Source organism: Schistocerca gregaria, chromosome 2 (assembly GCF_023897955.1).
Source record: "Schistocerca gregaria isolate iqSchGreg1 chromosome 2, iqSchGreg1.2, whole genome shotgun sequence".
NCBI lineage: Eukaryota > Metazoa > Arthropoda > Insecta > Orthoptera > Acrididae > Schistocerca > Schistocerca gregaria.
In genome coordinates this window covers 382,473,547-382,724,113 of record NC_064921.1, presented here as the reverse complement: position 1 = coordinate 382,724,113, position 250,567 = coordinate 382,473,547, and the positions used below count along the sequence as shown (strand labels likewise).

General features: G+C 41.5%; 1 protein-coding gene across 1 annotated transcript; it reads right to left on the bottom strand.

Moving 5' to 3' along the window:
* Positions 1-56,257: 56,257 nt before the first annotated feature.
* On the bottom strand, positions 56,258-232,224 carry LOC126335786 (cholinesterase 1-like). Its single transcript, XM_049999249.1, has 11 exons — positions 231,913-232,224; positions 119,488-119,631; positions 117,377-117,511; positions 114,555-114,717; positions 101,787-101,972; positions 97,821-98,023; positions 92,114-92,279; positions 82,364-82,551; positions 81,378-81,510; positions 72,091-72,223; positions 56,258-56,964 (listed from the first exon to the last, which is right to left on the bottom strand). The coding sequence occupies exons 1-11, from the start codon at positions 232,222-232,224 to the stop codon at positions 56,808-56,810; spliced, it is 1,920 nt and encodes a 639-aa protein (XP_049855206.1). The 3' UTR covers positions 56,258-56,807.
* Between the last annotated feature and the right edge of the window lie 18,343 nt (positions 232,225-250,567).

Here is a 250,567-nt window from a genome sequence, read left to right as displayed (position 1 = left end):
GGAAGAAAGGTACAAGATTCCTTTGAAAACACAAGCGACCGGCATTTATCAACTCCGAGACAAATGGTAACTGTTCCGAATGCCATTGGTTTTCCTACACCGTGTTATACCGTGTCCTACGTGACCGTCACAAGCGACCGACAGCGCGCGACAGCTTCAGGGGCCAAAACAGAACCGCAGGTGCAGTTACAGAAGTGTCCTACGTGAGCGACATCTGTGACGCTGCCTGTATCCCGCAGCAACTGGCGACTTTTCAATTCAAACGCGTTTGAATCTTGTCGCTGCAGCACGCGCGACAGAGAGCGACAGCCACGTGTCTTCTCGGCAAAGCAGTGGAGCGGACGCACCAGCAGCTATGAAATACTTATCATCCGATTTTAAGAAAAGTATTCGGTGAAAAAATTTGATTCTTCCGCATCTTATAGCTTGATATCTTCGCTGAAAAAAGGTCTGAATTTGTTTTCGTTATTGGTCATACTTACTGTGCTACACGAAATTGAAGGCATGGCTGCGGAAAATTTTTAAGAATTTGTAGAGGTAAAATCACATCAAAGACTTTCCATGTTGTTGTTGTGGTTTTCAGTCCTGAGATTGGTTTGATGCAGCTCTCCATGCTACCCTATCCTGTGCAAGCTTCTTCATCTCCCAGTACCTACTGCAACCTACGTCCATCTGAATCTGCTTAGTGTATTCATCTCTTGGTCTCCCTCTACGATTTTTACCCTCCACGGTGCCCTCCAATACTAAATTGGTGGTCCCTTGATGCCTCAGAACATGTCCTACCAACCGATCCCTTCTTCTGGTCAAGTTGTGCCACAAACTTCTATCCCCATAATTCTATTCAATACTTCCTCATTAGTTATGTGATCTACCCATCTAATCTTCAGCATTCTTCTGTAGCACCACATTTCGAAAGCTTCTATTCTCTTCTTGTCCAAACTATTTATCGTCCATGTTTCACTTCCATACATGGCTACACTCCATACAAATACTTTCAGAAATGACTTCCTGACACTTAAATCTATACTCAATGTTAACAAATTTCTCTTTTTCAGAAACGCTTTCCTTGCCATTGCCAGTCTACATTTTATATCCTCTCTACTTCGACCATCATCAGTTATTTTGCTCCCCAAATAGCAAAACTCCTTAACTACTTTAAGTGTCTCATTTCCTAATCTAATTCCTTCAGCATCACCCGACTTAATTCGACTACATTCCATTATCCTCGTTTTGCTTTTGTTGATGTTCATTTTATATCCTCCTTTCAAGACACTATCCATTCCGTGCAACTGCTCTTCCAAGTCCTTTGCTGTCTCTGACAGAATTACGATGTCATCGGCGAACCTCAAAGTTTTTATTTCTTCTCCATGGATTTTAATATCTACTCCAAATTTTCCTTTTGTTTCCTTTACTGCTTGCTCAATATACAGATTGAATAACATAGGGGAGAGGCTACAACCCTGTCTCACTCCCTTCCCAACCACTGCTTCCCTTTCATGTCCCTCGACTCTTATAACTGCCATCTGGTTTTTGTACAAATTGTAAATAGCCTTTCGCTCCCTGTATTTTACCCCTGCCACCTTCAAAATTTGAAGGAGAGTATTCCAGTCAACATTGTCAAAAGGTTTCTCTAAGTCTACAAATGCTAGAAATGTAGGTTTGCCTTTCCTTAGTCTTTCTTCTAAGATAAGTCGTAGGGTCAGTATTGCCTCACGTGTTCCAACATTTCGACGGAAGCCAAACTGATGTTCCCCGAGGTCGGCTTCTACTAGTTTTTCCATTCGTCTGTAAAGAATTCGTGTTAGTATTTTGCAGCTGTGACTTATTAAACTGATAGTTCCGTAATTTTCACATCTGTCAACACCTGCTTTCTTTGGGATTGGAATTATTATATTCTTCTTGAAGTCTGAGGGTATTTCGCCTGTCTCATACATCTTGCTCACCAGCTGGTAGAGTTTTGTCATGACTGGCTCTCCCAAGGCCGTCAGTAGTTCTAATTGAATGTTGTCTACTCCGGGGGCCTTGTTTCGACTCAGGTCTTTCAGTGCTCTGTCAAACTCTTCACGCAGTATCGTATCTCCCATTTCGTCTTCATCTACATCCTCTTCTATTTCCATAATATTGTCCTCAAGTACATCGCCCTTGTATAAACCTTCTATATACTCCTTCCACCTTTCTGCCTTCCCTTCTTTGCTTAGAACTGGGCTGCCATCTGAGCTCTTGATATTCATACACGTGGTTCTCTTCTCTCCAAAGGTATCTTTAATTTTCCTGTAGGCAGTATCTATCTTACTTAGTGAGATAAGCCTCTACATCCTTACATTTGTCCTCTAGCCATCCCTGCTTAGCCATTTTGCACTTCCTGTCGATCTCATTTTTGAGACGTCTGTATTCCTTTTTGCCTGCTTCATTTACTGCATTTTTATATTTTCTCCTTTCATCAACTAAATTCAATATTTCTTCTGTCACCCAAGGATTTCTATTAGGCCTCGTCTTTTTACCTACTTGATCCTCTGCTGCCTTCACTACTTCATCCCTCAAAGCTACCCATTCTTCTTCTACTGTATTTCTTTCCCCCATTCCTGTCAATTGCTCCCTTACACTCTCCCTGAAACTCTGTACTACCTCTGGTTCTTTCAGTTTATCCAGGTCCCATCTCCTTAAATTCCCACCTTTTTGCAGGTTCTTCAGTTTTAATCTACAGGTCAGAACCAATAGATTGTGGTCAGAGTCCACATCTGCCCCTGGAAATGTCTTACAATTTAAAACCTGGTTCCTAAATCTCTGTCTTATCATTATATAATCTATCTGATACCTTTTAGTATCTCCAGGGTTCTTCCATGTATACAGCCTTCTTTTATGATTCTTGAGCCAAGTGTTACCTATGATTCTACCAGGCGGCTTCCTCTTTCATTTCTTTGCCCCAGTCCATATTCACCTACTACGTTTCCTTCTCTCCCTTTCCCTGCTACCGAATTCCAGTCACCCATGACTATTAAATTTTCATCTCCCTTCACTATCTGAATAACTTCTTTTATTTTATCATACATTTCTGCAATTTCTTCGTCATCTGAAGAGCTAGTTGGCATATAAACTTCTACTACTGTAGTAGGTGTGGGCTTCGTATCTATCTTTGCCACAATAATGCGTTCACTATGCTGTTTGTAGTAGCTTACTCGCATTCCTATTTTCCTATTCATGATTAAAGCTACTCCTGCATTACTCCTATTTGATTTTGTGTTTATAACCCTGTAGTCACCTGACCAGAAGTCTTCTTCCTCCTGCCACCGAACTTCAGTAATTTCCACTATATCTAACTTTAACCTATCCATTTCCCTTTTTAAATTTTCTAACCTACCTGCCCCATTAAGGGATCTGACATTCCACGCTCCGATCCGTAGAACGCCAGTTTTCTTTCTCCTGATAACGACATCTTCTTGAGTAGTCCCCGCCCGGAGATCCGAATGGGGGGCTATTTTACCTCCTGAATATTTTACCCATGAGGACGCCATCATCATTTAATCATACAGTAAAGCTGCATGCCCTCGGGAAAGATTACGGTCGTAGTTTCCCCTTGCTATCAGCCGTTCGCAGTACCAGCACAGCAAGGCCGTTTTGGTTAGTGTTACAAGGCCAGATCAGTCTATCATCCAGACTGTTGCCCCTGCAACTACTGAAAAGGCTGCTGCCCCTCTTCAGGAACCACATGTTTGGTTGGCCTCTCAACAGATACCCCCCCCCCCCCCCCCCCCGTTGTGGTTGCACCTACGGTACGGCTATCTGTATCGCTGAGGCACGCAAGCCTCCCCACCAACGGACCAACGGCAAGGTCCATGGTTCATGGGGGGAAGACACTTTCCATATAGTTCATTTAAGGCCATACATCACTGCGTATGAAACATAACCAATATATGTAAATTGTATATATCTTTTAATTCCTGAGATTTTGGTTGTTATATCCAAGGAAGGGTCGTTCGTCTGTACCTTTCTTGCGCTTCAAGAATCAAGTGATCGTAAAAATCGTCGTATCTCATAAGCGGTTCAAGATATCTAAACGACGATTATTGGAAATGACAGCACGCAGAACGGACTATTTCATCGTATGATTAACACTCGATACGTTTCTGTAAATGCGCGAGCAGAGCGAAAACAAGACTCCCTATAAATTACACCGTGAGGTTTTGTCCGAATTTTCATAGCCAAACAAAGAGAGAGAACAGGTAAATGAGGTATCAAAATGACCAGCGTGAGGCCTAATTTTGCATGAAAATATTTAACTGCTTGAAAGTAATATGTGTAGTTAACGAAAAATTAATTAATGGGTTGAGGAAAAATTTAAATACTTTACGAAAAACTGCTACCAAGCTACGTAAATGCAGTGTCATAAATTTCATCTGTTCAAGGCCTAGCTATTTTGCACATAAAATGATACATTGATGTGCTATTTAAATGTCAAAAATACTTCCTTCGAATCAAGTACCAAAGTTAGGAGTTTCGATAACAGAAAACGTTAGGAAGGCAAACGAGAGTCAGTAACACAATGCTTTCTGAATAAAACTTGAAAATAAAAAATGAAAGAAATCGGTCAAATATTTTATGAAATGATTTGTGTAAAAGAAATAAGTATATCACAGAAACTTTCTACATGCCTTTGAATGATGCTTGAAATCATGATTAGAAAATAAGGTGCATCAAATGTTTCCCTAATATTTTTCATTTCATACTTTCAGACAAACACGAAACATTTTGACTATCTTTTAAAAAATTTTGTATGCTTTACTTTTACAGACTATTTAGATTAGTTGAAACGCTTGGCCTTAACACATACTACTGATGAATTGTGTTTGCAACATCAAATTCTTTAAAATGTGTGTGATATACCGGGGTAGGTGCGTATACACTTAAAGATCATGTTCTTTCTCAAGACCTTAAAAATATACTTAGCGATGCAGTGTAAACAGTATACATAAAACTTAGTAAGCAGAATTGCAACTGAGTTAGTTAAAATTTTAAAAAATGTGGGATCGAACCCAGTGAACATTTCGTTGCCGTTTCCCTAACCTGCAACGCTACTGCTGCAACACACCCATCTGTTGTCACAGTTTCTACTTACGTCTATATTAATGTATCCAGTCACGTAATCAGTCATTCTTTTGCATTTGTTGGATGTTAAAGGTTTTTTATCATGTAAAAAAAATTCATATTTAGATAGTCGAATGCTCCTCTGATCATTCACGTGTATTCGAAGAATTTGCCTGGTGATCTTCCTAGTTGATGATGTATATGAAATTCTCCATGGAGATTCATCCCTTTTTAAAATTCATGCATAACATTCCTTTTCGCTTTATTTTCCTAAGTAAACCTATTTTTGTAGCCTTACACTCCAGCTACAGTACCCTACAGTTTAGGGGCGCCGTTTTATAGACACAGCTGGTTGGCTCTAAGCAGCCACCTTACAACGCGACATGGTCGCCCGCACGCAGGACACCCTGGCTTTTCGCACAATGCTGCTGTTTGTCGCTGGAGTGTCGTGTATCCAGAAGTCGCTCGCTTTCAGTCGATTCACGGCCCAGAGCGTGGTAATGTGTTGCGTTTTTGGTGTTTCCATATTTTTGGCCATACCTCTACATATTATCCTCCTCTACATCGCAGTTCCTTTCGCAGTATGTGTATCGTATACGATAATAATCATCATTATTGATTAATTTTCCAGTTTCTGAAACCATTTATTTGCGATAATACAGTATTTTCCTTTCCACTTGATAAAGAAAGAGCATTCAATCCTGCAGCATAGCTCTGATGCTCCAGCGATAGGGCTAACCATAATTAGATAAGTACACGTCATTTGACATTGAATGGAAAGCACGGGTGGTTTCTCTGTTAGAACATTGGTATTTCGTGTTTTAGAGACGAAGTTTCTGAACTTAGTGTTGCGTATACGGATGCATTACAAATAATTATTTGCGCATCAGTATATACGAGGGTTGGAAGTTAAATAGTGGCAAGTGTTTATTTACAACCGAAACAAAAGAGTTACATGTTTGCATTTGTTATTGTCCTCCAAAGTAGTCACCAGCGTTGTGTAGAACCCGTGGCCAGCTATGTGGAAGGCATCGTATACCGTTAGTAGAGTCTGTTCTGTTGATGGTGCGAATGGAGCGGTCTAAAGTTGTGGTGATTCTCGGGTACTACTGTCATGGTGTTATCCTAACGCATTACGTTCTCCCACGACAGACCGTCAGTGCACAGTATTACTGTTCGTGTTTGGAGTATCACCTGCGACCAGCTTTGCGAAAGAAGCTGCGACACTTTCTGCGCAACCCACCCATCATTTTGCACGACAATGGGCGGGCGCATACAGCGCAAGCTATGGCTGCTATGTTCAGTCGATGGGACTGGGAAATTACCACCCACAATACTCGCTGGACTTATGTCGATGTGACTTTGATTTGATTCCGAAGATGAAGGAACCACTTCGAGGAATTCGCTTCAGAACTGTTCCAGAGATTCGACAGGCAGTAGACCGCTCCATTTGCACCATCAACAGAACAGGCTATGCTAACAGTGTACTACGCCTTCTACATGCTAGGCACTGTCATTATATAGTGCTGCCTGAAACTCCCTCTACATGTATAATTATTTCACTGTAACTTCAATAACATTTATCAACTATTCTAATACATCCGTATGTGAACCACCATCATCCCTGCAGAGCGTGATGCGTAAGTCATCGTCCGTCAGTTCACTGACGGCCATTGGCCGGAATTCCTGTAGGCCCAAGTCCAGTTTGTTTTGGATTTGCATTGTGCTCCTTTTAATTCCAAGTTTTGCAACAAGCTTCTCGTCGACATGTAGAGTGAACACATTACTGACGCACTGTCTTCAGCACATAATTCCCTTCCAATTGATGGAAGGTAAGAGTGTGGGACATCGAACAAGCTCCCAGGCGAAAAGCTTTCTTCTCTCTCGCGATCAAAGTCAGATGACCTGGTGGCTTCTTGTCCATCACCTGTATGATATTTCCGTTCATTAACTCACACACGTCAATAAGTGCTTGTCCAAAGTGAAGTTGCTGGTATCTGCCACTGTTCATCATCAAACACAGAAAACCAAACAATGCGCAAAGTTTATTCTTCTCCCCCGGCAGTCATGTAGCATTTACGCGGCAATCACACTGCAGTTTACGCGAGAAGCAGCTGCCATATCAGTAGCCATATCCTACCATGCTAATTGTTACATACACTTTGTTTAGGTATATAGGGATTTCGTGGTCACACTGTGTTTTGTTTGAAATAATTTATACATGATTCACGCAGGCTGTGTCCTGAAATGCACCTGGTAGCTTTCTTCTTAAAACACTAATTTTGACCCTACAGAATTACCCTATAATAATACACCGTAACCTAGATGGAAGTGGAAGAATGTAAAATACTCACATGCGTATAGTAGAAGACAAACAGCACCGAGGAAGCAACTGAAGAAGAGTGGCCTCAAATTTTACTATAATGATAATTATGATATATTAATTTGAACGCATGACGGTTAAGTCTGTAGCAACTGTACCAAAACATTTATAAGATGAGAAACGTATAAAAGTTTTAAAACTATAAAGTCTTACAGCTATAAAAAAGTCAGCAAAACTTAAAGAAAAATAATTTCCATAAACTATGTGTACACGCAATACACATACACACACACACACACACACGCACGCACGCACGCACGCACGCACATTAAATGAAGGCAAACTACAGTTTTATCTACAGCGATAAAATTCTCTATCTTATCTTCTCCATCCATACATGTACTCATTAACCGTTAACATCAGGTGAAATACTTCTTCAAATGGTTCAAATCGCTCTGAGGACTATGGGACTTAACATCTATGGTCATCAGTCCCCTAGAACTACTTAAACCTAACTAACCTAAGGACAATACACAACACCCAGCCATCACGAGGCAGAAAAAATACCTGATCACGCCGGGAATCGAACCCGGGAACCCGTGCGTGGGAAGCGAGAACGCTACCGCACGACCACGAGATGCGGGCTGCAATACTTATTCAACTACAATAATTTTCTTTCAGACATCGGCCTATCGGTGCACAGTTTCTCTTACTGTATAATATTTGCGTGTCCTACAATTAAGATCACGAAGAAGCAAACAGGTGCCTTACCTACCACCTCTAAAATTCTCTTTTTCAAGAAGTCATTTTGAACATACGCATTAACTTTTACAACGTGTGTTGTACGCGCGATGGAAATTAAACCGGCCGATCCAGAGTTACTATGTGTAATATATTGTTTGTTTCTGGTAGAATGTTACTTACTTCCACAATTCCAGAAGCCAACTCCTACGAACATCTCATTATTAACATTCTTTGTAGACAGCAGTGCACATTTCTTGTATCTTTTTCCTATAAATAATGGAGACTGCAGCTGCATGAAGTCGTAAAATAATGTAAACAGTCTAAGAGAAAAATATGCAGCAGCGAAAAGAAGTTGTATTATACAAGTATCCATAGTGACACATGAACAAGGAGAGACTGTCATACTACCTAATTGTGGATCATCCGCTCGAGGCGGATGGGTAATATATGCAGGGATAGTGTGTTATTTATGACTTATTTGTGCAAATTTTTGTATTATTTGAAACGTCACCATTAGTAAAAAGTGAGTGGAAATTTACCACCCGTTTTCCTGCGTAGTGCCATTTGAACTTAATGTTTAACCTTTGGACCAGCTTTTGGTGTCACAAAGAACACTAAGAGATTTTTTTTATCCCTATTTTTATTTTCCTCTAACAACAATTTGTTTAGTTTATCATTACAATGTTCACCTCAACAATTATTTTTCTATTTCAAAAGGAAGGAAAGCTGTTCTTCGTGTATATTTTCACAGCCCATGACCACGTGACTATCACCGTCGACTCATGGGGACTAAACGCAGTTCCACGGTGCACAAAACTAGCCCGTTTGTAATGTCAACGTTCTGGGTGTTTTATAATTACATATTAAGTGAGGAACTGGAGATAAATTAAATTTGTGTACAATAACGGTTTTCCAAAAATATCGATTTAGTATTTATACAAACAAATAGTTCTATCCTTCAAATTTCGGATAATCAACTTTGATAATAAGTACACTGGAACCTTAATTCCCCGGGAAAGTCATTGTTTTCCATACCTGGATACGAATAAAAACACTATTCGAATGTTACTGGGTTACATGTTGTGACGGGGGTACTATGAAATGTAAAATTTCACCTCCTTATTAATTAAAACATGCACAAAATTGTGGTTGTCATTTTGTATTACCTCACTAATGAACACCTAGTACGCTAGCTTCACTTACGCAACACTTGGGCTAAGGAAAGCTTCTGGAAAGGGAGCGCACTAGCAGAATGCACGAGAATGGTGCGCGGTAGTGTACAAAGATTGTTATGATAAACTTGCTTAAAACGTTAAAATTAAAAATTATTACGTTAAAAACCAGCTCATATTTAGTTTATAAACCTTTCGATTAAAAAAATGGCAACAGGTGATAAGTTATCTTCTAGAAAATGTTCGTTGGTTGGTTGATTTGGGGGCGGGGTGGGGGGGTGGGGAGGGGGAGACCAAACCGCGAGATCATCGGTCCCAGGAAAATCACGGAATTCAAAATGGGTCTGAGCATTATGGGACTTAACATCAGTCCCCTATAACTTAGAACTACTTAAACCTAACTAACCTAAGGACATCACACACATCCATGCCCGAGGCAGGATTCGAACCTGCGACCGTAGCAGTCGCGCGGTTCCTGACTCAGTGCCTAGAACCGCTCGGCCACCAAGGCCGGCAATCACGGAATTAAATCAGGATGGGCGGACGAGGGTTTGAACAGTCGTCCTCGCGAATGCGAGTTCAGTGTGCTAACCGCTGCAACACCTCCTTCGGTCTGTAATGAGGGTCATTATAGTAAAAACAAATTACTTAAACTGAGAGCTAATGTGAAGAACAAACTACAGCAAAACGACTGTGGAGCGAGAAGGGGAGAAAGGGGGTTAGAGGAGGAAAAGGGGGAAGAGTAATCGGGGAGGGGGGGGAGGAGGAAGGAGATGGTATAAACGTTCACACTTCACAAATACAACATGTCAAAAAATATTAACATGAAAGCCACTAGAAATACGTTTACATTATATCAAGGAAGAAACACATGTACCACCAACATTAAACCTTCCATTCTGCAACTGACTCGCCGTTTATTACTTCTTCAGGAAGAATATCGAGGATGTTTAAGCACATCTGTTACAAATTTTCAGGAGCCATAGACTACATGTAGATGATGGGAAATCACATATCAATGCGCAATCAGAAATGCTTTCCTTGCGCGGTAGAGGCAAAACAAAATAAAAGAAGGGAAGAGACAACGATCGTCATGAAACAAGTATTTGAAACTACGACCGTGGACCGTGATGCCAGCCTCAAATATTTGACACATTGGAGATCCGATGTTCTGGAAAATATCGGTCGCGTGCCGGACTTCTACAGCAGCTGCCACGTTGCATGCATCAAGTTCCTCAACACTTTCAACGGCGGTTTCGTACACCAGTGTCTTGACGTAGGTTACAGTCAAGGCAAGTGAGGTCTGATGATCCCGCTGGCCAGTGCACTGGCCCAACCCGGCCGATCCATTACTGCCGATATACTGCTTTCAGGTTGCGATGCACATTATGGCTGTAATGTGAGGATATCCTATGATCTGAAACCATGTGGCAAAACGCATCGCAGCAGGTATGTGTGCGTCGTCCAATAGCTGCAGCAACACCTGCTGAAGAAAAATGAGGTAGGCTGCAACTGTCAAACGTCGAAACAACAAGTGCGGCCCGACGAGGTGCTTGCCGACGTTTCCGGCCCACACATCAATTAAAACGAGTCCCTGAGCTGCACAGGTTCTTGCTGCGTGTGGATTCTCCTCCGACCACACAAAGGGTGTTACGTGACCGCACAAAGGATGTTACGTGGATTGAACATTCCCTCCACCGTGAAGGTCACCTCATTAATGAATAAGATGCTGAGTAGGAAACGGGGATCTACTGTGCCCATCTGCAAATACCATCGTGCAAAAGCCACTCGTGGAGCCAAATCGCACTGGGTGTGATACGGGTACGTGGAGTTTTCATGGAGGATTTGCCGGTCGCTACTGTGGCAAACGCTGACATGACTGGCGATAGCCTGTGTACTGGCGTCGAGTTTTTCTGTACCAACCCCAGCACAGTCTCCTCGTTGGCTACTGTTCGCTCACGTTGTTGCGTCTTCTCGCAGAAAGGACTCTCTTTCGGACAACCTCCCGTGCAAGCATGCAATGAAGGTGTGACAGCGAGTGTGTCCCGTTGAGCGTACAACCGCTGTGCGCCTCGCCAATGACAGTCAGAGGCCCCATACGGCAGATACGTATCAGTGATCTCCGCGTTCTTGCAACTCTGTCGGCAGGCAAAATGAAGCTTCACAGTGAGCTCGATCGCACACTTGACGCTGCGCTCAGTGTTGCTATTTGGATGGTAATTACCCGATTTTCCGTTAAAATCTTGGTTGGAAGGCATTTTAGAGGATAATATGAAGTGGCGAATTTTTTCCGAGTAATTTGGTAATTTTGACACCAAACATTTTTGTTTAAATTCAAATCGGTATTTAACTTTTTAAAATGTAAGTAAAGATGCGATATGGAAAAATCAGAATTGTGGCACGTGTTATATTGTTCCCCAGTTTCCCTGCTGTTGCATACGCTGTTTGTTTGAACTGGTATGTGTCGTAACTCGTAAGCCTACTAATCAGCTTGTTCTTGCCATAGCACTATCTCACTGTTTTATCGGACTGCTAGATTGAATGTTCTGATGCGTGTTATGCTTCTGGTCAGTAATACTACAGTTATTAAACTATAGTGATTTTATTTCACTAAAATGGATAAATGGTTGCGTAATGCAAGTGCCAGTGCGAAATCTGTAGGCAATTTGCATATTCCTGAATTTTTACATTGTGAGTCTGTTGAAAAGGACCAGAATGCTGCTTCTGCAACAACTTTGTTTCTTCGAATGGGAAATCAAAGAAACCCAAAATAAATAGAATTTGAGTCCTGGTTAAGCTTGCCCGACTGCATTGGTTGGTTACAGAAAAGCAAGAGACGGAGAAGTGGACATGATTTGGCGTACTGCAAGGAACGTGATACTGTCTTAAAAGCACATAAATTCGAAATCTTGAGGCACACAGTCCTCCAAACTTAATTTATCTTGTAAACGTTGCATCTACTTTTAATATTTTTGAATGGTAAATAACAATACGGACGACGTAAAAAGAGCAGAAATTAAATTAACAGCACTCGTTGCTGCCAATAATTTACCATTCAGAACTTTGGATACATTAATTCCTCTTTGAAGAATGTCTTTCCTGATTCAACAGTCGCTCAGAAGTGTTTTATAGCGTACAAAGTACTTAAATGTTATTAAGAATACGTTAGGGAAGTTATTTTCAGTGTACATGTATATAAACTGAGACCTCCAGGTAGGCTTTTTTCAATGATCATGAATGAAACTACTGATCTGTTACTAAACAATGGACATTAACAGTCGTATATTCTGATACCGATTCCACCCAGATTAAACTAGTTTCTACGATAAGATAATTTTTTTTTTAACTGAAGACCATTAACCTTGATAATCTCTTTGGTTTTAGCTCTAAAACAGCAAATGTTATGATTGGAGAGCTTCATTCAGTTTTTTCGAGCCTAAAAATAAACTTCCCATAAGTAGCATGTGTTAAATTCTCACGTCAAATGATTCACCTCTGTCCTTCAAAGCACGCTTAAAACTTCCAAGAAACGTCGAGGATTAGCTGAAAAACTTAGGTTCTTATTTCAATAGTAGCTTTGGCAGTACAGTGACGTTTAAAGAATTTAAAGTGTTTTTTTCCTGCTGAAATAGACAGTATTCTATGTCCTTGTGCAAATCGATGGTTTCCTGTCAAATCATGTGTGGACTGGGTACTGGAACAGTGTAATGCACTTAATGCCTACCTGAGAAATATTGTCATGCAAGCTCCATCTTCAGCTATAGAAAACATGCTTTCAACTATGGATGATGCGTTTCCTTTGGCAAATTTCGAATTCATATCGTATGCTTTAGGCGTACTTATAGATTTTAATGCCTTTTTTTATATAACGTTCCTCTTCTTCATAAACAGATATCAGAAGTAGAAAAAATGATGAAGGATCTGTATCCTAATTTTATTAATTTTTGTAGTTAAGACAACTCCAATTTTGGTATTGGACCATACAAATCCAAGGCACTTCTTTGGATTAGATCAGATATGCTTGAACATGGGTGCACAGGTAACATTTCATGGACCAAAGCAACCCTGAAGTAGAGCAACAGAACATAAATTGTTTTTGCAAAGGTTACTTGAATTTCTAATCAGTGCTCGTATCACATCTCAGAAGATGATTTGACTTCTCACCTTTCGTTTTTTAAATAATTTCCTTAGTGGAACCTAACGTAGCCCAATCCTGCAGTGTCAAATCCTTCCTCCCTGTCATAAAAAAAATTTACCGTTCTTCAAAAATTAACGAACTGTCAGCACCTGGATTCAAAATGAAAAAGTCATGGTATACTAAAGCATGAGAGACTTGGATTAGATCTATCTGAACCAGCCACTGTATACTGGAAGAACGTTTTTGATTTGAAATTTGCGACCACAATACCAAATTTCCCAAATTTACAAAAGTAATCTTCTTCCTCTCTGGTCTTCCCTTTTCCCATGCCTCGGTGGAACAAGTGCTTAGTACCACTAAAAGCTTGACAATGGTTCATAGGAACCGACTGAAAACTAAAATAATAGTAGAATCCATGGCTGAAAAAGAACGGATAGAAGGCGAAGGATGATGTGTTTCTTTCGAACGACGAGAGAAATGATAAGAAGCCGTGTATGGTAGCACTCAGGGCCAGCAAACTGGAATTAAGTAAGTAAAATGTTTGTTTTTTAATTTTTCATTTTGGTTGTCTACAATTCTTTTTGAAACGGAGGGTATTTTGAGGTAAAATCGGGTAATCTGACCGCCCAGTGCGAGTAATTGATGGTTTCGGAGTTCGTAGCACCATCTACCGCGCACACCAACCAAAGCCGTCCCAGAACTTTAGCTGTACTAAGCATGGAAAAAAAACTGGGAGCGGTTAGATGACAATCAGTTTGGCTTTAGGAAAGGCTTAGACACGAGAGAGGCATTTCTGATGTTATGTTTGATAATGGCAGCAAGACTACAGTATAACCAAGAAACTTTCATAGGATTTGTCGACCTGGAATAAGTGTTCCATGATGTCAGAGGTATAGGTTGTTCGAAACTCTCAGAAAAAAAGCGTAAGATACAGGGAAAGACGGGTTATATACAATATGTGCAAGAGCCAAGAGGGAAAACTAAAAGTGGAACACCGAGAATGAAATTCTCAGATTAAAATGGGTGTAAGACAGGGATGCTGCCTACTGTTCAATCTACACATCGCTGAATCAATGACGGAAATAAAAGAAGCATTCAAGAGTGGAATTAAAATCCAAAACGAAAGTTAATCAGTGATATGATTCGTTGTTGACATTGCTATCCTCTGTGAAAGTGAAGAAGAATTATAGCATCCGCCGAATGGGATGAACAGCCTAATGAGCGAAATGAAGTGATCGTATGGCCTAGATGGCCGGGAGTCTCCACCTGGGGAAGTTCGGCGACCGAGGTGCAAGTCTTTTCAGTTGACGCCACAATGAGCGACTTACTTGTCAGTGATGATGAAGAAAACGCAATACCCTGTTCCCCAGCAGAGAAAATCTCCGACCCGGCCGGGAATCGAACTTGGCCCCTCTGTATGGCACTCACACACCCTGACCTTTTTTTTTTTTTTTTTTTTTTGTTTCTAATAAGACGCTACCCCTTTTTTTTTTATCTGGACAGGAAAGGAAAAACTACAAAAAAAAATGTCTATTTGCCACCGCCACTTGTATTCTAACAAAAAAATAAAATTAAATGCACCTCTTCAGGCGTTGGCACCTATCTACACCTATTCCAAAACAACTAACCTATTACTGCAAAGGTGTAGGAAAGGAAGAAAGTAGGGGGGAAGAAACATAGAGAGTAGCGATAAAAAAATGAAATTTGTTGTGAACAGGAACTTTTTTGTTTTTTTTTAGTTTATTGTATTGCATTTTTGTTTTCTTTATTTTTCTTTGTTTTTTTTGTATGTATGTTTTTATTTATTCATTTTTTTGTATTATGGCAGTCGTTGCACCAGAATTCTAGGAGTCGCTTGCGCCGTCTGATTGGCGGAACATCCAAACGTGTCTTCTCGAAATTTTAGTGGGGATTCCGTGTGTAGTACGTTCAGAACATCATATCGGCAAAAAAAAGCATCAGCATCTCATGGCTTGGACGTTCCAGCTGGAAGGCGGGTCATGAAAGGCGCTCCGTAGAAAATTGGAAAAGAACTGCTTGTATCTGGGGTTGCGAACAAGTGCACAATGTCGATCGTTAAGGTACGTCCAATAACCTAGTTCTGATTTCTCATCGGGCCCAAAAAGGTAGCGGACTGTATGACCGCGTATCCAATTCACGGCATTAGTTTTTGTTGTGGGGTAATGAATCACATCCGGGAATAGAAGCGTCAGGAAAATAATCTGAGCAGGCGGCTGTCGGGTGAGGAAAGCCAGGATACGCTGCGCGAGCCTCCAGACGTCAGCAGACGGACCACATGAGAACCGATGAGCGTCCGTGTCCTCTACACCACAGTGAACACAGAGTGGTGTGTCAGCAAGGCGGATGCGGTGCAAACGAGACTGGTTGACCTGTTTGCCATTGACGGTGACATACCAGGTGGACTGAACGCTGGTGTCGAGGTAACCAGCATGCACTGCTTTCCACACACGGCGCCATATGATCTGGGGAAACTTGTGTTCAATGGGGTTGGGGGTTTGACACATTTGTAAGGTGTCGTATACAGTCTTTGTCTGGAGTATACGGAGAAGGGGTAAGGAGTGCAGAATGTAACTGATTTCAAAGAAGAAGTACCGAAAGTGATAAAAGGGGGGTGGAATGTCGGATAACATGACCGGGGCTGACATGGAGACTGGTGCGTATTCACGCAAAAGCAGTCCGGTCAGGCTCGTCGGGCAGCGACGCCAGACTTTCAGTTGGGAGCTAACAAAAAGTGCGGTAACTCTGTCTGGCACATGGAATAAGCCCACTCCACCACGCTCTCGCGGGAGGGCAAGGGAGGAATATTGAACTTTAAATAACATCCCGGCACAGACAAAGGATCCCATCGCCATCAACATACGACGTGCGAGGGTAATCGGAACCGGGAACACTTGTGCCACATGGGGGATGCGTGAGGCGTGATAAACATTCACGTATTGCGCGCGCTGTATAATGTCGAGGGATCGAAGCCGGTGGTCCACAAGGCCAGCCCTGATCGTTTGTAGGAGACGTCGACCGTTGGTTGCCGCTGAGCGACGGAGGTCATTCATAAAATCAATGCCCAAACAGCGGACACTGGTGGCCACACTTAGAGGAGCGACAGATCTTTCTGGTAGACCCTCACCAATGAGCAGAACCTTCGATTTGGAAATGTTAAGAGAACTGCCCGATGCCTCCCCATAAGTCGTCACCCAAGTCAGAGCAGCGCGAACATCGTCTTCATTGCGGAGGTAGAGGACTAGATCGTCAGCATAGGCTGTACAACAGAAGCGGTGCCCATGCAATGTCAGGCCCACCAGGCGTTGGCGAAGCCCCTGTAGGAGGGGCTCTAATGCCAAAGCATACAGTATCGTGGAAAGTGGGCATCCCTGTCGGACAGAGCGCTCGATCGCTAGAGGCGCGGTGAGGCGACCATTACAGAGTATTCTTGAAGTTGCGCCGCTCAAGAGCCGCATTACCACGGTGATTGTACGAACCGGAAAACCCATGTGTTGGAGGACCGATTTCAGAAAAGTATGGTCGACACGGTCGAAAGCTTGACGGAAGTCAAGCGATGCCAATGCGCCAGGTAAATGTCGCGAGCGCGCGAGCGCAATCATGTCCCTATAACGGCAAAGGGCCGTATGGATGTTGTTGTCACCGCCCAACGAAGTCTGATCAAGGGAGGTGACGGATCTTGCTGCCTTCTTGAGGCGTGAGGCCAACAAACGGGTGAAAATTTTCATGTCACTGTTGAGTAGAGTGATGGGCCGGTAATCACAGATCCGTGATCGCCCATGTGGCTTAGGGACCAGGATGATGACCCCATCAAGGAAGGTGGCTGGGATCATCGTTGTGGGTGACATCAATTCACGACAGATGGACGTCCAAGCAGGTAACAAAAGGTAGCTAAAATACTTGTAAAAGTCGAGGGGGAGGCCGTCAGGTCCAGGGGACTTGTTGGCAGCCCCCACCTTGATTGCATCTAGGACTTCATCAGAGGTCACTTGTTCCTGAAGTTCTTGAGCCACATCCTCTGGCATGGTGTTGACAGTCATTGCTGCCACCTCCTCAATTAAGGTCGGGGGATGAGGGACGGCAGCGAACAGTTGACGGAAATGAGAATAGAAAGCGTGACCAATGTCGCATTGCATAGTGTGTCGTCGTCCTTCCGCATCTGTGAGATCGTGGATGAGGGTTCGACGACGACGTCGGCGTTCCCTGAGAAGGTGGTACATCGATGGCGTTTCATGAGGGATATGGTCACGGGTGCAGGATCTGACAAGAGTCCCTTCTAAGCGCCGTCGCGTGAGGGAAGTGATCTGCGCTTTAGCACGATGCACCATCATCTGACGATCAGGAGAGAAGGCCATCGAAGTGCAGTCACGAAGGACTGCATAATAAAAGTCCATGGTGCTCGCTTGCCAGGCTTTGAAGTCTTTGCCATATCCTATCAGCGCCCTGCGCAGAGCTGGTTTCGCGCATGATACCCACCACGATAAGGTGGATGCGTAGGCGGGGCGACGACGATGACAGAGGGCCCACGCATCCTCAACGATTCGTCGGCAGTCAGGGACAGTCAGGTGGGAAACGTTGAATTTCCACAAGCCGCGGCTGTGCCACACTTGTTGGCGGGCGAGGACGACATCGCAGATATAGGCGTCATGGTCAGAGAAAGCCAGAGGCCATACTTCGGCATGTCGAGTGTCGGCAGCAAGGGAACGTGTGAGGTATATACGATCGAGACGACTAGATGAATGCGCCGTATAATATGTGAAACCTGCACGGGTGCCATGCACCTTTGTCCATGTGTCAACAAGCTGGAGTCTGTCGATGATGACGGAGAGGGCCGCACAAGGGGAATGATGCGGTAATTGATCTTCAGGCCTTTGCGTGGAGTTGAAATCGCCACCGAGGACCATATCATCTAGGGGACCCTCAAACAGCGGCGTTACCTCGTCAGCAAAGAAAGTGTGTCGATCACGACGTCGACTGGAGCCGGACGGCGCATATACATTGAGGATACGGACGCCGAACAGCGTGAGAGCCATACCCCTAGCATTAGCAAGGTACACTACATCTTCAGCAGGGAGTCCAGAACGGAGGAGGATGGCAACTCCACTACCGTTGTCAGAAGCATGGGAGATGTGTGCCACGTAGCCAGTGGGGGCATGGAAATCGGCGACAAACACTTCTTGGAGGAGGGCAATGTCGACATCAGCAGCATAAATGGTCTCACGGAACATTGCCAGTTTATGGGGGGCCCGAATGGTGGCCAGATTCATCGTCGCTATGCGGTAATGTTGGGGGCGTGCTCCCACCATTGGCACAGATGTTCCGGCAGAGATGTCTGGCTGGCGTGTAACATCTGACGTAGTCACCGTTGTCGTAATCACTGGCTGGAAGGTGGGTCAGGCACCTCCATGGGGCACTGCCTGATGGGAGGACCACCATCTCGAACTGCTCCTTCGTCGATATCATCAGCCCAGGAGACTGGAACAGACGGTGAGCGACTGTCACACTCCTCGGGGGCGAGTTGTAGCGACGCTGCTGTAGTGGGGTCCAGGGAGGCACCCTCCTTGGAATCCGTCATATTCGTGTGAGATCGTTCTTCAGATGGGACATCAGGAGCAGCCTCTCCTGTCGTCAGAACGCTCGAAGGGAGATCACTGTCGTGTATCAGCTCCACTGCCTGTGATGCCACATGAAGAAGTGTGTCGTCAGATGGCGTTTGACTCCTCTTCTTCCGTTTTCTGGGCGACCGTTGCTTTCGGAGGTGCTGTTCTGAATCAGAATGTGGATGTTCGATGTCCGAGGTCGCGCCAGTCTGAAGAAAGGCAGAGGTAGGCACCGCATTCGCGTCGATGTCCATCGAGCTCTGGAGAGTTGGTGGTGTCGTAGCCGTCAGAGGAGATGGTGCCGGTGAGGCCATGGCAGCACCGTCATTTCCAGTGGGGAGTGCCGGGCGGAGAAGAGGTGCTTCCTGAAGTGACGCATCGGGGCTGCGTACGGCTGTGGCGTAGCTATCTGGTAAAGAAGCGGCCGTCACTTTGGGAGCTGAGTCACTGGTCGGGACCTGGAGCAAACGTCGGCGGAGACATTCTGACCGAACATGGCCCTCCTGTCCGCAACCGGCACACGTCCGCGGCTGGCCATCATACATAACGATGGCTCGCACGCCACCTATCAGCAGATAGGATGGTACATGTTTGTAGAGTTCGATTTTGATTTGGCGGACACCATTCAACACGTTGTATGTCGTGAATGTCTGCCATTTCTCCGCGATGTGCCCCACAACATTGCCATAGGGTCGGAAAGCTTCGACGACCACATCTTGCGGCACTTCGAAAGGGAGCTCAAAAACCCGGATTGTTCGAAGTCCGAAACCAGCGTGATCGACCGTCACCTCTCCAATATGCCCGTCAGAATGTTTGAACTTGAGTCCGCGTGCGTGTTGTCGAACTACGTTAGCACACACTTCCTCCGTCGTCATCTTAATATAGACGATGCTGCTAGTGATAGAGAAATGAATACCTATCACTTCCTGAGGGTCCAGACGTAGCTCTTCGCGAATGAATTGCTCAATTTCAAAAGCGCGTGGTCTAGCATGTTCGGCTTGGAATGTTACTTTAACTGTCGCTCGGCGGTAACAGTGCGCCATGAGGTGCAATAGAAATGGACGCTACACAACACGAAATACCGCGACGCGGAAGTAAACAAACTACGGTGCGCTGTCCGGCGCGCGGAGCCGGTCCGCACGCGACCACGGCCGAAAGCCGACTGGCCATTCAGCTAAGGAGGCAGATCAGTCAAATGAGCACAGAATATGAATTGAGAGCAAAGCGAGTAAAGACGAAATAAACGAGAAGTAGCGGAAACTTAAGTAGCAGAAACTTAACATCATAATTGGTGATCACAGCGTCGATGAAGTTAAGGAATTCTGCTGCCTAGGCAGCAAAAAACCCTTGACGGACGGAGCAAGGACATCAAAAGCAGACTAGCACTGGCAAAAAGGGCATTCCTGTTCGAGAGAAGTCTACTAGTATCAAACATAGTCTTTAATCTGAGGAAGAAATTTCTGAGAACAAACGTTAGGAGCATAGCTTTGTACGATAGTGAAACATGGGCTGTGGGAAAGCGAGAAAAGAAGATAATCGAAACATTTGAAATATGATGCTACAAAATAATGTTAAAAATTAAATGGACTGATAAGCTATGGAAAGAAGAGGTCCTCCAGAGAATCGGCGACGAAAGCAATGTATGGAAAACACGACAAGGAGCAGGGACAAGATGATAGGACATCTGCTAAGACATCAAGGAATGACTTTTGTGGTACGAAGAGGATCTGTAAAGGGCGAAACGTAGCTGAAGACAGAGATAGTAATACATCCATCAAATAACTAAGGACTTAGGTTGAAAGTGCCACTCTCAGATGACGAGGTTGGCGCTGGAGAGGAATTCGTGGCGGGCCATATCAAACCAGTCAGAAGACTGAGGGTTTATAAAAAAAGAAAAAAAAGAAACCATAATAAACATGTTTTCTCACCTTCTCTTGTCCTTCATTTCTTTTGTTTTGTGTCGTCACTACCTCGACAGGAGAGCGTTCCCGCCCATGCGTTGCTGTGTGATTTTCCAGCGGCTAGATGTACTCTAACTCACTTGAAAGTTCGTAACTGTTCTGCTGAAACATCTTGTAAACTGGGTGATTATTAAGATGCACAGAACGGAACTTTTGTTGCAATGTTATATTGACATCGAAAGTCATGTGACTAAAGTGTAGCATAGATCTTGCGCGTTAACGCTCTTAAGATTTGAAATGTCGTTACGTCGCTATTGCAAATATATCACGTTCAGAAGTACCGTGGATTTCGTACAAGCGTTTCATATGCATCTTAATCATTCGTATTCGATATCTGGGATGAACTTGGGCTGAATCTTTGAAGGGTATTTCGCTTATTTACTACAAGTTTCAGAGCTCTTACGGTCACTGATACTAATTGTTATGGAAAAATAAGTTACATTCTGTACTGCAGCTAATACCACTGGTAATACTTCGTTTTAACAGATTACGTTACGATGCCATCCCGAAATACCTTTCATAGTACAAAAACAAAGCACAACGAATTTTGCTTCGCTTCGAAATATTTTTAGGGACGAAGTTCTTCCATTCTTGCGTGTTGGTAACATATCATTAATCTTCGTTCATTATTATGGAAACTAGATCACTATTCTAAGAAACACAGCAACTAGCAACAGCTTTATGTGTTTTTGTTCAAGCTAATAAGTGTTTCGGGCTTTCATCTATCTTCAGTTAGCGTAATACAAATTTTAATGTTCAGTCAAGTACGTCGTTACAGCATTGACAGAAGACTGGATGCTAGAATTGACTTTCTACGTTGCTTGCTGTTATTCCGATTTTCGCGTTTTTTGGAACTTTTGGCCACGTCTATAAACGCGAAAATATAAATAACAACAAGCAGAATAGATAGGCTGCTACAGTATTTAGTTTGCTGTATATGTTGCAACGATGTACTGAACTGAACATTCAAATGCGTATTATGCCAACTGAAGATGGGTGAAAGCCCGAAACGCGTGTTAGCTTAAATAAAAATGCACAAAAAATTGTTCGGTTGCTGTATTTCTTAAAGTAGATATTATAGTCGACAGCCATGGAGCTCAACAAGCAATAAAATAGATAAATTATTGTTAACTAGGTCATTAATCGCATATAAGCATTATCCACGTCATTGTACTAGCGGTATAGCTTCCTTTTGTGCCTGTACTATAATGAGCATAATAGTTTGTAGATATGTGTAACAAAGAGGAAATAAATCTGAGAGGCATACAAAAATCTTATTTGGTGGCGAACTTTACGTGAAATGCGTATGTATTCAACGGAGTGACTCTCAGCCCTGCCAAATTTATGTAGCTCTTGCTTTATAAATATGTGGACATTACGTCGAAAAATTTTTCTAACAATTAACGCCTTCTTTACACTGAACTATGATTTAATCAACGTACAAAGAGCGCCTTGCTAATATGATAACTATAACCAGGCCTTTGTGGTGCAATTACAGCAAGCACCAACTAATCCCTAATCTCCTCCTCCCGCTTTTGTGGTACTTCCCTATGAAAATTAACTTTTCGTGCCATGATGAATTTGGATTTGCATCCATAGCAGCAACAATTCGGTACCATTGCTGTCGCTATTAAATAAATGTCTGTAAGCATATGAAATACTTGTATTAAATAAAGGCGTTACGCACACATCGACTTGGCGATAATAGGGGACAACAGCTTTACCGGCGCGTTAACTTGGACAGCACTGGCCGGTCAGCTGGTACAGCTAGCCTACAGTGACATGCCCAGCTGCAGTTCACACGTAAAAAGAGACGAGCAGAGGAGCAACACAGCTTCGAATGTCATTTATTTTTTAAGCAGAATGAAATAATACACTTTAAATCACCCACAATACGCTCTTTAGACGACTAGACGAAAACCGCAACACGTTATCGTTTTTAACTAACGTACTATTGTAATTAAAAACAAGATTGATGAAAATTCCTGACTTAACAACAGGGTAACTTTTCTGCATAAGCTGTGTGTAAAGTAAGAGAGTATTAAAGGACTTCACTGTATAGTTAAATATTCAAGCTACAGAAGGTTTTATTTACAGTCAGTCGTCTGGTAATCTCTTAGTTCCTTCCTTATCCAAATCCGAGAAATACATTTCAGTTCGGAAAGTGCCACCTGCTACGTTGATAACGAACCTATCAACAACAGAACCCACGAAGCCAACCAGGCGTAGCATTTACTCTTCTTTTATGACGAGCCGTCCTATATCCCGCCAGCGTTCGGCAGTGACATGTGAGAAAGCTGCGTGCGTTTTACTTCCAGTAGGTCTCGTAGCTCGTCTTGTTACTCTTTGGGCCAAATCCCACAGCATGGCTCCAAATCAGTTCTGTTGGGTTCATACTGTAATGGTACAGTAAATGAAAAAATGCAGCATTTGTATGATGTGCTCGATGTTGTGAAAAGGATTATATTTCATGTTTCTACGATACTTATCCACCTCTGTGGTATAAAACGATGGACATAGTCCAAATATAGAGGATTTGGTTTTCTATTTTTGCCTTCAAAAAATAAATTGTTATGATTTCTTAATTTAAACAACTTTTATGAACATTCTTTCATAAAACATCGATGATTAAGAATTTGTATTTGAAATGGAAACAGGAATGTCGCGTATAATATGTAATTAGAAACAAGAAGACGTGCATTAGTAATAAAAATGATGGTGAGTTTTATAATTACGATATGCAGGTATTTCATACTTAACGAGAAAAAAAATAAAACCTTATTGCGGAGACTTGAACCTACGCACGTATAAACACATGTGGTTTGCTTTACCTTTACACTACCGACTACGCTACACGCTTATGCAAAGCGTTAACAGCAGCCTATTGGTCTGCGGTTTGTAAGTGTATTCCACACGCGTGTTTCACTCCGGTACAGAAAGCAGTCTCAGCAATTTTCATACAACGCATTAACAACTCTGCAGCTACAACGATGGATTCGACTTCTTGCAGAATGCCTACTGTGTCAATTACTCCCACTTCGTTTGTACCATCTTCTGGATTTAAATCGTCCACAAAATCACTTATTTTCTTCGAAACACTCAGATACGTCAAAAAACATCCTACTGATCAGCTGAACTGAACTTATCGCGTATATTTCGACAACGCATCGGCAGAGAGAGAGTCATTGTTGCGTACTCGTACGCTACAGCGCAGAGAACCTAACTCTGAATAAGACAAATATCCCTGCGAATCGTAAGAAACTGAAAGGTAGCTTTGAATGTCTGGATTGGTGATTCTGATGTCAGTTGGCGTTCCTTGCATCCGGACAAGGCACATCGACCGCCATGCCTGTTGAACATCGCCGGTTTTGCAAACGTTGCATTTAGCGGGCTTCGCGCCCGAAGGCAACGTGTAGTTAGCGGCGTTTTTCTACAGTTATTTTTAATGGTTCATATCGTGTTTTGCACCCTGAACCCTATTCCATCGTGTCGGAGATGAAAAAATGTATACGATAATGTTCTCAACTCAAAATCGACGAAAAATGCATTTTGTGGCATTTGCATCTGGGCTATGCATAAGAAATTCTTATTATAGCGCATAAAACTATATTCAAAGACTCTTCTGGAAAACTGTATATTTCAAAAGCAACCACTGTTGAAAGTTGATTATCTAAACAGGAATCTATGACAAAGTTAGCAGCAAGAGTCGGAATGTAATTAGTATTTAAATTAGAATATTACTAGTTTCAGTTAGGTATTTGGTAAAATTTCGTATAAAAAATTGTGTTTCCCGAGATTTTGTTCACACAGTTCGCATCAATACCTTTAAAGGGCAAAACTACATATCTGCCCTCTTACAGAATTGTAACTGTTAAATGTAAATCTATTTTCATAATCGTACTTAACAATGACATAAAAAAACTGAATTGTTGTAATGCTTAAAATAATTGAGCACCTGGGTCCACATAACAGTAGAGTAGGTTAGTACCAGTATGTCAGAATCTTCCAGTACAAGTTTTATGTTTGTTGGTTGTGACTTCGTCAAAACTGATGTACTGGTAAAAAGTTGCATTTTAACACAGTGTGAAAAGCTCAAAAATAAGTCTGCTTTTTCATTAGAGTGCCTGTATGAAATCCTACAACAACAAAAAAGGAATCAAAGTCAACTAACCATCTGCTACAATTTATGCTGTATAAGTATTTGTAAAATGCTTCACAAACTGGTTCAGAACTAAGTATGAGTTACTTTTCATTGTCAATTTACCACATCATTTTGTAGTAGATTTTTATAGAAAGTGTTGGATTACAAGAAGGCTTAGGAATAAAGAATTATTTTAGCAAATGTCTTGGAATGTGGGCAAATATTCCTACAACAAGTTTTCTTGTGGATTATAAACTGCATCCTGTACAATTCATAAAACATTGCTGTGATAACTTTTTTCCTGGAATAGTTGCTGTGTTTAAGATCAAGTACACAAAGAACTTTTTGGATTGTGAGGCATAATCATGACCATTGAAATGCAAGTTCAGATTTGACTTATGGTGAATTTGATATGAGATTTTTAAGTAGTCCTAAATTTTGATCTGAATCTGCAGAGGCAAGAACAAAAATTGAATTTTTAAATGGTTTAAATTTTATTGTAGAGAGGGAAGTAGTAATATGAAGGAATTATCTGAGGGCCAGCTGAGAATAATATTTTATTTAGATAAATATTTTGACAGACTGGGTTAAACTGATGCATTAAGGAGTAGATTAGATTTGGTTTCAATCATATAGGTTATCAGTGTAGCAAGAGGAACTGCAATGAGGAAAAAAATGAGAAAAGAGGTCCTGGTCATAACATAAATGAATGGTGGGGGTGCAAATGGAAAATGTTTTAATCCTAAGACATAGGTAAAAATGGAAACAGTTAATTTGAGAACAGAAAGGGAGTAATAGATCAGAAGATAATAGGAGATCGGATTCCACAGGAAATGTGGAGGTTGATAGTCTCCCCATTGAAAGTTAGTCATTTTGGGGTGACAGATATAAATTGAAATTGGAATAACAAAACTGAAAAAAGATGTAATGAAAGAAGGAACCATAGAGTTTATTGCCAGTGTAACAGGGAGTGAACAGACTGTTTTTTTTTTATGAACAATTTTGGAAACTAATAAGTTACAGTGTAAAAGATAATAATAATTCTAGTCATGGGAATAATTATGATGAATCTGACTTGAATTCTGCTATGTTCACAGATTTTTATAGCCAAGCAGCAAGTGAAACTTTAAGGGAATGACTAATATCAAGTAGTTAAGTATTATGATGTTGAAATTAAAAAATTGATGAATAATGAGAAAATAAAGGTAGGGCATAGAGTACTGCACCCACGTGAGAACAGCAGTCATTCTCTATCACTCACTATCAATGTCTTCGATTACACTCATTTTTAAGCAAGCAAGCACTTAACGAGTGCAACCCAACATGCTCATGGCATCTTCTGCATAGCTAAGGAAATGTAATAGTTATGTCAGAAAAAGACAAGATGTCTATGGTAAAGCATCAAGCCTGTCCACAACTCATATTTGCAGCCTTTGCACATCATTTGTTTTCTGAGTGGCTACACCAGCTGCATAAATGGCTGTGTTGTTAGGAGAGACAATGTTGGACTCCTTCAGCTACTTCTGTCAAGCTGTGTTAAGTTTATTTGCCATTTCTCCTGCACACTGCAGCCATGTGAATCCATACACTTGCAGTGCTCTAGCTGCATGTGACATAGCTGATTCTGATTTAGTGAGAGTTTTAGTCTTGTAACAATAATATTATTATTGATAATGATGCTGATGAGAATAATGTTGTCGCTGGTGGGGTTGGTTATAATGTGAAGATGATGGTATGTTTTATGCAGAAATAAAGAAATAAATAATAGATTGTAGTAATTTGTTGAAGAGGTTGGGGAAAGTAAAATTACTGATAAGGATGTATAAGAAGGGTAGATCTTGCCAGTAGACACAAGTAAATCGTTAGTTAACTGGTGGTATATGAAGATAATATTACTTGTGTTCATGAGGAATGTGAGAAAAGAAAAGATTATAATTTTTTGGAGCTATTTCAGTGAAGATAACAAGTACATTAAATTTCAGTCTTAAGTTAAGATAGTGAAAAAATATCCTTATTGGTGAAAAAAGCAAGGAATAGGTTGGATGATGGAAAGGAGTCTGAGAGTGGCAATCAAGATGCTATGGTATGTGAAAGTGAAGTAGAACCTGGTATTGCTATGAGTATTTTACAAACATTAAGGAAGAGGTTTGTAGAAAAAGATAATGCTAAAAATATCCATTTTAAAAGAATGAAAATTATCTTTTATATGAATGGGGTGTTGAAAGAGTATGCAAAGTGCTGGAAAGTTTACATATTTAGGTTCATATTAATGACTGACAGTTAAGGAGGTAACTGCTTGGTAGACTCTGGTAGTCCAGACTCAAGTATATCTGAAAAGTTCAGAAATAAAGTTAAACTGAGTACAGATTTTGTTCAATTGTCAGTAGTGGGAATCAAAATGAGAGGAGCCACTGAACATAAAGTAAAATTGTGGGAACACAGGTACTATTACTATTTACTACTGGCAACATAAAATTTTCACAAGATTATTTAGTAAGAACATACTCAAATTAATAACATATTTTGTGAATTGATTGGATTGTGGAGACAGAGGTAGGTTTTGATAATCTTAGTAATACCATACTCAAATGAATACTACATTATGTGAATTTATTCGATTGTGGAGGTAGAAGTAGGTTTTGATAATCCTAGTAAAGACCAATTATTTACAGAGCCCATAAACAAAGTTTGTTAAAAATTTTTTCAAATAATAATAATCAGGCCAGTTGGGTGACTTATACTACTGAAAGGAGATATCTTGATGATATTGAACCTACTGATGAGAAGCTATTTAATAAGCAATACAGTGGTATACTAGATGTCAAATTAGACGAGGCAGGAAGTTCAAGCACAGAATGACAATAAAATTACAAGAGGTTGTTTTGCAAATATTGTGAAGGATTTGATGAAAAACCAGAAAAGTAAGTGTAGGATAAAGTTGAAATCTCATCAGAATTTCTTTATAAAACCATGTGGTATTCCTTTTTCCAAAGCCAAAAGAATAGAGGGAAAGATAAAAGAATGGAAAGCTGAGTCATAACAGAGAGGAATGATAATGTGTACAAATGCTCTTTGCAGTTGTCTCAAAATAAAAGATAGGGTTGTAAGACTTGTTCTCGCTTGTACGTAAGCAAATAAATTTTTACAGTGGGAAAATAATCATCTTGATACCACTGATGTTTGAACACATTAAATAATTCATGATTACCTTGTATTTTACTTCTGGGTTTCACCAAATTCTTCTTGAGCATCAGTTTAGAAAAACTACTATTTCTTGTGTGGGGATACATGTTACCTGAATGTGATAGTATCATTTGGACTTAATGCATCTGGTGTTGAATTTATTTGTGCTTTAGACTTCGTTTTGGAAACAAAAATGCTTGCTAAATTATCTGCTGTATTTACACTGATGATAATTTAATTACAAGGAAAAAATTTTATGAACATTTTGAATTGTTAAGGGAAGTATGTGAAAAATTAAGGGAAGGACATGTCTTTAAAGCATGAGAAATGTAAATTTTCTGTGAAAAAGCTTAAGTTTCTGTGTCACATCATTTCAGAGTATTGAATTTAATCTAACAAAGATCATGCTTAGACCACTGGAATATTTCCTGTACCAAAAATAAAACCAATTAAAATCATTCTTTTGAATCTGTGGATTCTGTAGTAAATTTACCAGTACTTTAAATGTACCATGTCTGAATAACTTAGGAAAAATGTTCTCCACATTTAGGAGAATAATTGCCAGATTGCCTCTGAGGAGATTGGGAAACAACTTTGTGAAGATAGAATTTTATACAGACCAAATTTGTCAATGCATTTTTGCCTTATGACAGGTAGTGTAACAAATGTGGAAGTGCATTTATTTCTGAAAAAAGTAGTTGGTAGAGAGGCCAAACAGAGATCCATAGCATTTGCCAGTAGAAAGTTTGGATGACATCAAAAATATACATCGTTACAGGAAATGAACTTCTAGCAATACTCAACTTATAACAAATTTAAGAATTATTTATTGGATCACAAAGTCATAGTTTACTCACATCACAAAGGAAGAGTGTAAATTGTACCATACTAGACTGATGAGTTGGTGTTATTCGTCCAGTAATATGACTATACTGTTAAATACATGAAGGGGAAGGGAAACTTGATTCCAGATGTTTTAATTAGTTTTCCAGAGACTGGGGGGGGGGGGGGGAAGTTATAAAATAGTGGTGGGGTTGTGAAAAGGAAGTCCAATAATTTAGTAAAAAGTTAATAGGAGAGAGGGGACAAGAACAACTTGATCAGTACCATGAACAGCACAGTGATTTTTTTTGAAAAGAACTAGTGATGACAGTGATAACTGAAAATTGTGTTATCCTATTTAGATTATAAATTTAAATTAAGTATGTATTTAAGAGTTTTTGTCATTATTGGGCTCTAAAGTATCTTCAAAAGATTGAAGAAAATGTGTATTTCTGTAATACAGCCAGAGAAGTAAGGAAAAATTTTGCAACTTGTGACAGCTTGTTAAACAACCAACCTGATTTCTGCCATCTCTTAATCTTTACCCATTTGATAGTGCACCATCATTAGTTCTGAAACTGAAAGCCTTAATGTACAGCAGATGGTGTTTGCTTAGTTATGTGCACAACACCATATTCTCAATTAAATTTTTCACACATTTGTTGGCATTCATCTCCTACTGTTTGGATGATGACCATTCTCTTAACTTTGAAATATAAACAACCAGGTTACCTCTAACATCCAACAACAGTTCAGTGACAGATAAATTATAACTTTATTGAGGCACAGTTTTTAGAACTACTACCAAGGGTTCTTTTTGTTGCTGCAAAAGTCTTAAAAACTATTTGTCATGTGTGGCATAGCACACAGTTCACATTTGCATCACATGTCACAGAAAACACAGTATCTTGTAATAATCCACCAAAGTTAGTGAAGCTCACAATGTATGACAATCAATCATTCCAATGAAGTTGATAGTTCAATCCCCCTGCCATCCACAAAACAATTTAGTACAAATATTCACAAACTCTAATTAGGGAATTCTCTGCTGGGGTTTTAGGCAGCAATGCTACTAAGTTCTTGTAAATATTGGTATTGCAGATGTATTAACATAATGAAAGGCTTCTGCTATTGTTGTTGTTGTTGTCTTCAGTCCTGAGACTGGTTTGCTGCAGCTCTCCATGCTACTCTATCCTGTGCAAGCTTCTTCATCTCCCAGTACCTACTGCAACCTACATCCTTCTGAATCTGCTTAGTGTACTCATCTCTCGGTCTCCCTCTACGATTTTTACCCTCCACGCTGCCCTCCAATGCTAAATTTGTGATCCCTTGATGCCTCAAAACATGTCCTACCAACCGATCCCTTCTTCTAGTCAAGTTGTGCCACAAACTTCTCTTCTCCCCAATCCTATTCAATACCTCCTCATTAGTTACATAATCTATCCACCTTATCTTCAGTATTCTTCTGTAGCACCACATTTCGAAAGCTTCTATTCTCTTCTTGTCCACACTAGTTATTGTCCATGTTTCACTTCCATACATGGCTACACTCCAAACAAATACTTTCAGAAACGACTTCCTGATACATAAATCTATATTCGATGTTAACAAATTTCTCTTCTTCAGAAACGCTTTCCTTGCCATTGCCAGTCTACATTTTACAGGTATATCCTCTCTACTTCGACCATAGTCAGTTATTTTACTTCCTAAATAGCAAAATTCCTTTACTACTTTAAGTGTCTCATTTCGTAATCTAATTCCCTCAGCATCACCCGACTTAATTCGACTACATTCCATTATCCTCGTTTTGCTTTTATTGCTGTTCATCTTATATCCTCCTTTCAAGACACTGTCCATTTCGTTCAACTGCTCTTCCAAGTCCTTTGCCGTCTCTGACAGAATTACAATGTCATCGGCGAACCTCAAAGTTTTTACTTCGTCTCCATGAATTTTAATACCTACTCCAAATTTTTCTTTTGTTTCCTTTACTGCTTGCTCAATATACAGATTGAATAACATCGGGGAGAGGCTACAACCCTGTCTCACTCCTTTCCCAACCACTGCTTCCCTTTCATGCCCCTCGACTCTTATGACTGCCATCTGGTTTCTGTATAAATTGTAAATAGCCTTTCACTCGATGTATTTTACCCCTGCCACCTTCAGAATTGGAAAGAGAGTATTCCAGTCAACATTGTCAAAAGCTTTCTCTAAGTCTACAAATGCTAGAAACGTAGGTTTGCCTTTTCTTAATCTTTCTTCTAAGATAAGTCGTAAGGTCAGTATTGCCTCACGTGTTCCAACATTTCGACGGAATCCAAACTGATCCTCCCCGAGGTCCGCATCTACCAGTTTTTCCATTCGTCTGTAAAGAATTCGCGTTAGTATTTTGCAGCTGTTACTTATTGAACTGATAGTTCGGTAATTTTCACATCTGTCAGCACCTGCTTTCTTTGGGATTGGAATTATTATATTCTTCTTGAAGTCTGAGGGTATTTCGCCTGTCTTATACATCTTGCTCACCAGCTGGTAGAGTTTTGTCATGACTGGCTCTCCCAAGGCCGTCAGTAGTTCTAATGGAATGTTGTCTACTCCAGGGGCCTTGTTTCGACTCAGGTCTTTCAGTGCTCTGTCAAACTCTTCACGCAGTATCGTATCTCCTATTTCGTCTTTATCTACATCCTCTTCCATTTCCATAATATTGTCCTCAAGTAAATCGCCCTTGTATAAACGTTCTATATACTCCTTCCACCTTTCTGCCTTCCCTTCTTTGCTTAGAACTGGGATTCCATCTGAGCTCTTGATATTCATACACGTGGTTCTCTTCTCTCCAAAGCTCTCTTTAATTTTCCTGTAGGCAGTATCTATCTTACCCCTAGTGAGATAAGCTTCTACATCCTTACATTTGTCCTCTAGCCATCCCTGTTTAGCCACTTTGCACTTCCTGTCGATCTCATTTTTGAGACGTTTGTATTCCTTTTTGCCTGCTTCATTTACTGCATTTTTATATTTTCTCCTTTCATCAATTAAATTCAATATTTCTTCTGTTACCCAAGGATTTCTAGCAGCCCTCGTCTTTTTACCTACTTCATCCTCTGCTGCCTTTACTACTTCATCCCTCAGAGCTACCCATTCTTCTTCTACTGTATTTCTTCCCCTATTCCTGTCAATTGTTCCCTTATGCTCTCTCTGAAACTCTGTACAACCTCTGGTTCTTTCAGTTTATCCAGGTCCCATCTCCTTAATTTCCCACATTTTTGCAGTTTCTTCAGTTTTAATCTACAGGTCATAACCAATAGATTGTGGTCAGAGTCCACATCTGCCCCTGGAAATGTCTTACAACTTAAAACCTGGTTCCTAAATCTCTGTCTTATCATTATATAATCTATCTGATACCTTTTAGTACCTCCAGGGTTCTTCCACGTATACAACCTTCTTTCATGATTCTTAAACCAAGTGTTAGCTATGATTAAGTTGTGCTCTGTGCAAAATTCTACCAGGCGGCTTCCTCTTCATTTCTTAGCCCAAATCCATCTTCACATACTATGTTTCTTTCTCTCCCTTTTCCTACACTCGAATTCCAGTCACACATTACTATTAAATTTTCGTCTCCCTTCACTATCTGAATAATTTCTTTTATTTCATCGTACATTTCTTCAATTTCTTCGTCATCTGCAGAGCTAGTTGGCATATAAACTTGTACTACAGTAGTAGGTGTGGGCTTCTTATCTATCTTGGCCACAATAATGCGTTCACTATGCTGTTTGTAGTAGCTTACCCGCATTCCTATTTTCCTATTCATTATTAAACCTACTCCTGCATTACCCCTATTTGATTTTGTGTTTATAACCCTGTAGTCACCTGACCAGAAGTCTTGTTCCTCCTGCCACCAAACTTCACTAATTCCCACTATATCTAACTTTAACCTATCCATTTCCCTTTTTAAATTTTCTAACCTACCTGCCCAATTAAGGGATCTGACATTCCACGCTCCGATCCGTAGAACGCCAGTTTTCTTTCTCCTGATAACGACGTCCTCCTGAGTAGTCCCCGCCCGGAGATCCGAATGGTGGACTATTTTACCTCCGGAATATTTTACCCAAGAGGATGCCATCATCATTTAATCATACAGTAAAGCTGCACGTCCTCGGGAAACATTACGGCCGTAGTTTCCCCTTGCTTTCAGCCGTTCGCAGTACCAGCACAGCAAGGCCATTTTGGTTAATGTTGCAAGGCCAGATCAGTCAATCATCCAGACTGTTGCCCCTGCAACTACTGAAAAGGCTGCTGCCCCTCTTCAGGAACCACACGTTTGTCTGGCCTCTCAACAGATACCCCTCCATTGTGGTTGCACCTACGGTACGGCCATCTGTATCGCTGAGGCACGCAAGCCTCCCCACCAACGGACCAACGGCAAGGTCCATGGTTTATGGGGGGGCTTCTGCTATTACATGTTACATTAGTGGTCAGCAGGAGAGAATTCACAACAGGCTGAGGAGCAGACTGGGGATTTTGGATGGTATTTGGTTATTTAAAGACTGGTGTATGAACAAATTGTTATTATGGAAACTACAAAATCATTTGTAAAGCTGTTAGGTTATTTCATGACACTCAGAATAGGCTGAGAGTATTAACAATAATTTTGTTTATGAATTATGTGGCAGGCTAAGAAATCAGAAAAATTTATTAAACAATTTGATGTGTCCAATGTTGGGAATAACCTGCATACAGGTGCAACATCCATACTGAAAATTATGATCAATTATGCAAAAATTTGAATTAACATTTGAATCAGTTAGTAAAACATGTCACATTGTACACTAAAACCAGGTCAATATGGGTATAATGACAAAAGTCAGAATCTAACAAGCACAGACATAAGATTCAGAAAGAAAAATGTAACTGTACTTTAATGTTAATTATCTCACAAGTTAATTAGTTTTACAGAATCTGAACTACATTACTGGAAATTCAGAATGCCAGCCATTGTAATGAGTGGTACCACTAAATCTGTGAATGCATATTGCCTCATGTGATTTTTGCTAAGTTTTTCCACAGTAAAAAATTCAATTACTAATATCTTTTGATTAATAGATTTTCCAGTAGATCTAAATTCAAAAGTAGAATCAGTATATTGCAAACAATACAGCAAACAATGAATGTAAGTGAAATTCAGCCTAGATAACATTTTTAATTATTTAGGTATGCAGCACATAAAAATTACTTAGGTATCTGCACCAAGGTAGGATAAAGATCAGAAAAACATTGTTACTGTCAGGAATTTAAAGCATAACACATAAGGTAATTCTGGTTTCCTATGTCTCAACGTGGTAGAGAGTTAAGACTAGCACACAAACTTGTAGATGTTCATGCAAAACATAAAACTAAAGCAACAAATGAAATGAGAAGTAGTAGATATTTGTTAGCCTTTACCAAAATCTGGAGATGGTTTCTGTTGGATGTTTGTAACAGTAAATCTGTAAAACTATACCCAGGTAACAAAGGTTCTAGTTTGATCATCATTTAAAACATCATGAGAGATTATTTTCCAAATGCTGCAATATGTAAAGCCATCTTGTCAGATTTCTGAGACTGCAAAATTTTAATGAGAGAGAGGAAATCAGCCACATACCAATTTCTGTCTGTCTACTAACTTTCAAGTAATCCAGCTGATAGGTATATGAGAAAACATGCATTATGTACAACTTATAATAATGAAGGTTATTCAAACTGGTGTGAATATGTTAACAGTTTTGAATATATCTTGAATTGCATACACTTCCACTGCATTTTCTTCATGTGATTTTCATTTCACAATAAACCAACCAACTTTGTATCTGAACTCACTCACTATCCTACACAATAAAATATTACACCACAGGAGAAATTGTTAGATAAGTCATGGAGGAGGAAGGAGAGTTTTGGGTATAAAGATATGATAACAAAAATGACACAGTTCACAGCAGGTAATCTAGCTGTGGTTGAAACTTGTGAAAAATTGTAATCAATTGGTGGAGAAATAGAGAAATACTTTGACATTTGTAATGGGCCTTTGTAAATGCTAAGAAATCCATACCCAAGTGCTTACACATTCGTCTAGAAGACTCTTCATTTTGCAGAATGTCTCTGAATTAAAATCTCACAGATACAAAACATGACTACTATGTTAGGGATTTTGATTTTTAGTTATTCTCCCTCAAGGGGACACAAGCACTTGGCATGTCATGTGCTTGGTGAGCAAAAGGACTCAGAGGCACGTGGCACTTTCTTCCATTTTCATTTCTAGTGATGTGTATTTTGTCTATTTCTTCACTTACCTTCCTGTCAATCATATTCTTCACTTCAACATTTCTTTAGTTTGCAGCCAACACTGTTTTCCTCTTTTCTGTATTTCAGGATTTCTGCAGTTTTTAGTAATCAGTGACCTTTATTTAATGTTTAAATCATGCTATAACATTGGAAAATTGTATTTATGATTGAGTGTTATTAATGTACAAGCTTACAAATGATGGACTGCTTATATTTTGTCAGGTTTTTTAATTATCTTGATCGCACATTCTATATGTTATATTTTGACCATATTATCTACTCTGAAACTTCAGTCCATATTCATTAGGTAGAAGATGAGTTTAAAAGAGTACAAAGTCATGTTTGACACATTCCTGGAGTTTGTTACTTATGAATATTCACTCATAAAACAAAACACATGTTCATATAATGCATTATTATGACTAAATTTATTAATGAAACATCTTTTTGATTTGTCAACGAGCACTTATTTTACAACCAATTTCTTTTACAAAAGTATCATTATTTCTAACATTCACCATGAAACTGGTGAATGGAACTCACACAGCCCCACAGTTAACCTAGTGTACCTATACTATACAATCTTTTATCAATGTTGTTAAACAAGTTGCATGATCATGTCTTCTAGCTGTATATGTTACATGCCACAAAATTGTCAATTGTATTGTTATACAGTGATGAACATTTATTTAACTACTAATTTAGTATAGCCATCATTATACATATTTCTCACTCAAATCAAATCTCATTTGCTCTGTTCCATATCTCATTTAATAGTCAGACTAAATTTTCATCTCAGCTTCTACTTTGTGACAATACTATATTACTTACTATCATGAAAGGTGGTATTAACCCTAATATGAACATTATGAAACACAAAATGTAATATATCTGTGTAACATAAAATAGGTACTTGTTATGCTATCCTGATGGAGACAATTGTGCCATTTGTATGACAACTTTACCCCATAGTAGCTACCTAGAACATACAGTTCAGAGTCTGGCTCATAACAGAAATATATTGGATCTAATGGAAACAAATAGACTTGACATCTTTGAGGACGTCCAAGTCGAAATTGGTATCAGTGACCGCATTGCAGTCGTTGCAACAATGATTACCAAAGAACAGAGGACAAGTAAAACAAGTGCAAAAAAATATATGTTCAGTACACTAGATAAAAAAGCAGTAGTATCATATCTCAATGTGAAACTTGAAACTTTCAGCACAGGCCCAGAGCATGTAAAGAAACTGTGGCTCAAGTTTAAAAGCATAATTGACTATGCACTGGGTAGCTGTGTACCCACTAGAACAGTTCACAATGGGAGGCACCCTTCATGTTATACAGTCATTGTAAATGAACTTCTACAGGAACAGAGATTACTGCATAATAGATGTAAAGTGTAGCATAGGGCTATAAACAGAGAGCTGCTGAATGAAGTGCACTTGTTTGTCAAGAGAGGAATGAATGGTGTCTTCAATGACTGCTATAGTATAGTATTGTCAAATGATTATCACAGAACTCAAAGAAATTCTGGCTGTGTGTAAAGGCTGTTAGTGGAACCAAAGATAATGTCCAGTCGCTTTTGAATGCAACAGGACCTGGAATGGAGAGTAGCAAAACAAAAGCTGAAATCCTTAACTATGTTTTCAAATGTTCTTTAAGAAGTAAAACCCAGGAGAACCACCCCCATTTACTTGTCATACCGCTGAAAAGACGAGTGAAATAAGTGTTAGTGTAAGTTGTGTTGTGAATCACCTGAAATCATTAAACTGAGCAGAGCTCCAGGATCTGATGAAGTCCCTATCAGAGTCTGTACTGAATTTACAGCCTTGTAACCCCCCTCTTTTAACTGTAATAAGTCATATATCCCTCAAACAGAAAAAAGTGTGTCCAGTAATTGGAAGAAAGCACAGGTCACACACATTTACAAGAAGGGAAGTAGAATTGGTCCACAAAACTACATTCCAATAACCTTAATACCGATTTGTTGTAGAATCTTTGAACACATTCTTAGCTCAACATACTGAGGTGTCGTGAACAGAAGGACCTTCTCCATGCAAACCAGCCTGTATTCCAAAAACACTGATCATGCAAAACCCAACTCACCCTTATCTCCCATGACATACCACTATTATATTGTCAGGGTTAGTAACTGGGAAGATTTTCCTGTGGCCTTTCAATAGTTTTATGGGGACTGGTATTTCATGCTACTGTTACTTGATGTGATTGTTTGATTGGCCATAGTTACCTATCATGTTATAATGAACTGACAACACAGTTAATTTCGTAGGGGCATCTTTTATTTTATCGTACTAGCCACTTCCGTACTCTGTCCCACATTTCCTTCTTTGGCCTGTAAGGCATTCCAGTTGTGTCTATATTTCCACTTATCAATCTTCTCTTTTTATTGTCTTTATGACCAGCCCATTTTCTTCATCAAAAATTTACTGCCACAATGAAAACATCAATTAATAGATTTCAGATTTCATGAGTTACCATTATTTTTATGAAAATCTCACTGTAGGAGTGTTACAGTGTGTTGATACAATGTTGGTACATAAATTTTAAGGAATGGCTAATTAATGGAAACTAACCCAGCACCTTTAAAATTAATTCCACATAGACATTTTCTCAGCAACTGTGTTATGCATTGAAGGCGATACATATATTTTGCAGTGTAGTGATGCCTTATATAGTTAACTGGTGACTTCTGGTTGTTATTGTGACTTACTTTTGAATAAATGTTATCTTACATCTTATGAAATTGCAGTGAAGTCAATGTAAATCTAATAGTTGGTAGAGTAAATAGGTCATCAATCTTAATGGAAGCATTTATAGGTACAACAATTTTGACTACTTATCTCATTCATACTTCATGGTTTTTAATGAGGTATTCAAGATTTATTATGAGATGATATGATTCTGTTGATATACCAGGGTTATTCATGAGTAATGATGAAGAAGATGATGGTTGTGTAGTAGTATGGAAGAATATGAGGTATTATGAGTATTGTTGAAGTGTTGTAAGGTATATGATGATGATGTTAGGGTTAGGGATTAATTATTGTCATGAAAATGTAGTGGGCTGTAGTCATTATGTAATGTGAAATATTTCAAATGGAGAGAGTAATTTATGAGAATGATTACAAGTTTGACCATTAACAAGATTCAACATAATGTGATATTTGTATCTGCTGATTTAGTGATTATGATGAATAGTAATTATTGGTTTAAAATGTTAACTTAATAATGATTACAAGTAAGAGGGGTAATGAATTAATGATGATTAAATGAGTTCTTAAAGATGATGAGATGTTGTGGGGCTATCCATAATTGGGTAAAATCTCAAAGTGAAGAAGAGACAAGTGTTGACAGAAGGAAGTTGCAACTGATGTAGAATTTAAGAAAGAGACTGGGAAGGGGGTAAATATAACTGGACTGATGTAGAAAATTTTGTTACAGAATGATTTAGATGAAGCAATTAAATTTTTTTTTACTCATCAACATTCTTTCTCAGTGTATATTATTAGATCATACACCAGATTTTGTTGCCTTTGGGTTTGATATTTTATGCATATTAGCATAAGGTGAATAGATACCCCATATTTTATGAGGTCATCCCTTATTTAGCTTAAGGGTCCCATTGTCCGAACAAAATAAATTCAGGACATATACATCCTTCAGATCAATCGACAGCACAGCTGTGATTACCAGGAAGCTGCCTGAGAAGTCATTTATTGTTCCAGAACAAAGTGTGGAATTATAATAGTAAATGTGTTGGCTCCATAAACCACATTTGTGAGGAACTGAAATACGCAAAATACATTTCATTTGTGGTGGACGCTTCCAATTAGAAAAGTATAAAATTTTGTTCCAAGCATTCAAGTAAATATGACTGGCTTCGGGAACATATTTGGTGAAATGGTTGATATTATAATAGATCTTATCTTGGAAGTTCCACCCCAGCTGGTACTCAAGCTTATTTCAAGGTGGATATTGAGTTTAGGTTCGGTTAAAAATTGAAGATTGAAAAATCAACCTGTTACACAGCTTATTTCAAGGTGGATATTGAGTTTAGGTTGAATTAAAATAATTTTCCCCAGCTTGAAATAAATTGTAATTTCCCTGGAAGGCTGTACAGCAGATGCGCACACATCATAGCTTCCATAGACATCCACGGGAAGCGCCACAAGCGTTTATAAGCCTTGCACTGACTCTGCTAGGTTTATGGCCATTTCACCTTTGTGATGTGCGTTAATGATAGTTGACTGTTGTGAAGTTTGTTTTATACTGGAAAATAGTTCGATAAGTGTGTGGCGTCTCCTGCCTTACTGCTCCACTGGATCTGAAGTGGATATATAGTGTATTACAGGTACGTTGGTGCACTTTTCTCTAGTGGTACATTAATATTACAAAGTAAACATACTCAAGAAATTCAAGCCAAAGAAGTCTTAAAGTTGGGGCAACAGTAAAATCAGAGTTGCAGTCTGTTATTACACCATCAATCTTGAGAGATTTTGTTGAAGCTGTTAATTCTTTCTGTGATGATAGACACAAAATTTCTTGTGACTCATGCTTGGCAAAAGATAAGCATATTCATAATAAGTGTAACATTACTTTTCATATTTAGGTTGATCAGTTTCAACTTTTTACATTTGTTATGTTTAGGTATGGCTAACATTTTCTTTTACCTGTTACAGGATCATTATACCGGCAGAAGTCAGCAAAATTTGATCCTGCTATGGTCTGTATGCTGGGGCCGGAGGGGCTTCAGAATAATTTTATTTTAAAATAAAATAATTTTAAACACTTTGAAAATAAAAAAATTTAAACATACATGTCTTGATAATTTTTTTCATGCCATTTCCATTCTGATATTTATTTAATTAATAAGGTTCAATAAATTCAGATTAATAATTATATAGCTTAAAACAAGCTGTAAATACCAGGCTAAATTCTAAGTGTGTAGATACAGCTGGAACCAAATTTGATAAGTCAAGCTTGAAATATAGCTTGAACTCTGCCACCTTTGATGTTTGTTTTAAGCTTGAATCCAACTAACAGGCCTGAATATTCCAGCTTTGATCAAGCTTAAATACTTGAACTTTACATCTGGAAACAAGTTCAAAACAGGCTTACTATGCTATCTGGGACCTTATAGTTAAAAATGTTGCATTCTATGGTGACAACTTAAACATGAACTTTGGAGGTGCCAGAAGAATAATACAAAACACTGTTTTAGAAAATACTTTTGCTGAAAAACAACATTCAGGTTTGTGGGTTGTGCAGTGCACATACTTCATAATGCAGTAAAAATCAGTGCAGACATTCTGCCAGAAGACATAGAAACCATTGTAAACAGTTTGTTTGGTAATTCCACATTGACACCACTTGTGTTGAATAACTGAAAGAGGTTCGTGAATTTTCTGAAGTGAAATAAAGTGAAATATGAACAAGTGCTTGATAGAGTTAAAAGAAAATGGTTTTCCTTAGAACAGGCTGCTAATAGAACCAATGATATTTATGAGGGACTAAATTATTTTTTTTTGTCTCAGGTAAAATATTTTATTATCTTAAAATCATTTTTAGAATTCCTTAGTCATTGCTTTGGATCTATTTTATTCAGACCCAACTGAAAATGCTTTGATCAACAATAAAAACTACTGAGGCAGCAGATATCTCAGCAAATGAAGTTTTTAAGGAGTTATAAATATTGATAAGAAAACTGAAATCAAGGGAAGAGGAAAATTTTCATACTATGAAATTCTTTTTGATAAATTCATTGCAAGAAGATGACTTGCTGCGAGATTCAGACTTCTTGGTCATTTCAAAATACACTCCTGGAAATGGAAAAAAGAACACATTGACACCGGTGTGTTGGACCCACCATACTTGCTCCGGACACTGCGAGAGGGCTGTACAAGCAATGATCACACGCATGGCACAGCTGACACACCAGGAACCGCGGTGTTGGCCGTCAAATGGCGCTAGCTGTGCAGCATTTGTGCACCGCCGCCGTCAGTGTCAGCCAGTTTGCCGTGGCATACGGAGCTCCATCGCAGTCTTTAACACTGGTAGCATGCCGCGACAGTGTGGACGTGAACCGTACGTGCAGTTGACGGACTTTGAGCGAGGGCGTATAGTGAGCATGTGGGAGGCTGGGTGGACGTACCGCCAAATTGCTCAACACGTGGGGCGTGAGGTCTCCACAGTACATCGATGTTGTCGCCAGTGGTCGGCAGAAGGTGCACGTGCCCGTCGACCTGGGACCGGACCGCAGCGTCGCACGGATGCACGCCAAGACCGTAGGATCCTACGCAGTGCCGTAGGGGACCGCACCGCCACTTCCCAGCAAATTAGGGACACTGTTGCTTCTGGGGTATCGGCGAGGACCATTCGCAACCATCTCCATGAAGCTGGGCTATGGTCCCACACACCGTTAGGCTGTCTTCCGCTCACGCCCCAACATCGTGCAGCCCGTCTTCAGTGGTGTCGCGACAGGCGTGAATGGAGGGACGAATGGAGACGTGTCGTCTTCAGCGATGAGAGTCGCTTCTGCCTTGGTGCCAATTATGGTCGTATGCGTGTTTGGCCAGCAAGATCTCCGGATCTGTCCCCTTTGAGCATGTTTGGGACTGGATGAAGCGTCGTCTCACGCGGTCTGCACGTCCAGCACGAACGCTGGTCCAACCGAGGTGCCAGGTGGAAATGGCATGGCAAGCCGTTCCACAGGACTACATCCAGCATCTCTACGATCGTCTCCATGGGAGAATAGCAGCCTGCATTGCTGCGAAAGGTGGATATACACTGTACTAGTGCCGACATTGTGCATGCTCTGTTGCCTGTGTCTATGTGCCTGTGGTTCTGTCAGTGTGATCATGTGATGTATCTGACCCCAGGAATGTGTCAATAAAGTTTCCCCTTCCTGGGACAATGAATTCACGGTGTTCTTATTTCAGTTTCCAGGAGTGTAATTTTTTGAGACATTAATTGACTGCATTAAAAATGGGCCAATGCGTATGCTGAAACCATTTAACTGGGTTCAGCTCAAATATCCTCTTCTTTGCAAGCTCGTTCAGAAAAGTTGTAAAACATTAGCAGAGTTTCATAAAAATATTCTGAAATAAATATGTGAAGCTGAACTTTCTGAAGAAGTGAAGCATGTTAAAAATACACACAGTGTGAAAAGCTAGGGATTAAGAACTGTTAAATATATTTGAGTTAAATGGTCTATCTTTTGCAACTTCCGTGCATCTCAAGATATCTGCTACAGAAATGTTCAGCTCAATACTACCTGCTTCAGAGTGTTCTCTATCACAGATGCGCTATAGACTGATGAAACGAATAGTTTTTGTATAGAAACTATTAAGGAGATGATCATAACTAAGACTCCTTTTAAGGATACTTCATGTGTTGATTTTTATAAAATGCTCTTTGAAATTATATCAAACTCTGGAATCACATACATTCTTCTGCACAATATAGTTGAGAGTGAGAAATAAGTAACCTCTGAACATAATAATCATTGTCTACTCTAGGTTAAAACATTTTTCTGTTAACTCAATACATTATTTCTGTATGTGACAATAACAAAACTGAAAATATTTACTTGATTAGTAATGCAATGCATTTTGATGTTTGTGTGTGTGTGTGTGTGTGAGAGAGAGAGAGAGAGAGAGAGAGAGAGAGAGAGAGAGAGGGAGAGAGAGAGAGAGAGAGAGAGAGAGTTTTAACAAAAAAAGTGTAATGGTGTAATGATTTACATAGTTCCTACATAAATGAAGCATTTTAACACAAATCTACTTTATAGAAGCAGTATTAATGAAAGGTTTTACAAAGTGTTGATTCATTTCAGCTTCTAATTTGTGTTCTATATTTTTTATATTTGAAATCCCATCAGTTTGTTGGTACAATATGTTCATAATAAATGCATGGAGATGGTGAGACTCTGTTTCAATAATTAGTGGACACTACTGGTACAGTTGTCGGTTGATTTAAGTTCACAAGCACAGTGGCACTACTCTTGATGCCCTCTCATTCACACACACTAATAGAAGCACACAGCATGCCACTCCTTTGTGCATAGAGGGTTCACAGGTTGCAGAGGAAATGCCAGTGGCCCAATCACGGACACATCTGTCAGAGCCAGAGAAGTGTCAGCTAGTGCCAATGGGGGGGAGAGGACGATGCGCCGGGTGAGCACCAGAGTATATGGCCAAAAACTGCTGAAACGCAGGCATGCTGGAGGTTGGTGGGCCCATTTGGCGCCCAACAACAGCACAGGATGCCATCACCATCTGTGCTTCATCATCAACAGACAGATCCCAGTGCAGAGTAGACAGGTCTGGACCCTCTGATGACACTGGCTGAGGCGATGATGGTGAGGGGGTCAGTGGATATGGCCCAACTGGAACAGCAACCTGCAGGAACATGCAGAAGGCCAGAGGCAGACTAGCAATCAGCGCCAGGAAGCTGGAATCCCAGGGTGCTGCATGTGGAAGAGGCAGCCAATAGTATTGCGGAGCTGCTGTAACAGGTGACGACAGGCTCAATGTAGAGGGTGCTGAGACAGACTACTCTGTGGTGGAGGCCACGAACCAATAGCTTGCAGTGGTGAGGTGGTGAGGGAGGATGCAGCTGATCAAAGTGGCATGCCACAAGCCAGTCAGCCATACAGATGTCACAGGGATGGTGTTCCTGGTGGTCGACAATAGTAGCTGGTATCTACTTGGGCCGGCAACGAAGCCCTTGCAGCTGGACCGGTGATCCCAGTACAAAGTGGCTGTATGAATCTGACTGCAGCAGGTGTGGCACAGGCTGTAGAAGGTGGAGGAGCAGGTATGACTGCCACTCGTGAAGCAAATGTCTGCCCCCGGTAGCTGAGTAGTCAGTGTGACAGAATGTCAATCCTAAGGGCGCGAGTTCGATTCCCGGCTGGGTCAGAGATTTTCTCCACTCAGGGACTAGGTGTTGTGTTGTCCTAATTATCATCATTTCATCCTCATTGATGCGCAAGTCGCCGAAGTGGCGTCAAAATCGAAAGACTTGCACCAGGTGAATAGTCTACCTGGCGGGAGGAGCTAGTCACACGCCATTTAATTTCTGAAGCAGTTCAGCTAGCTAGACTCCACTCCCCCACTAGTGTGAATCAACAGATACTTAGGAAATGGAGAAGGGTGTCATCCGGCAAAGAGCCCACAACATACTTTTTCATTTGAGTCTTGAAAATGTGCATTACTCATTCTGCCTTGCCATTTGACTGAGGGTGGAATGGTGGAGCCATAACATGATGAATGATGTGACTGAAACAAAAACATTGAAAGGTGTGAGAAACAAATTGGGGCCCATTATCAGAAACTAAGGTTCAAGGTACCCCGAAGACAAAGAAAAAAACCCTCAAAAGCTGTGATGAAGCAAGCTGTGATATTTTTGCTTCCCTCTTGTTTTGCCAGTTGCTTCCTTAAAGTTCATTTTTTCACTTCTGACTAATTACCATTAACATACTTGGGTATAATCTGCATTTTCATAAAAGAGAAAGGTTGGTCCGTAGTCTTAGAGAATATAACCCCGGATCTAATTTTGTGCATAGTTTTGTGTATATAATTGATTTTATAATTTATTCCGATTATGCCTAGTTAGTATCTTTTGTTATAGGATGAAATCAGTAATTGTTTTGCAACTTAAATTCTATTGTTGACAAATATAAATTCTATACAAATTATAAACATTTGGAGAAACAACTAATAGTAGTCTTAAAGGATCTATTTGGCTCTATTTGAAAACATGTTAGCAAAGCCAGGCCTTAATTAATTCCAAAGTAATTAACTGTATTGTCAAAAGTATTGTTTGCATAACAATATCTGTTAATTTCATGATTTAAACAAATAATTCGGCTTAAACCATGTAACTATAAAAAGGAACTAATCTTTCAATGTGTTCATTTAATTTAATGAGTTAAGTTTTAATTGTAATTTCTGTAAATTTAACTTCGAACAATGTGCACTTTCAGTACCTGTTATTGTGAGAATATATAAAGGCCCGATTTTTGGTCCCAAGACAAGTCAGTCCACAGCTGAGTTTCAGTGGAGTAACTCTTTATTGGTTAGATCAACAACAATGCATCCATGAAATAAGCATAACACAATTAGGCTCCATGCGTACCTTTCTGTTCTTCAGGAACTGTGAAATTTGTGGTTAGGTTTTTACTGCTTGTAGATGTTCAATAGTAAACTGTTATAGAAGTATGTGGAGGTTTGTCTGCAAGATGTTAATGAGGCTTATGAAAAGTTAAAACAATAGTGCACTGGCCATATATGACTATGTGTTATTGGGGGATTGTGAACAGTGAAAGTATAGTACTGTGAAATGCAAATGTGCACCTATCAGTTACATCGATTAAAGTAGTCAGTGTTGTACTTCCGCACCCCATTTTTCAGTCAGTATCACAATGCAAACACCGAGGATGACAAACAAAGAAATAAAGAAGACGAACGTCATCACATATGAATTGTGACCTCAGCCGATGTCATCACACACCAGAGAATGTAAACAAACCAGGAAAATGCATCCAAAATCAACAGCCAACAGAAATTCAAGAATGGAGCCCCCTCTGTGGCTGCCTGTTGTCAAGCACGTTGCTCACAATCTGTGACAAAATGGACGATTTTGCCAACACTCCCTGCCCAGCTAACAGTTTTGCATGTGTAATTCCCCAAACGCCCAGTTGGAAGAGGTGTAGAACTGTAGAATGTCATGCCATAGCACAGTGTGAATGAGTACTCTGGGAGAGAGATCTTTTGTGGACAACTTGGAGCCATACAAGAAAACGTGAAATACCCAGAGAACATAGACTATGGCAAGAGCCTTTTTTTTCACCTATAATGCCACCTGAGAATAGCACTGCAGGGCCACAGTGGGAGATTTAGAAGCAAAAGCAACAGGTCATTCAAGCCTTCAGCATATCAGTGGGCTAGTACCACACCAAGGACATACTGTGCTGCATCAGTCACCAAAACTATGTGCTGGGGCAGAGAGAATGTAGCTGAACAGGGGGCCAAAGTAGTTTGAATTTCAACATTCAAAAAGCATGTTTGCAATCCAGGTTCCAGAAAAATTGTACATTCTTGTGGAATAATGCATGCAATGGGTAGGCTAATGAGGCCACCCCCACCAGGAATTTATTGTAGTAGGCTGTTTTTCTTGGAAAGGCCAGAAGCTTGTCCATGGATGAGGGGTGAGCATAGCTGTAACAGCAGAGATATGGTCTGACAGAGGGGAAACCCTACCCTGCAAGACCTGGAACCCAAATAAACAATAGAAGGTTGAAAACACTGAGATGTTGAGAGGTTACACCATAAGACAGAAAACAAAGTGCACACATTTTTCAAATGATTGACCTTGGGAGAGCTGGTATCATCCAGATAATTAATGCAACCCAGGACAGACATAGTCAATTGCTCTAAAAATCATTGGAAAATAGCAGGAGCACTAGCCACATCAAAAGGAAGGTGCAAATATTGGTAGGAACCAAAAGGAGTATTCAGAACCAGAACTCGCTGATACTCATCATCCACAGGAACCTGCAGATATGCTTCAGACAAATCATTTCTAGAAAAGTTCTGGGTGCTCAATATTTTTACAAATAGTTCCTTCTGGCATGGGAGAGAATACATACCTACAATTGACTGCTCAGTAACACTAGACAGCATAAATTTTCCCAACAGCACAATGTTCTGTTTGTTATAACTCACTAGCTTCTGCATGACCGGTGTCAATGGCAGCGAGCCTAAATTCACATAAATTTGAGAATTCAATAACAGTACTGCAGCACTGGTATTGACATGTAGGCAGAGCATTTGGCAAAAAACATTTAACTTGCCAAACAACTTGGTTGAAGCCACAGCTATCGGTGTCACACAGTGTGTGTACATTCCATATCCTGAGCAATCTTCAGCGAACGTTGCAAGTAGCCCATTGCCTAGGGCACGCTGAACATTCATGATGGACAAAACAGAAAGGACAAGACAGGAACAGAGAATGCTAATGCTGGTGCTATGGCAGTTGTGGACGATTGGGCTGGCCTTGGTCTGTTCAGTGCTGGGCTTGCATATTTACTGCCACTTCCTTGTGCACGCACATCTTGTCACACTACTGCCACATCACTCCATGCTTCAATTTAGTCACCTGCTGCCCAAGAAACTTCAGAAGATTGTGTTGTTAACTTGTGCCAACAGTGGGTTTTCACAGAGTAAAGCCTTCTCTTGAATTTCCTTGTCCGGGAATGTGTTGCGTACCACAGAGTCTCCATAATAGTCATTCTGGGCATCAGTAATGAATTGAGACTTGTGGCTAAGGCATGAAGTTTGGCTGCCCAGGCCCTGTATGACTGGTTTGGTTTCTTCCAGCATCAGTACAATTCAACTCATGCTGCTATAACACACATTCACTTGCGATGGTAGGTGGACCATAAACTGCACATGTGCTCAAGAGTAAGGGCTCCTGCATCTTGTAAATGGAGAAGCTGACACAGTAACTGATGCACCTAAGGTGGAATCCATGAAAGCAATAAGGCTTTGCACAAACTCGAGTCTGTCACACTGAAAACCAAAAAATGCTGTCTGAGTCTTTTCTTGTAAATTTCCTAATCCTTGGCTGAATCATTAAACCGAAGAAAAGTAGGCAGATAGACCTGTGGAACAGTATCCTGTCTGTTAGTGGAAGCTGACAAGGTGGTCACTGTCAAAGTAAGCTGTTCAATCAGGGCTGGTAGCATGGCATCCATAATGGCTAAACCTTATGAGACTGAACATACAGACTGCACACATGTAAAATGTTCCAAACTCATTGACAATCATGTAGTAACCAAGCAATACATGAAACTGATCCAAGTAACACAAATATGGCTTTATTCATACCTCTGAACGATACCAGAAATAAGGTTCTTGTGACTCCACATGTAAGAAGACAAAAAAGGTGAGACAGAAGCAATACATAGAACAACTAATGTTAGTGATACAAACTAAAAGAACACAGAGAGAGTGAGCCAGCACTGCTCGGCACCTATATAGCTGTGAGTCATTTCTAGGCGGTGCAGCGGAGATCATACCATGTGCATGCTTCCTATGAGCTGCCTGTAGTGGCTGGCACATACTGATACACCTGGCCTTTAAGTACACGTGCACGGCAACACTACACTTGGCTCACTCACACTCATACTCATGTGCACTAATATCAGGATACAGCAGTTTGTACGGTGATAAACATGTCAATGTTTCTTAAAGTAAATATATGTTGTAGGAAGGGGTATTAACCAGCTTAATGTCTAATGAGCAAAGTAATCACCATACCAGTCAGTTATTTTATTCCTGTAAGATATGTGAAGTACCTCTGTAATTTTTCTATAATTATGAATTTCTTTCAGTGCATCTTTCTTCAAAAGTGTAATTTCTTTGCTCACATTGTCAACTTTGACACACATGCTACCTGCAGCTGATGTTGGATATGTAATTTGTGCAGTATATAGTCAAGAAATTATTTTAGAGCAGTACCAACAAACAGAATTTCAGACTCTGTTTACTTGAGACATTGAGCTCTGTCTGCTTATAGTGTATTTAAATTTGTATATTGACTGATGTAAACCTTTTTATTTGTGAATACATTTTCAGTTATCAATTATCATACATCTCAACTTGAACAAATAATAATACACATTTCTGATTATCTGTTTATCTTACTTATATTCACAGCATTTACTTCTTCCATGCTTATTATATAGGTTTGATTTGACACTAATGGCACTGTATGATTCTAGGAGAAAAAAAGATTTTTGATGAGGAATTTTAAATTTATATTCAACCAAAGGAGATGAATAAAGAAGATGATCCTGAGAGAAAAGAGACATGAAATAAGAGAAAAGCAAGAATATGAATTTTTCGTTTCATATGGTGCATTACCAACACTTATACAGTTAGATCGTTTGAAAAACAATACATACAGAAACTCTTTGTGGGGGCCCCTATAAGAAATAAAGCCACATGCTGATTCAGTTCAGCCAGTGTCCACACAATTCTGACATGTTACAGATTTTCATTTTTCTGTTTCATTAATATTTTGACAGACTCTCATGCAAAGGTTTTTTGTATGAAATTCTGGAAAATGGTGAGTGGATGTTAAATGTAATGTGACAGGCAGATTTTACAACTGAACTGTATGATACAAGTGACTAATATACATGATAAGAGATAATACTTTCATTAGATAAATATACAGAGAGGCGACAAAAGTCTTGGGGTACCTTCTAATATTGTGTTACACTTCCTTTTGGATGGCATAGTACAGCAACTCAATGTGCCATGGCCTCAACAAGTCATTGGAAGGCCCCCTGAAAAAATATTGAGAGATGCTATCTCTGTAGCTGTACATAATTGTGGAAATGTTTCCAGTGCAGGATTTTGTGCACAAACTGACCTCTCAGTTATGTACCATTAATGTTTGATGGGATTCATATTGGGCAATCTGGTCAGCCAAAACATTCACTCACATTGTCCAGAACACTACGCAAACCAGTCAGGAACAGTTGTGGCCCTGTGACACAGCTCATAGTCATACATAAAAATTAAATCATTACTTGGGGACATGAAGTTCATCAAGGGCTGCAAATGGTCTCTAAGTACCCAAAAATAATCTTTTCCAGTCAATGATCGGTTCAGTTGGACCAGAGGACCCAGTCCACTTCACTATTGAGGCACCATCTGCTTGCACAGTGCCTTGTTGACAACTTGAGGCCACACTCTGACCCTACCATCAACACTTATGAGCTGAAATCAGGACTCATCTGACCTGGCTGTGGTTTTCCAGTTGTGCACAGTCAAAATGATATGGTCACAAGCCCAGGAGAGGCACTGCAGGCAATTTTGCCCTGTTAGCAAAGGCATTCATGTCAGTTGACTGCTGCCGTAGCCCATTAATGCCAAATTTCACCACACTGTCCTAACAGGTACATTTTTTGTACAACCCACATTGATTTCTGTGATTATTTAACACAGTATTGCTTGTCTGTTAGCACCGACAATCCTACACAAAAGTTGTTGCTCTCGGTCATTAAGTAAAGGCCGTTGGTCATTGCATTGTCCATAGCGAGAGGTAACGTCTGAAATTTGGTATTGTCAGAATATTGAATTCTCTAATGATTTACAAAGTGAAATGTCCCATGCATCTAGCTCCAACTACCATTATGCACTCAAAGTATGTTAATGCCTGTTGTGTGGTCACAATCACATTGGAAACCATTTGACATGAATCACGTGAGTACAGATGACATGTCCACCAATGAATTATCGTAATGCACCTTGTGTCCAGGATACTACTGCCAACTGTAAAGGTGCATATTGCTATCCCATGACTTTTGCCACATCATACGTAGGCTTATGCTCTAATTTTTCAACTAACACAAATATTTTATGATAATGGAATAACTAGTTCATAAAAGAAAGTCATTAAATGAAATTATAATTATTAATGAAACTGATTGTGTATAATGCAAATGACTTTTGCTTTATTAACCTTCAGTACAAGTTGGAATGGTGTATTTCGTACAAAATGAAAAAGCTTTGGCATTAGAGTGATCACTGTTGTAGGTAAGTAAAGTATTAATTTATTTTCAATGTAAACGTAAATATTGTAGTATTAATTGTTAAAATTATTTATCTTACAGCTTTGCATTTGAAAACTCTGCATCTTAGGAAACTATTTTGCAAAATATGTCTTTATTCTCTGCTGACCATATTTTCACATGTAAATTAATTGGTAACAGTTCCTATTCATTGCAAAATAAAAATATATTGATTTTGATAATACTGAAAATAGGCTCATCTTAGGTAAGTCATGGGAACCATGGAGTAGTAGTTGTGAGTAATGTGTGTAAGAAGTCAGACCAGTTCTCTACATTATAAGTTTCTTCCCAAATGAATGGCAGAACTCCACTAGTCATTTCTTTACGTCCTCATTTAGAGTGCAGGTTTTTTTAGTAGACTCAAAAAAACAATAACAGGACCATTCATAGTGAGAAAGAAAGTCATGTAATCTTTGGCACAGCTTACTATAGCCATGAATCAGTCACTGGAGAAACTGTGAACGAATGTTGCAGTAGAAAACGTGTACATTACTAAGGGTTGCGAGTCATTCAAATGATCAATGATAACAGCAGCTCCATCATAACTCTTGGAATGTTCAAGAAGCTTGATTAACAGCTGTGAAATGTAGTGAAGTACTGAGTAGGATGCAAGTAATTACACACATCAGTTTGTTCATCCAAAATAACTAACACAAAATTCAGTCCACTTACCTCTTTCTTATTTTATTTATGAGCATGTTTGAAACATAACTAACCGTGTTATTTATTATCAGGTTTGACACTTCTGTAAACACATGAGAATGTTCTACACAATACTTCAGTTTTTAATCATGTTCGCTGAGAAGATTGTAATGAAGCAACTACTTTACATAGGATTGTTTAAATATCTACTCCTCTATATTTCATTTACTTATATTTAAAGTCACAAGTAATATTTTGGTAATAATAATAATAATAGCAATAATTATGATGATGATGATGATGATGATGATGATGATGATGATGATGTAAAAGGCTTCAACCAAACTCAAAACGTAGAATTCATGTCACCCATAAAGTAACATGAATAAACCATTTTATAATTAAATTTAAGTGAAAGAGCATTGCTTGGATGTTACATACAAACAGCACCAAGTCAACTGTGGCAGCAAAGCTTCTGTATGTAAGGCATCCGCAAGCCTGACATCATCACTGTCAAAGACAACCAGGCCCGCATCGTCGACACTCACATAGTCGGAGACCACCTTCGGCTTGACTGGTGTCACTAGCAGAAGGCAGCGAAATACATCAGGAGTGCTGTCCTCGACCTTCATCCCAGTGTCCAGTGTGTTGTCCACTCCTCGGCCACCTTGAACTGGAGGGGAACCTGGTCCCCACAATCTGTGCATGATCTCTTGAAGCTGGGCTTCAAGGTGTGGGAATTTTCCATCATTTCATCAAGGGTGCTGATGTTGTGCTACGCATCGTACAAGATCTTTCAGCGTATGATGGCTCATCACCTGATGCCCAGGGCTGGCGATGGATAGAGCACTGGTTCTCTTCTACCCTGACTACTGGGGTCTTTCACACGAGCAATAACTAGTGTTTTGTTTTGTTATTTAAGTTATGTTTATTTTCTATCTGTATACATTGAGGTGTTACGCCCTGTAAGCCTTCACTTCGGTGGAGGTACAGTGTGGTATAGTACACCTATTTACCTGTATCTCATGTATGTGTTATTCTTCCGAATAAAGATGGCTTTGAATAGCTAGAAGTTAGACAGGTATGTCATTTGTGCAGGAAATCAGAGGTTAATTACATTGTCCTAAAACAATCTTCACATAGGTAGTTTTCCCATGAACAGAAACACAAACAGAAGGGCTATGCCAAAGGGGAATCTCTGTACTTGTCTGCCATTTGATATCTCGATACATCAAAAATGTCATAAAATAGTCCTTGCAGTTTCTTAATACTTCAGTTTAAGAACTATTTATTTGAATAACATGTGAAAGCAGATAATTAAGAACAGACTAATGAGTTAGTTTCCTCTTGTTAGATTTGGTATGCATTTATTCTTCTTTAAAACTGAATATGCCTAATGTGATTTGTGATGTAGAAGCATATGTCTAGTGGGGAGAAGTGTCTAGTCAGGTGCCAGTGTGGTGCACTTTTTAATTACAGCTCACTTTCAGATAGCCTTGGAGACAGTCTATGTGTATGAAAACCCTGATGAAAATGTTATAGTACCCATTTTTTCAAAGTACTAACATTTCTCAAACACTCCTCGTAATGTCAGAAATAGCATGTGAATAGTAACAGGTTATTATTTCACATTAGTTATATAAAATGTGTCATGTAGGAAGTGGCTATTAACTGTGTGCACAAGTACAATTTCTGTTTGTGTTGGTTTTAAATGTGATGGCAGGCCAGCATTCTTGAGTCAAAATTTTGTTTCAGCATAATGAGTAAGTGATTCCAGTGTAGGGTTTTATGTTTCGGTAAATTGCTGATGTTTTGTCTTTACTGTACAATCACACAGATGGTTGAGACAATTGTTTGTTCAAAGTACTTGGACCTGGTTTTTTGTAAAGCTTTATAATGCTCAGGCAAGCAAATGTTTATTTTAAAATCTTTGTTTAAAGTCCCAAGTGGCAGTTAAATTTTTGTTATATAATATTTTACAGTTCTATACATTTTCTAAATTTAAAGTTCTTGTGGTAGATTTCTTATGTTCTATAAATGGTTAACAAATGGATAGTTTCTTTCTGTAGTGAATACCTGTTTTAAGCAAAATATAGCAATTAACTGACATATCTTTAATAGTGCCCAAGGAAAGAAGTTCATTAGATAGACATCTTTTTTGTGCTCTCACCAAAAATAATAGGTGTCAAACACAACTGTAATCACTAGCAAGGTACTGATGATTACAGTTGTGTTTGAGGCAGATTTAGAGAGGACAATGCACCTCTTAAAAATTAATGGCTCATTTCAGTTTCAGACTTTTGATTTTGATTTTAATCAGATTACTTCTAGATAATCACTGTGGACAGTAACAAGGGCAGAAAAGCAGTTGAGTGCAAAATCATAAAGTCAGTAGTATGTCTGTGTTTGAAGTGGTTGTGGTATCATACAAACAGCCTGCATGATCTAATTAGTAATATGGCATCTGTGTACCCAAATAACTGGACATTAACAGGCTACAGAAACAAATTACATTCACATCCAATTTAGGTTTTATTTAAACAACAGCATTCTTCAAGTTACTGCAATATTAAGTAGGAATTATTTAATATTTTGAGCATTCCACCAAGAAAAGTCTTCTAAGATGCATGGGTTTACTGTACTGAAGTTGTGTACGAAAACACAGTATGTAGTCTTTCTCATTGTGATATGTGGATCAGTTGTAGATTTACCCAGTTATATTTTTCACCTCTTGCAAACTGTGGATAGCAAAAGTTGTGCAGCAGAGCTCTACATTCACAGTGGCACCACTCTGCTTCAATTTACATGGTTTTGCTTCTCAGCAGTACAATACACTGCTAGCTTGGTTGCTTATGTTCCCACCAACAGCAGCTTACCTATGCAATGGTCAGTATAATCTGTTGAGGCTCTTTATCGTGTTGAGATATGAGGATTGCCCAGAAAGTAATGTACCACATTTTTTTCTTCAACAGTTCTCTATTGAACATAATGAGAATTACACACATGAAAGAATGGTGTTTTATCTACACATCCTATTTTTTCACATAATGTCCATCCCATTCTATGGCCTTCCTCCAGTGCGAAACAAGGGCACGTATGCCCTGTTGATACCAATCCTTGTCCTGGTGGCAGAGCCAGTGCTTCACTGTGTGAATCACCTCCTTATCACCCTCAAAATGTCTTCCATGGAAGGCATCCTGTAATGGCTCAAACAGGTGAGTGACAACATCAGATCACTGCAACATGTTAGGTGGGACAGCTGTGGATGGTCTCCCCAACCACATCAAATTGTGGAGCTCCACCTACCTGCCTTCTTATAACCTCATCCTCTGTGCCCAGCGACTAATTGTACTTCTGTCAACAGCTTATGCTCCATAGACTTTGCACAAGCATTGTGAGTATTCCCCACAGTTTCTTTCTCTGCAATGAGAAATTCAATGATGGTACGTTGCTTGTAACGTACAGCACCTACATTCATCATTTTGAAACTTTCCTGCAGCTACACTGTGTTGCAAGTGATGGAAACTTGGCGCACTCACTCAGGAGACTTCAATAATACATACGTAACATTTTGCATTAATAGCATTGTTTTTGAATGAGAAAAAAATGTGTTACATTACTTTCTGAGCAACCATTGTAATATTCAGCTGCATGTCCATGAATAATTAGTCATTTGCATTAGCCACAAGTATGTTATCCACTTCACAAGATAAGAAATTACAACTTTCAGTTCTTCAAACTCCACACCAAGGTTCACAGTCACCATACTGTGGGACCCGGTGTTGGAGGCTGGGGGAAGCAGTCAGCCATACTTCCCAAAAGTCCAGCTGCCACCTGCACAACCTGTTCAGAGGACATCTGACCTTGCCTGAATTATACCACTTAGTGAGTACAAACTTATGAATTTTGCTGAGAATCGGAAAAATTGCCAGCACTAATCCCAAAATATTGTATTTAACAACAACTACAATCAGTTTTTGACAACACAATTTAATTGGATGGATAAAAAAACTACTTGCCAAGCAGTGGCAGAACACACATATAAAAGAGGGTTGTAGTTAGGCCAGTCTCTTGTTCTCATCCTGTGCAGAAAGTTTCTTCTCACTGACAGTTCTGGGTGACTTTCTCAAAATATACCCCTTTTCCTAGACCTCTCCAGTCCTTTTCATTCATCTCTCTTTCTTTCCCATCAACCCTTCTGTCTGAAGAGGGAGCCACTGGTTCTGATAGCTTGCCTAACTGCAACCCACAAAATATTGTATAGTATCAAATGTAAGGGACAGTATTAAGCTTTAACGCTTCCATTAGTTTAGCCACTGTTTCCAGTTTATGCTGCCTAAGCAGTGCTTACCTTGCATCCATTGAATACATGCCATTGAGGTGGTTGACAGTCTGCCACAATATATCCAGTGTATTGTTGGTTGGGAGTATAAAGTGAAATAAGTTGCAGTAGTTTTCTGTTTGAAATTAACTTTTACTTCTCTGAAGAATACCTCCATAGGAGTTTTAACAGTATTTAAGCTCTAATGTAATTCACAATGACATTGCAACACTCAAAAATATTATACATTTAAATACTGGTGGTCCTCTTACATTGGAATCAAGTGAAACATACTCTTTGAACTCTCTCTCTCTCTCTCTCTCTCTCTCATGCACACACGCGCATATACACTATTTGTGAATAAGGTATCCCAAAATAAAACTATATCTTTTACACATCAAATCACATTCCATTCTACAATAAATATTACTAAAAGCACCAAAAATGTAAATCTGGTATAAAATAATGACATAGGAAACACAGCACAGCACAGTATAAGACCACACCCTGAATTCTCGTAAGGATATGCTTCTCTGGCAAATTACTTGGAACATTGGAGATTCTGTGAGCTTATAACTTATTCCAGAATGTGGCAGGAATCACACACAAGACAAATATTGGACAGGTACAGGAATTTAAGAATACTGTATGAATTCCTCCTTAATCTTTTGAAAATAGTCTGTTATGGAGGAAGAATACCATGCCAAAAGGCCATCCGTTCCTTGTCTAAACTACTGTCCATATTTAGTTCAACGTTAATGTCCAGAAATGCTGAATTCTGTTTAGTGAATGCTTCCCATTTTGGCACAAGTTGTGATGTTTCATTTGGTGTTGGATCACTGAAAAATAAATATACAGGTTTAGTGCTACATTTTAATAATATATAATGAAAACTTATTCTCATGAAAATTAAACATTGTGATAAGCATAGCTCTGATTTATATGAAACTTCCAGTTCTGACTGAATTCACTGTGAATACTATAAAGAACTGAAACAATTAAGCAAAACAATTTTGAATATAGCGAAACAAGGAACTGATCAAGACCAAAACAGATAAACACATAAATCACAAATAAGGATTGTTAAGTAAATAACCATAAGGATGTGACTAACGTTGCTATATTACTAAAGTAATTGTTTGCAATCAAGCAGCAAGAAATCTTCCCATTCAGTTACAATTAACAATGAACCTTACACAAAGCAAATGCTACCCCAACTGCAGAGAAAAATCAGTGGGCTCATGCATAAATTTAGGAGTAAAATTTTCACACATCTAGACTAGGTCCTGACATGTCTGCTAAAATACTGCATTAGGAGCATAAAAGCACCCCTAATAGATGTTATAAGTGAGTCATTTACAATTTATTGCCTTCCTGATTATCTAGAGCAAGTAAAAGTTCTTCCCATACTCAAAGTATGTGACACAGAAACTGTAAAGAATTACAGATCAGTTCTTTTTAAAAAATAACAGAAATGTTTATGAGAAACAGATTTATATGTTATATAAATACACACTTCTGTGTAAAGAAAAACTTGGTTTCATATTTGTAAAGGTAAAGGAAGGTGCTGCGGAAAAATTTACAAAAGTGCATTCAGAAGTCTTGGAGAACATGTAACAGGTCTTTCTCTAGATCTCAATAAAGCATTTGACACAGCTGGCATACAAATCTTCTATTTAAACTTGAAGCTCTGGAAATGAAGGGACTTAAGCTCCTATGTGGCAGGCAGAGTGCTACAGGTGGAGATTTCCCAAATTTCCACTGACTTGCAAAATAAAGGATGTCTTTGGAGGAATGACCAGTATTCAGAGATATGACAGGAAAGATCATTTGAAGCAAAAAGTCCAATAAACACAGGCTCTGAAACGCATACCTTAAGAGCTATGAGCAATTCTCCGAAACAAGTCTCTTCTACCGCTAGCTCTTTGCTTTCCATATTTTGAGAGGTGGTAGCAATGGATCAAAAAAATAAAAAATGTCCAGTAAATATGGGCTTTAAAGTGCATACCTTAAAAACTATAAGCACTTATTCATCTTTGCTAATGGAACATATCTCTTCTACTGAACAAGTGTTCATAGTTCTTAAGGTGTGTACTTTAGAGCCCAAGTTTACTAACTTTTTCACTTTTAATGACCATTCTTATCATTTACCTAAATACTGACCACTCCTGGCACACCCTGTACAGGGAAACATCTTTCAGATGCAGAATATTTGAATACTGGAGCCTGTCAAGTGAGTGTTAGGCCCTATAATGTTCCTTATTTACATTAATGACTTTCCACTGTGAATCACACAGTGTGAAACAATGTTATTCGTTGATGACAGCAATATACAATAATTACAGATGGTCATCAGAAATATTAGGAGAAAAGCTGACAAGGTGCTTATGGTCATCTGCAATTGGTCAACAACCCATAAGGTAACAGTTAATATAAAAAGACTTGTAACATGAACTTTTATGTAAATAAAAAACCTAAAGAAAACAAGGCTTAAAAGTACAAAATGAGACTATAGAATGTGTGGATAACACAAAATTTTTATGTATGTATGTATGTATGTAGGTCAGCAATTAAAATGGGATGAACACATCTGAGTAATTGGGTGAAAAAGTAGCAAAGCATGGTACATTGTAAAAAATCGTAAGTATAGTGTAGTAGCACAGGCCTACATATTTTGTACACAGATATTCTATCATTAGTTATGGTGTAATGCTCTCATGTTGAAATGTTGAACATATTTAAAATGTGTTCAAGCTGCAAAAACTGGTCTTCAAAATAATAACTGAGGGTCGCAAATGGGGCCACTGCATTGAGCTATTTAAAAAAATGAAATATTTGATGGTTCCAAGTGAATATGTCTTTCCAATTACAGTTTTTGTACACAGAAACATTGAGCAGTATGTGGTAATCAGCTTCGGACATGATCACCAAACCAGATTCAGTGGTTACATACATCTGGGTATCAAGATAAACTCAAGACTTAAACCAGTATTGTTTGTAATGAATAAAATCCACCATGGCTATAATTTCAAAGTTAATTTATCTATCATGATGAATCCAAGTAACAGGTGTGGAGGTCCCTCTAGGAATACATTAAACCACTACATATTACCAAGGAGCAAAGCTATATTATAAACTGCCAAAACAAATCAGAGACAGTAAGGTAATAAGTGAATCTACAATGTGTTTTACATTATATTTACTAAAAACTAGTATTTATTCAGTCAAAGAGTTCATTCAATATAACTTATTATGATTAAACTATCAGGCTGACCAATAACAACATAATCTGTAAGGTTGGAGTATACTTGTATCACAACACCTGTCTAGTTTGTAAATTGTACAGTGTAATCTAAAAATGAAGGTGCAATATCAGAGGAGGCTTGTGATTCACTTCTCTTGTGTCAATCTGTTCCTTTAAGTTAACCTTATGTAACTAAGAGGTAAATAGAACATATTTGTCTATATCAAGAATACCTCATGTATATCCTGTTTTCTCATGTTTCTTATCTTACATATCTCATCTATAAATAATCTATAAATAAATCTATAAATCTATAAATCTATAAATCTATAAATCTATAAATCTATAAATAATGATGCCATCCAAACTGTCTATGGATGAATGAATAAATAAAAATAAAAAGTAAATTTTGTATCATTCATTGTCATTTTTAAATTACCGATCAAGGGTGCAGTCACCAATGACAACTAATATATATGCAAGGTTCCATTATGTAATTCATTATCACAATACACTGGTGTGCAAAACGGACAAAAGTAACTTTGCCATGTTATGTCACTGCCAAGTACTATAGCTTGATGAAATGTGGACCATAGATAAAATGAACTGCTCCAATATAGTACAGGAAGTAACTGAAAGAATTACACAGTGAGACTAACAGAAATAACACTTCTGCTCAAAGACAGTAATTACTTGATGTCATTGCAGTTCATGATGGGCATCCTGTATACCACTAAAGGTGGAACGTGGTTTTAAAAAAGGGTATGTGTGATCACTATGGATGGCAATTTATGCTCTGCAGTGCCAAAATGTTGAAAGGAGATCTACATCCACATCCATACTCCACAAGTCACCTGTCGTGGAGGTACCTTGAGTACCTCTATCAGTTCTCCCTTCTATTCCAGTCTCATATTGTTTGTGGAAAGAAAGATTGTCAGTATGCCTCTGTGTGGGCTCTAATCTCTCTGGTTTAAGGTATGTAGGAGGGAGCAATATACTGTTTGACTCCTTGGTGAAGGTACGTTCTCAAAACTTCAACAAAAGCCCATACCGAACTACTGACAATCTCTCTTGCAGAGTCTTCCAGTGGAGTTTATCTCTCATCTCCATAATGCTTTCATGAGTACTAAATGATCCTGTAATGAAGCATGCTGCTCTCCGTTGGATCTTCTCTATCTCTTCTATCAGCAATATCTGGTACAGAACCCATACCGGCGAGCAGTATTCAAGCAATGGGTGAACATGTGTACTGTAACCTACATACTTTGCTTTTGGACTGCATTTCCTTAGCATTCTTCCAATGAATCTCAGTCTGGCATCTTCTTTACCAACGATTAATTTTATACGGTCTTTCCATTTTAAATCATTCCTAATGCCCACACCAACATAATTTATGGAATTAACTGCTTCCAGTTTCTGACCTGCTATATTGTAGCTAAATGATAAAGGATCTTTCTTTCTATGTATTTGCAGCACATTGCATTTGTCTACATTGAGATTCAATTGCCATCCCCTGCACCATGTGTCAATTCATTGCAGATTCTCCTGCATTTCAGTACAATTTTCCATTGTTACAACCTCTCGATATACTGCAGCATCTTCCACAAAAGCCTCAGTGAACTTCCGATGTTATCCACAAGGTCATTTACAGATATTGCAAGTAGCAGTGGTCCTATGACACTCCCCTGTGGCACACCTGAAAGCACTTTATAAGACTTCTTCCCATTGACAATGACATGCAGCATTCTGTTACCTAGGAACTCTTCAATCCAATCAAACAATTGGTCTGATAGTCTATATGCTCTTACTTTGTTCATTAAACGACTGAGGGGAACTGTATCAAATGCCTTGCGGAAGTCAAGAAACATGGCATCTACTTGAGAACCCATGTCTATGGCGCTCTGAGGCTAGTGGATGAATAGCGCGAGCTGGGTTTCACATGATCATCTTTTTCAAAACCCATGCTGATTCCTACAGAGTAGATTTGTAGTCTCCAGAAAAGTCATTATACTTGAACATAATACATGTTACAAAATTCTGTAACTGATCAACGTTAGAAATATTGGTCTGGTGATCCAGTCCTCAATGAGTGTGGTTGACAACTGCCAGACAGTAGGTGGTGCATGTGGACATGTTGTGGTACATCTCCCCAATGAATTGCATATGTGTTTGATGGGATTTAACTTGGTGGGGGGGGGGGGGGGGGGGGTCAGACAGAGCAGTCCTTTTTCTGAACATCCTTTCATGGCAAGAGCTCCTCCACCTGTGCTGTTTGATGCAGTTGCACACTATTATCCAGAAAAATTAAGTCAGGGCTGAATGCACCCCTAAATACATGCACAAGGGAAGGAGTACAGTGTCAGAATAATGTTTGACAAATGGGTGTACTGTGTTCATAGATTAGGTCATACACCAATTAAACTTGGTGTGGACCATCACCCTCCGACCACCATAACAATCATGTTTAACAATGCTAGATGTATCCTCATATGGTGAGAGATGGGAACAAGTAATCCTCCTAAGAATATCGTCAAACATGATTGATGAGGCATAATGTTGCATGGGTGTACTGACCAGATCTAATCTTTGGACCATTACATTGACCAGTCAATGTTATTGTGACCTGTACTCACAATGTGCATCTTTTCAGATGTACGTTCAGCCTTGACTTCATTTTCATGGGTGACAATGCACAACTGCATCAAATAGCATTGGTGGAGGAGCTCTTGGGACAATAGAATCCTCATCAAATGGTCTATCCTCTCCGTTCCCTACAACTTAAATCACATCAAGCACATGTGGGATGCATTGGGGAGATGTACTGCAGTGTACGCACATGAACCAATGACCATCCAGCAGTTGGTAACCACTCTGGTTCAAAAATGGAACACCAAACAACAAGAACTCCTAACCAACCAGCATGGGAGCATATTGCAGAGCATGCATTGCCATCCATTCCTATTAAGAACCATGACTCATCTTTTGTAATATCCAGAGTACATCATAAAGTGCAGTGACTTCAGTGTAATTAATATCTCTGAACAAAAGTGTCATTTCTGTTAGTCTCAATAATTCTTTCAGTCACCTTCTATATTATACTGCAGCAGTTCTTTCTATACATGGTCCAAGATCCATTAAATTACATTACTTGGCAGTGACATAAATGCCAATGTTACTTTCATCCTCAAGTTTTGCACACCAATACAATATGTACTCCATTAAATAAATATATTGCAGTATTTACACGTAGCTGTATGTACAAAATAATATTTGTGATAACTTGATTTTTATCCCCTTTTCCACTTGAAACAAAAAAATCATTTACATTTGTATCTGTATAAACTGCAACTCATTTGTGCACACTTAGTCACTAGATTCTGGAAATAATGTGTGTATCTGAATTTGGAGCAAGTGAAATATACTGACATATGATAATATTGCCATCAAGATTTCAAATAGTATTCAGAGCTGGATAAAAGCCCTCTCTATACTTTGCCATGCATTATAGTCTACGTTGAAACAAATCCATGTTCCTCCAGCATTTTTTTTTTTTTTTCAATGTCATGTACCTTTATCCCTTTAGGCCACTGCCAGAACCTTTCTTTTCTCTTAGGAACTTCATTTGTCCATAAACTATTTGCTCATCAACATGCCCTGACCATCTGTATCTCTTTTTTGTTATATTCATAATTACAGCCCTTACATTTCAGTGTTTTCTCTGATCATTTAGTTCATTTTTTTCTGAATGTGTTATTCACAACATGGAACTTTCCATTGTTATCTGAGCAGCCCAGAGTTTCAAACAATTTACACATTATTAGTCTGTGTTTCCCTGTCATAATTGAAAACTAGTAATACACACAGGCAATGAAGTAATATTAAAGCTTTGTTCCTAAAACTCTAATTTGCCATAATCAATCCAAGCCATGATTTAGTGTTTTGTTTATTTCTTTACCTGTCCATTCCATTACTGTCTTCAACTACCCTAATTAGGAAAACTGATAAACTAGATTTATGCCCGCATTGTTGATTTTATTTCTACTGCTTTTCAAAATCAAAATGCTATTTAATAGTTGCCTTCTTGTACCTGAAATTTTTTGATTTTTGCTTCCTTCATTTCTGCACTGTCTTTTTCTGTTTAATGAAGGATATTACTTTTGTTAAATAACTGCTTCTTTCATCTGTTTCTGTACAATCTTTATTTTCTAGATGATGAACATGTTACTTAATTAAAAATGGTATATCTCCATAATCTGAAAGAAGTTGTCATAATCTATATTTTTTTAATTTAGTGCTTGATGAGTATGTTTCTCTCTAGATCTCTGTGTATTTTACATGTATAAGTGTAGATCATTCACAATTTCAAAGTGGCTTAGAACCATTACATCCTTTCCAATTTATTGTTTGATAAAGTATAATCAGTTTAATTTTTACTTACATTGGTGCCTGTCAGGTCCATAATCTGTTTGATATCTTATAGAAGAATGTGTTAAGGAAAAACATAGGGCTATTTGTGGCAACTTCTGCCTGTATAAGACCTCTGATAATTTAAAGTTATGAGAGAGGTATGCACCTAAAGATAAAATCTCATATAATATGAATAAAAGTTCAATGGAGGAACAAATCCATTGTCTTTTATACAAATTCTGAACATTTTCATTTTCACCAAAGACTGTCAACAAATTTTATTAGTTGAAAGTGCAATTTTGAGTACTTATTATGAAGCAGCAGAAGCCACAGCACTTTTAATGGATATACATGTATTGAGACTCGAAGCAAATTATGCTGCAACAATGTTTAGCTCCTTGTTGGAACTAATAATTCTTTCATCTGTACAATTAATATCAATGTATAATTTTTAAAAGTATCATTCTGCTGATAGTGCCACAAATATTTTTTTTAAAAAAATCTTCCTTCCTATAGCACTATGCTAAAAGCAATAATGCAGTTCTCATTTTCTGCTTTGTACAGTTTTCCATTAAACATGAAATCCAGTGAATGCACAATTTTCAGAAACTTGTCCAACAAAAATTTATACACAGGTGACATATAAATCAGTAGAAAATGGATATGATGAACCACTAATTTTCCCTCATCTTCTGTTCTACAACTTGTACCAATTTGTCATTCATTAGAGATAGTGGCCCTTTGTTGTCCTCTATTACACACATTCTCCTTTCCTTTGCTGGACTTTTGTGGACACACTCACAATAATTTCATCAAGTTCTTCACAAACATGACAGTTCATGTCAACAACCAATGTACTCCTCATATTCAGGAACATATGACAGATTAAACTGACAGATGCATCAATTTTCTTAAGCTGTATTGCAAACTGATAGTAGACATCAGCATTTGAGATGTCAGCAATAACATCTTAAGTTCACCATTTGCTTCCTCTAGCTTGGACACATGGGCAATCTTGCAGATGGAACTCAACTGTGTAAATTTAACTATCTTCCTTCATTCTGATTGCAAGTACTTTTAAGATGTTTCATACTAATATGAAAAAAGAACAAACACATGTCCAGAAAGACAACAAGCAAAGTTGTGTACTGTTAAGATGCAGAATATGCATTTAGGGGGCTGGCGTTGATATCTGATGTAGCCAGCCAGGTCCAAATTATTCATTGGTTTCCTAAATTACTTAAGATAAATGCTGTGATAATTCCTTTGAAAAGGGCATTGCTCATTTCTTTCCCTATCTCTCCACAATCCATCATTGCTTCCATTTTTTGATCACTGTAATGCCTTACTGGCAATGGAGACATAATGTGAAGTAACAAATTTAGCAATATCTGTCAGAGTAATAGGTCTGAAAAATTGCATTTTGTCATGCTGCTTGGCAGCTGAAACAATATTCATATGAATGAGATTTACAAGACACTTTGTTAAAGGGCATCCTCTAAACATCATGAGCTACACTTTAAATGTTTTTAGCCAGACTGATACTCAGGTGTATAACCAATATTAGTGGCATATGATACAGATGAACAAACAATTGTACATACATGACAACTGTATGCATAACAGCAGAAACATAAGTCCACTTACATTATATACCTCTATATCATTGATGTTTGTCAGTTATAAATTTTTTATGATGTTCAACTTGATGCGCACCTAGAAAGCAAGCAACCATGTGGATATTTAGAACCTAATTACAACAATGTCTATGTCAATACAGTACTATAACAAATCTGACATACCTCACAACACAGAGTTTTTCATATATGTTACCATTGTCAGATCTTAGGCAGTGAGATTTGTACTGCAAACAAGCAAATTACAGGAATATGTACTCACTTTAACCCTTCTAATACCATGGGGTCTGTAATGACCCCAGGCCATTTTTTTTCTGTAAAATATACCTTATTTCCTATTCCTAAAAATTATGAAAAATTCGGACTTTTCCAGACTTAAGGAATGGGTTCATAATATATTACTATAACTTTTCGAAAATATTTAGTATTGCAGAAAATCAAGAAAGAACCACTGAATACCATTGGGGTCAAATGTGACCCCAATGCTCTCTTGCCATCTTATTACCCAATAATGATGCATTGAACCCGTAACTGTTGCTGTATTTCCTTTGTTTTATTCTTGTAAATATTGTTGTAACGTGTCATTGTTGCCAATACTTTATAAGCCAACAGTTATTTGTTCCATACACGTGGAGACTACTATTGTGTGTGTTACATTTAGTGGAAAATGTTTTGTCACCTTTCCGAAGACAAAGTGCTTGAAATATTACTGCAGGATAATCCTCTATCTGGAGAATCAAGTAGTGAAATCAGCAATATAGTTTCTGATGTCTCGTGCAGCGGTGGAGAAGTTGTCGTCTTAGAAGAGAATATTCCTCAATCAGAAGGAAGTTCAGAAGAAGATTTGGTCAGTGCAAGAAAATATGGATTGAAATTATGGGCTGTATGTGATAGTGCAACGTCTTACGTTCTCAATCTCCAAGTTCACACTTGTCAACAAGAAAATGAATCTCGTGAAGTTGGTCAAGGCAAGAGAGTTGCTTTAGATGTAGTGAAAGGCTTAGAAAACAGTAGCAGAAATGTAGCAACTGACAATTTTTTCACTGGCCTTAGTTTGGCGAGAGAACTTCTGAAAATCAATCTCACACTCTTAGGAACAATTAGAAAAAATAAAGGAGAACTACCACAAGCTTCCACTCAGACCAAAGGTCGAGTCAAATATTCATCTATTTTTGGATTCCAAGAGCATGCTTCAAATGTTTCATATTGTCCGAAAAAGGGAAAAGTTGTAACTTTGCTCAGTACAATGCATTCAAGGAAGGAAATGGAAGATTGTGAAGAATGCAAGCCAGTAATGATTCTGGATTATAATAAAACAAAATCAGGAGTAGATACCATGGACAAGCTGATTAGAACATACACTACAAAGAGGATGAGCAGAAGGTGGCCAATGATATTATTTTACAACATGATTGATATCGGTGCACTGAATGCATTTACCATATGGCTACATCTTACACTAGACTGGGCAGAAAGGACCAACTACAAGAGACAGGAATTTCTCATAGCATTAGGAAAGCAGCTCGTCGGAAGAAAGCCAGACAAAATTATTTCTGCAGTTCTTCAACAGTACAACCAAAAACAAGGTCTGAGGATAAAAAATTCACCCATAAATGTTCAAAATGTGGATGTTCAAAACCACTCTACAATTTATTGCTGTAAGGGTAATGCATCATCAATGTCAATTCGGAATTTAATCAAAAAAGTTTGAAGTTTCATGAGAATAGTTTGTAAATTTTATGGAAACAATTAATTTAAAAATTATGCATTTTAATTTAATTTAATGTCACTGACATCATGTTTTAGATTGTGTAAAAAATAAGGAATGTGATTTTAACCTACCATTATTAAAACTATCCTTAATAAAAAATAAATTCCGTTGGGGTCACTAAAGACCCCAATTGTAATCAGTGTAACAAAAAATACTCGGTGTTAGAAGGGCTAAGAATGTTGAACTTATTGATGTAAGCAACCCATTGTGAAGATGCCATACTGCTTATGAACTCTGCTTATATGCTTTAGGAATGCAACTACTGGTTGAACTTCATTTATGGATGTGTCAGGGAAACAAGTTGTAGACAGCAAAATCAACAAGTCAATGTGTATTATTAATCAGATAAAAAAAAAAGAAAAAAGGTTGCTGAAGCAATGGGAGTACCTGAAATCACTGCTTAGGAGCTGACAGCAGTAACATACATGACACCCTGTGTACTGTGAGGTAAGATGGATTTCACATTCTGCTGTATTAAACAATGGAAACTCCAGGTTGGAATATCAGCAAGGAAAAGATAGATTGCTACTTACTGTAAAGATGAGTAAGTGCCAGACATGCACAATTAAAAGACACTTACACATTAGCTTCCAGCCACAGCCTTCATCAGAAAAAGAAACACACACATTCACTCAAAGAAGCAAGCACACCTCATGCACACATGTCTGCTATCTCCTACAGTGTGTATCAGATGTAGACATGCATGTAATTGGGTTCTAGGTGTTCATATGGTTGTATGCTTTCTAGGTGCACATCAGGCAGAACATCAAAAAGGATTTATATCTGAAATGCATGTTATTGATATATAGGTACATTATGTAAGTACACTTGTGCTTCTGCTATTATACACACAGGTGTCATATTGTAGGGTATGATGTACATACAATTGTTTTGTTCCTCTGCATTAGATGCCACAGCTGATAGGTTATACACCTCAATACCTGTGTGGCTAATAAACATTTATAGCGCAGCTCATGGTGCTTAGAAGATGTTCTACAATGAATATCTAAAAGCTGTGGAGCACCAAGCATTCAAGATTGTTACAACTTCACAAATGAAAACTCTCTGCTTAAATGCTTTAGGCAAGCAGGTACTAGCTGAAGACACATTTAGAGATACATTAAGGCAACAAGTTGTAGACAATAAGACTGACACACCAGGGTAAATCACCAAGTAGTTTAAACCAAAATGAATGGTGATTAAGGAAGGAAAGTAACTGAAATCTCTTTAAATCAACTTGGACACCTGAGGAACACAAATTACAAATTGGTTTAAACTGTACAGAACAGATCAATGGAAAACAACAATTGAAAAATAAAAATATCAACTTAGGCACCAGGCAATCACACGCTATGTACTGGTTTCTCCTGACACGAGCAATGGCGAAGGAAACAGTACAAATAAAACATCCAAAAACAAAGTGAGCAGTGACCGGTGATCTACAAGTGGAAACCACACTGGAGAACAACAATGAAGATTTCTTATGGTAACTGCATGATTAGATATGTATTCAGAACAGCGTCAACTAAGGCACTGAAGGTCTCTTTCCTATATTACATCATAATGTTCAGACCTTTAAAGAAAAGATTATAATGTTAGAAATTCTACTCCAGCACAAACTATGTGTTAATAAAGTGATGAGAAATGTAATTAACTTCAATAGTAGCATTTGCACTAATGAGTCACCACAGTAAGGAATCCTTCACACTTGGTGGTAGTACTATTTTTGCGTTCAAGCAGATAAATTTCAGTAGGGTCAATAATTTTTTTTTTTTTTTTAATATTATCCCCATAGAAAGGTATTTTGAGTTATCTATAACCATACTCCCAGAACTTAACTTCATAATAATTAATCTATATGAAGCATCAAGCAATTATTTATCTCTTTTTATGACCAAATAAATGTTCTGCTGAATAGCTTCAGCTCCTTAAATATTAAGACAGTGCTTTGAGGTGACTTTCTGATTTTTTGAAACAAAGATAAAACAACAATACTGGAGATGCTTTTTTAACAATCATTACAAAAACATTGAATTAGCCCCACAATATGCTCACCAACAAGAACCTCAGCAGACACAATGAAAAATTAATTTCAGATAAAAGCTCTGACTTCACTATCAGTGTACTGAGTATGGGATATAATGTCAATGAGGCCCAGTCACTATGCATAGTTGCAGTTGCAAAACAGTAACAAACAAACAAAAGCAGCATACTCTGAAGATATCAGAATATTGGACTTTTCACTAATCTAAGAAAAACTGGTAAAGGGTGTATTGTGTGTTTCCATAGTATCTTATAGCATCTTCCTTATTACTTTAATATATATTTCCTTCTTAAAACCAAAATTACAGATGTCAAGAACAAAAAAGAACTGATAACTGTCCAGTGATGGACACAGATTTTTGCAGAACTGCTGTGAAGGGCATACTATTTCCCAAAAAAATGATGACTGTTCTAAAAAACAAAGATAAATCTATGGTGGAGTGATGATAATGCAGGAAAAGTTATGTACTGTGATAACCTGATAAGAAACTCAATCAAATAAAATAAGAGCCCTGTTGGAGATTATCAAAGGAGAAACTTGTAGTGTATTGCCTAAATAAACCTTTATATTTGATAGGTGTGGCAGACCTAAAATTAGTTGTGAATAAATTCAATGAACACTCCACATCACTAGCTGGAGAAATCATCCATGTACACTGCAGAAGTCCAACCACATATTTTTTTTTCAGAAAAGCTAACTGGTAAAGTTATCAGAAGTTTCAAGAAAATCAAACTCGTAAAATTATCAGAAGAAAGTAGTAAATAATAAAACATCAGGTGGCGATAATGAAGTACCAGACTTCATATTAAAAGCAAGTGCTCTCACACAGTAATATCCTTCTCAAACATTTTTAGAATCTCATTTGAAACAGATATTTCTCAGGATGTTCTCAAAATAGCAATAGTATCACAGCTGCTGGATAAAGGTTCTGCTGATTTGGTATCCCAACAACTGGCCTTCATTTCCATTAAGTTTCTTTCCAAAAATGCTAGAAAATCTTTTATATGACAGACTCATAAATTTTAACTCTCACTTTCCAAGGCCAAGGTTCAGAGAGTCTAAGCAATTCTTGAGTTTCTAGATCACACCATAAAATTTCACAATGAATATAAACTCTTTGTAGGAATTTTTCTATACATTTCAAAAGCCTTTGATACACAGGATCACTAATCGTGATTTCTAGCTTAGAAAGTTTGCAGCAACAGCAGAACACTGTATGTCAGGGCTTTCTAGGTAGTTCAGCACAAACTAACTGATGATAACTTCTGAAAAAAAGTGTGTGTCAAAACTTATCTCCTCAATCTGATCAAAACAGTATCCAAGAAAGATTACAAAAGAAACTTGTTCAAAATCTTAGTCCTTAAATGGAATATTCATGTAAGTAACTTGTCAGAGAACCTCTCAACAGTGTGGTATAGTCATATGATGATATTAAAAGGTACAAGTAAACAAACAGTGGATTGGCATTCTATGAACAGTTGCTTTTGCTGTAGAATCATTTTTGAGGAAATGCTGCTGAAAATAAATGTTTTCAGAATGCAAAGAAAGGGCACAGAGGATAATTTGTGGCTTTAAAAGGATGGAGTCTTGTAAACTTCATTTTACTGAACACCAAATTCAGTTCCAATTTTTATTTCTTTTATCCTTGGAACAATCTCACCAGCTAGAGACTGTCTCATGAAAGTTAGTAAACTAATGCAGAACACGGATGTGTACCATTATGGGACCAGGCACAGTCAAATGTCCACCAAACATTCTCCAGGTCATCATCCCACAAGAAAGTGTAAGCCATTGTGGTGTAACATTATATAGTAACACAGCATAAGAAATAGAAATGGCTCAGATGTACCGGTAGTATTCAAGAACAAACTAAAAGTGTTCCTAACCATGTGCTGTTTTATTCTGTACAAGAATTACAAAATACGTAAAAAAAGTTATTTTTGGCCTGTCCAATAGCATTTGAATGATCTGTACTGCATGCTAAAGCAGGACACAATAAACACAAAATCAAACCTTGTTCTTCCTCCTCTTTGCATTCGTTAAAGCCAGACAACAAAATGTTGTCACAACTGAATATTTTTGAGAATAGCCTTTGAGCATGGAAATCATGCCTATTGGTGACACATGAAAATTTATGCCAGGCAGGGATTGAAGCCAGATTGCCCATTTACCATGATTGATTGTGATAAACAGAAAATCCCCACTCGGGTTCTGGTACCGCACAAATTTTCATGTGTCATCAGATGGTATCATTTCCATTTCTAATGCAATTGATGTCAGAAATCTTCCATGATATTACTACAGCTGCAGACACATCACCACCATCTGTTCCTTCAGAGAGGCTTGTGTGCATGCATGTCTGAAGGAACAGACATTTACAATACAATTAAAACAAGTTGTCAATGTCCATCACATTGTGTTGCTCCATTATCACTGATAGTGTTTAAGATAGGAACTACCTGAAGTTGGATATCAGCATGTTCACGCACCAAACTGTACCAACTGCCAAGACAAAAATCAACACTGAACTCATGTGTTGTAAGTCACATAACACTGTAGACCCCATACATTACTCTGTCATTTTAGTAGAGCAAAACATGAATTTGCTGTCAGATCAGACCCCTGGTGAGACAGTTTTTCACCATTAGTCCGTCAATATTTATTTACTGAGTAACCAGGAGTTGAATATATTACACAGAGTATGATGAAAGTGATTAAATTAGAATAATTAAATATGTATGTAGTAGATCGTTAGTGAACTCACTGAATAATTATTTCATTATAAAGCACAAAATTTAAATACCGTCTTTAAAAATTAAGGAGCCTATGAATATCTATCATCATTAAATATTTTCCTCATACCCATATTTAGCAAAATTTGTCCACATAGTAATGATTCTGTCACGTATTTGGCCTTCATCTGAAGATTGGTCCAGATTTTGTCCACCTCTGTTATCAAGGAAGACATATTTCAGATCATCAGCATGGGGAACACCTGTTTCAATGAAGGAAAAATGTGATAGTACTCAAGATGCACAAAAACAGGTATAACAAAATAATACAAGCCAAGTGTTTTCAAATCTTCATAACCAGTTTTCAACAAGGTTTCATTCAAATTCCACTTAGACATCAGAAGTGTTTGAAGTTCATTAAGTTTATAATATTGGTAGGCCTATTTATTTCTTCTTTATCCTAAGTCTGGAACAGGGGTAGAATTTCTTACAATGATGCAGATGCAGCAGCAAGAAATTAAATATTAACATAAGCAGGACAGATGTACTTTTTCCCAGCAGGAGTGCAAGAGTTAATGATCCATCTACACATATGCCTAAGTACAGCTGCAATTTGTGAACACTAAGTATTTACTAAGAAATAAAATTCTTTCTGTAGTTAGATAAACTGAATATGTAAAATCAACAATTTTTGGTAAGGTAATTGCTATTTGGTAGAAAACTGAATCTCTTTCTTAAGAATAAGCAAGATTGTTACGGAAATGACATTTTCTACTTAACATTAATCAAACAGTAGGGCAGAAAACCTAGCGTTCTTTCCCATCTGGTCTCACTTCGTTTCCCCCTTGTACAACACCATCCTCTGGATCAATTTTCTGGCTTTGATCCAAATGTTACTGCATTCATTCAGTTATTCAATTACATAAAACCCATTACGAAGGAGAGCATTCAGTGGTTTGGAATAAGTCAAGTCACACATTACCACACATAAGCAACCACTGTTGTACATGTTCTGAATGTCTAACTGTCCTTCCTTTCAGTACAACTCTCTGTTACCATTGTCAATGTTTAAGTTAGCTTTATATAGTATGTTTCCACTTTACACTAGAACATAAAATCTACCTGACACTGAGTTACCCCATTTCTCCCCCTTCAAAGTTACAGGACATTATGTAGATTACTTTACTGTAGAGTAACTAGTAAACTGAAAAACTAGCAAGACTAGAATTCCATGGGAAAAAGGATAAGATGGTGATAAAGTTGGGGAATTGGTTTGGAAAAATATTGTTTCAATGTAAAAGCTGATGTTGTTGTCGTCTTCAGTTCAAAAACTGGTCTCATTCAGCTCTTGATGCTAGTCTGCCCTGTACAATGCCCCGTTATTGAATTCAAAGAAACTGTGTGTGAAGCCGACCAACAGGCATTACATGCATTGATCAAAAATGATAGTGCATTGAGAATGGCTAGTTTCTAGTTGACATGTAGATCTGCTGATAAAATTTAAAAAGGATGACTGATAGCTGAAATCTATTATTTACAAGTCAATACAACAGTTGCTGAGTGCAACAGCCTTCTGAGTGGAAGGTAACCTGATTGTCAAAAGCATTCTCTAAATCTACAAATATCATAAACATAGGATTACCCATCTCCCATCTAGCTTATAAGATAAGTGATTGTTCAGTATTGCCTATGTGCTCCTACATTTCTCAAGAATCCATATTGATCTTCCTCAAGGCCAGTTTGTACCAATTTTCCCACTCTTCTATAAATGATATTTCAATATTTTGCAGTCATGTATTATTAAACTGGTGGTTCAGTAGCATTCACACATGTCACCACAGGCCTTCTTTGGTACTGGAATTGTTGTATTTTTTCTCAAGTCTGAGGGTCTTTCAGCTGTCTCTTCTGTCTTTCACACTAAGTGGAATAATTTCATCATGTCTGGCTCTCTCAAAGATCTCGATCAAACTAAGTGGAATAATTTCATCATGTCTGGTTCTCCCAAAGATCTCAATAATTTTGAGGAAATGTTGTCTACTCAAAGGGTCTTGTTTCCACATAGGCCTTTCAATGGCCTATCAAATTATTCTTGCAGTATCATACCTTCCACCTCATCTTCACCTACCTTCTCTTCTCTTTCTGTAATATTGGTCTCAAGTGCGTTTTCTTTATATAGTTCCACTCTATAGTCCTTCAAACTCTCAGGCTTCCCTTCTTTGCTTATTACTGGCTTGTCATTTGAGCTCTTTATATTCACACAGAAGCTTCACTTTTATCCAAAGATCTCATTAATTTTCCTATTGATGGCATCTATTTTTATCCTAGTCATGTACATCTCTACGGTCTTGAATCTGTCTTCTAGCCATTCCTGTTTAACCATCTGGCACTTTTTGTTAGTAAAGGTATAGTTACTGCACAACAGGAACCCCTCTAATGTCATTCACAAATATTTTATGTTTGCTCCAGTATAATTTGCTTTGATAGACTCTCAGTTTGGTGGAATGAGCTGGTCAATCAATTCATAATTGTGAAAACTTGAAAGCAATTAGCTTGCACTTTTAAAATCAGTACCAGTTACTAAAATTTTTGTGAAATGAAAATTATTCTGTCATAGTTTATGGTGCCCACAGAAATTTATCCAAGAGGAGGCAAGATTCTGAACTGACTGATTTTGTGAGATAGAAGATGTGTTATGCCCCAGGAACTACATTTTGCATATGAGTCAGAAAATTCAGTGCACCTCAAAGGAATGACAGTTCTCTGTAGAGGGCTGCGAAGTCTGTCTTCTACTCTACAGTCCCATTTTGATTAGAATTGTTGCAGGAAGAATTTTCTGGAAAATTATTGTACTTATTAATGTTTCTTGAATCTTATAGGGAAAATATACAAGCTTAAGGTGAGTAGTTAAATTTGTGACAGGGAAGGGTTTGTTTAACGTGGTTTCGAGCACTGAAGTAGGGAGAGGGGAGAGGCTTATGTTTCTGTTACTGTGGTTGTGAATTATGTTTGTATGCTTTATTTGTATGTTTATGCAAGTACTGTGTTGGAGACAGGTATCAGTGGATGGGTGGGTGGGTGGGTGGTTTTCAGGGAGTATGGTTACAAAGGTGTGGGTTTTAGTAATAGCTACAAGGTATCAGTCACAAATTTTAAATCTGTTTATTGCAGATTGATTTCAAGTACTGTGTAGCTATTTTCAGTGCAGTTATATCCAAGTCATGACAATTGTAAACAAGATAACATGTGATACCACATTACCATTTCAGATAAAAAACAGTTTAAACTGTTTATCTGGAATGGCAGTGTGGTACCACGTTTGATTTTATTTGCAATAAAGAGATTAAAACCTCAAGGCAGATGCTTCTCTTCCTCCTCTCTTGGATCTCACTAGTAAGATAATGAACATGTTTTTCCAGATGGAAACAAACCATAGTAATGGTTATTTTAGGGTTTTAGTTTATGTATATGAGAGAGGTGGGGGGGGGGGGGGGGGGGGAGTCAGGGGGCACATGTGTTGGTCAGTCTAGGCTGCATTGGCAGCTAACTGTGGTAGAAAGTATATTTTTATGTTGTTCTGGTTGTAATTATAAAAGTGTAATGGGCTGTTTATGTTACAATTTTCTTTGAGATGTGAGTATCGTAACTAATGTTTGAGTATATTTTTATGATTTGAGGTTTGGATTCACAGCCAAGTTTCATATACACTAGTGTATATTAGTGGGTGTTATGGAGTGTGGTCTGGTGTTGGGGCTGTGTGAGGGTTGGTGGTATTGTGGATTTTGGCTGAGCTATACAGGGTAAATAAATTCTCTGATGGGGTATTTTTGTAGTTTCTTTTTTTGTGTTATTGTGGACTTCATTTGAGCTATATCAATCAAGTGAAATTCATTATACATCTTTTTTCCAGGTTTTCATAGCTGCGGTTTTCAGTTGGTTGTATTTTGCATTGGTATTTGTTTCGGTATGCCTTTATTAATAGGACTGATGTATGTTAAGTTTGCCCCTGCCAAAAACTCAATATGTCCACATTAGTGTCGGTTTTTGTGTTTTCTTGCAAATAAATATTTTTAGTGTTGTTGGTGTGTTCATCCAAGGGAAACTTGAGCATACCATCTGCCTGCTGATACAGGCCACTTTTGTGGCAGGGCACATAGCAGTAACTGTTTTCATTAATACAATCTGCAATCAAGGGCAGTGCCTGGCAGGAGGACACTGAATGTGGGATCCACACATCCAATTTTTCACCCCCTGCTGCTCATCTATATTAGCCATATGAAGATAATGTAACTCCTATACAGTACTGTTGAAGACAAGGTGCTGATTGCATCTGGTCAAATACTTGACCACCATGAATGGATGACCAATGAAACCAACTTCTTGTTGGGATATGTCTAAACCATCCATCTAAAAAAAATACTGAGACTGGTTTTATTCCTGGTGTACACATGACATCAGCAGAGTAGCTACGGTGGCAGATTCAACTAACAACTGTAAACAATAGATGTGAATTTGGCCAGTCAGTTGTAAGCAGGTAGTATTATGTAGTGGAAATAAGGCCATAGTCTGTCAGTGTTGTGTCACAAATCACAATGGAGCAACACCTCTAAATCGATTATTCAAGACAGCTAAGTAGGGGCAAAGTTTTTCCTGTATACATCCAAACAAAAACAATGGTGCAAGTACACCTGCTGTGAATTGATTGAAGTAAATTGAGGACAGTTATTTTCTGGAAAAGTCATCACAGTTGTGGAGACTAGGTGCTATCAAAATGAATGTACCACAAAATGACATTGTGCAAAAGCTCACATGAAGGTTCAATGCTTTGTCAACACAACTGACATTGAAGCAAATGTGACACACAAGTTGAACATCATCACAATGAAAGACTTCTCTGGCAGTGTAACATGGTTGTAGGTATATTTTGTGCATTGTACTCAAGTGGATGAATACTAGTAAAACACCTGAAGATTTACAACCATCATCTTCCAATTTTTCTATTTTTTATTGAACCAACCTTGAAATTTGGACTGATGGTATACAGCCACCATGACCACATGCAAATGTTGTTCCTGAGGTCAAAGATCCTTCATGGATCCGAAGTTGGCACTAGGTTTTTGGGGTTACAGTAACATAATACAGAACTTGAAACACATTCCCCAATTGTGCTTCTGGATTGAAAGAGGGGAGGGGGGAGGGAGGGAGGTTAAACTTTATAGTGGATGGTCAACTATCTCAAAATTGGTCTCTCACATCAAAGCTTTGTCTTCATGATTCAACCTTTTGTCTGCACATATTAGGGACTGCAGACACTATATGTCATGGCAATGTGACTTATAACTTCCAGTGCCATTTTTTGTTGTGTCGTTGGAATCATTTTGAAATTTTTTTGTCGTGCTATCGATGCCCCATTAGAGTTCAGTGTACTGGTGCGTAAATACCTGCACAACAATTAGGAGTATGGAATAACAGCAATATTATGAAAAAGATAGATTGATACTCAACATGTACAAGAGACGCTGAGTTAAGATAGGCACAATGAAAACATTTGAGATTTCAGCCAAATGGCCTTCTTTGTTGTTATTATGGTCAACAGTCCTGAGACTGGTTTGATGCAGCTCTCCATGCTACTCTATCCTGTGCAACCTTCTTCATCTCCCATTACCTACTGCTTAGTGTATTCATCTCTTGGTCTCCCTTTACGATTTTTACCCTCCATGCTGCCCTCCAGTACCAAATTGGCGATCCCTTGATACCTCAGAACATGTCCTACCAACTGATCCCTTCTTCTAGTCAAGTTGTGCCACAAACTCCTCTTCTCCCCAATCCTATTCAATACCTCCTCATTAGTTATGTGATCTACCCATCTAATCTTCAGCATTCTCCTGTAGCACCACATTTCGAAAGCTTCTATTCTCTTCTTGTCTAAAACATTTATCATCCACGTTGCACTTCCACACATGGCTACACTCCATACAAATACTTTCAGAAACGACTTCCTGACACTTAAATCAATACTCGATATTAACAAATTTCTCTTCTTCAGAAACGCTTTCCTCGCCATTGTCAGTCTACATTTTATAGCCTCTCTACTTCGACCATCATCAGTTATTTTGCGCCTCAAATAGCAAAACTCCTTTACTACTTTAAGTGTCTCATTTCCTAATCTAATTCCCTCAGCATCACTCAATTTAATTCAACTACATTCCATTATCCTCGTTTTGCTTTTGTTGATGTTCATCTTATACCCTCCTTTCAAGACACTGTCCATTCCGTTCAACTGCTCTTCCAAGTCCTTTGCTGTCTCTGACAGAATTACAATGTCAGTGGCAAACCTCAAAGTTTTAATTTCTTCTCCATGGATTTTAATACCTACGCCAAACCTTTCTTTTGTTTCCTTTACTGCTTGCACAATATACAGATTGAATAGCATGGGGGTGAGGCTACAACAATGTCTCACTCCCTTCCCAACCACCGTTTCCCTTTCATGTCCCTCGACTCTTATAACTGCCATCTGGTTTCTGTACAAATTGTAACTAGCCTTTCGCTCCCTGTATTTTACCCCTGCCACATTCATAATTTGAAAGAGAGTATTCGAGTCAACATTGTCAAAAGCTTTCTCTAAGTCTACAAATGCTGAAAATGTAGGTTTGCCTTTCGTTAATCTTTCTTCTAAGATAAGGCATAGGGCCAGTATTGCCTCACATGTTCCAACATTTCTACGGAATCCAAACTGATCTTCCCCGAGGTCGGCTTCTACTAGTTTTTCCATTCGTCTGTAAAGAAAATGCGTTAGTATTTTGCTGCCGTGACTTATTAAACTGATAGTTCAGTAATTTTCTCATCTGTCAATACCTGCTTTCTTTGGGATTGGAATTATTATGTTCTTCTTGAAGTCTGAGGGTATTTCGCCTGTTTCATACATCTTGCTCATCAGATGGTAGAGTTTTGTCAGGACTGGCTCTCACAAGCCTGTCAGTAGTTCTAGTGGAATGTTGTCTACTCTCGGGGCCTTGTTTCGACTTAGTTCTTTCAGTGCTCTGTCAAACTCTTCACACAGTATCATATCTCCCATTTCATCTTCATCTACCTCCTCTTCCATTTCCATAATATTGTCCTCAAGAACATCACCCCTGTATAGACCCTCTATATACTCCTTCCACCGTTCTGCTTTCCCTTCTTTGCTTAGAACTGGGTTGCCATCTGAGCTCTTGATTTTCATGCAAGTGGTTCTCTTTTCTCCAAAGGTCTCTAATTTTCCTGTAGGCAGTATCTATCTTACCCCTTTTGAGATAAGCCTCTACATCCTTATATTTGCCCTCTAGCCATCCCTGCTTTTACATTTTGCACTTCCTGTCAATCTCATTTTTGAGACGTTTGTATTCCTTTTTGCCTGCTTCACTTACTCCATTTTTCTATTTTCTCCTTTCATCAATTAAATTCAGTATCTATTCTGTTACCCAAGAATTTCTATTAGCCCTCGTCCTTTTACCTGTTTCATCCTCTGCTGCCTTCACTATTTTTCATTTCTCAAAGCTACCCATTCTTCTTCTACTGTATTTCTTTCCCCCATTCCTGTCAATTGTTCCCTTATGCTCTCCCTGAAACTCAGTACAACCTCTGGTTTAGTCAGTTTATTCACGTCCTATCTCCTTAAATTCCCACCTTTTTCCAGTTTCTTCAGTTTTAATCTACAGTCCATAACCAATAGATTGTGGTCAGAGTCAACATCTGCCCCTGGAAATGTCTTACAATTTAAAATGTGGTTCCTAAATCTCTGTCTTACCATTATATAATCTATCTGAAACCTTTTAATATCTCCAGGGTTCTTCCATGTATACAACCTTCTTTCATGATTCTTGAACCAAGTGTTAGCTATAATTAAGTTATGCTCTGTGCAAAATTCTACCAGGCAGCTTCCTCTTTCATTTCTTAGCCCCAATTCATATTCACCTACTACATTTCCTTCTCTTACTTTTGCTACTGTCGAATTCCAGTCACCCATGACTATGCTGTTTGTAGTAGCTTACCCGCGCTCCTATTTTTTTATTCATTATTAAACCTACTCCTGCATAACCCCTATTTGATTTTGTATTTACAACCCTATATTCACCTGACCAAAAGTCTTGTACCTCCTGCCACCGAACTTCACTAATTCCCACTATATCCAACTTTAACATATCCATTTCCCTTTTTAAATTTTTTAACCTACCTGCCCGATTAAGGGATCTGACATTCCACGCTCCGATCCGTAGAAAGCCAGTTTTCTTTCTCTTGATAACGACGTCCTCTCCCTGCCCAGAGATCTGAATGGGGGACTATTTTACCTCCAGAATATTTTACCCAAGAGGACGCCATCATCATTTAATAACACAGTAAAGCTGCATGCTTTATGGCTGTAGTTTCCCCTTGCTTTCAGTCGTTCGCAGTACCACAACAGCAAGGCCATTTTGGTTGGTGTTACAGGGCCAGATCAGTCAATCATCCAGACTGTTGCCCCTATAACTACTGAAAAGGCTGCTGCTCCTCTCCAGGAACCACATGTTTGCCTAGCCTCTCAACAGATACCCCTCCGTTGTGGTTGTGCCTACGATATGGCTATCTGTATTGTTGAGGCAAGGCAAGGTTCATGGTTCATGGGGGCGGATGGCCTTCTTGTGAATTCAAAAACTAACACACATTCACACAAGCACAACTCACAAACACATACATAACCAGTTGTCTCTACATACTCTGGCCTCAGTGGCCATAGACAGCGGTCATGTATGCATGAGTTGTGCTGGTCTAAAGCTTAATGTATAGCTGCCTTTTTGTTATGCCTGTCAGCAACTCAATGTCTCCTCTACTTGGTGACTAGCAGTCTATCCTTTTCATAATAATACCTGTACACAATCTACTTTCGCTGACTTGGGTCACCATCATTATGCCACACTCTGCTGAAACAAGTTGTGATATTTATGCATCAGATTTTGCAGTAGGGCAAAGTACATATTCCTGTTCTGTGGGTACTGCAAGAATATTTGACCACATGAAATTATTTACATGGTTTCTGGAGAAAACTGGACTTTGATAATGAGCTAGACTGTGTAATCTCATCATCCATTTACCTGAGATGTTCATAGCAGAGGCTATAGTTGTGATCAGCTCAATATGATGCGTCTAGCCTCTTGGATTTTGTGCACTTTTGTGTACTATAGCATCATACTGGTATCAGTTTTCCTTTTGATTGTTCTGCCACATTACATGGAAGTAGGATGATAATGAGATTAATTAATGACTGACTCACATGACTTAATGATTAAAATCTGTGCTGATATATAGTTATAATTGTTGAATATATTGATTAGATGTGGTATATTTTGCTACAAATATTAATTTTTTTTACAGATAAATACAGTTTTAATTTTTACTTTCGTTTACCTTGTTGATCAGGAACAGCAGAGTTAGGCCCTTTGTATGAGAATCGATAGTAATAGAGAGGCTCCGACCCATTTTCTACCATATTACGCACTACTGCATCTACACCTTCTTCGAAGTACAAATCTGTCAGCATCTGTAAATAAAAAGGAGTTGAATAGTTAGATAGCATTTTCTCACATAACAGATAAAACTAAAGAACTCACTGTGAAACAACCATCAGTAATTTTCAGTGTTTTTCAAATACACCATAAAATGGGTGATATCTATCTATATATTCTTAAATTTGGTGTATGTAAGTGATACAGCTCAATAACTGTAGACACAAAAATATTTTAATGTAGTATAGTTGTTCTTAGGAAAGGAACAGGTTATTCAGCCTATAAGGTATTAGCCATGAAAAATTGAGAGCCCTATACCCTATAGCATATCTATCAAATACTTCACAGGACACGTATGTATAAGAAGTTTAAAATGCAACAAAAATCTCCATATTCCTCCACAACATTAGTAGTAAAGGGAAAAGCCATTCAAGGGTCTTGTAAGTAATAACGCTAATCAAAGATTAACCTGTGTCAAATGATTGAAGTTTCATGCAAAATTTGCCTGGACTGCCATTCCTTATAAAAGTTGGCAGAAATGTTTAGAAAATGATGTTATAGAAATGCAATGTGTTCAAATATGCCTAAGAGTGTTTTAAGCAGGTTTGTATCCAGAGCATACATACATCTAATCATGGTACCCAATAGTGTCATTTATTACACCTCAACAGATTAACCGATAGATGTTTCAAACTATAAGCCATAACATTTACATATTGCCCCTGTAGTACTTAACCAATGCATGATTGCAAAATACTTTCAACAGAAATCTGGGTAAGATAAGCCACGCAGTACAGCCAAAACAAACAGCTGAAGAAGAGCTAGACTGTATTCACTCATTTCCTTTAAAATGAGGCTTCATCTAGCCAAGTATGTAGTGATGCTTACCTTTCCAGTAGTCACGTCATGGAGCCTAGTTATCTCTTCTTCTCCATAGTAGAACTTCCTGATGAGTGCAGCTGCTGCTTTCTGATCACTGACTTCCTTCAGTCGCAGATCAGGCCCAACAATTGCTTCGAAGTTCTCGTTGAAATTCCTCAGGCTCTCATTTGTTGACAGTGGGCCAGAAACAGCGACTGTGAAATAAATTTGTGGCCCACACATGTTACAAATGTATTCAAACAGGATAAAACAGATTTAACAGGGTATCTTCTCCTTGTGGTTTGCAAGGTAGCTATCACAAAAATTTGCAACCAGCAAGAAGTAGTCCCTTAAATTTTAGTCTACAAAACAAAAGGATTACATATTTCACAACGTTTTCAGAAATACTACTGTCCATGTAAGTTTTCTTCCATACCATCAGCAAGAAAATAATGAATTGCTCTGAAGAAATGACAATAGATATGACTGTCTGCATGACAGCAAACACTATGCGAGTGATTCAGCTTTCAATGGAATGAACTGTGCACTTATAGGCTGTAATGTAATAATGTATAACTACATGGGAACTGATGTTATCAGTGGATCGCAGTAACTCTGTCAAAAACTGACTCACCCAAAGCCATATTTAATCCCTGTAATTGCACCTGGCCTAAAAGCTTGCTTCTAAAGGCACAGAACCAGGTTTAATCCATCTCAAGAAACTATACTGCCATTTATCTTAAGTGATCTGCATGATTTCTTTGGAGATCTATATAAGGGTTGTCTACAGAGATCTGATTCCTTCATACACAAATAATATCTACAACATTTTATCAGTTAAATCTGTTGAAGAAATATATTACTTTGCCCCATACACCGTGATTACATCCATGTATTTCTTGAACTGTTATTATGTGTTATATAAATAAGATATAAAGACTTAAAAACAATTCATATATGGAAATGACAGTCCATTTTCACATGAGCAAGCTTTTTCATGACTATTGCAAACAATATTTCTTACACGTAACATTAATTCCACTATGTCAGACAAAAATGGGTTGACAAATGTACTCTACAATACAAATGCTGACAATCTACATCTACAACCATACTCCGCAAGCCACCTGACGGTGTGTGGCTGAACCTACCCTTTGAGATTTCCCAGCCAATGATGCCGTATGACTTTACCTTAATAATCCAGTTAAAGACAGGTATGCAGCCACACATCTAATCTCATTTCTATTAATTTTAACTCAATCCCTGTAGGGGCACATAATGAGCATATTGAAAACCAACAGTTATTTTCAATTCAGTACTTGTAATCACCCCCCCCCCCCCTTTCAGATTATTGTTTAAAGTCCTGTCAATATGAACGTCATTATGGGCCCAGAACAAGCCTGGGTGGATACAATGAGGTGTGGGGCAGCCTGTGAATCAACATGCAGAAATTAAGTGCTATAGACGACTCTGCATTTTAAATAATTGTGCCTTAATACAGGGCTCTTTACTCAGATGATAGGACACTTTCTGACGACTGTAGGAGATACATTCAATTACAGCAATTTTAATGGAACACGTTTCATATCCTGACAAAAATGCAGCTGTAAATTTAAATGTCTACCTTGTCTCTCATTTGGCTGATAAAAAGACAACTGCGGTTTCTGTCATCAAATTCCATATGTAGTCTGGAGTTCAACCTAAGTTAGTAATTTTAGTGCGTTGCAGAGAGTATTACTTGGCTGCTTTTAATTTAGTGATTAGCTAAACGTATGGCTAAGCTATTTCAGTTGAGTTTTGTTTATGTAATATTTTACACGGTTAATTCTAATATTATCACTGTGTGTGTGCACTCACGCTCGTATTGAGTTTTTGAAAGAAGTGTGTTATTTATTTACGACCACTCTTATAACCACTATTCAACTAGTGAAAGCATTAAAAGGACGAAGTGCGTAAAATCCACGCATCAGCATCATTATTACAATTACAGAACGTTGTAGTCAACAGTAAGTTTTAATGACCGGAAAGCCAAAGCAGAATTCATACACATTTTCTTGTTATGTGCAGCGTCTTACGTAGGAATATCGCTGCTTCGACGGTCAAGACTACAGAGTGTAATTTTGGAACTTCTTGGCACATATCAACTGTGCGCGTGAGTGGGACTCGGTTTGCCTTCTGCAGGTGGCTACTGGGCTATCTGTACATGATTCATGCCTCGCCCTCACAGCTCTTTTCTGCCATGACCTCATGGAGGAAAATACATTGGCAAGAAATGACTAGCCACAACGAAACATTCACTCTGGATCGTTATTCTGAAATGTTCCGGCTAATTAAAAATGAGTGCAGGGCAGGGACTTCAAACTGAAACCCTGCATTTCGTGGATGCAGTTACTACCGACTGAGCAATCCAGGTATGATTCACAACCTGTTCTCACAGTTTTAGCCTGGCCTGTACCTTTACTCTACTTTCAAAATTTCGCAGAAGCCCTTCTGCATACTTTGCTGCACTAAACTGCCATTCCCGACCAGTGCTGTAAAAATAGCGACTGAATTTTGTATTCGGTATTGTCGAGATACACACTTATTACAAAGTATTCGTTATTTGTTGTTTTTATTGGTGAACGTCATTATGTATAAAACTTCAATAACAAGCCGTAACCTGAGAGTAATGTGTGTGTTATGTTTGTTGAGAAATGATATGGGCTAAACGCTTATTTTACAACATTACACACCAAGTTATTTTCCGATGTCAGGTTTTATTTCATAGATCTGAAGGCAAAGTGCTGTATAGGGTGGTTTCCGTAGTATAGCTTGGATGCGGAAAAAAAGGCCAGTAGTAGTAGTAGTGGTGGTGGCGGTGGTAATGTGAAATTCTATGGTAGCTGTTGCAGCTGTAGTGGAAGAAAACTATTATAAGTAGATCAATGTTTTGTTAGCAAACGTTTTTCAAAATTGTAGTAAATAGCAAACTCTCCTTCGGCCGTATGTGATTGTCAAAATAATCATACAATTCGCTTTGTCTGCTGGCTCTTCACTCACTCTACACACACAAAGAAAAGGTCCCCAATGTACTACTTTTCTGCTCTTCTGCTATACCATCTACTCGAAATGAACACATATTGCATGCAGGAAAGAAAACAGGGCGAGCGACAAAATGATGTATCCGTTACTCCGTGTCACCAACGACTTGCTCCGCTGGTAATAAGATACAGAAAGAGTGTGAAATCTACATATTCGGTACGAAACGCGCGTGGAAGAAGACTGGCGAGAAACGAAACCTTTGAGGCAGTAACGAAATGATACTTCCGAGTCTTCTGGAATGTTCACTACTCAGTAACGAATACATGCGATATGGAACAGTCCTAGACCGGACGGTGAAAGAAGTCCTCTGACTGCTGGCAGTGCCGTTGCCACATTTCGAGCACAAGGCTGCCGCCGATACTACCTGGAAGACATTATTGTTTGTAAGTACGGCATCACGGCGTTGCCATAGAAATGTAAACAAAACCGCGATACATGATTGGGCGTGTTAGGCGCATGAAACTGACGCGCCGAGTCCGTCCGAAGTTCTAACTTCATACGGACTACAGCAGAGCAATGCGCGCATTGGGAACATCTTCGTAGCTCATATTGACGCGACACTTCTGACACGGCAGTGGCGCGTCAAGCGGTGGGTAAGCTACGCTTTTCAATACAATATCGGGCGAGTACGAATGGTACCGATTACATCGATTTGTAACAGTTTTTACGAAAGGGACCGTATGTATTGATTAAAATAACAGAAATAACTAAAGGATAACACAGTACTGCATACTACGGAATAATGTATTTTCGATTATCTTGAAACCAGGTAATTTACGGACATTTAGCAAAGAATTAAGTTTTCTTTTAAGAACAGAAAGTGGCTAATAAGCTACAGAATACATGACGTCGTATACCTATTTAAAAACGTAATGCCTTATTCGCTTTGCCGGCCGGAGTGGCCGAGCGGTTCTAGGCGCTACAGTCTGCAACCGCGCGACTGCTACGGTCGCAGGTTCGAATCCTGCCTCGGGCATGGATGTGTGCGATGTCCTTAGGTTAGTTAGGTCTAAGTAGTTCTAAGTTCTAGGGGACTGATGACCTCAGAAGTTAAGTCCCATAGTGCTCAGAGCCATTTGAACCATTTGAACCTTATTCGCTTTACTTCCAGCCAAATTGATAATTTTGGAATGTAGGAAACGTGTATGAAACGCAGTACCTACATTATTTAACATACCAAATAAGCCACGACAATTTCAGCTGAAGAGAAAACAGCATAGAGATAATAATAAAATGCCAAAGGCAATAAAACTGTTTCTCATCACAGAAGAAACTAGTTCCTCATTTGTTACTACGTGTGAACCACGAACGGCAGAATCTTAAATGTAGTCGAATTTCAAGAGAAAGTAATTACATTTACAAAAACATTGATGTTGTGGATGGTGGAGGTAAAGTGTAAGAATGTGCAAATCATTAGGCGCCATCCAAAACTGTTACGTGTCGAGGAAAGTGCCTATCATAATACGAACAGGTAGCCACAGAAACATATGCTTCTCATGTGTGAAGTACTGTGTTTATATTCTCATAGTTTACTACTGTTTGGGACACAAAAGTACACTGTCCGGTCTCATTAATGTGATCATCTGTCAGAACTCTAAGCAACCAACTTTTTCAGCGCGGGCCTCTCGAGGCGAGTAGGAAGAGTAAGTAAGGTTCTGGAATGTACCGATAGAGAGATGGAGCGATGCCGATTCCGGTGCCGGAGTATGCTGCACTAGGTTTCTAGGCTGAGGAGCCATGGCGCTAACGGCCCGATCGATGTGGTCTCCCAGACTCTCGACTGGGTTTCAATCTGGGGATTTCGGTAGTCGTGGGTGTACGGTAAATTCATCCTGGTGCTCTTTGAACCACGCACGCGTACTGTGAGCTGTGTGACAGCCACATTGTCCTGCTGGCAGATGCCATCGTGCTGAGGAAAAACAAACTTCATTTAGTGGTGGCCATGGTCCCCAAGGATAGACGTACCCTTGTGTTAATCCATTGTACCTTCCGGAACGAACAGATCACCTAGGGAATGCCACGAAAAGATTCCCCAGATCGTAACGCTCCCTCCTCCGACCTGGACCCTTACGACCATTTTTGCAGGACGTTTTCCATTTATCTGATGGAACATAGGACATGAGTCATCTGAAAAGGCCATCTATGGTCACTCGCTACTCAGTGGACGTCTATTTTCGGTAGTGGCGAGCAAATTCTAGCCTTCGTTACCGATGAACGGCAGTCAGCATGGGTGCATGAACCAGGCGTCTGTTGCAGAGGTCCACATGCATCAACGTTCGCTGAAAGGCCGTTCAGTATACACTACTGGTAGTGTCTTGATTCACTGGGCGGTCAATTGCTCAACAGTTGCAAGTCTGTTCGCCGTACACAGCTCCACAGCCGTCGTTCACCCCTGTCATCTACGACCCGCGGTCCGCCAGAGTTACCTGTGGGCAGCGCCATTTTGCCATGCGCGGTATACTTTAACCACGGCGGCATGCGAACCTTTCACAAAAGTAGCCGTTTCGGAAATACTTTCATCCTTGGTTCGAAAGCCAAGGATCATGCCCTTTCGGAAGTCAGATAAATCGCTCCGTTTCCGCACTACGATAACGATTGTACTGTTTACCGCATCCCTCCCCCCCCCCCCCCCCTTTAAACGCCTTGTACACGCTCCTCTCCTACAGTTGCCACCTGCCATCTGTGAGTGATTATAGTACGTCGACGTCGAACATAGGCACATTAACCTGAGTGGACAGTGTATCATAAAAATTTCGTTATTTAAGAAGAAAAGTAATTAAGAAGAAACGATAATCTTGGGTCTGGCTTGCTCTACATTTGCGGCGCTAGTCTTTTGCATCTACATCTACATTTATACTCCGCAAGCCACCCAATGGTGTGTGGCGGAGGGCACTTTGTGCCACTGTCATTACCTCCCTTTTCTGTTCCAGTCGCGTGTGGTTCGCGGGAAGAACGACTGTCTGAAAGCCTCCGTGCGCGCTCGAATCTCTCTAATTTTACATTCGTGATCTCCTCGGGAGGTATAAGTAGGGGCAAGCAATATATTCGGTACCTCATCCAGAAAACCCCCCTCTCGAAACCTGGCGAGGAAGCTACACCGCGATGCAGAGCGCCTCTCTTGCAGAGTCTGCCACTTGAGTTTACTAAACATCTCCGTAACGCTATCACGGTTACCAAATAACCCTGTGACGAAACGTGCCGCTCTTCTTTGGATCTTCTCTATCTCCTCCGTCAACCCTCCCACACTGATGAGCAATACTCAAGTATAGGTCGAACGAGTGTTTTGTAAGCCACCTCCTTTGTTGATGGACTACATTTTCTGAGGACTCTTTTAATGAATCTCAACCTGGTACCCACCTTACCAACAATTAATTTTATACGATCATTCCACTTCAAATCGTTCCGCTCGCATACTCCCAGATATTTTACAGAAGTAACTGCTACCAGTGTTTGTTACGCTATCATATAATCATACAATAAAGGATCTTTCTTTCTATGTATTCGCAATACATTACATTTGTCCATGTTAAGGGTCAGTTGCCACTCCCTGCACCAAGTGCCTATCTGCTGCAGATCTTCCTGCATTTCGCTACAATTTTCTAATACTGCAAGTTCTCTGTATACTACAGCATCATCCGCGGAAAGCCGCATGGAACCTCCGACATTATCTACGAGGTCATTTATATACATTGTGAAAAGCAATGGTCCCATAACACTCCCCTGTGGCACGCCAGAGGTTACCTTAACGTCTGTAGACGTCTCTCCATTGATAACAACATGCTGTGTTCTGTTTGCTAAAAACTCTTCAATCCAGCCATACAGCTGGTCTGATATTCCGTAGGCTCTTACTTTGTTTATCAGGCGAAAGTGCGGCACTGTATCGAACGCCTTCCGGAAATCAAGGAAAATAGCATCTACCTGAGAGCCTGTATCTAATATTTTCTAGGTCTCATGAACAAATAAAGCGAGTTGGGCCTCACACCATCGCTGTTTCCGGAATCCATGTTGATATCACTACAGAGTAGATTCTGGGTTTCCAAAAACGACCTGACACTCGAGCGAAAAACATGTTCTAAAATTCTACAACAGATCGACGTCAGAGATATAGGTCTATAGTTTTGCGCATCTGCTCGACGACCCTTCTTGAAGACTGGGACTACCTGTGCTCTTTTCCAATCATTTGGAACCTTACGTTCCTCTAGAGACTTGCGGTACATGGCTGTTAGAAGGGGGGGCAAGTTCTTTCGCGTACTCTGTGTAGATAAGAATTGGTATCCCGTCAGGTCCAGTGGACTTTCCTCTGTTGAGTGATTCCAGTTGCTTTTCTATTCCTTGGACACTTATTTCGATGTCAGCCATTTTTTCGTTTGTGCGAGGATTTAGGGAAGGAACTGCAGTGCAGTCTTCCTCTGTGAAACAGCTTTGGAAAAAGGAGTTTAGTATTTCGGTTTTCCGCGTGTCATCCTCTGTTTCAATGCCATCATCATCCCGGAGTGTCTGGATATGCTGTTTCGAGCCACTTACTGATTTAACGTAAGACCAGAACTTCCTAGGATTTTCTGTCAAGTCAGTACATAGAATTTTACTTTCGAATTCACTGAACGCTTCACGCATAGCCCTCCTTACGCTAACTTTGGCATCGTTTAAGTCTTGTTTGTCTGAGAGGTTTTGGCTGCGTTTAAACTTGTAGTGAAGCTCTCTTTGCTTTCGCAGTAGTTTTCTAACTTTGTTGTTGAACCACGGTGGGTTTTTCCCGTCCCTCACAGTTTTACTCGGCACGTGCCTGTCTAAAACGCATTTTACAATTGCCTTAAACTTTTTCCATAAACACTCAACATTGTCTGTGTCTTTCCAGCTGTCAGATGATAACAAATTTCGCACCAGTCCGCCTTGGTAGCTGTGGTGTCAGCGGGGAGACTGCTAACTGAAGGGGCCTGCTTTCGATCCCCGGCCGGGTCGGAGATTTTCTCCACTCGGGAACTGGATGCTGTGTCGTCCTTATCTTCATACCATCCCTTTTTCTTTTTGTCATCAGTCTTCTGACTGGTTTGATGCGGACCGCCACGAATTCCTCTCCTGCGCTAATCTCTTCTACTCAGAGTAGCACTTGCAACCTACGTCCTCAATTTTTTGCTGGATGTATTCCTATATGTCTTCCTCTACAGTTTTTGCCCTCTACAGCTCCCTCTAGTACCATGGAAGTCATTCCCTCATGTCTTAACAGATGTCCTATCATTCTGTCCGTCTCCTTATCAGTGTTTTCCACATATACCTTTCCTCTCCGATTCTGGGCAGAACCTCCTCATTCCTTACCTTACCAGACCACCTAATTTTCAACATTCGTCTGTAGTACCACATCCCAAATGCTTCGATTCTTTTATGTTCCAGTTTTCACACAGTTCACGTTCCACTACCATACAACACTGTGCTCTAGTGGTACATTCTCAGAAATTTCTTCCTCGAATTAAGGCCAATATTTGATACTAGTAGACTTCTCTTGGCCAGCTATGCCCATTTCGTCAGTGCTAATAGGCTTTTGATGTCCTGTTTGCTCCATCCGTCACTGATTATTTTAATGCCTAGGTTGTAGAATTCCTTAACGTCATCTATTTCGTGACCATTAATCCTTATGTTATGTTTCTCGTTGTTCTCATTTGTGCTTTTTCTCATTACTTTCGTCTTTTTTCGATTTGCTCTCAATCCATATTCTTTACTTTTTACACTGTTCATTGCATTCAGTAATTCTTCAGTTTCATTCAGGATAGCAGCGTCATCAACGAATCGCATCATTGATACCCTTTCACCTTAAATTTTAATTTCACTCCTGTAACTTTCCTTTATTTCTATCGTTGCTTCTTCGATGTACACATTGAACAGTAGGGGCGAAAAACTGCTTCTCTGTCTTACACCCTTTTTAACCCAAGCACTTCATTCTTGGTCGCCCACTGTTATTATTGTCTCTTGGCGCTTGTGGATGCTGTATATTATCCGTCTCTCCCTTCAGAATTTGGAACATCTTGCACCATTTTACAATGTCGAATGCTTTTTCAAGGTTGACAAATCGTTTGAACGCGCCTTGATTTTTCTTTAGTCTTGCTTCCATTACGAACCGCATGTCGGACTTGCCTCTCTCGTGCCTTTACCTTTTCTAAAGCCAAACTCATCGTCATCTAGGGCATCCTCAATTTTCTTTTCCATTTTTCTGTACCGTAACTGGCACGAATATCACCTCCATGACGTCGCACGAGAAGTATGAGCAAGTAACTTCGTACCAGGGTACGGCTTGGCCCTATGAATGTTGTGAATTGTCGAAGCACACTGTCGTACCTTCCACTGTTGAGATGATTGTACGGGTATGTTCCGATAGCTAATTTAAAAACGTTCACAGCGGTGAATGTCGCGACTATATGTGTTAGTCTGTGGCAGAAGTTTTATGAGAATGGAAGGTAAGAGAAAGAGAGGTACCGACAGAAGTGAAAATGTGAAGGCGAGTCGTAAGTCTTGTCTCTGCCACACAGTTTTAATCTGCCAAGAATATGAAGTTTCACAAGACGCCACACTTCTTTGTAGAGTGATAGGTTCATATTTGACACCTTACCTATATTCAGTGAACTGATCTTCCGCGTGAGATTTATAGCTGTAGAATACGTTCAGTCTTGTATGGGCGGAGAAAGCGGGTGCAGCAGGGGCACTCACCGGATGTGAAGAAGTTGCACTCGGCGGAGAGGACGCCTGTGAGGTAGGGCAGGCTGCGGGAGAGGCCCTGCGCCATCAGCGCCGCCGGCTCCTGCGTGAGGAAGGCACCGGCCATGGCCGGTTCCACGCTCGGCACGAACACGAAGTTGAACAGCCGCCTCCTGTCCTGCGGAGGCACACGTCTCATGTGGTCATTCTAACAACAGGCACTGGATTCTGACATCTTCAATTAGAGACGTTGGTGGTAAAATGACAGAGTTGAAACGGAACGAGTGACACAACATTGTTTGGCAAGTCTGGGGAAAAAGCAAGAAAAAATGTTTGCTTCGAAAACAACTCACCTTGCATCTCGACGTGATATCCTTTGAGAAATATACACTTGTTCTAGCGATCCTCCAGCTTTTTCATTCCACCATAAAAATAGGTTCTGTCAAACTATGCAAAATACTCGTTGACTACAACCATAACTTCCCCATTTGATGAAAATTTCTTCGCAGCAAGCCAAAGTTTCAAGTTAGGGAACAGGAAGAAGTCACTTTGGGATCAGTATGATGAATAGGGTGGATGAGGGACGAATTCAGAGCCCAATTTATGCACTTTCGACATTTTCTTCGCTGATGTTTGGGAAGATGCATTATCCTGGTGAAAGAGCATTTTTTTGCATGCCACCCTTGGTCTTTTTTCAGCTAACGCATGTTTCAAACGATCCAACAATGAAGAATAATAGGGTTCAGTTATGGTTCTACCTTTTCCAACTAATGTATGAGGATTATTCCTTGGGAATCCCAAAAAACAGGGGCCATCACCTTGTATTGTATTGTATTGTATGTTAACCGGGGATCTAGAAACAACGGAGAGGCTCCGTCCCCGCTGCAGCCGCAGTGGTCCACAACCCCACGACGACTACCGCAGTCCACTGCACCCCTCCGCCGCCCCACACCGTACCCAGGGTTATTATGTGGTTCGGCCCCCAGTGGACCCCCCAGGGAACGTCTCACACCAGACGAGTGTAACTCCTATGTTTGCGTGGCAGAGCAGTGGTGGTGTACGCGTGCGTGGAGAACTTGTTTATGCAGCAATCGCCGATATAGTGTAACTGAGGCGGAATAGGGGGAACCAGCCCGCATTCGCCGAGGTAGATGGAAAACCGCCAAAAAACCATCCACAGACTGGCCGGTTCACTGGGGACAGGCGCTCCTTCCCGTCCGGAAAGCCGTGCGTTAGACCGCACGGCCAACCAGGCGGACGGACATCACCTTACAAGCTGACAAAATGGTCTTTGCCTTGTTCGGTGCACTTTCAACAGCCCTTGTCAAATTGTTTTGACTGCCGTTTTGATTGTGATGTGTAATTATGGATTCATTTTTCATCATCAGTCACAAATCGGCGCAAAAATTCATGCGGATTGCGATTAAATGTCGCTAGACATTGTGTTGAAATCTTGTACAGGACGCGCTTTTAGCCGGCCGACTGTGAGCAATCGCGGCACCCATCTCGCACACAACTTCTTCATACCCAATTATCTGTGCAGGATATTACGCACTTGTTGAGTTGAGATGCCTACAGCCTCAGAAATTTCTTGAATTTTTATGCGGCTGTCTTTCATTACCACATAATAGATTTTGTCGATTTTTCCTTTGTGGTGACCTCAACTGGACGGTCAGAGCGCGCTTCGGCTTCGATGCTTGTCCGACCGAGTTTAGTTTCATTTATCCAACAGTAAATGGTCTGCAACGGTGGTACAGAGTCCGCATGAACTAGATTTGTGCGGCAGTCCAACCCTTCAAATGAAAATGTGCAATAACAGCACTAAATTCCATTTTCAACAGCAGTCATCATACTAACCAATTCAGACGACGGTCAACAATGAACAGTACGTTATGCATTGTTGAAATTCTTTATACAATCTTTGGAATAATCAAGCTTACCAATCACAATGGCACAAAAGAATTGTTCCATTATTTCATGGAAATTTATCAGACTCATCAACACCATGATTTAAAATTCTCGGACAGACACAAATCTGGCGTTTACACAATTTGGTTTTTTTATGACGTCGCGTGTTGGTCAAAAACATGTGACAAGTGACAACATCAGCGGCAGCACAGTTTCAACTATACTTTTAACAATGTCATACTGTGCGTGTGTTTTATTCAAATGGACAAAGTAGAATACCAATCTGTTACAAAATTCTCTGTTGTGCTTTGTTTACAGCCAACATGTATTAATCAAAAATTAAGGTTTATGAAAGGTCTGTGTATTTTTTTCATCTACGAAATCTGGCTAAATTTTAACACAGCTCTACTTCTACTTGGACTGATCCATGTGGAGGACGTCCAAACAGGCTACCAATGGCGAAAACATTGACAAAGGCGCGGTGTAATATCGTACGATTCGTCATTAAAGGTATAACATGTATAGGTAACCGTGTTAAAGTTAATTTTGTTATTACATCATGATCCGTTACCTAGAGCTTATCCACAGTTTGTAGTCGTTTCTCACTTCCCTTACTCCTGTATACATTTAATATCTAGACATATGGAACTACTGAAACTGAAAACACTACTACAGTTAATATAATAGTGCCCATCAGAATGGCTAGTATCTTCTGCTAATTACCAATATTTCTAGTAATACAACGAACTGCAATGCCTGACAAAATATTGGAGCATCCAGTATGGGACGAGGAAACAAAATGAAATTCCGTGGGTCAATTTTACAAAGAGCTTGGCAGTAGGAGCCCACTTATCATTGTAACATTACACTCCCACTGTCCTAGACACATGCGCTGATTCGAAAAGGAAGGTTGTCACATAAAGCACTTTACACTCCTCAGAGGTAAGCTGGTTCATAACTGTTGTAACTGGTCCTTGATATCCAGGATATTGGCACTGAGACTCATTTGATGTCTGAGCTGGTCCTACCCATGTTCTACTGGAGAGAGATCGGAGGACCTTGATGGCCATGAGGGGGGGATCCTACAAATTCCGTCCTACTAGGTTTTGTCACCTCACACCCATGAGTGTTTTTGACCATCTTCCCATCGATATCACGAGCTCCAAACCGTTGCATGAAAACTGTTTCAACGTTCAGCCCTTTCGACCAATCAGAACCAGTATCATTAACATTATTATGAATAAAGAAATTTAAAAAATCAGAATCAGTAACTGCCTATTTCATTAGAGAATTCGCGGTAGCGCTGATAACATTCCACCGTAAAACTCCCCATCTTGCCAGGTCTTTTCATAATTTTACCTCCAACAGGTACTGGGAGACACCTGCGATCAAGGTGTCTCCCTCTCACTTGAGCCGACAGCATAGACCTCCTTCCCAAACCGTTCTGGAGGATTATCTCTGGGCTGGAAAAGCCTCGTTGTTTTCCTAACCACCGAAAACCAACTCTGGCTTACACAATACCCACAGTTCGAGTACACAGATGCGGACAGGAAATGATATTTCACTATCTGTTTATCTATGTGGCAAAGGTTGGCACCATCGTGCAGTAGTATTGGAGAGGCAGAGGGGTGCAGTGGGTCATGCTACTGGAGCAGAAAGTTGCGTGGAGTGAAGAGAAAGGTTGTCTCTCTCTACTGCGCCGAATGAGTAGTGGTGTATGTGTCGCCTACTTCGGAAGTGTCTGGATGAGGTAGAGTGATAATTCTTCATGATGAAAGGAGCTACCGCTGGTCAGTTTGACGGTCTGGTGGCTGAGCAGTTGTTTACGTGAATAGCCTACAGTTCAGAAATGACTATGGCTACGGAGTGCAAGTTCTTCTGGGTGGAAGCAATAGTATTACAGGCACACGTAACGGCTTGAGTACTAAGCATGTTTGCCAGTGAGCGGAGCCTTGGAAACCTCCGTTGAGCATAATGGATTTCTTTAGGGTCGTGGGACGGATGTGGCTCGCTTCAGACAGACTCTGTTATAAGTGAACTCAACGAGACTCCGTATTTTCATGGTACGTTCCATATGTTAAGCAGTGATGGCATTTCATGGATGTATGAAGGGCAAATAGAATTGTGGGTTCTTCCTACATGGATGCTGTCTTGTTAGACTAGATTTGTCAAACTTTTTTAAAAAAATGTAATTATATCATGAGCTTTTAGGCTTTGTCCTCGCTATGGCGAGCAGTTAGTCGGTATTTACTGTGAAAGCTGTGTTGTGGTTGTGTATAAACCAATCATTTGATTTGTTCCTGAGTTACTCGTCTTTCACAGAACATTCTGCACTTAAGTAAGAGAATGATCTGCCCGCCCGGCTAGCCACGTGGTCTAACGCGCTGCTTCCCGAGCGGGAAAGCGTGGCGGTCACTGGCACGAATCCGCCCGGCGGATTAGTGTTAAGGTCCGGTGTTCCGGCCAGCCTGTGGATGGTTTTTAAGGCGGTTTTCCATCTGCCTCGGCGAATGCGAGCTGGTTTCTCTTATTCCACCTCAGTTACACTATGTCGGCGATTACTGCGCAAACACTGTCTCCATGTATGTGTACACCATAATTACTCTGCCACGAAAAACATTTGGGGTTACACTAGTCTGGCATGAGACATGCCCAGGGGGGGGGGGGGGGGGTGTCACTGGGAGCCGAACCGCAGAATAACGCTGGGTTCGGCGTGGGGCGACGGTGTGGTGGGTGGACTTCTGTGGCCTGTTCTGTGGTTGTGAACCACTGAGGGCTACGGCGTGACCAAGTCTTCCCGTCGCTTCTAGGTCCCTGGTTTAATACGCAATACACACAAGAGAATGATCTTGGTGCCTATATAAGGGGTATGTCCATGGACGCGATTGCTTGTTGTTGTGGATAACTAAAAGTAGTACATTTCTATTAGTCCAGCTCCCAAATTAAAATTCAGGTACTACGGTCTGGATACTGGTTGGTTTAATTTTTTTGTCTATTGTGTTTTAAATATTGTGATCTTAAATTTCTTTTGAAGTGTTGATTTTAATCAAAAGGTTTCAATTAAAAGTCGTTGGTCAGCATAAAATCGTAAATGTAAATTATATATGCCTGACTTAACTAGTTTTTCTTAAAAAAGGAAATTTCATCGGTAGATTATAAAACTACCCTTGTTCAACGTAGGAGGTCAGATTTCAGCAGAGTTACTTGTAGCCGCGCGGAATTAGCCAAGCAGTTTAATGCGCTGCAGTCATGGGCTGGTCCCGGCGGAGGTTCGAGTCCTAACCTCGGGCATGGGTGTGTGTGTTTGTCCTTAGGATAATTTAGGTTAAGTAGTGTGTAAGCTTAGGGACTGATGACGTTAGCAGTCAAGTCCCATAAGATTTCACACACATCTGAACATATTGAAGTTACTTGTACTTTAAAAACTTAATTCTAGTGAATTTGTGGCACTAAAAAGTACTGCAAATGGAAAATGGTAAATTTTGTAAGTGTTGTTGCATTCCAAGGAAAGCGCAAACATTTAATGGTTTTTATTTTTATTTTTTGACTGTTGTAATCTTGGTTGTGTGTGTATCCTTTTCCCTATCAGCTGCTCCCAATAGAGTTTGTCCCATTATCGCTACATTTGAAACATTTGATCTCAAACTCACATACTGTAGTTATTTCTTCAAACAAAACATGTAGTAGGCTGGGCAGTTCTACAAAAGGCTGCGAAGGTAGTTATCAAAACAAATGAGAGTACCATCACTGTTTTCATTTTCCTATGTCTCCACTGTAGAGAAAATACGTGGGTAAATACATGTGAACTCACTCGGTCGGATAGAGCGGCCTTGGTGTCACTGAGGAGTCGCTCGGCCGGCAGCTGTGAGAGGAACTCCAGCAGCTGACGGTCGCTGGAGCCGCCGGGCAGCCCCAGAGACGCTGCGAGGGACAGCGCCCGCTGGCGGGGCGCGGCGCAGAAGGCCCAGGGGCTGAGCGCGGATCCGCTCTGGGCGATGGCGCGCGAGAACAGCCCTGGGACAGGAGACGGGCGGTCAGTGCCGCCGTGCTGGCCAGGTTGAGGCCGACGGCTGACAAGAAACAGAGTTTACCAGCAAGGACAGGAACACAGCAGTCAGTAGCAAACCCACTGGATTTTTATTATTCTTGCATATCCGGATTTCAGCTACAAGTAGCCATTTTTAGTCCTACAATGCAGGGACATTACAGAATCAGAATTGATCTACATAAAACGAAGGGTTAAAACGTTCGCGTTATACAATAGAACTGATCCATTTTAGCCATCATGTCATTTGAGTAAGTTCTACTCGAACAAACTCCCATCAGTACATGTCACCATAGGAGCTTGTTACTGTACAGGTAGAAGGAAACTGAGGTTGTTGTTTATAACAAGTATAGCAGCTTTCCGACGTAGCAGTTTTGAAATTATTTTTTATTAAGTAAAATCAGCAAGTACCCCCTTTAAAATACATCAAGAAACGTCAATTTACCATGTGTTTCTTCATGTGTCAGTGGTGAAGCGATCCAACAAATCTTATGTAGAAGATCAGTAATTCACCTTTGTGCAACCAAAAAGAGAAAGAACTGAGAAGGGCAGATTCATGGATCTCCTGGAAGAGATGGAGGTATATTGTCTCCTGAGGTGACCTCGGATTCACCCGCTCAATGAGCACATGCTGGTGAAGGGCAGCCAATTTTAGGAACACATCGACGGTGTACTGCTTCACGGCAGAAGTCACGACCCAACAGTGAACTAATATTGAATTTCTTTCCTTTATTGAGATTCGTTTCCCCCCGAAGTGGGCGGGCTGGCAGCAGCTTAGTACGCCGCTCTTCAGCTTACAGATTTTTTTAAAATGAAGATAATAAATAATAAACTCGATTTTCCTTCATCCGAAAAAATACATACCTGGGTAAAAGTTTGTGACTTAAATGGTAAAATGGCGGAAAATTGTGTAACTTAGAACATAAAACAAAGGGTTGACGATGCTAATAAAATACACAGGAAGCAGACAGGTAAAATAATAGACAGACAATTAAAAAGCACGGCGACAATCTGGTTTCTGTTTGCAAGAGATATAAAAATCACACCCAGCAACAGCATGATTTCTGTTCGCAACACTATGGAAAAGACGCACAACTCTGAAGACTCACCTAAAACACTACACTAAAAAGTTGGCACCAATATGACACACCACAGCTGAGGGCTGATGGGGAGAACCTGGACGGATGTAATATTGTACGATCGGCGATTAATGTTGTATGATAAAAATGACTGTATAGGCAAATCAGTAGAAATTTCACGGTACATTTTACATGAAGCTCTAACTTTCTGAAAATCTGTGTAATATGGCTGACGAATTGGTTGTAAGTCGACCACAAGTAAGTGCCTGAACAGTGATTTCTATTTCTAGGTGAAAACACACTCCTGGAAATTGAAATAAGAACACCGTGAATTCATTGTCCCAGGAAGGGGAAACTTTATTGACTCATTCCTGGGGTCAGATACATCACATGATCACACTGACAGAACCACAGGCACATAGACACAGGCAACAGAGCATGCACAATGTCGGCACTAGTACAGTGTATATCCACCTTTCGCAGCAATGCAGTTCTCCCATGGAGACGATCGTAGAGATGCTGGATGTAGTCCTGTGGAACGGCTTGCCATGCCATTTCGACCTGGCGCCTCAGTTGGACCAGCGTTCGTGCTGGACGTGCAGACCGCGTGAGACGATGCTTCATCCAGTCCCAAACATGGGGGACAGATCCGGAGATCTTTCTGGCCAGGGTAGTTGACTTACACCTTCCTAGAGTACGTTGGGTGGCACGGGATACATGCGGACGTGCATTGTCGTGTTGGAACAGCAAGTTCCCTTGCCGGTCTAGGAATGGTAGAACGATGGGTTCGATGACGGTTTGGATGTACCGTGCACTATTCAGTGTCCCCTCGACGATCACCAGAGGTGTACGGCCAGTGTAGGACATCGCTCCCCACACCATGATGCCGGGTGTTAGCCCTGTGTGCCTAGGTCGTATGCAGTCCTGATTGTGGCGCTCACCTGCACGGCGCCAAACACGCATACGACCATCATTGGCACCAAGGCAGAAGGGAATCTCATCGCTGAAGACGACACGTCTCCATTCGTCCCTCCATTCACGCCTGTCGCGACACCACTGGAGGCGGGCTGCACGATGTTGGGGCGTGAGCGGAAGACGGCCTAACGGTGTGCGGGACCGTAGCACAGCTTCATGGAGACGGTTGCGAATGGTCCTCCTCGATACCCCAGGAGCAACAGTGTCCCTAATTTGCTTGGAAGTGGCGGTGTGGTCCCCTACGGCACTGCGTAGGATCCTACGGTCTTGGCGTGCATCCGTGCGTCACTGCGGTCCGGTCCCAGGTCGACGGGCACGTGCACCTTCCGCCGACCACTGGCGACAACATCGATGTACTGTGGAGACCTGACGCCCCACGTGTTGAGCAATTCGGCGGTACGTCCACCCGGCCTCCCGCATGCCCACTATACGCCCTCGCTCAAAGTCCGTCAACTGCACATACGGTTCACCTCAACGCTGTCGGGGCATGCTACCAGTGTTAAAGACTGCGATGGAGCTCCGTAAGCCACGGCAAACTGCCTGACACTGAGGGCGGCGGTCCACAAATGCTGCGCAGCTAGCGCCATTCGACGGCCAACACCGCGGTTCCTGGTGTGTCCGCTGTGCCGTGCGTGTGATCATTGCTTGTACAGCCCTCTCGCAGTGTCCGGAGCAAGTATGGTGGGTCTGACACACCGGTGTCAATGTGTTCTTTTTTCCATTTCCAGGAGTGTATAATAACCCTTTCACGAAATGCAAAAGGCTTACCTCACAGGTACCTTTCAGATATACTGGTGAATAGTAATCAAGTCTTTTTGGTCAATTTCTCGAGAACAGGCATGGATATAAAAGCAAACAAGAAAAGTCTTCTCTCATTTAAAGATAAAATATGTTTGTCCACAAAAGTGTATGGGTATTGAGAAACCAGGAATCTAGTGCATAGACTGTTGAAACATCCTCCCAATTCTCCAGATTTGACACCGTCTAACACGATTTCCCTTCATCCGAAGAAATACATATCTGGGTAAAAGTTTGTGATTAAAAGAATCAGCAGTAGTTTGATATTTTTCAGACCTTCCACTGTCGCACTTCATGGACGTGATCAGCTCACTAAGGACGTACATTGACCCAGAAGCGAACTATGTGAAAATGTGAGGGTTGCCCAGAAAGTAATGCACCGCGTTTTTTTTTTCTCAGCTGAAAACAACGCTACGAACGCGAAACGTTACGTATGTATTATTTCAAGTCTCCTGAGTGAGCGTACCAAGTTTCCGTCACTTCCGACAGATAGAGTAGCTGCAATACAGTTTCAAAATGGCGTCTGTAGGTGATGTACGTTACAAGCAACGTGCCGTCACTTAATTTTTCACTGCAAAGGAAGAAACTGTGCGGAATATTCACGAACGCTTGTGTAAAGTCTATATCATTTTCAATAAAGAATTGTTGAAGAAAAAATGCAGTGCATTACTTTCTGGGCAACCCTAGGATAAGTGAATTTTATCTGAACAGAACATTGTTGTCCACTGTCACTCCGGGCACATGCCAAGTTGTACGCTGCACCTTTTGAAATCGCATTGGCCTTTCATCTCCCTTTGCATTTCAGTTACCCTCATCTATTTACTCCCTGGACATGCAGTTTTTAGATCCCTCTGCAGGAAAGGAGTGGAATTGTACTCACCTTCTGACATCCCTGACAGTAAGTGGTAATGCACGGAAGCAGCTCCAGCACTCTCTCCAAAGAGCGTGACGTCATCTGGATCTCCTCCGAAGGCACGGATGTTGCGACGCACCCAGCGCAGGGCCAGGTGCTGGTCTTTCAGTCCGAGATTGCCCGGCGCTAGCTCGTTCTCGAGGCTCAGGAAACCTGTAGCACCGCCAGTACAACCGATTCAGAAACGAACAGGATACTGATATAGCGTTCTTCAAAATATATTCTATGAAGAATGTAAAATAATTTTTGATGAGGTGTGGATACATGACAGCTGATTGATTATAAGGGACGACTGAATGGTATTGGAAACAATTTATGGGAGACTGAAGAACGAATGCGTAGTTTCCATGCTAGGAGCAATTTCATTGATATTGTGCAGCATCTTGTAGAACACATTTAGTGGACCACTCGCTGTGACGCTGGTTAGGAAAGTGTGTGGGTGCGGACCTCAAGGCATCTACTCCCACGCCGCTACATGGACTTTCACATTCGAACAAAAGTCAACAGACAGCTAAATTTTTTTCACATAACCCGAATTTCACAACAGTTAGGATGTTGATATGCAGAAGAATGAACGTGCGAAGAGAAGGAACTATCCACATGAACATCCATATGAAATTTCGTATTTCACTTGGAGCGAAACTGTTTGAGCACCTGTTTCGCATATTAACTGACTTGCTCATCTTTGCTGCTTCTTTTCGGCGCATTAAAATTTTGCAAGAAGAAGAGTCGTGTATAGACATATGAGTACATGCGGAAGCGAAAAATTAGTCGAAACTTTTTCTTGAAAACATTTAAAGTGTAATAAATAAACGTGTTTGGCATTCTTATTTTCCTGCTTTTACGGCCTCAATGGACCACTTGAGTCAGCCGCTTTCTGGTCATCTTCTTCACCATGTTTTCTTTCTGAACTATCCAGTATCTTTCCAGTCCTTCTGGCCTTTTTTCTCGTTCCTCGTGCGGCGGCCCGTGTTCACCTTGGACTTCATTCGCTTCCTAAGGAAACTACTCCGGATTCGATCATAGTGACAGTATCTTCGTGTACACCGATGGCGCTAAGACTGACCGCGGTGTCGGGTATGTCGTCGTCATCGGCACCGATCATTTGCGGTGTCGGCTTCCCGAGCACTGCTCAATATTTATAGCAGTGCTGTTCGCCGCCTGTCAGGTTACCTAGTACACCCGGCGACATAGGCTTTTTAATTGTGTCATATGTTCCGACTCTCTCAGTGCCCTTCAGAGCCTCTGTGTACTGTACACAGTCCATCCCTTAGCACAGCGGGTCCAAGAGCTTCCACTCGCCCGCTGTTGAGGGAGCCATCGTGATGTTCAGGCGGCTTTCTGGTCACGTCGATCTGACGGAAATGAGACTGCAGTCCTCCTACCTCGGTCCACTAGCTCTCCCATCCCCTCGGATGCTCTCCGAGTTGTTGTCTGTCTGCAGGTGGTGTCACTTTGGCATCACCACTAGTCTTCTGTTCACGGGAACAGGCTACATGGAATCAAACTTTTCGGTCCTCTCACGAGAGATAATTTTAGCTAGGTTTTAGGCATCACCGTTTGTTGAGTGGTGATACCCCGCCACTTTGTGTCCATTGTCGTCAACCTTTGAGGATTCGCCATTTCCTGACCGAATGCCCTGTTTTTAACCACTTACGTTCTGATGTACATTTGCCGTCTGAGTTATCGGCTATTTTAGTGAACGATGCGCGGGATGTCGGTCACGTTTTTACTTTTAAAGCATCGTGGCAATGTCGCGAAGGACATTTAATCTTTGTTTCGGGACCTCTTCTGTCTCTACGGCGTATCTTGTTGACTTTTCTCCACGAAGAAGTCCTTGTTAGCTCGCTTTCCTTCTGTCGACTGGGCTTCACGTATAGTCGGTTTTAAGATCTTTTACTGCTTGATGATCTGAGGTTATGACATAAGTGCTTATGACCTTAGTTGTCTTTGCGCCCTAAAACAATCCAACAACCCAACAACCTTTTTATTATTTGTCTTTTGTCTACTTTTGGTTTAAATCTTATTTTTTATGTTCTTTTCTTAATTTTCTGTTTCGTTTTGCAGATCACCCAATGTTAATTCTATCTCTTTCTTATCCTCCCTGCTTTCCTTTATCTATCCTATTTGTTGCTTCATGTTCGGAAGTTTCTCTATATCTTTTCATGGTAATCTAGGTTCTGATGTCCTCATACTGTGACCAAAAAAGAGGCCCTTTTCAGTATGGTATTTGTAATGGAATCCAGTTCACTGTACTCTGCTTCATATGGCACTATCCACCAGAGTGCATCTTTTTCATATTTCATATTTATGCATTTTCTAGCTATTCTTCTCTCTGCTTTTAAGAGTTTCACGATTCTATTTTTCTGGATGACTTGGAAAAGGGCTTCACTTAGCGTATGTCAGCTCTGGTTGAACGACCGCCTTACAATGTTTTATTTTTAACAGATTGACTTCTTTATCGAACGCTGGCGATGTTAATTTTTGAGCTTTTACCGTTTTGTTAGTTCTTTCTTGCCATGCAGGTTTCTCGTCCAAGTTGTAAATTTTAGTGTCTCCTATGTAATTAAAGTGTTTCAGTGTTTTTACTTTCCCGTTATTTACTGTTATGTGGTTGATTATTAGTGGATCCGCTACTATCATCTTAGTCTTCTGGAGTGCTGTTTCTTGAGCTACATTTTGTAGGCTTGTTATTTGATTTATGGCTTCCTGAATATTATTAGCTAGTAAGGTTAAGTCACCTGCGAATCCCAATCAATTTAAGTTCATTCGATATTTTTTGGGTGCAATTCTCACGTATTTGGAGTTTTCCTTGTACCATTTCATCATCACGTACTCCAGAGCTCAGTTGAAAAGTAATGGCGATAAACCTTCTCCCTGTCTTAACCCTATTTTAATCGTAAATGGATCAGATACTTCTCCTCTGAACTTTATATTTGGTGTTTGTTAGAATTAAGTTTATCATATTTATTAGTGATAATGTCTTTAGCATTTAATACTTAATAATTGTGTAAAGGTGTGGCAACTGTCATTTACGGAATCATTCCGGAAGTTACCAACTCAAGAATAATTTTCTTTATCCTTTTTATTTTTTTTTTTGTCCTACTACTGCACCGAAATCCTGCATTACCACAAAGCAATAGCATTTATGAGTTTCATTAACCCTTTCTAGGGGTCTTTCGCCATCTCGTCAGAATATGAGCATGTTGGTATATATACCTGAATCATTTTCACAACATATCTTTTGTTTATTTTTGAAGTAAGTTTTCATTGTGTCAGACCCCTTCAGTATTGTTTTCATTTTTCTTGTGTACAACAAAGCCTACACTTAAAGTTCCTCGTGCTCTGTTCCTCTACAACAAGACACATGTTCTGATTTTAATTACATCTAGTCTGATTTTTTTCGCCGCGCTTCCGACAACCCTACAATAATCATATGATCTTATTTAATTCCTCATCCAGCGTTAAAATCGACCTTCGAATCTTAAGGTTCAGCAATATATTGTCCCTACATAAAAGGCAGCATTAGTGATTCATATGACTGCTATTTAACAAAGCTTTTCGAGTAGGAATGTACGCGGACAGTAGCAGCTGTAGCCGGCCGGGGTGACCGAGCGGTTCTAGGCGCTTCAGTCCGGAACCGCGCGACCGCTACGGTCGCAGGTTCGAATCGTACCTCGGGCATGGATGTGTGTGATGTCCTTAGGTTAGTTAGGTTTAAGTAGTTCTAAGTTCTAGAGGACTGATGACCTCAGATGTTAAGTCCCATAGTGCTCAGAGCCATTTAGTAGTAGCTGTGCTCCACAGCCTGAAGCGAGACCTATACCCTGTAAGCTACGCCTGTAGCCGGCCCCTGAATTCCCTCGGTTCACTATTCCTAATATTCTTCCACCTAGACCGGAAAAAAGGAAGTCACGGCAACTCTCACTGGCAGCAGGGCGTCCGACACGAGCATCCTTGCGCACTAACCTGCCAGGACCCGAAGAGTTTCGCGAAACACGCGAACAATGATAAGCCCAGACAAAGGTGCGAAATAAAACTGGCTGGGTGACCCCCATCTGGGATGTTCGGCCACCTTTTACCATTCTTCATTTCCCCAACTTGCGAGTCTATGATGACGAAATGATAGTGAGCGCAACACACTGACCTAACCCTGAGCGGAGAAAATCCCCGACCGTAGCGGCAATCGAACCCGGAACCCCGTGTTTTTAGAGTCAACAACGTTAACCACAAAACCATGAGCCACTGACGGGCAAAGCTATGGCTACAGCATCGCAGTCTGCCTGAGTGCTTTAAATCCCAGAGGCTGCAATCGTGACGTCCAGTTTGCATGTAGGGAGACATGCAAGTAGGAGCGTACGTATAAATTAATGATGTGGAATGTTGTTACGTGGGCTTCTTCAGATCACGTCTTTATAACAACGAGACGTCACCATCACAGCACTGTAGATGTGTTAGCCACTTCAAAATGTCGTGTCGGGCCTGACACAGGCGTAGGTATAACACTGTATTTACCCGCAGACTATCGTGGGCGCACCACAAAAAGATGCGCACCACAAAACGATCAGCAACACAAATATTTTTAAAAGATGTTCCTTAATACTATGGTGCAGGCGCCCTTATTATAGTAAAGACGTAATTACTTTGCGTGACTTACTCGCCTGAGTTTTTCGTTGGAGTAGTGGCATGAATTAAGTCAACCACTGACTACGCAAACGACGCGCAAAATACCCAGTGGTACCCCTTCAAACTCGTGGCACTTCAGTCGAAAAACTCGCAAAGACTAAACAAGATTGTTAACATAATTTTGGCAGTTTGAAATGAGTCAGATTTTTCGGAAAACAGTTTATTCGATAGGTCATATCATTCAAACCAGGAACCATAAAATCTCAAAAAGGTCGCCTTTATTACAAGGGCACTCTAAGATGTACTTGCCACTTATGATCACAATCAGCGGTGGAAAAAGGTCACCATCAGAACTGAAGTTGATCAAAAGAAGACTCTGAATCTCCATATTAGAAGACAGGCAGAAGATTTTCGGTTCGGTCGGTACTGAAAGGGATGTTTTAAGACAATTAAGTTATGAAGATGTTATAGTAGTGTAGGCGCAATTCAATAAGGCGAGCCGGCCGCTGTGACCGAGCTGTTCTACGCGCTTCAGTCTGGAACAGTGCGGCCGCTACGATCGCAGGTTCGAATCCTGCCTCGGGCATGGATGTGTGTAATGTCCTTAGGTTAGTTAGGTTTAGGTAGTTCTAATTTCTGAGGGACTGATGACCTCAGATGTTAAGTTCCATAGTGTTCAGAGCCATTTGAACCATTATGAACCAATAAGGCGATAACATTATTTAAAACTTTCATTTTAAGACTGTTTCTTTGGTAATGTACTGTATTTGAATTAAATACGTGTAAAATTTGCTGGGTTGATGCACTTCTTTTGTTATCTAACATTTGGCTAAGTAACGTGTTTGCCCATAGTTACATTATATTATTTTTAAAACTGAAATACTGATTTTTGTACTGACATGATTCTGAACGTGTATTTTTTAAAATATTTTTGTTCGTAGTGATATCAATAAATCGTGTTGAGTATCTTGATTTAAACTCCTCACGTTTTCTTAATCTCATCAATTGATTAAATTAAAACTTTTAAAATAAAATTTTATACAATTAAATGATAAGATGTTACAGACACTGTGCACAGAAGGAAGAACCTGTGCCTCCATTACGTAAGGGGCGATCAAAAAGTTTCAGTTCGAAGGCTGTACTGTTCAAAATCGGTATATCAATCAGGCAAAATCGCCGTGAGCACTGAGGCAATCATCCCACCGACAAACCGGGTTGAAGATACCGGTTTGGTAAAACACCGTGTCCTGCTGCGTGAAGAAGTCCGTAACTGTCTGCTGCACATCCTCGTCCGACAGGAATTGCCGACCTTTCAAGGCCTTTCAAAAAAGGCGTGACAACCGCATGGTGAGAGATCAGACTATACAGCGGGTGCTCGAGTGTGTCTCGCTTGAGTTGGCTCAACTTCTGCGTTAAGACATTTGCAAGATGATGATGATGATGATGATGATGATGATGATGATGATTGGTTTGTGGGGCGCCCAACTACGCGGTTATCAGCTCCCGTACAAATTCCCAACCTTTGCTCAGTCCAATCTCGCCACTTTCATGAATGGTGATGAAATAAAGAAAACAACACAAACACTCAGTCACCTCGAGGCAGTTGAAAATCCCTGACCCCGCCGGGAATCGAACCCGAGGCTCTGTGGTCGGAAGCGAGAAGGCGATCGCGAGACCACGAGCTGCGTACCATTTGCAATATGGTGACGTGCTTTGTCATGGAGCAGCAGCATCCACTGTCCCATTTGGTTTTCGATAGACATGCTATCCATACACATCCATTCATTCTCCGGTAGACATCTACCGGTGTTTGTTCTTCGGCACCCAGTAAAGAAAAACTGAACGTTGGTCCTGTTTGGACCAGACTAATCCCTTGCCTAAATCTCGCAGCTAATAAGAGTATCCCCGCATAGGAGTCGCGCTACTTTACATATAGGCTGCAGCAATGCCCTTGAACGGAAAGTTTTTGACCGCTCCTCATAGAACAACTTAGTATCACAAGAGGTTTTATCTTCCAGTGCCAGCCGAAGATACTTCCTTCGGCACATTTTAAGAGAGAAGAATAATTTAGAAAAGACCACCTTGCAAGGCAAAATCGTCGGCAGAAAAACAAGGCAGATAAGCAAGTAGTTGGTTGGATGAAGCGAAGAAGATTAGCGGCCTACATCTTCACATCATGTTGACTTGACTTTGGCGAGTTAGTTACCAATAAATTTCCGATAGAGGTCTGCAGGTTCTAAATACGGCCCTTGTAGACACTGGACACGTTCCTGAGAATGATTTGAATGTGATACAGCCGATTCCCTTTCGCAAAGTGGTCCCATCGGAAACTATTCTCTGTAATGACTGCGCCGTGGGCAGGACGTTGGTCCCTTTAGTCTTCCTTCGTTGCCTCGCTTTATGAGAGAGTCATCAGCCTTTGCCGTCTCGGTGCAGCGTTTGTCCTTGACGTGACGCAAGCGACCAAGCTCCGAACAGCTGACTGAACACAAGCCACCAATGTCAGCGCGGCTATGGCACAGTTCAACCGGGACGAGGCCAAGCTCGTGGACACGGAGGGACTCCTGAGTGTGCAGTCGAAAGGCGCTACAACGTAACGACATCAAAACAGCATGCTAAACAGTTTCGAATTGTCTAGATCTGCGAATACGAGGTGTGGCTACAAAATAACGTAAGATATGTATGTTTCAAAAACAAATATTTAGTTTCCAGAATGAGATTTTCTCTCTGCAGCGGAGTGTGCGCTGATATGAAACTTACTGACAGATTAAATCTGTGTGCCCGACCGAGACTCGAACTCGAGACCTTTGCCTTTCGCGGGCAAGTTGTCGACCAAATATTTAGTTGTTATCACTCTCAATGTACTACGTCCTCTCTCCCTAGACAGTTCCAAGCGAATTTTGCATTGATGGAAACAGTGCTGGAAGTTTTCCTCTATGGGCTCCTTGACCACGAGTGCCGCTACTTCTTTCACTACTTCAGCGGACTGAAATCTTGTTACTTTTAACGCAGATTTGACCTTAGGGAATAGATATAAGGCACACAGTGCTAGGTCAGGCGAATATGGTGGATAGTCTAACACTGGAATGCTGTATTTGACTAAAAACCTCTTAACAGATAATGCGGTATGTGCCGGTTCATTGTCTTGATCCAGAACCCGCGACTTATGTGGTTTTTTTTTTCTTATTTTCTCGTGGAGTTGAGCAAGAAGCTCAAGGTAGTAATGTTGAGCAATACTATTACCTTCAGGAACCCAGTGAAGATACACAATTCCATGAATATAAAATAAAAACAGGCAGCCGTTGTGGCCGAGTGGTTCTAGGCGCTTCAGTCTGGAACCGCGAGACTTCTACGGTCGCAGGTTCGAATCCTGCCTCGGGCATGGGTCTGTATGAGGTCCTTAGGTTAGTTAGGTTTAGGTAGTTCTAAGCTGTAGGGGACTGATCACCTCAGATGTTTAGTTCCAAAGGGCTCAGAGCCAATGGAACTTTTTTTTTTTTTTTTTTTTTTTTTAAGAAAGGCATACATCAATTGATTTGCATTTTAATTTGCTCATTCGAAATATTTCGCTCGCGTGAACTCAGCCCCTTTCAGTCCATGGATTGGCGGTTAGTTTCTGGATCGTAAGCGAAAAACCAAGATTCGTCACATGTTACCACTCTTTCCGAGAATTTAGAAGAGTTTTCAGTGGTACTGAGAGAGTCAGTACAAACATTTTCACGAGCTTCTTTGTGCAGAATTTTCGGAACTAATTTCGCACACACTTTTCTCCTGTTAGCTTGGTTATGTAAAATTTGCCTTTCGCATTATTTGTCAGTTCTCACAGTTACAGCAATCGATCGAACGCTCAAACGACAGTCACATCCAATTACATTACCAATTTTTTGAGCTTTTCACCCGTTTCTCATGTCAAATGGCGTCCCGGGTGTGAGTCATCTTCAGTGCCTTTCGGCCACCTTGGAAACGCTTGAATCATTCAAAATTAAGCTTAAGAGATAATCAGTCTTCGCCATACACTACTTTTAGCAAAAGATAGGTTTCAGTAGCAGTTTCTCCAAGTTTCAAGTGACTCTTCACGGCAGTTCTTTGCTCTGTTATTACAGTTATCATTTTTCCACCAAAACAAAATAACAGCTCTACACAGATGAAGGCCACGGCCACACTGATTTGCCTACAGACAACAGAGATGCCGCATTGGACAGGGAAGGCTTCAACGCTTTACAGCTGTTGGTCGTTCAGCCTTGGCACATGCGTACTTTGTGACAGCATCAGTCACGTTATTTTGTAGTCACACCTCCTACTCGTATTTGTCTTTCTTCGTGTAAAAACAGGACTGCTGACTGAATCTGCGTGTCGAAAACTTGTGATAAAAAAAAAAGGTATCTGGTTCTACAAGGCAGAGCATGCAACTCCATAGGCAGATTCGCTAACTCTGTAAATTGGAGCAAAAAATTTCGTTTTAATTTTCTTTTAGTTACACATAATACCAAAATTGTGCATATTATCCACACTGTTACTATGTGCCGTGCATATTAATGGAAAGGAGCTAACATGAATGTGCTAAATGTCTATAATGATGCATTAAAGACATGATTCACACTATGTAAGCTTCACACGTCCTGTAACTGACGATCCCTATGAGGTTTACGAAGTGGGCTGGAGTCTAAATAATTTGCGTATGACTGTACTCTCGATTTATTGTTTCGCACGTTTCATTTGTCAGATCATTAATACATATTCTCATAATCCACTGCTATCATCTACCACACTGACCCCGTACACAAATAAAGACATTCATGGTTTTTGTAGCTTCTCCCAATATTCAGATTTGTGAGATCAAATTTAATAAGGCAAGAAAGCGTTTACATTACACCGAATCAGTAGACGTCGTTACAGAATTTTTCCCTGAATACTGAGGACAGCAGTATCAAATTTTCTCATAATGCTGTTGAACTGTATTTCAAAATAGGTTACACATCGCTCAAACACCACTTTATTTCAATACTTTTACATACCGACCACACAAAACAGACTTTCCGATGTATGAACAGTCCCACTTACAACTACACTACTTACTAGCCATTAAAATTGCTACACCAAGAAGAAATGCAGATGATAAAAGGGTATTCATTGGACAAATATATTATACTAGAACTGACATGTGATTACATTTTCACGCAATTTGGGTGCATAGATCCTGAGAAATCAGTACCCAGAACAACCACCTCTGGCCGTAATAACGCCTGGGCATTTAGTCAAACAGAGCTTGGATGGCGTGTACAGGTACAGCTGCCCGTGCTGCTTCAACACGATACCACAGGTCATCAAGAGTAGTGACTGGCGTATTGTGGCGAGCCATTTGCTCGGCCACCATTGACCAGACGTTTTCGCGGAGATACTGGACATCGTGTTACGACTCAAACTGTGCACAATAGGCTGCATGATGTTGAACTTCTTTCCCGACGTCCATGGCGAGGTCCATCTTTGCAACGACGACTCCATGCAGCGCGGTACAGATGGGCCCAACAACATGCCGAATGGACCGCTCAGGATTGGCATAACGTTCTCTTCACCGATGAGTGTCGCATAGGCCTTCAGCCAGACAATCGTCGGAGACGTGTTTGGAGGCAACCCGGTCAGGCTGAACGTGTTAGACACATTGTCCAGCGACTGCAGCAATGTGGAGGTTCCCTGCTGTTTTGGGATGGCATTATGTGGAGTCGATGTACGCCGCTCGTGGGACGTGGAAGGCGCCGTAACGGCTGTACGATACGTGAATGTCATCCTCCGAGCGATAGTGCAACCATATCGGCAGCATATTGGAGAGGCATTCGTCTTCATGGACGACAATTCGCGCCTCCGTCGTGCACATCCTGTGAATGACTTCCTTCAGGACAGGGACATCGCTCGACTAGAGTGGCCCGCATGTTCTCCAGAGATGAACCCTATCGAACATGCCTGGGATCGATTGAAAGGGCTTTTTATGGACGACGTGGCCCACCAACCACTCTGAGGGGTCTACGCAGAATTGCCGTTGAGGAGTACGACAGTCTGGACAACAGTGCCTTGAAGAACTGGTCGATTGTATGCCATGACGAATACAGGCATGCATCAATGCAAAAGGTCGTGCTACTGGTTATTAGAGGTACCGGTGTGTACAACAGTCTGGAGCACCACCTCTGAAGGTCTCGCTGTATAGTGGTGCATCATGCAATGTGCGGTTTTCATGAGGAATGAAAAGGGCGGAAATGATGTTTATGTTGATCTCTATTCCAATTTTCTACACAGGTTCCGGAACTCTCGGAACCTATGTGACGCAAAACTTTTTTTGTGTGTGTAGAACACCATTGGGGCCAGTATAATTCTTGAGCAGACCGTTCTTCTGTGACCTCTGTCGGCAATGCTGTCCTTGAAAGTAATAGTTATGAAGCAACAACATCAGTCTCTCTAGAACAGCTAAGGAAAACCACAAATTGTTCTACAGGCGTGTACAATGTCTCAGCACGTAATGGACGTGAATCTCATGAACTTCATAAAGGAACTCTGTAGCTGTTCACGTATGCTCCTCGCGGCTCTGAACTTATACCATGTAATTTTTTTCTGTTGTCTCTGAGTGAGAGCGTACTAGATTGATGGACATTTATGGATTCATGTTACCGTGATCAAGTGTATGAAGAGGAGCTGCATAGTTTGGACAAGCAGCACTGATACCACTGTTTCCGAAGGTTGGCGGGAAAACGTTGGGAAGCACCAGTTTTAGTATTGCCTTGCATGGAATGTCTGGCGAAAATACAGAAATATATCAAGGATCATTGTACGATATGACGCGCTCTTCATCAGTAAATCTCTTGTGAAAATACGAGAGCAGTCGTAACGGGGTACAAATGGTCGATGACAGCGCGAACACTGACGTAATATTGTGTTGTGCTGTACTACGACATTTGAGGTGTACGTCAGTTAGCAAAATGGTCCAAATAGCTCTGAGCACTATGGGACTTAACTGCTGCGGTCATCAGTTCCCTAGAACTTAGAGCTATTTAAACCTAACTAACCTAAGGACATCACACACATCCATGCCATTATATTAGTTTTCTCTTTAAGTCCGGGAGTTGCTTGATTGGTACAGTGGCTTGCCAGAACTTTGGGACCACACGATATCGGATTTTACAAGCGATTTAGCCTTCTAAGATTAGGCCTTCGTCTAGTATTGTGTACTTCATGTTTGTTGATACGATCGAAATTGATTGATAATAATCGGAAACTTCATAAGTGGCTACATGTGGTGATACGCAGGAACCCTGTGCGCACCGAGTCCTCGCAGGTAGGCACCAACTAAATTCACGTCTTGTAGCAGTGGTATAAACAGAAAAAAAATGTTTTGCCACAATTGCAGTGTACTACAGAAAAACTCGGGCATGGAAAAATTTAGAGAGTTGCAAGCACGATTTGTTATAACATGAACCTTCTTTTCCACCTTCACTTATTCTCGCTTTTGTGGCTGGAAAACGTCAGTGTCCGATGACGAGGACTTACATTTGAGCGAGATGTAGTCCGCCCGCACACGGCGAGAGTTTCTACTGCTTGTCTTCGTTCTTGCCAAACCACACTTTGGCCAGCAACGTCGCCGGATATCTCCCCAACTGAGAATGTATGGAGCATTTTGCGCAAGGTCCTGCAACCAGCTCGAGATTTTGATGATCAAACGCGTCTGTTGGACAGAATTTGACACGATACCCCTCAAGAGGACGTCCAAGAACTCTGTTAATCGGTCCTAAGCCTAATAGCTGCTTGCGAAAGGGCCGGTTTGTTACTGACTAGCTCAATTTGGGGATATTTTTCTCTTGAATAAATCATCCAATTTTTCTGAAATCGTTGTCGTTTGTTTGTCTGTACATGTATAATTCCATCGTGGTGTGTCGTTTTTGTTTTTGTCTGAGAGTGTATATTGCCCTGAGAAAGCACTACGAGTAAAAATATTTTCATTTCGATCGACAAAAATCCTGTCTCTCACTGGCAGGTCGAGGGTAACTCCCCGTGACCTCGTAAATTATGCCGCTGCAGATGAGTGGGGACCGGTGATGCGTGCTGCCTGCCCGCTAGCCTACTCACCGAGCACGCCGAGGCGGTAGTTGAGGGTGATTACGATGACGCCTCGCTCGACCAGGAAGTCCGGCCCGAACTGCGTGCGGCCGCCCTCGCCCTGCACGAAGCCGCCGCCGTGGATCCACACCATCACCTTCAGGGGGTCGACGGAGTCCGTGTCATTCGGCAGCTGCAGGCGACATAGGACATTACATAGCACTTGTCAACTCGACAGCTTCTCCAAAACAAAAATAAAAGTGGCTATGTACATCGTCGGCGTATAAATGTGCCAGTGAAACGTAGCAGGAAGTTGCTTTTTTAGGTGTACACGGAAATACATATCATGCCGATGCTGAACCGTGAGGTCATCTGCCCAACAAGTCTTCGTATTTTATGAATACATTACACACAGTAACAAAATTTAAACAAGTTGATGTTTATCTTCATGTGCGAGGGTGAATTTCTGAGGGGCCAAACTGCTGAGGTCATCGGTCCCTAGACTTACACACCACTTAAACTAACTTATGCTAAGAACAACACACACACCTCAAGCCCGAGGGAGGACTCGATCCTCCGGCGGGAGGAGATGCGCAATGCGGGACATGGCGCCTCAAACCGCGCGGCCACTCCACGCGGCTTATCTGCATGTTTTTATTTTCTATATATATCTCTGCTGTGCTGATGAAGAATATAAACTCATTTTTTCTGAAATCAATATTTTAGGTATTATTTCAAAATATTCTCTTTTACTGACAATAGACTAATTAGCACATTTGACTAGGGGAAGACCGATACCGCATATACGAAAAATCAAAGAGATATTTGGAGAAAAGAGAATCAGCTGTATATCAGTAGCTAAGGAGGAAAACCTAACACTAAGCAAAGAAGGCAAAGGTGTAAGGAATACATAGTGGGGATATACACGAGAAATGAACTTGCCACGTATTATTATACGAGTGAAAAGGGAAGAGGAAGTAAATGAAGACATGATACTGCGAGATGAACTTGACAGACGTCAATCGAAACAAAGCGTCTAGTTAAGGCACCATTCTGTCAGAGCTACTGATATCCAGGGGAGAGCCACTTACGACGAAACTACTCCATCCGGCATGCAGGATGTTTGAGACAGGCGGAAAACACAACTTTCGTTGCTGTTTCTTTTCTAGCCCTTAGTGGTGAACTCAGATGACATTTACAACAACAATTTGAAGCATGAATTCAGCAAGACTCTTTTTAAAGCAGTCCAAATGGTTCTCAGAAATTCGTTTTCCTTTAGCCTTTGGCATTTTTCAATAATACGACAATCATAAAACACAAAGGTCGCTCATACTTAATTATACACGGAAATTGTTTCTTACAGTTACATCTGATGAGTTGAGGAAGTCGGCTATTCCGTATATTGTGGACCATTTTTGACTTGCTTGATTCTTTCATCTGTTGTTTCAGTCTCTATTCGTCCTTCGCGCAGGTTACTTTCAAGAAAAGCTTGCCTGCTTTTAATTCTTACTTAGCACCTGCTATAAATGAAGCTGCGGACTCCTTACACGATGTGTACCCCTTCTATATCTGTTTAGCGATTAAGTGTAGAAAAGAAACAAAGTTAATGCATGTTGGCTTCTTTGTTTCACGGCCTCTTCTTTCCGCAGTGACAGTATTACAAGTTACATAGATTATATACGTTTACAGTCGCAAAAGACTGTATAACCTATCAAACAACTATAAGCTGTGACTTTAAGCCGTGTGTGCTTTCTTTTTGAAATAACTCCTTACAACACAACCACTTTAAATAGTGGGGTATACAAAAGTATTGCACAGTTCAGGTTGACAATGCACAATTCTATGTAACATTTACCAACAAAATAAAAATAAAAGTACATTATTTTTATATCAGCATCATATCTTCCCCAGGCTGAAAGCGTCCTGCTGACCTGCCCTCTCCCCTAGTAACGCTGTAAATCGAGGAGGAGAAAGAGAAACAGACATTAATGAAACATGGATCCACGACATCGCCATCAGAACGTCAGGAAGAACATGAACCCACTCGCACCAGGCCGATGGAATGGTCATGCATTGGTCGCAAACATCAGCTTTCGCAGGTGGCCGCCGGAAAAAAAAAAAAAAAAAAAGGTTCAAATGGCTCTGAGCACTATGGGACTTAACTTCTGAGCTCATCAGTCCCCTAGAACTTAGAACTACTTAAACCTAACTAACCTAAGGTCATCACAAACATCCATGCCCGAGGCAGGATTCGAACCTGCGACCGTTGCGGTCACGCGGTTCCGGACTATAGCGCCTAGAACCGCTCGGCCACCCCGGCTGGAGCCGCCCTGGTCTCCGGCAGCATAGATAATTAGTGATTTCTTCCGATAACTAGTGATTTCCTCCTGTGGTACTCGTCAGAGAAACTCCTGATCAGCCATGTCCACGTATCTGAGAGGCACGCTAACGAGCTAAGAAACAAGACTGTAACCTGATGATGGACCTGTGTCTCACAAACGCATCTTGATTACCAAATGTAAGTTTAGTCAACCAGTGTTTCACTCGTTTAATAAACGGGACTATATTGCGTGCGTTTGTCGTATTACACATGAACCTTCCGTAGAATGGATCTAATTTGCGTGTGGAACTTAAATTCACCTTTTTGAGATGCCTATACGGTCATGGAGAAATGTTTTAATGTTGGCGAACACCTGCCCTTAAGAAATCACTCAGTAATTCGTAATATATCTGCATGGTCATTTGAGAGTGTGCTAGTTGATGTAAGTGATAAACCATTATACTGATATATCTGGGAGGTATGTAAACAGATGGGAGACAGTACATTAAGTGTGGGTGGATTCCTGCCTCACCTGCGGTGTGTACACGTTGAGGTAAAGGCAGTCCTCGCTGCCCAGGAAGACCCCCGCATCGTTCACTTGGGCGCAGGGTGAACCTTCCTCCAACGCGTCCAGCACGCCGTCCCATGGTCTCTTAGGTTCCGCCTCCTGTTACCAAAAGATACAAACTGTATTCAGATTACCACCTACACAAAGAAACCAAAACTAAATCTTTCGCCATTCGTTTGGTCTTGTAAATTTTAGAGATCACACTCATCAGTCTTGCACTGATTTTTAGACGTCTTCTGTATTGATCTATGAAGTATTCTACTCTGAACGTGACGAGTACTCATATTCCACTTTCACAGTACAACAAGTGTACAAGTTCGTAATCAAACCGTATTGAGTTGACGTCTCCAAGAGCCCCAAACAGAACAATATAGTTTAACCTGAAGTCAGGGGGTCAAAGTCAAGTCATCGTACGCTATATCGAAGACATTATACACGAGAATCCAATGCGTGTCTGAATCCACACGCAACGACAGGCTTTGAACAATCATTTCACGGTATCTCACAAGCAGGTTGCAGATCCGAAGTGCTGTTGCGTTGCCGATCCAGGTTTTTATACAGGGTAGTCAGAAATCGTCTCAAAAGCTTGTAAGTCTGTTGCAGGGTAGGTTGTGCTGGAAAAATAATTGTTACGAAAAAATTAGATGCGTTGCGCCGTTTCCGAGTTAATGAGCATTGAAGGTAGCCAGCGAGGCTGTTGCGTGCGCAAATTCAAGTGGCCTACCAGATACAATATAGTGTCAGTTGTTCTCATAGCATAGATGATAGCTCAGCCTTGGGCTGTGGTTCGATTCTTATTACCGTCCCACGTCCAATTTTTGTATCGTTCTGTTGTTGGTTTCTAGGAAACCAAACAAAGAACAGGTTTGGCGACGTCTTTGACGGATCTCTTGAATTTGCGAGCGCAGCCGCCTGATTGGCTAACTTCAGTGCTAATTAATTAGGAAACAGATCAACGGAAATTTTCCTTAACAATTATTTCTGAGCACAACCAACGCTGTAACACCACTGCAAGCTTTTGAGACTGTTTCTGACACCCTTCATACTGGCCTTGAGCCGTAGTTGAGGGCAGGACTTCACCTGTTGGGAAAGCCGCCTAGGGCATGCTGCTGCATCTGTCAGTGATTATACTGTGTCGATATTGATGACTTAGTCGGAGTCTGAAACGCCGTTAGGCCGGGATATAAGATTCCAAACAACTGATGGTCTCCACACAGACGTGCCAATATTACAAACTGCTTCTCTACAGTGTAATCATGGTGTAACAATGAATGATGTAGGTCCTAAATATGTCTCATTTGGTCTATATAATTAAAAGAAAGCTATGCTCAGTCCCATTTCCTTATTAATGTTTCATAGAAGGTGTTTGGCATGTTGTAAGTAGGCTGTTTAGGCTTTTAATGGTAACACCACATAGCGCTCTGATGAAAATCACTGGTTGTGCTGTGTGCAGTCTGTGGCTAGTTTGCATTGTTGTCTGCCATTGTAGTGTTGGGCCGTTGGCTGTTAACAGCGCGTAGCGTTGCGCAGTTGGAGGTGAGCCGCCAGCAGTGGTGGATGTGGGGAGAGAGATGGCGGAGTTTTGAAATTTGTAAGACTGGATGTCATGAACTGATATATACATTATGACTTTTTAACACTATTGAGGTAAATACATGGTTTGTTCTCTATTAAAATCTTTCATTTGCTAACTATCACTAGTTAGTGCCTTCAGTAGTTTGAATCTTTTACTTAGCTGGCAGTAGTGGCGCTCGCTGTATTGCAGTAGTTCGAGTAACCAAGACTTTTGTGAGGTAAGCGATTTGTGAAACATATAGGTTAATGTTAGTCAGGGCCATTTTTTGTAGAGATTTTTGAAAGTCAGATTGCGTTGCGCTAAAAATATTGTGTGCCAGTTTAAGCACAGTCTTGTACAATTGTTCTAAGGGGACGTTTCATAATGTTATCATGATCTATAGCTTTACCACAGCAGCGTGTCAGTAAGTGAGAGCGTTGGCTCACTTCCGACTAAGTAAGGCTACCATTTAATGTACTAAGTTACATTAATTTTTTGGAATGATATGGCATTATCTTACCTTAAATCTGCGTGGTCCGACTGGAGGCTCTGCGTAAGGAATACCAGAGAAACTGACGTACGGGAAGCCATAGACGGTGAGGCCAGCGTAGCCCCTGACGAGGCCTTCTTCTAGGCGCACCACAGGCTGCTCTTGAGGAAGAGGCTGCAAAATGAAAGTGGAAACGGAAGTTACTCTCTGTGGCAGCTATAAGGAAGTGCTGGGTATTCAGGATGTGGTTGTCAGTGCGCTTCGTTTTTGCAAACCTCATTCTCGAATGCAAGGCTTGGTGATTACGATACCTAGGTCGGTATATGTTTCGAGGGGTGATAGTAGCAATGAATCTGAGCAAAAAACTTCATACAGAACACATTTAATATGAGTTAAAAATTAAACTACATTAAATATCCTACAGAAAGAGTCCTATGCATTTCTTCTCTGGGGCTGATAGCTTTCGCGAAGAGAGCGTGGAATCCTGAAAATATCCCGCGAGGCGCACGCGGTGTAGCTTAGGTAGTTTTCGAGGGCCAGTTTGAGGTAGTTTTCCGACTTGATAGACCACAAGCGTCCGTATCAAATTGTTCGTCTCGGCTTCCTCTACACTACTGTAAACAATAATAACGGTTGAGTCATACAGAAAATAAAATACAACGTACATTAAATCTGGCCTATCTCGGAAATCATTCGGAATAGGTTGGTTGGTTGGTTGATTTGGTGGAAGAGACAAAACAGCGAGGTCTTCGGTCTCTTCGGGTTAGGGAAGGATGGGGAAGAAAGTCAGCCGTGCCCTTTCAAAGAAACCATCCCGGCATTTGTCTAAAGAGATGCATGGAAATCACGGAAAACGTAAATCAGAATGCCCGGCCGCGGGACTGAACCGTCGTCCTCTCGAATGGGAGTCCGATGTGCTAACCACTGCGCCACCTCGCGCGGTCATTCGGAATAGGGAACATGTCCACACAACGTTTTCTTGCTCAGAACCACTAATCCTATCACCACTCAAAGCATGTACCGTTTTTCCAGGCTCACCCTGTATATAATGCAAAATCAGGCGAGAAAGCAGAATTAACGTTTCAGAGTGAAACTGTAGAGAGAGTGGCGCAATATGTATAAGAATATTAAATTGATGTTGAATAAAAATGGAGATGGACGATGTAACTATCGAACTAAGAAGTGACTGGCATTTACGACGATTTTCAGGGATTCACTGCTTTTTATATCTCCTATGTGATAAAGTTGACTTGAGTATCGTAAGGAGAAACTTCATTGAGTGCTTTGCGAAATTTCAACTTCATACATGGCTTTCAAAAGCAGATTCGCTATTCACAGCAGCAACACTAAGAGAGGGTAACATTAACTCCCTTACTGTTTTCGTGTATACATTTTTAATATCTCAGGAAACTCCTGTCTCGTTGGCAATTAGGATTTTGAACTTAACAGAACTATAACACAGGCGTAAGTGTTAACAGAAAACATTAGTACAAGAATCTACAGAGTAATCAATAACCGATTCTTGTTCTGTCATGTGTGATAACCGACAGCAAATGTGTTTCTTATATAAAGCAATCAAAATACACAACGGAAAACCATAAGAACTATTTTTTGAGAGATTAAGTAGCTTCAATCACATGTTCCAACTAGTGTAATTTTTGTACATCAACAAATGCTGCGATGGAATTTATAAATCCGAATTTCACATATATCAGCACACGTAATTTCATTGACAGTAGCATCTATTAATAGCATAATATCTATTAAACTGTAGTGTCTTCTTCAGTACTGTGTATTGTGGAAGCTATATGGTTATCGTAAGAATTATACAGAAATTTAACATATAATCGAACATCAGTATTGATATCCTCTTTTTACTTGCATATTTTAATTGCTTTAGATAAGAACCACATTTTCTCTGCGTTATCACACAGGACAGTGCAAGTATCGATTATTGATACTCTGTAGATTCTTGCACTAATGCTTTCTGTTTACACTTATGCTTCATGTAACGTTCAAAATCGAAATGCCAACAAGACAGGAATCTCCTGAGAGATTAAAACTCTACTTCGGGCCGAGATACCAACCTCATCCTTGCCTTTTCTCGGTACTGCTCTTACCACTACTGAGCTACTCAGACGGGGTTTATGATCCACCCGCACAGTTGCATTTCTGTCTGTATTACTCCCCTTCCCCCCTACAAATAGAGCGTAAACTACATTACAGAGCAAAATATTCGTTCTAAATTCATTCCGGTATGCAACAGTATGCTGCCTGCATGGAATGTGTAATCCAAAAGTCGATAAACATCGTCAACACTTGAGACACGGAAAGGGTACAGTAATAGATGAGGTAGCTGAGGCGATGTTTGTTCTGACCAGCGTAAGTAATGCCCAAAGCAACCCAAAAGTCTTAAGCCGATACCCTTCGGCACAAATTAAATTGACGTGGCGTATAAACCCTGCTACGAAGGTTTTCTCTGATACACAATCAATTGGCTAATACATTGAAAATACTGTGAATGGGTTAACTCTGTTAAAACGCCAAAAATCTGTCAGTTTCTTTCAGGACACTCCGCGAAGTCTATAAAATTCTTTCGATTTCAAGAACGAAAGATCAGCTTTTGCCTCATTCTTTGTTCTGTCTTCATAATGTCAGATAAAATTTTAGGACTCTACAGAATAACTGCAGTTTACTTCGTTTCCGATTCACAAGAGTGAGACAACATTGTCTTTAAATTAGTGTTACAAATAATCTGCAAGTGCGCTTAGGTATGGTGTGCATGGAATGTCATGATTTTTAGACACCGACTGCAGATGATTAAAGAGGCTTTCTAAGCTGCAGCTTTAGGTACCAGCACCAGCGAGCGTGGACAAAAATGTGCAAGTACGGACCGTTGTATTTATCCTTGAACGGCGTCCAGAGTAAGCACGATTATTGAAAACATTCACAAATTCACGTCAGAGGCGTTAGATCCCTTGTATCAACACGAGAGACAGAGGGCGCTGATAATTTCTTGTACGTAACTTCAGAGAGCCGAATGGAAAATTTTTATGGACGTTTGTCTGCGTGCGAAATTGCAGACACTGGCGATTCTGGAAATTTTTCACACAGTTATCGATACAGAACTACTTCTCTCATAAAGTTTTAAGCGTGCCACATTTACTGACGAAGATTATTTCAATAATCGTTGCTGGATTACATACGAGGCTGGAAAATCTATTTGTTTATTTCCACGTAAGCCGGACGCTGTGACCGAGTGGTTCTAGGTGCTTCAGTCCGGAACCGCGCTGCTGCTACGGCCGCAGGTTCGAATCCTGCCTCTGGCATGGACGTGTGTGATGTCCTTAGGTTAGTTAGGTTTAAGCAGTTCTATGTCTAGAAGACTGATAACCTCAGGTGTTATGTCCCGTAGTACTTAGAGCCATTTGAGCCATTTCCACATATGCCAAAAAATAATACTCGCTGTGTTGTACAAGTTGACCAGAAGCGCGAGGTCCAATTATCTTAATAACTTTAAACACATAATCACTTTTAGGCCCAAAGCGATGTTAGAGCCTACATTAAGTCAGCTATCAAAACTCAGTCTATTTGGAGGGGAGGAGGGGGGGGGGGGCATCTGCAGACTTCTGTCCAGAACTCTGTGAGAAATGCTCTGTGGTTATTAACAGCACAGTGTTGGGGATGCTACTCGGCAGAAGCAGAACAAAACTTTTATATACGAAGTTCTTGTCAAAAAATTCCGGAACATTCGTAATTGGAGCGAAATGTGGTTGGCATCCCTGCACACGCCTGTGTTTCATGTGTAACTGACGGAAGTTTAACTGTCGAACGTTGTACCGCACAGTTTGCGAATTTTGAGATGGCAGAATTAAAGGAGCAAGGCATCTGTATTTAATTTTGCGTGAAACTCAAGGAAACTTTTAAATGGATCAAATGGCTCTGAGCACTATGAGACTTAACTTCTGAGGTCACCAGTCCCCTAGAACTTAGAACTACTTAAACCTATCTAACCTAAGACCATCACAAACATCCATTCTAGAGGCAGGATTCGAACCTGCGACCGTAACGGTCGCTTGATTCCATACTGTAGCGCCTAGGGCCTCTCAGCCACTTCGGCCGGCAAGTAAACTTTTATAGACGCTTACCAATGGCTCAGGAAGCCTACGGTGATGAGTGATTACGTCGTGCTCGATGTTACGAATGGTTCACACGGTTTAAAAATGGCTGGACGGAAGTCATAGATGACTCTTGTTCAGGACGCCCTTCAATGTTTACCGACGACGCTCGCGTCAGGAACGTCAACGTTATTGTGCGTGCCAATCGAAGACTGCAGACGAATATAACACTTCAGTTGGATCATGCCATGAAATCCTGACACAGCATCTTGGAATGAATCGTGTTGCCGCCAAGTTCGTGCCACGGCTCATGAGTCAAGACTAGGAAGACCTTCACCCAGCAGTCCGTGAAGAGCTTTTGGATCGCGCAAGTGAGAACGAGGTGTTCCTTAAAAGAATCATAACCGGTGATGAGACGTGGATCTACGATAACGGTTTTGAGAGCAATGATCAGTCTTCAAAATTGGTCGGGAAAAGTTCTCCAAGACCAAAAAGAGCTCGTCAGGTAAGAACAGATGTCAAGCCCATGCTGAGAGTTTTCTTTGACTTTGAAGGATTAGTTCATCATGAATTCATGTCACGGGGACAAACTGGTAATCGATGGGACTATCGACACGTGTTGCGACCCATGTGAGAAAATGTGAGAAGGAAACGGCCTGAAATTTGTCGAGACAATTCATGGCTCTTGCATCACGATAAAGCACCCGCACATTCATCCTTGTTGGTGCGTGACTATTGAACAAAAAAGGAAATCACTGTGGTGGCTCATCCTCCGCACTCTCCAGACGTCGCCCCTGCGGACGTTTTTAATTTCCAAAGTTGAAAACCTCTTTGAAAGGATGAAGATTTGCAGCGACAAACGAGATAAAAGAAAATTTGCAGACGGCGCTTTGCGCATTGTAGCAAGAGGCGTACCAAGACTTTCCGGAAGTGGTAACGGCGTTGGGAGCGGAGGAGGGTATTTCAAAGGAGACCATGCTCAATATGTAAAAGCTATGCGTACAAAAATTTTGTTGACAAAGTTGCGGAATTTTTTGAACAGACCTCGTGTGTGACTGGAAATATACTTTTTGAAATACGGCTCATTCGACTCTGTGGCAGCCGTCTGTCTGTAGCTGCTACAGGGGATGTTGAGTGTGGTTATCACACGCTTACACATCAGAAGTTAAGTCCCATAGTGCTCAGAGCCATTTGAACCATTTTGAAAAATTCTACGATCCGCGTGGGATTAATGCCACAGTTCCGGCTAAGGTATGTCGGAGGCTTGCCTTAGTTGTAAAGAAAATGCCGGAACTGGTAACGCGTCCTAAGTTATTCACAGTTTGGAACTGCACTGACCAGCTCCCAGGTCTCTGGGAGTTGGCTGAAAAGAACCGAAGTGCAACGAGCCCGCATCTCGTACTACCCGTCCCAACCCATAGCAGAGAATGAAATGAGGCCGCTGCAGAAATCGGTCTCAAATGTTCCAATGTGTGTGAAATCTTATGCGACTTAACTCTAAGGTAATCAGTCCCTAAGCTTACACACTACGCAACCTAAATTATCCTAAGGACAAATACACACACCCATGCCCGAGGGAGGACTCGAACCTCCGCCGGCACCTGCCGCGCAGTCAATGACTGCAGCGCCTTTGACCCCTCGGCTAATCCCGCGTGGCAGAAAACGGTCCCCTTGTCTTCAGCAAAGATTGCGAAGGTGAGAATGACGCGCATGGCGACAAGGGAAACGAAAGGTCACAAGTTGATGACTTCCCTGCATCTTCACTTTTGTATGGTCTTTGTTTTTCATCCTGAAGCAACCACAAAATCAAGAGTTCAGCTATTATCCCAAGTTGACAGCGTGTCAAAAGAATTACAGGTAAATAAATCAGATCTGCCTTTCCTTCCACGGAACATTGAGGACGTTTTCTCCTTATATGATAATGGAAGTTTGTGGTATCTCCACCGTTCTTATTCTTTTTATCCAAATGGATCAGTGTACTTCATTGTTACCGCAACGTCGTAAAATACTTCCTAACTAGGGATGGTACAATTCTACGGCACACGGCAAGAGGTACATTATTGTGTCTGCAGTGCCGTACCAATTCTTATGTCACGTGTCTGGTACTAGTTTCTAACTGTAGGCGTTGTTATTAAAATAATGCTGACTGTTTTCTCCGAGTTCTATAATAATACAGTATTTCAAAGCAATTAAAATGTACGAATCAACACTATTCATGTTTTAAAAGCAGTTTTATTTAAAAACCAAAACCTTAAGCACTGCTGTTACGGCAAATTAATATGCCAGTTTTTTTTGCTCTGTTGTTACCAAAAAATGAAAAAACATGATATAACGGAGACCACAAAAATATCGAAAAATACCAGTTATTCGAAACTAAAATATCGGTCTCGGTATTAACCGGTCAGTTTTTCCCATCCCCAGTTAACCTTTGGCCATATCCGTGTATAATAACAGGAAGTCATTTCACTATAGAAGTTGTCCACAGTCCACGTTACGACTAATCTTGTTCTGATGTCAGTAAAACCTCCGACAGACAAGTCCGGAATGGCTGATGTAGGAGACGGCTGTACGTGCTTCATCTGACAACCGAATAAGCATCACAGTCAGAGAGGACTAAGTACTGACAAACACAACGAATAAGAATTCAGAATATGCTTTACTTGAAACTAGCTGTGCACAATGTCTAAACTTGCTGGTAGATACCAGGCCAGTGCAAGGCGATGTTGCTTGGGTTTAGTTCCCAAATGCAAGGGAGTGGCATGCACAAGCACGAAGTTAATTATTGTGTTCATTGTTGCTATTGCTACGAACCCAGACGTTTTGATGGTCACTGTGAGAGCACATAAAGATTTCTACACAGTTAGTAAGTGTTTCTCAGTATAGTAATTTGAGAAAATCTTGCTACTGAGTTGTAGGCAGAGTCAAATTACGAAGTACTACAGCATTTTGTCAAAGCCTCACCTTGCTCCTAAGCAGTCCTTCAAAAAATAAGTGATGCAATAGCGCGGCGGATTACGAGGGCTGGGAGCTGGCACTGAATAACGCAACAGCTAACTAATTTTTATTTACTTCTTGGCAGAGTGCTTAAGAACTGATTTACTAGAAGAATATTTTCTGCGAGTCATCTCTCAGACAGGCGCATGCAGTTTTCAAAATATCCTTTCTAAGAAACATCCTTGGTACTCGGCTTTCCTCGCGTATTAGAATACTGTTTATTTTTACAATGAGAAGTTACACTCGCTCATGCATCACACGCCGTGAGACGAAGTGCTGTTAGTGAAATTTAAAACAGTCAGGACTGGGAATGTCGATACGTGGTTTGTATCACTTCCATATTGTTTGCAGTTTCAATTTCACAAGCAAGTTCACGGCTGTCTGTTGGTTAATCTTGTCACAAGAGATACTACAACATCTCAAATTCTTCAGTGCGGACAATTCTTTGTCGGCAGTCACGGCTAGTTCTCCCTGCGACAAAGACAAACCCGCCTGTTGAAAGCTGCTATCAACGCCGATAACTTCCAACGTGTAGAAACCACCCACAAAGTTTCTTGAGATTCTTGGGTATGGCTCATACGGGAAGTGGAAGTATTGCCCATACGAAAAATGCAGCCTTACGGTATACTGAATTTTACTGTCACTGAGTACGCTACGGTCGCAGGGTCGAATCATGCCTCGGGCATGGATGTGTGTGATGTCCTTAGGTTAGTAAGATTTAAGTAGTTCTAAGTTCTAGGGGACTGATGACCTTAGATGTTATGTGCCATAGTGCTCAGGGCCATTTGAACCTTTTTTTGTCGCTATGTAGTGTTTTGTTTTTCGCCGTGTAAGTGCTTAATTTCGTTTCCTTAGTACATAATAGTTCTCAGTTACATTTGTCCGTATACTTTTTTGTCTTGTCTATTCTTTTGTCAAGAACAATGCACAGTTCAGAAGCTGGTGAGCCATTAGCCACTGTGATTATATCGTCTGCCTCCAGAATGCTTTCAGACCGTAAGAAGGAACAGACGATTCATCGTGATGGTAGCGAATAAGGAAGTAAGGAATGTTATAAAATCATGTGTTCTAGAAGCAAGTCAGGAAAGTAAAGCAAGTTTATGTACGTGCTGCCTGGTTATGCTGACGTATCTCTGCGATCTGTTACAAAAAGACGAAAGCGCATAATTTCCACAGGCAGGACCCCTTTGCGCTGTTGGTAGATAGCGTCCAAGATATGAAGTACATAAGTTTCGCTATCATTGCTTGGATATGGATGTAATAAGATACATTATACTACGTACATGTGGTCGTCACGTTTCCAATGCAAACTAGAGACAGTCGGGAAGCCCTCGCTAGTAACGATGTTTTAATCGGCTCGTCGTGACGAGAAAGAGCACTTGGTTGCACACACACTATCATCATTAATAAACTAATTATCCAATAAGCTACAAAAATGCAGTAGTGGTCGGTGTTATTCAGAATGTATGAGTATTCCAAAATCCTATTGTGATTTGATACATTTAAGTTATTGAAATATATTGGTGACAAAGGCAGATCTACTTTCACGACAGTGTTTTTCGAACGAGGTGAACCCTTCCTCTCACAAAGCACACTTGGCTAGCTTGCGCACTCCTTGGCGCGCATTATTCTCAGCTGCTGACGATACACTGGCCATTGTGTTTTGAGCCACGTATCAATTGTTTAAATTTTCTCAATAACCACTATTTTATTCAGCAATCACACATTGTCACTTTGGCAAACAGTAGGTGGGTAGCCAGCATGTGCGTGTCATTCCGCCTGACGGATATGCCCGTCAGTATTTTAATACTACGCAGATGAAGAAAGGGAATTAAATCCTGTGGCAAGTCTTGATTCCAGACGTTCAGTGTTAAAAATACGATGGGTTATGCGGATTCAACCAAAGTTCCAACAGATTTGGCGAGTTACTTTTGTGTGAACTGCTAACCTTTGCCGGCCGGAGTGGCCGAGCGGTTCTAGGCGCTACAATCTGGAACCGCGTGACCGCTCCGGTCGGAGGTTCGAATCCTGCCTCGGGCATGGATGTGTGTGATGTCCTTAGGTTAGTTAGGAATAAGCAGTTCTAAGTTCTAGGGACTGATGACCTCAGAAGTTAAGCCCCATAGTGCTCGGAGCCATTTGACCAATCATTTACATTTGTTTACATCAGGTTTACTGTTATGATGAACGGATTATATACGTGTCCCAATTTGCGCTTAGCCGTAACAGGTGCTGACCGGTCGCTCCGTCCCGTCGTGCCTGTGAATGAAATGGCGCTTTGCGAGACGAGACGTGCTTTGCGAGACGTTCGGCCGGACACGCGTGCTTTGCCTCTCTGCAGCCGCGAGACCGTACTGCGCGCTCGATCACTGAGGAGTGTGTACCCTCCGGCATCAGTGGTCGAGCTGTTTCCGCAGTCACCTGACCGTTGCGTGTGAACATTTCGGACATTTTTTTTTTCACCAATCGTTGTCGTTAAATTTATAATTATGAAATCACGTGTTTGATGAGTTACTGTCGCCTGCGACGGTGTGGCAGTAAAAACCTGCTCACAGCACGACATACTTGGAAAAAAAAACAAAAAAAAAACAGCCGTTTCCGCTTCACCTTAACGACTATGTTACAGAGAGGTCTTCGAAGTTACGCTTATTACTGGAGCTGTAGTCCGCCGATCGATCACAGGCGTTTTTTTGTTATTCGCAAACGAGGGGTCACTGACGTAATGATTGTAAGGTGTGATATAATACCCGGGGACATAACCTGCACGACTACACATATACAGTAGTTTGAAAAAGTCAGTCCTTCACCTGGGGACGTGTATGTGTTACGGATACAGTATCAGTACCGGTATTCCCTCAGCCTCTACACACACATTTTAAAGTAACTCAAACAAAGTGGAAGGCAGTTTCAGAATATTATCGAACTGCAATGTGAACTGAAGTGATATTTACCTCTTTTACGGGAGTTCCTGGCGATTTCGCGGGAGTATTTTTGAAAAATTTTCGAATTCTACGAACATTTCTATTGCTTAGTAGTGTGTATGGAACAGCTCACGTCATCGGTTGTGAGATGTGGTGGAGCAACTCTTTATTTTTCTTCTCCTTTTGGCAGCATTCAGCGACATTGTTAATCATTTTTCTGGGTGCTACCACATGCCCTCGGAGACGCGGATGAGCCTGGAAGCACTTCGTAACTCATCACGAATGGTATTTCTTTGCAACGCTACACCACATGAACTACAGTCATTGCGCAATACCAGAATACTGTACGCAACGTTCGGTAGTATATGACTGAGGTTGGCAGCCGCCGGAAACAAAACACGTGTTGCCTCAAGTCAAACGACTTCTACTGACTTCTGCCGATTCAGAAGTCGGGAGCCTGCGTTCTTCTCGTAGCGAACAAGTAATACCTATTTCTTCATCCTGAAATTACGGAAAAAACTTTGACTTTACATTGTGCAAAAAAATACAAGGGCGTGCTGAAAAGTAATGTCCCAGAATCTTTTACGTTAAGATTCTTCTTTCCATCTAATCTGCTAACCATACCGTATTATTTCTCGCTCTTCTCATGACAAGCCAATGTCTATTAGACATTTTGTTCCTTCTGTACTGCTGCCATACAGTATCGTCTAAACATCTGAAGTAAATCATACAGGATCTTTACCAGATTTTTTCCACCTACATTTCCTTTTTTATACACCGACGCAAAAAATTGCAATACCAATAAATAATTATTGTAGAATAGTAAAATTCCCAAATACATTTGTCTAGGTAACAAATTTAACTAATTAACATTAGAAGATCACAGGTTAACGTACGCATGAGATAAGCCACTGCAAACGTGAAATGAATGGAGGTACATTAACAGCCTGTGTAACTGCCAGAATGATGAATGCAAGCATCGAAATGTGCTTGCATTGTGTGGTACAGGTGCCCGATGTCAGCTTGAAGGATGGAGTTCCATGATTGTTGCACTTTGTTGGTTAATACAGGGGCGGGTAATGCTGTTTGTGGATGAAGCTGGAATTGGTCGTTCGATGATGTCCTATCGACTGGACACAGATCTGGTGATCAACCAGGCTAAGGCAATATGTCGACACTCTGTAGAGCATGTAGGGCTACAAAAGCGGTAAGTGGGTGACTGTTATCCTGTTGGAAAACACTCCCTGGAATGCTGTTCCCGAATGGCAACACGACACGTAGAAACACCAGAGTGACGTTCAGATTTGTAGTCAGGATGTGTGGGATAACAACGAGAGTGCTCCTGCTGCGATATGAAATCGCACTCCATACCATAACTCCTGATGTGGGCCCAGTGTGTCTAGCACACAGACAGGTTGTTTGCACGCTCTTAACTGGCCTCCTCCTAACCAACACAAGGCCATCACAGGCCTTGAGGCATAACCAGTTTCCATCAGAAAAAACAACAGACTTCCACTCTACGCTCCAGGGAGCTCTCGCTTGACACCATGGAAGTCGCAGATGGCGGTGGTTTGTTGTCAGCGGAATGCACGCTGCTGGGGCTCCGGCTCGGAGCTGTCCTTGAAGTAACAGATTTATAACAGAATGAGATTTTCACTCTGCAGCGGAGTGTGCGTGATATGAAACTTCCTGGCAGATGAAAACTATGTGCAGCACCTAGACTCGAACTCTGTCCGGCACACAGTTTTAATAACCCAGGAAGTTTCATATCAGTGCACACTCCGCTGCAGAGTGAAAATCTCATTCTGGAAACATCCCCTAGGCTGTGGCTAAGCCATGTCTCCGCAATATCCGTTCTTTCAGGAGTGCTAGTCCTGCATGGTTCGCAGAAGAGCTTCTGTAAAGTCTGGAAGGTAGGAGACGAGGTACTGGCGGAAGTAAAGCTGTGAGGAGAGGGCGTGAGTCGTGCTTGGGTAACTCAGTTGATACAGCACTTGCCGCGAATGGCAAAGATCCCGAGTTCGAGTCTCGGTCTGGCACACAGTTTTAATGTGCCAGGAAGTTTTATATTTGTAACAGTTCGCTGTTTCACTGTGTCCCAACTGTTGCTCAAATTGCTGCTGCATATGCAGTGGAATGCTCCAGAGTAATACGCCGCGAACGATGTTTCCCCTCTCGGTAGTGCCACATGGCCATCCAGGTCCTGGTCTTCTTGCGATAGTACATTCCCGCAGCCACCGCTGTCAGAAATCATGTACAGTGGCTACATTGTGCCATATCGCAGAATGAAGATCGAGCCTCTAGTAGTCCTTGTTTACCCGTCTTCTCTCATACTCAGTGAGGTGTTGCTTATGGTGTATATGTTACCATAACGGCATTCTTGACTAAAACCAACTCAAAACGACCAATCTCAAGTGTAGCTAACGCTTATATATACACTGATGACTGAAATTAAAGCAACAGACCACTTTCTCCCTGTCTTGCGTCTAATTCACGTTATAATCATACAAACCGTCAAGAAATGTGTGTACGATCGTATTCTGTACGGAAGATGGCATTCCAGTCGACGGACAGCCATACCAGCATCGTGACGGCTATCGAAGGGGAAGTATTTGCCGGATAGTCCCACATCCACAATCGCTGTGGATGGCCGTAGGAGGTATGTAAGCAGGACAGTCGCCAACTGATGTGGCCCGATGGCCTTATGTGTATCGTTCCGTTGTTTGTCGGATGTGGGGACAGTTTATAGAGATCTAAACTGTGACCCGAAGACCAGGGAACGGACGGCCACGTGTCACATCAGAAAGAGACGACCGTTATTTGGGTGTACGACCCGTTCTATGTATACCTCTGAAGCATTTTCACAGAAGGGAGCACCAACATGCCACCTGGGTGGTCTAACAGTGAACCGACGCTCTTTTACAGAAGAATCCCTGTTTGGTCTGGACAGTGATTCCCGACGGTTTCGCCTCTGGAGGGAACGTGGAACACGATTTCGGAGCGAAAACATCGTGGAAAGAGACTGATATCGAGGAGGAGGGGCAGGGTTTATGTTGACCAATCGAACACCTCTTCATGAAATTGTACAGATGAATCGACACATACTGTCAGACATCATAGCGAGATCTTGGGATATCAAGTGCGGTTGTTGCAAGATGCTGTGGACTCAGACTTCGTAGTGATGGACGATAATGTTCGACCTGATGCAGCACGGGTGACTGATGTTCTCCTGGAAATGGAAGATTTTATATGCACAACGTAGCCTGCTCGTCCTCCCGATTTGAATCTCATAGAGCATGTTTGGAATCTACTAGGAAGCCGGCCCCGGTGGTCTCGCGGTTCTAGGCGCGCAGTCCGGAACCGTGCGACTGCTACGGTCGCAGGTTCGAATCCTACCTCGGGGAAGGATGTGTGTGATGTCCTTAGGTTCGTTAGGTTTAAGTAGTTCTAAGTTCTAGGGGACTGATGACCACAGCTGTTAAGTCCCATTGTGCTCAGAGCCATTTGAACCATTTTTTCTGCTAGGAAGATAGCATGCATCGCGTCAGCATCCACCAACCACTCTCCAAGACTTGTGAGCAGCTGTGCTTGAAGAACAGGCGTTATTGCCTCAACATGAGGTTGATGATATTGTTCACCGCATTCCCCGGTTTTGTCAGACCTGTATTGTGGCCACAGGTGGTCCCACACCATACTGAGCACATTAACCAGTGGTCGGAATGTGTGCCCAAATCCGTGAAGTTGGTAACAACGACAAACATTTACGTCTACTGTTACGGGTGTTGCAGTTGTTTATATTCTATATTCTTTCCACTGTTTCTACTTTACTATCACCTATTTATACTGTTTTGCGGCAATATATACCAACTTGCGAAATATCCGTTTGTTGCTTTAATTTTGGACATCAGTGTATATATCTTATGTTCATCTCAACAATTATTAGAGCACCATGTAAATATTTGAAGTAAATCAGTTAAGAACTTTTCGAGATTTTTGGTAACAGTTTTAAATAACAACTTGTCTTTATATATTTGCGTACAGGGTGTGCGGAAATTCCCACTACAAACTTCTAGGACATGTAGAGATGAATGACTACATAATATGTTGAATGCGAACCCAAATCCAGAAATGTACCGTTTCTGTGCTACAATCATTTGAAAACACGTTGATAATGCGACCACTTTTACAGGTAATTTATTAGGCGTGATCAAGTACGTCACTTGTTTTACAGTTGCACTCGGTAACAGCCAAAGAAATTGCTCTTGTACTCGTTGACGGCTTCTCTTCGACGTGGTGCGGTATGGACTCTTCCACTTCGGATTTTGGCGTCTCCTTGGATCACCAAAATCGCGCCTGCTGACGGTGAAGGAACCCCTTTCTCGAAGCCGTTGAGTTATTGCAGCGAAAGTGGTATGCAAGGGACTAGAACATTGTGCATAACAATCTTGATAAAGGCGACGAGCACCTCTTCCGTTAGTTGAGGTTCGCCATAATGGAGGATTATGTCGGTGTATTAAGCAAATGTGTACTCGGCCATGTTGCTGTAACAATCAGAGACATGTGAATGAGGCTCGAATCACGTCAGAGAGATAAATGGCTCTAAGCACAATGGGACTTAGAACTACTTAAACCTAGCTCACCTAAGGACATCACACACGTCTATGCACGAGGCAGGATTCGAACCTGCGACTGTAGCAGCAGCGCGGTTCCGGACTGAAGCGCCTAGAACCGCTCGGCCACAGAAGCCGGCTCGGAGAGATAGGACAGACGTCAAATGACATCAGCCAATCCGACGAAAACACTCCCACCATGACTTCCCTGTTTCACACCCAGCTAGAAACCATTTTTCAAATGTCTATAGCACAAAAACGGTACGTTGCCGGAAATCGGTTCCACTTCAAAATACTGACATTTCAGTCCCCTCTACAAGTTGTAAAAGTTTGTAAAGGGAATTACCGAACACCTTATGGGTCATATTATTGTAATTATTATGATTATTATTAACTTCCTTTTGCCGGCCGCGGTGGTCTCGCGGTTCTAGGGGCGTAGTCCGGAGCCGTGCGACTGCTACGGTCGCAGGTTCGAATCCTGCCTCGGGCATGGATGTGTGTGATGTCCTTAGGTTAGTTAGGTTTAAGTAGTTCTAAGTTCTAGGGGACTAATGACCACAGCAGTTGAGTCCCTTAGTGCTCAGAGCCATTTGAACCATTTTTTTTTAACTTCCTTTTAATTCAGACACAATCACATTCTGTCACATAAACATATCCTGTTCTCGCTTACATTGGCCACCTTTAGCGGCTATTGGCATATTCTGTGAAGAAAATTTTCATCACACATGTTGAAAATCCTTTGTAATATGCATTTTGGCTGTAACATGTAATGGACATTTCATTCGCCAAATAACGCCCCATAGAAAAGAGCATCTAAAGAAGGCCAGTGTAGGCCAGAACAGGTTGTTATTTTAATATAGAATGTGTTTACGTCTTAAATATAAGGAAGTTCACAATATATCAGTCACTGGTCTCCTTCACAGGGATTTCGTCTTTTCCAGTTATCGTTATTACTATCATTGTTTATTGTTATGTACTGCTATAGTGCTATGCATATTGTAATGCCGACTTGATAAGGGTGCCAGCAAGGGCCAGAGGGTCCTAATATTGGGAGGCGAAATGAAGGGACGAATTACGAAAACATAAAATAAATAAATAAACAAGTGACACATCAGTGATGGGGGCAGTCACAGAGGCAGGCCTACCGGTCTGGCAGCGGCAGAGTGCAGCAGCAGCGTCAGCAGAAGTGGCGACCCTCGGAGCTTCGGGCAGGTCGCGGGTGTTCTCGTGGTGGCTTCCCTCGCCGCCATGTCGTACTGTGGCGCGGCGGGCGGCCGCCGGCAATTTAAGCTGGCCACTTACTCTGTCCTCCTCGTCCCGTTTCCCCGCCCCCCCCCCTCCCTCCATCAGCTATCGTACTCATACTGGCGTCATCGTGCCATTCCTTACGTTGCACCGAGTGTCCTTCACACGCCCAATTCATTCATCTGACCGCCGGTGTCAGATAGGGGCTCCTACGCACAACCACATCCTACTATTGGCAAATGGCAGATTGCGGGAGCATAGAACGACCACTTGTACTTCGCAACAACCGTTTGTTTCCTCGTATGAAAACAGTATGAAAAGTTCATGATTCGACAGTCTTTTTTTCATGACGTCCTCTTTTAGGTCAAGGCACTTAGTTTAAGGTGTTCCCAGTAACCTATCACGTTTCTTGAGATTGTAGAAAAAACAGAAAATATCCATTTGTGGATGTGAACTCAAAATGTGAGAAATCTGTTGCGCATGTTAAAAATATTAACGATTCACGCTTGAAATTACTGTTTTCTCACTGTCAAGGTGTGTTCCTGATCTTTGTACGCAGCTGGTTTGTCCTGGCGAAAGAAGATTTTTATGTTTTGCCGCCAGTGTACATATCGCCTCAGAGTTGATAGATGATATCACACCTGCCAGTGCAGCTCTTTCGCTTCCCTTTAACCCTTTCAGTACCGGTAGTTGCTACCAGAAACTACCGTTTTAGTAATTTTGTTTTGAAGTAGCAGTGCCTTCAGCGAGAAACCACAGGCGCTGTTGCAAGACAGACACATCTACCGGTGCATGTCATTGTTTATGACGTCTGTCTCCTGAACTATGATATGCAGATGATTCTTACCCTCACAGCAACTGTTGCCTGGCAGTGAGAGATATATGTACCACGTTTTGTTGAAATCGACCCATTGGTTTAGGAAGACATGTGGGACATACACACATATACATACACACACACACACACACACACACACACACACACACACACACACACACAGATATCTGTATAATCTGTATGGATGGGTGTGTATGATATTTTCATTTATTACATCTTCTATGAATTTTCATATTCTTATATTATGTCTTTTATCAATTCCTATATTAATCTTTATAATATTTTACATTACTTATTAAGTTAATACTTATACTTTATTCTTATGTTTCTTCCTCAGAAGGATTTCGTGTATTCCCTTGGATAATACCGCTCGTATAAGCATTCGAAACATAGTAATTCCGACCGTGAGCATCGCGTAAAGGCACGTTAGTCATAGTCGTATTTCTCGGTATGATTCATATCAGGAAACGCAAATGTGGCAAGCCTGTCAGCGTGCGAACCTCATGGTGTTAGGAATTTCACTCTGGAAAGAAACGTCGTTAACACTGCTGAGGATTACACGCGTTGGCAATAATTTCACAGAAAATCACGTATAACGGATAATTTTTTCTGAAAACTGACGCTTTCAGTTGGTTATCAATGCATAGATTTGTACTGCGTACTGTCTAGTTGAGATATCACCATGCTGTGTAATGAGCGTAGAGTAATTCTGCAGTTTTTTCATGAAATGCTTTATAATCGGGTAAAAATATACGTCACAGGATTGACACAGTTGCGTACACTTCAGGGGAATTACTTTCAACGAACAGGTTGAACTGTTGGTATTCCATCTTCATGGATGAATTTTTTGTCGTATAACAAAGGATTGCTTTGTCCACCCCGTGAATCAGTTATGAACAAACGTGGCTCCATTTTAACATTTAGATGTTGTCCCATTAGTTGGTTAACCTCTTGTTGCACTCGAGGACCGAACGTCCCGCTAACTTCTTGAAGATAAATGAAGAAAATTGGCAGGAGGAGAGAGTTATACTGTATTGGCCGGTATATGAATTTGTCAAGTGATTTAATTGGGTGACAGCAAGTTCCGTGACTTTTTCACCTCGATGCGACGATATTCGATTACTGCTGATGTGATATTTTGCTTGTCTAGTAACCAGAATCGGACACGAGCTGGAGAGTGCCGACGATGAGACGCTTTGCCACAGGAAGACAACAGCCGTGGGCAACAACGAAGACGACAATAACAGGTATTGACGGATAAGGCAGAATGGCAAGTCCGAAAAGCGAACCAAACAGAGAGCCTAGACGTAGCAAGATCAGGAACCGAACAACTGTGGGTAAAACGTACAATACATGAGCGTAGTCGGAGCACGGCTGGCTGCTCAGGCTTTTTTGTGGTAGATCGTGCTACATCGTCACTAGTGGATGGCGATCTTACTGTCTTGGTGCAAGGGTAAAATTTTGATGGGTGGCGATTTACTGTCTTGGTGTAAGGGTAAAATTTTTCCATCTCACAGTGACATCATTGCAATGATATCATTGGAGTGCACGTTGAAGGTGTGGCGGTGGGACCTGAAGTCCCGTACCACCATCCGACGGTGGAAGTTTAGAAGTTTAAGGTTGCGGGCAAGAGGGAACGAAACTACATAGATAGGGATACTGGTGGTCGTACCATGGACATCACTTACAGAGTGGTGTATTAAGACTGACACATTATTAATAGCTGTAACAAGGCTATCATTAGACATGGTTTTCATCTGAGTCCTTGAGGATGGTAAGAGGATCAGGGTGGAGGAGCCATTGCTGGGGACTAGTGATGACAATGTGGTGTAAGCCAGTGACTGTGACATGCAGGGCATCCACTTTGTTATAGAGACGCCTTGCCTTGTCTCAAATGGACGTCTTTAGAGTTACCATGTTTGTCTCCTCGTGGAGGGTAACAACCCTCGTGAGTGGAGGAGCATGGTTCAAATGGCTCTGAGCACTATGGGACTTTACATCTGAGGTCATCAGTCCCCTAGAACATAGAACTACTTCAACCTAACTAACCTAAGGGCATCACACACACCCATGCCCGAGGCAGGATTCGAATCTGAGACAGAGGCAATCGCGTGGTTCCGGACTGAAGCGCCTAGAACTGCTCGGACACCGCGGCCGGCGAGGAGCACGCAGTCTCTACCGAAGCACCTTATTCTTCAAGCGCTGGAGGGTCTGCATCCAGGAGGCAATAATCGTGGCCCCTCGCGGAGGAGCCATAGGTGAGGGAAGGGTGGACAACCACCTGGTACAGTAGGAGCTTCGTGTCTGAGTTCAGTTCCCAGCTGTTGTACAACGCTTTATCAGCTTCTGTTCTTTTTAGGTGACGTATTCCGTATGTTGGTGGAAGAGCAGTTTTTTATCCATCTGGACACCTAAATATTTGGTATCTGGCGACCATGGGACCTGAACGCTTGCAATAGTGATGTTGTGGAGGAGGATTGGGCGCCGTTTGGTGAAGCAGACCGCCGTAGTTTTGGCGGCATTGAAGGCTAACTTGTTTGAACGACACCGGTTGACTGTTGCGTCCACCTACGTCTGGAGACGTGCAATGAGCCGGTCTGTGTTGCGGCTGGTCGTAAAGAGCGCCTATGGTCAGTGCGTTGCGCCAGGTGGCAGTGTGGGACGACTGGCGTATCATTAACATAAATGCTGAAGTGGATGGGCGACAACACAGAGCATTGAGGGGTACCCGTCGACGAGTGACCTAAGCTCGAGCATTTTTCTTGCTGAGTTACAAAGAAGTTTCTGTCGTGGAGGAAACCATCCGCAATCTTAATACAGATGTCAGGGATGGTCGTCTGTGTCAGCAATTTGTACGCTAGATCGTCCTGCCAAATCTTGTACGCCTAACTTCTGAGTCCCTACGCTGCCGGCTTTACAGGGCCCCCGTGCGCGCAGATAGGCTGGTGCGGCGACAACAGCGTTCACACGTTATAGGGGCGCCGCCAGCGGCTGTTGCCTACGTCTATGCCCTGTGGTAGGCTGCCCGAATTGTCGGACCGGGATACCACAAAATCAAGGTCGAAGTGCGTAATTATAGCAGGCGATAGGCGTTGAAACATCTCTGCGGTTTGCAATAATTCTTCGAACGTATGTTTTACCTTTGTGCTGACATAGCTGATAACATGTCTATGTCAAATGCTATGCTTTGCCTTGACAGTATCACACTACGTTTGCGAGGTTTTAACTTCAAAGATCTTCGAACGGCAATAAAGTCGCTGCCGCCATTACCCATTGACGCGACATTCGTGTTGCAGCAAGACCTCCGTACTTCTTGGCTTCTTCAAAACGATCATAGACCCACGAATCGACCCCTTTAAATTTTTCGTGATTTTTTCCACCCTTCTTCACTAGGTTCTTCCATCGCCATACCTATTCACTATTTTGTTAGTCTGCGAGTGTTTTTTGACGTGATCGTTTTTGCGTCCACGGCAAGTCTTACTGACTTTAACTGTGATCAGAAAATGAAGATTGCACTTTTATATCATGAACTCCCTATCCAAAACTTTAACATTACGTGAAAATCTTATGAATACATTTATAAAAAATAAAGAATTCATTTTACCGTTAATATCATCTGAGCTGCGTCTATTTTTAGCTCTTCTTCATTTTTTTTTTTTTTGTGGTGAACTGGAAGGTTTTTCTTCGACGACTGAATGTGCAATATGCCTTTCGCCTACTTCCTCTACAGTTTCCTCTGCGGTCAAGAATTTGTTTCACGTGCAATAAGATCCATGATTCTTTCCGCCTTTTCTTTACCCAAGATTATCGACCGGTCTGGTTTTCTCGTTTGTGGTTTATTAATTATATTCGATTTATGTAACAGTTCAGTGCAATAGTACACTGTACCAGTTAATTCTTGCCTTGTTTCAGAGCTCACGGCGTCACACTCGTTCAGATCATCCACAGACTCTTCCCTAACGCACTCGCCTTGAAGATCGGTTTGCGAGGTCCCTGCTACTGTTCGGTTTCGTTAGTTTTTCGTATTGAATTTTGCTGGGTGCTCCACAGCTGTCTTTTCTCTTCTAGAACTAACTCGGAAGTTATGCCTTTCCATTAGCGATTCCATCAAGGAGACGAAATTAATTGGGCAGGTCAGAATCGCTAGAATACAACGTTCTCGGAACCGAGCAAGCATCTATATTTATCTTTAATTCAATCACCAGATACACAGTTACTAGCGAGTAAGGACAACGCTATTTCAACATACACAGGGAAAACCATTCATTTAGTAATATTCTGCTGACAAAGTTAGATAATGAAAATAATAAATAACAACAATAATCGGGTTTCGAAAACGAGGCGCAAAAGTGATGCTGCGACGCTAACCGCTGCGCCATCACTTCGGCTGAATTTGTTACACGCTACAAGACACATAAAAGTACCGTACGTCAAAAAGTCTGACCGTCCTTTTCTCAGAAACGATCGAGTAACTACGAATAAGCCAGGGCATGTCTTCGCTGATTTTGATTCCTCTTCCACACAGCAAACTTTCTGGGAAATCGGGTTATAGTGCTTGCCGAGTTCCCGTCGTTAATGTGTCAAAGTTCTTTCTTTTGACAATTTTGACACACTCAGCTTTGTGTTGGACAACGTTCATTAAGAGAACATATACAGTACTTGTGAATAATCATACACTAGAGTAGACTTGGTGATGGTGGTGGTGGTTAGTGTTTAACGTCCCGTCGACAACGAGGTCATTAGAGACGGAGCGCAAGCTCGGGTTAGGGAAGGATTTGGAAGGAAATCGGCCGTGCCCTTTCAAAGGAACCATCCCGGCATTTGCCTGAAGCCATTTAGGGAAATCACGGAAAACCTAAATCAGGATGGCCGGAGACGGGATTGAACCGTCATCCTCCCGATTGCGAGTCCAGTGTGCTAACCACTGCGCCACCTCGCTCGGTTAGAGTAGAGGTATGTGCACGAGAATGAGTACTTGTGTTCTTATTTATTAATGAATAAATTCAAGAGATTCTTCTTCTATTTATAGGTTGTAACATTGTCTAAAAATAGTGAATGATTGGCTCATTCGATAATAAATGTGGTGGTACACTGATCCGTATTTTTTAAAAATTTCTATTACCTTCCCTCTATGTGTAGGAGTTGTACATGTATTACTCATTTCTAGTTTGACTTCAAGCAATGATCGGTAATGGATGACTTTGGCTTTTCTAATCTATGTGTTTATATGGTGTTCTCTAAGCCTAGTACAGACTGACCTCCCAGTCTGGCCAATATAGCAGACCTGACACTCTTGGCAGACCATCTCACAAACTCCACTTTTCGTGTTGGCCGTTTGTTGTCTTTAAATTGAAGAAATACCTACCTAATGTCCGTGGGACTACCTAATATCTGTGGGCCATCGAAAAACACATAGAAACCCTTTGCCTTTTAAATATTTCTTATTCCATTAGAAATATTAACTGTTCTTGTTGTTGTGGTCTTCAGTCCTGATACTGGTTTGATGCAGCTCTCCATGCTACTCTATCCTGTGCAAGCTTCTTCATCTCCCAGTACCTACTGCAACCTACATCCTTCTGAATCTGCTTAGTGTACTCATCTCTCGGTCTCCCTCTACGATTTTTACCCTCCACACTGCCCTCCAATGCTAAATTTGTGATCCCTTGATGCCTCAAAACATGTCCTACCAACCGATCCCTTCTTCTAGTCAAGTTGTGCCACAAACTTCTCTTCTCCCCAATCCTATTCAATGCCTCCTCATTAGTTATGTGATCTATCCACCTTATCTTCAGTATTCTTCTGTAGCACCACATTTCGAAAGCTTCTATTCTCTTCTTGTCCAAACTAGTTATCGTCCATGTTTCACTTCCATACATGGCTACACTCCAAACAAATACTTTCAGAAACGACTTCCTGACACTTAAATCTATATTCGATGTTAACAAATTTCTCTTCTTCAGAAACGCTTTCCTTGCCATTGCCAGTCTACATTTTATATCCTCTCTACTTCGACCATCATCAGTTATTTTACTTCCTAAATAGCAAAACTCCTTTACTACTTTAAGTGTCTCATTTCCTAATCTAATTCCCACAGCATCACCCGATTTAATTGGACTACATTCCATTATCCTCGTTTTGCTTTTGTTGATGTTCATCTTATATCCTCCTTTCAAGACACTGTCCATTCCGTTCAACTGCTCTTCCAAGTCCTTTGCCGTCTCTGACAGAATTACAATGTCATCGGCGAACCTAAAAGTTTTTACTTCGTCTCCATGAATTTTAATACCTACTCCAAATTTTTCTTTTGTTTCCTTTACTGCTTGCTCAATATACAGATTGAATAACATCGGGGAGAGGCTACAACCCTGTCTCACTCCTTTCCCAACCACTGCTTCCCTTTCATGCCCCTCGACTCTTATGACTGCCATCTGGTTTCTGTACAAATTGTAAATAGCCTTTCGCTCCCTGTATTTTACCCCTGCCACCTTTAGAATTTGAAAAAGAGTATTCCAGTCAACATTGTCAAAAGCTTTCTCTAAGTCTACAAATGCTAGAAACGTAGGTTTGCCTTTTCTTAATCTTTCTTCTAAGATAAGTCGTAAGGTCAGTATTGCCTCACGTGTTCCAACATATCGACGGAATCCAAACTGATCCTCCCCGAGGTCCGCATCTACCAGTTTTTCCATTCGTCTGTAAAGAATTCGCGTTAGTATTTTGCAGCTGTGACTTATTAAACTGATAGTTCGGTAATTTTCACATCTGTCAGCACCTGCTTTCTTTGGGATTGGAATTATTATATTCTTCTTGAAGTCTGAGGGTATTTGGCCTGTCTCATACATCTTGCTCACCAGCTGGTAGAGTTTTGTCATGACTGGCTCTCCCAAGGCCGTCAGTAGTTCTAATGGAATGTTGTCTACTCCGGGGGCCCTGTTGCGACTCAGGTCTTTCAGTGCTCTGTCAAACTCTTCACGCAATATCGTATCACCCATTTCGTCTTCATATACATCCTCTTCCATTTCCATAATATTGTCCTCAAGTACATCACCCTTGTATAAACCTTCTATATACTCCTTCCACCTTTCTGCCTTCCCTTCTTTGCTTAGAACTGGGTTGCCATCTGAGCTCTTGATATTCATACACGTGGTTCTCTTCTCTCCAAAGGTCTCTTTAATTTTCCTGTAGGCAGTATCTATCTTACCCCTAGTGAGATAAGCCTCTACATCCTTACATTTATCCTCTAGCCATCCCTGTTTAGCCATTTTGCACTTCCTCTCGATCTCATTTTTGAGACGTTTGTATTCCTTTTTGCCTGCTTCATTTACTGCATTTTTATATTTTCTCCTTTCATCAATTAAATTCAATATTTCTTCTGTTACCCAAGGATTTCTAGCAGCCCTCGTCTTTTTACCTACTTTATCCTCTGCTGCCTTCACTACTTCATCCCTCAGAGCTACCCATTCTTCTTCTACTGTATTTCTTTCCCCTATTCCTGTCAATTGTTCCCTTATGCTCTCCCTGAAACTCTGTACAACCTCTGGTTCTTTCAGTTTATCCAGGTCCCATCTCCTTAAATTCCCACATTTTTGCAGTTTCTTCAGTTTTAATCTACAGGTCATAACCAATAGATTGTGGTCAGAGTCCACATCTGCCCCTGGAAATGTCTTACAACTTAAAACCTGGTTCCTAAATCTCTGTCTTACCATTATATAATCTATCTGATACCTTTTAGTATCTCCAGGGTTCTTCCACGTATACAACCTTCTTTCATGATTCTTAAACCAAGTGTTACCAATGACTAAGTTGTGCTCTGTACAAAATTCTACTAGACGGCTTCCTCTTTCATTTCTTAGCCCCAATCCATATTCACCTACTATGTTTCCTTCTCTCCCTTTTCCTACACTCGAATTCCAGTCACCCATTACTATTAAATTTTCGTCTCCCTTCACTATCTGAATAATTTCTTTTATTTCATCGTACATTTCTTCAATTTCTTCGTCATCTGCAGAGCTAGTTGGCATATAAACTTGTACTACTGTAGTAGGTGTGGGCTTCGTATCTATCTTGGCCATAATAATGCGTTCACTATGCTGTTTGTAGTAGCTTATCCGCATTCCTATTTTCCTATTCATTATTAAACCTACTCCTGCATTACCCCTATTTGATTTTGTGTTTATAACCCTGTAATCACCTGACCAGAAGTCTTGTTCCTCCTGCCATCGCACTTCACTAATTCCCACTATATCTAACTTTACCCTATCCATTTCCCTTTTTAAATTTTCTAACCTACCTGCCCGATTAAGGGATCTGACATTCCACGCTCCGATCCGTAGAACGCCAGTTTTCTTTCTCCTGATAACGACATCCTCCTGAGTAGTCCCCGCCCGGAGATCCGAATGGGGGACTATTTTACCTCCGGAATATTTTACCCAAGAGGATGCCATCATAATTTAATCATACAGTAAAGCTGCATGTCCTCGGGAAAAATTACGGCTGTAGTTTCCCCTTGCTTTCAGCCGTTCGCAGTACCAGCACAGCAACGCCGTTTTGGTTAATGTTGCAAGGCCAGATCAGTCCATCATTTACACTGTTGCCCCTGCAACTACTGAAAAGGCTGCTGCCCCTCTTCAGGAACCACACGTTTGTCTGGCCTCTCAACAGATACCCCTCCGTTGTGGTTGCACCTACGGTACGGCCATCTGTATCGCTGAGGCACGCAAGCCTCCCCACCAACGGCAAGGTCCATGGTTCATGGGGGGGAAAAAAATATTAACTATGAAAAGGAAATAGTGTGTTGAGCTTTTAGTCTGTTCATGTAGTTCAGTGGGTGCACCGTAGAAGCTGGAGATTAATGGAGCCAGATTCATCCTTTAACGATCATTTCTTAAATCCAAACCACAATTAAGTAGTTGATATAAAAGTCCTACACACGGAGGGAAAGGGTGCAGAGCGCTTCCAACCAGAAATATTAGAAATTAGGTGGGTGTATTTCCACATTTACTTTTGAATGAGAAAATCCATTTCAATTATTCAACCCTAAAGAATGGTGTAGCACACCAACGGAAATGTGTCAAAACTGTGAACAGAGAATTTTATAAAGTCAAGAACTGATAAATTACGAAACTGACGTCTTTATCTTTAGAATCATCTGTGCTCCAGGAAATGGGCTTGTAAACCGAAAACGATGTCGTACAATAATAATAAAGTTTTGCGAAAAAAGGCAAAAGATGTGTTTCGTTTGGTTTATTCAATATACAATGTTTCACTAAGAACATGAATCAGTTAAAATGATGCCTATATATTGCCCGCGGTGGCCGAGCGGTTCTAGGCGCTGCAGTCCGGAACCGGGCGCCTGCTAGAGTCGCAGGTTCGAATCCTGCTTCGGGTATGGATGTGTGTGATGTCCTTAGGTTAGTTAGGTATAAGTAGTTCTAAGTTCTAGGGAACTGATTTACTCAGATGTTAAGTCCCATAGTGCTCAGAGCCATTTGAACCATTTTTGTTACATAATTTTTCGATATGTACAAATGAGACATAGTTTCTTGCACTTCAGCTATTTCGAAAGTGAAATTTTCCTGTCATTATCAAGGCGAGTAGATGACAATTTTCTGAATATGAAAGGGTAGCTTTTTGTCGTCGAGACACGAGAACAGTCTGGGAAAAATACACGTGTGTTGCAGATGACATCGTGACCGCAACGAGGCCAGTCACTTATCAGACTTAGCTACCAGACTTACGTATTGAAGAAAGAAAATTATAAGTGCTGAATGGAAAAGATCACGGTTCTGCACGAGGAGGAACAAATTCACAACTATTGCAAATCAGACAGTTCGTAATTGAAATGTTTGGTATGTGTCGGATTGGTAAGCAGAGAAGACTCAGAATGGAAAGCGACGGCGAAGACTTGATGTGAGACGATTCCATGATTCTGTACACGCCCTCGTCTCGATGCATCAGATCATCTGTCAGTCTCATTTCCACTACTCTGACTTTCACAGAATCCTACAAGGAAAACAATCTGAGTGATGTAATTAATGCAGTAGCTTTCAGAAATGCATTGCTCAGTCTACACATATGTGGTCGATTGTAGGAGACAGGAGGTCGTTGCTGTTTGACGTACAGTTGTCATTCAATGCCTGTGGTTTACCTTATATAAACCACAGAACAGCTGCCGTTCAGGGCGCTGAGCCTAAGAAACTTCATGACGCTGACAGTTTTTGTAAAGCCATTTACAACTACGGAGCTGTTACATATCTTCTCTGTCTCTGTCCCATAGTCAGTGTGACGTTTTGTGTTCCAGGACTTTCTTATTAAAATGTTTTAAACATTCGTTTGTCCTTGAATGCAGCTTCTAAGCATTCCTCTTACACACTGTAATCGTCAGGCTTTACGGTATATGGGCCTGCGAACCAAAGTTCCATGGACGCTCATTGTTTGCGAAGAATGTTCGCAGCTGGGCGACGTCTGAAATTACATTAAAAGAAAATGCCGATGCACCACGAAGGAATTATCCGAATGGAACGAGAATTTGATAGATATGACGAACTTGACAGACGTACAAATTTTAACAACTTCAGAAAAAAATATGATTTATTCAAGAGAAAAAGAAACGATAACCAGCGAAGACATGTCTGAAGACGCAACTGACAGCCGTCCTCCATTTGGCCGAGAAGCAGGAGTGATGGTCTTGGGTGCCATTTCATTTCTTAGAAAGACTGCTTTGATTGTCATCAGCGGTTCCCTTACAGAACAGCAGTACGTCGACGATTTTCTACGCCCCTTTTTGTTGCGCTTCATGACAACCCACCTCGGGCTTACGTTTCAGCAAGATAGCGCCCGCCCGCTCATTGCAGGAGTTTGTGCTGACTGTCTTCGTGCTTGCCAAACCCTACCTTGGCTAGAAAGGTGACCGGATAGCTCCCCAGTCGAGAACGTTTGGAGCATTAAAGATAGGGTCCTCCAAGCAGCTAGGGGTTAACTGGGCAGAATTTGGCACGGTATCCGCCAGGAGGACAACGAACAACTCTGTGAATCTTTGCCACGCCTAATAACTGCTTGCTCAACGGCTAGAGGTAAACCAGTGCGTTATTGACTTCCTCAATTTGTGAAGCTCTTTCTCTTGAATAAATCAACCAATTTTTCTGAAATTGTAATCATTTGTTTGTCTGGATATGTGCATCACACATACCGATTTCCGTTCCATTCGGATAATTCCTTTGTGGTGGGTGCGTCATCTTGTTTTGTCTTTTAAATCCACGAGGGTGGGCTTAAGGCACAGGGAATGCTCTGTAGGCACAACTCCCTTTTATGTAACTAGGACATCAAGAAGCGAAGCCATTCTTCTCCAGTTGTATGCAATGTTAATATTCCCATAAATGGAGCTGAGATTCTCCAAGAACTCTAGCAACCTATTGTCACCATGGGGACGCATTATGAACGTTTTGTCATTGTATCTCTAGGACGTTCCCAAGACTGCCATCATCATGTTGTGAGTCCTTATTTGATAAATTAAAAACAAAACTCTTAAAGGAAGAGTCTTGTCACGATGAAGTAATCGAAAGGTCTAAAACTGCAGAGTTAATCACTTTCTCTTCAAACCCGTCCCCAAAATTATGCTACCAGGATGAAAGGGAGCTGACCACTCACTGAGATATTGTCTATCGGTTGGAACACTGTTTATTTAATAAAACACACATGCTTAAATAGTGATATTATATCTGCCTGCCCGTGACAATTAATCAGCAATGACCTCTTAAGATAGGAAGCTGGAACGCAGAAGTGACGCAAACTTTCTTTGAGCAAGAGCAATGCTCTGTTTCTCGGCCTTACAATACGTTGGTTCAGCTATTACGTTGCATGCTGAATATACCATTAGGTTTCCCTCGGAGGCAGAACAGTGGCATTGCCTTTACGTGCAACAAGGAGCATAGTCTGGGAACCTTTTCGGGCATTACGTAAAGCAGCTGTCTCAGACAATAATATTTTTTATGAATGGGTTTCGTAGCTGCCTGACAAGCTTAGCGCCTTATTTCCTCTGCTGAGTTACTAGCCAATTTTTCAAGGGCTTCTTTGCTGGCTTTTGTAGACGGTCTTAGCGTCAATGGTTCTGAAATAGGAGCAAAATTAAAATCCATTTTCAGGATTGCCATCGTCATTTTGTCTCAGTCATTATTTGATACATTAAATATAGAATGTCTACAAAAAGGCTCTTACCACGAGTAAATGCTCAAACGTTTTCAACTTGCCAACTTCGGTCAGTGATTAGCTGCTATGTAGATGGTACATTCCTTACTAGGTAAAACCGTGCTGCGGTGCGGGTGTACCTGATTCTCTCTCTAACTAGTAGCAGAATCGTTCTGCGTGGAGTCTTATTGCCAACAGCGAATGTTCTGAAATTTTCCATTTTGTCAAATTTAAGTATAATATCATAGCTTCATCATCTTTGCCGAGAGCTTACAGAACTTAATGATCTTGGTCGCGAAGTACGTTTCTTGTCCACCTTCCAGATGTACAAGCCGTTTTTCATAGAGACTTGCGATGTTATTCTTTAAGCGCAGACAATCTATTTATTTCTCAATGGCTACTCAAAAATCGACAACCTCGTTGGAACGAGATGATATCTTCAGATGGTTTTTGGGAAGCTAAATTACGCTGAATCAGTTTGTAAGGCAGATATGATATATAAGAATTTTAAACTGCTACAACAGTTTCTGCGTGTAAATACGCGTTTTATTTTATATACTTAAGCACCTTTAACGAAAGTCATAATTAGTCCATAACTTCACATCGACTACGAAAATACCATTTCAGGTCTTAAATACCAGCTAGAGGGCCCAATATTTTTAACCCGTGAAACCAACGGAGGACTGACGACGTTATGTATATTACTGAATGGCGCTGGTTCTGTTCATGCCCTGCAATTTGTAAGACTGTTTTTCATCTTTGGTACGGAATACTTTCTGTATGCAAGGAATCGTTTCAAACAACTACGGGAAGGATCAATAAATTTTAGATTAACACTCGGCAGAGTTTAGAAAATATGAACCTATATTGAGACTGTACATGGATAGTCAGCGAATCAGCAACAACAAAATTCTAGTTACTTAAATTTCGATGTCAGTGTCAACACCATCACGTGGAAAACGTTTATCACGTGCATTGGGTCTAGTTGCTCCTCTTCAATAGCTTAGTATTTACGTCACATTATCAGATTTATAACCTGTAGATTACATTGGTGCACATACTTTTTCTATGTTCCTACCGACTGAATGACTGCGTTTCCGCCGAGTGCGGACGCCATAATGGATTTCCTGCCTCCACTTAATGATGATGCACATGAGGACAAAAAAGACTACAAGTAGGCTTTAACGTGAGCCGACATTGAAAAAAGATAAGTCCAAAGTCGTGACTATTGGCAGCAAAACAAAGTTTGTGAGTCGTACGTGTTTAAATATGACTGCAAAGATGGTCACTCTCACACAGCACTGTAGTAGCTACATAACCTGATCTAAACTGTGGTAATAGGAAAGTTATCCGAACAATAACTTCCTTTACGCTATAAATTATTCCTAAACACTTAAATATGTAAAGAAAACTTATTACTAAAATTTTACAGCTACACCTTTGAAATACTCCTCAACATAATCACTTATGTTTTATGTTAACACTGTTCACCCCACCCCAATGGTATTTATTAAAGGCTACCCATTTCGTTCAACTTCGCAACCTGTACATAAAAATTCATGTACGCAAACTTGTTCTTGAACCGCACAAAAGGTATCTTTTGACAATCACGAAGCGGGCCGGTGTGGCCGAATGGTTCTGGGCGCTTCAGTCTGGAACCGCGCGATCGCTACGGTCGCAGGTTCGAATCCTGCATTGAGCATGGATGTGTGTGAAGTCCTTAGGTTAGGTAGGTTTAAGTAATTCTAAGTTCTATGGGACTTAACATCTGAGGTCATCAGTCCCCTAGAACTTAGAACTACTTAAACATAACTAACCTAAGGACATCACACACAGCCATGCCCGACACAGGATGCGAACCTGCGACCGTAGAGGTCGCGCCGTTCCAGACCGAAGCGCCTAGAACCGCTCCGCCACAACCGCCGGCTGTTGTGCCATGAATATCTGTTTCCATAAATGATGTGTTGATAAAGGTTAAACTTTGTATCAACATAAGTACAACATTGTAGCTCTCTGAATTCTAGCGTAATAAAACACTCCAGGTGTCTGCCTGCCCTACGGAAGCCACTGGGTCAATTCCAGGAACTATCAGGGATGTTTTTCTGCATTTTTTATTCCTTAGAGGACCAGAACGGAGCGTAATCTGCATCGTCAAGCCGACTGAAGAGCTACTTGAGTTAGAAGTAACGGCCCTGACGTCTGGGAAGCCAACGACGGCTGGGAGACCCCAAGCTCTCCACACTGCATCCAACTAATGGCGTAGGACAGAGGATGAAACGGCCATCGAGCAGCGCAGCGCGGTCCTCTGGGTCTGATCGTAGCGCATTATGCACTGAAATGCATCCCATATGGAGTTTACAGTTTCAATAGTTGTCCTTAACAGATGGCACGACCCGTATAGGTGGAGGTTATTAACTCGTCTTGCGCCAAATAGCTTATGATTGTCCACGGTCAACTGATTTATAATTTAATGAAACGTTTTTCGTAGTTATGATATTAATTTTCATTATTGTAATTTATTTTATTATTCTGCTGTTCAGTAATATCGTCACGGTCAACAGATTGAAGTTTATGGAGGATTAGTCTTCTAAAAACGGTAGCCTTTTTAACAAAAGGTGATGCGGCAGAGAGGAATTATACGAGGGAAAATCGGAAAATAGCGCACAATAGTTTTACTACCAAAACGTATATTAGGTAATAAAACAGAAAAAATCACAAATGAACTTACGTATTTTACCTACCTTTCTACATAGTCACTAACGTTATCAACACATTCCTCCGATCGTCGTACCACTTTCAATATGTCCTGTTTGTAGAAGTCCGTTTGGTTGGAATATAGCCATTTGCGAACTGCTGATTTCACTTCTGCAAAGCATTGGCCGGCCAGGAATTTCTTCGTGGGACCAAAGGCGGTGCGAGGTTCAGACTGTATGGTGGACCCTGTAGCACCTCCCACCCAAATCTGGCGATTTTCTCATGAACAAGAGCAGCAAAATAGGGGCGAGCATTGTCATGAAGAAGTCTGGCACCAACAGCACTAATGTTGTGGCGTTTATCACTAAGGGCACGACACAACTTAATCAAAGTTTTGATGTACGCTGCAGCAGTATCACTGTCCTGTGTTCAGTAAATTCCTGCAATAACGCACCACGCATATACCAGAACACTGTCACAACTATTTTACAAGCAGATTTAGGCACTTGACTTTTCAGGGAACTAGATGTTTTCACGCCATAGAGGCCTGCATGGTTTCGGGCGTGTAGTGGTACACCCACGACTCATCACCAGTGACGATTCCCTACAGAAAGTCATGCCCTTCTGCAGCGTGAAGCATTAAGTGATCCAAGCTTGCAGCATTCGCAAGCCCTTGTGGTTGTCTATCAGGTTCTTAGTCACCACCGAGCGAGGTGGCGCGGGGGTTAGCACACTGGACTCGCATTCGGGAGGACGATGGTTCACTCCCGCGTCCGGCCATCCTGATTTAGGTTTTCCGTGATTTCCCTAAATCGCTTCAGGCAAATGCTGGGATGATTCCTTTGACAGGGCACGGCCGACTTCCTTCTCCATCCTTTCCTAAACCCATGAGATCGGAGACCTCGCTGTTTGGTCTTTTCCCCCCAAATCAACCCAACTCTTCGTCACCGAGTGAGCACTAACTTTACGAAATTTCAACGTGTGGTGAACAACATCGTACACCGCACCATAGGAAATGTCGGACTGCTGCGATAAGGTTCGCAGTAGCACAGAATTATCGTCCAAAATTGCTGCTTCAACGGCTACGACATTGTGCGGGATTGTTACTGTTATCGCTCGCCCGGAGCATGGCAAATCACACACGTTCATACGGCCTTCTTGGAAGAATGCATACGACTTGGAGATTTTGCTAAGGCCGATACGGCCTTCCCTGTACACACTACGTTTCGCTGCTCTTCACAAGCTGACGACAGTAATATGCGCACCATGTTTGCTTCAGAGTTTAGGATTCTCTCGCTAGAGCTGCACATGAAAATAAAATACCCTCTGTAACGCAAACTTTAAACTACGTCGTCCTGAAATTTCAACATTCCAGCTGCAATATCAGAGGATAAAAAAATTATTGTGCGTTACTTTCCGATCTTTCCTCGTATTTACTGCAGTTAATAAAGGACCGTGTGGCAGAAGCTAACTATATTTATACAATGAAAAAAAATGTAATGATCGCACGGCGTTACTGGCCAGGTGATTCCGTCTGACATTGCTCGGCTGCTTGATGAAAATATTTGTATTTAACTCAAATTTGGCGACTTTCGTGTCTTTGAGGAGAAAATGAGGTGAAATGATTAGGAATAAACAAGCACCTACTCTCAGAGTGAAGAAAATCTACGACCCAGCCGGCAGTCGAACCGAGGTCTCCGCGATCTACAGAGGGCGACCCTAATCATTAGACAACGAAAAAAAAGGGTATCACGGTTTTTGTTCTTTTGCCGACTAAGATTAGGTGCTGAAATATTCAGAAGGCATGTAAAATGTACTGTCTCCGAATTTTTTATGTGAAAACTTTTAAATAAAACAAACGTTATTAACATTCTACACCTTTATCTTTCATATCTACATATTTGTAGCTCTCGACCGCAAGAAGGCTCTAAATTGTGGCGTGTAATATGGTGGTGTATAATGTAAATATGTCCGTGCGTCAGAAACGGCGTGCTGTAATCGAATTTCGAATTCGAAGATTTCGTCAACATATGGTGCACCCTCTCCTTAAGCATGACAATACCAGGCCATACACGAGCGCTTCTACATATGCAACAGTCCGACGCTTTGAGTTCATTAACATCGATAATCCTCAATCACAATCTTGACTTGGCCCCATCCGATTTCCATCTGTTTCCGAAACTTAACGAAAGCGTTCAAGGACTTCACTTTGAGAGCGATGAAATGGTGCAAGCAGAGGTGAGGTTGTAACTGAGTCAAGAAAGTCAGACATTCCACTTGCACAGCCAATTACGCTTTAGAGTAGGTCAGAAGACTGCTTATGAAAGCACATTTGTTATTTAAAGAGTTATAGTTTGTTGTGCTTTACTTAGCTAATAATTAATCATCAGAATACTTAGCATTTCCTATATACACTAGTGTAGTTTTGCTAATGAGCATGGTTTTTCAAAGCATAAAAGTTTAAGGGCCTCCGTGTACTAGGCTAGTTAATTAATGAAGCAATGCAAAGTTCCCTTCAGAGCCAGTGTAGTTTGATTTGCATTCTGTTTAGTTGCTTCAAACCACAGTTTAAGAAAGAACGGCTTACTGTATTATCTGTTATAATCAAAGTTGGTTAATGCACAGTCACAGAGATCCCATATTGTATTGTGTTGTATGGTGTTGCATGGTATGGAATTACACCACCACAACAGGCTGCTCACACCACCGTCGCCCCCAGGGTTATTCTGCGGTTCGGTCCCCAGTGGAAACCCCCCCTCCCCCAATCTGAGAACGTCTCACACCAGACGAGTGTAACCTCAAATGTTTGCGTGGTGGAGTAATGATGGTGTACCCGTACATGGAGAAAGTATTCGCACAGCAATCGCCGACATAGTCTAAATGAGGCGGAATAAGGGGAACGGGCCCGCATTCGCCGAGGCAGATGGAAAACCGCCTAAAAACCATCCACAGACTGGCCGGCACACCGGACCTCGACGCTAATCCTCCGGGAGGATTTATGCTGGTGACCGGAACGCCTTCCCGCTCGGAAAGCAGTGCGCTAGACCGCACGGCTAACCAGACGGGCTTATAGACCCTGTACTAAGCAATGAAGATATAGGTTATGATCATTAGGAGATCCATAGTTTAAATTCAGAATCAGTTCAACCTTTACCCTGTCAAGTATTGCTAGCCTAGTAATTTCATATGTGTCGGTAACTGGTTTTATAAACTGTTGCAACTAGTTCATTCAAGGTACGTGTTGTTGCGAAGCACAAGTTACTGTTCACCATTTCATTGGCCATTTGTTAGCAAAGCATTTGTGGGCAAGGATAGATTACCGTGTTGTAGTATGAACATATATAAGAAAAGACTTTAGTGTGTGTGTGTCAAGGAAGGCTAGGTTAGCCTTAGCACTGGGTTCTGCTTTATGAATATGCTTGCCACAAGAATGCCTAATTAGGTTGGCGACCTGTTTTAATACGTAATGTTACAACTTTCTTCTGTGCTGGGAGAACGGTTTTTCCTGACCCACCTGTTTACTGTTAGTTATACTCTGCTGGAGTGTTTCGGAAACGAATCCCAGTCTGTTTGTTCTTTTTCCATTACATTATCTCACGGTCAACTTTTCAAAACTTTCTCGCACAGGTATAACGTTAGCATCGATTGCCGTTTAAGGTGGTCGGTGGAACCGTTACAACCTCTCTAGTGGGCATTAGCAGCGTCGGCTACGACGGCGCATTGACAGAAACTCTACAACCTCTTACAGATGAACTCTCGAAAATTCGTCACAACATTGAGTTCGGATGTACAGACTAACGGCAAATTTTAGTAGGCGACCCCTGACCGGCACAGCGCTGATAAACGTTGAAACGCTGGCCGAGGTTATCCACGGTGCACGTAATCGACTGACGTCTGACGTCTGCTACATGACGTCACTGGTTTGCAGTTATGGTCAGGATCCAAAGTGACAACACTTGCGATACAATTTGTTTGGAAACTATGGACACTCCATTAGGAAAGAAATCAGCTACGGAGCAAAATAGAACGCCGCTAAAGGTCAAGTTCGTGTACTATCTCTTACAGCACAGTGTAATTTCGTCATATCGTTCACCAGCGGAAAAATGTTCCTGTTGAAGTACAAAAAAGGTGAAATGCTTCTGTTTGAAAGACTACCTTCAAAAATTTTATCAAAAATTTTGGCGCGTGGAACATACCCGCTCTCTTTTCGACATGCAACTCACCTCTCTCTTCTACAAGCTCCCTTAACTGTAACTCGCTCACACACACCAGCCAATCGCCGTTAATCGTTCATACCCACTCACGCCCGCTTGCACGTCCTCACTCACTCATGCAGCTCAGCTCATTGTCACTGTCCCCCGTATCACAGCCATACTCCTTCGTTCTGTCCTACTCATACTGTTTCCCTCTTGCCCTCTCTTACTGCTACTATCTCCCTGGCACTTTCCCACTACTGCTGACTCTTCTCACTGTCACTATCTCTATTTTCCTCTTCGTCATTGTCAAAGTCTCATTGTCTCTGGCTCTCACCCACTTCCACTTTCTCCTTCTCTTTCCTCCTCTTCCAATGGTACAGTCACCTTCATCCTTTTTCTGACACTGTTCTTTCACTGTCAGCTGTGTTCCACTGCCGGCTGTCGGTACTCATGCCCTTGGTTCAACTCGAATCTAACCTCCGTTTAACTGTAACACTCTCGTCGTATTGACTGCGAATGGATGATTGTAACGGAGGTCTTGACAGAGGGGTTTATATCTTTTGTCAGACGTAGAGTATTGATCTGATATTTATTTATCTTGTCTTGTTGGTGATGTCGAAGACGTTTAAGCAGTTTCTTCGACCGCACGGCCTGTGCTCCAATGTGAACCTAGCTGCAGGTACATCAGATTCAGCGTACACCCGCAGTATGCAGGTAAAGTGGCTTGCCATTCACGCGTGTCACATATCTGGCACATTTATCGGTTTTCAGGTGTCCTGCATCCATCCGACAGCGATTGAGCTACAGTAACATTTGTTGTCAAACGCTATACAAAATCACCTCGAGGATGTCTGCAAGAACGGACGACGCCTGTGTTTTGGGAACTGTGTATTAAATATCTCGCCGTGCGGTGGTCGGAACCTCGGAAAGTCAAGGATCTACTCGTAAACTTGAGTTCGGGACCTAGTAAATGCATGCTATTCAGAACAAACCAATAACAGCCTAATATACATTGCATATGTATCTGCTGTAGCAATTTCCAGTAAAAATGATTCTTTTTTCTTTTGTTTAAGCATTAAACGCTAGACACGTACGTGTTACAACGGTTCCTATCCTTGAAACTGGCGTTCGAAAATTAGACAAAACAGCCATTAGCAGTATTTATCGTCATCGTTGTTGCTCACCAAGTACGCAAAAAGATAGCACAAACGCTCTACGAAAATCACTGTGCCTTGGACCAAATTCGAACTGGCGACCTCTGTCTTGCTGCCTAAATTTCATCTGTAGCAGGAGGTCGGACAGACGGTGTTTTTCTGTTTATTTAGATATGTATGTTTTAAAGAAACCGGCTTCTGAGAAATGCCTGCTACAGCCGCTAACTATTGGCATTTAGCAACTTTCCATTGCATTGCAACTATCAATTAATTATTTGGTCTATTGCTAAAATTTGTTTTATGTGTGTTAGGCTGTGCTTCAGGGCATAATTCTCTGCCTAGTGTTTCGTCTTCCAATTCTAGAGCCCTCATCAAAGGCTTTCACGTCTCATAAATCAGTTACAGCCTGAAACAAGCTCAGAAAACCAAACTGTTGATATGTATCCATGCAACGGTCGGATCATGACATCATCAGACCGCCGCCTAAGATCGCCGAATCGCGCCGTCGAATGCTCTAGAAGGGAAGAGTTGTTGTTGTTTGTTTTATTTAGCACTAAAGCCCACAACTTGCGTAATTCCAATCCTTCTTCTTTTCTGTTGAAGTTGTTTTGGTGCTTTTGAATTTCTATAGCAACTCTACAAATCCTAGCATTGTAATGATTATCTCTTGATAAAACCACAGTGTCAGCCGCCTGGGCAAGACGGGTAAATAGGCAGTAGTATATCATGCACTGGGACAAGAGAAGCAACAAATTCGTTTCTCCAACACTGTGGTTTCAGCAGTCATTACTACTCTGGGATGTGCATAGATGCCATAAAAATTCAAGAACTCAAACACAACTTTATCAGAAAAGAAGGATTGAAATTAGTTATGTAGTGGGCTCTAGTGATAAATAAAACGAACTTATCCACACTACAAGCTCCCTAACGCCCATCACTGCGACTCCGCGATCTATGGCAAAGGTCTGATGACGTCACGAACGGGCCTTTGCGTGGATACGTATCAACAGTTCGCCCTGCTGAGCTCATTTCAGACTGTAACTGCTTTCTGAGTCGTTAAAGTTCCTGATGATGTCTCCATTATTGGGAGACGAAACGTTAGGCAAAGAATTATGCCTTGGACAACGACCTAATGCTGATAAAATAAATACCAGAAATAATGCAAATCCAGGCCGCTAAAGCCTGCATTCTGTCAATTTTTTGTCCAAACTCAAGTTTCTTAAGAACCAGTCGACAAAGGTTAATTCAGGGATGACACAGACAAGCGTAGACGAACACAAACACAACATGTCATGGGCAGGATTCCAACCCACAACCTCCGAGGAACAGTCAGTGACTTGGCCCACTCGACCACCACGGGCAGATTTGACACAGAGGCGATAATAAATCATGGGATGGCGACATGCAGATACAGAGATGGCGGTGATTTCGCTTACACAAGGTATAAAAGATCGGTGCACTGGCGAAGCTGACGTTTGTACTCAGGTGAGTCAATGGAAAAGCTTTCTGGCGTGATGATGGCAGCACGACGGAAATTTACAGACTTTGAACGCGGAATAGTGAAAATCGTTAGGAAATTCACTATTCCGCGATCCGCTATGCGCAGAGAATACCAAATTTCTGCATTACCTTTCACCACGGATAACGCAGAGGCCGACGGCCCTCATTCAACGACCGAGAACATCGGCGTTTGCGCAGAGTTGTCAGTGCAAACAGGCAAGCAACACTGCGTGAAATAACGGCAGAAATCAAAGTGAGACGTACGATGAACTTATCTGTGGGGTCAGTGCGGCGGAATTTGACTTTAATGGGATGTGGCAGAAGACGACCGACACGAGTGCCTTTGTTAAAAGGGCGACATCGCCCGCAGTGCCTCTACATGACCATATCGATCAGACCCTAGACAACTGGAAAACCGTAGCTAGAGCAGATAGGTCCCGATTTCCGTTGGTAAGAGCGGATAGTAAGTTTCGAGTGTGGAGCAGGTTCCACGAAGTTGTCACCAAGGCCCTGTGAAAGGTGATGGCTCTATAAGGGTGTAGGCTGTGTTTACATGGAATGGACTGGACCATCGAGTCTAACTGAACCGATTAGTGACTGGAAATGGTTATGTTTGACTACTTGGACACCATTTGAAGCCATTCATGGACTTCGTGTTTCCATACAATGATGGAATTATTATGGATGACAATACATCATGACACTAAGCCACAATATTGTTCGTAATTAGATTGAAGAATCCGTTGGACAATTCGGGCGAATGACTTGACCACCCAGACCATCTAACATAACCGAAAGATCAGTTCGTACAGCCGGCAGTTGTGGCCGAGCGGCTCGAGACACTTCAGTCCGGAACCACGAGTCTGCTACGGTCGCAGGTTCGAATCCTGCCTCGGGCATGAATGTGTGTGATGTCCTTAGGTTGGTTAGGTTTACGTAATTCTAAGTCTAGAGGACTGATGACAGATGTTAACTCCCACAGTACTCAGAGCCATTTGAACCATCAGTTCGTACACAAAATAGTGCAACGGCATCACTTTCGCAACAGAGGCTGCATGGATCAGTATTTCTGCAGGATACTTCCAACGACTTAAGTCCGTGCCACGTTGGGGTGCTGCTTTACGCCCGGAAAAAGGTCCGACACGATATTGGGAGGTATACCATGACTTTTGTCCCTGAGTGTAAAGCGACACGAAGTTTCGATTACGTCTTCCTTTATTCTGTCACCCCTGCTGCTCCTTTTGGCGGAATAATGTTTATTTCCCCTCCAGGCACCAGTATAAGAGGGCAAAGCAGAAATCACATAGTGGACAGACAGTTGCACTGGCTCATTGGAAGCATTCTGTTTGAGATGGAACCGGCGCTCTGATTGAAGATGGTTGGTTTTCAATTAGAGAGGTTGGCACGAGGTGTGGCATGCCACCCACTATTGTAAAGACACGGAGGAATTATGTTGAAAGAGACAGAACCAACAGAACCTCCGGCTCAGGCAGGAAGAAACTGAGCACACGCTAGGAGGATTGTGCGTAAGAGCCGATAGCTTCCCTTTCTTAACTCGAAGCAGTTGCGACGTGAGACGAACTTCCTCGGCTTCAGAGACACAGTTCGCCGAAGTCGGAGGAAAACCGGACAGCACGCTTGAATATCCGCAGTAAAATAGGAACTCAGTGAGGAAAACGTATTGTTCCGGCTGGCGTTCGCGGAGCTCCGTCCGTCGTGGCGTGGGAAAACGTAATTTTCGCTGATGAAAGGACATTTCTACATCTACATCTACATGATTAGTCTGCAATTCACACTTAAGTGCTTGGCAGAGGGTTCATCGAACCACAATCATACTATCTCACTGCCATTCCACTCCCGAACAGCGCGCGGGAAAAACGAAGACCTAAACCTTTCTATTCGAGCTCTGATTCCTCTTATTTTATTTTGATGATCATTCCTACCTATGTAGGTTGGGCTCAATAAAATATTTTCGCATTCGGAAGACAAAGTTGGTTACTGAAATTTCGTAAATAGATCTCGACGCGACGAAAAACGTCTTTGCTTTAATGACTTCCATCCCAACTCGCGTATCATATCTGCCACACTCTCTCCCCTATTACGTGATAATACAAAACGAGCTGCCCTTTTTTTGCACCCTTTCGATGTCCTCCGTCAATCCCACCTGGTAAGGATCCCACACCGCGCAACAATATTCTAACAGAGGACGAACGAGTGTAGTGTAAGCTGTCTCTTTAGTGGACTTGTTGCATCTTCCAAGTGTCCTGCCAACGAAACGCAACCTTTGGCTCGCCTTCCCCACAATACGAGTAACGACGGCGCAACAGTGGTTTACAGCCTGCGAGGGAGAAGACATTGTGAAAAGCACGTAACAGTGACAAGAAGAAGTGGGGGACTGTCGGTTTTGAGCTGGGATCGGATTTCTGTAAGAGCGGGCAGGTGTACTTCATAGACTTGAGAGAAACCTTGTAGCAGGTAGGACGCCCAAGCATTCAAGAATGTGATGCTGCCTTCAGTGCGAATGGTACATAATAAAGAAAATTCACTTTCCAGGAAGACCATTCTTCTCTGCATTAGCCCGCATTCGTCCCGCAGCAGAATCCTACATCGGCGTCAACGTCATGGGTTGGTCACCACTTGTTGCTCATATGAGTGGAACGAAGAACAAGTGTGCTGACGTAACACGAATACTATCAGGTAACTGATCACGAAAAGAACTGGCTACAGCTGACGCCCTTTGGGACTACGTTCTTGAAGCCTACGAGGAGGCTGCCTTAGTTGGCAATTACGTCCGACACCTCATAGATCCCTTTTCAAGATGAATGGTTGAAGTTAGAAATAACGGAGGATTCTTTAAAAACGTTAAGTAATTAATCTCCTTTGTTTCCTTTACTCGGTCTTTTGCTCCACTTTCTGTCAGCGAAAGTCAGTGCAAGATCACTCAAGGACGGAAAAGAATCGGACCCGACACAGTAATGTGAGTCAGTTTACTTTTAAGCTACTTTTGAATTGAGATAAGTTTCTTTTATGTATATTTTTAAGTATTACCTTTCTCTTCCTATATTCTCTGCCTCCATACTTGAAACTAATTAAGAGGAATTTTTAACGCTAGTTTTTGTTATTTCAAATTCACCTCTCTCTTCCCTCTATTGCTACCCCCTGCAACCTTGTAAAAATATGTAAAAGCCTTCTTATAATATTTATTCGTCTTTAATTTCCTAGTCCAGCCTCCCCCTCTCCCCGCTCTCTCTCTCTCTCTCTGTCTCTCTCTCTCTCTCTCTCTCTCTCTCTCTCTCTCTCTCTCTCTCTCTCTCTCTCTCTCTCTCTCTCCCCTCTCCCTGCCCCTCTCTTTGTCTCAAATACACTCAAGACACGAACAGATGCGCTTACTAACTGAATTCCACCTGTACAGAGAAGTAATGCCACCCAGAGAGCTGCAGGATACAGTGATTAATTTCAGTAGCATAATGGGATCTCCAGGCAGCTATTTGGGGTTATTTAGTTCGGACGAGCTACCTTTCGACTACGGATGGACCCAAAGAGTACTAAGTTACGTCCCCGTGCCCAGGGCATGGAGGTTCATCATCAGTTTCCGACTTCTGAAGGCGTATCGTGGTTAAGTGCAGAGATGCGGGACTACTGTCGTAGCTTCCAGTAGTGATGGCTGGTCGGCGATTTTGTACTCAGGATTTTGTACTCAAAGTCGGTAAGTGGAAAGTGGACACGCAGAAGAATCTCGTGCTGTTAATCGAAGGCAATCCATCGTGAAAATAACTAGCAGTCAGAGGCTTCTTAAAGGGAGGACTTACGTGCTTTATTTCCTGTGACCTTTGGATCTTTCTTGCTTTGAACACTGGTCTTGAGAATTTTTCTTTCCTCAGATTTTTTATTTCATCGCAGTGCCCGGTCTGGGATAATTAAATGGGGACCGGTAGCGATGTGAGTTGTTGGTTGAGTGGCAGAAAAGTGGAATTTAACATAATGTAATCAGGTTTCTGCAGATATGATAGTAGTATATAGGCGGTAAGGCTTTTATTCCCGTCTCGTGGGTTAAGTCGAGGCTGTGACCCTCGCCTAACGTGTTCTGGTAATCCTCAAGTGTTGGCAGCTGATTGGGATCCGCTGATAAATTTTACCCGTAAAGGCATAACTGCCTGGAGTAGTGAGTCTGGATACCTTATGGCACCATGACTGCGATGACGTTTTACGCCGCGACTACGAGCTTCCAAAGTAAGAAAACGCTTGTGATGCTTATTAATGATATGTTCGTTACTTGGGGACAAATAAGCGCCAGCCTGTGTGTCCGTGCGGTCTGTAACCGCGTGACCGCTACAGTCGCAGGTTCGAATCCTGCCTTGGGCATGGATGTGTGTGATGTCCTTAGGTTAGTTAGGTTTAAGTAGTTGCTACAGTCGCAGGTTCGAATCCTGCCTTGGGCATGGATGTGTGTGATGTCCTTAGGTTAGTTAGGTTTAAGTAGTTCTAAGTTCTAGGGGACTGATGACCACAGATGTCAAGTCCCATAGTGCTCAGAGCCATTTGAACCATTTGACAAATAAACACAGTAAAACCAACAGCCTCAACGAACTTCCTTTGGTCCATAAACGTGTGATTTATTGCAGGTTAATATCATCTAAAAGTGTTGCTTTATCGTTTTTCGACTTCTTGATGATTTCATCAAGTACCTCCATGACGAATCCAGTTGTGGTGTTTCAGCTTTGATATGTAATTGTCATTCCCTTATGTTACATGTATGTCACCCACATTCGTATAAGGAGACAGGTTGACGTTCCCAGGAGCTATATAGAATACATTATTTTATCTTTACAGTAGGCTCGAAGTGCTCTGATTAGTTTTGGACATGTCGAAAACTTTATGAATTGAAATCAAACTAATTCGTTTATCTACTGTTAAAAATTTCAGCTGCACCTGTTTGTCAGAGTGTTTAGCTGAAACAGAGAACGATATTCATGCAATATCATATTAGATTACGTCCAGGAACGTAAACGTTAATACTGGCTTGTAAATCTATACGTTTCGGAACAATAATTGAAAGTTATTTATTTTTTTTTGCAATGGTTAAAAAAATTGGAATACTTTTGTCTCTGCCTGCAGGATTTGTCAACTACTCTGAAATGTCCGAGTGGGGCAACTGCACATGAATAAGTATCGTTTCAAATTATAGGTTAATAACGTTTTAGTGTACATGAAGTGCGTCTATTTTATGTATTGTCGTCATTTGAGTCTTTATGAGCTGTTTGCATGATTCATAAACGGCTTCTCACATAAATTCCAGTCTCCAGAAACGTCTGCTATAAAAGGCTATCGCTCAGTGCATTAGAAGAGTTCTCTGGTGGTAGTTGGGATGTTTTTGTGCAGCTTTCGTGATAGCGTGCACTAAGCCGGGTCTTCATTGTACAGGAGCTGTTGGTGAATAACCTACGTTTTCGTGTAGCATGGGAAGTAGTGGGGAGAACGGAACGATCGATACTCTGATCCATGTAGCACGTCACACTGCTTCTCGTTTGCCTACACCAGCTGTTAAAAATGAGCTTTGCATATCAATGTCCCGCCACATGTGAAATCCCTTCTGTAATACGGTGTTTGGCGCTACCAAGTCTCAACTCTGGTGACTTCCTTTGCAAAATGTGTGCTGTGCGCAGATCGTATTTGTGTGTGTAAGAATTGTGTGTCAATGGCGTCATCCGTGTCAGAATGGGAACTACGTCATCCGTGTCAGAACGGGAACTCGAATGTTTATGGTAACAGAAGAGTCTGCCCATCTATAAGCAGCAACAAACTTGTACAGGAAATGGACGAAACATTTCGTGAAGCAGGCATTTCATCGTATCTCAACTGTCTGACAATGCACTACATTTCTAGGATTGTTTTGAATGAGATCGTGAGTAAACAACTGCAATACCGCAAGTTCTGAGTTCGTTAGCCTCCGAAACTATTTTCTACAAATCCCAAATGTTAGTGGATGACTGCTTCTCTGCATATTTTTCAAAATTGTTTTCTCGTTGCGATGTGGAAGGAGAACTCGCGGTAAAGAGAATCGTGCCGTTAATAAGACGTGGGTTTACTATGCTGACACGGAGACAAAGGGGCATTCAGTGGTGCAGGGCCATGCTGTCCCACACTACAAACTAAAAACAGCATGCCAAACTCTGTCAGCAAGGAAGGTTATCTATATCGTGTTCTGGAAGGATAAAGGAATCTTGTTTGTGATTTTTTATGGAACATGAATGGGTATTCAGCTCTGAAGCACTGAATCGCGCGTTTCAGATTGTGCGCACGTTAACACACGCTAACGCGCAAATGAATTTCCAGAGTATTCAGATGATGAGCACCAGAGCGCGTTATTAGCTGCAGTTACTCTATTGCAATCTATTTCAGTTTGATTGGTTGGTTCATTTGGAGGAAGAGACCAGACAGCGAGGTTATCGGTCTCATCGGATTAGGGAAGGATGGAGAAGGAAGCCGGCCGCGCCCTTTCAATGGAACCATACCAGCGTTTGCCTGAAGCGATTTAGGGACATCACAGAAAATCTATATAAGGATGGCCGGACGCGGGATTGAACCGTCGTCCTCCCGAATGCGAGTCCAGTGAGCTAACCACTGCGCCACCTCGGAATATTTCGGTTTGAGATCTCTCGTAAGTTATTGTCCAGTGGCGAAGCTATACACTATTCATAGAGATATGGAAAGGGGACTATATCTGCGGTAATTCGTCAGCAAAGTTGTCTGGATGAATTAAGCTGACAGCAGATATAAGAAAAATTGATTGAAATATGTCAATGATTTTTCATTGCCTCGGAGCTCTCGATAGTAAACATATCGTAGTACAAAATCCAGAACTTGCAGACTTACGAGCATTCATTTCTGTAGGGATTTAAATACTAAGTGACCATGGAATGAAATCTGACAAGCACAATTGCTTCCCACAATGGACGACCCACTTTATACACCGAAACCTTCGGGCAAAATTAACCAGCTATTTTGTTAATTAACGACAGTATGCTTGTTAACAATAAGGTTTTTCTTTCCTACATTTGTATTTTTTCCTTCAGTCATTTCCCTCAGAGGAGACTCAAATCAATTCTTTCCAAGCTCTCCGTCTCAAAATTTTATTATCTACATCCACATCTATACTGCTCAAGCCACTTTACGATGTGTGCTGGAGGGTACTTTATATACCAGTCTCACTTCCCCATTTTCCTGTTCCAGTCGTGTAAGGCTTGCGGGAAGACCGATTGCTGGTAAGCCAAACACTGGTCACGCGCGCGCGCTTGTGTGTGTATGTGTGTGTGCGTGTGTGTGTGTGTGTGTGTGTGTGTGTGTGTGTGAGGTGCGCTTGCTTGTGTGTTTGTGAATGGTATATGTCTCTCTTTTACCGATGAAGGTTGTGGGCGAAATCTTTATGCAAGTATCTTTTAACTACGCCTCTCTGCAACTTGACATGTCTTCCTTTCGGTAAGCAGCAATCTGTCTTTTTCTACATTGTTCGTATTCCCACCTGGAGTTTCCATAGTTGACTCATGGTCTTTCCGTTAGATATACGTTTGTTGATGCTTCTTGGAATTTACGTTCTCGGAATTTTATCAGTAAACCATAACGTGATGCACAACGCCTCTCTTGCAGCGTCTGCTCCTGGTGTCGGCTGAGCATCTCCGTGACGCTTTCTCGCTTACTAGCGTAAGTGAACCTGAAACGAAACGCGCTGCTCTTCTTTGGCTCTTCTGTATTTCCCCTATCAATCCTATCCCCTACTGACGAGCAATGTTACCTAGTGGTCGAAAGAGTATTTTGTAAGCTACTCCCTACGATGATGGACTACATTTCCTGAGGATTCTTCCAACAAATCTTAGTCTGCCATCTGCATTACTCGTGATTAATTATATGTGGTCGTTCCACTCCAAATCTTTCCATACGCATATTACTAGATGTTTTATGGAAGTAACTGCTTCCGGTGATTGATCTTCAGTTCTTTAATCATACAAAAGGGGCCTTTGTGTCTATGTATTCGCAACAGGTTACATTTGTTTGTTTCGTGGGTCAGTTGCCATTCCCTGCACCAAGTGTCGATCCTCTGCAGGTCTTCCTGCATTTTGCTGCAATTTTTTAGCGTCGCCGCTTCTCTGTATACGTCACCATCATACACCATCATACGCTAAAAGTCTCATGGAAGTTCCGCCGTTGTCTACTACGTCATGTATATATATATTGCAAAAAGTTATGGTCCTATAACGCACGGGCCACGGCCGAAGTTACTTTTACACCTGAAGAGTTCTCTCCCTCCAGAATGACGTGCTGTGTTGTTTGCTAGAATCTTGGTATGATACTCCATACGCTCGTATTTTGTTCATTAGGCGGCAATGTGGAACCACATCGAATGCCTTTCGAAAGTCGAGGGCCACCTAGGCGCCTGTATCTACTTCTCTGTGAGTCTCGTGGACGCACAGAACGAACTGGGTTCTACACGATCGTTGCTTTCGGAACCCAAGTTGGTTCCTACAGAGGAGGTTTTCCTTCTCCATGAATGTCATAACACGCCAGAATAAAAAAAGATCAAAAATTCTGCAAAAGATCGACGTCAGAGATATATGCTTATAGTTTCGTGCTTCTGTTCGACGACCCTTCTTGAAAATTGGAATCATCTGTGCTTTTTTCCAATCATTAGTAACGTTTCGCTCCTCAAAAGATTGACGATACACTCTTTGTACAATTCCAGCGCTGCTTCCCATAATAATACCTTTCTTCTACTTCGTCGATTAGTAGCTCTATATAAATATTCGTCCCTTCGGTCCTATTCACTTTTCTCAACTTCCTACAAAGAAAAATAACACATGCACAGAAAATACATCGGGTCACGACAATAACGAGCGGTCAATTAAAGAGCACACAGGCATCTGAACTTAGCCTTAAAAAACTGAGAGGAGCCATTCTATAGAAGCGACATTGTCTTCTGATTTCACGACAATGATTGGTCAGAGTCTGATCGACAAACGCAAGAACTGTCGCATCATTTCAAATGAGACGAATGTGAACACCCGCACTTTGACAATCTCTTCCCGCGCAGGAAGAAAGTGGCTTGGCTTCCAATACATGACGAAGCTGTCACGGATTGGTTACAACTCAGACACCAGAAATGAACGTAGAGGAACTTTTGTCAACTCCATAAGATATATAAATGTTGAAATCTGAAAACTGATTATGTACAGAAGCAAGGAGTTAGGCGTAGTTTTAGAACTTTTCACATAAATTTGCTGTAACTAATCCAGTACTTTATGAATAGCCTAACGGAAGTTAATTTTCCATTATCCTTCGTAGACCTGCTTTTTCGTCCAATTAAGCAGCTACTACAATGCAAATGGAAAGTGAGCGTCCCTGCAGGCATATTTATACACATATGACTCAGGAAATTTGTTTTGCCGCGGACGCTCACAAATTTGGGTTTAGGCTCCTTTCAATATGGGCTCATGAATGCTTGTAAACTTTCGTAAACTTTCTGCCGCATTGAGGTACGTAACTTTTGAAGTGCTTCGATCTTTTTCTGACAGTTTTTATGGAGACAATCGTTAAATATATCCCATTAGTTACTGACTATGCGACTTAAGAAATTTAGGTGTCTTAGAATTGCACGTTCGGTATGAAGGATGGGACGGACGGAGATAATCATTTTCCTTGTAGTAATAAGACATAGCCGGTGAATTTATTGACAATACAGACACAAACTTGCATAAAAACATTTAATCAGTAGCCCTATCTTATTTTTAATAAATGTAAGAACCAAATCACTACAGTTTGGTGTCCCACATATTAGTTAGAAGCTGAACTAAAACATGACGAAGGTTATACCCAGCCAGTCCAAGAAATTCCGCGACTGGATCAATAAAAAATATAGAAAAGTTAAAATGCCGGTTTCAGTGATTCATATATCTTTCGTAGTCTTCCCCCACTTGACGTCAACGCACACAACGTTCATACAACCGTGCAAAACTGTCACAGAAGTGTTTCTGTGGAATGTTGTTAAGTTCATGCGTCACATTGGCTTAAATGTCGGTTATGTCGTAGAGGCGTTGATGATCCTTCACGTGAATTTCCGCGCTTTGTCATTTTGTGGAAGGTTCGTATTGATAACACCACGTCTCGTCACCCGTGATGATTTTTTCCAGACCAGAACTGGCCGCGTTTTGCATTTCAGTCAGGCCGCGGCAGGCGTCCACGTGTCGTTACTGTTGTTCGGGAGTCAAGGTGTGCAGGTCAGACTCTGCGCACAATTTTCTCTTCTTCAAAACATTTTAGAGAACGTCTTGAAAACCAGATTGAGAGATGCTGCTCCACTGCAAACGCCGCCTGCTCACAACTGGCTGGCCGGACGCACAGCCTGTTGTTTATAGTTTTTAATCCAAGTTGTCGCCATAGTTACTACGCTGACGTCGCTTATCCTGCAGGGAAAAATCAGTCTCTGAACTTTCTGGACAGATCGTGTATGTACCAAATATTTGGAAATCACACAGAACAGAACATTTATATTAGTTGTGTAGGCCCTTGCGAAACACAAAATCAACTATAAAATCGATTTTTTTTCGACCGACATTGTAACAGTCCCTTTCAGTCGCTGCAGATACCGCTCCAGGAACTGTCACAGGTTTGTCTGAGTCGTGTTATAGCTCCACAGTGAAGCTGCTAACCATGAACTGGAAGACACCTGGCAATAGAAGCCAATTATGCGCCATAGCCAACCTAAAATGGTTCAAGTATTAACTGATGAATCTATGAATGTAGTACAACCCGTTTGTTTTTGCTCCCGTAAGGATCACGAAGATAAGATTAGACTAAATACGACACAAACATACACTCGTTCGTCTCGCACTCCACATGTGAACGGAAACGGCCACCGATACAACGGAACTGATAAGAGAACCAACGCATTTTCATTTGGTCAGATGAATGGTGTAACAAGTTGGACAAACAACACTGCATACCAAGTGAACTAAAATTAATGCAACCTTGTGAAACACATGCGAGACTCGCACAACGCTTTTTCCTAGTTTTGCCTGCCTAAAAGCACAAATATTTTCTATTATACTGCCATACAGTAATTAAAAACTTTAAATCTTTCCATTTGTTGATTACGAAACATTGTGCTACTATGTGACTTCGCTACCATCTGTTCTACCCGATTTAGGAGTAACGACTAAAACAGCTGTCGCATTAATAATATACATTTTTTCTGATAAAGTTATGGGAAGAACTGGCTTATGCGGTGTGTGTGTGTGTGTGTGTTGCTGTTTAATTTAGCAGTAATACTTTATTGTAATGTAGAGTAAAGACTGTAATTATACCGTGTTACCATCTCAAATAACTTAAGTTCGGCCTTATAATGGTGATTCTGACTATGATTTATAATGGACATGGTTGTAAGGATTATAATGGATTTCTCTCTTTTCCGGCCATTCTATCTTCAATCAAAAACACCATTTTTTACGAAAACTAACTTGCTGAGAACCATGGCCGTAGCACTATAAAGTTTATAATTAAAACATTAACCAGCCTCGTGTATGGATTAACAAGGTTTATTTGGATTATACATGGCCGGTTTCTGATTTTTACAAATCCTTCTTCAGATGGTTGTTATACATTTAGTTTTGTTTTCTTCCTGGAACCTAGTTTTGTATCCGTTATTGGTTTGTTGCACTTGGATAGACGGAAAGTTTTTTGTTCATTATTTGTTAAAGTTTACGGTAGATTTATCTTTAATGATCTCTATCAAACCGCTTATAAAAAAAAGTTTTAAGGTTATTACAACGTGAAATGTAGTGAAAACTTACGTGCTGTATGTTTCTGGGTGACGAAATCACCCTGCGTTTTTGTTACGAATTTTAAAAATAACACACTTATGTATATGCACTACGCAAGTGGTGTTCAGTTCATTTAAAATGCCTTACAACACACTTTGACAGATTTCGTAAGCCAACAACCAAGCATGTTACCATCAGTAACACATCCCGCCAAGCGAAACAGCATAAGATGGCTAACTTCAGGTCAATGCGTTATCGTAAGCATAAAATAGCGTTCAACCCCAATGAACAGCAAAAGGAAACTAGCGAAATTAAATCATTTGCCCGTAATAACGGATATGATGCCTCAATAATAGATAAGCTCTTCCAATAGATAAGCTCTTCCAGAAAATAAAGGAAAGAATTGCTGACAATTCTGCAACAAATATCTACAGCGATTGTGAAGGACACAAAATCAACAAACTACGCATTCATAGGATATTTAGGCCCGCTTCATATAAAATTTCCAACCTATTCAAACAGAAGACTGTTAAAAGCAACTTTTCCACCAATAATAAATTTCAACAGACAATTGTACATATACTTTCACACCCCAGTATCCCCCAAAAATTATTTCGAATCTGAACTGTGGGAACTGTCCCAAATTCTGCCTAGGTCAAACAGGAAGAACGTTTGAAACAAAGTGTAAGGAACACCTGGATGCCCTACGAGTGAACAGCTTACGCAAATCAGCCTTTTCCGCCCATCTTGCAGGAAATAATCACACAGTAGAAAACATAGAAAACGCCCTCCAGATCTTATACCTCACAGATAAGGAAGGCACAATCAGTTTTTGAGAGGAGACTGAAATTCATATACAAGAGAACATTTTTTTATGTCATTCTGAATGTCCAAACAGTGTCATCCAACACATCCTTCCTAAATACTTCCCATGAGGTCTTCTCATCGCTTAAACCAATGTAATGTCCTCACACTTCAAGGTAGCTACAATGTATTGCACACATTGTTTGGTGTTTTCTATATATAACCTTTGTCTGTATCATTCTAACCAATCAGTATATAAGACACTGCTCTAAACAATTTTACTCCTTTCTCTGTTTTTTTAATTACTTCCATTTTAGTAGCAAATACACATTTTATTAAGTCGATAAACTCTTAAGGCATCGGTAACGATACATCTTTACGACTGTAATATCTTCAAAAACATTGTTTATGTTACTCACGTGAAACTAGGCCACGTGTTGTAAATCAAACAGATAAAGATGCGGCGTAAGGTGTTTTTCAAGGAATTGAACCGCACTTGCATAGTACACACCGACAAATGTGTCTTTTTCAACCAATAACGGATACAAAACAAAGTCCCAGCAAGAAAACAAAACGAAATTGTAACAACCATCTGAAGATGGATTTGTGAAAACTCAGAAACTGGTCGTGGTTTGATACAAATAAACCGTATTAAAGCATACTTTTGGCTGGTTGCTGTTTTGATTCTAGAGCTTCAGTTGGTCATTTAACAACATATGTCATAGCTAAAAACAAAAAGAAAATATGCACTGCTTAAAAACCGATTTATTCTTTCTGAAAGATTTGTTACTTTGCCATAATCCGAGCAACATGTTACACAGTGGTATTTAACAGCGGCGTGTACTCTGTTCGAGCAAGTCTACAGGAAATACATATCGATCTACGTGAGGATCGTCATGCGTGTAGTTAAGAAATCTGGCCACGTACTTCCGGCATCGTAACACTACTGGCTGTGATTACGTTTGCTTCCTCGTGCCTTAAAGAATCCTCAGTGCTTAACTTCTCGTCGCGCGTCATATGGTTCCCCGAAGAAGACCTACCGTCAACATATTTACTGTTAAGTGCCGTTCTCTTTGGTAAGTATTTATCGCTAAGGGAGATACGTTTATATGAAGAGTTAAACATAACGATGGAAAATGCAAGGAATATAGGACTCACATGTCTGTCAAAATCTGGGGAGAGCATGTAAAGCATTGAACAATGAACGTGTGAAACAGAGAACACCTTCTCAACAGTAGCATCAGGCATCTCTTTTTAATGAGGTGGGAATAACATGAGTGTGAGCAGACAGATTTGACTCGAAGAAACTGGATGAGTTGCATGTCTGACAGTTGACCACGGAATGTGTTCTGGCACCGGATGGGAAACACCTGAACTACGAGGTAATACTGTGCAACTTTGAGGCACTGACTGTGAGACGGCGTGAGACGGCCTGTCACTGCGCTGTAGGCTACGTGTATGCAGTTTCTTGCGTTGGAATTCCTGTCGCCGTAGCCGAGCTCGCTAACGCACGCAGGTAAGTGACGCCCGATTCGGAGGTACACCACTTCGAATCCAGGTGGTGAACAAAATTTTGGCCAACATTTTGGCAAGGGGAGGAGAGGTGGTGGCGTAAAATTACTGACCCCACAGCTGATCTGCACCAATGGATTAAACTGCTGGACTCTTCCCGGTGTCTCATGAAGTGAGAAATGTGACACTATTGATGGCGATCCGTCTATCGGCGGCTTCCTTTGTGATATTCGAGAAAAGTTGGCTTTGTGCCTATATTCCCAACTGAGAACATCCCTCGTCCTTCTCACAGATTCCCATAAGCGCCTAGAACCGCTCGGTCACAGCGGCCGGCGCTCGATAAGTGAATGTGCCTGACTTTTGAAGGTCGGAGTCTCGTAGAGCACATTGGTCCTCTAGTCAGTTTAGTTTGGTTTGGTTTTGGCAGCATTTATTCGGAGTATAGCTTTCCTGAAAATCATACATGGTACTCAGAATTTGATTTGATGAAGATCTTCCCGAAGCGCTTCGTAGGTTCTTCGTCTTTATTTGTGTGACTAGATAATATTTGTGTCAAATGTGACTGAACACGTGACTCGTTAACAGAGTTGAAAATGTATCAGAAGGTGGCGTATGTTACACAGTATTCGGTTTACTTGGGAACTGAAGCTAAGGACTTAACACTTCTTCTGTTGGTTCATCCCGTGCCAGAGACGTGTAAAACAAGAGTTTATCCATAGGATGCCATAGCTAAAATTGGAACATTTGGTTCTTAATACATAGAAGAACACAATTTTTCAAAATATACTGTAATAATTTTATAGAGATTAATTATAAATATTGACTTATAATGATAAATAATACACAAAATCAAAACGTAACCCAAGCAGTTTGTCTTAGAAATATTCCACGTCAGCATAACTGCAACACGCACATATCCAGCGGAGGAGGCAGTTCTTCCTAACCGTGACTACCAAGTCAAGAGTAATTGATCTGACTGGTGTTACAGTCATGTTTCTGTATTTAGCGGGTAGCGCTGGCATGCGTACAATACTTCACTTACTAGGCGAAGCGTGAACGTGGAGACCACGGAAAGCCTTGTTACAAGTCCAATGGTTGGGGAGATTCTCATTTAACCAATTTCGTGAAGAGTTATGCTAGATAAGGGTCTCAGCTTCTTCTTACTAAGTAACGCTCTCAGCTGTCATACAGTTGGGAAAAGAGCCACAGTAGTTATAATATATCAAAGTTACTTCAGAGAAGAAGTCTGTCCATAAACTCGTACACAGGATACGTCTCCGGATGAATTATGTTGCGAATAATCTTGTTCGCAGTAGTACATCTTATGGAAGTCAAGAAATCCCCAGAAATGCACATTACATGCGTTTACAGAGGGTGTCCGGGAAGCAGGGACGAATATCTCATATTAAACAAACAAAATTGATTGAAAATGTAATTTTCTTTTGACAAACACATTAAGTAACTTTTACCAACCATGAATGAAAAATTATATCCTCCATATGACTACTTAAGGCTGGGCGGCGAAGAGCAATGTGTTCATTTAAGTCCTCGATGACGCGTTCATAAACATCTGGTGGGACGCCGTTAATGCTCTTTTAATTTCATCCTTCAATAGCTACACTATCCGGACACCTGGCTGAAAATGACTTACAAGTTCGTGGCGCCCTCCATCGGTAATGCCGGAATTCAATATGGTGTTGGCCCACCCTTAGCCTTGACGACAACTTCCACTCTCGCAGCCATACGTTCAGGCAGGTGCTGGAAGGTTTCTTGGAGAATGGAAGCCCATTCTTCACGGAGTGCTGCACTGAGAAGAGGTATCGATGTCGGTCGGTGAGGCCTGGCACGAAGTCAGCGATCCAAAACATCCCAAAGGTATTCTATAGGATTCAGGTGACGACTCAGTGCAGGCCAGTCCATAACAGGGATGTTATTGTCGTGTAACCACTCCGCCACAGGCCGTGCATTATGAACAGGTGCTCTATGAGTCCCTGAATTGCTCGTCAACAGTGGGAAGCAAAAAGGCGCTTAAAACATCAGTGTATACCTGTGCTGCAATAGTGCCACGTTAAACAAAAAGGGGTGCAAGCACCCTCCATGAAAAACACGACCACACCACAACACGACCGCCTCCGTATTTTACTGCTGGTACTACACACGCTGGCAGATGACGTTCACTGGACATTCTCCATATCCACACCATGCCATCGGATCGCCACCTCGTGTACCGTTTTGCGTCACTCCACAAAACGTTTTTGCACTGTTTAATTGTCCAGTGTTTACGCTTCTTATACTAAGTGAGGAGTCGTTAGGCATTTACCGGCGTGATATGTGGCTTAGGAGCAACCGCTCGACCATGAAATCCAAGTTTTCTCACCTCCCGCCTAACTGTCATAGTACTTGCAGTGGATCATGGTGCAGTTTGGAATTCCTGTGTGATGGTCTGGATAGATGTTTGCCTATTACACATTACGACCCTCTTCAACTGTCGGCGGTCTGTGTCAGTCAACAGACCAGGTCGGCCTGCACGCCTGTTGTACGTGTTCCTTCACGTTTCCACTTCACTATCACATCGGAAAGAGTGGACGTAGGGATGTTTAGGAGTGTGGAAATCTCGCGTACAGACGTATGACACCAGTGACACCCAATCACCTGACCACGTTCGAAGTCCGTGAGTCCGGCGTAACGCCCCATCCTGCTCTCTCACTGTCTAATGACTACTGAGATCGCTCATATGGAGTATTTGGCAGTAGGTGGCAGCACAATGCACCTACTATGAAAAACGTATGTTTTCGGGCGTTTCCGGATACCTTTGATCATACAGTGTATAGTGTTTGTGGTTTGTTTCCACACACTTCTGATTTCACAAATCCCCACAAAGAAGTTACAAGGCGTAAGCGCACATGATCTGGCAGGCCATTCTTGGCTGCCACGCAGAGAGATAATTTTTTGAGGCAAGTTTTCATGCAGCAGAACAATAGTTTCTCGGGATGTGCGGCATGTAGCACCATCTTGTTGAAACCAAAGATAGTCGACTTCATCAATAAGAGGGAAAAACCAATCAGAAAGCATGTTTCAGTAAGGGTAAGTTATTCACATGAGTACTAAAATAAATACGTTAAATTTCGATTACGCGATGAGTCACACAAATATGAAGGCCGTAAATTCAACTAAATACTTAGAGATAACAATTACAAATAACCTAAATTGGAAGAATTACATAGATAATGTTGTGGGTAGCGCCAACCAAAGATTTCGATAAATTGGCAGAACCCTTAGAAGGCGCAACAGGTCTAATAAAGAGACTGCTTACACCGCGCTTGTCCACCCTATTCTGGAGTATTGCTGTGCGGTGTGGGATCCGTATCAGTTGGGACTGACGGATGACATCGAAAAAGTACAAAGAAGGGCAGCTCGTATTGTATCATCGCGAAGTAGGGGAGATAGTGCCACAGGCATGATACATGGATTGGAGTGGATATCATTAAAACAAAGGCGTTCCTCGTTGCGACGGGATCTTCTCATGAAATTTCAATCACCAGTTTTCTCCTCCGATTGCGAAAACATTCTGCTGGCACATGCCTACGTGGGGGGAAGTGATCAGCACGATAAAATAAGAGGAATGAGGGTTCGCACAGAAAAAATTAAGTGCTCGTTTTTCCCGCGCGCCCGAGAGTGGAACGGTAGAGAGACAGCTTGAAGGTGGTTCACAGAACCCTCTGCCAGGCACTTTATTGTGAATAGTAGAGTAATCACGTAGACGTAGAGACGGTCGCCGTTCACTGTGACTGGAGCTCCCTCCTTTTCAAAAAGGTACGGGCCGATCACTTCTGCCCAGAACGCACACCACACAGACGTGCGTTGTGGATGCAGGTAATCTTCCACAGTCATTCGCGGATTTCCGTTACCCCACAGAAAGTTAGGCCTTTTGTGAAGTTCTCGTTCTCCACCTGTCGAGCCAAGTCCCTTTTAGCAAATCGATGTCTCTTTCCATGAACCGCGAGCTTCAACTATTGTGTACGCTGAAACTTGTACGCCTGCATTTTCACATCTGTTGAAAGGATTTCATGCAGTGAACCTGGTGACAAATTCAACTGTTGAGCACGTCGGTGAACAAATTTTCTGGGACTTATGGTCACAATGTCACGAACGACAGCAATGTTTTCTTGCGTTCGAACAGGATGCGGTCGTCCTCTTTTCTTAACGTCTGAATCAGAACCCGTGGTCTAAAACTTCTGTATCAACTTCCGAACTGATGATCCAGTTGGAGCAGCATTGTGTCAGAGTGTCACACGGCATTCACGGAAGTTTGCTGTGTGACTATCACTGTTTTTGTAATAATAAATTTGGAATAGTCTCTTTCAAATTCTGAAGGTGGCAGGGGTAAAATACATGGAGCAAAAGGCTATTTACAATTTGTACAGAAAGCAGATGGCAGTTATAAGAGTAGAGGGGCATGAAAGGGAAGCAGTGGTTGAGAAGAGAGTGACACAGGGTTGTAGACTATCCTCAATGTTATTTAGTCTATATACTGAACAAAGGAAACAAAAGAAGAATCTGGAGTAGGACTTAAGATTCAGGGAGAATAAATAAAAACTTTGAGGTTTGCCGGTGACACCGGAATTTTGTCAGAGACAGCAAAGGGCTTAGAAGACCACTTGAACAGAATGGACAGTATCTTGAAAGGAGTATGTAAGATGAGCAAAACGATTATAATGGAATGTAGCTGAATTAAATCATGTAATGCTGAGGGAATTAGATTACGAAATGAGGCACTTACAGTACTAAAAGAGGTTTGTTATTCGGGGTAGCAAAATATCTGATGATGGTCGAAGTAGGGAGGATATAAAATGTAGACTGACAATGGGAAGAAAAACGTTTCTGAAGAAGAGAAATTTGTTAACATCGAGTATAGATTTAAGTGTCAGGAAGTCTTTTCTGAAAGTATTTGTATGGAGTGTATACTCTTCCCTAAACGAAGAGTGTTCTTTGAAACTAGTGACGCCATGTGTGTAACTAGTGTCGCCATCTGTGTTTGACATTGTCTCTCTAAGGATACCAACAGAAATAAATATTTTATGACGAAATGTTTTGGATTCCAGGCATCCGCAGCAGTTGAAAGGCATGATGTTAGAAAAAATTCCGCCAAATCTGGTAAATTTGTTGTTTATTGAAACACAACCTGTTTCGCAGCACAAAGCCGCATCACCAGGTGCATCCTACATGGTAAAAAGCGAACTACAGTGTCATCACATTTCGTGGCTATTAAAATTAATAACAGAATGTCTAAAATTTTACATACACTGGAGCGTAGTTACAGATCCACAGTTTATAAACTGGACAACACAGAAGGTGCTTTTTCGGAATTGCTGTCTTCCCCAACTCAGGTGTCAGCACATAGATGAGAGTGCAGTTTAAAAACATGCGCACAAGTGCAGTTTAAAAACATGCGCACACTTTAATTTTATTTTATTCGAACCCTGAATCACCCTTACGTATGAAAACTACGAAATTAATTTGAAAACAGGTGCCAGTTTTGGTGTCACCGCCAGACCCCACACTTTCTAGGTGGTAGCCTCTAAATCGGCCACGGTCCGGTAGTATACGTCGGGCCCGCGTGTCGCCACTATCAGTGATTGCAGACCGAGCGCCGCCACACAGCAGGTCTAGAGAGACTTTCTAGCACTCGCCCCTGTTGTACAGCCGACTTTGCTAGCGATGGTTCACTGACAAAATACGCTCTGATTTGCCGAGACGATAGTTAGCATAGCCTTCAGCTACGTTATTTGCTACGACCTAGCAAGGCGCCATTATCAGTTACTATTTATACTGAGAATCATGTACCGTCCAGACCGACGTTCACCGTTAATGGATTAAAGTTAAGTATTCCACCAGCTACGTCCGTTGTTTCTAAATTCTAATTTCCTTGTCCTGTTCCAGACCTCACGCCCGCCTGCGGGAGCTAAAACGCGTGCCTTTCGGCCTCCTCTAGTAACACGGAGTTGGCTCTCCTGCCAACCACAACACCAGTTTCCTGGAGAGTGACAGTATGTGACATAATACTGCTTCAGCTGTAATAAATCGTTCTATTTTACGTAATTTCATTTCAAGAACTCGAATCTATGTATTATAGTACCACTTGTCTGATAAAAAACTGTACGCGTACTTGTTTTTTGTAATTTACTGTAGAAACGATAGACGATATACGTGTGCTTAAGATGTGCGTTCCTATGGAAATACAACACATCAGTTAATTTTGCGACGTGTTGTATGAGTGACACACCATAAAAAATCAGTAACTAGCATCATCTACAACCTGATGAAACACTTTCAATTAAACATATTCATTATAGTTCGGAACATTAAATTTTTTCACTGTATGTTCATTAAATCACACTTTCGAATAAAAGTTCAATCTTTAACCTCAAATTTGAGCTGAAGACTATGTTGTAGTACAATACGAAACCTCCTCTTTGCAAGTTCCACGATGTTCGAAAAAACTCTAAGTACAAAACGAAAGGATCATTTGGGCTTGACGTTTAACAGCCCGTCGACGACAGGATGACTATCGTCGGAACACACACTCAGGCTGGATAAGGATGAAGCAGAAGTGAACACTCCGCCGCGACTAGACATCATACAAATAGATAAAAAACGTTGACACCTACGAAACAGTGATGATGTCACATTTCATCAATCACGAATAGAGTTTAGGCGATTCACAAGTACGTGTCACAAAGTACTTTTCTTCCTGAATGAAATTTTCACTCTGCAGCGTAGTGTGCATTGACCTCCTGGCAGGTCAAAACTCGGGACCTTTGTTTTTCGGAGTGCTCTACCGACTGAGCTACCCAAGCACGAGTCACAAACCGATCTCACAGTTTCGTCCCCGCCAGTACGTCGTCTCCTTCCTTCCTAACTTCACGAAGCTCTCCTGCAAAACTTGCAAGGTAAGCACTCTTACTGTTTTCCGGCGATGAGGATGCGTCAGTGAGAATGGCGTCCGGCCAGAGACCATAGTAATTACCAGTCCCTGGATAAGCGAGTAACCCTCAATGTGGAAGCTGCTTGTTTACTGGAGAAACGCTACGGAAAATAAAAGGAGTTCCATGAGAATTAAGTTTCATACAATTCTGACACCAGTCAAAAATCAAGCTTTACTTTAAGCTATATGCATTTTAAACTGTAGAAAATTTTTCTTGAATAGTCACATACTCGACTAGGAAACATGGACTTAGTCGAGGCAGAGTGACTTGCGTGCCTCAACGATGAAGCTAGCCGTAGCGTAGGTGCAACCGCATCGGTCGCTTGTCTGTAGAGGGTCTAGAAGAGCGTGTGGTTATTGACGGGTAACAACAGTCGTTCTATTAGTTGCAGGGGCAACACTGTGGATAATTGATGAATATGTCCTTGTACTATTAGCCGACATTGTCATCCTTTGTTAATGCTGCGAATGATTGAAGACAGGTAACTACAGTCGTTACATTTCTCGACGATGTGCAGCTCTAGTCTAAGGCAGAATGATGATGGCATCTTCTTGGGTAAAATGTTGCTGAGTAAAATAGCGCCCATTTCGACTTCTGGGCAGGAACTACTCAGAAGGGTGTTATAATTTGGAGAAACAAAACTGGTAATCTGAGGTCGGAAATGGAATGTTATAGCCCTTAATCAGGTAAGGAGCTTAGATATTTTAGAAGACAAATGGCAGATTGGAAATAGATATAGTGGGAATTAGGGAAGCGCAGCAGATGCCAGAACAGTACTTCTGGCCAAGGGAGTACTGGTTTATAAATACAAAATCAAACATAAATAATAGATCTAGTAATGAATCATGAAATTTGTAAGCAGATGAGCTACTATGAACGGCATAGTGGCACAGTGAGCGTATCATCATAGCTAAGGTAGATACGAAGCCACCATCCACCGAAGTACGGTATTACAAGATAATTAGTAACACTTAGTTTAATAATCAGGCAAGAAGGTTGCATACGTGCAGAAGGCCTGAAGACGGTGGAAGGTTTCAGACGTTTCCACATGTTTCGAAACGAGCTATTATATTAGAAAACAGTTCCATGGGCTGATGAAGACTCTGACTATAATTTATTGGTTATGAACTGCAGATTAAAATTGAAGAAAGTACAAAAATGTAGTAAATATTATGTGATGAAATGTGAATAAACTCAAATAACCACAGAGAGTTTCGAGTTTTAGAGATACATTACGCAACTTTGGAGTGAAACAGGTCGAAAGGAACAGAAGGCGAACGTGTAGCTTTGAAAGATGAAATAGTAAAGGCAGCGGAGGATCACGTAGATAAAAAGAGAAGGCCTAAAGCAGTTCCCTGGATAACGCAGGAATATTGATTTTGGCTGACGAAAGGAGAAAACATAAAAATGCAGCAAACAAGCAGGCGAAAGAGAATATAAACGTATAAAATATGAGATGGATAGAAAATGGCTAACTAGGAATGAGTTGAAGACAAATATAAGGCTGCAGATACACACATGACTGGGCTAAAAATAGATGCTGCCTATAGGAAATGTAGCGAAACCTTTGCAGAAAATACAAATAGCTGCATGAATATTAAGAGATAAGATGCAAGCAAGAATTAAGAAAATACGGAAAAGCTGGTAGGTGGAAGGAATATATGGGGGGGGGGGGGGTCTACAAGGGGTGGTCAGAAACTGACTGGAAAGTTTGGAAGGGTGTCACAGGGGAGAGTGTGCTGAGAAATAATTGTTAAGAAAAAAATTCGATACGTTGCACCGATTCCGAGTTAAACAGCACTGAATTTAGGGAATCCAGCCGCTGGGCGTACAAATTCAAGCGGCCCACCAGAAATGGTGTCGCCAATTTGTTCTTCGTTTGGCTTTCTAAAACAGAACAAGACAGCGATACAAAAACTGTGAACAGCCCGGCAACAGGGATCGAACCATAGCCAAACACTGAGTGCTGTCGTGCGCAATTACCTACGCTGTGAGAACAATGGTATGGCGGGGCGCTTGAATTTGCGTGCGAAACGGTGTGATTGGCTAAGTCCAATGTTAAATGAGGTGGAGACGGCGCAAGCTATGGAATTTTTTTCTTAACAAATATTTCTCAGTACTACCTACCCCACAACACCCTTATAAGCCTTTCAGACTGTTTTCGACCAGATTGTATAAGGGTAAACAATATCAACGACAATATTCTAGGAACAAGAAGTAAATGAGGATGAGAACGGCAATATATTGCAAGATGAATTTGAAAGACACTGAAAGATCTAAGTCAAAAACAGACCCTTGAGCAGACCATGTTCCCTTAGAATTATTATCCTTGGGAGAAAATCACGACAAAATTGTTCCACTTGTGCAACTTATACGAGACAGGCTTAATACTCTCACACATCAAGAGAGTAATAATTCCAAAACATACAGGTGCTGACAGATGTGAAAACTACTGAACCATCAGCTTAGTAAGTCATTATGACATGAATTACTTTACGCAAGACTGAAAAAACTGGTGGCATTTGCAGATTTAGAGAAAGCTGGGATACGCTATTTGTAATTATGAAGGTAGCAGAGAATTGTGACTTCTTCTCGCCGTTATTCAAAATACTCACTAAGCAAGAAGTAAATGAAATCAAGAATTGCAGTTCCGTGAGAAAAAATTCAAAATTTGCGGTGTGTCGGTGACATTAAAGAAAAAGTTCTAATGTGTGTGAAATCTTATGGGACTTAAATGAAGTCATCAGTCCCTAAGCTTATACACTACTTAACGTAAATTATCCTAAGGAGGAACACACACACTCATGCCCGAGGGAGGACTCCAACCTCCGCTGGGACCAACCGCACAGTCCATGACTGCAGCGCCTTAGACCGGGTGACATTTCATTTCTGTCAGAAACGGCAAGTGATTTGGGAAATAGTTGAATGAAATAGATAGTGTCTTGAAAAAGAGGTTTCAGAATGAATATCACCAAAAATAAAACAAGGGTAATGGGATGTTGTTGAATTAAATCAGGCAATACAGAGAAAATAAGATAAGGAAATAAGACGTTAAAGGATTTGGGTAACGAAGTAACTGATGACTGTCGAAGTTGAGAGGAAATATAATACAGACATTAAGAAGAAAAGAATTTCTGAAATAGGGAAACTCTGAAACATGGAATATAAATTGAAATGTTAGGAAGTTTTTTTCTGAAAGTGTTTGTCTTGAGTATAACGTTGTACGGAAGTGAGACTAGGGCGATAAACAGTTCGTAAAAGCAGAGCATTGAAGCTTTTTAAATATGGAGCTACAGAAGAATGCTGAACGTTAAATGGGAAGATCGGATTATTAATGAAGAGACACGGGATCGAAACGAGGAGAAAAGAAATTTATGTCACGACTAAAACGAGGGATCGGTTGATAAGATCAATCCTGAGGCATGAAGAAATACTTAATTTGCAACGGGAGAGGGGCGTAATTGTGGAGTATAAGAATTATAGTGGGAGACTAAGGCTTGACAAAAGCCTTAGTCTCCCACTATAATTTTTATACTCCACAAATCAACAAAAACCATGTTCATATAGTAGTTCGGCAGACATGAATAGGCTAAAAAAGAACAGCGTGGCACATTGTCTACACGGCGAACAAGCAGAAGTAAGTAATGGAAGGGTAGGTGTTACGAGGCGATGGCGGTCGCATTATGTGTGCCATACCGTAAATCCGCATTATGTGTGCCATACCGTTAATCCGATGCATCGCCACACGAGGTTTTCAACGTACTCATGCCTTGCCAATGTCAGATACCAAGACGCCATTGCCAAGTACCAAGATACACAGACGGGAAAAAAATCGCAACACTACTGAGGAGTTATGCGACATAAATGAAAGTTGGTAGGCGTCTTTCTACGTCTGAAAGCCCAGTTTCGCGCCAATCGAATAAGAGTGACGCTAGTAGCGCCACTGTGAGCATGCGAATCATTTTTGCTTTAAATACACGCTGTAACGGTTCTTGAGCGTCGGTTACCTTTGAGACTGGACGTGGTGAGCTGATGTTAGTCAAGAATGCCTTTAAGGCGACAAAGACGCCGCTCTCAACACCCCACTGAGTTTGAACGAGGTCGCGTAATAAGGTAACAAGAAGTTGGATGTTCCTTCTGCCAGACTGCAGAAATGCTTGGTAGGAATGTAGCCAACTGGGCATAAGTGCTGGCAGTGGTGGGCACATGTATGTACGGTCACAAGAAGGCCGGGCTCCGGACGACCACGTGGCACTTCCGAGACGGAAGACCGTTATGTTTGGCTTATGGCTCTGGCGCATCGTACTGCGTCTGCAGCAGCAGACTGAGCAGCAAGTGGCACCACACTGACACAAAGAACTGTCATAAATCGGTTACTTCCAGGACAGATCCGACGCAGAAGTCCTATAGCGTGCAGTCCACTGACCATAAACCACCTTTTGCGACTTCAGTGGTGTCAAACGAGAGCCCATTGGAGGGGAGGGTGCGGCATGTTGTGTTTGTGTTGAAAGCTGATTCTGCCTCGGTGCCAGTGATGACCATGTGTTTGTTAGGCGGAGGGCAGTTGGGGCCTGAAACCAACCTAAGTACTAGATACATGAACCTACAGCTGGAGTTATGGTCTGGGGTGCGATTTGGTATGACAGCAAGAGGTCTCTCGTGGTTATTCCACGAAACTTGACTGCAAATTTGTGCGTCAGTCTGATGGCTCGACGGGTTGTGCTGCCATTCATGAACAACATTCCAGGGGATGTTTTCCAACTGGGTAGCGTTCGCCCACCTATGGCTACTGTACCCAAAAATGCTCGACAGAGTGTCGACAGCTGCAACCTTCCCTGTACCGACCTACCGAGTGCAACAGGCAAGTAACTCCATCCCACAAACTGACCTATGGCACACAATTCATGCACGTTAGCGTGCTAGCATTCAACATTCTGGTGGTTACTGCGGGCTATTTATGTATCTCGCATTTTTAGTAACCTCTGATCTTGTACTGTTAATCACTTAAATACGCAAAATGTATTACCGAAATTTCGTAACTCTATATCAGTTACTTTTTGGTACTGCGATTTTTTTCCGTCAGTGCGTGCTGCCACTTATCGGCCAAGGAGACCTTCGTCATGCTTCGAGAGTCCACTGGCGGTGATTTTGTGTCCTTGCTCATCTCTGTTCACTGTGATTTTTTTCCAGTACGGACGTTCGTTTCTACACATTTTCCTCCACAGCTCTTACGACATACGAGTAATATCCCTTCTTGGAAAGCAGTAGGCTGAGAATGGATACTCTGCACAAGGAAATAATGTAAAGCAGTCAATCCAGCAGTTACACTTTTGAAGTCTGCGTTAATAAATAATTTAACAAGAGCAAATAAATGTCTCAAGTATTTATACTACAGTGCCTATCATCAGTCTGTTATCCGGCTATTTTTTTCTAGACTTTGTATGGTTCAAATAGTTCAAATGGCTCTTAGTACTATGGGACTCAACATCGGAGGTCATCAGTCGCCTAGAACGTAGAACTACTTAAACCTAACTAACATAAGGACATCACACACATCCATGCCCGAGGCAGGATTCGAACCTGCGACCGTAGCAGTCGCGCGGTTCCGGACTGAAGCGCCTAGAACCGCTCGAGACTTTGTAGGGAATAAAAACATTTTACTGCGAATTGGTATGACTCAATAACGGTTGGCTGCACTCAGATGACTGTTCATTTATTTTTATCATGCCCATATTCAGTGTGTCGCAAGAGAAATGTTTAGTATTCGGGGATATGACAGGAAATGATCATTCGATGAGTACACTCTAGTAAACATGGACTCTAAATGCCTACCTTAACTCTTTGCGGGGTAGGTAAACGCCAAAAAAATTACCCTAGTGGGGCTTGAATAGTAATTTAGAAGTTTCAGATATGATCCATTTGTAACACTATAGTAAAATAACAGTGATAAGTTTTTTACGGTAGGTTTGCAAAAATTCACCGTAACAGGAACAATATGGTCGACGATAGGTTAAAAATCTCATCTTTCTTCTTCCAATATTTCACCAGGACTCCATATATCGAACAACCTACAGTTCAGCGTTTTCTTGAATTTTACCAACGAACAGGAGATTAACCTTTTTTTCCGAATAGGGCAAAATCTGTTGCGTATGTTGCTTGGTACTGAGTGACGACGCTTGAAACATCTGTCGCTAAAGAACACAGTAGCTAATCATCAGCCCATTAGAGTATACAAATTCGGCAGTTGCTGTTTGAGCTTTGGTGTAACTTTATTTAGTTTTCGTATCTCTTGAAACATTTCTTGCCTGCTCTCACGCAGAAAGGTACTTAACACATGCATACAGTTCGGACCAGAGTTTTTCTTGAACTGCAAACTGCACATCTTCTAGATAATCAGTGAATAGAGTGATGTTTACTGCTTTCGTGGCGAATACTGTCGTCTACGTGTGGCTTGTGTGCCTTGATCTGAGCTGATAAGTTATTAAATTATTTTTTTATATACAGGAACCAACAAACTTTTTCACACCTTCCGACGAAAGTGAGTTTCGAGTCATTGTCATCACTTTCATCACTGCGACACTGTTGTCACTAGAAGGAATTTCATCAAATAACATTCAGCAGCCTTATTCCTCTGTTATTCTGTTTTGGCGGGACATGCAGGACGGAGAAAAAGTAAAGCATAAAAAATTCTATTCCAATAAATAGCGGTATTACCTGTAGACTCGTGAAAGGTCAACACACAAACAATTACTATCAAAAATAGCCGTATAAAGAAGACCTAAGGAGAGAAATATGAGGCGTTTCCATGAGCACCCTGTCAGCTCGTGTCGCAAACACGCGTTAAATCTACTGCCAACAATCGGTTGGTTAGTTGAGAGAACTGCTGCACCTGAGCGGTAAACATATTTTTTCCCAGTACTTAAACTTTACCAGCAGCCGTACACTTTAAGATATTTTATCTTATTTAGAATGCAACCAGTTTCGGCAATTCATTTTGACACCTTCAGGTTCCATACGCTTTTTTCGAATCAACGAGTTTATCGTACAGCGCCACAAAACGGGATAACGTGAATCCCAATCGGTGTGCAACTGATTCATACGAGAGCGTAGTTGCTGTCACGCTCTCGCACGAATCAGCTGCACAAGTACGTACCAGCCAATGTCCCCTGGCCATAATGGACCGACAGAGAGAAAGATATGAGGTCAGCTGCAGTGATTACCGCCCTTTCAAAGCGCATATACATGTGGTAAATTAGAATTATGCCCGGCCTTCAAAAGCACTGCTTCAATTTCGCTACTGTGAAACACATGTCTTCTGGTGAAGAAGTGCTCACAGCTCTTAAGGCACGCGTTTCAGAGCCCGTGTTTGGTAGACTTTTTGTTTCGAGTTATCGTTCCTGTAATACTCCTGAGTATTGACCATTCTTCCTGGGACGTCCTATACACCGTTTTCGAATTGGAATAGAGAACGTCAAATGAATGATGCTTTGAAGCAAGATTTAATGCAAACTATAGAAGCATGTAATGGCCGTTACATCTTTCTATTTGTCTACACTTGGATGGTGCCCAATATACCGATAGGTCTCTGTGATGCGTACTACAATAGACGATCGACATCGATAATTTATTCTGCAAGCCACCTTACAAGTGTAACAGAGCATACTTTGTGTGGCCAGATCGTCATCCCACTCACACCCCACCGCCCCTTCTCCCGCCTCACCGATCTTGTCCAGCCCCCGGTCCTATTCCACTCTGCATTTGCTGATGATGCCCGAGAGACAAACTGTCTCTATGCGTCTATATACAGCTGTATTTCTCTAATTTGTCCCTCGTGGATTCTGCAATGGCTCTTATGGTAATATAAATTCATGGAAATTTTGTGACTAACGTTATCTGTGATTGACAACTCGTCTTTTCCTATTGGACTTGGTTTATCATTAATCTGACGCTCTAGCACTGTTAAATAAAAGTGTGGCAAATGGTACAACTTCTCTGAATATTCTCTTTATCTTTCATCACTCCAAATTGCTACAAATCCCAGGCAGAGAAAATCATGAACTAGTCTAATGATATTTTCCTCCTTCGCGGATTAATAACATGTCCTAACTATTTTTCCGACAAGTCTGATGACCGCTGTCTCCAAGGCTACAGCCTTATAAGTCGCCCCGTACGTATGTTCTTATGCTTATAACTGTGAACAGTATCTGATCGCCTGTCAAATAGTCAAACGATGAGGGGTATGATCCCTATTTACAAGAACTATTTTACTTTTATGTGTTTAAGGACGGCTGCTACTACATGAGCCAAGCGTTGATCATCTTAAGGTCATATGCATTTCGTAGCAATTTTCTGATAGTGTGATATGCTTGTACATACCTGTGGTTACAACATACGTATGCGATGTAGGACGTACGGCATGCAAGTAATGTACCTTCTCTAGCATCTACAGCACGGGCGGAGAGGGGACGGGATTGTGTGGCACGGGGTGGCTATAGTTACGCTTTCGCTGCTTGAGCAATTGCAGATGGGAAACTATTTACTGTATGGGTAACCAATTTTACAGAAATTATGTTCGGACTGTGCGCTGCAGGGTTTTCGGTGTGCATTACAGTTGCAGACAGTCGACGTGGAGATTCATGAAATGCTCCAGGGAGACGCCGACGGCCACTTACGCCGCAAATTGTTGAAGTTACTGGTGTCGTGGCTGATAACTCTGGACGTAATATGCGACCTCAAACAGTGCCCAAGCTGTGTCGCTACAGCTCAACTGCCCATGCTCCACTGTTCGAAAAGTGCTACGAACAAAAGATTTCTTAACAAACACAGACATTGTTAATCTTTTTAGTTTCCGCCATTTTAGTGCAATTTTGTAACCATCTCCGACGTTCACGATTTGTTCTTTAATGCGATACAGCAGAAATGTCCCTTGTCCTGAGTTATTGCAGCTCAAAAATGTGATGGTTCTAAAAAATAGTCTTTGTCAAAATAATTTCTGGCAAAACAGTCTTTGTCATTTGACAAGGGCTATTTTTGTGTGAAAGCACGCGACAGTAGAACCTATATGTTCATTGTTGCCTTCGTAGTACTTGTTGGATTATTCCAGTCTACTCCTTGGCAAATGAAGAGTCAGTGTCTGTCGTTCTATAATGAATTCCGAAGACAAGTGTTCGTGGCCTAAAACGCTGAAACGTCAACAAAGGAAATATAATAACGAAGAGTCCGAATACTCACGATGCTACTATAACAGAGGTAACTGTTTGCAGAAAGGCATTCATGACTTTTCACGCAATCTCTAGTGTTCGACTACGCACCATGCAACAGCATCTGATCTCAAACAACGGCTCTCCGAAGGATATGCGAGGCAAGCACAATACCATATCTCGTTCAGTTCCTCGGCCACTCAGAGACCTCGTTGAACATCAAATTTCTTGAAACCAAGGATTTCTCATTGCTCATCCCGTAAGAATTTGTCCAGTACGTATCTGACTGAAATTCCAACTGTGAGGAAAATTCACAAAGTTTTTCTGGACGAATGTCAAATTAATATCCCCTAAAAACTCCACTGGGAAGTGTTCAATATGTCCAACAAATCAAATGGATATCCACCGTGTGACAGTTGGTCTATCCGTGTCGCTTTAGTGAAGCAGATACCTGCTGCTAGCGCCAGTGACAATTCAGGATTCAATGTTCAAAAAGAAGTTGACGAAAGAAATGTGGAAACTCAAACAGCTGGTGTTAGTGACAGTTGCATCTTTCGATTACACGCAAACCTTCCTGTGCCTCGGATGACAACAAAGCACTATTTTATGCGAGACAGCAATGGTATTATATTTTCGATAAACACGACCTTGTTAGTGATGAAGCTGTAACGAAGGAGTTGCCAAAAATGGGCAGAACGAAGTGATCTCTTCATTGTTTCATTATTTGAAAAATAGGCAACATCTGGAGAGAAATTTACTTTCGATTTCAGATGGAAACGCTGGTCAGTATAAAATTTTTCACATTACTTATTTTCTGTGTTTGCTAGTGCACAGCCAGAAAATGTTCAACAGAATAACTTACATCTTTCTAATGAGAGGTCAGTTTTCTTCGCCAAATGATAAAGATTTGTTTCTCATTTCACGTAAGAAACAGAATCACGTTGTTAAAGTACCTGATGACTGGGATATTGTCATTACCTCTTCTCAAAAACATCCAACACATTTTCGCAGCTGCAAAGTCCATCAGTCAGTGACATTCTTCTTGAAAGAGGCTGTTGAGTACTACTTCAAACAAGTCTACGAAAAAAAAAAATTAAACTCCAAGAGCTAAGGATGTATGAAGCTGAGGCATCTACGAGTTATGTTTCTGTGTGAGACAGTTATACAGGACCTTGGTATACGGTTGCATTTCAAAACAATACGGAGAGACCACGTGAGTTAACTTTCAGTCAGATTTACAACAATGTACTCAAGCTCAAAAGCTCAATACCTCAGGGGGCTTGTTCCTTCCGTGACGAGTGATAGCCAAAACTTTTTCAACACACTGACTGCACGTGGACTGGAAGATGCACCAAACATGGATATGACTGAATCTAAAGACAGTAGTGGAGAGGGCAAGTGAACGTTTAGTTGACCAATTCTGTGTTTCTTTAATGTAATTTAATCTTTTGTTCTGCAAAAAATTAGCACAGTATGAGATTTATACGGTAAAATAATGCATACAGTGACTCACTCCTGCATATTCTCAGCTACATTTTCAGACTTAAAACAATCTGGGTCAATGAAGACCGTACTTCGAAAAGAAAAACGAGTGTCAGTACAGCGTTACAAAATCTTTTAGACATTTCCAAGAAGCAACATAAAGAATACAAGTGATGACAAGATCACATACAACTATTTAGAATGTCTTTCAGCTTTCTAGAAAAATGTAAATTTTTGGCAGGGGTTGTTTTTATTATAAAGTCTTCTTGTGAAATGGTATCTCTAGTGCGGTCTCCGTTTGTCGTGGACGCAGATGACCTGGTACGCAATTAATAAATGTTACTCTGTCATGTGGAAATCAAAATGTTTTACTGTCACTGGTTTATTCGTTATTTCTCTTCCGCATGTCCTTATAAATGTCAACACAAAGTTTCACTGTCCTAAGATCACTCGTTTTTCATGAGGCCCTCCCAAGTTCTGAACGTTAAAGAACCTGTTCATTACTTTCCGCAAAATGTCTCCTCATGTCCACTAGCCGACATAATGACCAGATTTGAACGTAGCTCAAGCTCACAGTCCAGAAAACTAAAAGCTAGCCACCGCACTTTGCTTGCCGCCGTAACAGTTGTAAGCACGTGTGACATTCACGAGAGGTCGTATTAACTCTGGCGTGCCGAGCCGCGCCTTGCGTAACGTCGCTGCCATTATCTGTGCCTGCGCGGTGTGTGAGCAGCGTCTTGCTGCGAGTTCACTGCACAAGGTCGTTCGTTGGTTGCCAGCCAGCCTTGTTAAGACGCTACAATGGGGAAACCACTGTAATTTCTCGCCAAACAACGACTGCGGAGTAGAATTATCTGAACAATGCTCTCGCATTTTTCATAAATTTGCAGTGTCACGAAGAAATCTTCAGATATGAATAAAATATGTACAACATGTAATCGATATTGAAACAAGGAGAAGCCTACGTCTACAGAGAAATAAATAATTTTAGAGACGTAAAAAAGTGTTCAGTGTATGTGCTACGACTACGAGCTTCTCTGCATTTCGCTGCATCAAATAGCTTTGAGCACTATGGGACTTAACATCTGAGTTCATCACTCCCCTAGAACTTAGAACTACTTAAACCTAACTAACCTAAGGACAGCACACACATCCGTGCGAGGCAGGATTCGAACCTGCGACCGTAGCTTTTGAAACAATGTTCCTAATAGGTGTGTAACATGTGACCAGCCAAAAGCTCAGCGACATATACGAGCATCATTAGGCACAAACCATGATGCGTACTATGGGAGACGTGCCGTGTGCATCGAGCCCATCAATAGCAGACGTCGCCATTAATCTGTGACATAATGGTGTCGCGGCGTGTGACTCCTATGTGAGCGATCAGAGGCAATAAAAACACTGGCAATATTCACTTTATTTCGCTATTATGTGTTTGACTGTAGGTTGTAGTGAGTGACTAATCAAGAACCTACAACGAGGCCCAGAACAGGTTGGTCGGTTGTGAGTGGCCATGCCAAGGAATGTAAACATAAGATCTTAGTTGTAGTAGCATACTAATATGTAGTGTATTAAAGGTCTAGCTTAGACAAAAATATGACAGGTTGGTTGTGAGTTAGTGAAGTGAACGAATGTGATGTCGCAGCAATAACTAATATTTTTGTTGTGGCGTCTGTTTAAGAATACTGGATTTAGATGAATGGTTTATTTTTGCCATTTTGATGACGTCATGGATCGAAGATGACGGGTGGTATCGGCAGCGTAAATACTAACGATGCGTCAGGTGAGAAGGCAAATAAGAGAAGAAGCGGTTCTTTCCTTAAATATGAGCTGTGCCATGTTCCAACACAGTTTCGGAAATGTTCTGAAGGAAGAACACAACTTGTGGTTATACAGTACTCTACAGGACAAAATTGATTCTGATTTGTTTCAGTACTACCAGCGATTATATCTACGCGAACTTGCGAAACCTGGTATGACATTGAGCAGTCTACATTGTAGTCCTGATTTGGCCGAGAAAGTGGATGAGTTACACAAGACAGATATGAAGTTGGTCATTGTACCTTTTCCTAGGAGACAGGCGAGCGAACTATATTCGCGCGTCTCTGTCGTTCTCCATTCGGTTTATGTGTATGTTCAAACCAAAAATATTTAAATATTTTGGTTATAAAAAATGCAAAAGACTATTACACTTTACAGTAGCCAAGAGGCCTGCTCTGTCAGTGAAACTGGAAAGGTTCTCCCTAAAAACGATATAAGGTTTCTCCTTCTCGTTCGCCTGAACTTACATCTTCTTTTAGTTCTAACTTGTCTCGTCAAGTTATTTGTTACTCTTCTCATATGCTATCAGAATCAGTCATATATCTAGGTAGACTGGCATATGATGGGTGATTCATCCTAGAACTTCAATTGTAAAAGTAGAATATATTTGTGAATTGCCTGTCTGAAGGTCACTGTCCTCTGCCCCTTTTCCCTGACAATGGCCGCTTATCATCGTCACACATACAGTGATTACCTGCCCTACGTTCAGGCCTTCCTTCAGAAGCTGAGGCACACTCCTTGCAGTTCATACCATGTTGATTGTCAATGTAACTCTGTCACAGTTTTCCCTCATACAAAATTCTCTGTTGAGAACGTGTACAGTTTGTAGTAGCCCTGATCACTTCTGCACACCAAAATATTACAATAACCGTTATTGCTGGATGAAGATCGATATGAAAATGATTCAAATGGCTCTGAGCACTATGGGACTTAACATCTGAGGTCATCAGTCCCCTAGAACTTAGAACTACTTAAACCTAACGAACCTATGGACATCACACACATCCATGTCCGAGCAGGATTCGAAATCTCACACGTACAAGGCGTATTCGAGAAGTATGGACCGTTGGGAGTTCAGCACAAAGTTGTGCGAATGGCGCATCATCTATTATTGTGTATGAAGCAGCTAAGTTACAGTCTTGATTCAGCTGTTTAACTGTAAGTGGAGACAAAGAACTATGACTCTCGTCAGTTTTTGAGTGCAACGGGTCAACAGCAGTCCATAATTATCAGGAATTGTGCTTAGTTTATGGGTTTACAGTAATGAATGAAACGAAGGTTAGACAAAGGTATCAAGACGATACAGCCGTACAAATGTGTGTGTTGAATAACGCAATGGCACCTGTAGTTCCCAGAAACATAAAATCGTACAAGTGGAGCTCGAACTGGTATATGTTCGTGAATGAGGGTTGGTGCTCTGTGCTCTGGTTACTAAATTTTCTCGTGTTATACGCGCCATTATTTACACAGTTGTCACAGAAAAGCTCGGATTTCGCAAAATGTATCCAGGATGGGTACAGAAATTGCCTATCGACCGACACAAAGAGCATAGAATATCAAGTAAAAGAACGTCTTTGGACCTCTATCGACAAGATGTGGATAATATGGTTTCCCACATTGCTGCGGGCGAAGAAACGTCAATATCCTACGCGTACGCAGAATCAAAGCATTCAGTGCAGTGGCGTCACTCAGCTTCGTCAAAACCAAAAAGTACAATCAGTCTCCTTATTCGAATCGAAAAATGATGATTACCGTCTTCTGGGACTAAAATGTCATTCTTTTAGTTGTTTCTACGAAACGCGGGTCAGCAACTGCAGCAGAAGTGTGCTGCGAAACGTTCACCAAACAGGCGTGTCAGCTAAAATTGACGGTCGGGTGAACTGTCACAAAATAGTCTATCTATATGACAGTGTGCCTCCACACACAGCAATACTTACCAAGGATAAACTTTCCACCTCTCATCCGTCCGTCTCGAACTAATACCCAGCGACTATCATCTCTTTTTAGTACCTGAGTCAGCCTCTCGATGTACAAAGACGAGGATCGCAAGGCAGTACTTGTCAGGTGCTTCAGTTTTTGGACGCAGAACTACTATGCAGATGAGTTGAGGTAGCTAACGCTACCGCACGAAAAGTGCTTAGAAATGAAAGGCAGTTACATGGGAAAATGAAGTAGGTTTGTAGTAAACTGAACAACAATTACATAGAAAAGTGAAGTAGGTTTGTAGGAAACTAAAACCACCAAAGAAAGCTTTGTCTAACGAATACATACATTTTGTGACCGAAATACCCTTCCTTACTTTATGAAAATGCCTCTCGCACTTGAAGTGTGTTTAAGATTGTAACGAGACTCCCAGAGAAATACATTTGTGCTTAGATTGCGTGCCAGTGACTTTTTTGACATGCCACAGATGGTCCCGTTTCTGGGGGTAGCAGTATACTGCACAGATGGACACTGCTCACCTTATAGTAGACAGTGATTTACTATTGGACACACCTGTAACACTGTTTTACCAACGAGCCAACTCTCGAGATAACGTTCTACAGTTCTATTTAAATTTAAGTGAAATAGCTAGAGAACTGGAATCGAAAAGGAGGAGGAGTGATGTGTGGCTTCTTATAATCTGTCTGTCTACTTGGTTTGCAGTTCATAGTCTGGTATTCTGTCTGTAAATAAACTGAAAAGCCAAAGAAACTGGTACACCTGCCTATATCGTGTAGGGCACCCGCGAGCACGCAGAAGTGCCACAACACGACGTGGTATGGACTCCACTTACGTCTGAAGTAGTGCTGGAGGGAACTGACATCATGAATCCTACAGGGCTGTCCATAAATCCGTAAGACCACGAGAGAGTGGACATCTCTTCTGAACAGCACGTTACAAGGTATCACAGGCATGCTCAATAATGTTCATGTCTGACGCATTTTCTAGGCAGCGGGAGTGTTTAAACTCAGAAGAATGTTGCTGGAGTCGCTGTGTAGCAATTTTGGACGTTTGGGGTGTCGAATTGTTCTACTGGAATTGTCCAAATCCGTCGGAATGCACAATGGACATGAATGGATGCAGGTGATCAAAAATGGTTCAAACGGCTCTAAGCACTATGCGGCTCAACATCTGAGGTCATCAGTCCTCTAGACTTAGAACTACTTAAACCTAACTAACCTGAGGACATCACACACATCCACGCCCAAGGCGGGATTCGAACCTGCGCCCGTAGAAGTGGCGGGGTTCCAGACTGAAGCGCCTAGAACTACAGCGGCCGACCACAGGTGCTCAGACAGGATGTTTCCGTACGTGCCACCTGTCAAGAGTCGTATCCAGACGTATCAGGGGTCCTATATCACTCCACCTGCACACACCCCACACCATTACAGAGCTTCCACCAGCTTGAACAGTTCCTGCTGACACGCAGGGTTCATAGATTCATGAGGTTGTCTCCATATCTATACACGTCCATCCGCTCGATACAATTTGAGACGAGACTCGTCCGACCAGGCAACATGTTTCCAGTCATCAACAGTCCAATGTCGGTATCGACGGACCCAGGCGAGGCGAAAAGCTTTGTGTCGTGTAGTCATCAAGGGTACACGAGTGGGCATTCGGATCCGAAAGCCAATATCGATGATGTTTCGTTGACATTTGTTGATAGCCCAGCACTGAAATCTGCAGCAGTTTCAGGAAGGGTTACACTTGTGTCACGATGAACGATTTTCTTCAGTCGTCGTTGGCCCCGTTCTTGCAGGATCTCTCTCTGGCCGCAGCCATGTCGGAGATTTGACGTTTTTCCGGATTCCTGGTATTCACGGTACACTCCTTAAATGGTCGTACGGGAAAATCCTCACTTCATCGCTAACTCTGAGATGCTGTGTCCCATCGCTCGTGTGCCGGCTATAGCATCAAGTTCAAACTCACTTAAAACTGAATAACCTGCCATTTTAGCAACAGTAATCGATCTAACAACTGCGTCAGACACTTGTTGCCTATATAGGCGTATCGACTGCAGCGCCGTATTCTGCCTCTTAATATATCTCTGTATTTGAATACGCGTGCCTATACAAATTTCTTTGGCGCTTAAGTGTATATTAGTGATACGAGTCGGAGATGAAGTGGTGTATTCAATGAACGTAATAATTACAGGACCAGTTGAGTGGAATCAACAGTATAAAGAGAACTGAATATGGATGGAGTAAACCAGTAAAAGATGAAAGTAATGAGTAACACTAGAGGATCAGCTAATGGGCGAAGTGGAGGAATTCTGTTCAGCATAGCGAACGGAGCAAGGTGGGATAGAAGAAGCAGACTAGTAGAGGCAAAGAGATCATTTCTCGTTAAAAGAAGTCTACTGATATCAAACATAGATATTAATTTGAGGAAGAAATTTCTGAGACTCTACGTCTGAAGTATAACACGGTAGAGAAATGAATCAAGTACTGTGGTAAAATCAGAAAAGAATCGCTGAAGAAAGGAATGTGTGGAAAGCTGTGATTAGAAGAAAGGCAAAATGGCAGGACATATGTTGAGACTGGAAATGTCCAATAAATACGTGTGCAAGTGTAGTTCTGCTATGAAGAGGTCGGCACAAATGAGGAAGTCCTAGTGGACCGCAACAGACCAGTCTCAACACTGCTGATCCTAAAGGAAAAAGAAAAAAAAATATTCTTGGCGGCCTGTTCCGCGCGTGTCAGACACACTGGTTGACTATCACGCTGTAGATGGTTTGGTACAGAAGACTGTCCGGATGCGTAACACCGCCTTTCTTTGACCCGGATCTTGTGCGTACTCTCCTCTCAGTCTTTCGTGTTTGCCCTTTTTGAGATAATGTGAAGCGCCCCTCCGTTAGTTTTGGGACTCATACTGGGAGCGTTGATGGCTCGTCTAGTTGTGGGCATAACCAGGAACATTTTCGGCAGATTGTATGTCAGTTGAACAAGTAGGTCGGTATATTTTTAGTGCTCCTTTCATAATCTGTGTGCACCTTATCTCGTTTGCTACTCGTCTCATCTGACATGACAGAGCACACCTCCCAATATGACCTTGTATCACCGACTTCAACGCCTGTTATATATGCAACACCTCATAAGTGTGTATCTTTATTTTAACTGTACGTCATTATGAATAATGTGTGATGTGTGGTTACAAAAACGCATGTACACCATACGGTACTTTCAGAAATAATTTACCTTTATTTTGTACTCGTTATTGCCGGCCGCTGTCACCGAGGGGTTCTAGGCGCCTCAGTCCGGAACTGCGCTGCTTCTACGGTCGCAGGTTCGAATCCTGCCTCGTGCATCGATGTGTGTGATGTCCTTAGGTTAGTTAGGTTTAAGTAGGTCTAAGTTCTAGGGACTGATGACCTCATAAGTTAAGTCCCATAGTGCTTAGAGCCATTTGAACCATTTGCACTCGTTATTCAACAGCCTTCAGTTTATTTTGGTTACGTCTCGGCAGTAACTTAGGTCTGTGCTTCCGCCTCGTTATTATCGTAGCAGTTGCGTGATATGAGACTCAGTCAAAACCTAATGCCTCCTTTTTTTATTTGTTACGAATTTAAAAGGAAAGTACATAAGCTGAAAACCACAACTTCAATGATTCATTTATGACTTTGCAATATAATGTCCGTCCGTCTGCACAGTTTTGGTCAGTCTTTTAACAAGAGCATTTATTCCAGTCTGGTAAAACGCACCAAGCTATTAACGCACAGACGTTTCCATGGCCTCCTCATCTTGAAAGTGAATCCCACGATGAGCTTCTGTTAGCGTCCGAAGAAATTGAAGTCTGATTGTGCCAGGTCAGTGCTATAGAGGGGACCAGGCAACGCTTCTCATCCAGTTTTCGCAGTCTCTTAAGCGCGTGTCGACTGATGTGTGGTCTTGTATTATCGCAGAATACTGTTGTCAGTCGTACAGTTTTGAACTTTTTCTTCTTCGGTGTTTCTGTAATGCCATTCCATGACTGTCTCTTTGATTCTGGTTCAAGAAAATGAACCCATGTTTCGTCTCCAGTCACAATTTTTTCCAGAAACTCCTCTCCCTCGAAACGGAAGAGCTGCAAGAGTCGGGAGTCATTGTTTTTCTTGTCCCTTTATTCTGGTCGGTTAACTTTCCTGGTACCCAAGTTGCACAAACCTTTGAGTATCCACATTGTTGAATAATTGCCATCTGACTTCGTTTACTGAGGGAAATAACGCGACTAAAGCCATCTGTGGTCACCACGAATGATGTCATCGGCTCTCTGAATGTTGTGTAGAAACACTGCTATCAATGGCCTGCTGCTCCCCGTTTCGTCAGCCAACGGTGTTTGCCTTTAGCTTCGTTGCAGCGGCAAACCAATTGTCTAACACTGTTCGTACACATTGAACGCGAATGGGCGTTTCACCTTCGCCATTCAAGAGTTCTGTCACAGAATGCTAACTAATACGAACTTCAATGTAGGCCATTTTGCAAGCGACTGCAGTACTGGCATCTGTTGACAAAGAAAGTTGCTACTGCAGTGGATTGGAGAAGAAGTTTAAATATGTTCCGCATGATATTACTGCAGGGGAAATGTCTATTCAACGAAGCACGATGCGTCTTAAAAACTTGTGACAGTGAGAAGAACGTAGTCGATTACAGCACTGTATCTCTTGCCAAATTGGTAATAAAATTTTGCATCATGGTTTTTCTTGGTTTTGTGTGAAACTTTATCCGTGATCTCTTCTTTGGTTTCGCATCTTTGTACACTTGTGCCGTCCTTGTCCTAGAGGTGGCTACCGCCACACCTTACTTTGTGATGAGGGAAGTAGTACTTGATTGGTAGTTAATGTGCATGCTTGTTTCATAAGCAGGCAGTTTACAGTTCATTTATTTAGGTGATGTCTGGTGAATTAAAAGACTGAGTGGAAAGATAAGAAGAACAGTAACGTTTTTCGTCATGTATCAATTTAAAAAGCGTGAAAACGTCACAGAGTTGCTCATCCAACTCTACAACACTCGCGTTGTGCGACGGAGAGTGATTTATTGGCGCAACTGCGACGGTGTACGTTCCTAGAAGAGCCAATCAACATATTATTTCCTTATAGCTATTGCACCCGTAGGAAAAAATTGAAAAATTGTGAATTCCTTTCAAAATCTTCAAATGTGTGAAATTTTGTGGGACTTAACTGCTAAGCTCATCAGTCCCTAAGATTACACACGACTTAACCAAAATTATCCTAAGGACAAACACAGACACCTATGCCCGATGGAGGGCTCGAACCTCCGCCGGGACCAGCCGCACAGTCCATGACTGCTGCGCCTTAGACCTCGCGGTTTGAATTCCTTTGATAATATGCATCAAGTACATAACGAGTCTGAACAACGGGTTAGTAGAACGTTACCTCTAAGGAACGGGTATAAATGTCTGACAGAATTGGAAGGAAAATCAGCATTGGTCGTATTTTGTTGTTTTATTGTTAGCAAAATCGATTTCCGGTCACTTAGTGACCATCCTCAGTGCTGTAATATACAATTAAAATTGGTAGGCACTGGTATCAAGCTATAACCAGGTGCATACAACACGCCATGGAGTCGCCAGTCAATAAAGCTCTGATGTTTTTAAATTAATACGTGCGTGAAATAACTACATACATAAAAACTGATTGTCTTAACTAACATTCAAAGCACCGTTTTCAGCAAAATGCTAAGACAAAAAAAAAAAAAATACTTGTTGGTTCACACATTGTTCACATCTTGTTGTCTACATGATCTCATTCCCATTCCAAACGATCATTCGTCGCTTCCAGTTGCTACAAATACCTGGTATCTGAGAATGTAACAGATTCTACACTGTTAGGCCCGCGTTCCTTGCTCTGTAAAAGCACGTCTTCCACACGATGTTGGAATGATTTAGCTTTTATAAGGCCTTGCATTAATAATACTTTGTAAGCACACTGTCCGGCCATGATGTATGACTACTACTGGTAAAACAAGGGGTCATTCTATCTCTTAGCCGCCAGATCAAGCTCTGGGGGAGCCAAATCGATATAGTTGTTAATACCGCACGTGAGACTCACAAAGGCGTTCCAATATAGAACAGTGTTACACGAACATCCGAAGGAAATATATTGAGTCATTCTGCTTGGAAGGTAAAACAGCGTGTAGGTCCGGGATAGGAATTTCGAAAGAGCTGTGTCAAAGAATGCGTTGAACGACTGGGTCTCTATACTGTGCAAACGGGGAACACACAGTAAAAAATCTGAAGGAAATGTGGGCTGTGAATACCTAGCGAATGACAGTGATTGCTTTCTACAAATATACCGTTGAGTATTATCTGCAAGTACTCCGTCGACTAACAATGTCGTGATAAACAAAGTAACGTGGTGTAATGAAGCAACTCTCAGGAAGGAAAGCAACATCCACACTACAGCAGCGAAATAGAGTAGAATGGTCTTAGTAATTTTATTTTTCGCGATATATGGCACACCTATTTGTCTCTTTCAGGCTACGACACCAGAACTCTTTCAGCAAAGACATGGTTGGTACTTTTCATTTTGCTGACTCTTCTTGGTGACTTTAGCACAGTCCGCATAATAACGCCAAAAAATAAGAATTAATTTATTTTATTTGCATTGGAATCAAGAAAAATTCTGTGCTGTACCATTAAGACAATAGCGCCACTGGACTTCAATATATTGCTGTTCGACAGACATCTTAAAACTAATTTTATCCACCACGCAAACTACATCGTTCCCAGAAACTCAACTATTACCCGATAACGATAAGGAAACTCAACTATTAACCGATAACGATAAGGAACCACTGTACTACAACTGTTCACTGTGCTAGGCTGGTGTTCAGGTCTTTAAGAAAATAATTAAAAAAACCTAGGTTAAAAAAGTGTGTCGGCCGCGATGGCCGAGCGGTTCTAGGCGCTTCAGTCCGGAATCGCGCGACTGGTACGGTCGCAGGTTCGAATCCTGCCTCGGGCATGCATGGATGTGTGTGATGTCTTTAGGTTAGTTAGGTTTAAGTAGTTCTAAGTTCTAGGGTACTGATGACCTCAGAAGTTAAGTCGCATAGTGCTCAGAGCCACTATTAAAAAAAGTGTAATATAAGTGCGTCAATACGTGCTGTGCACAAACAACAGCAAGGACCTCAGACATTTCAGTAACATTAAGAAGCCGTCAGGTTTACTTAATCGAATAATTTCAAAAATGTGAAACAACAAGGTAAAGAGAATTTCTAATAATTGATTCAAAATGTTGATGAACTATTATTATTATATCAGTTTTATCCAACATTGCATGACTGAGTATACCTGAAAGGCTCTGTCTATTTGGGTGGTCAACTGAAACTGTTCCTTCACAATTTACTTTCATAATTGACCACTACTAGGCGACTCAACTGAAAATGTGTAAGAAGGTTTTAGCTTAGCAATACCAATGCATTTTCGATAGCGCGCGTTGCCAAGAAAGGGAGGTCGGGAGTATTTTGTGCTCACTCTAAAAAAATGTTAAAAAAGAAACAATATTCGTTAATTGTTGTTGACTTACATCAACAACATACTTTTTAAAGAGATACTGATATATAAGTAGAGTCCAGACCTGAAAATAGGTTTTAGCACACTATTAGCAATATCAACGCGTTTCCAGTAACGTGTACTGCCAAGCAGGATGTACTTTATGACAGCCAAGAAAAAATATAAGAATTCAGGTTTATTAAACTGTTGTTGATTTTTACTCACAACATACTTTTAAAGAGATATTGATATGTAAGTAAGGTTCTGAACCTGGAAACATTGAATGCGTCTTTCACTGTGAAAAGCAACATTTTGGGTTACGTTTTACTGAAAGACTTGTAACATTTATGGAGTTTGGCAAAAGAATTTACAAATATTTCTCAAAATTTTAAAATATTGGCTCTGAGCACTATGCGACTTAACTTCTGAGGTCATCAGTCGCCTAGAACTAATTAAACCTAACTAACCTAAGGACATCACACACATCCATGCCCAAGGCAGGATGCGAACCTGCGACCGGAGCGGTCGCTCGGTTCCAGACTGTAGCTCCTAGAACCGCACGGCCAGTCCGGCCGGCTTTAAAATATTAAATAACTGGCTAGTTTACAGTAATTTTAGAAGGTCGGCATAAAGAACCCCTCCCCGCTTGGCATTCTGAGAGTTAAGAGCTTCCTTACAAGAGAAAAGAACACATGGTAACCGTTCACATACCCATGGGTTAGTATGATGTTACCGTAAGTCATTATCTTAGGCGAGTCAAAGAAGTTTTCACCATACACAGAAAATCGTACTGACTGGCATAGCGCCGATCGATGAAACCCGTACGGACGAACAGGGCGTACGTACCTTTCCGGCAGACATGCTGAGCGAGTCGAAGTCAATGCCTTCGCCACCAGAACGCGCCCTCGTCGCACATCACGTGTCGTCTGTCGACGACGAGTCGCTGCCACGCCGACATCTTTCGTCTAATGTCGGAACTACCATGCGTGCCTTCTGTGCGATTATTCAGCAGAACTGTAACTGTTGCGCAGCAGAACAGGAAGAAAAGTATATATGATGGATCAAGGCAAGAAGCAAGGCGTATTCCTGTCAACACTGCTAAGAGCCACTGAAAGCAACGGAGTCGAGAGAAGGTCTACTCTTCGAAACGCAACGCAATCCGGGCGACAGGATGCTGTGGTACACAGGACTTCACGAGTTTGGCAACGGACACAGTTGAAAGTAAACACACAAAGAGGCCAAGATCAACGCCACGAACATATATTTACCGTGTTGCATTTATGATCATGCCTGTGTAAACATGCGGAAAAATCAAATGAATTCGTTTCTTTCCTAAAACCTTTACGCATTTACTACTGTGCAGTTTTAATCATTCTCTGTTCATTAACTTCAGTGCAGGCGTTACCACATGTGTCTGCTTAGTTTGTTTCGCCACTGACAATGAGTCTGAGATGGGGCGACTTCTTTTGCCCTTTTGTTATGAAGCTCTATTGTGGGGCCGCTGAAAGAACTTCCGTGACAGCTAGCGACTATGTTGCCAAAGCTACTTCGCGGCTGTTTGTTGTTACGCTGTGTCGGTCGCTCGACTACGATTGCTACATCGAAAAGTCCAGAGCCGTCACAACGCCGTGCTACTTAATCGTGAGAAACCGATAAAGAACTCTGTGGATCGAAACATACTTCCTTCGTAATTAAAACAAAAAGGATTGCAAATATGTCCAGACAATTTCAATATATGCGATGATGCATCTCTTTCCTGCATCTGACAGAAGAGGACGTAGTCCACAGTCTTTAATGACTGTGTCATCATTGGCCAAATCTATGTCATTGTCGCTATCTTCTCTGCTGCTGGTCCCGTCACCTCCCAAAATAATTAGTATATCTTCCACTCCTTGTCCAGTGCACCTTCTCGTTTCCATGCCTCTTCTAAGATGTGCAACTTATGAGAGGCAATATTGCTACATTTTGTGGGAGTAACACAGCCTAGTGTGTCATCCTCTAAAAATTGGACGTCCTTTAATTTAAAACTTTAGTTTCTGTTTGCGGCGTATGTTTTCACCTGACACTACATGAGTTCTATTGCATTAAAATGGTAATGATATGGCGGAAGGTGCAACACATTATAACCATTTGCTTCTGCAATTTTATCAGTGTTTTTTTAAGTGATATTACGCAATTCATGCGCTATTACGATTCCCATTTCCTATCAAATGAATCTATGCCGTTCTTCTTTGGCCATCACACTTATCCTGCTTCTGCATGGAGCGACTTTGTTTAATTGGACGGAATGATATCGTGCACCGTTGAATTTTATAGTGGACTTCTTTTCCATCTTTGGAAGCAAAGAGCGTACGAACCAAATTTTAAATTTCGTTGGCGTCATTTCCTCTTTGTATTCCCCACATTTATTTGATGCAAACAACACAGTATTTGGAATAAATCAGTTGACTGTTCTAGCATGTAAAAGAATGTGCCGACTTCCTTTCCCAAAAACAGCTTTCTACACTCCTGGAAATTGAAATAAGAACACCGTGAATTCATTGTCCCAGGAAGGGGAAACTTTATTGACGCATTCCTGGGGTCAGATACATCACATGATCACACTGACAGACCCACAGGCACATGGACACAGGCAACAGAGCATGCACAATGTCGGCACAAGTCCAGTGTATATCCACCTTTCGCAGCAATGCAGGCTGCTATTCTCCCATGGAGACGATCGTAGAGATGCTGGATGTAGTCCTGTGGAACGGCTTGCCATGCCATTTCCACCTGGCGCCTCAGTTGGACCAGCGTTCGTGCTGGACGTGCAGACCGCGTGAGACGACGCTTCATCCAGTCCCAAACATGCTCAATGGGGGACAGATCCGGAGATCTTGCTGGCCAGGGTAGTTGACTTACACCTTCTAGAGCACGTTGGGTGGCACGGGATACATGCGGACGTGCATTGTCTTGTTGGAACAGCAAGTTCCCTTGCGGTCTAGGAATGGTAGAACGATGGGTTCGATGACGGTTTGGATGTACCGTGCACTATTCAGTGTCCCCTCGACGATCACCAGAGGTGTACGGCCAGTGTAGGAGATCGCTCCCCACACCATGATGCCGGGTGTTGGCCCTGTGTGCCTCGGTCGTATGCAGTCCTGATTGTGGCGCTCACCTGCACGGCGCCAAACACGCATACGACCATCATTGGCACCAAGGCAGAAGCGACTCTCATCGCTGAAAACGACACGTCTCCATTCGTCCCTCCATTCACGCCTGTCGCTACACCACTGGAGGCTGGCTGCACGATGTTGGGGCGTGAGCGGAAGACGGCCTAACGGTGTGCGGGACCGTAGCCCAGCTTCATGGAGACGGTTGCGAATGGTCCTCGCCGATACCCCAGAAGCAACAGTGTCCCTAATTTGCTGGGAAGTGGCGGTGCGGTCCCCTACGGCACTGCGTAGGATCCTACGGTCTTGGCGTGCATCCGTGCGTCGCTGCGGTCCGGTCCCAGGTAGGCGGGCACGTGCACCTTCCGCCGACCACTGGCGACAACATCGATGTACTGTGGAGACCACACGCCCCACATGTTGAGCAATTCGGCGGTACGTCCACCCGGCCTCCCGCATGCCCACTATACGCCCTCGCTCAAAGTCCGTCAACTGCACATACGGTTCACGTCCACGCTGTCGCGGCATGCTACCAGTGTTAAAGACTGCGATGGAGCTCCGTATGCCACGGCAAACTGGCTGACACTGACGGCGACGGTGCACAAATGCTGCGCACCTAGCGCCATTCGACGGCCAACACCGCGGTTCCTGGTGTGTCCGCTATGCCGTGCGTGTGATCATTGCTTGTACAGCCCTCTCGCAGTGTCCGGAGCAAGTATGGTGGGCCTGACACACCGGTGTCAATGTGTTCTTTTTTCCATTTCCAGGAGTGTATGTTCGTTGTACGGTGTCATCAGTCCACGCGGTCGGTCTGAAATGACCAGCATTTACCCATGAATCGTCCAACCAAACGATTTCATGAGGTTTGCACTTCGATACTTCCCTCAAAAAACAGCATATCCAGAAACGATATCATGCCCTTTCAAGCAGAATTTTTCTTTCAGAAAACGTTATCAATCGTTAGACTATCTTACTCAATACCAGTGTAAGACTGGTTTTTCCTCTGAAAAAGCAACACACTATCTCATAGTGAAGGAAGAAGCTTCTTCCAGGTTGGACTTTCTTTCAGTGCTTAACAGTTTTACAATATACACTAAAGCGCCAAAGAAACTACTATAGGCATACGAATTCAAATACTATGTAAACAGTCAGATATGGCGGCAACGCCTATATAAGACAAGTATCTGGCTCGGTTACTACTGTTACAATGACAGGTTATCAAGATTGAAGTGAGTTTGATCGTGATGTTATAGACGGCGCACGAGTGATGGTTCACAGCAGCTCCGTGGTAGCGATGAAGTGGTGATATCAGGAATCTGGCAAAACATCAAATCTCCGACATCGCTGCGGCCGGAAAAAGATCCTGCAAGAAGGGGACCAACGACTACTGAAGAAAATCGTGATTGAAGACATGCAACCCTTCCGCAAATTGCTGAAGATTTCAATGCTGGGTGCTAACACGTGTTATCATGAAAACCATTCAACGAAAGATCATCGATATGGGCTTTTGGATCAAAAGAGCCACTAGTGCATCCCTGATGACTGCACGACACAATGCTTTAGGCCTACGCCTCGCCTGGATCCGTCGACACCGACATGGGATTGTTGATGACTGGAAACATGTTGCCTGGTCGGACGATCTCATCTCAAATTATATCGAGTGGCTGGACGTGTATGGATATGGAGACAACCTCATGAATCTATAAACCCTGCGTGTTAGCAGGGACTGTTCAAGATGGTGGAGTCTCTGTATCGGTGTGAGGCGTGTGCTGTTGGAATGATATGGGACCCCTGATACGTCTGGATACGACTCTTGACAGGTGACACGTACGTAAAAATCCTGTCTGATCACCTGCATCCATTCATGTCCGTTGTGTATTCCGACGGACTTGCACAATTCCAGTAGGACAATTTGACACCCCACAAGTCCAGAATTGCTACACAGTGGCTCCAGAAACGCTCTTCTGAATTTAAAAACTTCCGTTGGCCACCAAATACCTCAGACATGAACATTATTGAGCATACCTGTGATACCTTGCAACGGGCTGTTCAGAAGAGATGTCCACCCCTTCGTGCTCTTACAGATTTATGGGCAGCCCTGCAGGACTCAAGGTGTCATTTCCCTCCAGCATTAGTCGAGTCCATGCCACGTCGTGTTGCTGGACATCTGCTTGCTAGCGGGGGCCCTACACGATATTAGACAGGTGTACCAGTTTCTTTGGTTCTTCAGTTGATATACGTCACTGAATTGCGTCGTCTTGAAAATTATCCAGTTTCGTCGTTTTTCTCTTTAGATTTCTAACTCATTGCTTCCTTGCTGTTCTCTTCACAGAAATCGTAGTTGCAGCTACTCTTTCGACAATGGTCTAAGAAATCTGTCTACATCATGTACGAGAATCTTAGGTAGCACCCCTACCTAAGTGTATGAGGAAGAGACAATATCACATACTTTGAAATTAACGATATCACACTTTACACTGCGCTATTGACCGGAACCGAATCGATAACTCACTACCTGCGCCAAACGATTTGCAGCCACTGAGAAGTATAGCGCCACGCGCAAATTTGAGTTGCATGGGCGGCGACGCGGCACAGTAGCAATGTTGCATTCCAGAGCTCGTACTGGCCCTAGTGTTATGAAACGTCCCCTTAGAAAAATTAATTAATTACTGTGCTGATAAACCTCTTACATTATTTGATTTTCAAACAGCTGAGCAGAACCGAACGCACTCAGACATTTCGCTCTTTACCTATTCTAATCAACACTAAAATGACACACAATATCTTTAGCGCAACGCAATCTGAGTTTCAAAAATCCCTACAAAAGAATGGCCCTGACTAACATTAACCTATACCTTTCACAAATCACTTACCTCACAAAAATCTTCGTTATTCCAACTAATGCAATACAGCGAGCGCCACTACTGCCATCTAAATAAAAGATTCAAACTACTGAAGGCACTAACTACTGACAGGCATAGTTAGCAAATTAAAGATTTTGATAGAGAACAAACAATGTATTTACCTTAATAGTGTTCAAAAGTCATAAAATATATAGCAGTTCATGACATCCAGTCTTACAAATTTCAAAACTCCGCCATTCCTCTCCCCACATCCACCACTGCTGCCGGCTCACCTCCAACTGCACAACGCTACGCGCTGTTAACAGCCAACTGCCCAACACTGCAATGGCCAACAACAATGGAAACCAGCCACAGACTGCACACAGCACAGCCAGTGATTTTCATACAGAGCGCTACGTGGAGTCACCAATAAAAAAAACTAAACAGCCTACTTACAGTGTGTCCCTCGCAAAATGCGCTCCACTTGTGTGAACTGTCATGAACGTTCTTTCAGCACCCTCACTACGTATAATCAATGTAAAACACTATTCGCGACCCAATTTTGAATCATAATTTTAATCGGCCCCTCTCCCTCCCTCCTCATACGATAAAGATACAGTCTTTACAGACTCCAAACTATTAGTAAATTCATTGCTGTTTTGCAACGCCGATAATCTACATTGACAAAACCAGAAACTATGGCCCTCTATTGCTATCTTACAGGGAGCGCTCGAAAGCAGGAAAACCTAGAAATGTTCGCAAATGTAGATGAATATGTTAAAACTTACAAGGGTGACGAGAAACATGAAAAAACTGTTTTGCAGCCATTGAAAATCATTTAACTACGCTGGAAAACAATTTCAAAAAGTATCGATCCATTTCAAAATACCCACGTTGTCTCTCGCCTGCAGAAGAAATTTTCATAGATTTCACGGCAACAGATTAAATAAAAAGACACTTTAGTAAAGAATTTAGTGCAGTGAGTATTCATGAGTTTTCTGCGCAAAAATAAAAGCATTTCGTATAATATCACCATTTTCAACGTATTGCCTTTGCGAAACGGATTTTTCTGTGTTGGCTACGATAAACATAGTAAAAGAGCTCAGAGTGTCTCCTTCTAACACTAAGTCCCCCTACGAAAAGCATAAGAGTAGAGGGGCATGAAAAGGAAGCAGTGGTTGGGAAGGGAGTGAATCGGGGTTGTATCCTACCCCCGATGTTATTCAATCTCTATATTGAGCAAGCAGTAAAGGAAACAAAAGAAAAATTCGGAGTAGGAATATAATCCATGAAAAAGAAATAAAAACATTGAGGTTCGCAAATGACGTTGTAATTCTGTCAGAGACAGCAAAGGACTTGGAAGATCAGCTGAACAGAATGGACAGTGTCTTGAAAGGAGGATATAAGATGAACATCAACAAAAGCAAAACGAGGATAATAGAATGTTGTCGAATTAATGAGGGAATTAGATTAAGAAATGAGACGCTTAAAGTAGTAAATGAGTTTTGTTATTTGGGGATCAATATAACTGACGATATTCGAAGTAGAGAGTATATAAAATGTAGACTGGCTATGGCAAGGAAAGCGTTTCTGAAGAAGAGAAATTTGTTAACATCGAGTATAGATTTAAGTGTCATGAAGTCGTTTCGGAAAGTATTTGTATGGAGTGTAGCCATGTATGGTAGTGAAACGTAGACGGTAAATAGTTTGGACAAAAAGAGAATAGAAACTTTCGAAATGTGGAGCTACAGAAGAATGCTGACGATTAGATGGGTAGATCACATAACTAATGAGGAGGTATTGAATAGAACTGGGGAGAAGAAAAATTTGTGGCACAACTCGACTAGAAGAAGGGATCGGTTGGTAGGACATGTTCTGAGGCATCAAGGGATCACCAATTTAGTACTGGAGGGCAGCGTGGAGGGTAAAAATCGTAGAGGTTGACCAAGAGATGAATACACTAAGCAGATTCAGAAGGATGTAGGTCGCAGTAGTTACTGGAAGATGAAGAGGCTTGCGCAAGATAGAGTAGCATGGAGAGCTGCATCAAACCAGTCTCTGTACTGGAGACCACAACACCATCTACAACAACTTATTAACTGTATTGTTCACTACTGGTGCAATCCTGTTTATAAGTGCTCTCTATTAGTGTAAAACTGAATTTAAAGTTTTTATTATACCATCAAGTATTTTGTTTAGCTTTCCTTTTAGTAAATTAAAACATTTTTGAATTCATATATTTTGCATTCAAAAAGCTCGCCCCCCCCCTCCCACAACTAGAGGAGGGGGAGGGGGGGGGGAGGGTGAGAGGGGTGCGCCCCGTAGGTTGAGAATGGCTGACATATATAAACATTCTGATAACCACACACTGAGGTGGTAGCAGTCGTGGGTTACATGCACATATACAGATGGCTGTTGTATAGCGTACACAACGTATAAAAGGTAAGTGCGTTGGCGGAGAAGTCACCTGTACTCATGTGAGTCATGTGAAAAGATTTTCGACCTGATTATGACCGCACGACGGCGATTAACCGTCTTTGAACGCGGAATGGCAATTGGGGTAAGACGTTTGGTACATTACATTTCGAAAGTCGTTAGAGAATTCAGTATTTCGAGATCCACGGTGTCAAGAGTGTGCCGAGAATACCAAATTTCAGTCCTAACCGCTCACCTCGGACGACGCAATGAGTTGTCAGTAGTAACAGACAGACAACTCTGCGTGAAATAACTGCAGAAATCAGTTGGGACGCATGGCAAACGTATCCTTTAGGACAGTACGGCGAAATTTGGCGTTAATGGGCTATGCCAGCAGATGTCTGACACGACCGCCTCTGCTAGCAGCACGACATTGCCTGCAGCGCCTCTCCTGGGCCCGTTACTATGTCGGTTGGACCCTACACGACAGGAAATCCGTGGGCTGGTCAGACGAGGCCCGATTTCAGTTACTAAGAGCTGATCGTAGGGTTCGAATTCGACACACACCCCATGAAGTCATGGACCCAACTTGTCAAAAAGGCACTGTACAAGCTGGTACCGGCTCCATAATAGTGTGGGCTTTGTTTACATTGGTTGACCTGGGTCCTCTGTCCCAACTGAACCAATCATTGAGTGGCTTTGTTCGGCTACATGGAGACCGTTTGCAGTCATTCATAGACTTCATGTTCTCACAACGATGGACTTTTCATGTATAAGAATGCGCCAAGTCACCAGGCCACAAATTTTCGCGACTGGTTTCAGGAACATGCTGAACAATTCGAGAGAATGTTCTGGCCACCCAGATCGCCCGACATGTGACGTAATCTAGAGGAAAGTCGATGCACAGAATGCTGTACCGGCAACACTTCCGCAATTATGGACGGCTGTAGAGGCAGCGTGGCCCATTATTTCTGCATGGGACTCCAACGACTTCTTGAATTCATGCCACGTCTAGTTGTTGCACTACGCCGGACAAAAGGAGGCCAGACACGATATTAGGAGATGTCCCTTGACTTCTGTCACCTCATTGTATGTTCGTTTCGACCTGGCCTTTTTCTGCTTTCTTCTTGACGTGGAAATTTCAGCTACACTTCTCATATTATCATCGTCTTTCTGACCAATAAAATATTTAGTAAGTCTGAAAACTAAAAACTATCAGACTGTACAAACATGATAATTTTTACGTTGACCGTCATACTGCATAGTTTTATCGACAGGCGTAAAGAATATACAGCTGTTGGACAATGTAATACTCTCTCCACATCTTCATACGCACTCCGCAAGCCACTGTCCCATATATGGTGGAGAGAGGACTTCGTATCATAGTTAGAAACTTTGTGTCGCATTCCATTCACGTTCTGAGCAAGGGGAAATGACTTACTCTGGAGGAAATACTGCAGCCAACCAGCTTATGGCCGGTAGCAATATTTCCTACAGTGTAATTTACGTAAACAGCTGCAGTGTTGTGCAACCAAAATGGATAACAGAAAAAATGACTATGTATGAGTACCTACTTGTATGTTACACATTCGTGTGGCGTACAACGACCTGTCTGAATCCTAGGAGTGTGTCCATGAATTCGGTCAATGTTTGAAGTCATGCCTACACAGGAATTCCAAAAGATGGAGCAATATTCTAGAATTGTTCTCACTTGTGTCTAGTATGTCATTTTGTGAATATATTCACTTTCGCAAACGTAAAAATATTGCAATCGCATATTTTCACTCTTTTAGGTCTTCGTCCACTTAAACATTGTTTTTTGCTAATATCTACAAATATTTAAAAGATCTGGCATGCTCCAAAACACGGAGTGGCGAAATCGGCCACTACCGAGGCAGCATATGCAAAGGCTCGCAAAAGGTTAAGCCCGTTTTACATGAGACATGCGACACGAATAAGAAACTCGTCGGCTACTGCGGCGCTCCACTCGAAAGACGGTCCAATTATAAGAACGTCGCCTGCTCTACATGTTAACTGCGTCGGCTGTCAACTTCATGCAGGTGCCTCGACGACATAAATTAACTTTTCGAGACTATGTACTTTTGTAATGATTATTGTATTTATTTGTATTTTAGACGGACAATGTGACGTTGTATCACTTGATTTCATGCAGTGTATGTGAAACAAAGTCGCCTACGTGTGTAATCAACTTCATTATAAAAGGTGGAAATCATGGAGAAATGTTACGTTTTTGTTGGCAGCGTTAACTTGCTTGATGGAGATAAGGTTTTCCTTTAATGAGAATACACATTATGACTTACCTCTAATTACATCGTGAATGCGTGTTGGCGAACAATAATGTATGTTTAAGAGTAACCTCCAGATAGATCCGGATCGCTGCATTACATTCATTTCCTCACACTCACATCTTATCGGTTAAATTACAACGAATATTTATAGCAAATGTTTTAACTGTTGATTATTTATGTAACGGACAAAGTACAACGTTTCGATGAGTAGGAGAGACAATTCACAAGGAACTTGGCGCCGATTGTCGGTTGGGCTCCCCATTAGGTATTCTGCGCAAGCGCCAAACAGCTTCGTAGCTTGAGAATATGATCGATCCTATTCCGTATAAAAGCGATCGTACGCGTGAATTTTGTGAAGTGGCCCCGACTACTCGGTTGAGGACGGAAGAACCGGTGGATCACACGACGGGAAAAACCTGAAAGGAATATGGTTTAAGAATCAACCGGTATGTTTCTGTCCGCTGCCAACAAGACTAAGCCATTCCCTCGTCCCGCGCCTGTATTGCACGGTGTTGGCACAATGATTTCTACTGTGATATTTTGTCCCAGTAGCACTGTAAGGAAGTTGCTGAACAGACGTCTGTCGCTAACATGATCATGTGGCAACACTGGGATTGGCTCAGACAGCTGCCGCCTTTACAGCACTTTCATATTGAACAATGAGGTTGTTACTAATAGAGCATTGTACGATCTCAGAGGTCAATGAGCTGGCGCCGAAGGAAATACCCTGCATTTACGTTACTAAATGCTTTCGACATTTTGCCCATTTCTGTGGCATGAGGGCTAGAGCGAGACGCGACGGTGGAAGAGGGAAGCAAAGCATAAGGAGAGTACGCTGTTCGTCCAAAACCAAGACTTGTTTTGTTCACGGTGTGTAAGGAACATCAGCGCTTAACTACGGTGGCAGCCTAAACAAACAACTGAAAACCAACAGATGTGAATTGAGCCAATTAGTTGTGGTCAGGCAGTGTTAGGTATCTGACGTGCACTGCTGTGTCATAAATACCAGTGGAGTATCATCTTTGAATCAGTCGTTGAAGGCATTCTACATAACGTTTTGATGAAGAGAAAGGTATGTGCAAAGTTTGACATGCACACTTTGACTCCCAAACGAAAACAACGAGGCGTGGATGCCTACCACGACTTGACTCAAATGCAAAACGCAGACAACTGCAAACCACTGTGAGTGCATGGCAGAGTGTATTCAGGGAGGTACCAGACGTTATGGATTCTTCGTATTCCAGTCGCATCTGCAGCTTAGAACGAATGACTGCGTGCTGCAGTTCGTCTAATCTCGCCTTCACTGTCTTTGCAGGAGCGATAGGTGAGGGTTCGAATATCACTGGATTTGTCAGTTAACCTTCCTGTCACAAGGCGGAATACCAGAACACATGTCACCTGGCCGCATCTGGCGTCTATCTGTTAATTATGAGTTATCAAAATTAGCGCAACGCTCCTCAGTTAGTCAAATAAACCTCTGACCATTTGTGCTTCCTTTCTTTGTATACATTCAACTCTTCTGTTAATATCTGGAATTCGTCCCACACACATCGGCCATATCTTAAGATTGGACTGACAGCATTTTCTTAGTTTCCTGCCAAGTAAACATAGTGTGCTGTCTTCATTACCTAAGGTATAAGAATCAACCGGGGGACGTGTGTTTCTGTCTGCTGGCACAACTGCGGTTGTGTGATGAATCCACAAGATGTCCCTAAAAAATGTTACATCCACCTATATGCATAAGTTAACTGACTTCGATATTCCTAGCCAGAAACTCGAAACACTGTAAATACGCTTGTCCGGGGTAGTTTTCGTTATCTTGTAGCGCCTGCCAGGTCAGGCTTTTCCAACACTCAGTGATGCTCTCCCACGGATAAAACAAATCCCTGACGATTCGTGTTACCCTTCTGTATACAGGATGTCCAAAAAAACACCCAGAATCTTTAGGAACAGCTTCGTTATGCCTAAACAGGAAAAAAAGTCTAGTAAACATGGGCATACCTTATGAGCTTTAAGCACCTGTTCATTTTCGATAATATCAAATACATCTTTTCTACTTCTAGCTCTTAGCTTTCCATATTTTGGGAGGAGGCAATATGGAACAAAACAATAAAAAATTTCGAGTATACATGGACCCTAAAATGCGTACCTTAACAGCTACGAGTACTTTCTCAGTGGAAGAGTTTTCTTTCACACTAGTGAAGATGAACAAATGTTCATAGATGTTAAAGTGTGCGTCTTAGACCCAATCTTTACGGATTTGGTTTGGTCCATACTACCAGAATATGGAAAGCGAAGTCCTTGCAGTGGAAGAGGTCTATGTCACAGTATCGACGATGAAAAAGTGCTCATAGCTCTTAAAGTATGCATTTTAGAGCCCATGTTCACCGACATTTGTTTCTTGTTTTGCCATAAGGAAACCGGCCCTAAAGGTTGGCCCTTTTTTGTGGGGGGGATACCATCTATATCTTTTGTAAGCAATGTCCTTTGCAGACTTGTTGCAGTTTTTCAACTATCCTGTTAGTGAACCAAGGTGTGTTACTTGACTTACCTAGTGCTGAGCACATAAGATCACTCAATTTCATATACCAACAAATTGTTACTCTGTGATATTAGTACCGTAAGTTGATTGATTTCAGTTGTGTCTCACGCATATTGCACTCATCCGATACTACATTTCTTTCGTCCTGTAAATTTCACAATTTTACATTACTGAACATTTAAAAGAAGTTGCCAGTCTTTTCAGCACATATCAATATCTGATTGGATATTTGTATAGATTTTTATCAGATAATACATTATTTTTCCCGCTCTAAAGATCCGGTTTGTATGATTAGCTGCCTAAATGAAAAATTCAACAATAATTCTTATGTGCCTCAATAATATTGCGGGAGTTTACTGTAGTACCTACGATGGACCATCGGTTACGTTGCCCTAGTAAATGGTGTTGCAAGACCACTGGAAGTTGGCCTTAACTCATCTGTTAGCTAATTTTTCGGTAATTCTAGCGCAAATGAAACTAACACACACTAAAGACTTGAAAATTTTCAATTTATTTGACAATTGCTCCACTAAGCGTTTAACACAGGAAATTCATATAACGTAATCTCACTAGTTGGGCAGGTTCGCTGTGTCCGCCAGTTGTGCCATGAGGCATGTGCCATTCGTATGCGCGTATAAAAACTGGTTCAAATGGCTATGAGCGCTATAGGACTTAACATCTGAGGTCATCACTCCCCTAGAAATTAGAACTACTTAAACCTAACTAACCTAAGGACAACAGAAACATCCATTACCTGGGCAGCATTCGAACCCGCGACCGTAGCGGTCGCGCGGTTCCAGGTTGAAGCGCCTAGAACCGCTCGGCCGCCTCGGCCGGCTTGTATGCACGTTGTAAGTAGGCTGTTTAGGTTCTTGTATTGGTAACACCACCACCACGTAGCACTCTGTACGAAAATCACTGACTGTGATGTGTGAAGGCTGTGGTTGGTTTGCATTGTTGGAGTAATATTCGCCATTGTAGCAATGGAACAAAATCTTCACACCACGCTTGAACAAACACGTGAAGGCTCAACTACTGAGTTACATGAAATCGAATCGAAATGTTGAAAAGTCTGTAATGACGTAAAACCACAAATTTGTGAGCATTTCCAACCTATTTTTTCGCGGCATGAAAATACATTACAGAATCACGAAGCAGCCATAAAAGAACTGCAAACTATTGTTCATGAAAATCATGAGACCTTGCAATCTAAAATTTACTCATTTGCATCAACCGATTCGGTTACGCAACTTGCAAAAACTCAGCAAAACCTAAAGGACACAGTAGATACGATTTCAAAACAAATGGACACTCTGAAACTTGGTTGAGAAAAACACACTGAGGAAATAAGTACACCATCGGAGAAAGTAGCCGAACTTTCGGATCACTTCACTAACTTATCTACACAGATAGATGATGATCTGAATGACACAAAACCTGTAGCCATCACTGACACAGAAGAGTATGAACAAATTAAGAAATTCAAACAAAATCAGAATCAAATTAATACGCGACAAAAAAGAGAAATCTGGGAAGTACAAGATCAGTTGGCACAAGTAATACAAAAATTACATACTTCAGAGGACACTTGTGTTCCTACACGGGAAGAGGGACTTAGAAATGCGGAAAAGCCGCAAAATAATAACACAGGGCATTTCGGGAATTATGAAAGAAATTGGCAAGGTACACCGAATTTTGAGATGGAACCGCACGACGTAACAATGACCAATTTGCGACTCGCCGACACGATGATTTTGACTATAAGCTGTTCATTACTACACGTAAATTCAAAACATTTAAGAATTCTGGCAACGACAGTCATCCAAAAGCGTGGCTTCATCAATTCTCTCATTGTTTTCCTCCCAACTGGTCATTAGAGCACAGATTAGAATTTATGTGTGGCTACTTAGAGAATGAACCAACTGAAAGAATGCGATCGGTCATTCACGATTGTCACAGTGAAGGAGAATTTTATCATGCCTTCCTCTCAGCATATTGGTCTCAAGCTACACAAGACCGAGTAAAACATAGCATCATAATGATGAAACATTTCGAACAATCTGAATTTTCCAATCTTGTGAAATATTTTGAAGACATGTTGCACAAGAAGCAGTATCTTTCAAACCCATGCAGCCCCTCAGAACTCATTCGCATTTGCTTAATCAAATTGCCTGAACATTTACGGCATATTATTTTGGCAGGACGTTGCAAAGACGACACTGAAGCTTTTCAGGGAGTCTTACAAGAATTGGAAATTGACACTGACAATCGCGGGACGCGAAAACAGGAACACAACAATTACAGGTGACATCTGTCACAATTCCGCGATGACAGAAATAATAAATGGACACAACAAGGCTATTCTTACAACGTAAATCGTGACCAAAACAGACACCACCCGTATGACAACCGTTGGCAGAGGGAAAGATCACCTCTCCATAGTAGTGAATATGATAGAGATAACCATAGAAACAGACAATATGGGAACCAAAACAATTATTATCAAGGGAGACAGAATAACGTCAGATGCGACGGTCTAGCGCGCAGTTACCATTCAGGGAGAAATTCTCCGCCACGTGACCGACGAGAAAGAACCTATGGAATCTACCGACATGACGTCAGACGCTATGATCGTAACGACAGACCTGAATTCCATCAGAATTGGCGGGATTCAAACAGGGCTGGGCCCTCTCGGCAAGGTGAATTTGTTGAAATTAGGTCTTCTAATCCCAATAACGGCGCACACCAACAAAGAGATATCAGACAATGACTCTCACCGCAGGCAGCCACGTGCGCCGGCTGGTTCAGCGAAAAATAACAAAGACGCTAACTTTGAGAAAAATTTTAGCATACCTTACCGACGTATAAAACATGGTAATTGATTTGAAGTTGAAACTCTGCGCACTAGAAAGGGTAAAAGATTGCACCACATTTCAAATCTAAAACCGTTTATTGAGAGATTATCTGCTTTTTAACTTAGTCTCTGCCATAATTTTTTTTTTACTTTACATTACTAGTATGCTTTGTTAGACTTAGAAACTGTTAACATGCAACAGTGTTTGAAGTTAACTATCCAGTCTAGAACCTAGGGAACATATATAGACAGTAAATAATAGTGCATTGTTATAGTGAACAGACCATACAGTGTTATTGTGTGTGTACATTCTTGCTTGTTAGTTTTACGATTACGTAACGACTATAAGGCTCACATACTTAGAACATATACCAGTACTGCTAACGAGATTTTAATGCTACATTTTGGGTTACTTGAGAATACATTCTGGATTTAAAGTATTTTTGTGAGATTAAAGATGACTTAGCATTTGGTTTATTTGACAGCTACACGATTATATCACGACGCTACTAATGTGTGACACAATTTACATTGTTGCTTTTGTGCTGTATCTGCTTTATATCTGCACAGTTTTTCTGAATTCTTCTGGAAAGTAAAACATGTTTTAGTAGTAACTTTGTGGTATGGCTACAATAAGACAGCCTTTTTTGTAGCACAGCAATATGTTACAGTGTAGTACATTCTTGATCACGGTAAGGTACAAATAACTACGTTATTCATACGCAAAGCATTTCGCTTTTGTTTACGATGAGGTAAGGACATTGACTTCAGGAGAACTTTGCTTACAGAGGACGACACTTCCACAGAATTGTCTTACAGCAAGACGCACATTTAGCGCTACAGGACACGCATTTGAGTGATTAATTTTGTACTTAAACCACTTATTTTTAAAGATTTTTGAATTACAAAGAAAGTTTTCCGTGATACATTTCATTCCATTGCTGTAATCTGTAACACCTGAGGGTATAATTACATTAATCCTCAGGTGGGTACACGCTTACTTTGTGTACCAAGTGTGTGGCAAGCACAAGGAGCACTAGCTAATATGTTATTTGCTTATACAACTTTACACATCGGTACCATATTTCTCCAACACAGAATTACACAGCTACCTGATTATTTAACAGAGAAACAAACTTTATTTTACTACATCAGTGACAGATGTTTACGTAATTACACCGTTGGATAATTTCACAATTACGAAATTGTATTTTGTCTGTACTTTGTTAACTGTTGATATTTTTCGGAACCATTGTGTTGCTATGAGAGCTTTGAATGATGTATTTGTTACGAGATCATGATTTTTAAAGTACGTTTGAGGTAGATGACACTATTGAAATAAGCAGAGAATTCCTTTTAGGTTTGGAAATTATTGGAGGAAGCTATGATGATTTTGAGAATTGACTGAGATGTTATGACATAATTACGACGATGATGTGTACTATGCTGTTGAGGTATGTTTATGATCAATAAGATGACGGTACCGTATATGAGGAATTTGATTATGCTGCATATTTATAATGATGAAATATTGAAGAATGTCGACGAATATGAATATGTTTGGACAGGAAGAGAATAGAAGCTTTCGAAATGTGGTGCTACAGAAGAATGCTGAATATTAGATGGGTAGATCATATAACTAATGAGGAGGTACTGAATAGAATTGGGGAGAAGAGGTGTTTGTGGCACAACTTGACGAAAAGAAGGGACCAGTTGGTAAGACATGTTCTGAGGCATCAAGGGATCACAAATTTAGGAGTGGAGGGCAGCGTGGAAGGTAAAAATCGTAGAGGGAGACCAAGAGGTGAATACACTAAGCAGATTCAGAAGGATGTAGGTTGCAGTAGGTACTGGGAGATGAAGAAGCTTGCACAGGATAGGGCAGCATGAAGAGCTGCATCAAACCAGTCTCAGGACTGAAGAACACAACAACAACAACAACCTGTATATGTGTAAGTAAGGAATAATCAGTAGTGGTTAGGGACTCTGGTTGTGAAAAAGAAGGTTGGAAACCGAGAATCGTACTTTAAGAGTTATGAAATGTGTGTATATGTGAGAATGTATCACAATGCAGGCCTAAATTTTTTGGACACTGCGATATTAATAGGATTTTGTTTCTACACATTTGCAACGCAAATTGTCGACCTGTGAAATTTTTATATGAGACTGTCACTGTAGCGCAAACTGCTGTCGTAAATATTTCGGTAAGAAAGCCAAGTGTCCGTGACATAATGTGTTGTGAGCGGCCAGCTGTGCCAGCTGCCTGGAGAAACAGCCATTAGGTGGAGAGAACAAGAGGCCATTAACCTCGCTATTGACATTCCTTTGTAGAAAGCATCGCAAATACGACACACTCATTACTTAGAAACATATGATTACTTGTTCTTTGTGCCACTTACTGAAATGCTTATGAATTGATGGGAAACATTCGTACATCTGCACACCTGATTATGACAAGTGTCTTTCTATGACAATTGAGGGAATTTCTACTAACTTATGAAATGCCTCATGACTACTGAATGATATTTTTATGCTTTACTTTGTACATAGTTGCTTATTTTATGTGATATCTGTTTTCCAGGTGTGTTGTATCATTGGTTTTATAAAATAAAATTAAATGCATTTGCTAATGTGAACACTTTCTGTCAACAGATGTGTTAGATAATAATTTTATGATCCACATTCTTCAAAAAAAGGAGCACTTGGAAAGGAAAGAACAATAAGAAGGGACTAGTAACAGTAACTGCATACCTAATTTTCTTTTCAAGTACTTGGTAATTTTTATGGTAGAATAAGTTTTTGTGGGGCATCACTTTAATTACATAGACATTAAGGTGTGACTAGACATTTCCTTTATCTGCATTGTTGTCTTTAGTGTGCTATTTTTTCTGCTTGAGCTTTGTCATGTTTAGATATAAGTTATAGTATTTTTTGCTGCTGTTAGCCAGGCATAGTGTTACTAAATTTCACTTTGTATTACTCTGTTAAGCCAGTTTTACTATTGATTTATTTTTCTTGTTGCTGCACATTGGCTCATATTAGTTGTAACGTTGCATTTGCTTTGCTAATTTAGATTTACTGCTGCTAGCATTGCCAATTTGCATTTTTTCATTGCTGTTTGTATTAATTGTTTTGTGCTGCTGCATTGCCTCGTACCTTAGTTTATGCATTTGAGCTCAGTAGATTTAAGTAAGCTTAAGAGGGAATAGGCTATATAAGAGAATTAATTGTGTTGTGTTTAATGCTCATGTGTGAGATTAATGTTTCGAAAACTATTCTCATTATTTTATATATTTACTTTAGTCATAATTGCTGTAACACTGATGTATATGTTTATTTTTATTGTTTTGTAAAGCCTGTATTACTAGAAATGTTATCTGAATTATTATATTCTTTAATGATGTATTTCGTTCCTTTGTAATAGTATTCTTATGTTGTAAATTTACAATTGTATAGACACCAATTCAGCAAATTAAGTATCTTGTAAGCATTCATTTCAGAGCACACGTTTCTGTTGGTCATAGTATATGCACAATATGTGAGAAGTTGGGGCTGTTAGTGTTTGTATGTGTGTTGATAATTCAGCAAGGGATTGTTCAAATAGATTTCGGGCTTGCAGCCGGTCATCGTAAACTTCTTCGCACGATATTTCGGCTGGACAACTGCCAGCCATCTTCAGGTGAGCCGAACGAGGACTGACGAAGACGTTCTCCGTTCCGTCTTATATAGTGCGCTGATAGTACTGCCGCGCATGCGTTGCAGTCGCGGAGACAGAAGAACCACACCGCCCAGCAACAGCGCCCTTGCTGGTGGAACTGCGAAACTCAGGTGCCGTCGGTATTGTCGCTGGCCGCAGGTATCGATGTCTTCTGGCGTCTTCGTCTCGAGAAAATTTCTGTGATGACGGGATTCCATGCATTATTCAATTGGTAACCACTGTCCCGGTTCATTAAATTTCCAGCACTGCGTATTTCAACGGATTCTTTAATAATGGAGTCCCAAAAAGTTGTTGCTGTGGCCAAAATCGAAGTTTTGTCGTACTCCATTGAATGTCCGTTAGAAATACAATGTTCCGCAACTGCAGATTTACTGGGCAGTACTATCAGCGCACTATATAAGACGGAACGGAGAACGTCTTCGTCAGTCCTCGTTCGGCTCACCTGAAGATGGCTCGCAGTTGTCCAGCCGAAATATCGTGCGAAGAAGTTTACGACGACCGGCTGCAAGCCCGAAATCTATTTGAACAATTGATTCGCCGGGAAAGTTTCAAATTTTACAGCAAGGGATTGGTTAACAGCATTGCTGGTTCTAAGGGCAATTCCAAAACTTTATGAGTGCACAAGTGGTGGTTTATTGTCTGCAAGACTCTTCGATGGTTATTGTGCACCTGCACAGTCGCAACGGATGGCTGCTGGCCATCTCTACAAGGACTACAGTGGGTCTGAATCTTTGATGGCCCACCAATACCATTATTTCTACAAGGACTGCAGCGGGTCTGCAGCTCTGGTGGACCACCAATACCATAATCTCTACCAGAACTACAGTGAGTCTGCACTGTGATGACCTACCTACCAATATTCTTCAAAACTTCGAATGACTCTGCTATGGATTTGCTCTGTTGTGGCCCATTATCTGTCTGCATGTCGAGAGTCAGCACTGTCTTTCCGTTGGAAGCTGAACACTACTTCTTCAAGACTGCATGGAAATCCATTACTTCCATGTACATTTTCTTTTGCTGCTCAGATTTTGAGAAAAACACTGCAATTTTACTGTGATGAAATGATCAGGACTGTCTTTGTGGACTGTGAGAAAATTTTAGCTTTTGACCAACATTGTATCAATAAGTGTGTGCATTTGATTTCTTTGTTATTGTAATTGTGAAAAAATTTTAACAAATATGTATTGGCCAGTGCCCAAAACAATTTGTAAAATTTTTCGTGGGGTGCATGGGGGCTATGTAAGTAGGCTGTTTAGGTTCTTATATTGGTAACGCCACCACCACGTAGCGCTCTGCATGAAAATCACTGACTGTGCTGTGTGAAGGGTGTGGTTGGTCTGCATTGTTGGAGTAATATTCGCCACTGTAGTGTTGGGCAGTTGGCTATTAACAGCGCGTAGCGTTGTGCAGTTGGAGGTGAGCCATTGGTGGATGGGGGGACAGAGATGGTGGAATTTTGAGAGCGGATGATCTGGACGTGTGTCCATCAGAGACAGTACATTTGTAAGACTGGATGTCATGAACTGCTATATACATTATGACCTTTGAACAATTTAAGGTAAATACATTGTTTGTTCTCTATCAACATCTTTCATTTGCTAACTATGCCTATCAGTATTTAGTGCCTTCAGTAGTTTGAATCTTTTATTTAGATTGCAGTAGTGGCGCTCGCTGTATTGCAGTAGTTGGAATAACGAAGATTTTTGTGAGGTAAGTGATTTGTGAAAGGTAAGGTTAATGTTAATCAGGGCCATTATTTGTAGGGATTATTGAAAGTCAGATTGCGCTGCGGTAAAATATTGTGTGTCATTTTAAGCACAGTCATGTATAATTTTTCTAAGGGGACGTTTCAGCGTATCCGAATGGACAGCAGCCATACCAGCAGCGCTATTGCAGGTTAAATGTGCTGCCAATTAGTGCGTTCAATTTATCATCGCTGGGCCGTGAGAGCGATATAGCAGCAACAAGGCGACGAGGGGAACGCAGTGACATAACTGCATTTCAGAGTGTGGCTGAAGCCATTGCTTATACAAACCACGAAATTGCTTCAAGGATGCTTATTACAATGTATGTGACTGAACGCTCTTTCTGCAACTTAAAAATAATTAAAAAATTAGTGAGGTCGGGTACTGGTGAAACATGACTGTCTAGTTTAGCTGGCTCGTCGATAGAAAACGACATAACTGCTAAACTTGACTTCAGTTACAGTCAGTGACTTTACTTCGTTCAAAACCAAGGAAAGGTAAAATAAAATTATAATACACACACAATTCCTTCAAAGTGATAGTTTCTCAACTCTTACTTGTAGCTACTTTTTTCATTTCTAATTAATAAACTGTGCACTACTAATAATTTATGAGCAGCAAATACCACGAGGTGTTTCCATGCACAGAGCTGCCATAAATAATAATATATAGATTATATAATATTTTCAGCTTTTTTGGGGAAGCTTGCACAATTTACAATTTATTTACTACAATGATACATATAATTTGTTGTGCGCAATCTTTTTCTTCGATGTAGTTCAAGCAATACTTTTCAATCAGCTTTATTCTCATTAAACGAACTTATAAAGTTAAAATAAAGTTCTAACACTGCGGAGAAAAATGTCGCAGACAGGTAGTTTTACAGGGAAGAGAACGGGTGACCAAGTGGCGTCTTAAATTTAACGCCGCTCACAGCCAAACAGCGATCATAAAACGGCATAGAGTACCTGTGGATCTTATTCTGGTGCGGGTCATGGGAGATCCAATCCCACGGTCTCCACAGCAAAGTACCGTGGCTTAGTACTTGATTGGCGTCTTACATGGAAGCCACATATAGAAGAGGTCAGAGGGAAAGTGCAAGGTCGCCTGAAAGCACTGTACCGACTTTTAAATCCAATATTGACTATCTGCACACTGCGCCATAACGCTATATCTACCAGGTGTAAAAGTATGAAACCGGAATTTCCCTGAACATGGTGCTAGCCGTCAGTATAGCGCCATGTGCTTCCTGTAACGGCTGACGACGAATATCAAAACACGGTAACCCAGGTTCCATACATCGGTATCTGTTTCAAACCCCTAAATATGTCGAGCTTTGTGTCTACGAACTACAATTTCCAAACAGCAATAGTTTTCTGTTACCATTTGAAGAAAACTGCTGCACGGATCGAATGCTTGTCGAAGCTTTCACCAAAGATGCTCTTGGGAAAACACATTGTTTCGAGTGATTCAAAAAATTCCAAAGTGGTGATTTTGACGCGAGAAGAAAACGAATTGCAGGCTTTATTGTATGAAGATGATAGTCAAACTCAACAGGAACTTGCGGAACAAATGAATGTGGCGCAGAAAGCCGTTCCTCTTCGATTGAAAGCTATAGGAGAGGTGCAGAAAGTGGTAAAATGTATTGTGCATGAACTGAATGAAAGACACCAAGCAAATCGAAAGACTATTTGTGAAATGCTGCTCGTCAGATACAAGAGAAAGTCGTTTCTCCATCGAATAGCGTCAGGCGATGAAAAATGGATATATTTTGAGAATCCTAACCGTCGTAAATCAAGGGTGAGTCTAGCTAAACCATCGACATCCACTGCAAGACCAAATCGCTTTGCAAAGAAGACTCTGTGTTTGGTGGGATCAGAAGGCTGTCATCTAAAACCTGATGAAACTCTTAACACTGATCGCTGCCAACAGAAAATGATCGATTTAAATCGAGCGTTACGTGAAAAACGACCGGAATATGGGAAAAGGCAACGCAAAGTCATATTGCTCCATGATAACGCCCCATCACACACAGCAAATCGGGGCAGGGAAACGATCGAGGCGTTCAACTGGGAAATACTAGGGCAAGCGGCTTATTCTCCAGACTTGGCCTCGTCCGATTATCATCTGTTTGCATCATTGGGTCACGCTGTCGCTGAACAACGCAATTCGTATGAAAATGTAACAAATTGGCTCTCTGACTGTCTCGCTTCTAAATAACAACTGTGTTTCTGACGTGGCATTCATAACCTGCCGGAGAGGTGGGAGAAATGTACAAATAACAATGGAGATTATTTTGAATAAAACATTGTTTATCGTTTTCACACAACAGACGTGTAATTATTGCAACTAAATGCCGGTTTCATATTTCTACTCCTGGTTGCCCTGATCCGGCCAGTGCTGGAATATGTGGGGAAAAGAAGCCGATCGTCTTCTACGTTGGCTGCGGCTGCCAGGTTTACAGGAGAGGATCGTCAGGCTTGCCTTGCATCTACCAAGAGACTTTCCGACGCGCGAGTTGCATGCACGGGCGGGAAATCCGTACTTGCGTGAACGATTCAAACAGACAGCTCCATTTTTCCACGAATTGTCGAGGCAGTCTGGAAATAGGGCCATAGCGTTTCTAGGAACCAGACACACAGTCGCAGGACCACAAGATAGCCAGACCTGCTCCGTGAATAAATTCCGCTAGCAACAGAGGCAGTACAACAGCATACAAAAACGAAACTCAAAAAGTATAGAAGGCATAAAGAAACGAGAGGTCAAAGTAAACAATACGCGGAAATTCAGGAATAGCGCAAAGCGCTTAATCTGAAAAACCACACAACAGCTACAGCTGCCAGTAAGGAAAATGCGATGAGGTGTGGGTTGAGGAGGGGAACGGATTGGGGGGGGGGGGGGGGTGGAGGGGATTGGCTGGCAGTCCTGCCAGAGGCACAGGGTCACCTGCTCCAGATCCTCGCTACTAACCTTGGAGTCGGGTTCCACGCAATTCTTTCTATTTGTGGTAGGCATTGTCTTGTATCTAAGGAGAGCTGCCGTTCATCACAGCAAGAGTAAACTTTGTCCACGTTTTTGTGAGTTTCCTTACGATCGTCCAACAACGGTACTTCCTTGTCGACAACACGATAGGAGTCAAGAGGAATGTTGGGACGAGTCGTCGGCTTTGGCCAGTGACGTAATGTTAGCGACTGCTGTCATGTGAGCTTTTGGTGCATATATTCACAGTGTATAGCTAAAACAAAACAAAAATAAAACAAAAACAAAAAACTAAAAACATTGGTTGTGGTGACTAGAAATTTGATGTGGTTACCCCGAGGTATAAGTTAGGCTGGAAGGCAACAATTTTGATGTGAATTGGCGAAGTAAACGAATCTGATACAAAAAAAAAAAAAACTCGCTTGGGGTGACAGACTGATCTACAGCTTTGCCTGAGATCTGGGTTAGGATGGCAGGTGACAGTTTGGTTGTGAGTTCGCGAAGCCGACGTATGTGACACTGAAAAACCCTGGGTCTGGTAACGGATTGATCCGTAGCTTAGCCCGTTCGAGAATATCACCAGCGGCATCAGTCGCATGTTTCCCATGTCACTGGCGAAAGCCGACGACTAGTGCCCAGCATTCCTCCACATATCACGAGAGTCAGTCAGAAGCCTAATCCTAGTTGATAAAATTTACGTACAGGGAGAACTTAAAAGTCCTATTATACTGCATGTGGACAGGCCAGGAGCTACTTTAGCTTTTCTTGTGCAATCGTTGTTCAGTACAACGTAGTAGTTATTATTTGCGAACATTCTGCTAGGTATAATTTGCGAAAAATCCTTCGATCCAATCGCACATCTGTGAAGATACGAGTACCTTTAACAACGGCAATTCTATTATTAGCCGAGGGTGTGGTAGATTGTCAGATAAGATTTTGAAATACAAAAAGAGGAAAACCAGTTTTTCACTGGCATCTACTGTTTGCGAAATATTGTGTACGAACGATGTAAGTTCTGTTTCATGCGAACGATTTTTTTCTGGTTCAATGCTGATTCTGTGAGAAAAGATTTTTTCCCTCCGGAACGTCAAACTGTAGGGGTCAGAAATTTCCTTGGATACAGGTAAACGTTAGCGTGTTGCGTATCCGACATTTAACCCTTTTCTTGTAACAAAGAGTGACCTGCACTGTTCTTATTCGTCACGAGGGATAAAACACTGGACAAAGACATTTCCTGTAAATACGATCTTCCAAAGAACCCAATTTTGCGGCTTATTCAATGAAAGCACAACTGGAATTGTGTCCGAGGCTCCTGCCTTTTTAGCTTTAGATAAATTTAATTGTTTTATAACACTGATAGTGCTTATATCAATGTCTCTCATTTCTCAATCTGTGTAGCAGTCAAACAATAGTATGCGGAATTTGATGTTTCTGCTTTCTGCCTACTGCCATAATTTCCAAAAGCAAACAGATCAACGAGAGACTGAATGACAGGACTGGATCTGTTTACTGACTATACATACGCCTACGCCAAGAAATTCCTAGAACTTCCTAGACTTGGCACGCAGCCCTTCTTGTGAAGGCGTTAGTTGATATTACTTTTTTATCTTTCCTTGCAGTCTCCCTTGTTGCGAGAGGCAAGTATTCTATTTTTTTAGCAACATTATCCTAATGAACAGCATATTATAAATACCTCACTTTTAGAGCTTGTCAGCCGGCCGGAGTGGCCGTGCGGTTCTACGCTCTACAGTCTGGAACCGAGCGACCGCTACGGTCGCAGGTTCGAATTTTGCCTCGGGCATGGATGTGTGTGATATTATTAGGTTAGTTAGGTTTAATTAGTTCTAAGTTCTAGTCGACTGATGACCTCAGAAGTTAAGTCGCATAGTGATCAGAGCCATGTGAACCATTCTTTTAGAGCTTGTGTTCTCAACTTCCGGTAGCTCAAAAATGGCTCTGAGCACTATGGGACTTAACATCTGAGGTCATCAGTCCTCTAGAACTTAGGACTACTTAAACCTAACTAACCTAAAGACATCACACACATCCATGCCCGAGGCGGGATTTGCAACTGCGACCGTAGCGGTCGCTCGGCTCCAGACTGTAGCGCCTAGAACCGCACGGCCACGCCGGCCGGCTCCGGTAGTTCACTGGATGCTTCTGCTTGCCCATTCTACTAGAATATCCAGAATGCGATTTTCACTCTGCAGCGTAGAGTGCGCTGATTTGTAACTTCCTGACAGATTAAAACTGTGTTCCGGACCGAGACTCGAACTCGGGACCTTTGCCTTTCGCGGGAAAGTGCTCTACCGACTGAGCTAGCTACCCAAGCACGACCCTCGACTCCTCCTCACAGCTTCATTTCTGCCAGTACCTCGTCTCCCACCTTCCAAACGTCACAGAAGCTTTTTACGAACTTGCACCACGGCCACTCAGCCGCTAGAAGACTTGCCCGCGAAAGGCAAAAATCCCGAGTACGAGTCTCGGTCCGACGAGCAGTTTTAATCTGCCAGGAAGTTTGCTACTAGAACATGTCTGGAATTATTCTGGTCTACCAGTGGCTCATGAACTTCCGCGTGAGACAGCAATATATCTGATGTAGGAACAGAATAATCCTCAGTGCTTTATACTCTAATAGTCCGAACTACAGTAGTTGTCGGATTTCAGAATGTGAAACGACGTCGTCGCTGAGGTACTCGCTATTAACGGCAGAAAGTACTCTTACTTCCATTAAAAATACCAATTTGGTAACTATATCTCTGTAATTAACACAGATATCGGAAAGTATGTCAGCGCTGTGCCTCTTTCGCCGACGCAATCACAAACGCTCGTGAATAAATGTGGATGTAAAAAAAATTGTGGAGAGAATGCAAGTACGCCTCGTCATTCTCGTGTGTACAGGTTGCCTCAATGCGAAAGTCGTCTGCTTTGAATGAAAAGGCGACAGAGAAAGAAAACTCAAAAGTGACTATAGTCAAAGAACAGAGAGTGACGACAATGTTTCGTTTGCAAATTTCAGAAGGATGTCACAGCGAGATTTTAGATCTGCCAGTTGGGAAACCACAGCGGTGAGTTGCCAATAACATTTCGTTAACCAGCAACCGGCGATTTATATAACGGTTCGAACTCCTTGTTCCGCATTTCAAAACAAAGCATTTCCGTGATTATTCCTGAAACTGAGAAATACTTGAGGGAGCTTTTTTATAGTGAAGGTTAGTTAACTTTCAAAGAGTCCTTTCTATTCTATTTGTTTACACAACTTTAATCATGAAAGATGATATGTAGATTAACATCCTCGGGCTCGACAAATCTGGAAATTTCATAGACTTCAGAACCCACTTTCTGTTCTAGTAGTTTGTTGAGGAACTGCACATATCCTATCACTTCCTTTGTTCAGATGTCAGGCTGCTTAGTTGTAATTTTAAATCACCATTGCATGAGTATTTGTGTACGGTTTTCATACATACTTTTCATAAATTTCTGGCTTGTTGTTTTTTGTTTTTCTACTTGCAAAGTTAACGGCTTCTTATTCTTTACACTAATATGATCAGAGCCTTTTTATCTAATACTTGTCTCTAGCGCAACGCATCTAAAATTTTTATTCAAATAGTCTTCAGAAGCGACATTCCGTACGAAATTTTTCCTTTGTAATCATCTGTGAACTTAAATGTGCTACTTTGGGAGTCAACGGACATTATTGCACATTATAAATCGCTTGACAGCATAAGGACAACATGCTACGTAACGGAACACACATGGCCCCCAGCTACCTGTCGTCTGCTAAAAAGGGAAAGGATTCCCACTGCCGGCCGCTGTGACCGAGCGATTGTAGGCGTTTCAGTCTGGAACCGCGCTGCTGCTACGGTCGCAGGTTTGGATCCTGCCTCGGGCATGGATGTGTGTGATGTCCTTAGGTTAGTTAGGTTTAAGTGGTTCTAAGTCTAGGGGAGTGATGACCTCAGATGTTAAGTCCCATAGTGCTTAGAGCCTTTTGAACCATTTTTTATTCCCACCGATGGTGTGTATCACTGAGCTATACCCACTGTAATACTTTCAGTTCTGGCTTTACAGCCATCATATTCAACTACAAGAAGGTTTTCTTAGAGGAGTTCAGAAAGCATCTCTGGTAAGACGACGTAATGTGTTTTGAGTTACTGGTGACAGATGGTTTATTCGGTACATGTATCGTGAGAGAAACCGCCTAAATTGTGGTTCTTCTCCGCGATTGGTTGCTGTGTTTGGAAGTAGCACGCCAAAATGATAAACATCCATTATTAATATAAGAAAAATTAAACACTGAATTTACTTGCATTTCGTATAAATTCACCTCTCAATAGCAGGCTATCATTCCATTGTTTTAGAAGTGTTAATTACCAGCAGAGTAATAAACAATTGCTAAAAGGAAAGGCAGAATAAGCACTTCGGAGATCTTCCGACTTGGATGGGGGCGGGGTTGTTTGGCCGTCGTATCAGAGCTCGATAGGCAGTCTCGGATGACAGGCATGTTTCCTGTAGTGGTCAGTATCAGTTAAGACACAATTATCAATCTCTGGTTTTTGACGTATAACTGAGCACCAGTCTGATAGTAAATACGCAACACGTAGTTCATTGTTTTGTTTACTCTCTGTGAAATGGTGAATATGAGAAATATTTGTGATTCCTAAAGTGTTGTGCAGTTTCTAGTATTCTGCTAATGAAAAGCGCCTGGCTTCCCGTTTACACAAACCGACTCAAAATTTAATTACTTATGCAGTACCGGTTTCTCGCTAACAGTTTATTAGAGCCTCAAGGTAGCGGATTCACGACCTCCATGCTGTTTTCTGTGCGGGTGACAAGAACTATAGAAGGCTGCAGGTAGGTGAACATCATTCTGAACTCATGTTGGTGGAAGCAACTAGACACCTTGCGTGTACTGCAGTGTTAGTACAAATGAGACCAGTGACACGTCACCCGTGGTAACACAGAGGAGGCAAGAAGGAAGGAAATTATCAAGGGAAGGGAATTATCATACACAAAGAAATTCCTCTCGCTATCTCTGTCCTTCACCTGCCGTAGCACAGCCTTCATTTCCAGGAAATTACTCATGCGCATACGTAATTGCGCTGTTGGAAATTTATGCGTCTACATGCAGGTAGAACACAAAAAAGGCGTCGCGTTGACGTACCTTATGGGAGTTAAAGTCACTTAGTGAACACTTTCCACATTGTGGAAAACAGAACTATCTTCAACGGCTTCGATATCACATGGGTTGGATAAAAGGTAGTGGCAACACGGGTATAATTCATACTAGATTTTACTGACAGACGTACCCCGTATTACAAGCCATCAATGAAATGGCCCCACATCTCGATCACATTCTCCCACACAGATGCTGCGTGTCGTAAACCGGTCGGCCGCGGTGGCCGAGCGGTTCTAGGCACTTCAGTTTGGAACCGCGCGACTGCTACGGTCGCAGATTCGAATCCTGCCTCTGGCATGGATTTATGAGATGTCCTTAGGTTAGTTAGGTTTAAAGTAGTTCTAAGTTAAGTCCCATAGTGCTCAGAGCCACTTGAACCTTTTTTTGTCGTACACTGTCAGCATATCTGTCTCTGTCGATGTCTCGCAAGGTCCGCCCTATGGCACGGTTGTTGCCTTCTCTTGTGTTGTGGCACTTGCCACGAAGAGGTTCTTTCATTTTGGCAAACACGTCCTATTCGTACGCAAGGATGTTCCATTATCTCCCACTCCCACACATGCCGCAACTGTCACGGTGGATGATGGATGCAGTTGGTTGGGTTGTTTAGGGGACGAGTCCAGACACCGAGGTCATCGGCCTCATCGGATGAGGGCACGAAGTCGGAAGAGCCCTTTCAAAGGAACCGTGCCGGCGTTTGCCTGGAGCGATTTAGGAAAATCACGGAAAAACTAAATCAGGTTGGCCGGACGCGAGATTGAACCGTCGACCTCTCGAATGCGAGTCCAATGTGCTAGCCACAGAGCCACCTCGCTCGGTGATGGATGCAGTGCCTGAGGGAATAGTTGTGCGTTCCGACTACGTGCCAGTTCACTCTTGATAGACGCACGTTATTCATGTCCCCTCAGCATACTGTTAGGGTAGTTGAACTGGCCTCCCGCAGACTGCAACAGACTCAAACACAGCCGTCGCCGCTCTCTGCAGTGCAACTGTCCTTCCGCTATCAGCTACAGACAACGGGTATGCCATGTGTCACACATCCTTCATGTTGTGGCAGTATTGCCACTACATTTTATCCAACCCATGTACTTGACGTTAGCAACAAAGTGAGAAGCGATTGTTTTGTAATGAATGACTCGCCTAGTTGAGTAGTAATCATCGGACAACAGACAGACAGTGGCAGTACCTGCAGACGGCGCGAGGTGAACACCAGCAGCAGCGCGGTCGCCACGGCAACCAGCGCTAGCGTCGCGCCTACCACCAGTCCGGCCAGCCTCACCGCGCGCCCGGCGAACATGTTGTGTGTTGTGCGCGCAAGTACCCGGCAGAGCTGAGGTGCAGTAGAGTAGGCAGCGGCTGGGGGCAGGCAGGCCAGCCAGCCAGCGGGCGCCTGTGTCCTGTACCTGCACAGAGCGTGCCGGCGCGGCCTTGCACCGACGGCGCCACATGTTGCGCAACAGTTTGCGGCGAGCAGCAGGGGGGCCTTTGCAGCTGCCATACGCGAAATTTCAGACCACGGCTAGACAGCTGGCAGTGCAGCGTGCGTGACCTGCGTGCGCGTGAGTGTCAGGTGGGAAGCGGCTCCGGGCGGTTACAAGCTAGCTGAATGTTTGCAGTTTCGCTCCTCCTCATGTTGTCCATTGGCCAAAACGACGTGCTGGGTGACAACTATTGCTTACAGCACCATCGGATGGGAATACCAGGGTTGTTTGAAAAGTCCGTGCAAAGTCCGAGAGATGGCACCACCGGCACGTATCGGGGTCATGTTTAGTTAGTAGCATCTTTGGAAATAACGCACACCAAGTTTCAGCCTTATTGGTCTACTTCTTTGTGTCTGGCATTCGTGTGAAGAGAGGAACTCTAGTGATTGTCAAAAAATGGAAGAAGAATAATTTCGTGTGGTAATTAAACATTACTTTATAAAAGGCAAAACGCCTCACGAGACTCAACAGAAGCTTGATAAACATTATCGTGACTTTGCACCTTCGATTAGAACAGTTTATTTAAGTGGTTACAAAATTTTCAGAGTGGCCATATGAGCACAAGTGATGCTGAACGTTCTGGACGCCCTGTGGAGGTTACGACTCTAGAAATCATTGATGAAATCCATGATATCGTGATGGATGACAGAAGAGTTAAGGTGCGTGAGATAGTTAGTGCTGTGAGCATCTCGAATGAGCGGGTGCATATTATTTTGCATAAACATTTGGACATGAGGAAGTTATCTGCAAGATGGGTTCCGCGATTGCTCAAGCTTGACCAAAAACGGAATCGTGTGAAGTGTTGCAAGGATGATTTGCAGCTGTTCAGGAAGAATCCGCAGGACTTTAAGCGTCGTTTCGTCACTGTGGATGAAACATGGGTACACTACTATGCTCCTGAGACCAAACAACAATCTAAACAATGGGTTACTAAGTGAGAATCTTCACCAAAAAAGGCGAAGACCAGTCCTTTGGCCGGAAAGGTTATGGCGACTTTCTTTTGGGATTCGCAAGGGATAATCCTCATCGACTATCTGGAAAAGTGTAAAACTATTACAGGTGCATATTATTCATCGTTATTGGACCATTCGAAAACCGAGCTGCAAGGAAAACGCCGGCGATTGGAGCACAAAAAGTCCTTTTCCATCACGACAATGCACCAGTACACATCTCAGCAATTGTGGTCACAAAATTAATGAAAACAGGATTCCAACTGGTTTCACATCGCCCCTATTCTCCAGATAACTACTATTTGTTCCCCAATTCGAATAAATGGCTGGCGCGACAAATATTTTAATTCAAACGAGGAGCTGATTGCAGCAACTAATAGCTATTTAGCATACTTGGACAATTCCTATTATTCGTAAGGGATCAACAAATTAGAACAGCGTTGGACGAAGTGTATAATTCTAAGAGAAGACTATGTCGAAAAATAAAAAGAAATGTTCACGCCATCCACGTAAGTAGTTTTTATTTTTGCACGGAATTTTCAAACTCCCCTGGTATTTGAGGGCAGGAGGCCGGACCCATTTCCTGGATTTCCGAAATAAGAGTTTTAAACCGAGCGAGGTGGCGCAATGCTTAGCACACCGTACTTGCACTCGGGGGGGCGACACTTCGAACTCGGGTTTGGCCATCCTGACATTTCCATGATTTCCGTAAACCGCTTCAGGCAAATTCCGTGATGGTTCTTTTGAAAGGGCGCGGCCGATTTCCTTCTGCCCTTCCCATATCCGAGCTTCTGTTACGTCTCTAATGACCGTGATGTCGACAAGATTTAAACACTAATGTCCTACTCCTCTTCCTCCTCAGAGCCTCAACTATCTGTTTTATGGATCTCCTAAAGCTGCAGTCACAGTGACATCACATCGGGACATTCCGCCGACGACCGACATCAGCCGAAGAGGGCCGACTCTCGGTGCAATCGAACACAGCGAACGCACGCACATACTTCGGACGACGGCCAGCGGAATTCAGATTAGTTTGCTTTCTTGGGTCGATCTGGTAAATTCTCACATCAGAAACAATGATTTCAGTTTTTAAGTTTAGTACAAATAATCATGAAAGAATCATGAAAGAAGGTTGTATACGTGGAAGAACCCTGGAGATACTAAAAGGTATCAGATAGATTATACTGTATAATGGTGAGACAGAGATTTAGGAACCAGGTTTTAAGTTGTAAGACATTTCCAGGGGCAGATGTGGACTCTGACCATAATCTATTGGTTATGACCTGTAGATTAAAACTGAAGAAACTGCAAAAATGTGGAAAATTAAGGAGATGGGACCTGGATAAACTGAAAGAACCAGAGGTTGTACAGAGTTTCAGGGAGAGCATAAGGCAACAATTGACAGGAATAGGGGAAAGAAATACAGCAGAAGAAGAATGAGTAGCTCTGAGGGATGAAGTAGTGAAGGCAGCAGAGGATAAAGTAGGTAAAAATACGAGGGCTGCTAGAAATCCTTAGGTAACAGAAGAAATATTGAATTTAATTGATGAAAGGAGAAAATATAAAAATGCAGTAAATGAAGCAGGCAAAAAGGAATACAAACGTCTCAAAAATGAGATCGACAGGAAGTGCAAAATGGCTAAACAGGGATGGCTAGAGGACAAATGTAAGGATGTAGAAGCTTATCTCACTAGGGGTAAGATAGATACTGCCTACAGGAAAATTAAAGAGACCTTTGGAGAGAAGAGAACCACGTGTATGAATATCAAGAGCTCAGAAGGCAACCCAGTTCTAAGCAAAGAAGGGAAGGCAGAAAGGTGGAAGGAGTATATAGAAGGTTTATACAAGAGCGATGTACTTGAGGACAATATTATGGAAATGGAAGAGGATGTAGATGAAGACGAAATGGGAGATACGATACTGCGTGAAGAGTTTGACAGAGCACTGAAAGACCGGAGTCGAAACAAGGTCCCCGGAGTAGACAACATTCCATTAGAACTACTGACGGCCTTGGGAGAGCCAGTCATGACAAAACTCTACAGCTGGTAAGCAAGATGTATGAGACAGGCAAAATACCCTCAGACTTCAAGAAGAATATAATAATTCCAATCCCAAAGAAAGCAGATGCTGACAGATGTGAAAATTACCGAACTATCAGTTTAATAAGTCACAGCTGCAAAATACTAACGCGAATTCTTTACAGACGAATGGAAAAACTGGTAGATGCGGACCTCGGGGAGGATCAGTTTGGATTCCGTAGAAATGTTGGAACACGTGAGGCAATACTGACCTTACGACTTATCTTAGAAGAAAGATTAAGAAAAGGCAAACCTACGTTTCTAGCATTTGTAGACTTAGAGAAAGCTTTTGACAATGTTGACTGGAATACTCTTTTTCAAATTCTGAAGGTGGCAGGGGTAAAATACAGGGAGCGAAAGGCTATTTACAATTTGTACAGAAACCAGGTGGCAGTCATAAGGGTCGAGGGGCATGAAAGGGAAGCAGTGGTTGGGAAAGGAGTGAGACAGGGTTGTAGCCTCTCCCCGATGTTATTCAATGTGTATATTGAGCAAGCAGTAAAGGAAACAAAAGAAAAATTTGGAGTAGGTATTAAAATTCATGGAGACGAAGTAAAAACTTTGAGGTTAGCCGATGACATTGTAATTCTGTCAGAGACGGCAAAGGACTTGGAAGAGCAGTTGAACGCATTGGACAGTGTCTTGAAAGGAGGATATAAGATGAACATCAACAAAAGCAGAACGAGGATAATGGAATGTAGTCAAATTAAATCGGGTGATGCTGAGGGAATTAGATTAGGAAATGAGACACTTAAAGTAGTAAAGGAGTTTTGCTATTTAGGAAGTAAAATAACTGATGATGGTCGAAGTAGAGAGGATATACCTGTAAAATGTAGACTGGCAATGGCAAGGAAAGCGTTTCTGAAGAAGAGAAATTTGTTAACATCAAATATAGATTTATGTATCAGGAAGTCGTTTCTGAAAGTATTTGTTTGGAGTGTAGCCATGTATGGAAGTGCAACATGGACGATAACTAGTTTGGACAAGAAGAGAATAGAAGCTTTCGAAATTTGGTGCTACAGAAGAATACTGAAGATAAGGTGGATAGATCACGTAACTAATGAGGAGGTATTGAATAGGATTGGGGAGAAGAGAAGTTTGTGGCACAACTTGACTAGAAGAAGGGATCGGGTGGTAGGACATGTTTTGAGGCATCAAGGGATCACAAATTTAGCAATGGAGGGCAGTGTGGAGGGTAAAAATCGTAGGGGGAGACCGAGAGATGAGTAGACTAAGCAGATTCAGAAGGATGTAGGTTGCAGTAGGTACTGGGAGATGAACCAGCTTGCACAGGATAGAGTAGCATGGAGAGCTGCATCAAACCAGTCTCAGGACTGAAGACAACAACACAAACAACAACGGAGTTTGTGGCATCCTGAGGGTGAGAGAAATACAATGCCAGGGATATGTCTCGGAGTCAGTTATCTGAAATCGCTAGTTTATTTGGAACCGAAAATTTTAATCACTTAAAAGTTTAATAATATACAGCAAAACGTTTCCTTAGTAAACTCTTACTTAAACCGAGCACGTTCTGTGGCTGTCTATACTCAATGCAAGCATGTCGTCTGCAACACGAGCAAAATCCGCATCGGAAATTTTAGGCTCAGATTATAACCACAAAAAATATGTGTTCGAGTGAGAAAGGTAGCTTATGTCAATTTTGATGCTTAAAGATATCACAGTGAATCTTTTCTGGATTGTGGGAGTAGAGGGGGCAGAATGAAGCACGGGGCACATTTGAGACACACGCGTATTTCATGACTGATAAAACGTAATCAGTTGTTAATGATACTATGAGGGCTATCCACAGAGTACATTACGTTTTGGAATTAAAAATAAATAAAGTATTGGAATTTTTTAATTATGTACAGATGAAAGCCACACTTAAATACTACTTTCCTACATAGTTGCCATTTAAATTAAGGCTCTTATCGTAGCGATGGATGAGCTTAGAAATTCCTTCGTCGTAAAATTCATCCGCCTGCACCTTGAACCAGGTGGTTACCTCTTCTTGAAGCTGTGCGTCGTCACCAAAACTCTGCATAGCCAACCACTTCTTCATTGCTGGGAATAAGTGGAAGTCGCTCGGTGACAGGTCGGGACTATACGGCGGAGGAAGAAACAACTCCTACTTAAAAGATTCGAGAACTTCCGTGTGGGACCGGGCGTTGTCGTGAATCAGCAAGGTCTTTGAGCCCAACTTTGCCCTGCGCTTGTTTTGAATTGCTCTTCTGAGGTTGTGCAGAGTTTGGCAATACCTTTGAGAGTTTATTGTAGTGCCTCTTTCCAGTAAATCCACAAAAATCACACATTTTCTGTCCGAAAGACAGTCATTATTTGGATGAAGGCGCAGGCGGCCGAATTTCACGTCGAAGGAATTTCCAAGCTCGTCCATCGCTACGATAAGTGCCTTAATTTAAATGGCAACTATGTAGAAAAGTAGTATTTAAGTGTGGCTTTCATCTGTATATAATAAAAAAAATTCCAATACTTTATTTATTTTTAAGTCCAAAACGTAATGTACTTTGTGGAGAGCCCTCGTATAACGTGTACATCCACGTGTAAATGCAAAAACTGCAACGGTGCCGACCGCCACTTAGCCGATGGCGTCTGAAAAGAATGAACGTGTTTCTAGTGCCGCCAAGTTAAAAAAAATACGTTGAAGCCAAAAGTTTTTCAGCGATCTTCTGTGTCATACTGTGAAGAACTGTATATACTGAAGGTAAGTTAGGACATCGAGTGTTAAAGATCTCATGCATTTTTTAAAAATTATTGATATCGATTTATTTGTACCCTTCATTGTTAGGAATGCTTGACAGATTTCTGACATTCAAAAAACAATGCATGAATTTCAGATCAAAAGTCTCCACCAGGAGCGACCTACCGCAAAAACTGACCAGATTACAGTGGGGCAGTGAAGTTGCAACCAGCCGAACGTCTGTAGCCGTGTTATGCTACTCCGCTGCAGAATATGCCTGTCCTGTTTGGTATACGTCAGCGCATGCGTAACATGGTAACATGTGGATACTGCCGAAAACGACACATGCAGAAATATGACAGGCTGTTTTAAGTCAACTCCAGTCGTATGGCACGACCACATTGCAGGAATTGCACCACATCCTGTTCGGAGAGAAATAGCAGCAGAGCAGGAAAAAAAGGCATGCCATGCAGGGGCAACAACCTAACCCACAACGACTAAGGTCAAGGAAAAGCTTTCTCAGAACACTGGAGAAACTAACGACCACTGATGAAGGAGCCAGGCTGCAACTGTGAAGGGCTGAGGTATCCCACTCTCCTGATTGGAAAAGATTATAACAGTCTTTAGCCCATGGTCTTGATGAGAATTGGCCAGTCTGGAAGTCCTTGAATATGTTGTGGTCAGGAGTGGGCAGAACACGGGTTAACCCGACAAAATAGGGGAACATCGAAGCAAACAAAACCCAATGTGACTGCGGGGAAGAACAGATTGTTCAACATATGCTCCAGTGTCCACTGTGTCCAGCCACGTGCACAGAAGATGATCTCCACCAGGAACGGAAAATGCACTGGAAGTGGGCAAATTTTAGTCAAAGATTATATAAACGTGCTGCAAAGCACAAGGCTTATAGGGACGTATCAGTGTACCTCAGTTGTGTATGAAAGTGCCATGCTTAAGTACAGTTTGGCGTAACATAATTATTTTTCATTTTCACCAGGTATAGGTACGTATATATAAACCGAAGATTGAGAGACGCAATATAGATGAGAAGAAGATAAAGGCTACCATAACCGAAGTTACACTTAAGATATTATCCATACGAAAGGCAGCTAAAAATTACGATGTCAAACCTGGAGCCTCGTAACATTTTGTTCAAAGCTTTCGAGAAGCTCACGAAGAAAATTATCAGTCGTCGTCTTCTACGACATACAGGTCAAAATATACTGCTGCTCAGGCATTTACAAAACAACAAGAGAAGATGTTTACAGAATTTTATTTTCATCCAGAAACTCTTGACATTGGCTTAAGAATACGCGGAACATTTGGGATGCATTTTTCCAGGATCATGGAAAACATACATGTGCTGGAAATAATTGGGAAACAAGATTTAGAAAAAGGAACCAAGAACTTAGCCTCACAAAACCTGAAAACACAAGCGCAGCAATAAGTTTTGCATTCGATAAAACAGCAATTACTACGTTCTTTTACCTCTACGAGTGTGTAATAAAGCAAAATAAATTTACGCTTGATCGTGTAATAAATCTTGACGAAACAGGAATTAACTAGTATTACCAACGCCTAAATTTTTGACTTCAAAGGAACAGAGACAAGTAGGACAAATTGTGTCAGCTGATCGGGGAACGCTAGTTACGTTTTGCGGAGTAGTTACTAGAACAGGCGTTGCACTACCTCCTGTTTGTGTTGTTCCTCGTGTGCATTTAGAAGATCAACATTTAATTAGAGGTCCAGCCTAGGTTTAGCAAGCAGGGGCGGCTGAATGACAGTGGATTGTTCGTCCATGTTCTGAGAAACGATCAACGTCACACTTCATGCACTAAAGACACTCTAGTTCTTATTATTTGTTATAATCACGAAACACCTCTTTCGATCGGAGTAGCCAACTTCTGTCGAGACAATGGAATATTCTGCCTGTCTCTACCACCACACCCGTCACACAAGCTACAACCATTGGATGCCAGTCTTCTTGGTCCGTTTAAACGCAAACTTAAAAATAACTTTCAATGATTGGCACATTCGAAACATTGGAAATACTTCATGCATATATAACATAGCTCAACTTTCAAAATAGGCCTTCTTGGAATGTTTTACAGCAAAGTAGTAACATCACAAGTAGCTTATCAGAGCCTGGAATTTGGCCATTTAACGGGCTTGTGTTTGGATACGATGATTTTGGGTCCCTATCAAACGTAATAGCTCATAAAAACACAGAATCTTGTTGTTTTTTGTGGAAAAAGACAGAATCTTCTTCTTTTTTGTGTTCACAAATGTAGAAGACTAAGAGAAATTTCTCAAATGGCACACCTCGAACTTTATATCTCTATGCTTTTTTGGTTGATTTTAGTGCATACAATGTGTAATAGACGTTGCTTCTGTTGTTATTAATAGTGTTACGTTAAAAAGTCGTTTATTCTGAACGGTTGTTTCTTAGCGTACTAACAGTTACTAGCAATTTTACCTCTCTTGCTATTTTCTCAAGTTGAAGTGGGCAACACGTCTCGCAATTTCATTAAAAAATAATTCTGGTTAAACATATGTAAAATTTAATTTTCACTCATAATTTGAATTTTTGTGTTAAATGTAAGACTGATTTCGATTTCTTCACAATAAAAGTATAATTTTCTTAGAAGTTGAAACCAATTTCATACAATTTCCTCCTCGTATCAATGTGTCTCACGTGAAGTATATAAGTGCCACACAGGTGGGGCAGAATGACGCAAAACCTATTTTACACTCAAAACGTACAATGTGTTTGTTCTCGTAACTTAAGTAATTCTATTTACTGATATTATAATATTATTATATGATGTAATATACTGAGCTTACAGAAACAGTTATTTATTACATTTTACCATATGAAATTTCAATTCGTATTTTTCTGCATCCATCTACAGACATGTCCGAAAGAACAGATACCATCTTCATATAGTTAAGGCTAACGAGCCATTGACCTTCTTCTTCTGTGCGGATGCACACTCATTGCCCGAATTCTTACGGGGCGTTTCGAATGTAGTGTGTGGGCATTAAGTTTTTGAATGTGGGCCTCGCGGGGAGCGTGCTAGGTATACGTCCCTGCAGTCGCAATAACCTCTCTGTCCTCGATGGCTCAGATGGATAGAGCGTCTGAAAAGTAAGCCGAAGACCCCAGGTTCCAATCTAGGTCGGGCCATATATTTTCAATTGTCGCCGTTGATGTATATCAAAGCTTGTCGGCAGCGTAAGGTCTTGATTTGATTATCATTTCGCTCTGTGACCAAGCTGTCGACCGATGTTACCGGGCGACCTATGGCGACGGCATCTGGTGACTGTCTCTGATGCGATGGGGCGGCGCAAGCAGATTGGGGTTTTGGCGCCGTCAACAAAGTCAGTCGTTGCACAATGACAATATCAACGGACTGGTCTCTTGCTAGGAGAAACATGTTCGTCGCCATGGTGACTATGTTAAGAAATTAATGTGTGAACATGAAGAAAGCAGATTTAGAATGTTAACGACGTTTGTTTTATTTAAAAAGATAAGAATTTCCACATAAAAATTCCGAGACATTAATTTTCAGCAAGCTTCGTACGTCAAAATCACGATCTTTCAGTAGTGAAGTTAGAAGGCCACCTCATATGCAAACTAGTGGTGCGTTGTAATTAGCTTTATTCTTCACACACTACCTCGTAAAGCAGGCAGTGTACGTTAGTCTGAAGAAATTGGTTTCCGTTGAACTTAAAAACATAGCAGATGTGCTCATGACTAGCTATTTCTCTAATACATGCTACAGTGCTCTGTTGTTTTCGTATCCATTTACTGAACAGATTTGTAATTGAAATTTCCTACAACAGTTAAGTTTTCTTTTCACTACATTTACTTGAAACTACCCTTGTCTGACTAGGCTGGCGACTGTATTTATTTGCGTAACCGCAGATTTTACTTTTCAAACAGCATACTGTAGCTTCGATGCCTGCTAGAATAACTTTATTCGCTTCAGTACGTAAATGTTCAGGTGACGAGTAACTGTCCGATTATTTCCATTTACACACACTATTACGGTCAAATTAACATCCAGTCAAAGAATTGATAATAACCCGAGAGTTACAATATGAGTAAGTACGTCAGATGCCAACTAACCGAAATCTGCTGGTTGTATAAAATATATGAGCAATCACAAAACAGCCAAGGTGGAATTTGAAACAGTCTTTTATGAAATAGCATACTGCTAGTCTTCTGTTATGTCTCTTACTGCACAACTGCGTTAATTTGTCGTTAATTATCCATCAGTTACACAACAAACTGTCAAATGATTTCTTAACTGTTTATTCGTGTAAATGCCGTAAAAAACTCGAGGTCAGTCCCTGAAAGCGCATAGCTGATGTTTTAATATTCGGTCTACAGCTTCACTTCCGCAGTTTTGCAATAGATGACATTAGCAGGAAGTGGCGGTGCACGAAGTTTCAATGTTTTGCTTTAATATGAAGAAACATGCGGCTGAAGCTCATAAAACGCTGTATAAGACCTAGTGTGAGTCATAAATTAGTGAAACAACGTGCAGAGAATGGTTTCAACGCTGCAAGAACGGTTATTTTGATGTCGAAGACAGGCACAGCGATGGAAAGGTTTCGAAGCTATTGTGTAAGTGGCGTAGGGAAAGAAGACGTAACATTCGTACACTGGATAAGACCTGAAACAAAATTATTTCTTAAGACACTGATATAAGACACCTATTTAACTGCTGTTGCCTGGTAACTACATACGATTGCTTGTGAAACGCTACACGATTCACAACAGAATATCTTAATTTAGAATTGCGGTCGTAATAAGAGGGGGGCGTGAAAGTTTTAATACTCGCATTCAGACCAACATTCACTCAAAGAACAACAAGGACGGCCCCCACACCAACAAGGAACGAAGCTAGGAATTTGTTCCGATGTGTTGAGAAATGATAAAATAAAAGAGTCATCTGAATATCACGGTTGCATTTAAAGTTAAACCTCGGTTTCGAGAAATCGCCTCAACGAGGGCCACACAAACACGCTTAATATGAAGTCACAAACCACAAATACAACTGAGTAATCCAGACAGGCTATATTTAATATTCCAAAATCAGAGCAATACGTAAACTCTTTACGGACTGAAATCAGCATTAGAAATCAAATTGAAAGTATGCAAAAGCCTTGCATTCCTTGCTGCGACCTTGCAAAACAATCTATTGGACAAAACGCGAGGCTAAAAACGAAAAGCTCCCCTCTCGCTACAAGACAACGCGGCACGGGGTTAAATCAACTCACCCTTCTTCGAAGAGACCTCGACTGCAGACCCTCGGAGAAATGGAAGCAGACTGACCATCACACATTAAAACTTCTCCCACCCGACCCCGTGGCCAGGAAAGCTCAGGGAAGAAGTCTTCCGCCACCAACCTAACACCAGTAACTTTCACGCAAAGGGAACAAACCTCTTTGCCTACCTGAAAACTGCAACGGTTGGCCATTCTGTAAGACTACCGCTTATTCTCTGCAGCAGACTAAACAACCGTACAGTAAAATAAAAAACACGCACATTTTAAAAAAAATGGTTCAAATGACTCTGAGCACTATGGGACTTAACTTCTGAGGTCATCAGTCCCCTAGAACTTAGAACTACTTAAACCTAACTAACCTAAGGACAACACACACATCCATGACCGAGGCAGGATTCGAACCTGCGACTGTAGACCCACATTCATTCACTCACGCATGCCAGAGAGTTTTGGAATAGGAGAACAAGGGATAAACATTTTATGGAATCATAGTCGTGAGTTGGGTTACATATAAAAACACGGACGACTTATAATGGCGTTATAGACGCATTTGCAAGTCTCAAAAGAACCATCATAACAACCATATGATGCTTGCAAATCGTAGAAGGAAATAGGCTTCAGCTAGACTGAATCATAGCGTAGTCTTCTCTGGTACGAAATTTAGCAACGAAAACACCCGAATTGTTCTGTAGGACACAAAGTGCACTGGGAAGCAAATAAAATGACAATGAAAGGGATTTATAGGACCCTTTTAATTGAAACCGGCGTCAACAATCACCGCAGATCGTTATCGAAATCATTCGATGCGTTTGAGCCGAGCACTGAGAGACAAACAGCCCCAATACAGTGGTAGGTGTGGAAAAGTGATTTTACAGCATTGCGGTGCTCGACCCCATGTACCAAAAGCCAAGGAAACATACTTGGAAACGTTGAAATGGGAAGCCCCAACCCGCCATCGTGTTCTCTAGACATTTCTCCCGCTGTCTACCACCTATTTCGATCAAAGGCGCATGACCCGGCTGACCAGAGCTTCCGGTCATAAAGACAAGTGCAAAGTTGGATCAATTCACAGATCATCTCCAAAGACGCTCAGTTCTTCCGAAGCGGGATTCGTATGCTGTCCGAAGGATGGGAGGAAGTAGTGGCGAATGACGGCCAATACTTTGAATCATAAAGTTTTTATTAACTTTTCACAATAAAGTCTCTAACTAAGGGAAAAGCGGCGAAAGAAAACTTGTAGACCTAATAATTCGTTGAGTGTTATATCGTTCCAGGTTGCAAAAAAAAAAAAAAAAAAAAGCAATAAATCTGAATTTAAACCTTTTAGTGTATGACAATCAAATTGTAATGCACAACTGATAAGCACCGACCCAAAATGTTTTAAGATTTATATGCACTGCAAAGTCTTGAAAAGTCTGAAACACTTAATCTTTTCTCAGAGCACAGAAAATATTTCAGTGGTACTGAATCGATGAAGCAGATATTTACACGCATTGAACATTATGGACATTCATTAACTGAAATGTATACTTGAGTACAGAAACAACAACGAAACCCAAACTTACAATACGTGCTCCAGTCTCTTACGCTCATTGTTAATTTGTCATATTTTGATGCTGTATAGAAATGGTTCTGAGCACTATGGGACTTAACTTCTGAGGTCATCAGTCCCTTAGATCTTAGAACTACTTAAACCTAACCAACCGAAGGACATCACACACATCCATGCCCGAGGCAGGATTCGAACCTGCGACCGTAGCGGTCACGCGGTTCCAAACTGAAGTGCTTAGAACTGCACGGCCACACCGGCCGGCTGCTGTATAGAAACTAAGGTCAATTGCGACCATACCAGATAAAGGAAAGCCTAAATTAGCACGATATTGATGAACGATCAGCATCTGATCCGCAGTCTAGAGCTTTGAAGTACGTTGTTGCTGACGATATAACACATATACTCTAGATTCAAAACATGAACGTTTGTCTACGAGTACGAGAACCCACAAATTAGAACCAAATTAATTGCTGTGTTGGTTATGCCCATTGCGAAAAAATTTGTTGCAGTCGTCCACACAGTTCCAGAGGAAGCTTCTCGGCCCGCAAAGTCCGAGCATTCACAGAGGGTGGGTTTTCTGGTACTGGGAGCTCCAATGTCAGGCGCGTTATGGGGCCCCTTGGGAACATGGCTGCCAGGGAGAGGAAGGAAGCCAGTGTGCACTCCATTCCGGATGAGGAAAGGGTGCTTCCGGATGCCATGAATAGTACAGGGTGCAGCCAACTGCATGTGGTGGCTCATGTCGGTACCGATGACGTGTGTCGCTTTGGATCGTAGGAGATTCTCTCTGGTTTCGGACGGCTAGCGCAAATGGTAAAGACTGCCAGTGAAGCTTGCGAGATTAAGACGGAGCTCACCATCTGAAGCATAGTCAATAGAACCGACTGTAGTCCTTTGGTGCAGAGCCGAGTGGAGGGTCTGAATCAGAGGCTCAGGCGGTTCTGTGACCGTGTAGGCTGCGGATTCCTTGACTTGCTCCATCGAGTGGTGGATTTCCGAGTTCCGCTTCTTAGGTCAGGAGCCCACTGCACACAGTAAACGGCTACACGCGTAGCGTGGGTTGTGTGGAACGGACTGGGCGATTTTTTAGGTTAGAGGGTCCCAGGAAATCAAAGAAAGGGCGTCCGTCTAAAAGGCGGCAGATAAAACACAGTAAGGTAGTTGTAGAAACGATCGGTATTGTAGTTGTAAATTGTCGTAGCTTTGTTGGGAAAGACCCAGACCTCCAAACCATAGTAGAAAGCACTGAAGCTCAAATAGCTCAATAGGTATGGAAAGCTGGCTAAAGCCGGAAATAAGTGCAGCCGAATTTTTTTCAAAAGACCTAACAGTATTCAGAAAGGACAGATTAAATACAGTTGGTGGCGGAGTATTTATTGCTGTCAAAAGAAGTTTACCTTGTAGTGAAATTGAAGTAGATACACTATGTGATGAAAAGTATCCGGACATCCCCAAAAACATACGTTTTTTTTCAAATTAGGTGCATTGTGCTGCCACCTAATGCCAGGTATTCCATATCAGCGACCTCAGTAGATATTAGACATCGTGAAAGAGCAGAATGGGGCACCCCGAGCAACTCACGGACTTCGATCGTGGATAGGTGATTGGGTGACACTTGTGTCATTGTGTCATACGTCTGTACACGAGATTTTCACACTCCTAAACATCCCTAGGTCCATTGTTTCTAATGTCATAGTGAAGTGGAAACGTGAAGGGACACGTACACCACAAAAGCGTACAGGCCGACCTCGTTTGTTGACTGACAAAGACCGCCGACAGTTGGAGAGGATCGTAACGTGTAACATGCAGACATCTATCCTGACCCTCACGCATGAATTCCACACTGCATCAGGGTCCACAGCAAGTACTGTGACAGTTAGGCTGCAGGTAAGAAAATTAGGATTTCATGTTCGAGCGGCTGCTCATAACCGGTACACCGATAAATGCCAAACAACGCCTCGCTTGATGTAAGGAGCGTAAACATTGGACGATTGAACACAACGCTACGGTCGCAGGTTCGAATCCTGTCTCAGGCATGGATGTGTGTGATATTCTTAGGTAAGTTAGGTTTAAGTAGTTCTAAGTTCTAGGGGACTGATGACCTCAGATGTTAAGTCCCATAGTGCTCAGAGCCATTTGCACCATTTGAACAGTGAAAAAACATTGTGTGGTGTGACGAATCACGGTACCCAATGAGGCGATCCTATGACATGGTGTGGGTATGGCGAATGGCCGGTGAATGTCATCTGCCAGCGTGTGTAGCGCCTACAGTAAAATTCGGAGGCAGTGGTGTTATGGTGTGGTCGTGTTTTTCATGGAGGGGGCTTGCACCCCTTGTTGTTTTATGTGGCACTATCTCAGAACAGGTCTACATTGATATTTTAAGCACCTTCTTCCTTCCCACTGTTGAAAAGCAATTTGGGGATGGTGACTGCATCTTTCCACACGATCGAGCACCTGTTCATAATGCATGGCCTGTGGCGGAGTGGTTACACGACAATAACGTCCCTGTAATGGACTGGCCTAAACAGAGTCGTGACCTGAATCTTAAAGAACACTTTTGGGATGTTTTGGAACGCCGACTTCGTGTCAGGACTCACCGACCGATATCGCTATCTCTCCTCTGTGCAGCACTCCGTCAAGAACGGGCTGCCATTTCCCAAAAAACCTTACAACACCTGACTGAACGTATGCCTGCGAGGGTGGAAGCTGTCATCAAGGCTAAGGGTGGGCCAACGCCATACTGAATTCCAGCATTACCGATGGAGGGCGCCATGAACTTGTAAGTCATTTTTAGCAGGGCGTCCTGAAACTTTTTATCACATAGTGTAGTTCGTGCGAAATAGTATGGGTAGAGATTATACTTGACAATCGGACTAAACTATTAATTGGATCGTTTTACCGAGCCCCCGACTCAGAAATTATGGTTGCTGAACTGTTCAAAGGGAACTTGAGCCTCATTTAAAATAGGTACCCCACTCATACAGTTATAGTCAGTGGTGACTTCAGTCTACCCTCAATATGCTGGAAAAATTATACGTTTAATGCCGGTAGCAGGCATAAAGCGTCATCGGAAATTGTACTGAATGCTCTCTCAGAAAATTGTTTTGAACAATTATCTCATGAGGCCCTTGAAGCGTAAATGGTTGTAAAGCATACTTGACCTCTTAGCAGCAAATAATCCTGAACAAATAAGGAGTATCGTGACGAATACAGGGATTAGCGACCACAAGGCAGTTGCTGCTAGGCTGAATACCGTAACATGCACAACCATTAAAAACACGCGTAAAATACAGCTATTTAAAAAAAAATCTGATAAAAATTCTCTTAACGCCTTTTCAGGAGACAGTCTTCACTCTTTCCGATCTGATCGTGTAAGGGTAGAAAAGATGTGGAATGATTTCAAAGAGATAGTATCGACGGAAATTGAGAGATTTATACCGCATAAAATAATAAGTGATGGTACTGACGCCCGTGGTACATAAAACGGGTCAGATCGTTGTTGCGGAAGCAACGAGGAGAGCATGCAAAATTTAAAAGAACGCAAAATCCCCAAGATTGGCAAAGTTTTGTAGTAGTTCGAAATATAGCGCGTACTTCAGTACGAGATTCTTTTAATAATTTCCACAACGAAACTCTGCCTCGGAATCTGGCAGAAAATTCAAAGAGATTCTGGTCATACATAAAGCACACCAGTGGCAAGACGCAGTCAATGCCTTCACTGCGCGACAACAACGGTGAAGTCACTGAGGACAGTGCCACTAAAGCACAGTTATTAAACACGATTTTCCGAAACTCCTTCACCAAAGAAGAAGAAGAAGTAAATATTCCTGAATTCCAATCAAGAACAACAGATAAGATGAGAAAAATAGAAGTAGATATCCTCGATGTAGCAAAGCAGCTTAAATCACTTAATAAAGGCAAGGCCTCCAGCCCAGATTGTATACCAGTCAAGTTGTTTTCAGAGTATGCTGATAGAATAGCTCTATATGTAGCAATTATATACAACCACTCGCTCACAGAAGGATCTATACCTACAGACTGGAAAATTGCTCTAGTCACACCCGTACCCAAACAGGGAAATAGGAATAATCCACTGAATTACAGGCCCATATAACTAACGTCGATTTGCAGGAGGGTTTTGGAACATATACTGTGTTCGAACACTATTAATTACCTCGAAGAAAACGATTTATTAACGCATAGTCAGCATGGATTCAGAAAATATCGTTCTTGTGAAACGCAACTAGCTCTTTATGCTGGTGAAGTAATGAGGGGATGTCAAATTGATTCCATATTTTTAGACCTCCAGAAGGCTTTATACACCGTTCCTCACAAGCGTCTTCTAACCAAACTGTCTGCCTATGGAATATCGCCTCATTTGTGCGACTGGATTCGTGATTTTCTGTCAGAAAGGTCACAGTTTGTAGTAACAGACGGAAAGTCATCAAGTAAAACAGAAGTAAGGAATTGTCATAGGACCTCTATTGTTCCTGATTTTTATTAACGACATAGGAGAGCATCTGAGTAGCCTTGTTTAAAGATGATGCTATCATTTACCATCTTGTAAAGTCATCAGATGACAAAAACGAATTGCAAAATTATTTAGATATCTGTATGGTGCGAAAAGTGGCAATTGACCCTATATAAAGAAAAGTGTGATGTTATTTACTTGAGTACTAAACTAAATCCGCTAAATTACGATTACGCAATAAGTCACACAAATCTGAAGGCCGTAAATTCAATTAAATACTTAGGGACTACAATTACAAATAACCTAAATTGGAACGATCACATAGATGATATTGTGGATAGAGCAAACCAAAGACTGTGATTCATTGCAGAACCCTTAGAAGGTGCAACAGGTCTACTAAAGAGACTGTTTACACCACGCTTGTCAGCGCTATTCTGGAGTATTGTTGTGCAGTGTAGGATCCGCATCAAACGGGACTGACGGATGACACCGAAAAGGTACAAAGAAGGGCAGCTCGTCTTGTATTATCGCGAAATAGGGGAGATAGTGCCACGGACATAATTCGTGAATTGGAGTGGCTATCATTAAAGCAAAGGCGTTTTTTGTTGCGATCTAATGAAATTTCAGTCACCAGTTTTCTCCTGCAATTATGAAAAAATTGTGTTGGCACCAATCTAAATAGGAAGAAATGACCATCACGATAAAATAAGGCAAATCAGGGCTCTCACTGAAAAATGTATGTGCTCCTTTTTCCTGCGCGCCTTTCGAGAGTGGAACGGTAGAGAGACAGGTTGAAGGTGGTTCATTGAACCCTCTGCCAGGCACTTTATTGTGAGTAACAGAGTAATCACACAGATGCAGATGTAGATTTTATAATTTTATGACGTATACTTGCATCAGTATTTTTCAGCACATAACGGTACTCCAAGAAATCTGAAATTATTGTTCCCAGGATCTGTGATTTATTAGATTAATTAAACTACAGCTATTAACTCTGGTTTTGGAACTTATTTCAGAAGCATGGCAGGGCGCTCTATCAAATTTAGAGCGAACGTAGCGGTCTCAAGGCGGCACGTGTGTTCAAATTGTTCATATGGCTCTCAGCACTATGGGACTTAACTTCTAAGGTCATCTGCCCGAGGCAGATTCGAACCTGCGACGGTAGCGGTCGCGCGGTTCCAGACTGTAGCGCCTAGAACCGCTCGGCCACACCGGCCGGCGGCAAGTGTGTGTTGGCGACAGGTCGTCCTGCAGCGGCTAGAGAGGACCCGACCTAAAACATCAGCAGAACGGCTTCAACCGAAACCTTGA

Excerpts from the sequence above, each read along its gene's own strand:
- LOC126335786 (XM_049999249.1), bottom strand. The coding sequence starts at position 232,224 with ATGGCAGCTGCAAAGGCCCCCCTGCTGCTCGCCGCAAACTGTTGCGCA. Across the intron at positions 119,632-231,912 it reads TCACCTCGCGCCGTCTGCAG|CCTCTTCCTCAAGAGCAGCC; the intron begins GTACTGCCACTG and ends TTCATTTTGCAG. Across the intron at positions 114,718-117,376 it reads TCAACGTGTACACACCGCAG|CTGCCGAATGACACGGACTC; the intron begins GTGAGGCAGGAA and ends TGTCGCCTGCAG.